This window comes from Balaenoptera physalus, assembly GCF_965194825.1.
Source record: "Balaenoptera physalus genome assembly, chromosome: 10".
Taxonomy (NCBI): Eukaryota; Metazoa; Chordata; class Mammalia; order Artiodactyla; family Balaenopteridae; genus Balaenoptera; species Balaenoptera physalus.
The window spans coordinates 37,868,194-38,156,551 of NC_138889.1; positions in this window are offsets into that span (position 1 = coordinate 37,868,194).

A 288,358-nucleotide genomic window follows, 5' to 3' on the forward strand; every position below is an offset into this window, starting at 1 on the left:
CCATGTTAATTTGGGTGTTAACATGTATAATATGGCTTACAAGCACTCAAAAGAATGAGCTCAAGAATAAGGAACTCATGGTTTAGACGAATTTGTAAATATATTGCTGTACACCTGAAACTAACACATTGTTAATCAACTATACTCCAGTATAAAATAAAAAGTTAAAAAAATAAATATACACGAGCAAATATAGAGTTAAAGCTAAATAGAATAATGATCTTTTGCTCCCATCTTTTTAATAACTCTCCTCTGCAAGCATGCTTCTTGTTTTGATTGACTAGAATGTCAAGTCAATGATCTTGGGAATTATTTAGAATTCTTAATCTGTTACTGTTCTTACTGGAAAACTCTCAGTGTTTAATATTGTGTGATGTGAAATAGAAAATATTTCTCTCTTAAATAAATGATCTTTTTTAATATCTTTATTGAGTATAATTGCTTTACAATGTGTTGTGTTTCTGCTGTAGAACAAAGTGAATCAGCTATATGTATACATATATCCCCATATCCTCTCCCTCTTGAGCATCCCTCGCACCCTCCCTGTCCCTCCCCTCTAGGTCATCACAAAGTATCGAGCTATTCTCCCTGTGCTAGGCAGCACCTTCCCACTAGCCATCCATTTTACATTTGGTAGTGTATATATGTCAATGCTACTCTCTCACTTTCTCCAAGCTTCCCCTTCCCCCCTCTGTGTCCTCAAGTCCATTCTCTATGTCTGCATCTTTATTCCTGCCCTGACACTAGGTTCATCAGTACCTTTTTTTTAGATTTCACATATGTGCGTTAGCCTATGGTATTCGTTTTTCTCCTTCTGACTTACTTTACCCTGTAAGACAGCCTCTAGGTCCATCCACCCCATTACAAATAACTCAATTTCGTTTCTTTTTATGGCTGAGTAATATTCCATTGTATATATGTGCCACATCTTCTTTATCCATTCATCTATCGATCGACACTTAGGTTGCTTCCATGTCCTGGCTATTGTAAATAGTGCTGCAATGAACATTGTGGTACATGACTCTTTTTGAATTATGGTTTTCTCAGTGTATATGCCCAGTAGTGGGATTGCTGGGTCGTATGGTAGTACTATATTTAGTTTTTTAAGGAACCTCCATACTGTTCTCCATAGTGACTGTATCAATTTACATTCCCACCAACAGTGCAAGAGGGTTCCCTTTTCTCCATACCCTCTCCAGCATTTATTGTTTGCAGATTTTTTGATGATGGCCATTCTGACTGGTGTGAAGTGATACCTCATTGTGGTTTTGATTTACATTTCTCTAATGAGTAGTGATGTTGATCATCTTTTCATGTGTTTGTTGATAATCTGTATGTCTTTGGAGAAATGTCTATTTAGGTCTTCCACCTATTTTTGGATTGGGTTGTTTGTTTTTTGATATTGAGCTGCATGAGCTGCTTGTATATTCTGGAGATTAATCTTTTGTCAGTTGCTTCGTTTACAAATTTTTTCTTCCATTAAGAGGGTTGTCTTTTCGTCTTGTTTATGGTTTCCTTTGCTGTGCAAAAGCTTTTAAATTTCATTAGGTCCCATTTGTTTATTTTTGTTTTTATTTCCATTTCTCTAGGAGGTGGGTCAAAAGGATCTTGCTGTGATTTATGTCATAGAGTGTTCTGCCTATGTTTTCCTCTAAGAGTTTGATAGTGTCTGGCCTTACATTTAGGTCTTTAATTCATTTTGAGTTCATTTTTGTGTATGGTGTTAGGAAGTGTTCTGATTTCATTCTTTTACGTGTAGCTGTCCAGTTTTCCCAGCACCACTTATTGAAGAGGCTGTCTTTTCTCCATCGTATATCCTTGCCTCCTTTGTCATACATTAGTTGACCATAGGTGCATGGGTTTATCTCTGGGCTTTCTATCCTGTTCCATTGATCTATGTTTCTGTTTTTATGCCAGTACCATACTGTCTTGATTACTGTCGTTTTGTAGTATAGTCTGAAGTCAGGGAGCCTGATACCTCCAACTCCATTTTTCTTTCCCAAGATTACTTTGGCTATTTGCAGTCTTTTGTGTTTTCATACAAATTGTAAAATTTTTTATTCTAGTTCTATGAAAAATGTCATTGGTAATTTGATAGAGATTGCATTGAATCTGTATTGCTTTGGGTAATATAGTCATTTTCACAAAGTTGATTCTTCTAATCCAAGAACATGGTATATCTTTCCACCTGTTTGTATCATCTTTGATTTCTTTCATCAGTGTCTTATAGTTTTCTGCTCACAGATCTTTTGCTTCCTTAGGTAGGTTTATTCCTAAGCATTTTATTCTTTTTGCTGCAATGATAAATGGGAGTGTTTCCTTAATTTCTTTTTCTGATCTTTCATTGTTAGTGTATACGAATGCAAGAGATTTCTGTGCATTAATTTTGTATCCTGCTACTTTACAAAATTCATTGATTAGCTCTAGTAGAGTGAAATAACTGTTTCTTTTTTAGTAATGGTATTTTACATTTGTTAAATGCCAATTCTTTTTTATTAACTAGATATGAGAGAGTCATAACTGCTTTTGCTTTAAAGTTTTTGTATGTTTTTGTGATAGAATATTGAAAAAAAATGGCTGCAGTAATGTGTCTTATCACTGTATACAGGCCAGTTTGCAATGTGACTTTTGAACTCCTCCCATCAAGAGGAAGAATTTAATTCTCCATCACTTGAATCTAGGCTTAACCATGTGACTTGCTTTGGCCAATGGAACATTAATGAATAGGGGGTAAACAAAGACTAGGAAAGTTCTTGTGCTTTCAGCTTGCCTTCTCTTGTGGTAGATACACTATGACACCATATAAACAAGCTTAGGCTAGCTTCCTAAAGGGTGAGACCATATGGATAGAGGTCCCAGCTATCCTTACTAACATGATTTCCTACTCACTCCAGCTAAGGCCACAGATCTGTGAATGATATGATCCTAGATCTTCTACCACTAGCCAAGACAGACCAGAGAACCATACAAGCACACTATAGAATTATGAGGGAAGAAAAAGCTTCTTTTTTTTTTTTTTTTTTTTTACTTTAAGCCACTCAGCTTTGAAGTGGTTTATTACACAGCAAAAGTTAATTGATAGAGATGTTTATACTTCATAATTTTTAAAATTAAATCTTCATTTTTATTAGAATTTTGTTTTGTTTCCCTGTGCTAGAAATTTTTGTGTAATTACTTTATTATACTCTAGTAACTCATTTTCAATTTTATTATCTCCTCTCTCCAAATACCACTTTGATTCTTCATGGATATTCCCTTTTAAAGTATAAGCTACCTTTAGTGGATGGATCTATGGAAAAGTTTTTCTTTCACCAAACCTGCCCAGCTTTGAATAGTAAATATATAATATTTTTTTAAGGGACAATCTGTCATGTTTGGATCTTTTCATTGGCATTAGTTTTGTTTATTACAGCATTCAGTGCTTTCTGTATTTTAACAATTTATTGTTAACTACATCTCTAACTATCCTAATCCTTTTTGGGTGATGTTGACTCTTTTTGTGACAGGAAATGATGAGAGCAGTCAATAAAATATACTGCCACTTCTATTACCAAATTGAGTCAAATTATTAAAAAAGACCTCTTAGGGAGGATGAACTTGATTCCCTTCCAGTCTGAGGGCTGCTTCCCATGCAATAGCGGCCAACTGGCAGAGTACATGAAGCAAAACGCATTTCCCCAAACTCTTATTTTTCCTGATATGGCAAGATTCTTGCTAACACTGGGTTTGACAGGTAAAGAATTGTGGCCTAAGTAAGGCTGAGATGTAGTTGAGAAGAGGACTCAGAGGATCCTGACTAAAGTTTGGTCAAGCAAAGAATCCTTGTTATTATGTCAGTAAAATTAAGAGAGACACTGTAACTGGGAAATTGGCAGTGGTACCTATAAATGTCTGTCTTCGGTGGACACTAAGCTCTATTTTGTTGAACTATAATTGGGTCTTTTGCTCACCTCAAGTTTAAGACGGCAAGAATGTGAACCCTCTGCTGCCGCTTAACTTTCCTTTTAATTTTGTCTATTTTCTCTTAATGTTTATCCTAAATTTACTGACATAACACATTTTATTTCTACAAGTTAAATTTGATACATTTTCCTCCTCCATTGTAGATGCTTTCTCTTCTGATCAGTATTACCTAATATGTGTCTGGGAATTTTTGTATATTTATCCAATAAAGACCTTTATGTTTGTATTAACTACATATTGATGTATAACAAATTACCTCAAAGCTTGTCAATTTAAAACAGCGAGCATTTATTATCTCACAGTTTCTGGGTGTTAGGATTTCGGAGGTGGCTTAGCTGGATGTCTCCTGGTCAGTCTTTCATAAGGGTCTAATCAAGATGTCAATGGAGCTACAGTTCTCTCTCTTATGAGGGAAAATCAATTTCCAAGATCACTAAAATGCTTGTCAACAGGCATCAGACCTCAGCTGACCGTTAGCAAGAGACCTCTCTCTGTTCCTTGCCATATGGTTCTCACCATGGGCTATTCACAAACTGGCAGGTTTTTTTCCCTAGTGAAAGGAATCTAAGAGAGAGAAAATGAGATAGGGCATGCAAGACAAATCCATACTTTCTTTTTATCCTATCCTCCAAAGTGACATCTTATTACTTTACCATATTCACTTCATTAGAAACACATCACTAGTTTCAGACCACAACAAAGGAAAGGTATTAAAATATCTATACTATTAATCTATTGTTATGTAACCAATTACCCTGAAATTCACAGCAGACATGTACGGTGTCACAGTTGCTGTGCATAGGAATCCAGGCACAGCTTATTTGGGTTTCTCTGCCTGAAACCTCTCCCAAGGTTGCAATCAAGATGTTGGCAGAGTCTATATTTTCATCTGAAGGACTGACTGGGAGAGAATCAGGATCCAAGATGACTCACATAGTTGTCAGTAGGCTTCAGTCCTTTTTTGGTCCATTGGACTGAGGGTTTTAGTGTCTCGATTGCTGTTAGGCAGAGTCCTTCCCTCAGCTCCTTGCCATGTTGACCTTTCCATAGGCCAACTCACAATTGGAAGCTTACATCCTTAGAGCAGTCATAAGAAAGAGCAAGATGAATTTTACCATTTTTTTTTAATACTCTAATCCCATAAGAGATACCCCATCACTTTTATCATGTTTTATTCGTGAGAAGTGAGTCAATAGGCCCAGCTCACATTCAAAGGGAGGAGATTACACAAGGGCATGGATACAGGAATGAGGGATCCTAGGAGCTATTTTAGAGGCTGCCTGACCCAGTGTTATTACCTTAACTGATTTATATGAACCTTTTTATTTAAAGTATTACTTATTTCTAATATTTGCTGCAAACATCTCCCATAATTTTAGTTGTCATTTTAATTAGTTTGACATATACACATATTAATTTTATGTTATCTTATGAAGCTTAACTTTTTCTCTGCAACAACTTCCATTGCCTTTAAACTTGCCAAGTCACCTGAAAACTATGATGACATTTTACTTAGATTCTGTCCCTCTGTTTTTTCTTTTCTCATTTTTCTCTCTTTATACTTATTTTCATTTTCCTTTGTAATAGCTGAATTATATCAATTTGGAGGGACTTGCCTGAAATTTTTAGCCAGTCAACCCAATTTCTGTTATTTTTTAATGAAAGAAATTTTCCTTTACCTCATAATTTATACATCTTCCTTTGTCATAATTCAATATCTTACATATCAGATTCTATTTATTTTTTACTTCTCATGTTTTAAACTGTGATATCTGCTGTTGAGTAATACACTTCTTATGTTAGAATTGTTATTATTAAATTGGCTTACACCACTGCTTCTAGCATGTTGATTTATTTCCTTGCCTATGATGCTGCAATCCCCTTTTAACCTGTTTCCTGTCCTTCCTCCCTTTAACTCAACATCAGTCTCCTTTTTTTCTATACACATCCTTCTTTCCTTTTTGCTTCTTGAGATTTTGTAAGTCCTATGTTACCCTCCTCTCCTGTATTCCCAATTTTCTATTAATTTGGATTGTTTTAGACCTAGAGTTATACTGTTCTTATTATCTTTGTATTTCCCCCCTCTCCATTCATTTCCCTAGGTAATTATTAACTATTTTCTATAGCCCTTAGATGAATATGTATTCTCTATGTCAAGTATTTCTTTGTTCCACAAAGGACATGTTTACCATAATGTATATTATAGAACAGATTGTCAATTCCTAGCATCTATATCTAATTTAATTTTCCTGGTAGCTAATGAGGTAGCATTTATATCTATATCTCTATCTATCTATCTATCAATCTAGATATAGATATATATATTCAGACTCTTCTATGTTTAGGGGCATAAGACAAGGGTCTTAGAACTATATTTCATTTATTTTGTAAATAGTAAAATGAGTGGCCTCTTTTCACTGCATACTTTAATGGCAGAGGTATATGTTTCCCTGAGAGAAGTTTAATGGAGTGTCCTGTTACCCATTATAAATACTCTTATGTGTATATGGAAGAGAATATTTGTAACTTCTTAGGACAATTTTATAAGGATAGAGTAAGGAACAGATCTTGAAGAGAGAGGAGAGAAAACCAGCACATAATGGGAGGTAGTATGGTTGCACTGTGTTATCCCTCCTCCATGGTCTCCAAATAGTTAAGTTTAATAAACTTTTAATATTCTTGATGTGAGAGTTTTCATTAGGAGAGCCAGAAGAGTGGCCAATTTCACTTGGAGTAAATGTGGTAAGAAATAAAATAAAAGGCTAAAAAAAATGTAACTTCAGATGCAAAAAAGTAAAAACAGGTGAAAATAAGCCAGTGAGAATTAACATGTTATAGGGTTATCTAATGATCTAACGAATGGTAGAATCATACTTTGATCTCTGAGAAACAATGTGACTACAATATTATATCTGATAAAACATATAAAGTACATATCTTATATTTATGTTGTATATTATAAAATTCTAATAGTAATTACGTTTACCTAGACATGCCATTCTTGATCCAATTCAATCAATGAATAAAACCAGTAATTAAAACCTACTTATTCATTATCACAACTGTTTATTTCCAAATGAGGTAATTAATAAAGATATAATTACAAAGTTAAAAGTGTAAAAAATAAGTTCTTTCTAATGGCTCAAGCAAGCAGTTAGTAATTTAAGTTCATATATTCTCTAGGAATGTGCCCCAGTATTTCTGATAAGCAAATAAAATTAGGTGAGAATTGTCAGAAACATGTCTGTAGAATCATAAATTTGAATTAAAAACACCTTGCAGGTTCTTTTAATTAATTGCAGAAAATATCAGAAACCTTGTTAATTTTCTCACAAAAGCCAAATAAAAAATAAAGCGTTAAACTATTTCTATCTATTTTGAGTGTTAGAATTGTCAGAGGACACTTTTAGCTATTACTTTCCCTCATCAGTGCACTGGTTATTCTCACACAGTAGCAAGTATCCCAGGCATGACTGAGAGAATTAGAATTTATAAATCACAGCAGTTTTGAAATGGTTCTGTCACTTGTTCAAAACAATGATAAATTTGAAAGTATTTGCTATATATTTTCTTATTATATAAAATGTCTATATTATTTTTCAGTAAAAATAAATAGACATCAATATGTACTGAATTTGATCTTCCTAATAACCAAAATGATATTCTTCAATTGCATTTCTAAATATTATTAAGCAATATTATTCTTGATTAAGAATCCTAATTAATGAAGTAATGACTTGAATTTGAGGCTCATTCTAGTCTGATATTTTTTCTTTCCTTCTTAGTAATAGATAATATCATTTATTCAAGAGGAGTTGTCTCACAAATTTCTATGATCATTTATGCTGTGAATATCTACAACGTCCTTGCCTTCATCCAGGAACCAAATTAATTCAATTTTCTATAATTCCTAATGCCTCTGATTGTGTCAGGATGGATCCATAGAAGCACATGGTAGAACAGAGAAAGGCGAAACCAGGGATTATCAGATAATCAGCTCATCAGATAAATTGGACTTTAATGTTTTCTCCTACAAGTGTCATACTTCTGATATGCAGTGAATCCCAAGAGACCTAATTAGCTTATCAGGGCATAGCAATAGAAAATTTATTGAATATTGTTATTCAGTGGATATCAAGGTCCTGGGACTCATCCCAGGCATATTTGAAGCATCAGGATAGGAAATCTCATTTTCGAAACTCATGAGAGTATGCCAATTTGTATTCTGCCAGACTGGAATAATTTTTTCAGAAAATAAATTATCCAATATTTTGCAAGTGTTTAGCATCTGTAGCTGACTAAGAACAGGAAAGATATGCTAATAACTTTACTCCAATTTTGAAAGAAAAATATATCTTGAATCCATTCACTTATTTCCATTTTCACTACTATTACTCAACTGTTAATAGACTAGGTCTCTTGCTGTAAACCACCCTGAAACCAGAAAAAAAAAAATGCATGAAATAACTGTATTCAGATATATTGGACTAAATGAAATGGAGAGTTGAGCTCCTCGAGCAAAGGAAAACAAATAATTTAGCCTCGTTGATTATTCTGGATTTCTGCCTAAAGCCACTTTTTCTAAATGCATTGCAGAGAGGGGTAGCTCAAAGAGAGCATGATGGTCTTGCTGAGATAAAGAATCTAAGGGACTTACCTGGTGGTCCAGCGGTAAAGAGTCTGCCTTGCAATGCAGGGGATGTGGGTTTGATCCCTGGTCAGGGAACAAAGATCCCACATGCCACGGAGCAACTAAGCCCACACGCCTCAACTAGAGAGCCTGCATACCACAAACTACAGAGCCCATGCACTCTGGAGCCCATGAGCCACAACTACAGAGTCCATGAGCCCTGGAGCCTATGTGCCACAACTAGAGAAGAGAAAAGCCACACACCATAACTTGAGAGAAGCCCACGTGCCACAACAATAGATCCGGCATGCCACAACGAAAGATGCCACATGCCCCAGTGAAGATTCCCTCATGCCATAATGAAGACCTTACACGGCCAAATAAATAAATAAATAAAATAAAAATAATGTTCAAATATTATTTTTAAAAATAAAAAAAAGAATATAATATTGGAGTTTGAACTATTGGGATAGCTCGAATTTGGAGGCAAGATAATGAGGGTAGGAGAAAATGCAGAGAAGGTGCTGTAAATAGAAGTCACCTTGATTTTTGACCAAATACTAAGCTGCACGTAAACAGAGCTACAAATATAAAAGACTAGATGAAGAACAGCTACTGGGGAAAAGAATGCCTACCAGAAAAAAAAATCAAAAACTATCACAAAACTTCAAAGTGAAAAATTACACAAGACTAACTGGTTCCAAATTGTCAGAGTAAAGAGACCCCCTTGAACACTGTATGCATTCCATCGAGAACTCAGATAGCCTTAAGATTTTAAGTAGCATTTATCAAGATACTCTATACTTATCTTATTAAAAAATTAAAAGAAACCTCAAAAGTATCAAGCTGAAACAAAAGCAAATTACCCATATGCTCAGAAGCTCAGTGCTCTATTAAGACAGACGGCAAAATCCATACACTAACCAAATGTAGCCTCTGTAATATGCAGCATATAATCACAGATTGCCAGACATATGGTGGCAATGTTATTCATAGTCAGGATAAAAATAAGGTAAAAGAAATAAATTTTAAAAGTAAAGAAATTATGAAATTAGCAGACAATTATTTAAAGTAATTAATAAACATGACAAAGATTGGAAGGCAAGTATAAATATAGTTAGAGAACAAATAGGAAATATAGCGAAATGAATTTACTAAAAGAATAGATTGATATTCTAGAATTGAACAATATGATATTTTTATTATTTATTTATTTATTTATTTATTTTTACTGAATGGACTTGGAAACATGTTAGAAACTAGATAAACTAGATAAGATCATTGAACATGTAGATAGGGTTTAAAAAAACAAAAAACAAAAAACTCTCCAAACAGCAGCATCAAGATCAAAATTATGAGTAAAATGAATGAATCTCAGTGACCTGTTTAATAATAACAAGTTGTCTGATATATATGTTATTGGAACACCAGAAGAATAGGAGAAAGATTGGGGAAGAAAATATTTGTAAAAAAATGTGAAAATTGGTCAAATACTGATATAGAACCCATATACCCATGAATCTCAATGACCACTAATCCAGATAAGCACAACAAAAAAACACAACACGGACCCAAATTGATAACAAAAAGAAAATCTTAAAAGTAGCCAGAAAAAACACACACGCAGAGTATATAAGGCAGCAAATAAGAACACTGTAAGTCTTCTTTTGAAATAATGGTATTTGTACATTGGACAAAAGGAAATAAAGGACTAGGCTAATTACGCAACCAGAAGACAATGGGACATTTTTAAAGTGGTGAATAAATCATGTTAACCTAGACTTTTATATCTGGCAAAAAACATCCTTCAAAAATGTAGTTGAAATAAAGACATTTTTTGACAATCAAAAGATAGAAAGCCCAGAGATAAACCGACATACATATGGTCACCTTATCTTTGATAAACGAGGCAAGAATATACAGTGGAGAAAAGACAGCGTCTTCTATAAGTGGTGCTGGGAAAACTGGACAGCTACATGTAAAAGAATGAAACTAGAACACTCCGTAACACCATACACAAAAATAAACTCAAAATGGATTAAAGACCTAAATGTAAGGCCAGACACTATCAGACTCTTAGGGGAAAACATAGGCAGAACACTCTATGACATAAATCACAGCAGGATCCTTTTTGACCCAGCTCCTAGAGAAATGGAAATAAAAACAAAAATAAACAAATGAGACCTAAAGAAACTTAAAAGCTTTTGCACACCAAAAGAAACCATAAACAAGACAAAAAGGCAACCCTTAGAATGGGAGAAAATAGTTACAAATGAAGCAACTGACAAAAGATTAATTTTCAAAGTATACAAGCAGCTCATGCAGCTCAATATCAAAAAAACAAACAACCCAATCCAAAAACGGGCAGAAGACCTAAATAGACATTTCTCCAAAGAAGATATACAGATTGCCAACAAACACATGAAAGAATGCTCAACATCATTAATCATTAGAGAAATGCAAATCAAAACTACAATGAGATATCATCTCACACCGGTCAGAATGGTCATCATCAAAAAATCTACAAACAATAAATGCTGGAGAGGGTGTGGAGAAAAGGGAACCCTCTTGCATTGTTGGTGGGAATGTAAATTGATACAGCCACGATGGAGAACAGTATGAAGGTTCCTTAAAAAGCTAAAAATAGAACTACCATACGACCCAGCAATCCCACTATTGGGCATATACCCTGAGAAAACCATAATTCAAAAAGAGCCATGTACCAAAACGTTCAATGCAGCTCTATTTACAATAGCTAGGACATGGATGCAACCTAAGTGTCCATCGATAGACGAATGGATAAAGAAGAAGTGGCACATATATACAATGGAATATTACTCATTCATAAAAAGAAATGAAACTGAGTTACTTGTAGTGAGGTGGATGGACCTAGAGTCTGTCATACAGAGTTAAGTAAGTCAGAAAGAGAAAAACAAATACTGTATGCTAACACATATATATGGAATCAAAAGAAAAAAAAAATAGTCATGAAGAACCTAGGGACAAGACGGGAATAAAGACACAGACCTACTAGAGAATGGACTTGAGGACACAGGGAGGGGGAAGGGTAAACTGGGACAAAGTGAGAGAGTGGTATGGACATATATACACTACCAAACATAAAATAGATAGCTAGTGGGAAGCAGCCACACAGCACAGGGAGATCAGCTCAGTGCTTTGTGACCACCAAGGGGGTGGGATTGGGAGGGTTGGAGGGAGGGAGACGCAAGACGGAAGAGATATGGGGACATATGTATATGTATAACTGATTCACTTTGTTATAAAGGAGAAACTAACACACCATTGTAAAGCAATTATACTTCAATAAAGATGTTAAAAAAAAAGTTGACATTGTTCATATCCTTCAGGACAATAATACAAGAAAAAATAAATAAGTCTTTCAGGCAAAAGGGAAATATTAACAGTAAGGAATTTGGATCTATACAAAGAAAGGAAAACTGTTGAAATAGAAATAAGTGAGTAAATACAACACAATTTTTCTCATGTTAATTTCTTTAAAATATGATTGGCAGTGTAAATCAAACAATAAATAGGTAGTATAGGACATTTACATATGTAGGATTAAAATGTATGAAAACAATAGCACACAGGATGTGAAGGGGAAATAAACATCAGCTGCTACAACATATTTATATGACAACGATAAAATAATTAGTTAAAGGCAGAATATAAAAAGTTAAAAGTATGCTCTAAAACTTAGAGCAACCAATAAATAAAAACAAAGAGATAAAACCAACAAAGAGATAAAGCTACTAGGTCAATAAAAGATAAAAATGGAATACTAAAGAGTATTCAATTAATCTACAAAGAAAACAAAGAAAGAAAAATAAAATAAGAACAGATAAAACAAATAGGAGAAAAATGGAAAGATAGTAGACAAACACAAATATATAACTAAATTAGATCAAATATCAATAGATAAAGCATTCCAACTATCTTTCAGAGGTTGTCCCCCAGTACTGAAAGTACTGGTCCCCACATGGGACTCCACAGCCCAAGGATCCTGCATCAGGAAGACGAGCCTCCAGATCATTTGGCTTTGAAGGCTAGCAGGACTTAATTTTGGGAGCCCCATAAAATTGGGGAAAATAGAGATTTCACTCTTAAAGGGTGCACACAAATTCTCACATGCACTGGATCTCAGGGCAAAAGGAGAAATTTGCTAGAAGCATGGACCAGACCTATCTGCTGGTCTTGGAGAGTTTCCTGAAGAGGTTAAGAAGGGTCGGGAGGTGGACTCTGGCTCATCCTGGGGACATAGACACAGGTGGCAGCTGTTTTGGGAAACATCTACCACATGAACACTGCTACTGGAGGCTGCCATCTTGGCTCATTAGTGCCTTCAAGACTTGGCCCTACCCTAAATCCTGCAGGTGCCAGTGCTGGGATGCTTCAGACCCAACAATTAACTGGGCCGGGACACAACTCCACCCATTAGCAGACAGGCTGCCTAAAGACTTCCTGAGCCCACAGCCACCTCTAGACATGCCTCTAGACATGGCACTCCTCACCAAAGGGCCAAATTCCATTCCACCCACCAGTGGGAAGGCACTAGCCCTTCCTTCCAGGAAGCCTGCACTACCCTCTAAACCAGCCTCACCCACCAGGGGGAAGACACATGAGGAAAAAAACACAAAAACAAAAAACAAACAAAATTACATCCTGCAGCCTACAGACCCTAGCCAACCACAGCAGTCCAGACCCTACCCTGGGACCAGCTGAGCCTTGGCCCTGTCCACTAGCAGGCCAATGAAAGCTTCAGGACACCCTGGATCCCATATGTAACTGTGCCAGGAACTGCCCCCCTCCACCAAGGATCAGAAACAAGCTCTGCAATGGCTGGGCCCTGCAGTCTTACTCAGGGAATGAGTCCTGCCAGCCAGTAGTCCAGCACTAACTCCAGGACCTGGCTTTACCTTCCTGGAGTTGTAGGGACCCTGACTCCACCCACCAATGAGCCAGCACTAGCCCTGGGTTCAGTTATGATTCTGCAGCCAACTGCCTCTTCACCAATCTCTGTTAAACAGCAGCCAGCAGCATCTGAACATGGCAAGGCCTGGCAAACTACCAGGCTAGGAGACAACCAAGCCTACCAGACCACCTACATAGTCAGCCTGCCACAACAGAAGGATCCAAGCAGCTCTCTTAGGGGGAACCATTAGAGCATATAACTTGGATGACTAGAGGGGAGTGCACAGTAGGGACATATAAGATGAGTCCTACAGAAAGCCACTTCTCCAAGGTCAAAAAACATAATTAACCTACCCCATACACAAAAATACAAATAGCAACTTAGATAAAATGAGGTGACAGAGGAATATGTTCCACATGAAGGAACAAGATAAAATCCCAGAGGAAAAACTAAGTGAAGTGGAGATAAGAAATCAACCCAAGAATGAGTTCAGAGTAATGACCATAAATATGATCAAAGAAATCAGGAAAACATGCCTGATTAATATGCTACTAAACAACAAATGAATCACTGAAGAAATCAAAGAGGAAATCAAAAAATACCTAGAGACAAATGAAAATGAAAATATGACAATCCAAACGCATGGGATGAGCAAAAGATCAGAGCAAACAAAACCCGAAGATGGTAGAGGAAAGAACTCATAAAGATCAGAGCAAAAATAAATGAAATAGAGACTAAAAAACAATAGAAAATATCAGTGAAACCAAAAGTTGGTTCTTTGAAAAGGTAAATAAAATTGATAAACCTTTAGCCAGACTCATGAAGAAAAAAAGAAAGAGGACCCATATCACTAAAATCAGAAATGAAAAAAGAGAAGTTACAACTGACACCACAGAAATACACAGGATCATAAGAAACTACTATGAACAACTTTACGCCAATAAAATGTACAACCTAGAAGAAATGGGCAAATTCTTAGAATGGTACAATCTCCCAAGACTGAACTAGGAAGAAATAGAAAATATGAACAGACAAATTACCAGTACTGAATTTGAATTAGAAATTTTAAAACTCTCAATAAGCAAAAGTCCAGGACCAGGTCTCTTCGCTGGTGAATTCTACCAAACATTTAGAGAAGGGTTAAAACGTATCCTTCTCAAAATATTCCAAAAAAATTCAGAGGAAGGAACACTTCCAAACTGATTCTATGCAGCCAGAATCACCCTGATATCAAAATCAGACAAAGATATCACAAAAACAGGAAAATTACAGTCCAATAACACTGATGAACATAGATGCAAAAATCCTCACCAAAATACTTCAGATTGTACTAAACTGAATCCAACAATACATTAAAAGGGTAACACACCATGATCAAGTGGGATTTATAGCAGGGATAAAGTCCTAGCCACAGCAAAAATGTGTTTGTTTTATTTTGGGTATATAACCAGGAGTGGAATTGCCAGGTCATAAGGTAGTTCTATTTTGAGCTATCAAGAAAACTCCATACTGTATTCCACAGTGGCTGCACCAATTTACATTCCCACCAACAATGTACACGGGTTCCATTTTCTACAAAACCTGGCCAACAGTTTTTATTTGTTTTCTTTCTGATGCACATTCTAAAAGGTGTGAGGTGATATCTTATCTGGTTTTTACTTTTCAGTTTGTTAATGTGGTGTATCACATTGATTGAGTTGCAGATATTGAAAAATCCTTGCATCCCTGGGATAAATCCCACTTGATCATGGTGTATGATCCTTTTAATGTGTTGTTGGATTTGGTTTGCTACTCTTTTGTCTTTCCATTTGTCTGTGTTTTCTTTAATATCTTTCATAATTACTGTATAGCTTTCACTGTACAAGTCTTTTACTGCCTTGGTTATGTTCTTCCTATTTTTTTTATTCTTTTGACACTATTGCAAATTGTCTCATTTCCTTTCAGATATTTCCTTATTAGTGTATAAAAATTGAAAGATTTTTGTATATTGATTTTGTATACTGCAACTTTATTGAATTCATTAAGTAGTTCTAACAGTTTTTTATGGACTATTAAGTGTGTTTCCCTATATAAGACCTTGTACAGAAGATTATCACCAATCAGGTTAGAGTTTCTATAGGCCTCTTAGACCTTTCTGCTAATCCGAACTGCTGTTTTTGTTCTTAGCAAAATCCAGGCATCTGGGGTAGGCCAGGACCTGTCTTTAATCCTAGACAGATGGGACAAAAGCCAACCCCTCAGGTATCTCCCAGATAAATCAACACATTAGATGTATAGTTCAACTTTTTCTCTTCTCAGAGAGCATCTGTGAGCTGGGAATTACAGCCCGCTCACTCTGCAAGGAGTGGGGGTAAGGAGCTGTGGTGAGTGCTTGCATGCCTGTTGGTTCAGACTTCTTTGTTCATTGTAGCCCCCAGGGTACTAGTATATACAGATCTCTGTTAGTTCTCTGAGACCTGTCCCTTGGGTAACACCTGGAAAAGTTGAGGTCTTAGCTGTGAGGCCCAAACCTTTAGCCACTCAGGGAAAAGCTGGGAGCTAGGGGTTCTATTCTGATTATATGACTCTGTGCTAGGGCTGGGATTTTGGCAAAAAAAGTGTCTTCACTTCTCCTACTGGTTTCCATGTGGCTGATTTTACACTTGTACAAGGTGCAGTAGCCTCCCAATTACTTTCTGCGTTTCTCATAAAGGGAATTTATCTGTGAGTTGTTATCAAATCGATGTCTCCATGGGGAGAGGAGGGTCCAAGTCTTCCTATTCAGTCATCTTTCTGTCCTGGATGTATTATTTAATCTCTGTAAAACTTGGTATCACTGTGTGCAAAGTGGCAATAGTGGTAATATAAATGTGCTTATCACAGAAGGTTGCTGTGGAGATTAAAAGAGCATGAAAACTATTTAAGGTATTTGGCACAATGTCTGACAGATAGTAGGTATTCAATGCCTATGAAGTCTTATTAGAGGTGAGTATTGATACTAATATTGCTTAAAATGTCACTAGACTGTGATATATTCTGAATCCTTATGGTAGACGCTTTCTTTGTAGAGGTAAATGATTTCTATTTATGTTGAGTCAGTTCCCCTACATTTCTTCTGGGAATTAGTCTGCTATGTAAATGATTAATCTCGCACTTAGTCCATTTTGTAGCTTTTCTATGAGGAAATTCTGGGAGAAGAAATGTTTGTTTAGGATTCCTGTTGAACACCAAAGTTTCCTGCATGAGAAGGAATACCTCTTCCAAGAGTGTACTATGTGAGGAGACAAAAGGCAGTTTAACTAACGCTGCACCTTAATTTGGAGCATACTAAGGAGAGGTTTAGATATTAGAGGTCACCTTAAGGTAAATGAGATATTAAACACCCATAAACTGCAGGAAGCTAGTTAGAACAAATTGTTTGACATGGAATCTAGAAAAACGCTCAAATTTTATGTACCAAAATAGGAAACATATTTCAATGCAAGGAGTTGTTCACTGTTGCTATGATGTACAAGAATTAATTCACAGCTAATTAGAGGCAGAGGCAGCCAGGAAAGATCAGACATGGAGCACACAGAAAAGAAAAAAGAAAAAAAAAAATAGATTTTTTTTTTAAACTCATGGATTCAATGGAAATTGAAACCAATACAATTACATTTCTTTAAAATGCATTTGAATGCAGCAGACAATCATTACTTTACAAAATATGGACCTTTAGATGTATTAAAGAATGTAATAAAATGTATAGAAAATGAGAAAAGTAATGAATGGAACAGCATACCGTGGCAACAATAGACGTTTATATTCAGATCCACTAGGGATTAAATTTAGTTTCTTGTCTTATTTGACACTGATGTGAAAGTCTTTTTTATGTTGAGACATACTAATATCTCACACCCTATCAAATATTCTCAATAGTGAAAAAATCCAGCTCCATTAATATCATCATCTATTCATATCTACATTTTAATGGCAAAAATAAAATTGCCGTTATTGATATAACCTTCAATTTCTGTGGTGAATAATTTTACTCAAAAAGCTTTATAGTTTCTAAGCTGATTATTGAATTTTCCACATATTAAAGTGAAGTTTTTATTAGAGAGAGAGGAAGAGGGTGAAGAAATTAAGAAGAGAGGTGCTTAGAGTTAAAGTGCTGGTGGGGGACTTCCCTGGTGATGCAGTGGTTAAGAATCCACCTGCTAATGCAGGGGACACGGGTTAGATCTCTGGTCCAGGAAGATCCCGCATGCGTGGAGCAACTAAGCCCGTGGGCTACATACTGAGCCTGCACTCTAGAGTCCACAAGCCACAACTACAGAGCCCCTGTGCCACACCTACTGAAGCCTGTGCACCTAGAGCCTGTGTTCCACAACAAGAGAAGCCACCGCAATGAGAAGCCCACGCACTGCAACGGAGAGTAGCCCCCACTCTCCGCAACTAGAGAAAGCCTGTGTGCAGCAACAAAGACCCAGGGCAGCCAAAAATAAATTAATTAATTAATTTTAAAAAATAAAAAAGTGCTGGTGGGACTTTGTATATAATCGACTCTGTCACCTTCATTTTCTTATTAATTCAAAACATATGCATGGAGTACTTACTACGTAGCAGGTGAATCATGCTAGGTGATTCAGACCAAGTAAAGAATGTACTTTACCTGTTTTCTGTTATTAATATTCTACAGCACAGGGAGCTCAGCTCAGTGCTCTGTGATGACTTAGATAGGTGGGGTGGGGGGCAGTGAGAGGGAGGTCCAAGAGGGAGGGGATATATGTATACATATAGCTGATTCACTTCGTTGTACAGCAGAAACTAACACAACATTGTAAAGCAATTATACTCCAGCAAAAAAAAAGAACATATGTGTAAATAAAAATATTGGTATGATGTGAGAGAATGTGTTGCCACAGAATTCTATGTGGATTCAAAAGAAATGAAGATAATATTAGTTTCAGCGTTCTGGAAAAGCCTTAAGGAGATTTGAAAAGGAGCTTCAGGAATTAGGTAGAATGTGGAAAACTAGTGGGTGCATTAGGGTTCTCCAGAAAAGCATAATCAATATGATGCATATATACACAGAGAGAGAGAGAGAGAAATTTTAAGGAATTGGCTCACATGATTGCAGAGGTTGGTAAGTCCAAAATCTTCAGGGTAAGCCAGTAGGCATTCTCCTGGCAAAATTTCTTTTTTCTTGCCAGGTCAACCTTTTTCCTCTTTAGGCCTTCAACTGGGTGGAAGGAAGATAATCTGCTTTACCCAAAGTCTACTGATTTAAAAGCTAATCTCATCTGAAAAATATCTTCACAGCAACATCTAGACAAAGAAGTTTGACCAAAGAAGTGGGTACCGTGGCCTAGCCAAGGTGACACACGAAATCAACTATCACATGTTTAAATAGAAAGAGGGTATTTCAGGTGGATAGGTCATTACAAAAAATACAGAAATGACAGTGTAGGAAGATTGTTCTGGGAAAAGAAAGAAGGAAAGAATGTTTCATTGCATCATAGTGGATTGTGCTATTAATCAGATAAACTGTTTAAAATTGTGACTCTTCTACTTACTAGGTATCTGGGTTTAGACAAGTTAGTATTTGTAAACCTTAGTTTTCCAGGTATTTAAATTGGTAGATCAATGCCTACTTCATTAATGTGATTTGAGGAAGAAATTCAGTTTGGAAAGTTTCTAGCGTCCTGCTTAGTACATCAGGCACATAGGAAGTGCTCAAGAACTGAGAGACAGCATTGTAGCTAAAAGTTCAGGGTCTTGAGCAAGACTCAGCTCTAATCCTGGATGTACCATTTTTTAGCTGAGTAATCTTGCACAAATTGCTTAATCTCTCTGCACATATTTCTTCCTTGAAAATGGGTGCGATAATAAAACATCCAGAACACAGCTGGTATACAGCAAGGGCTGTATAAGTGTTAACTATTAGTATTTATAGGGTGGCAGGATAATACAATATTTTGGATTAATTCATGATGGTTTTCATCATCACTATTAGTACTAAATTTGCCATGCTCTTAGAATTAATAGGAGACAAAAGTATGAAAAGATGGCAATTCTTTGTAGTCTGAGTTCTGAGCTCACTGAATCTAAAGAATTATCAGTGGACTGTATATCTCAGGGCCTGAAACAAAAGTTGGCAGAAAGTATCCCCCCATTCAGGCCTCTGTGTGAGAGTTTCTGCCCACTTAAACAAAGGTGCACTTGCCACAGAGATAGAAGATAAAAGGAGGCTTGAAGGACACAGATTCAACCACACTTAGATGGGTAGGGTGTTTGGGGGATTTCTATGAGTGAAGTAGGTGGCATCTCAGAGATTACTGTTGTATGCATTAGAGAAATAACTCCTCATATCTTTCTTGACAACATCAGCAGAGGATTTTGTGTTGAAATTGTTCAGTGGCAAGGCAGGAAGAGTGAACATCTCTGATGCTACTGACTGTAGCTGTGCTACATTGAGTGTAGATGACCAACATATGGAAGCAGTACCAGCTAACAGAAGGAATAATGGTACGAATGAGATCTTCAGGAACTACATAGTAGAGCCATGTCCCATTTTCTTAGTATCAATTAAACCCCAGGACCCTTTCTAATCATTTTGAGGTGATGCTTATAGTGGTGGTTCACAGACCACACTTCGAATAGGAAGTTACTAGATTCTCATTTGGCGTTTAGAATAATCTTTTAACATCTAGATATTTTCTTCTAAATTTCTTTAATTTTTACACTTGTTCCTGGAAAAGAATATAGACCAAATGGTCTCTTTAGCTGTACTTCTAAGCATTCATTTCTAAGAAGCACTCTGTACTACTATGTAACTATTTATTCATCGTTCACTCAACTACCACATATTAACTAATAATTAAATATTAATTATTAATCTCCTATTATGTGCCAGACACTATTTTAAGTCCTGGAGATACAGTGATGACAGGGAAGAGGAGTGACATCATCTGATCTAAGCATTAAAAATATAACTTGTCAACAAGCACATAAAAAGATGCTTGACATCATTAGTCATCAGGAGAATGCAAATCAAGACCACAATGAGATGCTACTTCACACTCACTAGAATGACTAGAATCAAAAATTAAAATAACAAGTTTTGGTAAGGATGTGGAAAAATTAAAACATTCATACACTGCTGGTAGGAAGGTAAATTGGTGCAAATGCTTTGGAAACCAGTATGGCAGTTGCTCAAATGATTAAACATAGAGTTACCATATGATATCGTAAGTAATTCCAGTTCTTGGTATATACTCAAGAGAAATGAAAACATATATATGAATGCTCATATATATGAAACTTATATATGAATGCTCATATCAACATTATTTATAATAATCAAAAGGTAAAAACAACCCAAATGTCTATCAGTGGACAAATGGATAAACAATACATGGTTTATGTATACAATGGAATATGATTCAGCTATAAAAAGGAATGAAGTACTGATACTTGCTAAAACATGGATCTATATTCATTATGCTAATTAAAAGAAACCAGTCTTTAAAGACCACATACTACATGATATGACTCATATGAATATCCAGATCAGGGAAATCTATATAGAGAGAAAGTAGGTTAGAGGTTGCTTAAGGGTGTGGTAGGAAAAGGGAGAATATAGAAGTGATAGCTGAAAGGCATGCCGTTTCTTTTTGAGATGATGAAGAAGTTCCAAATTTGTGGCGATGGTTGCACATATGTGTGAATATGCTAAAAAAAATAAGTTGAAATATACACTTTAAATGGATGAATAGTATGAGAATCATACCGCAATAAAGTAGTTTTTTTTTAAAGTATTGCTTTGGCTCTTGCGCGGCACATGACTAGGAGAGGGAAATCATGGAAGCTGGGAAGCCTCATATGCGGTAATTTCAGTAGTCCAGAGAGATTCAAGGAAATCATCGACCAGAGTGATTGCAATGGAAATAGAAAAAGATAAATTCATTCCAGATTTATTTTGGAGATAAAACAGCAAAACTTGTTAAAAGATTTGTTATTGATGGTGAAAAGAGTGAGATCAAGGATGATTCACACATGTGTGGCCTTAGCAATTGGATAATTTAGAATGTGGTTTGCTAACAAGAGACTTTCTGAAAATGAAGGTGAGGTGAGACAGGGTGCGGTCAGATATTCTGAGGAGAAATCTAGATTTCTGTTTAATAATAACTAATCAGTTGAGTATATGAATCTGAAGCTCAAATGAGAGGTTAAGGCTGGGGATACAAATGTCATTTATTTATTGGTTATTCATATTAATAATTAATTCATATTAATAATTAATAATAACTGTTTTATTCTGCACATTCATGGAGCGAAGGCAACTTGCTAGCTAGGTATTGATGGAGAAAACCAAGGAAAACCAGACACATTCTTGCCTTTATGGAATTTACAATGAAGGACTCATGATCCTCTTTATTCACCAAAATATTAGATTGGATAAATGTGTGAATGCATTAATTTTCACCTCTAATAAGTGTAATGTTGTAAAAGTTTTGCTATGTAGTCATACTCTGTTTCAAGTGAGCTTGGTTAGAGACCCCTATATAAAATCTGTCATGGATTTTCATCACATAAAGAACCTAGCTTTATGTGCCATAAAGAATAGGCTCTATGCCTATTCTCTGGAGCTATAAACAGGAGTGATTGTGCAGAAGATCTCTCCTGGCTCCTCAAATCACCTAGAGTTAAAAATAAATAACAATGTACAGATATACTTCTGTATCCACAGATTCAAGTTACCAATTAAATCATCTATTTCTTATAAATCCCTTCCCCAAGTGATTCTAATGATATTTAGGGCTGGAAACCACTGGCTTAAGGAAAATGAAATGTTGTTCTCAAAAGCAGTTTAGATAACTGGAATGGGAAATTGAAAATTGAAAATAGTGCCTGCAGCAGAGTTACTCTAATTTTACTTGGGATCTAATGCATTCTCCAAACTGCAAAACAGGGAGTATGAGATTTCACTCTCTCAGAAATTTAAGGTGCTTGTTTCAGATGCCCCTCCCAGAGAGGGGGGGGGGAACAAGGAGGTAAAACAACATAAGAAATGAGCTTACGCTATTTTGAGCCTGCTTATTTTTTATGGAGCAGAATGCTAGAAATGATTTGTGTATGCCCTAAGGAAAGATTGTTTGTCTGAAGTCGTTTTGTTGTTTTCCTTTTAGTTCTAGTTCAAGTCTCCATCCAATAGGAGATAATGGCAGTCCTTTTAAGGTCAATGACATGACCTAAAGGCAAAGAAGGTAGGGAAGCAATGCCAGATGGCAATAGTGTCCGTGGCATGGATGGATGTCAATATGGAGATGGTGAGGGTGACGGTGATGGCAATGATGAAGGTAGACAAAAGTGTCCTCTGTTTGTCACTGACCCCAGTGATGAGGCCTTGACTGCCGTAGCCTCTCTAACAGAGGAAAGAATCTCCTGAGCACTTTCTGGGTTTGGTGAGGGGACAACTCAGAACAATGCCCTTTGTTGGTAATACAAAAAGGCAGGAGCGTCAACATTTGATCTCCTAATTCTGAAGGAGTATAGGATCATATTTGAATTTTTAAATCCATACCAGCCAGTAAAGGACAAATTAGGTCTGGGGATCAGATATAATTTGGGGTTGATTGAAGCATGGGAACAAGTTTAATATCTCTAAGGGTTTTATTTTTTCAATTAATATAATTTGTGAATATGCATGTTAGGGAATAATTATAAAAATAAAGTTAGAAACAATAAAGACAAAAGGCAACTACTATATTTGTCCATATTTGAAGGTCTCACCCATATCAAATAATAAACTCTCACTTTAAAAGAGATAATTCTATCCTGTGCTTATAAATGTGTTTGAAAGGTACACAAAGCAGGTCATTGCAAATATTAAAAATTTTTTTTAATGTGACTAGGTATTAAAATACCTGAAAATTTATTAATTCAGATCCTATTAATTGTATTTTGCTCCTGTTTATTTAACACATTTTTTAAAACTTTAATTCATTGCTTAGTTCATTTACTATTACTATTTTAAAAAGTGACATGAGTGATTTTTCTTCTGCATGCTGCTTTGCAAAGGCATTTATCCCATAGGTTGTGGTATATAATGTTTTCAAGATTGTTCTTTCTTAGGAAATCTGAAATTTTACTTAGGAGTTAACAGTGTTTAATTTCCAAATGTATCTTATTTTGTTCATTTGTTTGTTTATTTGTTTGCTATCTGATTTTGTTATTAATTAGATATTTTATTACACTATTATCAGAGAACTCTGTATTATTTCTACTTTTTGAAATTTATTGAGATTTTCTTTGTGGCCTAAGGCATGGAATTTTTTTTAATACATCATCAGCTCTCAGAAAGAAGCTGACTTCTGTATTTTTAGGACATAGATTTCCAAAGGTATCCAGTAAAACTGTCCTATGAATTGTGGTATTTATGTTTTTTTCACTTGGGACTTTTGCCTGATTCTGTTGGTATAAGTATTATTAACAACATTTATACAATTTGGAGTCTGTGTTTTCTTTCTTTATTTCACTAAACACATGTGTTTGTTTTCGTTCAGGTTCTCCTTATTTCCATGAGAAGTGGGAAGACTCAAACCTAATACCAATATGCTTATTAAAACCTAGTCAGATCTTTCTAATTGGAAATTGCTAGAAATGTGAACAGTGGACAAACAAGCTTAGCTTTGACTAATCTACTAAACAACGACAAAAATAATTTCAAATTTCTCAAAACCACTAAGGTAGAATTTTTTCCTATTTAATGGGATTGATATATTGAAGTCCATCTATATTCCTAAATTAAAAATATGTGAGTTTATTTTTAAATTATATCCTGTAACATAAGTGTTTCAGTAGATTAAATTGCCTTTCTACAAATTATAATGAACTAATGAGCATCTTATCTTCATTTATCATGTGATGTCTAAGAAAGCATCAGGGCAACATAGTTCTCAACACAATAAATCGAATCCAAATCTTGATGATCAAATAATTTTTGAGTTGACATAAAATTTTTCAGGGAAATCTTTTAAATCACACGGAACAAATTTCCCCCTCTGCCTTGATTATATAAATAAATATTAGCATCAAAATTCTGAGGATATTCAAAGAATTCTGTTGAATTATAATATGATGCAGAAAACCAATAAAACACTTGATCATTTTTCTCCACCCATATAATTATAATTACTGCCATCATTACGAATACCAGTTTATGAGAAAAAATACTTTAGGACTTTTGACTCAACAATTCTTTTTGTTCAGCTAAACAATTAAGGACATCTCTAAGTCGGCTGATTCAAGCAGGGCCCATTCTTTCAGTGACTTTCCTGCAGTTGCTATTTCTTTGCCCCTTGGCTGAGCCACCCATTGCCAGTGGCATAAGCACTTTGCTGCAGTCAATGAAGTTGATAAATGAAGTACCCTTATGTAAGCAGGAACTATTAATAAAAGTGCTCTTAATGGGTGGTCTGACTGCTTGTACCATGCAAGTTCATACACTGACATACAGGAAGAGATAAAGGACTTATTCATCATTGTACCTTATAGATCAGCATGACAGTCTCCCTTTGGGGACAAATACTATAGCTAAATTTTGTAGTTTATTGTCATGGTCAAAATGTTTGCTCTTTTTCTAATACATGCAATAGATCATTAAAAAAAAAACTAAAGGAAATGTACTTAGCTGTGTCTATAGGAGGCAATAATAACATGAGATTTGTTGCAAACAATTCTTTCTTACTTTGATTTTGTCAACAGAGAAAAAGAAAAGGATTTACATAGTGCAGGCCTAACTTGATGATTAAGTAGCCAAAACTGACCATCATTAAAATAAAGACATTTACATGGTGGAGATTATTACACAAGGTACTCTGACTTATAGATCAACACTGAGGTATAAGTTTTTAATTTTAATAATAAATAGATTTTTTTCTTCTTGATAATTTTTGTGGGTTTGTCCTATTTAAAAACACTTTGTTTGGAAGACCATGAAAATAGCCACTTCTGTTACCTTCTAAATTTTTTTAATTTTCAAATTTTGATTTATAATCCAATCTGTTTTAAATTGCTGTGTGATTAGAAAAAATGCTAATTCCTTAAATATTCCATGTGTACTTGAAAAGACAATATACTCTGTAGCTGTTAAGTGTAGTGTTTTATTTAGGTAAATCCAGCGAAGTTTGTTAACTGTTTATATCTTCTACTTATTTTTGTCTATTTATCCTATTAGCTAATGAGAGGTATATTATATCCTCTAAATGTGGTTTTGAGTTTACCTAGTCCTTCTTTTAATTCTGTTGACCAACTCCTTATATTATTTGAAGTTATTTTGTATGAATATACATTTAAGATTTTGATATTTTTCTTACAGTTTGACCCTGTTATTGTTATTTAATATTACTCTTTTTCTGCAATATAATACTTCTTGCCTTAAAGACTACTTTGTCTGATGATAATTTAACTACAGCTAGTCTCCTGTTTTTAATGCTTGTATAGATTCTATCATTTCAAATACTCTTTCTGTATATATAAAACTTCTTACATAAAAATCAGTATATAGTAAAAAAATAATCAGTGCATAATCAGCTTTTGTTTTATCATCAAGTCAGACAACCTTTGTCATTTATTTGGATTATTTTGTCCTCTTATTTTAATGGGATTACTGATTTACTGTTGCCTTACTATTTGTTTTTTTTGTGTTTTCTCCTTTCTTCCTTTTTTTCTACTAATGATTATTTTATTATTTAATTTCATTCTTAGTTTGTTAGATGTGAGTATACAACTTGCATTCCTGACATATTAAAATATACTAAAAAGTAATTTAACTCTCCTGCACAATGCTAAGGACCTCAGACACTTTAGATCCAATTATCCTGCTACCTTTGATGTCATTGTTATCATCATGCATTTATACATACACAGTCAAAATTTTTATAGGTTTATTCAAATATTAATTTTAGATGATACCCTCAAATTCCAAAGTGCCTGTTTCATTTTACAATTCCACGAATAATATAGTAAAATTCAAGTTGTCGTCTATATTTTTTCAACACTTGAGTTCATCAGGTTTTTTTTTGAAATATATAAACACAAGCCTCTAAGTGGGAATAGATTTTCATTATAACATCTTGTAATGTGCTTGGTGGTAATTCATGTATCTCATTATGTGATATGTTGGTTCATACATATTGCTCATTTTTAAAATTGAGTTACTGACAATTTATTATTGATTTGTAAGAGTTCTTAAATATTAAGGAAATTTGTCTTCTATCATGTGTATATATCTATATCTATCTATAAATATCTATCTATACAGAAAAAGTGAATATTAATTATATTTGGTATTACTGTATAACTGTATATTTTGTTTTTACAATTTTTTTCAATTGCTTTTTTGATAGTATAAAGTTACAAAATTGAATATTGTATGTTGACCCTGTACCCATTATATTTTTAAATTCAATTATTAATTCTATTCATTATTTCCAGATTCTTTAGGTTTATTGAAAGCAATTACATCATTTACAAACACAGAGAGCTGTACTTCTTCCTTTCTAAAATATACATTCCTTTTCTTGAATGCACTAGCTAAGAATTTCATATACGTCCAAATAGGCATGATGTAGTAAATGTTTTTGTTTTATTGCACACCTGAAAGGACTGTCTTATTGAACACCACAAGGGAGAGTGTTCAATTCTCAATCATTGAACTGTAACTAAAACCCAAAAATCTGTAATAGTTACACACAAAAAAATAAAGAAATCTAAACATAACACTAAAGATAGTCTTCAAATCACAAAGGAAGAGAGCAAAAGAAGAAAACAGGAAGAAAAAAGAACTACAAAAATCCCTCAAACAATGAATAAAGTGGCAACAATTATATATCTATTATAATTACTTTAAATATAAATGGAATAGAAGCTCCAATCTAAAGACACAGAGCGGCAGAATGAATACAGAAACAAGACCCATTCATATCCTGCATATAAGAGACTCACTTCAGATCTAAAGACACACACCTTTTCATGTGACTCTTGGCCATCTGTATGTCTTCTTTGGTGAAATGTTTATTTAGGTCTTCCACCTATTTTTTGATTGGGTTGTTTGTTTTATTGATATTGAGCTGCCTGAGCTGTTTGTATATTTTGGAGATTAATCCCTTGTCAGTTGCTTCATTTGCAAATGTTTTCTCCCATTCTGAGGGCTGTCTTTTCATCTTGTTTATGGTTTCCTTTGCTGTGCTAAAGCTTTTAAAAGGTCCCATTTGTTTATTTTTGTTGTTATTTTCATTACTCTAGGAAGTGGGTGAAAAAGATCTTGCTGTGATTTATGTCAAAGAGTGTTTTACCTATGTTTTCCTCCAAGAGTTTTATAGTGGTCGGTCTTACATTTAGGTCTTTAATTCATTTTGAGTTTATTTTTGTGTAGGTGTTATGGAGTGTTCTAATTTCATTCTTTAACATGTAGCTGTCCAGTTCCAATAATTGAAGAGATTGTCTTTTCTCCATTGCATATTCTTGCATCCTTTGTCATAGACTAGGTGACCATAGGTGTGTGGGTTTATCTCTGGGCTTTCTATCCTGTAACATTGATCTTCATTTCTGTTTTTGTGCCAGTACAATACTGTCTTGATTACTGTGGCTTTGTTGTATAGTCTGAAGTCAGGGAGTCTGATTCCTTCAACTCCATATTTCTTTCTCAAGAATGCTTTGGCTATTCAGGGTCTTTTGTGTTTCCATACAAACTGTAAAATTTTTTGTTCTAATTCTATGAAAAATGTTATTGGTAATTTGATAGGGATTTCATTAAATCTGTAGGTTACTTTGGGTAGTATAGTCATTTTGACACTACTGATTCCTCCAATCCAAGAACATGGTATATCTCTCCAACCGTTTGTGTAATCTTTGATTCTTTTCATCAGTGTTTTATAGTTTTCCGAGTACAGGTATTTTGCCTACTTAGGTAGGTTTATTCCTAGGTATTTTATTCATTTTTTTGCAATTCTAAATGGGATTGTTTCCTTAATTTTTCTTTCTGATATTTGTTGTTAGTGTATAAGAATGCAAGAGATTTCTGTGCATTAATTTTATATCCTGAAATTTCAGCAAATTCATTGTTAGCTCTAGTAGTTTTCTGGTGTCATCTTTAGGATTTTCTATGTATAGTATCATGTCATCCACAAAAAGTGAGAGTTTTACTTCTTTTTTTTCCGATTTGTATTCCTTTTGTTTCTTTTTCTTCTCTGATTTCTGTGGCTAGGACTCCCAAAAAAAGTTGAAAAATACTTGTGAGAGTGGATATTTTTGTATTGTTCCTGATCTTGAGGAAATGCTTTCAGTTTTTCACCACTGAGAATGAAGTTCACTGTGCGTTTGTCATACATGGCCTTTATTATGTTGAGGTATGTTCCCTCTATGCCCACTTTCTAGGGTGTGTTTTAATCATAAATTGGTGCTGAATTTTGTCAAAAGCTTTTTCTGCATCTATTGAGATGATCATATTGTTTTTATTCTTTAATTTGTTAATGTGGTGTATCACATTGATTGATTTGCATATATTGAAGAATCCTGGGGTAAATCCCACTTGATCATGGTGTATGATTCTTTTAATGTGTTGTTGGATTCTGTTTGCTAGTATTTTGTTGAGGATTTTTGTGTCTATGTTCATCAGTGATATTGGTGTGTAGTTTTCTTTTTGTGATATCTTTGTCTGGTTTTGGTATCAGGATGATGGTGTCCTTGTAGAACAAGCCTGGGAGTGTTTCTCTCTCTGCAATATTTTGGAAGGGCTTGAGAAGGATAGGTGTTATCTCTTCTCTAAATGTTTGATAGAATTCACCTGTGAAGCTATCTGGTCCTGGACTTTTGTTTGTTGGAAGATTTTTAATCACAGTTTCAATCTCATTACTTGTGATTGGTCTGTTTATATTTTCTATTTCTTCCTGGGTCAGTCTTGGAAGTTTGTACCTTTCTAAGAATTTGCCCATTTCTTCCAGGTTTTCCATTTTATTGGCAAATAGTTCCTTGTAGTAGTCTCTTATGATTCTTTGTATTTAGAGAAATGCAAATCAAAACTACAATGAGGTATCACCTCACACCAGTCAGAATGGCCATCATAAAAAATTCTACAAAAAATAAATGCTGGAGAGGGTGTGGATAAAAGGGAACCCTGTTGCATTGTTGGTGGGAATGTAAATTGATACAACCACTATAGAGAACAGTATGGAGGTTCCTTAAAAAACTAAAAATAGAACTACCATGCGACCCAGCAATCCCACTACTGGACATATACCCTGAGAAAACCATAATTCAAAAAGACACATGTACCCTAATGTTCATTGCAGCACTCTTTGCAATAGCCAGGACATGAAACAACCTAAATATCCATCAACAGAATAATGGATAAAGACGATGTGGTACGTATATACAATGGAATAATACTCAACGATTAAAAGGAACAAAATAGTCCCATTTGCAGAGACATGGATGGACCTAGAGATTGTCATACGGAGTGAAGTAAGTCAGAAAGAGAAAAACAAATATCATATATTAACGCATATATGTGGAATGTACAAAAATTGTGCAGATGAACCCATTTACAGGGCAGGAATAGAGAAGCAGATGTAGAGAATGGACAGGGGGAAACAGAGGATGAAGGGGAGTGTGGGATTAATTGGGATATTAGGATTGACGTATATATGCTACCATGTGTAAAATAGATAGGTAGTGGGAACCTGCTGTATATCACAAGGAGCTCAGCTCGGTGCTCTGTGACGACTTAGATGGGTGTGATGGGAGGTGGGAGGGAGGTCCAAGAGGGAGGGGGTATATTTATACATATAGCTGACTCACTTTGTTGTACAGCAGAAACTAACACAACATTGTAAAGTAATTATATTCCAATTAAAATAAAAATAAAGACATACACATAGAATGAAAGTGAAGGGATGGAAGAAGGTATTTCTTGCAAATGGAAATGAAAAGAAAGATTGGGTAGTAATATTTATATCAGACAAAACAGACTTTAAAACAAAGACTGTTAACAAGAAGCAAAGAAGGATACTACATAATGATCAAGGGATTAATCCAAGAAGAAGATACAACATGCATCCAACATAGGAGCACCTAAAAATATAAAGCAAATATTAATAGACAAAAATGGAGAAATTGATAGTAACACAATAGTAGTAAGGCATTTACACCCCACAAACACTAGTGTACAGATCATCAAGACAGAAAATCAATAATAAACACTGGCCTTAAACAACACATTGGACAAGCTGAACTTAAAAGGTATATGTAGAACATAGCATCCAAAATCAGCAGAATACACATTCTTTTCAAGTGCACGTGGAACATTCTCCAGGACAGATCATATGCTAGACCACAAAACAAGAAGCAGTAATTTTTTAAAAAAATGAAATCACAGCAAGCATCTTTTCTGACCACAACACTGAGACTAGATATCAAATACAAGAAAAAAATAAAAAAACAAAACAGTAAAAAACACAAACACGTATTTGTGTTTGTGAGGTTAAACAATATGCTACTACACAACCAATGGATCACTGAAGAAATCAAAGAAGAAGAAAAAAAAAAAAACCTGGAGACAAAGGAAAAATAAAACACAATGATCCAAAATCTAGGGGATGCAGCGAAAGCAGTTCTTAGAGGAAACTTTATATGACAATACAAGCTTATCTCAGGAAACAAGAAAAATCTCCAAAAACAACCTACACTTACACCCAAAGAAACTAGAAAAAGAAGAACAAACAAAAGTCAAAGTTAGTGGGAGAAATCATAAAATCAGAGCAGAAATAAATGAAATAGAAAATAAAAATAAAAATAGAAAAGACCAATGAAACCAAGCACTGGTTCTTTGAAAATATATAAAAAAAAATTGACAAACCTCTAGCAAGACTCATTGAGAACAAAAGGGAGAGGTCCAAATCAATAAATTCAGAAATGAAAAAGAAGTTACAACTGATACCACAGAAATGCAAATAATCATAAGAGGTTACTATAAACAAGTATACATCAATACAATGGATAATGTTGAAGAAATTGACAATTCCTAGAAATGTACAAGCTCCTAAGACTGATCCAGGAAGAAATAGAAGATGTAAACAAGCAAATTACCAGGAATGAAATTGAATCAATAATAAATCATAAACAAACAAAAGTCCAGGAGCAGATGGTTTCACATGAATTCTACCAAACCTTTACAGAGAGTTAACACCTACCTTTCTCAAGCTATCCAAAAATTTCAGAGGAAGGAATGCTTCTGAACTCTTTCTATCAGGCCAGCATCAACCTGGTACCAAAACCAGACAAATATATCATGAAAAATAAAACCATAGCCCAATATCACTGATAAACATAGACATAAAAACCCTCAACAAAATATTAGCAAACAAAAGTCAACAATACATTAAAAGGATCATGCAACATGACCAAGCGGGATTTATCCCAGTGATGCAAGGATGATTCAATATCTGCAACTCAATCAGTGTGATATACCACATTAATAAATTGAAGAGTAAAAATGCTATGATCATTTCAGTAGATGCAAAGACATCTTCTGACAAAACTCAACATCCATTTATGATAAAGCACTCTTAGTAAAGTAGGTATAGAGGAAACATGTCTTAACATAAAAAAGGCTATAAATGACTAGCACATAGCTAACATAATTCTCAACTGTGAAAAACTGAAAGAATTTATTCTAAGATCAGAAACAAGAAAAGGATGCCACCCTTGCCACTTTCATTCAACATAGTATTGGAAGTCCTAGCCATAGAAATCAGAAAAGAAAAAGAAATAAAAATAATCCAAATTAGAAAGAGAGAAATAAAACTGTCCCTGTTTGCAGATAACATGATGCTATATATAGAAAATCCTGAAAGTGCCACAAAAAATCTACTAGAACACGTTAATGAATGCAGTAAATTTGCAGGACACAAAATTATAAATATTTATAAATATTTAAAAATATATAAATCTTTTGCATTTCTATACAGTAAAGACAAACTATCAGAAAGAGAAATTAAGAAAACAATTCAATTTACAATCACATCAAAAGGAATACAATACCTGAGAATAAATCTAAGAAAGTAAAATACCTGTACTTGGAAAACTATAAGACACAGATGAAAGAAATTGAAGATTACATGACACAAACACATGGGTTTGTGTTCATAGGTTGGAATAATTATTATTGTTAAAATGACCATAATACTCAAAGTATTCTACAAATTTCCTCAAATCCAAAGAAAATGAAAACACTAATTAGAAAAGAAACACACATCTGTGCCCATTGCAGCATTATTTACAATATCTAAGGTATGGAAGAAACCTCAGTGCCCATCAATTAATGGGTAAAAAAGATGTGGGGTGTGTGTGTGTGTGTGTGTATATATATATGTGTATATATATATTATATATATAATATATATATATAATATATATATACACATATATATAATATTACTCAGCTCATAAAAAATAATTGAAATCTTGCCATTCACAACAACATGGATGGTCCTAGAGGGCATTACGCTAAGTAAAATGAGTCAGAAAAAGAAAGACAAATAGTGTATGATTTCATTCATATGTGAAATCCAAAAAAAAATGCAAATGAAATGAACAAACAGGTGGTTGCCAGAGTAGGATGTGTAGTAGTAAGAAAGAGGTGAAGATGATTAAGAGGTACAAATTTCCATTTTCAAATATAGTGGAAGTATAGTCAATAACTATGTAATTTATTTGTATGGTTACTGATTATAATGAGACTGATCCTAGTGATCATTTTGAAATGTACAGAAATATCAAGTTTCTATGTTGTGTAATAGGAATTAACTTAGTGTTGCATTAAACATTTAGAGAAGACTTAACACATATCCTTCTCAAACTATTCCAAAAAATTGCGAGGAAGGAACACAGCCAACCTCATTCTACAAGACCACCATCATCCTGATACCAAAACCAGACAAAGATATCACAAAAAAAGAAAACTAAAGGCCAATATCACTGAAGAACATAGATGCAAAAATCCTCAACAAAATGCTAGCTAACTGAATGCAAGAACATATACACCATGAGCAAGTGGGATTTATCTCAGGCATGCAATGATCCTTCAACATACGTAAATCAATCAATGTGATACACCACATTAACAAACTGAAGAATAAAAACTATATGATCATCTCAATAGAGGCAGAAAAAGCTTTTGACAAAATTCAACACCATTTATGATAAAAATTCTCCAGAGTGGGCATAGAGGGAACATACCTCAACATAATAAAGGTCATATATGATAAACCCAGAGCAAACATCATTATCAATGGTGAAAAACTGGAAGCATTTCCTCTAAGATCAGGAACAAGACAAGGATGTCCACTCCCATCACTTTTATTCCACATAGTTTTGGAAGTCCTAGCCATGGCAATCAGTGAAGAAAAAGAAATAAAAGGAATCCAAATTGGAAAAGAAAAAGTAAAACTGGCACTATTTGCAGATAAAGAAAATCCTGAAGACACTACCAGAAAACTACTAGAGCTAATCAATGAATTTGGTAAATTTGCAGGGTACATCACTGATTCACAGAAATCTCACACATTCCTATACACTAACAACAAAAGATCATAAAGAGAAATTAAGGAAACAATCTCATTTATCATCACGTCAAAATGAATAAGATATCTAGGGATAAATGTACCTATGGAGGCAAAAGACCTGTACTCAGAAAACTATAAGATACTGATGAAAGAAATCAAAGATGAAACAAACAGATGGAGATATATACCATGTTCTTGGATTGGAAGAATTAATAGTGTCAAAATGACTATACTACCGAAAGTAACCTACAGATTCAATGAAATCCTTATCAAATTACCAATAGAATTTTTCACAGAATTAGAACAAAAAAATTTACAATTTGGATGGAAACACAAAAGACCCCAAATAGCCAAAGCAATCTTGAGAAAGAAAAAAAGAATCTGGATGAATCAGGCTTCCAGACTTCAGACTATACTACAAAGCTACAGTAATCAAGACAGTATGGTACTGGCACAAAAACAGAAATATAGATCAATGGAGCAGGGTAGAAAGTCCAGAGATAAACCCATACACCTATGGCCACCTAATCTATGACAAAGGAGGCAAGAATACACAATGAAGAAAAGACAGTCTCTTCCATAAGTGGTGCTGGGAAAACTGGACAGCTACAGTAAAAGAATGGAATTAGAACACTCCCTAACACCGTACACAAAAATAAACTCAAAATGGATTAAAGACCTAAATGTAAGGCTGGATACTATAAAACTCTTAGAGGAATATGTAGGAAAAACATCCTTTGACATAAATCACAGCAAGATCTTTTTGACCCACCACATAGAGTAATGAAAATAAAAACAGAAATAAACCAATCGGACCTAACTTAAACACATTTGCATAGCAAAGGAAACCATAAAAAAAATGAAAACACAACCCTCAGAATGGGAGAAAATATTTGCAAACAAAGCAAATGACAAGGGACTAATTTCCAAACTATATGAATAACTCATGTAGCTCAATATCAGAAAAACCAAACAACCCCATAAAAAAATTGGCAGAAGATCAAAATAGGCATTTCTCCAAAGAAGAAGTACACATGGCCAACAAACATATGAAAAGATGCTCAACATCACTAATTATTAGAGAAATGCAAATCAAAATTACAATGAGGTATGACCTCACACAGGTCAGAATTGTCATCATTACAAAATGTACAAACAATAAATGCTGGAGAGGGTGTGGAGAAAAGGGAACCCTCTTGCACTATTGGTGAGAATGTAAATTGATACAGCCACTATGGAGTACAGTATGGAGGTTCCTTAAAAAACTAAAAATAGAATTACCATGTGACCTAGTAATCCCACTACTGGGCCTATACCCAGAGAATACCATAATTCAAAAAGAAACATGCATCCCAATGTTCATTGCAGCACTATTTGCAGTAGGCCGGACATGAAATCAACCTAAATGTCTATCGACAGAGGAATGGATAAAGAAGATGTAGTACATATATACAGTGGAATATCACTCAGCCAAACTAAAAAACAAAATAATGCCATTTGCAGCAACATGGATGGACATAAAGATTGTCATATTGGGAGAAGTAAGTCAGATAAAGACAAATATCATGTGTTATTGCTTATATGTGGAATCTAAAAACTGGGTACAAATCAACTTATTTACAAAACAGAAATAGAGTCACAGATGTAGAAAACAAACTTATGGCTACCAAGGGGTGAGGGGAGGGATAAATTGTGTGATTGTGATTGATATATGCACACTACTATATGTAAAGTAGATAACTGATGAGAACCTACTATATAGCACAGGGAACTCCACTCAATGCTCTGTGGTGACCTAAATGAGAAGGAAATCTAAAAAAGAGTTGATATATATATATGTATAACTGATTCACTTTGCTGTACAGCAGAAACTAACACAACATTGTAAATCAACTATACTCCAATAAAAATTAAAGAAAAAATAAAAAAATAAAGCCACAGTAAAAAAAGTGGTATTGTAGGTCAGTTATACTTCAAAAACAAAAATACAAACAAATTCATTGAAAAAGAGAACATGTTTGTGGTTACCAGGGTTGGGGAGGTGTAGAGAGGGGGAACTGGTTGAAGACAGTCAAAAAGTACAAACTCTCAGTCATAAGAGAAATAAGTACAAGGGATGTAATGTACAACATGATAAATATAATTAACACTTCTGTTTGTTATATATGAAAGTTTTGAAGAGAGTAATTCCTAAGAGTTCTCATCACAAGGAAAAATATATATTTTTCTCTTTCTTTAATTTTGTAACTGTATGAGATCAGTGATGTTCGTTAAACTTACTGTGACTATCATTTCGTGATGTAAGTCAAATAATTTTGCTGTACACCTTAAACTTACACAGAGTTCTATGTCAATTATATCTCAGTAAAATTAGAAGATAAATACATCATTGAATATAATGTTAGCTGTAGGATTTTTATAGATATCATTTGTCAGATTGATTTACTTCTATGCCTACTTTTTTGAAACATTTTGTAATATAGGAGTCTTAAATGTATCAGATATTTTTTTCTGCACCTAATATTATGATATAAGTTTCACCTTAACTATGTTAATGTGTTGAATTACATTGATTGATTTTTTTAAAAGGTTAAACCATTCTTGTAATTCTGCATCACACATTACTGTTTCTGTTTATGTGTTTAAAAGATTGACATTATTTCTCCCTTATGGATTTGAAATTATTTGCCACTGAAGCCATTCAGGCAACATTGAAATTTTATTTTTGGAAGTTTTAAAATTATGTATTCAAAATTTTAATAGATATAAGACCAGTACATTTTCTATTTGTTTTCCAGTCTCTGGTCACTTGTGCTTTTCAAGCAATTTGTTCATTCTGTTTAAGTTTGTAGAAAATATTGACACATTTATTTTTCATAGTCTCATTGTCTTTATAATGTGCATAATATGTAATATCAATTTTGTTACCTGATATTGGCAGCTTGTCTTTTCTCTCTTTTTCATTCTAATCAGTCTTGTTATAAATTTCTCAAATGTATTTTTCTCTCCAAATAATTAAATGTTAGGCTCATTAATTTTATCCCTTTTAAATCTATTTTAGTTCATTGATTTCAGCTTCTATTTTTTAAATTTATTTTATTATTAACTTTACTTCCTTTTTGGATTTTATTAGCTTTCTTTTCTCATTGTTGTTTCTCCTGATGGTAGCTATCTTTTCTCCAGCTATTTAATTGTGTCTTCTGTATTGCAGTTAGATAATTTATATTGTTTGTCCTTCAAGTACATGCATTTTTTTTGGCTGTTCTGATTCCTTTGAGGAAATTGTTAAAGCTATTCCTTATCTGTTCTATTGTGCTGTACATTTTAATGTCTCCCATTTGATTCTTGTGGTTTCTATTTCTTGTGCTAACATCTTATTATATCTGTTGTTTGTAATTTTCATTAGAGCCTTTGACATTTATCATAGTTATTTTAATTTCCCTGTCTGATAGCTAACAACATTCTTATCATACCTGAATCTAGTTTTGATGATTGGTCTATTTGTTGGTGATGTGCTTATTCTTGTCTTTAAAAAGACTTGTAATTTCTGTTGAAAGCCAATTATCTCATGTAGGAGAGATGATAAGTGGGCTTCCAGCAAACATACCTGATTGCATTTTCTATCAACAACCTCATGATGTTAATCCCAAACTAGTAACATATACACACTACTATATATAAAATAGATAATCAACAAGGACCTACTGTATAGCACAGGAAACTCTTCTCAATATTCTTCTCATATATATTATAAATTTATAATATATAAATATATATATAACTGAATCACTTTGCTGTACACCTGAAACTAACATAAAATTGTAAATCAACTACACCTCAATATAAAATAAAAATTAAATTTAAAAAAAAACCTCATGAAATTAAGTTCTTAAACTTGAATTAGATCCTGCTGAACTTAAGAATAATTGCCAAATTATATCCATATAAAGAAAAATGAGATTGGAAGAATTGAAAAATATTGCTAATTCACCAGCCTTGATATCTTCATCAATAGGGTTAGGTTAGGTGGCTTACACAACACAAATTTATTGTCTCACAGTTCTGGAGACTAAAAATTCAAAATCAATGTGTTGCAGAGTTGGTTCCTTCCAAAGACTGTGAGGGATGGATTTTTTCCAGTTTTCTCTCTTTGCCTTGTAGATGGCTGTCTTCTCTCTCTGTTTCTTTACATTGTCTTCCTTCTATATGTGTCTCCATGTTCAAATTTTCCCTTTTTATAAGGATACCTGTCATATTGGAATAGGGCTCACGTTAATGACTTCATTGTAACTAGACTTCCTCTGTATAGACCCTGTCTCCAAGTGTGGTCACATTCTGGTGTATCTGTGTTTATAAATTCAACATATGAATTTGAGGCTGTGGGATACAATTCAACCCATAACACACAGTGGCTGGTAAACGACTGCCTAGGACCAAATTCAGGCCCTGCTTGTTTTTATAAGTCAAGTTTACTTTTAGCATAGCCTTATTCACTTGTTAAAATATTGTCTATGTCTGCTTTCACACTACAACAGTAGAGTTAAATGGTTGCAACAGAAACCATATGGCACACAGAGTCTAAAATATTTACTATTGGCTTTTTACAGAAAATGTTTATTGACCTCTGCTAAAATATTGGAAAAGTGATAACCACCTTAGAATGTTTTTTAACTTTAGAAAAGTTTCCTGTCCTGGTATGCTATTGGATTTTAATAAGCCATCATGTAAAGGCTAATGTTGGGGGCCTTGGGTATTAGATAAAGCTGATCAAAGAGTATACATATTAACTGACACCCAAGTATAAAGTTACATTGGTAGAGATGAGACCTGACAAGAATCCAGGTTTTTATATGTAAGTTATGTGAGCACCTTGCTCAAATTGTTAGCAGGCTTGCTCCTTGATGCCCTTCCCTCTACTGACACCTATGACAAGATGATTAAAGGAAAAAGTACATGAGCCTAGATTTAAAATGGCTCTTTATGATATGTTACTTTAACCAGAATGGGTTTCTTTGGCTTTTCAATCATTGCCATCATCAAGTTGACCATAAAAGAGAGTGGAGAAGAGTATTCCTTGCATGAGTAGAACCTGAGGAAGATCAAGTTCCACTTTACCTGTAAGAAGATCTGTCTTCATTGAAGTCAACCCAGATTAATGGGAAATGGTAGTGACTAGTTGACATGGATATGGAATATCCTCTCTTCTGTTCAAATTTCCATGTGTAACATATTTTAGTTTTATATTCTTCATTTTCTATGAATTTATTGCACACTGTTTCAACCTGTACTGACTCTCCCTACCATAAACTTAGAGACGCAGGAGTAATATCAGTGAATCTGTTACAAGAAGTTGGGGAAGATATGTGGGTGGATCAAAGTATTGCTTTTCATCCAATCTCTCTCATTCACCTCTTACTCCAATCCAATAGAGGGGCTCCCCTACCACTATGCTTAGTGACTTCAAAGTTGCAGTAAATATTTAGTCTTCATATTCCTCTACCTTCCTAAACTTTTTAGAACATTACAGAGTCATGTAATCAGTAAATGATAAAAAAATCCAGGACTAGAAGCTAAAACTTAATACCACATTTCTAACCCTCTTATTTATTTTTTTATAGACTTTATTTTTAGAGCAGTTTTAGGTTCACAAAAAATATTGAGCAGGAGGTAGAGATTTTTCCTTATATCCCCTGTCCCTACACATACATAGCTTCCCTCATCAACACCATATACCAGAGTGGTACCTTTGTTAAAAATGATAAACCTATATTGACACATCATTATCATCCAAAGTCCTTAGTCTATGTTAAGATTTACTGTTGGCATTGTACATTCTATGGGTTTGGGCAAGTTTATAGTGATGTGTATTCACTATTAAAGTATCATATCAAGTATTTTTACTGCCCTGAAAATTCCTTCTGTTCTGACTATTCATCCCCCCCTCTCCCTTAAATCTTGACAACCAGTGCTTCTTTTCTTGTCTCCATAATTTTCTCTTTTCCAAAATATTATATAGTTGGAATGATACAGTGTGTAACCTTTTCAGATTGGCTACTTCACTTAATAATATGCATTTAAGGTTCCTCTATGCTTTTTCATGGCTTGAGAGCTCATTTCTTTTTAGCACCTAATAGTATCCCATTGTCTGAATGTACCACAGTTTTTTTGTTTTTTTTAAAAATCCACTTATTTACTAAAGGATATCTTGGATGCTTCCACATTTGGCAATTATGAATAAAGAAAGCTGCTATAAACATCTATGTGTAGGTTTTTGTGTGGACATAAGTTTGGGAAAATACCAAGGAGTGATTGCTCTTTGTATGGTAAGTATGCTTACATATGTCAGAAACTGCCAAAATGTCTTCCAAAGTCACTGCACCATTTTTTTAATTCTACTAGCAATGAATGAGAATTACTGTTAAGCCAAATCCTTCTGAGCATTTGGTGTTGTCAGTGTTCTGGACTTTGCCATTCTAATAAGTGTGTAGTGGTATCTCACTGTTTTAATTTGCATTTCCCTAATGATATATGATGTAGAATAACTTTCCATATGCTTATTTCCCATCCATACATCTTCTTTGGTGAGGTATCTGTTAGTGTCTTTGGTCCACTTTTTTTTTTTAAAGATTTATTTATTGATTGATTGATTGATTGCTATGTTGGGTCTTCGTTTCTGTGCTAGGGCTTTCTCTAGTTGCGGCAAACGGGGGCCACTCTTCATCGCGGTGCGCGAGCCTCTCACTATCGTGACCTCTCCTGTTGCAGACCACAGGCTCCAGACGCGCAGGCTCAGTAGTTGTGGCTCACGGGCCTAATTGCTCCGCGGCATGTGGGATCTTCCCAGACCAGGGTGCAAACCCGTGTCCCCTGCATTAGCAGGCAGAGTCTCAACCACTGCGCCACCAGGGAAGCCCCTAGTCCATTTTTTAATTGGGTTGTTTATTTTCTCATTATTGAAAAAATAACCCAATTAGACCCATTTTTAAATTGGGTTCATTATTTTCTCATTATTCAGTTTTGCGAATTCACTGTATATTTTGCAAAACAGTCCTTTATCACATTTGCATTTGCAAATATTCTTCCCAGTATGTGGTTTGACTTTTCATTACCTTGACAATGTCTTTCATGGAGCAGAAATTTTTAATTTGAATAAAAGTGTAGTTTAACTCTAAAACCTATAATCACAGATAGTTATGAAAGTATCTTCAATAGAGTAATAAAATTAGTCCTACTTTAATTTATGTTTTTAAAAAGGACATCATTACAAACTTTGATCCTTTACTTGTATCATATATTCATTCATTTAGGCACTCATTTATTTGTTCAATCCATTATGTCTACAGCAAATATCTATCAAGTCAAGCTCTGTCTACACATAGGACTACAAATAAGTTATATGTGACACACTACAAAGTCATCATTGCATGTTAGTATACTGTGATTTCTTAATTAAAAATCTTAGATACTATCATAATGATTAAGCATTTAGGGTAGGGAGAGATTTGTACAGGCTGGAATAGTGTTTGTGGATTCAGAAGGTGGTTGAATTTAAAAGTAATCACAGAGGGTTGATTATGTTTGTTTTTCAGGGAGAAGGGGCTTTCCAGGTTATTTAATCATGCAATAATTACTCATTCAACAATATGAATTTGTTAGTGTAGTTAAAACTTTGAAGATTGATCCATAGCTACAAATTATTTTTAACGTAAAAATGCAGAATCTTATTTAACTATCCTTAATTATTTCACACTATGGAAATTCAAGGCTTCAATAAGCATCTCAATATGAAAGTTTTAAACTGAAGCTCTGGAAATGAGCAAAATATAATCCCAGAGATCTGGGTACACAGCGAGGCTAGAGTCAGTTTAATAAACTATCAATGTGTCTAGCTTGGAATTTGAATTACTAAAACAAGAAAAGGAATCTCATATGGCTGACAGTTTCACCCATAAGATCCTCATTAATAGGGTAAAGCATGACATACGCAGGCCAATTCAAAGTCATTGCTCTGGTCTATGAAGGTAAATATTCTTTGCTGCTTCAAATGTTGACCTAAAATCTGCTCATATATTTCTGATTCTCCTTGGTAGAGATTTTCAGCTGCTAAACTGATGAGTTTTGATATTATATTTTTGTGAACGACATAGTAAATTGCATTAAAGGAAAATCAAAGCATCAAAACAAAATAAGGGCCTTACTGGATGTTGTGATGAATGTAAAAAATGAATACAGAGGAAATCATCTATCTTATATTCATGTTGATAATGATAACTAATTTGGCTCAGATTTCTTTTAATGTTTTTATTAATTTGATTTTGATAGATAACAAACCTTGTATATATAAAGAATTCGGTAACGTCAGCTCTGTTAGCTACATTTTTAATACACTCTTCTATGTAGATTCAGATATGAGGCATACTGAAATATTTCATTTAAATCAAAGCTCTGATGCATAAGAATTTAATCAATGAGGATGGTATATAATCACTATTTTACTCAAATCTCAAAAAATAGCATGCCTTTGGGAAACATTGGTCAACATTTTAATTAAAACAGAAAGTGTTAGCAAATATTTCTTAAACATACTCTATGAAATTGTTTTGAAATTAGTCAATAAAGACATTATATGAACACTACGTGGTAACTTCAATTATAACATTAAATCCTGATTTTTAAAAAAGTTTAATTCATTTCCTATCATGTATAGAAATTACTGACAGAACAGAAGGAAATTTTCTGTTTAATCAAAAATTGATTCAAGGACACTGAACCAAAGGATATATTTTGGGAAACATCATATATTGACAACTATCTAGCATCAGCTTTATAATATCAAGTTATACATACATAGATGTAGATTTGTATATCTATAATATACACATATATATGTATAAAAGCTTTAACTCTGAAATAAGTATTTTATTTGTGCTGACCTATGTTGAAGAATGAAAAAAATCACACATATATGTCAATGAATCAAAATTTTCCCAGTTTTGATGTTAGAAAATATTAAAATATATGGCATTTTATTATTATTTAAGTTATTAGGTAAATATTTAGCTTATCAAACTCAATACAATTTTAGTGGTAAATTGATTATTGCATTTGGGAAACCAGAGTTTCTTGCAGACTATACATCCCTAAGCTGGGTAAGTCAAAGGCAGTTGTGAGAAAATGTATAAATTCAGCTTTCTGGACTCTATCTCAGAAGAGACTGTTTTGGAAATCTAGGGTTGGGTCTGATTATTTGTAAAATTTTTTTAAAGCCCAGGTGTTTCAGATTTGCAGATAAGTCTTACATAATTATATATAATTATTGATTTCACAGGTTATTCTTAAGGATTTGTCCATTAACTTATTACTCACAGGATGAAGTTGATGTAGTGGAAAGGACAGATTTACGTCCAAATAATGGCTGTGTGTGAATAGTCAGCTACTTAAATTCTTAAAGCATCCATTTTATCATTTATAAAATGGTAATTATGACACCTGCATCATGTTATTGTTGTACTGAATTAAGTGAGGAAATAAATCTAAATGTAAGATAATATACTGTATTTAGGAACTTCTAAGTTCAATACATTACATTTAATTGAATTTGGAGTACATTTCATTTAATTAAGAGAACTACCCAGATAAATTGATTGTTCCCTCATAGATTATTTCTGATTAGAATAATTGAGAAAAAAAATCTTCATTTCTGTAGACCAAAGGCAGATTAATTCTAGTTTTTATCATCATGTTTATCTCAAAATAAATAAACATTACTGAAAGTTGAAGGATTATTTGACTTAACATTATGGTGCAATATGGTTATGTTTGCTTTATGTAGATCTAGATATAAATAATAGCATGGAATTAACATGTCTTTGAACCTTATTGTAGATCATATATGCTAACATTGATTAGTTGCTAGGAGAAAGATTTATTATACTTGAGTAAAAGTAAGTGAACATTCTGAAGGCTGGGCTATGGAACAAATGTTCCCTAATAACCAAAAGAACATATTGGAGAAAGTCACTAAAATATAACTGTCAATTATATAGTTGAGAGGAGTATAATAAATGCTAGAGAAAAAAATCTATTAATGATACATCCGTTTATACACATATACATATATATATATTCTGAATAGACTGAGTAAATAAATGAATTTATTCAATAAATATTCATAAGAATCAGGTATAATATTAGACAATGTTATGGATACAGAAATTAATACAACAGAATAAAACAGATTCATTAGGGATTCATATGCATAACAATTATGCATTGACTGACACAAATAATGTATCTGATTAACACAGTAGTTATAATATTTAGGTGCCCAAACCTGGCATTTTGTTAGAGCAATCTAAGGATTTCAGTTTTATTTTATAAATATCAAATTAAAGTTCCTGTTCCTTAGTCACAGTTCTACATGTTCTGAAGTGAAGCTTAGATATGTATACATTTTAAGGTTTTGCTTTGAAACTGATGTAGACAAATATTTGGAAATCATTGTTGGTAGATTTCAGCGAATGGAGATTTCTTCCTGTTGGGAGGTCAAGGAGTTCTTTGTGGATGTGTTGTTGTAGGGTGTGGAATAACATGATGCTTGCTGATTTTATTGCCATCTGTGTTTGGGTATTCAGTATAAATGTAATGTTGCTTTTCCTCCATTTCCAGTGAAATTTTTACTATATTCACAATTATTCACCTGCATCATATTTTTCCCCTTCCTTTTTAAGAAATTTTTGTTTCTGTTTACTATCAATCCAAAGAATGAAGATACAATATCTTCTTGTTTTGACCATTTTGCATTTCATTTTTGTCATATTCTGTTTAAATATCGAGGGAAAAAAGGCTGCATTTTTTGGTATGCTTAAAGTGAGACAGAATCTTATACTATGTTAATCTATTTTAAGAGTTTTTAAATTAATTCCCAGTGGTGTGCAATTTATATTTTCTACCTACCACTATTAAAACTTTATCTTCCACAATAGTCCAATGAGAAAGTTTCATTACAGTGATACTGAGCTACTTTGTATTCTCTAGAATGCTTTGTTATCTCAAGCCTCTGGGTCTTTGCACATGCTTCTCTGTGATAATTATCTTGTAAACACTAATTCACACCTTAATACTGAGCTCTTGGAAAATGTGCACTCCCAGATTCAGAGTTTTTCTATACATACATCTATTGTTTTGCTCATCACACTGTATCGTAATTATCTGCAATTTCTTGGCAGAAAGAATGTGTCTTTTTCATCTTTATTCCATAACCCAACATGATTTCAGGAATATAAAGCATAACTTTTTAAATGAGAGCATACATACATATTTAAAAATATGTTTCTATTTCTGAAATAAAATAGAAGAACTGCTTGAAATACTCTCCAATGCATTATAAAATGGAGGCAGTCTCAGAGTTATTGTGGCTTCGGTTCCAGACTCAAAGTGAATGTTGCAAAAGTGAGTCATACAATTTTTTTTTGGTTTTTCAGTGCATATGTTTTATGTTTACACTATACTCTAGTTTATTGAGTGTGCAGTAGCTTTATGCAGAAAAATACAATGTACATATCTTAATTTAAAAGACATTATTGCTAAAAAATGCTCACCATCATCTGACCCTTCATAATATTTTTGCTGGTGAAGGGTCTTGCCTCAATATTGATGGCTGCTGACTGATGATGGTGGTGATTGCTGTAGTTTGAGGTGGTTGTGGCAATTTCTTAAAATAAGACAATGAAGTTTGTCATATCAATTAACTCTTCCTTTAACAAAAAATTTCTCTGTAGCATGCAATGCTGTTTGATAGCATTTTGTCCACAGTAGATTTTTTTTTCAAAATTGGAGTCAATCCCCTCAAACTCTGCCACTCCTTTATCAACTAGGTTTATGTAATGTTTTCAGTCCTTTGTTGTCATTTCAATCAACTTCACAGCATCTTTACCAGGAGTAGAATCTGTCTCAAGAAACCACTTTCTTTGCTCATCCATAATAAGCAACTTCTCAGCCATTAAAATTGTATCATGAGATTGCAGCAGTTCAGTCACATCCTCAAGTTCCACTTCTAATTCTACTTTCCTTACTATTTCCAGCATATCTGCAGTTACTTCCTTCACTAAAGTCTTGAACACCCAAAGTCATTCCTGAGGGTTGGAATCAACTTATTCCAAACTCCTGTTAATGTTATTTTGACGTCTATTCTGAATCACAAATGTTCTTAATGACATCTAGAATGATGAATCCTTTCCAGCATGTATTCAATTTACTTTGCCCAGATCCATCAGAAGAATCACTATTGATGACAGCTATAGCCTTACAAGATATATTTCTTAAGTAATAGGACTTGAAAATCAAAATGACTCCTTGATCCATGGGATGCAGAATACATGTTGGATTAGCAGGCAAGAAGATGACATTAATCTTGTACAATTCCATCAGAGCTCTTGGGTAATAATCAATAAGCAGTAATATTTTTTTAAAGAATTTTTTTTTTTTTTTTTTCTGAGCAGTAGGCTCCAAGAGTGGTGTTAAAATATCCATTAAACCATGTTGTAAATAGATGTGCTGCCATCCAGGCTTTGTCATTCCATTTAGAGCACAGGCAGAGTAAATTTAACATAATTTTTAATGGCCATAGGATTTTCAGAATGGTGGTTAAGTGTTGGCTTTAACTTAAAGTCACCAGGTTCATTAGCCCCTAACAAGAGAGTCTGCCTGTCCTTTGAAGCTTCAAAGCCAGGCATTGACTTCTCCTCTCTAGCTATAAAAGTCCTAGATGGCATCTTTTCCCAATATAAGGCTGTTTTGTCTACAATGTAAATCTGTTGTTTAGTAGAGCCACACTTCACTAATTATCTTAGCTAGATTTTCTGGAATACTTGGTGCAACTTCTACATCAGCACTTGCTATTCACCTTGCACTTTTATATTATAGAGATGTTTTCTTTCCTTCAACCTTATGAACCAACCTCTGCTAGCTTCAAGATTTCTTCTACAGCTTCCTCACCTCTCTCAGCCTTCATAGAATTAAAGAGAGTTAGAACCTTGCTCTGGATCAGGCTTTGGCTTAAGGGAAGGTTGTGATTGGTCTATCTTCTATCCACATCATTAAAACTTTCTCCTTTATCACCAGTAAGTCAGTTTTGCTTTATTATCAGTTGTTTGTTCACTGAGTAGCACTTTTAATTTCCTTCAAGAACTTTTTCTTTGCAGTCACAACTTAGATGTTTGGCACAAGAAGCCTAGCTTTTGGCCTATGTTGGCTCCTGAAATGCCTTCCTCACTAAGCTTAATTATGTCTAGCTTTTGATTTAAAGAGAGAAACATGTGACTGTCCCTTTCATTTGAACACTAAGGGGCCATTGTAAGGTTATTGATAGGCCTAATTTCAATATTGTTGTGTGTCAGGGAATAGGGAAGCTTGAGCAACAGGAGAGAGATGGGAGAACAAGAGTTGTTGAGCAGTCAGAACACACAGCATTTATCCATTACGTTCAATGTCTTATATGGGCACAGTTCATGGCACCTTAAAACAATTATAGTTGTCAGATTAAACCACTCATCAAAGATCACCATGACAAATATAATAATAATGAAAAAGTTTGAAATATTGTGAGAATTACCCAAATGTAATACAGAAACAACAGGTGAGCAAATGCTGTTGGAAAAATTGTGCTGAAAGGCTTGCTTGATGCAGAGTTGCCACAGCAGACCTTCATTTTGTAAAAAAAAAAAAAATATATATATATATATATTACATATGTATATACATATCTACAAAGATTAATAAAGCAAAACAAAATAAAACAAGGTATGCCTGTATGTGCTATCTTTAATTTTTTTTGGTGAAGAAATTATATTACGTTAATAAAAGTTAAGAATTCCAAAATAAAGGGTTTAAAACAATTAATACATGTCTCATGTTCATTCATACTAAGTTTAAGTTTCGGTAGTGCTGTGTATTTTGAATAGTGAGATAAAAGCAGGCAGCTTAAAGTTAAGAATGTGAGTTCCTATTACTAAATTTTCTAATATACAGTATTATAGAAACACTGATGCCAATGTTATGCTTATACATAGACACTTTCAACAGAATACAATTAAATAGCTTCAATAGAAAAAATGTTAAGGACAAAACACTACTTTTTCATGAACTGTATAATTGGAAATACATTGCCTTTAAAGAATTTATTACTGTACCTCCTTTCCTCAAAAGGAATCATAGAGACAATTGGTATAGTACTTAGGTTGTCCACCTAAATCCATTCTTGTTGTGATCTGAAGGACTGCAATTTATATAAGGATGCTAAAATTATGGGTTCTTATTAATTTATGTACTTTTGTTGTCTCCATTTTCCTTCCACAGTATAAAGTTGGAATGCAATAAATTAGCAGGGGTTTTTTCCCCAAGTCAAGCCAACAAGCATTTATTAATCTGACTTTATTCGTTAAAAGTTATCAATTGACTCTATGGCTTTGTCTGAATGTTAGTCAAGAAACATTTGACAGCTCTTCCCTGAGGCCAAGGAAAATTCGGTCTAGAAATAGAATTTGGCAGCATTTGACTTGTATGATGCTCCAGGGGCTTTTTCGCAGGCAAGACGTTCACAATGTGCAGGTGCAGGATTTCATTATTTTTTTTAGAAATTTGTATCATTATTATTTTACATTTCTTTTGATTGAAAAAAAAGCATTTCATGCTGTTAAAATCCCTAAAAGCAAAATCCACAGTTCTTGGGTACATATCTTAAAGCATTCTATACTTAACTGTTCTGATAACACTGCTGACAACTAATACTGCTTCTATGCTTCTTGTGCTTCTGTCTTTCTGTTTCTGCTATTCCCTAATAGGGTCAGGATTCCAAACACTATCTTAGTATTGAAGAAGACCTATCAAAAATGATTGCTTTGGGTGACTGGTAATCCAGTGACAGCTTAGGAGATGTCCAAGATGCATCTGTCAGGTTTTGACAGAAGCATTGTTTTCAGTAAACTCTGAACTTCAGTTTGCTTATTTGAATGCATTTCTACGACCATGCTAGGAAAAATGAACATTTTTTGCTTAACATTATTATTTTGTAAATCATTTTCCTCTTGCCTGGCTCTTAAAATTTACTTCTAGTGTAGTTAATAAAACTTTTCAGATAAGGAAACAAAAGAGTGAGGAAATGAAATAAATTAACTATGTCACAAAACTAACAAATGCCAGAGTGACTGCTAGAACTCCTGTTTCCTGGATTTCACCCCAGTTCATTCCACTTACTTACCCACGAGTTATTTCGCTAACCACTCACACTAGAAAAGAACCCTAAATTCTATACCACAATATTTTGTACATTTCCTTTATGACACTTAAAATGTTATTTAAATACTTGTTTATATTTGTTCTCCTTACTAGAAAGCAGGTTTGAGAAGAATATTTCTGTGCTGTTCACGATTAGAAACATGGTATTACTCAATGATATTTGTTGACTAATACACAGCAGTGGAAACTAAGTAGCTCAAAACATTACTTTGATATTGATATTTAAGAACTGCTTTCTGCCTTGTTTCTCCAACTGGCACACCCACCATCTGGCTGAAGTCTGTCTGTTGAACTTTGCTCTCGTTTTTTTATATTCTGCCTGTTCTCCCTCCCTTTTATGAGTCTTATCCCCAACCCTACCTTGACCAGTCCTCCAGACCCACCTGATACCCCACCACCCAAAAAAAAAAAAAGAAAACCTGTCAGGAATGACTCTTAGTTCTGGCATCTCCTTTAGGCATGCTGTATGAATTAGAACTAAAACAATAGCATGTCAGTTGCTACCTTTATGTTATCAAATTCTTTCTGCCCATAGATTAAATAGTTGCTTAATTATAAACTTGTTCCTATCTCCAAGGGAATTAATGTGGCCAATTGGATTAATAAAAGTTTTGTGACAGGCAGATCTGAATGCACATTCTAGGTGAACCTCTAGCCTCAGTTTCCATAAATATCAAATAACAGTATTAATATCTAACACAAAGTTTTGATAAGAACAGAATATATCAAGCACTGGACGTAGAGCAGGTTCTTGTGTTCTCCATCTTTTATCTTTAACATTGAAAAATCACAACTTCTTTTTCTAACGAATGCTCCCTCCAAACTCCACACTCACATCTTTTCATACTTTTCATTTCCATAGGATATATTCCTACCATTAATGCCATCTCACATATTAGCACTTCCCTGTGTGAATTCTGGCCTTCTCTAATTGTTTACTCCATCACTCTGATCTTACATGTTGATCTCCTTATCTTGATTGAAGGCTGGTTGTTCCTTCTATAGTCCTTTTCCCACTGACTGACCCCCAATTCATAGGCCATGGAGAAGGATTGGACACTCTCTTTGTCCCTATTTTTCATTCTTCTGAATAACCTCTCGTCTTTTCAAGGTTACTACTTCATACTTGGTCCTTTCTTTGGTATCCTCTCATTTGTATCAGTCTTGTAATACTTACTGTAGCAAACACGTGATGTCTGTATCATCCCCTCAATCCTCTTCTAATTGCAACCACAGTTGCAGCGCATGGATCAATGTGAACTCAAACCTGCCTCTTACTGCCAGCCACTAACTTCTGTTTTCTACCTCAAGGTCTTCTACACACAGCGAGAGCATACTGGACCTAGTTATAGCACAGCCAAGACGTGAAGAGGAGTTAATCCCCTAGGACCCCCACAAGCACTGAGGGATTAGAGCAAATAGAGAAATACTCTGATCTCACATATCTCATATGCATAATACTGGAAAGCATCCCTGACACTTCTCAGAGATTCCCTGGATCAAGCCCCCATTGCTCACATAAGTGACCTCAAAAACATTCTAATATTGAATCTTCCTCCTTCCTGGTCTCATTTTCCTTTTTTCCTCACTTTGATTCTTGGGCTCATTTCTCAAATAAGCTACCTGCACCCATATCCATAACATACATTCTCTTATAGGACAATAGAAATTAAAACGCATACACCCTCAAGTACGTAAGCATATAATCCATTATCTTCATCCCTCTATTCTCTCTGCTGTTACCTTTCCTCTAGCCTACTAACATAACCAAGTACACTATTCCTCCCTGTTTTTTTCTTTGTTTGTTTTTATTTTGTTTTGTTTTACTCACAATAGCTCCAAATTTCACTTTATGTTCAAGCATATTTAGGAAGTAGTTGTATACTAATATTTGCTACTTTCTTACCACTTGGAATCCAGTCCTTTCCCTTGATGCTCTCTGAAACCGCTTCTTGAAAGTTATCAAATGCATTCTAGTTGCCAAATTCTATAGCTATAGTTATAGTTGCCAAATTCTAGTTGCCAAATTCTAATAGCTATAAGCTATTTTTCTGTTCTCATTCTCCTTGATATTTTGGTGCTTTGATCACAACATAAAGTTTCCTTTCCCTTGATTTTAGGACAAAGTTATCTCTTGCTTCTAGACTTTCTTCTCTGATTACTTCACATATTCTACTGAATTATGTTTAAATGCTTTTCCTTGAGATTCAAATTGTTTTAGAGTGTAACTACAGTCTATTTTTTTTCTCTAAGAATGTTTAAATTTCACATTTTATACTCCAAATCTGTGGTTCTCAAAATTTGCTGCACACTGAGATCACCAGAGGATCTTAAAAAAAAAAAAAAAAATACTGCAGCCTAGCACCTGCTCTCAGACATATTAATTGGTATGGATTGAGAACTGGGCTTTGGGATTTTTAAAGGCTTCTCATGTGATTTAATGTTCAGCAAAATTTGAGAACCACTGTTCTAAATTAAATATAAATGTAATTTCTAAATTTTTCAGTATTTGTCCAACATCTTGTCATCTCCAATTTTTAGTTTACATTGTTTTAAGAATGCTTTTCTAGCCTTATCTCCACTGTGCCAACTCTTACCTTTCTTTAAGGTCCAGTGGAAACAGCATTTCTTCCATTAAATATATTCTAGTTGCCCCTGCCCTAAGCAGTTTTGAGTAACGTTGAACCATTCAAAGATGGTTATTAGTGAATCTTTTATGAAATTTTGCTTCCGTGAGAATAAATTCAACTTCTGTGTTGTTCACTAATGTATCCCAGAGTCAAGGCAGAGTTCCTGAAAGTCACAGAGGAGAGTCTCATGAAATACTAGCTAAATAAGTGATCTACTGACTGACTAACTGAAGAAACCAACTGAAGAATGACAATCTCAAATGTCTTTGTTCAGGTCCTATGAGCACCTATAGATGACAAGCTCCTGAGAGAATTATCTATGTCTAATTTATTTAACATGCCTCTCTATTCTGAAGGACTATCTTATATATATGTTGCTGATAATTATTTTTGGATAGATAAATCAAGGAATGTATAGATAGCTTTACGTTTAATTACTTTAAATTTTTAAATAACAGATTTAATCGCTTAAGAAAACATTTGAAATTGACAAAGTCATAATATGTCTACACTTCAGTTTTCTGTTTCTGAATGAAAAGACTTTGCTAGGATATTTCTGTTTTACACCTTTTAAACAACCTATTGTTCTATTCATTTAAAATTCTATAGCTATTATTTATTGAACACTAGCTGTGTGCCAAGCATTGGGATAAGTTTGTTGAAGGAATCATTTATTTAATTCTCACAAACGGTGGCTGTAGGGCATAAAGTTAAGGGCATGAAGTTAGGATACAGACTATATTAGATTCAAATCCAAGCCCCAGTACTAAATTAATCATGACGAAGGTAAACTACTTAACCTCTCTAATTCACTTTCACTCACTATAAAATTAAGATAATACAACTCATCTCAATGTGTTGTGAGAATTAAATTAGTTAATGAGTGAAAGGTGTTTAGAAGGTGCCTGGTACTGAATAAATGATTGGGTTTTTTAAGCTATTAATTTAATAGTTGTTATTCAATACTAACTACATGATGAAAATGGAGATTAGGATATAGGTGTTTCTCAGGGTCATAGATGCTTTAAATGGAAGAATCTAAATTCAAATAAGATTCATTACAAGCTCCTTAGAAATTGTGTTCCTTTTAATATTGGAATGTTTCCTTAGCCCTACGTATGCAGCCTACTTTTTACAAACCCATGTTGCTTGATACTCTTTAGAGAGAAATTTGGATTCACTCTGTGATTAGATCTATTATAATGTTATAGAGCTCTAAAACAGATTCATAAAGGAAATCCTGACATAACTTTAACTATAGGTGACACTAAATAAATAAGTGTCTCTGCTTTGGCTCTGAATCTACTCAGTAAAGCGGAAAATGGCTGTGTTAGCTGGGTATGCAATCATACAAAACAGCTCAGTGAATTGTAAGAATGTGTTGGCACCAAATGCTTGTGCAAGAACAGCAATTTTGCAGGACTATGCATATTTAGATTTGAGATCAACTTGCTGATTCTGTAATAACATTTGTAAGAAAAACTTTTGAAATGCAGTTAATGTTTAATTTCTATTTCTACTGTAACAGAGTCAAAACTTATTATAACTAAATTAAAGAACATGTAGTAGTACATAATCTCCCTTACAAATGTGAATTATATCTACCCAAGTACAGAACTCATCTATTTAAGCAAGATCCTATAAACAGGATTTATCCATTTTCATGTAACATTATGAGCTCAGTAACAGTGTCACAATCAAACCCCAAGAAGTTGGTAGGAAAACAAAGAGTACATGTCTTCTCAGGAGTATACTTTAGAAAACACATCAGTTCTTATCTTTAAGATCCATATAATTGACAAAAAATAACTGCTCATTTCCAAAGAATTACATGAGCAGAAAAGAATAATTTGATTTTGATAACTACCCAATATCGACAGTGCTTCCTCACATGACTAAAATATAGCTTAAAAAAGTGGAATTCTTAGTAAAGGGATGTCTAAATTCAGCATACCTTAAACAAAACTTTACTTAATTTTTTTTTCTGTTTTCCTTTTTAGGATATCTCTGAAGTATGTTCGGCTGGTACTTTCATTATTGGTAGATTACCTTTATTTATTAAGTCTCTAAGAAAATGCTCAATGCTCATTTACTGTTTGATTAATTTTTGGACATTCTGATATATGTGTAACATATAAACTACAAAATGACACACAAATACAAGGACCTATTAAAATAATTTATTAAAATAATAATTTAATGTAATTTATTTTAATCTAGTTATTAAAATAATTTAAAGTTATTCTCCTTTTTATAATAAAGGAAAGTTAGAGATCAACCTTGAGTAGTATGTATTTCTTTGGACTTATGGTTAACAGCCATTACATTATGAGAAGATTTCTTTCTATATGTATAGAAGTCACTTATCCTACCACTTTTTCAATATCCATCAAACTCCTCATGTCTTTATTTTTATTTTTAATTTTTTATTGGAGTATAGTTACTTTACAATGTTGTGTTAGTTTCTGCTGTACAAGGAAGTGAATCAGCTATATGTATACATATATCCCCTCTCTGTAGCACCTCCCTCCCCCCACCTTCTAAACAGTTTAGAATACATGGTATACTATTAAAATCAACTATCTGCAAATCCTTAACTCTCCAACCCCTCTCTATTTATTGTATTCATCCTCCTCCCAAATTCCAACTGTTGTTAAAATGAACCACTGATTACACTCTGTCTATAATTTGATTGTCACACCAAGTCACAGACCCCCTTGATCTCATTCTACTTTTGTACTAAACATCTAAAATTTCTCTATTACTTTGTCAATATTCTGTCCCTAGGTAAACTCATCTAATTTCTTAGAATGACTCTCTCTAGAACAATGACTATAAAATTTTTTCATCAATTTTTGCTTCTTGAATCCTTATATCCATTTTTATTTGCATATTCACTTGGAAATATAATAGTTATCCAATATTTATATCCCTAACAGCCACATGTATTCTCCCTCTTCCAAACTGGATCCACCCAAAATGTTCCTATATCACAAATCGCTCAAGCTATAAACCTAAGAGTCGTTCTTGATTTTTAACTTTCCCTCACCACCTGACCCAGTATATAACCAGTATATAAGCAATTCCCATTGATCATACTTTCCTTCTTTCCAATGTTATATTCTTTATTCAAGCCTTTATTATTTCTTATTCACTCTGCTTTTAGACCATCTAAGTCTTCTCTATGCTTCCATTCTTGCTTTGTTACAATATATCTTCACAAAATCACTACAATAATCTTTTGATCACTGCCCTAAATAAAAATCTTCAAAGACATCTAATCACACATAGAATAAATCTGAAATCTTTATCATTACCTGCAAGACATTAAATAAAATAGGAATCAAACATCTGGACTCCCATCACATTTACAATAAACCAAAATCTTTACAATGGTTTCAAGTAGGAGCCAGTAAACTTGTTCTGTAAAGGGCCACATAGTATTAGTTCATACTTTGTGAGCTATACAGTCTCTGTTGCAATTATTCAACTCTGTTTTATAGTATGAAATTAGCCATAGACAATACATACCAAAGGGCATGGTTGTGTTCTAGTACAACTTTATTTACAAAAGAAGGTGTAGCTCACTGACCCTGGCCTAAAGGACTACACAGATCATGTCCCCTTTCCCAACACATAAACACACACACACACACACACACACACACACACACACACACACACACTCCTGATGTGTTTCCTACTCTTCTCCCCTTTCCTTACTAAGCTCTAGTGATAATTGTCTCCATGTTGTTCCTGAAATATGCTAAGCACATTTCTGCCTCAGGGCCTTTGTAATTGTTGCCCTTTTCTGGAATATAAGCAGGATTTTCTCTTTCAATTCCTTTTGCTCTTTTTTACCTATTCATTAAAGGTTGTTTTCATCAATGCTATTTTAAATATCATCCTCGTTGCCTTGGCTTGATACTCATCTTTTTTCCTTCTTTATATCTATCTGTCGGTCTATGTATGTTTGTATGTATGTATGTATGTATGTATGTATGTATCTATATCAACATTGGACACAGTTTAGATTTTATTTCTTGCACTATGAAAGCAGGGGCTTTGTCTGCTTTTGTTTTTTTATTGTTGCATTCCCATATCCTAGAAGAGTGACTGGCACATAATAGATGTTCAGTAAATATTTGCTTCCTCTTTTTTTTAATTGCAAGTTTAAGTTTAAATTTTGGAAAATAAGACAAGAATTCTTTAAAAAATTAATGAGGTAGAAATTGCTTGAGATGAGGAAAAGATGATATATTTGGTTTCAAATACCAATATTATATTACAAAGTAAATAGAAAAAATAACAGTAGAAATATAAACCTGATATCATCTAAACTTAAAGTAGCCCATATTTGATTTCAGCTAATTCCCATTAGGCAAACTGGTGTAAAAAGTTGACTATTACTATTTGTTCCACATTCTCTTTTTGTAAGATTTCTGTTTCACACCCCAGAGGTGGCAATAGTGAACCATTTCTCCAGCATTTTATTGATTCCTTCCCATAGAAACCCTATGACTACTGATGAACTCATTGAAAATTACACTGCTGCATTTAACAAGAATTCAACGAAAGCCTTTTGTGGTTGTTAACTAATTTCATCTCAATTTTTTTTTTTTTAGTTTAATTCTTTAAAATTTTCAACATATACTTTTTAGTTAGTATTTCAAAAAATACAAATCAAAAAGTGAAAATGTCACTTTTATCTCCCTTTTTTCCACACTGTGGTGATAACCAGTATTATTAGTTTGATTTGTACTTTTCCACATTTACAAATACTTTTTTTTTTTGTAAATAGCATCAAACTATTCCTATTTTCTATGATTTACCTTTCCACTTAACCACATAGACTAAGCATCATTTCATTTCAGTACTTATAAATTATTTCAATATTTTTACTTTTTTAATTGAATCCCATATTAGCAATAAACCATGAATATGTAAAAAGTTCTTCATGGAGAGATTTTTTTGTCGTATTTAAATAATTCAAACATTATCACAAATATATACTTTTGAACACACATTGTTTTTGTAGTTATCTGTTAGTACACATTTGGCTTAGATTCCTAGAAGTGGAATTGCTGAAGCAAAGAATTTATATATTTATAGCTTATAATAAATTGTTAACTTCCTCAAAAATCTATCTCAATTTATAATCTCACTATCAGTCTATGAGAGAATCCATTTTTTAACAACTCGGGATTTATCAGTACTTCTATTTGCTTATCTGAGAAATATAATTTGAATTTTTGCTTTTTGAAAGGATAAACAAAATTGATAAATATTTAACTAGACCCACCAAGAAAAAAAAGGTCCCCAGATGGCAGCATTTTATGTTCTGAACTGTTTGTGTTATATAGTGTTTTTTTCCTCTTTGGAACTTTTGTGTTGTTAATAAGAATAAATAAATAAAATCAGAAATAAAGGAGAATTATTACAACTGATACCACAGTAATACAAAGAATCATAAGAGACTACTGTGAACAACTAAATGACCAAAAAAGTGAACAACTTAGAAGAAATGGATAACTTCCTAGAAACTTACAACATTCCAAAACTGGACCATGAAGAAATAGAATATATGAACAGACCAATTACTAGTAAGAAAACTGAATCAGCAATCAAAAACCTCCCAAAAAACAAAAGTCCAGAATCATGTGCCTTCACTTGTGAATTCTACAAAACATTCAAATAATAATTAATAACAAATCTTCTCAAACTCTTCCAGAAAAGAGGCCAGAATACTTCCAAACTCATGTTATGAGGCCAGCTTTATTCTGACATCAAAACAAGACATGGACACTACAAAAAAAGAAAATTGCTGGACAATATCCCTGATGAATACAGATGCAAAAATCCTTAACAAAATATTAGCAAACCAAATTAAATATATATATATACATATATATTAAAAGGATTATACACCATGATAAAATTGGATTGCGTGAGAGATGCAAGGATTATTCATCATTGGCAAATCAATCAATATGTATGCCATACTAAGAAAATGAAGGTCAGAGATAATATGATCATCTCAATAGATGCAGAAAAAGCTTTTTACAAAATTCAACATCTATGTATAATAGAAACTCTCAATAAAGTAGGTAAAGAGGGAACTTAATTACCTCAACATAATAAAGGTCATATACAACAAGCCCATAGCTAACATCATTCTCAATTTTGAAAAGCTGAAAGCTTTTCCTCTAACAGGAACAAGAGTAGGATTCCCACTCTCACCACTTTTATATGACATAGTGTTGGAAGTCCTAGCCACAGCAATTTGGCAAGGAAAAAATGGCATCCAAATTGGAAAGTACGAAGTAAAACAGTCACTATTTGACAATGAGATAATATTACATGTTAAAAAAAACCCTAAAGACTCCACCAAAAAACAGTTACAACTAATAAATGAATTCAGTGAATTTGCATGATAAAAAATAAATATACAGAAATCTCTTTCCTTTCCACACACTAATAAACTATCAGAAAGAGAAACTGAGAAAAAAATCCATTTACTATTGCATCAAAAAAATACAATACCTGCAAGTAAATTTAACCAAGGAGGTAAAAATCTGTACATTGAGATTATAAGACTTTGATTAAGAAAAAATGGAATAAGACACAAATGAATGGAAAAATATTCTATACTCATGGATTGGAATAATTAACATTGTTAAAATGTTCATACTACACAAAGCAATCTACAGATTTGATGCAATATCTATCAAAATTCCTATGTAATTTTTCACAGAAATAGAACAATCATAATTTTTGTATGGAACCACAGACAAATCAGAATACCCAAACAATCTTGAGAAAGAAAAAGAAAACTCAAGGCATCATACTCCTGATTACAAAGTATTACAAAACTATTGGAATCAAACAGTATAGTTTTGGCATAAGACAGACACATAGATCAATAGAACAGAATAGAGATCTCAGAAATAAACCCACACATATACAGTGAATTAATTTACAACAAAAGAGCCAATAACATACAATGAGGAAAGGACACTCTCCTTAAGAACTGGAGTTGTGGAAAATGGACAGCCATATGCAAAAGAATGAAAAACTGGGCTACTCTCTTACACCAACAAACAAAAATCACCTCAAATGGATGCAAGACTTGAATACCCAAAATTATAAAACTCTTAGAAGAAAACATAGGTTTTCTTGACATCAGTCAAAGTGATGATCTTTTGCATCTGACACCAAAAGCAAGGGCAACAAAAGCAAAAATAAATAAGTGGGCCTACATCAAACTAAAAAGCATCTGTCCAACAAGGGAAAGCATAAACTAAATGAAAAGGCAATTTACTGAATGGGAGAAAATATTTGCAAGTCATTTATTTGATAAGAGGTTAAGATCCAAAATATATAAAGACTCATACAACTCAATAACAAAAATCTAACTGTCCAACTGAAAACTGAGCAGAGATCTGAATAGACATTCATCCAGAGAAGACATACTCTTGGCCAACAGGTATAGGAAAAGATGCTCAGCATCACTAATCATTAGGGAAATCCAAATTAAAATCACAATGAGATATCACCTCATAGCTGTCAGAATGGCTATTATCAAAAAGTCAAAAAAATTACAAGCATTGGCAAGGATGTGGAGAGAATGACACATTTGTGCATTGCTGGTGGGAATGTAAATTTGTACAGCCACTATGGAAAACAGTAAAGAGTTTCCTCAAAAAATTAAATATAGAGCTACCACATGGTCCAGCAATTCTACTTCTGGATACTTATTTGAAGAAAACAAAAACACTAATAAAAGCTATATGCACCCCTATGTTTATTGCAGCATTTTTTATAATAGCTAAGGCATGGAAACATCCTAAGTGTCCATCAGTAGTTGAATGGATAAATAAGATGAAGATGTGCTTTATATATATGTATATAAGGTGGGATATATCTCATCCAACTTTGAGGACATTATGCTAAGTGAAATAAGTTAAACAGAGAAATACAAATACCTACAAATACCATATAATATCACTTAAATGTGGAATCTAAAAAAAAAATAACAAAAACAAAACTAAGCTCATAGATACAGAGAACAGATTTTAGTTGTTAGAGGTGGTGGGTGTAAGGGGTGGGTGAAATGGATGAAGGGAGTCAAAATGTACAAATTACTGTGGGGAGTGTAAGGTACAACATGGCGAATATAGTCAATAATACTGTATTACATATATGAAATTGTCTGAGCCAATCTAGAAGTTCTCATCACAAGAAAAAAATCTGTAATTATATATGGTGATGGATGTTAACTTGACTTATCGTAATGATCACTTCATAATATATACAAATAAAGAATCGTTATGTTGTACAACTGAAACTAATATAATGTTCTATGTCAATCATAACTTGGTAACAAAATTTGAATTTTACTTTAAATTTCCTAACATACATGATTCCTCTGATTACTAAGGATATTGATCTTTTCTATTCATTTCTGTTTTTAATATTTTCTATGACTATCATATTCATATTCTTAGCCTATATCAGGTTGCTTAGTCTTTTTAGTTATTTTTTCTTCCAGTTTTATTGATATATAATTGACATATAATACTAAGTTTAAGGTGTCCAACATAATGATTTGACTTACATATATCATGCAACAATTTTTACAATAAGTTTAGTGAACATTTATCATCTCATATAGAGACAAAATTAAGGAAATAGAAAAATATTTTCCTGTGAGGAGAACTTTTGGACTTACACTCTTAACAGTTATCATTTATAATATATAGCACTGTTAGTTATCTTTATCACCTTGTACATTATATCCCTAGTACTTAATTGTCTTGTAACTGGAAGTTTTAACTTTCGACCACATTTCTGAACCCCACCACCACCTTTGCCTCTGGTAAAAACAAATCTGATTTCTTTTTATATGAGTTTTGTTGTTTGTTTGTTTTTGAAGTATAATTAACCTACTACACAATTTTAGCTCCTGTTAAACAATGTAGTAATTCAATACTTCTATAACTTTGAAAATAATCACCACAATAAGTCTAGTCTTGTTCCTGATCTTAGAGGGAGAGCTTTCATTTTTTCACCATTGAGTATGGTGTTTGTTGTATATGACCTTTATTATGGTGAGGTACGTTTTTTCTATACCCATTTTATTGAGAGTTTTTTATTATAAAGGGGGGCTAAATCTTTTAAAATGTATTAAATGCATCTATTGATGTGATCATATGATTTTTATTCTTCATTTTGTTACTGTGGTGTATCATATTGATTAATTTGTGGATAATGAATCATCCTTGCTACCTTGATCATTATATTAATCTTTTAATGTATTGCTGAAATCAGTTTGCTACAATTTTGTTAAGGATTTTTGCATTCATGCTCATCAATGTTATTGGCTTATAATTTTCATTTTTGTGATATCTCTGTCTGTATTTGTTATCAGGGTGATGCTGGTCTCATAGAATGAGTTCAGAAGCATTCCTTCCTCTGCAAATTTTTGAAATAGTTTGAGAGGACAGATGTTAACTCTTCTCTAAATGTTTTATAGAGTTCACCTGTAAAGCAATCTGGTCCTAGACTTTTGTTTGTTAGGAGTTGTTTCATTTCTGATTTAATTTCATTACTGGTAATTGGTATTCATGTTTTCTATTTGCTCATTGTTCAGTCTTGGGAAGCTGTACATTTCTAGGAATGTGTCCTTTTGTTCTAGGTTGTCCATTTTATTGGCATATAATTGTAGTAGTCTCCTATGATCTTTTTGTTTCTATGGTGTCAGTTGTAAATTCTCCTTTTTCATTCTGATTTTATTGATTTGGACCTTTATTTATTTATTGTTTTCTTGATGAGTCTAGCTAGAGGTTTATCAATTTTGTTTATCTTTGGAAAGACCAAGCTCTCAGTTTAATTGATCTTTTCTATTGATTTTCTTTTTGATTGTTTGTTTCTATTACATTAGTTCTGTTCTGGTTCTTAAAATTTCTTCCTTCTACTTACATTGTGTTTTGTCTTTTCCTTTTCTAGTTCTTTTAGGTATAAGTTTAGGTTTTTATTTGGTATTTTTCTTATTTCCTAATGTAGGCTTATATCACTATAAAGTTTTCCCTTAGAATTTCTTTTGCTGAGTCCCATAGATTTTGATCTTAGTGTTTACATTTTCATTTGTCTTCAGGTATTCATTTTTTTAAATTTCTTCTTTGATTTCTTCAGTAATCCACTGGTTGTTTAGTAATATTGTTTAGCTTCCCTTTGGTTGTGTTTTGTGTTTTTAATTTTTTTTCTTGTAGTTGATATCTAGTCTCACAGCATTGTGGTTGGAAATGATATGATTTCAATTTTCTTAAATTTACTGAGGTTTGTTTTGTGACCTAGAAGTGATCTATCCTGGAGAATGTTCCATGTGCACTTGAAAAGAATGTGTATTCTGCTGCTTTGAGAAGAAATGTTCTACACATGTCTATTAAGTTCCTTTGGTCTAATGTGTCGTATAAGGCCAGTGTTTCCTTATTGATTGTCTGCCTAGATGATCTGTCCATTGATATAAATGGGGTGATAAAGTCTCCTATTATTAATGTATTGCTGTCAATTTCTCCTTTATGTCTGTTAATATTTGCTTTATATATTTAGGTGATCCTATATTGTGTGCCTATGTATTTTCAACCATTATATCCTCTTCCTGGATTGATCCTTTGATCATTATGTAATGTCTTTCTTCGTCTCTTGTTACAGTCTTTGTTTTAAAGTCCATTTTGTCAGATAAGTATCGCTACCCCACCTTTCTTTTCATTTCCATTTTCAATGAATACCTTTTTCTAAGCCCTCAGCTGCAGTCTGTGTGTGTCTTTAGATTGGAAGTGAGTCTCTTGTAAGCAGCATATATATGGGTCTTGTTTTAGTATCTATTCAGCCACCCTATGTCTTTTGATTGGAGCATTTAATCCATTTACATTTAAAGTAATTATCTATAGGTATGTACTTATTGCCATTTTGCTAATTGTTTTTATATTTATTTTAAATTCCTTTCTTTTTCTTTTGCTCTTTTCCCTTGTGATTTGGTGACTATATTTAGTGTTATGTATTGTGTGATTGAGAGGCGAGAGACATCTTGGATCTGTTGTCAACCTTATGGTTGGTGTAGCCAGTGTCCAGGGTTGTACTGGAACTGGTGTTGGCCTGCTGGTAGGCAGGGATGGGGCCCAGGAGTTCTCAGGGCTAGTGCCAGCCTACTGTTTGGTGGAGTTAGGTCCTGGGGTCTCTGGTTACAAAGTCCTCAGGGTCTCAATGCCGGAGTCTGTCTGTTGGTGAGTGGGGTCATTTCCTGACCTAGCTGGCTGCATGACCAATGGTGTCCTGAAGCTGGTGTCAGCCCACTGGTGGGTAAGGCTTGATCCTGTAGTGGCTCACTGAGGGGCCCAAAGTGTTCCAGAGCTGCTGTTGGCTTGCTGGAGCAGGAGGCCCGGGCCCAACCATTCTGTGGCCTTGTCTTCCCAGTACAGTACCGCAAGTTCTCTGGGGAGAACCTATGTAATTGTAATTATTCTCCCATTTGTTGGTCACCTACCTAGGGGTATAGATCTTCACCATACTGCTCCTCTGCCCCTCCTACCTGTCTCATTGTGGTTCTTTCTTTACATCTTTAGTTGTAGAAACACTTTTCTGCTAAACTTCCAGTCTTTCTCATCAGTGGTTGCTCTATAAATAGTTGTAATTTTGCTATGTCCATGCGAAGAGTTGAACTCATGGTCTTCCTACTCTGCCATGTTGGCCACTCCCTGTTTGGTCTTTTGAAGTATTTATTTATTTATATGTTAAGATTAAATCTTTGTTTATTATGTACAGATAGCTTTCTTTGACTTTTAACTTTTTATTTTATTTATTTTATGATTCAATTTTTCTTTCAAAATTTTTAATTTATGCCATATCAAATTTATATGAATGTAATTTTTACTGTTTCAGAAAAAATACTATATATACATATAATATGTGTATATTATATGCACATATAAATTTTACTGTTGCAGTTTGTTTCATTTTATATATATAGGGAATCCCAAATGTGATAGAACTTGATATTTCAGGAACATAAATCCTCCTCACATCTTTTTTATAATGCACATGGTTGAGTATAGAAAAGTCTGACCTATAGATACATGGAATATAATTTTTTAAAACATTAGAGTTCCTTTGAAACTTTTTTTAGGTTTTTGTTTTAAATGCATAAATCATTATGAACTATATAATATATTATTAAGTGACATATTTCTCTTAATTTCTTTATTTTCAATATATAGTGCAATTTAAACAATTAAATTAGTGTACAGAAAAATCATTCATGTGAGATTTGCTATCATGCAGATTCTTAGGCTCATTCCCAAAATTTTGTTTCAACAGTTTGGTTATTAAGTGTCATAACCTATATTTTTAACAAGCACACCAGGTCATTTTCTTGTGGATATATCATTTTTGAGAAATCTCTAACTTACAATTTACATTTAGTTTTGATTATTAATGAGATTTCCACTAGCTATTATAAAATCAATTAAAAGATAATTATAAAATTTGTATTCAATATTCTGTTGAAAACATGGAATAATAAATAAATAACTGATAATACATAAGACAGTTGCAAAACAATGTCATTTTTTTCCTGTTTTTGTAATAATATACAGCAAACGACTTTGCACTTTTCTCTGGCTTCCCGAAATATTAACCAAATTTTTCCTCTTAAAAATGTAGCTCAAACAAAGAAAAAAGCTTCCCATTGACAGGGATATTGTTGTTCTTTCTATTGTCTGGCTTGCTTCCTAAAACACAAATAGGTATAAAAGGAGATAGATTTCTTACCAGTATCTTTATAAGTTTCTGTTTAGAGAGTACATGTGTGGGTGTACATGGTTTTTCCTCTTTGTTGCCAAAGTACTACTGGGATTATTGTGATAGTTTTAAATGATTATAGCAATGGCCATAAATGAATATGAGATGTAGAAGTAACTCCAGAAGAGAGATACTAAAGTATTTGAAAATAATACTATTTGATTTTAAAATGTGTTTCCATTTTATGGGTCTAGAAAGCCATAGGAAAAAGGGAAAGTGAAACTCAAGAGATATTAGTGTGATATATCATAAAGCATATTAGGAAATGAAACCAGGCCTTCCTGATGGACCAATGGACTATGCAGTCCAGCTTCTTGTCTCAGATAATGTCCAATCTAAAAAATAATAAGGCAATATGAAAGTAAAGCAAAATTTAAAATAATACTATAGAATATATTTGTTGTCATTTTTCCCATTTCTCACCCTGACTGTGCTTAATCTATTCTTATATATATAAGAGACGGTAATAAATGAAATAATATCTGTCATTTACTGATACCTTATAGTGCACTTTTATTCTTAGTAATGATTCTATACAGTTGGTGGTTTTAACCAAGATTTGCAAATTGGAAACAGAAACTAAGAACAATTAAGCAATTAGCCTAGTCTTGTAATAGCCAGAGCCACTATTTACATTAAATTATGCCTAGTTTTTGGACTTCCCTGGTGATGCAGTTGTTAAGAATCCACCTGCCAATGAAGGGGACACGGATGCAAGCCCTGGTCTGGGAAGATCCCACATGCCACGGAGCAAGTAAGCCCGTGCGCCACAACTACTGAGCCTGCGCTCTAGAGTCCATGAGCCACAACTACTGAAGCCCACGTGCCTAGATCCTATGCTCACAACAAGAGAAGCCACCACAATAAGAAGCCTGCGCACTGCAATGAAGAGTAGCCCCTGCTCACCTCAACTAGAGAAAGCCCGTGCACAACAACGAAGACCAAATGCAGCCAAAAATTAATTAATTAATTAATTAATTTTTAAAAATGTTTTTTCTTTCAAGGGAGCCCAGGTCTAGGCATATTTAATTATTGCCTCTTTGAGCATTTCCAGGAAGGCTGTAGTGTTTTCATTGGGTTCCTGGCTGATGGCTGAAACCTTTGAGTAATTAATGACTTTCCTTATGCTTGCTTTGAGTTCAGCTTTTATACAGATTATAACATGTTCCTTTTCACATTGCTCATTCGGGTTATTGCAGTCCCAGTGAGGGTCCATATGGGAAATGGCGGTTTCCCCCACAGGTTATTTTGAGCTGGAAAAATGAAGGCTGTCCGCAAAGTTGTGGGCCTCCTTCAGGACCTCTTCCTTCTCAGTATCTAATAGAGTTTGCCCCAAGATTATTATGACATCCTTCCAGGCTAAGTCAAAACCTAAGGTTAAGTGTTGGGATTTGTCAGTGTAGTGGTCAGGATCTTCAGAAAATTTACCTAGTTCCAGTTTGATCTGTTTCAACTCTAGAAGAGTAAAAGGCTTCTGAATAAGTTGGGGTCTGAATTTTCCCATTGCCTCCACCAAAGGGCAAATTCTAGGGGGAGGCCTCGTGGGAGTCAGATCTCCCGGGTAAAGCAGTAAGGGGGCTGTTGGTAGCAAAGGGAGATAGATGGAGGATGGGGTGGTTTTAGTGCTATCCCCAGATTTAAAGATTTTTGCTCTTATCGGGCTCAGGTCCTCTCAAGGAGAGGATGGGTTTGTCCCATCAGGGCCAGCACAGCAGAGTCAATTTTACAAGTCTTGTAGAGGTCTTCCCTATCTCTAAGAGCAAAAAACGCTTGAACATAGGGAATCTCACTCCATTTTCCTTGTCATTTGTAGAATAGATCTAGTTGAAGGATTGTATTAAAGTTAATGCTACCATGTAAGGGCCACTCTTCTTGGTCTCCCAGCTTATACTGGGGCCAAGCGGTGCTGCAGAAAAAGATCAGTCTCTCTTTCTTTAGGGTGTCAGGGTCAAAAGCTGACCACTTCTTGAGGATGCAGCCTAAGGGAGTGGCAGGTGGCAGGAGGCCAGAGGTTTGGTTACCTATCTGGAAAGAGAGAATACACAACACTGAGGTCAGGGGAGTCTCAGAGTCCTGATATCCCTGACCGCCTGCAGGAGAGGGTGTCCCCTCCTCCTGGTATCAGTGGAGGGCCCTGGCCATAGGCCCTCCAGGACTATTGTCTATTCCCTCTGGCTCCAAAGGCATTGTCATCAATAGAGATCCCCCTGCCTTACTGGCAGTGAGGACACACAACATTCAGGGAGAGTAACAGACCATGTGCCAATGGTTGTGTCACCTATAGAGATTCTCTCACTTAGATGAGCAATTTGTCTGGTAGAGGGAATACCCATCATCGAGGCTATGTAACCAATAGAGATTCCCTCATCTTAACGAGCAGTTTGTTTGCACTCTCTGGCTCCTTAGTCTCATAACAGTGTGGTTATTCCTCCTTTCCCATTGTCAGTGGGCCTATGTGGGTGATCAGGGCCATAAAGGCAAGTCCCTGGAGATTCCTGACAGGCTGGCAGTCAGCAAGGTCTGGGTAGTGATGGAAATTGTTCTGGGTGGCCGAGTGGAGGAAGAATTGGTTCACCTTAGGGACCACGCAAAACAGATGTTTGCGACGGCAAGGAAAAGAATGAGGGGATCTAAAATAAGAGCGGTCCGGCCAAAAAGGGGCCTCTCCTCGAGGCTGGGGAGCATGGAACTGTTGAGAGTTCCCACAAATAAAACAGATTGGGTGTATTGGGTGGTCGTCAGCCTGATCTGTCAACAGAAGAAAGCTCCTTTGAGTCTCAAAACAGGGAAGAAGGGCCCTGAAAAGATAGTGGAAAAATCTCCCAGAGTCCCACAGTTGATCTCAGTTCCAGCCAGTTCGTCTAATGTAGCTGCCGGCAGTGACGAAGGATGCAAGCCAGAGGCCTGAAAGGAGAGTTGTGGGTGGGAAAATAATGGGTATAGGTCTCGGGGGAACACCATTGGAACCGTCTCAGGTTAGCACTGGCACACACGCAGCAGCCCTTTCTCAGGCATATTAGGCAAGGAGCAGAGGCATGTAAGAGAAAGGAGATAAAGCCAGGTGGGGCAATTGTCATGCAACGGTCGAAAGCCAGAGGAAGTTGCAAGGTGGGTGGCTCAGACATAACTTTAGCGATCCGAGTCACCACACCAAAGATATTACTGGGTTGGCGTGTGTTGTGTCAAATGGCTTCCACCGAGGAGGTCAACGGAAGGCCCAGACCAGCAATCCCGGTCCTTGTGATAGCAAACAAAGAAATGCAGACTACCACTTCAGGCTTAAGAGCAAAGCAAGGTTTATTAAAGCATAGCTACACTCTCAAAGGGACAGCGGGCTGTTTCTGCGAAGTGATACCAGCGCTCCTGTACAGGCTTAAGGGTGTTTATAAGGAGCGTTCTGTGAGGAGGGAGGGCGCGATCATGGGTGAGTGACAGGGGAATCATTATTTGATTGACAGCCCCGAACTATGTAACAAGTTCATTATTGCACATGCCCTTACCCTTGATTCACTAAGAATAGCCTACCTTGGGGGGGGGGGGCACCACATGCAGAATTTTTTATAATGATGGTATAATGAGTTTGGGTTTCCTATACGTTATAAACCTGTCTGGTCTGGGCATGCACAGCCTGGGGAAGTTCCCTCCTGACACTGTGCTCCCTCTTTATCAGGAAAAGTTGCCCACCACCTGACCATAGTTTCACCCGTTCTGGGTGGGGTCAGGGGAGGGTCCCCAGATGGTTGGGCTGTAACCTGGCTACACTCCACTTGTCTTTTCACCACTGTCACCTCCTTGCTGCTAAGGTCTGACTAACTACCTAACATTTCCACCAATTATATCCACTTTAAGGGGTTTAAATGTGGAATTACTATAGGGAGTGAGATGTTTCTTTTTGGATACCGTTTATAGGTAGATTTTAATTTTTCTTTAGAGTCATATGTACATCTTAAAGAGTGAAAAATAATTATTTGTACTTTTGTTGATAAAGATAACTGTAAAGGCTGACTTTACTAGTTAAACTTAAACTAATAATAATGATAATAAGTATTCATTGAACACTTACTACATAGTAAGCAACTTAAAAACATTATCATCTCTTAAAATTCACAGCAATTCTACAAGTTAAGCAATTATGAAAGGAAATATACATGTATAGATCCTTAGATTGCCTTTTTAATTTAATTTTATTTTTTTTAACACTTTTATTGGAGTATAATTGCTTTACATTGTTCTGTTAGTTTCTGCTGTATAAGAAAGTGAATCAGCTATACGTATACTTATATCCACATATCCACTCCCTCTTGCGTCTCCCTCCCAACCTCCCTAGCCCACCCCTCTAGGTGGTCAAAAAGCACTGAACTGATCTCCCTGTGCTATGCAGCTTCTTCCCACTAGCTATCTATTGTACATTTGGTAGTGTATATATGTCCATGCCACTCTCTCACTTCACCCCAGCTTACCCTTCCCCCTCTCTGTGTCCTGAAGTCCATTCTCTACGTCTGTGTCCTGCCCCTAGGTTCTTCAGAACCATTTTTTTTTCTTTTTAGATTCCATATATATGTGTTAGCATACAGTATTTGTTTTTCTCTTTCTGACTTAATTCACTCATATGACAGACTCTAAGTTCATCCATCTCACTACAAATAACTCAATTTCATATCTTTTTATAGCTGAGTAATATTCCATTGTATTTATGTGCCACATCTTCTTTATCCATTCATCTGTAGATGGACACTGAGGTTGCTTCCATGTCCTAGCTACTGTAAATACTGCTGCAGTGAACATTGTGGTACATGACTCCTTTTGAGTTATGGTTTTCTCAGTCTATATGCCCAGTAGTGGGATTGCTGGGTCATATGGTAGTTCTATTTTTAGTTTATTAAGGAACCTCCATATTGTTCTCCATAGTGGCTGTATCAATTTACATTCTAACCAAGAGTGCAAGAGGGTTCCCTTTCCTCCACACCCTCTCCAGGATTTACTGTTTGTATATTTGATGATGGCCATTCTAACCAGTGTGAGGTGATACCTCATTGTAGTTTTGATTTGCATTTCTCTAATGATTAGTGATTTGAGCATCCTTTCATATGTTTGTTGGCAATCTGTATATCTTCTTTGGAGAAATGTCTATTTAGGTCTTCTGCCCATTTTTGGATTGGGTTGTATGTTTTTTTGATATTGAGCTGCCTGAGCTGTTTGTATACTTTGGAGATTAATCCCTTGTCAGTTGCTTAATTTGAAAACATTTTCTCCCATTCTGAGGGTTGTCTTTTCGTCTTGTTTATGGTTTCCTTTGCTGTGCAAAAGCTTTTGTTTCATGAGGATTCATTTGTTTATTTCTGTTTTTATTTCCATTTCTCTAGGATGCAGGTGAAAAAGAATCTTGCTGTGATTTATGTCATAGAGTGTTCTGCTTATGTTTTCCTCTAAGAGTTTTAAAGTGTCTGACTTACATTTAGGTCTTTAATACATTTTGAGTTCATTTTTGTGTATAGTGTTAGGGAGTTTTGTAATTTCATTCTTTTACGTGTTGCTGTCCAGTTTTCCCAGCACCACCTATTGAAGAGGCTGCCTTTTCTCCATTGTATATTCTTGCCTCCTTTATCAAAAATAAGGTGACCATATGTGTGTCGGTTTATCTCTGGGCTTTCTATCCTCTTCCATTGATGTATATTTCTGTTTTTGTGCCAGTACCATACTGTCTTAATTACTGTAGCTTTGTCGTATAATCTAAAGTCAGGGAGGCTGATTCTTCCAGCTGTTTTTCTTTCTCAAGATTGCTTTGGCTATTCAGGGTCTATTGTGTTTCCATACAAATTGTGAAAATTTTTGTGCTAGTTCTGTGAAAAATGTCAGTGGTAGTTTGATAGGGATTGCATTGAATCTGTAGATTGCTTTGGGTAGTAGTGTCATTTTCTCAGTGTTGATTCTTCCAATCCAAGAACATGGTATATCTCTCCATCTGTTGGTATCATCTTTAATTTCTTTCATCAGTATCTTATAGTTTTCTGCATCCAGTTCTTTTGTCTCTGTAGGTAGGCATATTCCTAGGTATTTTATTCTTTTTGTTACAATGGTAAATGGGATTTAATTTCTCTTTCAGATTTTTCATCATGAGTGTATAGGAATACAAGAGATTTCTGTGCATTAATTTTATATCCTGTTACTTTAGCAAATTCATTGATTAGCTCTAGGAGTTTTCTGGTAGCATCTTTAGGATTCTCTGTGTATAGTATCATGTCATCTGCAAACAGTGATAGTTTTACTTCTTCTTTTCTGATTTGGATTCCTTTTATTTCTTTTTCTTCTCTGATTGCTGTGGCAAAACCTTCCAAAACTATGTTGAATAATTGTGGTGAGAGTGGGCAACCTTGTCTTGTTCCTGATCTTAGAGGAAATGGTTTCAGTTTTTCACCATTGAGAATGATGCTGGTTGTGGGTTTGTCATATATGGCCTTTATGATGTTGAGGTAAGTTCCCTCTATGCCTACTTTCTGGATGGTTTTTATAATAAATGGGTGTTGAATTTTGTTGAAAGCTTTTTCTGCATCTATTGAGATGATCATATGTTTTTTCTCCTTCAGTTTGTTAATATGGTGTATCACATTGATTGATTTGCATATATTGAAGAATCCTTGCATTCCTGGGATAAACCCCATTTGATCATAGTGTATGATCCTTCTAATGTGCTGTTGGATTCTGTTTGCTAGTATTTTGTTGAGGATATTTGAATCTATGTTCATCAGATATATTGGCCTGTAGTTTTCTTTTTTGTGACATCTTTGGTTTTGGTATCAGGATGATGGTGGTCTTGTAGAATGAATTTGGGGGTATTCCTCCCTCTGTTATATTGTGGAAGAGTTTTAGAAGGATAGGTGTTAGCTCTTCTCTAAATGTTTGTTAGAATTCGCCTGTGAAGCCTTCTGGTCCTGGGCTTTTGTTTCTTGGAATATTTTTAATCACAGTTTCAATTTCAGTGCTTGTGGTTGGTCTGTTTATATTTTCTTTTCTTTCCTGGTTCAGTCTCAGAAGGTTGTGCTTTTCTAAGAATTTGTCCATTTCTTTCTGGTTGTCCATTGTATTGGCATATGTTGCTTTTAGTTATCTCTCATGATCCTTTGTATTTCTGCAGTGTCAGTCGTTACTTCTCCTTTTTCATTTCTAATTATGTTGATTTAATTCTTCTTCCTTTTTTTCTTGATGAATCTGGCTAATGGTTTATCAATTCTTTTATCTTCTCAAAGAACCAGCTTTTAGTTTTATTGATCTTTGTTATTGTTTCCTTCATTTCTTTTTCATTTATTTCTGATCTGATCTTTATGATTTCTTTCTTTCTGTTAACTTTGGGGATTTTTTGTTCTTCTTTCTCTAATCACTTTAGGTGTAAGGTTAAGTTGTTTATTTGAGATGTTTCTTGTTTCTTGAGGTAGAATTGTATTGCTATAAAATTCTCTCTTAGAACTGCTTTTGGTGCATCCCATAGCTTTTGGGTCATCGTGTTTTCATTGTCATTTTTTTCTAGGTATTTTTTTATTTCCTCTTTAATTTCTTCAGTGATCTCTTGGTTATTTAGTAGTTTAATGTTTAGCCTCCATGTCTTTGTATTTTTTACAGTTTTTTTCCTCTAACTGATCTAGTCTCATAGCATTGTTGTCAGAAAGGATACTTGATATGATTTCAATTTTCTTACATTGACCAAGGCTTGATTTGTGACCCAACATATGATTTATCCTGGAGAATATTCCATGAGTGCTTGAGAAGAAAGTGTATTCTGTTTTTTTTGTATGGAATATCCTATAAATATCAATTAAGTCCATCTTGGTTAATGTGTCATTTAAAGCTTGTGTTTCCTTATTTACTTTCATTTTGGTTGATCTGTTCATTGGTGAAAGTTGGATGTTAAAGTCTCCTACTACTATTGTGTTACTGTCTATTTCCCCTTTTAAGGCTGTTACTATTTGCCTTATGTATTAAGGTGCTTCTATGTTGGGTGCATTAATATTTACAATTGTTATATCTTCTTCTTGGATTGATCTCTTGATCATTATACAGTGTTGTTCTTTGTCTCTTGTAATAATCTTTATTTTAAAGTCTATTTTGTCTGATATGTGAATTGCTACTCCAGCCTTCTTTTGATTTCTATTTGCGTGGAATATATTTTTCCATCCCCTCACTCTCAGTCTGTATGTGTCCCTAGGTCTGAAGTGCGTCACTTGTAGATAGCATATATACAGGTCTTGTCATTGTATCCATTCAGCCAGTCTATGTCTTTTGGTTGTGGGATTTAATCCATTTACATTTAAGGTAATTATCGATATGTATGTTCCTATTACCATTTTCTTAATTGTTTTGGGTTTGTTATTCTAGGTCTTTTCCTTCTCTTGTGTTTCCTGCCTAGAGAAGTTCCTTTAGCATTTGTCGTAGAGCTGGCTTGGTGGTGCTGAATTCTCTTAGCTTTTGCTTGTCTGTAAAGGTTTTAATTTCTCAGTCAAATCTGAATGAGATCCTTGCTGGGTAGAGTAATCTTGGTTGTAAGTTTTTCCCTTTCATCACTTTAAATATGTCCTGCCACTCCCTTCTGTCTTGCAGGGTGTCTGCTGAAAGCTCAGCTGTTAACTTTATGGGGATTCCCTTGTATGTTATTTGTGGCTTTTCCCTAGCTGCTTTTAATATTTTTTCTTGGTGTTTAATTTTTGATAGTTTGCTTAATATGTGTCTTGGCATGTTTCTCACTGGATTTATCCTTTATGGGACTCTGGGTTTCCTGGACTTGATTATTTCTTTTCCCATATTAGGGAAGTTTTCAACTATAATCTCCTCAAATATTTTTTCAGTCCCTTTCTTTTTCTCTTCCTCTTCTGGGACCCTTATAATTCGGATGTTGGTGCATTTAATGTTGTCCCAGTGGTCTCTGAGACTGTCCTCTATTCTTTTCATTCTTTTTTTGTTATTCTGATCTGCAGTAGTTATGTCCACTATTTTATCTTCCAGATCACTTATCCATTCTTCTGCCTCAGTTATTCTACAATTGATTCCTTCTAATAATTTTAAATTTCATTTATTGTGTTGTTCATCATTGTTTGTTTGCTCTTTATTTCTTCTAGGTCCTTATTAAATGTTCTTGCATTTTCTCCATTCTGTTTCCAAGATTATGGATCAACTTTACTATCCTTACTCTGAATTCCTTTTCAGGTAGATTGCCTATTCCCTCTTCATTTGTTTGGTCTGTTTGGTTTTTACTTTGCTCCGTCATCTGCTGTGTATTCCTCTGTTTTCTCATGTTGCTTAACTTACTGTTTTGGGGGTCTCCTTTTCGCAGGCTGCAGGTTTGTAGTTCCTGTTGTGTTTGGTGTCTGCCCTCAGTGTTTAAGATTAGTTCAATGGATTGTGCAGGCTTCCTGGTGGAAGGGACTTGTGCAAAAAGTCTTTTATTGATCAATTGATCTTTCTTCTCTGGAACTTTAAGGACTAAGAGTTCCCTGGAATTTACAAGGTCTTCTCTCTTCTTAGTCAAACATCCTTATATACAGTAGTGTGAATCAGCAGGAGGACAATGCAGGATGCATTCATCAGGAAGCTATCTATCATGAGAGTCATCTGGCATTTGTAAGTTCTGCCTTCCACCTGGTAATTCAGAGAGTCAGCTTCTTTCTCTCTTGTTATTTTGAAATCTCCTGGAACATTGGAGTCCTTTGCTCTCAACTTCGTTATGAATCTGGAACACCAGCTCTTCTTCATTCTTAAGCAGGCTGAGCTCCCAAGATTGCCCTTTTTAAAAAAGTTACAGGGTGTTTTTCTAGTTTCAGACCAATAATGATCTGCTAATTTAAAGAAAAAGAAAGAAAATTATGTCCACCAGGACATTAAAACACATACACTTTACACTAATTGAGGTTATGAAGTGTTTTCTTTCAACATAGAAATAAATTCCTTCCTTCTCCCCCACTGTTCTCTCTCTTGTGTCTTTATGTCTATCTATTTATCCATCTACCTGCCTATCTGCCTATCTATCTCCACTAGAAAGTGTATTTATATAAACACAATCTCCTCAGAATGTACAGAGTGTCATTTTTATTCCATCATAAATGTTCTAGTTAGTAAATGATGGGGAGGGACTTCTATCCATGTTTTCTGATGCTAAGCAAAGTTTGCTAAGTTATATTATATAACCTGTTTACAAAGCACAGCCATTTGACTGGTCAAACAACTTAGGGTAAAGAGGCTTTTTTCTTACTTTTATGGTTTCTACAGATTTTCTGTTCAGATTAAGCCTGGTAAAATAAAACTAGCTCTGGCCTTGAAGATAGGAAAACAAACATAAAAAAGAGGACTGCAGTAAGCTGAGTAGAGAAAACAGCAGTGCAAAAGCCCTGAAGTAGGAACATGCTGTGGTGTTGGAAACATTATCAAGGAGGGAAAGAAGTAGGATGTGAGGCTTAGAGGTAGCTGGAGCCTGCTGAGTTAAAGTCTTGAATACAATGAGTATTTTAGAGTTCCTCTGATTGTGACTGGAAGCCACTGGAAGGTTCTCTGCAGGGTGGGAGTGATGGGTCTTAATTTAAATTTTAAAAGATCAACAACTGTGTTAACTGCTGCTGATTACTTCAGTAACATGTTTAGAGAGAATGCCATTTAGCAAAAGAGGTAACTGCTGACCTAGATAAGAAGTAAATGTGTAGCTGGAGGGCAGTGTGGAAATTGAGAGAGGGCTTTGGTTTTGTTTGTTTTAAGAAAAAAATTTTATAGTTGCTTATGCAGCTAAAGATGAGAGGCAAACATGATTTCTAATAAAGCAATCTAATTTTTATTTAACAATCTGTAAGAGATAATTTCCATGGATTTCTCCCCTATTTGTACATTTTTTGAGCAGAAACACTGACTGCCCTTTGTTTCAGACAATTTTTTCAAGAATGTTTGTATAGCAGTTTTGGAAGCTAGAGGTAATTCCCACCTTTAGAGGATAGGGAAGCTTTGTTTACAGCCTTGGAAGTTAGAGATATGTCCGTCTCTAGAGCAAAGGACGGGCTTAATTACTGTCCAGGATAATGAAGGTAACATCTCCATCAGAGCACAGACCAGACATATTTACAGACCACTAAAATATAAGTAGGCTCCCTAACTTTGTTTCCTCTCAAATAACACAACTCTCTCTATATGCAGATATCCATAAGGGCCCAATAACTTCACATCCATGGGACTTGTATGCAAGGGAAAATGACAAGAATACGTTAATGATTACGATGCTTGCTATGCTGTGAGTAATAAAGTTGTCTTGTGTCTTTTCTGAGCATTCATGAAACTGTGGCAGGCTAACTTGTTAGCTTGCAAGTTGGCTAAAATCTCAGGCTCTTCGTAGTTCTTGACAAAACCTTCCCATGAAGAAAAATCCAGTCCCAGATAGCTTCACCTGTGAATTCTAGCAAACATGCATGAAAGAAATTACACCAATTATTCCAGAAATTTGAAAAGGAGAAAATATTTCCCCTTTCATTGTAAAGCCAGTATTACCTTGATATAAAAATCATAAAAAGGTATTACAAGAAAAACTCCCATAGATCAATATCTCTAATGCATATAGATAACAATATTCTAAACAAAATTTTAGCAGGTTTAATTCAACTGTATATCAAACATATCATATCTAAGGGTATTTTGTATCAGGAAAGGAAGGTCTAATTTTTGAAAGTCAATAAAATTTATCAGATTGAAGAACTAAAAAGAGAAAACATATGATTATCTCTGTAGACACAGAAAAAGCATTTAAAAAATCCAGTATTTCTTCCTGATAAAAATGCTCAGCACACTAAGAACACAAGGGGCTTCCTCAATATGACAAAGAGCATCTTTGAAAAACCTATAGTTAATATCATACTTAATGGATAAAGTCTCAAAGTTAAGATTTATAAAATATGACACCAAAAACATCTTCCATAAAAGACCAACTAAACTGGTAAACTTAAAAAGTTCTACTCTTTGAAAGGTATATAAAGATAATAAAAAGATGAGGCAAAGACAGGAAGGAAATATTTGCAGTTCTCATATCTTAAAAAATGACTTCTATCCAGAATATATAAGGCACTGTCAAAAATCCAAAATAAGAAAAAAAAAATGAGTAAAAATTTGAGAAGTCACTACCCCAAATTAGAAATGTAGATGACAAATAAGCCAGCACAAGAAATAGGTACTCAACATCATTAGCTATTATGGAAAGACAAATTAAAACCACAGTGGGATACTACTGTGCCAATTAGAATAGCTAAGACTAAAATGAATGACTATATGAAATGTTCACAAAGATCTATCACATTACTGGTAGGGGTGTAAAATAGTATAACTGTTTTGGAAAGCAACATGACAATATTATGGAGTTATGAACAAAATGAAAGTTATATAAAAAATGAAGTTAGTTCAACAATACTAGGTTTTAAAATATCTAACCTTAATCTCTTTATCTCTATAGTGTTTGTATGTGTGTAGGATGGTGGCTAATAACATTTATCATTGAAAAATATCAGAATCAAGTGAGAAATTTTACATGACTGTAAGTTAAAAATGTAAATTATTAACCTAAAGATGGAGTGTTATTATACTTATTATTACTATATCTTGTTGAAAACTATAATATCCTTTCATAAATGTGGTTACTATTCAATAACATTTCAGTTATACAGTTGTATTTCCTTCTACTTTCTCCAGCATTTTTACTCCTAATAGTAGTTGTAGAGCCTAAAATTAGCCAAATTCTACTACTGATACTATCCCTAAACCAAAAGATTAAATCAGTCCATTAATTCCGCTGCAGAAAAAAAAATGTCCATGCAAAAAAGTTAGTCATTATGAAGCACGGGATTGGGAAATTTAGGGATAATATATTAGATGTACAGAAGGCCAGGATGACTGTAGAGAAGAAAAAAAGGCACAGATCTCTGAGGATACTTTTATCTCTTATGTTGATGGGCCATTGGTAAATAAAGCAGCTTCTCTTTTTCTAAAGTGACATGAGAGGGTGAGAAATCTGTTGTTATCTTTCCTGAGTGAGAGACTGCATGAAGAAGTGAGCTAGGAGGTAGATGGGCCCCTGGGCTGACCAGCTGAAATTTGTCAAGCAGATAAATTGGAGCCTTGTTTTCCCTAGATATTCCAAGGACAAAGTTAGTGGCAGGAGCTGAGTCTACTGGAGTAAAGAGATAAGGTGACCACATCTATTACTCCTGAGGTCAGGGAAATCTCTCCCACTGCACATGCACAGGAAGGCTCCTTGGGGGTCAAAAAGGGAGGAGGCACCACCCCATAATAATTGTTGTCAAACCTCCCATTAGCCTCTGCTCTGGAATCCATCTTGGCGAAAAATGTACATGCATATTGGGTAGGGTCCTAGTGCAGGTCAGATGTGGGAAAAGAAGTGAGGTAATTGGCCAGAGGAGAACAAAGACCCAGAAGAACTGTCCCTATATAAATGATTTAACTGCCTCTTTACTGCACTCCTCCTCATTAGGGAGGATACCCACACCCTTTCTCTCAGGATGTGTATTTCTGCCTTGCTTCAGTCTTAAATAAATAAACTACTTCTCTGTGTGCTCTCCCACATGTTGTCCTGTGCTAATAATAATAAATTTTGTAACTCTTTTTACAGTTTTTGCCTCTTTGAAACTTTCTTGCTTTCAAATGGGGCAAGAGCCAGGGCAACTTTGCTTCTGGCCTCCAGCCCCTGGTGGACTAACAACTAGGATTACTGGTTTTCATCCAGGCTACTCAGGTTCAATTCCTGGACAGGGAACTAAGATCCCGCTTCAGGACCAGTTACTGCTGTCTCTCCGAGAACAGAAGCAAGAACTCAAGTCACTAGAGCTAGTTATTGTGTGCCTAAAGCAGAACTGCCCATTTTTTAGTAATCACTTCATTGAACATTTACTTAGCACTACTTTATGCCAAGGACAGTGCTAGGTGTTCAAAGATTATTTGTTGCAACTCTATGTGACTGGATTTTGTGAATCCAAAATGACTGTCTTGTATTTCATGTATGTATTTGTATGTATTCTTATAGCCCTGATAATTTGTGGCAAATTTTATTTTTTAAAGAATTGTAATGTAGCACGGCTATACTTCCCCATGCAGCACGTAGTTAGAGACACTGAATGCATATGTACCACATGGAATTTAGGAGTCTTGAAGTGGAAAGTCACAGCTTTTGCAAGGCCTCAAATTAGTGCAAAATTCCTCACATTGAGGTGAGACCTGCAGGTAAGCACAGAGCCGCAGGGTACTTTAGAGGTATTCATTGGAGAAAAATCTCACAGTGAAGAAAAGTAATATTGGCCAAATGCCTGCTGTTTTATAGTGAACTTTTAAGGAAAAGTTCTGTGACAATCTCTTTTTTTTATCACTGCTATCTTTTGAAATTAAAAAGAAAATAATTAACTATCCTAGCTTTAGTGAAAGGCGATAAAAGGGTCAAAGGATGAAAAGCCGGGATAAGAGCATTTTTCTTTAAAGAGCTCTCAGTCCTTTACATAGCTGATCTAATGAATCCCTGCAATGGTTATATGAAGTGGATATGGGAGAAGTATTGTTATTCTTTTAGTGCTTTGCAGGGGAAATATAAAAATCATCAAATAGAATTTTCAAGCCCTTCAGTCAAAGAGCTCAGTGTTGTATTTGTCTTCTTAGCTTTGGATTGCTCCCCCAGATGTCAGAAAATATGAACCATAATCTCTCATGGGTATGTTTGATGTGATTCACATAGGGCAAAACAGGTGGCAGAAATGTATAACCTCTTTGGAGGAGAAAATAGAAGCTATATTCAACAAGAGATGGAGGAAAGTGAATGCTATTGAGCCATAATCACCAGCAAGCTGAGAGAACTGCAAAGGCTTTGCTTCAAATTTCTGAACAGAATAATTTTTGATCACAGACAAGGCAAAAATAATTATTAAGAGCTGTAGACAGACTTGAGAGAAACATATAAGATCCTGAAATACATAATATATAGAAAGTACCCCCCCCAAACCCCAGCAAATTGTGTGTTTAAACTATATTAGTGGAGCAGATGTTTTCTGGATTTTTGAATTCTAACATAAAAGTACCTATCCCATATGAAGAAAAAGATATCATTTTTCATATTAAGATAAGACAGAAAGAGAAATAGAAGGAGTATAATGATGACCATTTCTAATGGACTGTGTAATTGAAATGGAGTTTCTGGACTGGCTTCAGAATGAATTCTACCTAAGAAGGAATATTACAATGTCTTCCACTCAATATTTACCTATATGTCTTAAAAACACACACACCCACACACACAGACACACAAACACAAATTCATTTTGTACAAAAATTTATTCAATGTTTTGAGCAAATTCTATGTGCTAGTAATTGTGTTTGGCATTATTATGCATATGTCCATATTCTATGCCCATATTAACACAGAAACTCATTTTTTAAACCATTTTGAAATTCCATTAAATCATTTAACTAGGCTGAATTAACTGTAGTTTGACTGGAGATTACTGATGTAAGCAATAAATAATGACTATTTGAGTACTGTATATTTAGGTAATTTACATTTCTAAACCTCCCTGCATGGTGTTCACACTTTTAATCTATTTTTTTTTTTTTGGCTTATTGAATTTTTTCTTTCCTCTTATTTGCCATAGTCATTTCTCCTCTTTCCTTAAATAAATTTTGTAGAATCCATGCTATCGCTATTCTGGTTATTATTTATATCTGAATTGGTGTCATTTTTTTCCTGAGTCTACCAGTACTAGAACTAACTGTAGGGGAACAGAGAAAAGTAGCAGTGACTACTGTTTACTGCTCAGCAAGGGATTCATACTTTACTCTTTCCTAGGAAGCATTACTATAGGAGAAAGTTTAACTTCAGGGCCAATGGGAAATTTTGCTGTTCATGGTGGAGGTGTTTAGACCCATATTTAGGCCAAGTATGTTTGTATTTCAATTGTTTCTTCTTTATACTGATCAACAACAGCTGCCGGAAAATTCATTATCAATTATTTCTCTCCTCCAACTATGGATCACTTGGCTTCAGAGAGTTTAGCATACACATTAACTCACAGGTATATATATATTTATCTTTGCATTTTCAATAACTGATATGTTCCCTAACCCATAAGAAGTCTTACATTACTTTTTTTTTTGAAATTTGAATTTCATTTTATTTATTTTTTTATACAGCAGGTTCTTATAGTTATCCATTTTATACATATTAGTGTATATATGTCAATCCCAATCTCCCAATACTTCACAAAACTACCCCCCCCCTCCCGCCACTTTCCCCCCTTGGTGTCCATATGTCTGTTCTCTACATCTATGTCTCTATTTCTGCCCTGCAAACCAGTACATCTCTACCATTTTTCTAGGTTCCACATATATGTGTTAATATACGATATTTGGTTTTATCTTTCTGACTTACTTCACTCTGTATGACAGTCTCTAGATCCATCCACATCTCTACGAATGACACAATTTCGTTCCTTTTTATGTCAGAGTAATACTCCACTGGTTATATGTACGACATCTTCTTTATCCATTCATCTGTCGATGGGCATTCAGGTTGCTTCCATGACCTGGTTATTGTAAATAGTGCTGCAATGAGCATTGGGGTGCATGTGCCTTTTTGAATTATGGTTTTCTCTGGGTATATGCACAGAAGTGGGATTGCTGGGTCATATGGTAATTTTATTTTTAGTTTTTTAAGGAACCTCCATACTGTTCTCCATAGTGGCTGTATCAATTTACATTCCCACCAACAGTGTAAGAGGGTTCCCTTTTCTCCTCACCCTCTCCAGCATTTGTTGTTTGTAGATTTGTTGATGATGCCCATTCTAACTGGTGTGAGGTGATACCTCATTGTAGTTTTGATTTGCATTTCTCTAATAATTAGTGATGTTGAGCAGATTTTCATGTGCTTCTTGGCCATCTGTATGTCTTCTTTGGAGAAATGTCTATTTAGGTCTTCTGCCCATTTTCTGATTGGGTTGTTTGCTTTTTTAATATTGAGCTGCATGAGCTGTTTATATATTTTGGAGATTAATCATGTGTCCACTGCTTCATTTGCAAATATTTTCTCCCATTCTGAGGGTTGTTTTTCATCTTGTTTATAGTTTCCTTTGCTGTGCCAAAGCTTTTAAGTTTCATTAGGTCCCATTTGCTTATTTTTCTTTTTATTTCCTTTACTCTAGGAAGTGGGTCAAAAAAGATCTTGCTGTGATTTATGTCAAAGTGTGGTCTTCCTATGTTTTCCTCTAAGAGTTTTATAGTGTCTGGCCTTACATTTAGGTCTCGAATCCATTTTGAGCTTATTTTTGTGTATGGTGTTAGGAAGTGTTCTAATTTCATTCTTTTCCATGTAGCTGTCCAGTTTTCCCTGCACCACTTATTGAAGAGACTGTCTTTTCTCCATTGTATATCCTTGACTCCTTTGTCATAGATTAGTTGACCATAGGTGCATGGGTTTATCTCTGGGCTTTCTATCCTGTTCCACTGATCTATATTTCTGTTTTTGTGCCAGTACCATATTGTCTTGATTACTGTAGCTTTGTAGAATAGTATGAAGTCAGGGAGCCTGATTCCTCCAGCTCCGTTTTTTTTCCCTCAGGACTGCTTTGGCTATTCGGGGACTTTTGTGTCTCCATACACATTTTAAGATTTCTTGCTCTAGTTCTGTAAAAAATGCCATTGGTAATTTGATAGGGATTGCATTGAATCTGTAGGTTGCTTTGGGTAGTATAGTAATTTTCACAATATTGATTCTTCCAATCCAAGAACATGGTATATCTCTCCATCTGTTTGTATCATCTTTAATTTGTTTCATCAGTGTCTTATAGTTTTCTGCATACAGGTCTTTTGTCTTCCTAGGTAGGTTGTTCCTAAGTATTTTATTCTTTTTGTTGCAATGGTAAATAGGAGAGTTTCCTTAATTTCTCTCTCAGATTTTTCATCATTAGTGTATAGGAATGCAAGAGATTTCTGTGCATTAATTTTGTATCCTGCAAATTTACCAAATTCATTGATTAGCTCTAGTAGCTTTCTGGTGGCATCTTTAGAATTCTCTATGTATAGTATCATGTCATCTGCAAACAGTGACAGTTTTTCTTCTTCTTTTCCAAGTTGTATTACTTTTACTTCTTTTTCTTCTCTGATTGTTTTGCCTAGGACTTCCAAACTATGTTGAATAATAGTGGTGAGAATGGACATCCTTGTCTTGTTCCTGTTCTTAGATGAAATGCTTTCAGTTTTTCACCATTGAGAATGATGTTTTCTGTGGGTTTGTCATATATGGGCTTTATTATGTTGAGGTAGGTTGCCTCTATGCCCACGTTCTGGAGAGTTTTTATCATAAAGTAGTGTTGAATTTTGTCAAAAGCTTTTTCTGCATGTATTGGGATGATCATATGGTTTTAATCCTTCAATTTGTTAATATGGTGTATCACATTGATTGATTTGCATATATTGAAGAATCCTTGCATTCCTGGAATAAATCCCACTTGATCATGGTGTATAATTCTTTTAATCTGTTGTTGGATTCTATTTGCTAGTATTTTGTTGAGGATTTTTGCATCTATATTCATCAGTGATATTGGTCTGTAATTTTCTTTTTTTGTAGTATGTTTGTCTGGTTTTGGTATCAGGGTGACGGTGGCCTCATAGAATGAGTTTGGGAGTGTTTCTTCCTCTGCAATTTTTGGAAGAGTTTGAGAAGGATGGATGTTAGCTTTCTCTAATTGTTTGATAGAATTCACCTGTGAAGCCATTTGGTCCTGGACTTTTGTTTGTTGGAGGATTTTTAATCACAGTTTCAATTTCATTACTTGTGATTGGTCTGTTCATATTTTCTATTTCTTCTTGGTTCAGTCTTGGAAAGTTATGTCTTTCTAAGAATTTGTCCATTTCTTCCAGGTTGTCCATTTTATTGGCATAGAGTTGCTTATAGTAGTCTCTTAGGATGCTTTGTATTTCTGCAGTGTCTGTTGTAACTTTTCCTTTTTCATTTCTAATTTTATTGATTTGAATCATCTCCCTCTTTTTGTTGATGAGTCTGGATAATGGTTTATCAATTTTGTTTATCTTCTCAAAGAACCAGCCTTTAATTTTATTGATATTTGCTATTGTTTTCTTTGTTTCTATTTCATTTATTTCTGCTCTGATCTTTATGATTTCTTTCCTTCTACTAACTTTGGGTTTTGTTTGTTCTTCTTTTTCCTGTTCCTTTACGTGTAAGGTAAATTGTTTATTTGAGATTTTTCTTGTTTCTTGAGGTATGCTTGTATTGCTGTAAACTTCGTTCTTAAAACTGCTTTTGCTGCATCCCATAGATTTTGGATCATCATGTTTTCATTGTCATTTGTCTCTTGGTATTTTCTGATTTCCTTTTTGATTTCTTCAGTGATCTGTTTGTTATTTAGTAATGTACTGTTTACCCTCCATGTGTTTGTGTTTTTTACGTTTTTTTCCCTGTAATTGATTTCTAATCTCAGAGCATTGTGGTCAGAAAAGATGCTTGATACAATTTCAATTTTCTTAAATTTACTGAGGCTTGATTTTTGACAAAAGATGTGATCTATCCTGGAGAATGTCCCATGCTCACTTGAGAAGAAATTGTAATCTGCTGTTTTTGGATGGAATGTCCTATAAATATCATTTAAATATATCTGGTCTCTTGTGTCGTGTAAAGCTTGTCTTTCCTTATTAATTTTCTGTTTGCATGATCTGTCCATTGGTGTAAGTGAGGAGCTAAAGTCCCCCACTATTATTGTGTTACTGTTGATTTCCTCTTTTATAGCTGTTAGCAGTTGCCTTATGTATTGTGTTGCTACTATGTTGGGTGCATATATATTTTTAATTGTTATATCTTCTTCTTGGATTGATCCCTTGATCATTATGTAGTGTGCTTCCTTGTCTCTTGTAACATTCTTTATTTTAAAGTCTATTTTATCTGATATGAGCATTGCTACTCCAGCTTTCTTTAGATTTCCATTTGCATGGAATATCTTTTTCCATTCCCTCACTTTCAGTCTGTATGTGTCCCTAGGTCTGAAGTGGGTTTCTTGTAGACAGCATATATATGGGTCTTGTTTTTCTATCCATTCAGCAAGCCTGTGTCTTTTGGTTGGAGTGTTTAATCCATTCACTTTTAAGGTAATTATCGATATGTATGCTCCTGTTACCATTTTCTTAATTGTTATGTGTTTGTTTTTGTAGGTCCTTTTCTTCTCTTATGTTTCCCAATTAGAGAAGTTCCTTTAGCATTTGTTGTAGAGCTGGTTTGGTGGTGCTGAATTCTCTTAGCTTTTGCTTGTCTCCAAAACTTTTGATTTCTCCATCAAATCTGAATGAGATCCTTGCCGGGTAGAGTAATGTTGGTTGTAGGTTCTTCCCTTTCATCACTTTAAATATATCATGCCACTACCTTCTGGCTTGTAGAGTTTCTGCTGAGAAATCAGCCATTAACCTTATGGGAGTTCCCTTGTATGTTATTTGTTGTTTTTCCCTTGTTCCTTTCAATAATTTTTCTTTGTCTTTAATTTTTGTCAATTTGACTAGTATGTGTCTCGGTACATTTTTCCTTGAGTTTATCGTGCCTGGGACTCTCTGCATTTCCTGGAATTGGGTGGCTATTTCCTTTCCCACCTTAGGGAAGTTTTCGACTATAATCTCTTCAAATATTTTCTCGGGTCCTTTCTCTCTCTCTTCTCCTTCTGGGATCCTTATAATGCTAATGTTGTTGCATTTAATGTTGTCCCAGAGGTCTCTTAGGCTGTCTTCATTTTTTTTTTCATTTTTTTTTCTTCATTCTGTTCCACGGCAGTGAATTTCACCATTCTGTATTCCAGGTCACTTACCCGTTCTTCTGCCTCCATTATTGTTCTATTGATTCCTTCTAGTGTATTTTTAATTTTTAGTTATTGTATTGTCCATCTCTGTTTGTTCTTTAATTCTTGTAGGTGTTTGTTCTTTAATTCTTCTACGTCTTTGTTAAACATTTCTTGCATCTTCTCAATCTTGCCTCCATTCTTTTCTGACGTCCTGGATCATCTTCACTATCATTATTCTGAATTCTTTTTCTGGAAGGTTGCCTATCTCCACTTCATTTAGTTGTTTTTGTGGGGTTTTATCTTGTTCCTTCATCTGGTACATAGCCCTCTTCCTTTTCTGTCTTCCTGTGAATATGGTTTCTGTTCCACAGGCTGCAGTATTGTAGCTCTTCCTGCTTCTGTTCAAGTCTTACATTACTTCTTATGAAGTATTTGTTTAAAAATGAACAGTTGAACAATTATTGTGAACTTACAATAATGAAAATATCAATCTTGCTTGTTATGTAAATTCAACACCTTATTTTTATACACTTATGTCAACATAAATTATATCAATATGTATTTTAGTTTGAATCATATAATCTTTAGATAATTTCAATTAAATATTTGAAAGATTCAGTTTTTAGTAGTTATTAAATAAGTTAAATATATTTTAAGTAGGAATAATTCATATTCTGATGCCCATGCTAGCCAAGTGCTAGATTTTCAACTAACGTGAAATTAAAATGCCTGTGTTCAAAAGGAAGAAATAAAGTGGAATCTTAATACATGGAAAATCAAGTAGAAGAAAGAAGAAAGGAAGAAAAGAATGAAATGAAAGAGAAGAGAGGAAAAAAAGTGAGAAAGGAAGGAAGGAAGAAAGCAATAGAAATACTACCTTAACTACTTTATACATACTACTTCACTCTATCTCAATAAACTCCCACAAAGTAGACACTATTGTTACCACCATTTAAAAGATGAGAAAACAAATGCAGAGTGAGTTCATGTAACTTCCCCAGAGCATATAGTCCGAGAATCATAGAACAATAATTTGAACCCAGGCAACCTCATGCCGAAGTTAAAACTTTTAACCACTCTATACTACTGTCTTTATCACAGGTGAGAAAATATAAGATGCAGTAGCATTATCAGTGCCCTTCAATTAGCAAGCATATTTTAAGTAATGTTTCAGCAACCTCCTCCTTAATAAAGTGATCTCAGTGGAAAATACTTGGCTTTTGAATCAAGTAAGCCTGATTTCTCTTCTCAAGTTGGCACACCAAAACTCTTAAAACTCATTTTACTTATTTAAACTTATTTAACCTGTGGCTCTTAATTAAGTACTAAGATAAGGTGTTTCAGAAAATAATTTGACAAGGTAAATATAGTTAGAGTCAAGTAGAATTAGTTTGAATATTGGCTTTGCCACTCTCACTTTGGATAAATTGTTAGTCACTCACTCTGAGTAGATAATATGAGAATAGTCTTAATTATTTTATTAAACTATTATCAGTATTAAATAAGATAAAATAGTAAATGTAATATAACAATGTGTGCAAAGTTCAAAACAGTGTACCTAAATCAGAGATAGCATTTGATAAATTAAAAAATGTACAGTTACTGATTAAAATTTCCTTGCGATTCTTCATTCTTTTAAGATATGAGAATAATTCTATATACCTCACAGCTGAATTGGGGTAAGATTTAAAAGTGGAGTGCGCTTAGGTATCTAGAGATAGAACGGTGCCTGCCACATGTTTGGTATTCAGAATACATAATCGCTTTCCTTCATGTATCTCTTATTTATACTTTAATTAACTTTAAGTGATTTCCAACTGGTAGGTAACATTCCCATATTACTCAACGTATCAATTTGCTGCCTATCTTTCTAGGAATCTCCCCAACCAAGCTCTGTTCTGTGCTTTATTATAAAAAGAATCCATTATGTTGTCTCAGTAGCATCCACTTGGAAAAGTAAGTTGACAGCAATCTGGGCATACTGTTTCTCTTACATAAAAACATTATCTTAGATTACAAAGTCATAATATAGCAATTTCCTAAAATAAACATATAACTGAAACTGTGTCATCAAAACCAGGGGTCAGGAAACTTTTTCTCTAAAGAGCTGAATAGTAAATATATTAAGTCATATGGTCGCTATTACAACTAATAAACTTGGCCATTGCAGTATGTATGCCTCTATAAGGAATATATTTTTTATAATGGTGGAACGTTCCTCCAATTATATTTTATTTACAGAATTAGAATGTGGGCTCTATTAGGCACACAGATCACAGTTTCTCATCCTTGACCAATATCAGTGGTTTAATTGAATTGTGGAATAAGAACTTGCCAATTTATTCAAGAAAAACTTACTTAAGACAAAAAATAAACAAAAACAGAAGTTACCATCATCAATATTATTGATTATAAACTCTTCATGGACAGGGAAGTGGGTTTTGTGGTATTTTATGTTTTTGTAGAGTAGATGTTCAATAATTATATATTAATTCATTTAGTCATAAGGGAATATTTATTGAGTGCTTAAGATATGAATAAATGAACTAGTACTTTGATTCCATCTCAAATAAATTTTGGCATAAGCATTAAAAGGGCAGTAATTCTTCTAGTTTTTCTGTAGACATTGAAGAGAGGATATGTTTGCTACAAATAATTCTGATCTTCCTAAATAGGCACTGAATATGGGGTACAGAAACATATAAAAAGGGACAAATAATAAATGTTTACCTGGTTAGTAAGGATCAGAACTGGGTGTATAATGTTAAATAATTTCTAAGAAAGGAAAGCAGTAACAGTTCTAGAGGTCTGTTATGATAGCTAGGAAAGGGTTTGAGAAAAATTGTCATGTGAAACAAAGAGAAAAATCACAAATATATGTGGAAGTCAAAGTTGCATGACTAGAAGTTAAGTGCAATTTGAATAAACATTATTAATCATAGGCTTACAGGAAAAAAGTTTGAATAATAGAGAAGAAACATTTAAACTGAGTGTCTACAATGTATTAAGACATTTGAGTAATGAAAAACTTCACCTTTTTGCTTGGTCCTTTGGCTTATTTTTAATCAGAAAATGAAATATTATCCCACTACAATAAAAAATACTTAAAAATTCAGATATGGTTTTATCATACATTTTACCCAACCAATCAAAATACTTTGACTATCCTAGAGAAACAGGGCTTTGACCAGAAGTTTGGATAATATAATGAAGTCAAGGTTAGAATGGAAACAGACCTTCATTTAAATTATAACAAAGGAATAAAAGAAGATACAAAGACAAAAGTAGGCTGAATGATCAATGGATCCCTGACTTAATTTGCTGTGGCTATATATACTGACTCTGTTTCTGGTAAAAAAGTCAATTTTAGTAGAAAAAATGACTAGCTTTTAATGAACAAATTTCCCTGACTGAATTATGAATGCTTAAATTTATTCCTAGTTATTTATGGACCCAGGAAAGAAAAAAAGTAGAAATGATTTCAGAACACAACTGGATATAAAATACAATTTGTAAATATTAAAAGATACCATTTTAACAACTCTGGGGTATAAAAATCTTAAATAGAAGAAATTCATTTGGACAGAACTAGAGCTAATAATAAAATGAACTACAGAAGGAGCTTTTGAAGGATTCATACAAGAAGGTAGAAGATTTGAATTATAAACTGAAGGTATTTGTAATACAGAAAAATGTCACTGGATCTAGATTGAGCAAATGTTGATGAGTTGATTTAGAAAATACTCTGTCTAGAAATATGTAGGTGGATTTTATTTCAGACCCTAAATAATTTAGGTCAATTTCCCACAAGATATACTGACCAAAAATGAGCAAGCCTAGATTGTTTCTCTAGAAAAAGTATGAACTTTATCATACAACTCAATAACAACAATGACAACAACAATAAAAACCAATTGAAAAATGGACAGAATACCTAAATAGACATTTCTCCAAACCATATATACAGATGGTCAATAGACACATGAAAATATGCTCAACATCACTAATTATTGATATTAGAGAACTGCAAATCAAAACAACGAGATACCACCTCACACCAGTCAGAATGGCCACCATTAAAAAGTCCACAAATAGGGTGGGAGGGAGACGCAAGAGGGAGGGGATATGGGGATATATGTATACATATAGCTGATTCACTTTGTTATACAGCAGAAACTCACACAACATTGTAAAGCAATTGTACTCCAATAAGGATGTTTAAAAAAAGTCCACAAATAACAGATATTGGAGAGGGTGTGGAGAAAAGGGAACCCTCTTATGCTGTTGGGGGGAATGTATAAATAAATTGGTGCAATCACTATGGAGAACAGTATGGAGGTTCCTCAAAAAACTAAAAATAGAGTTGCCATATGATCCTGCAATCTCACTCCTGGGCATATATGTGGAGAAAACTATAATTCGAAAAGATACATGTACCCCAATGTTCACTGCAGCAATATTCAGTATAGCCAAGATATGGAAACAACCTAATGTGCATCAAGAGATGAATGGAGAAAGAAGATGTGGTACATATATACAATGGAATACTATTCAGCCATAAAAAAGAATTGAATAATGCCATTTGCAGCAACATGGATGGACCTAGAGATGATCATACTAAGTGAAATAAGTCAGAATGAAATAAACAAATACCATATGATATCACTTATATGTGGAATCTAAAATATGACACAAATGAATTTATCTACAAAACAGAAACAGACTTACAGACATAGAGAACAGATGTGTGGCTACCAAGTGGGAGAGTGGGTGAGGGAGGAATGGATTGGGAGTTTGGGATTAGTAGATGCAAACTATTATATATATAGAATGGATAAACAACAAGGTCCTACTGTATAGCACAGGGAACTATATTCAATATCCTGGGATAAACCATAATGGAAAAGAATATAAAAAGAATATATATATATGTATAACTGAATCACTTTGTTGTACAGTAGAAATTAACACAGCATTGTAAATCAAATATAATTCAATAAAATAAATTTAAAAAAATAAAAGAAGTATGAGCTTTAAACGCCACAGTATTATGAAAGAGTAAAGTGTCCCCATAGAAATAGGAGCAAAAAGAATAATTAATATACATAAGTCAATCATATTCAAATTTCTGGTCAATGTCATAAAACATGAGACAATAATAAAATATAAATATTTGATAAGAGAAGTAAAAATCATTTCTATTTGAGAATAATGTGATTCAATAACAGGAAAACAAAACAGTTGATTAAAGATAACAGAAGTTTATGAAAAAACTAAACATTTTTTAAGTGATCAAAATAATCACTAGGGAAATACAAACTGTTAAAAATGTGGGAAAAGAAAAATTGCACAAATTGAGAGAATCTAATTTATGAAAGGAAGAATCTAAACGTAGTACAAATGTTTTTTCTTCTTAAATCAAAATATCGTTTCAGCTTAACTCTAGTTAGTAGTAATTGGGCAATAGGGGGGGAACATTTTTAATTCTATAGAATAATTTGTTCTCTATAAGAACATAAAATTTATCTGGAAGACACGGTTGACCCTTTATATCCACAATTCCCCATTCATGGATTCTAGTAATGTTACATATTTACTGAAAAATAGCCATGTATACACTGAGTTCAAACCCATATTGGTCAAGGGTCAACCTGTATTCTTTAATTTCTTTCCATAACTCTTTGTAGTATTCAGTGTAAAATTATTTCATATATTTTGTCAGATTTATCCTTAAATATTTCATATTTGTAGATACTATTGTAACTTAGCATTTTTATTTTTACTTTTTCTTTCCAGTTGTTGGAACCATTGTTAGGATACAGAAACACAATTGCTTCTCATAGGTTGATCTTGTGGCCTGCAGTCCTGATAAGGTCACTTAGTAGGTGTAGTAGCTAGTTTATAGATTTCATAACATTTCCTATGTAGATGATTGTGTCATATTTGAATAAAGACATTTCTATTCTTTCCTTTCCAATTTTAATTTTTTTTAATTTATTTTTTTTCTTATTACACTGGCTAGAGCATCCTGTACTATGTTGAGTAGAAGTGTTGAGAACAGTCATCCTTGCCTTGTTTCTGATCTTGGGAGAACAACATTCAGACTTTCACTCTGAATTCCTGAAATAAGCCCAAATTTATCATGGTTGATGAACATTTTCATATATTGTGGCTTTAATTTGCTAAAAATTTGCAAGAATTTTTTTCTTCTATGTTATGAAGGATATTGTACTGTAGTATTCTTTTCTTGTACGGTCTTTGCCTGGTGTTAATATCAGTATTTCTGGACTCATAAAATTAGTTGTATATTCCCTCATCCTCAATGTTTTGGAGGAGATTTTGTAAAATTGGCATTTTTTTCTTAAACATTTGGTACAATTCACCAGTAAAGCCACTGAGCATGAGAGTTTTTTTGTGAAAATGTTTTAATTAAAAATTCAATTTATTTACTAGAGATAGAGCTGTTCTTGTTTGTTACATGCATTTGTTGCTTTCTTCCTTACTAAGAGACCCCTGATTTTAATTGTGTATAAAAGCATACCCAGTTAAACATATTTGCCTTCCCAGACTCCTTTTCAGATAGGAGTGATCCATGTGACATTTTTCTGGCCAATGAGATACCGGTAGAAGTCTGCTAGGCATTTTAGAAGAAGGTTTTTCTTTCAAAACACAAATCCTACTTCTCCACCACTTCCTTTTACATATACCCAAGACAAAAGCTAAATTGTATGCATGATGGAACAAAAAGTTAGAAGGAATAAGAATCTTTGATTATATATTTGATTAGCTGTAATAGCTTTAGCTACTCCTGAAAACCCAATACTTTTTAAACAATTCGGATTTTTACATAATGATATATTAATTACATATGAATAATTACTCATATCAAGTACTTAGACTAAATCTGTAAGCTATTATTCTTTATTTTAAGTGTTTTTCTATTTTTTTTCATTGCCAGTTGCATATTTAGTAGAGTTTCATATCAATTTATTATTTTGATATTTTCTAAAATATCACATTATAAGTTCAATACTCTGTAAATCTTTTTGCATGTGTCCTGGCCATTTTGTCTTTCTATTCTCAAAATTTTAAAACAAATAATTAAATAAGTATTCAAAATACATACCATTCTCTGAGATAGTAAACAAACGTTCAGGTTCACATAGAAATCTCAGAATCACAATATGCTGGTTTTGGCTATCATCATATAAAATAAAATTATTGATTTTTTGGACTTGAGTATTTCCTGGTTACATTCATTGCAGCAAATCATAAGCATCTGAATTTGAGGAAACTTCTCTCTGTTAGATAGATAGATACATACATATAGATATAGATACAGATACAGATATTCACTGATATAAATATTTAGGGATTTTTATCCAATTTTGTTTGAATTATTAAACAATGGGATCAATTTACATGAACACATAATATATGATCATACATGAAAAGAATGAGAAATTATGTAGCCTTTAAAATGATGTAAATCTGTATTTATTGACATAGAAATATGTATAAATAAGTCCCCTACATACAAACCTTCAAGTTGTGAACTTTCAAAGATGTGAACATGCGTTTGCTTGTCTAATCCATAAGTTAGTTCACGTGTCTGGCGTACATTGTCATATATGTCCATCCTCTACAAGTGGTTGTGCTTTGTATACTTTACTGTACAGTATTTTATATAGTACAGTAGTATAGTATCTTTATTTCAAGACCAGAATGTCCAGAAGCAAGCGTAAGAGATTCATGACACAGGAAATGGCATAGGGATTTCCTTTATTTGAGAAGGCACTGTTAGTTTTTGAGGCACAGGACCCGAATGTAGAATAGTACATGAAGGTTGCAGCAGCCTTTCAGAAGGCTATCCAGTGCTACCGTGTCATTTATGATGAGAAGAAAAAAAAAGCCACTACCCAGACATCACTGGATCGTTTTTTCAAGAGGGTAGATAGAATTGAATCCAGCAAGGAACCAGAACCTGTGCTATCAACGTCAGGCGTGAGTGAAATTGCAGCTTGCCCTCAGTCTCCTATTCCTTCAGCTCTACCATCTCCCACCTCCTCTCCCTCCTCCAGTCAGTAACTCTTCTTGCCTGTTCACTCGATGCCAGCCCCTGTATGCCAGCTGTTGTACTGTACTACTGTACTTGCCAGCCCCTGTAAGCCAGCTGTTGTACTGTACTACTCTACTTTCCAAGGTACTGTAATGTAAGATTAAAAATGTTTTCTTTATTTTTTGTATTTGTTTGTTTTTTATGTATTATTTGTGTGAAAAGTATTATAAACCTATTACAGTACTGTACAATATAGCTGATTGTGTTAGTTGTGTACCAAGGCTAACTTTGTTGGACTTACAAACAAATTGGACTTATGAACATGCTCTCGGAATGGAATTCATTTGTATATAGGGGATTTAATGTACAAAAAGTCATTAAATGAAGAATCAGGTCGCAACTAGTATGTATCATATAAATCAATTCTTATTAAAGGTATGCTATAAACCGTGTGAAAATTAGAGTTACACAAATAAAATTATGTTTTATGTGATATCATGTATTTTGTTATGTTATTTATATTAGGCTATATTACAAGAGAATACCAGAAATATCTGGAAGGAATTTTACCAAAACATTAAGTGATATACTTCCAGGTGATTTTTCAATTTATTTAGATTTTCAGTACTATCTGCATATATTTTTAAAATATATTACTAATTAATCATTCATAACAATGGAATTAAAACCTTCAATTACAGTTTAAGTTTTGTTTATTGCCAGGAAGATCAAGCCTAGGATGTGCCCATGCATTATGTTGCTGATTTAAAATGAAATTAAAGAGTACTAGAGTTGAACGTATAAGTATTTAATAGGCATGGGTTTTAGAGGACTCAATGACTATTTGGAGATACAAGGTAATTTGTTTAGGTATACTTGGCATCCAGAATGCATGGAGGAAAGTTGGCATAGAAGGAAGTCAAGGGAGGATGAGGTTGGAGAGGAAATAAGACCAAGCTTGGCTAATACAAGAGCACTAGGGATAACTGATAGCCAGAGAGTGTTCATTTCCCAACCATGGAAAGGGATGAAAGACATGGCTATCGATCAAACTCAAAATTCTTACTAGAATTTTATTATAAAGATATTTTCATCTTGATTCACTCAGAGACTATCTAAGAAGTTGTCATTGTTGGCAGTCTAGTCAGTAATTTAGCCTTTTCTCTCTTGTGTTTTATTACTGCTCAACAAATCCTACCACATTGACTCCCCATAATTTTATTGACTTCCTACCTTATTACTTTCAATCATACTGTCTTTCTGAAATGGCTTTATGTCCTTTTTCAACTTCTAAAGTTTTACTTCCAATGCAATGACTTCCCTCATTACCTTGAGGGTGAATTACTTGCTTCCTTCTCTGTGATCCAGTAGAATTATTTTAGAGTCCACTGTGATAGAAATTGCACATTACATCACATTGTAGTTTACAGAAAACATGGAACTTGAGAGCTTACAATTGTGTCTGGCAGGTACTAGCCATTTTAAATAAATAATTTCATTTAAATTTGTGATAATTCTGCATATATGGACTAATGTATTATGTCAATTTTGTAGATGATAAAATTTAAGCTGGAGAGTAAAATAGACTCACTCAGAGCCACAGAGCTGATATATGGTAAAACAAGCACTTAATGTCATGTGCATATGCCTCCAAAGCCTAAGATTTTGTATACTTGACTATCCTTAGTTACACATCTACCTCTGATTGATTGTAGGTCTTTCCAGGGTAGAGATTTTGTCTTATTCATTTAATATCCTAAGCACTTGACCTAGGACTTTGAACATTGCGGTTGATATATACGTATTTTTTTAAATAAATGAGTGATTTAATTCCTGCAATAAAACTGTACAGTTTTTATTTTGCTTCTCTAGATATGTCAAGATCAGATGATAAATCATTTAGTTCTATACTTAAACATGAATAATGAATAAATATATGTTGCTACAGTTAAATTTTGAAACAAAAAAGCAGTTTTATTGACACAGTGTTGATGAATGTAGGTCAATATGGAGCAGGAATAAACTGTCAATAGAGAAATAAATCAAGTTTTGGAATAAAGATATACTATTATATTTGGAGATTAGACATATCTTATTTTAAATAGTGAAGTTTATTAAGACTAAAATAGCTTATCATCTGTTATGTTACACTATATTTACTAAGAAATAACTAGTAAGCTAAAATTTATTTTTAAACAGGTCCCAAGGAAATAGATCCCATATAAGTTCATACTGCAATATCAATTTGCTCTAGGACATGCCTTGAAGACTGTTAGGATTTTGTTCTTTCTTTTTTTTCTTTCTTAACTGCTTTAGTCTATATGTTGCCTTAAAAAAGCCATATAAAAGTTCTTGCCTAGAAGATAGCTTCAGAATCATAATGATGTGCTTTCAGTAAATTGAAACATCTTGAGTTTACAACAAAATCATCTTAAAATAATGTCAAAATTGGTATAAAATTTATAGATACAATATTTGAAGTTTTTAACCATGAATAATCACCTGACGGAAAGCAAGATGCAGTATTCTTCATTTGATTAATTGGATTATCCAAATGATACAATAGTCATACACAGAAATATAATGCTAAATCAAGAATTGATATGAAACCATTAAACTTCATTTTTATTCTCTGTCTCCCCAAGGGACATATATTGTGAATAGGCAGGGTACAGAAAAGAAGTGAAGAACAATGCTACAGTATTCTAAAATGACTTATCTTCATTTTTTTTTCAGTCTATACTGACAGATCTAAGGACTCAGGCTTATATGAAGATTGAAGGATAGGAAAAAAAAAAGACATATAAAAATGTTACATATATGGCACTGTGATCTCAGTCTAGAGCCCAGCAATACTGAGAGGGAAATTTATTACCTGCATTTTATAGATGAGTAAACTGAAACATTGAAAATTACATGAAATTTAAAATTTTTGACTAAGAGATAGTAAAGATTTTAAAACTATTACTGAATAATTCTAATCTCCATTATAGTATATCTTCAAAATTACAAATTCATAAATTTATATGTTGGTAGAACTACATGGAAAGTGACCTCTCCCCCCAGAATGGTGGCAGCAAAGGGAAATACATATTTAAGCTCACTTTATAAATTAAAAAAATAAATTTTCCAATTTTTTCCAAACACTAAGTTATTGTCTCAAAAATGTTTTCCTGTTGAAAAACACAGATGATTTATATTAATTTATGTCAATCAATTACCAGAAAACATAATTATCTCGAGGTTATATTGTTTGGTCTTATTTTCTAAAACCTCAAGCTGTTATTATATATTGAACAAAATGGTAAATTAATTCTAAGGAGAATAAAAACAAGCACCAGTTGTAATTTTTGTCAGGCTGACAGCATATAATTGGTTAAAAGCAGACATAGATTAAATAAATATTGGATTTTGAACAGAAGTGTCAAACCAGGCTTACATTATGAGATCATTTTTTTTTTTGGTTTTGATAATTTATTCATATGAATATTATAGTTATGCATTTTGTTAAACTTCTGAGGCTTCTCCACTTCCCAGTCATATGAACTTTGACAGTTTACTTAAAGCAAACAGAAATGTATTGCCCAGATCTTTCTTCAAGAGGGCCTTTTTGAACAACTTTGGAGGAATTTGGCTAGTTGATAGCCTCTCTTACCTCCTTTTGATTTACCTTTGTTTTTGAGTTTAGATTATAATCTTCTAGGGATGGCCCTAGCCAATGACCAAACGGGACTGAGGTACATGCACCTGGCATTAAACCTATTGTGGCGTGCATTTTACAGGCAATCTTTTCTGGAAAGCTCTCCTTTGACCTAGCAGAGACTTTGCCACATTTACTTCATGATCCAACAACTCCTCTTGCCCAAATTTGCTTTCTTTATTTTCTTTTTCAGGTATAATCCACCCCCTCAATTTTTTGTACTTTTAACTCTATGTCAGCCTCTCCTTTCCAGAGGACAAAACTGACACAGAAGTTCCAGGAGTCATTTGAGAAAGCAGAGAGTGAGATAGAATTGGGGAACTTGATGACTCATCCGCTGGCAACAAGGACACTATGCTAGGGATTTTGTGGGTTAGGGTAGTACTGGGAAAAAATTGACAGCTCAATTGCTAAAACTTTCACAGACGGTGACTGGAGAGAATATTCAATACAAAGAAAGACTCTGGTCTGTGCAGTGATATAGGAATTGTAAAAATATGAGGATGCAGGAGTGAGGGGAGGAGGAGATAGAAAATTTCCATACAAGGAAAATAGAATAGGCTGGTTGTTATTAAGTTATACTGATACTCTACAGAAGGAAAATGGAAAGCTTAACAAATAACTAAAAACTAAGTGTGAAGGCCAGAGACTTTCTTTGGTATTTTACAAGGAGAAAAGAAGGTGAACACCAAACATAGGATTGAGTAATCAGAGTGGCTAAATTTCAAAAATGATGTAATGATCAGCTAAGGCAGGTCTATAATGACAGGGTCTGAGCCTGGGAAATGGCGAAATGCCTGGCTGTCAGGTCAGGGATCTGGAAAAGAAAGGGTTATAAGATTAGAGACAAGGAGATCTGTGTAGAGTCATGTGGATGAACATATGGGAGTGGGTACAACGTGTAAATATTATAGTGTTACAGCTCAATGCCCTCAAGATAGTATCCACCACAGAAGAAACACTAAACAACCCAATAGATAAAGTAAAATTAGCCAGCCTTTGCTATCAGCCACTCTAGAACTGGTGCAATGCACCCATGTAAGGAGTGACCACAAAAGGATCAGCAATTCATTCTAATAGGAACAGATATCTATTTATATGTTTACCTTTCCTATTGGCAGAGCTTCAACCAGAATCATTATTAGAGTACTTAACAGAATTTCACATATCACAGCATTCAACCAGGGGACCCTCTTCACAGCAAAAAATGTATGGGGGTGGAATCAATTGTTCCTGTTGCATGCTGCAGCGTCCCGTGGCAGCTGGTCTTAGAGAATGCCAGACTGACTTTCTAAACATGCAAGTGAACTTCCAGCTCAGAGAAAGTACTCAAAGTTTATGTAGTGCTATCATTCAGGTCACAATGTATTTACGAAACTAGGTTCTCATATGGTGCTGTATCTTCAGGAGGAAGGATATATGGCCTTAGGAACCAATGAGTGGAAGTAGGCTTTGCCATCATTTTCAATGCCTCATTGGTGGATTTTGTTTTCTATCACAAAATCTGGACTCTGTAGGGATGGAGGTTCTGAACCTAAAAGGGGGCATATAATTGCCAGGCAACACAGAAAAGTTCTCACTGAAACTACCTGTTACCTGTTACAGTTGATGCCAGTTCAGCAACATAAAACCTTATATGGTTCAACTGTTTAAGTGTGCCTAAATTAGGGTTGGGTAGTAAATGGATTCCTGGCACCAAATCCAGCATACAGTGGGTTCACTGAGCTTTAGGATCTACCCAGTGATCATTTCTTCAGTCCCTGAATTCATAATTGAGATTGATATACTTGGCAGCTGGAGCAACCCCCATATCGAATTAAGAGTTATCTAAATGGGAAAAAGCTATCTTAGTGAGAAAGCTGAGAGGAAATGTCTGAAACTGTCTTCCTCTGGCCAACATAATAAATTAAAAATAATACTGTGGGCTTCCCTCGTGGCGCAGTGGTTGAGAATCTGCCTGCTAATGCAGGGGACACGAGTTCGAGCCCTGGTCTGGGAAGACCCCACATGCCGCAGAGCAGCTGGGCCCGTGAGCCACAATTACTGAGCCTGCGCGTCTGGAGCCTGTGCTCCGCAACAAGAGAGGCCGCGATAGTGAGAGGCCCCCACTTGCCACAACTAGAGAAAGCCCTTGCACAGAAACGAAGACCCAACACAGCCATGAATAAATAATAAATAAATAAATAGATACTTCAGCATTTACCTTTAAAAAAATAATAATAATAATAATACTGCATTGGAGTGGAGACAGTGTAGACTACTGCTTCACTTAAAGTTCTAAAGGATACAGGAGTGGTAGATGCTATCATAGCAGAAATAGGCCATCCACCCTGACAAGGCAATGCAACTAGAATGAAAGCACTCATGCTTGTTAAAGAAGAGGTCTGAGAGGTTCTGCCCACGATGAAGTCTACAGTCTATGGGGCAAGGAAGTTATACACACACACACAAATATTTTCTCCATGTGGTGGAATGAAAGAGTTGGTTTTACTGAGAGTAACATCTTCCATTTTCATTCATTCTTTCATTCATATCAGTAGCTGGATTGCAAAAATTTCTTTGATGAGGAGGTGGTGAAAATCATGAACTTGCTCTTGTTACATTATAGCACAACTTGTGTATGATTTTAAATGTAGATAATAATCCAAGTGTCCTCCAGGACATACAATTATTTTGGGGGGGGGGAGTGGTGAGGAGAAAGAGAACATAGAATTTAGCTTAATCTATTTATCAGTTGGCTCTTTCATTAAAATATTAGGAAAATAATAAAACAGCTATTCCTATTTTTTTAAAATAATGTTGGTCTGTATCTCATTTCTCTTTTACACTCATTGTACTCTTTCACATATAAACAAAACTAAGATCTGTCCATTTTACTAATAATTACATTTTTAAAAATTTTACTGTGCACAATTTTGTATCCACATTAATCTAGCTCAGTTTTTAACAATGTGAAACTACATTCTTTACTCCTTGGAATCTCTGTGATTTAACTTGATGTTCTTGCACGTCCTAAGTTTGTGTTAAAAGCTATGCCAACTAATTTTTCTAGAAATAAATATAGCATTCCTGAATTGATCAGTTAAATTCATAAATATATTTTATCATGTGCTAAAATAATGATTGACAATATTGATTCTGGATGTTTTCCATTTTTATTTTGGAATTATATGTGAGACAATTGTGTGATCACTTCTTTTTGGCTGAATATTTTGGCCAATTTTTATCTGTATTTGCCTTTGCTTTCCATATTTCCTTTTGTCTTAGAAAAGCTAATAATTCTAGACATCTCTGGCAATTCTTTCTTAACCTTGTTTTTACAGTCTAAAGCAATTCTTGACATACTGCTTCTTAGACTGGGGATATGCTAAAAGTACAAAATATGACTAAAATTCACAGTCCTAATGTTTGAATCTTGATATTATCAGCACTCTCAGATTACATATAAAATGTTAGTGCCTTTTTATTATATGGTTATAAATATTCATAAGGAATAGTTCAAAGTATCATTCTTACCTCAGAAGATTTGCTATTTGGTTTCAAATAAAAAGCAGTATGAGTATACAAATACTTAAAGATAAAGAAATATTTTGATGGGAAAACACCTACTCTGAAAAGAATGAGAAAATGAAAAGGTGTCTGCTTATTATTTTAGATTATATATTTTTTTCAGATTTGAAGAGCAAGAATAATAGTTCATGTTTTCTATTCAGATCTATTGAGCCAAGTTTATTGTTTAACCAGGTACAAAAGAAATAAAACACAATAGATTCATGAGGGAAAATCATGATAGATTCTCTCGTGATTTAAACATCTTATTTGGGACTTGTATTAAATATGAATATGTCAACAAAGTTCAATGGATTAGAATCATATCACAAAGTGAAGGAATGAAAACCTGCTGGTAATATAAATCTGATTAGATCTGGTGAGTAGGAAGTAGCAACTACTGTAGACAAAATAATAAAGCATATGTGAGACAAGAGATGGGAAATAAATCCTACAAAAAAAAAACCCCAAGTGCCTACTATCTTGCTGGTATGGAGCACATTTAGGAATCTTTGGAAGATAAAAGATAAATTGCTGCATATTGTCCCTCCTATCACTAAGAAATAATCACAATGTCTATTGGACCTCTTTGGACTTTGGAGAAAATGTCTTGTCTCATTTGGGCATACTACTCTGACCTATTCACTGAATGACACGGAGCTGGAGAGTCGATGCAGCCTGGAATTAGGACTTGGAAGGTTAATCCCTGGCCAAGCATGCAAGTAGGACATTGAAGGTTAATCTTGGCCCTGCCAGCTAAAAGCAAACTTCTGATGATCTTACTATTTTTTAAAATTAATTAATTAATTTATTTATTTTTGGCTGTGTTGGGTCTTCGTTGCTGCGCAGGGGCTTTCTCTAGTTGCGGTGAGCAGGGGCTACTCTTCCTTGCGGTGCGCGGGCTTCTCATTGTGGTGGCTTCTCTTGTTGGGAGCACGGGCTCTAGGCACGCGGGCTTCAGTAGTTGCAGCACGCGGGTTCAGTAGTTGTGGCTCACGGACTTAGCTGCTCCGCAGCATGTGGGATCTTTCCGGACCAGGACTCGAACCCGTGTCCCATGCATTGGCAGGTGGATTCTCAACCACTGCACCACCAGGGAAGCCCTTCACTAACTATACATAGAGAAAAAAATGATTTGCTACATCAACAGTTGATACATGGTGCCAGAGGTACCATGGGATGTGTTGATTTGCTCTAGCAATAAAATCGCAAATGGAAGAGCAGCTGCCACTGAAGTCACCACCTGATTAAATTTATGATAGTCCACTATCATTCTGCACTGGTCAAATATGAAACTTGAATGCAGATTTTTTCTTTAAATACAAATATAGAGTTTATTGAAAGCTATTTCTATACCTACAACAAGCTAAATACATCTGTTCATACACATATATACATAATTGCTCTGCCTGTAGTCTTAAATCAGAACTGAGTGAAACAGTAGATAAATATTAATATTCTTCATCTTTTTACAGACATTACTATACATTGACCTGTTTAAAAAATAAAAAAGCATTTCTCTATTTTTATTAAACTGTAAATAAAATATAACATATATACAGTAATGTACATAAATAATAAAAGTACAGTTTGATAAAACTGGTGACACACCATTGTAATTGTCTTTCACATTATGAAATAGAAAATAATTGACATTCTTTAATCTACCTTGTCACTTTATAGTCACTGCCCTAACTAATTGTAACCATTAGCCTCATCCAATGTCATAAATCAATTTTCTTGTTTTTAAACTTGGATTGAATGAACTCATACAGCAGATAATCTTTGATTCCTGGATTCTCCTCTTATTATTTGGGTGAGTCTTCCATGCTGCTCTATATAGTTATGTAGTTTGATATAGTTTGTTTATTTCCATTTATTCCAGTATGTGAATAGGTCATAATTTATTTATTTAATCTATTGTTAATGTTTTGACTATTGTAAATTGTTTTTCCATGATAATTTTTCATGTCTTTTGATCAACATATGTATGCATTTCAGTCCCATATATGCCAGGAGTAAAGTTGATGAGTTATAGATTATTTGTATTTTCAGCTTTAGTAAATACTAGAAAATATTTTCCAAAGTGATTGTTCTAAATTATACTACTACAAGCAGGATATGAGAATTCTATTTACTTTACTCATCAGCATTTGGTATTGTCTGTCTTTCTCACTTTAGCCATTCTGGTGGCTGTGTAAGATAACTCTTTGTTGTTGTAATTTACCTTTATCTGAGAACTAGTAATGTTAATAAAGTTAGTAAAGTTAAGGGTCCCTTCATATGATTATTTCCTATTTAGATAGCCCTTTTTATGAAATGTTCAAGGTTTGTTTGCCTTTTTAAAATTGGATTATTTGCTGTTTATATTTAGGAGTTCTTTGTATATTCTGGATATAGATCATTTGATAGTATCAGAGATTATCAGTGCAGGTTCTACCAGAGAAACAGAGAAAAACAAAGAAACAAATTATGTATATATATATATACATATATATATACACTATATATACACACATTTCTCTTATGATTAGTGCATTTTGTGTCCTCTTAAAGATATATTTGCCTATGCTAAATTCATAAAGCTATTTTTCTATGTCCTTCTAAACAGATTTAAAACTTTCACATTTAGATTTAAAATCCAACTGGAATTGATTTGTCTTTCTTCCTGATTCAGTCTTGGGAGATTATACTTCTATTTTAAAAATTATATTTGATGACTTTCATAAAAGTCATAATTAAATATTCTTATAATTAAATATTCCTATATTTAGCCTTATTTTCTTTCCTTAACATTTATATATTCAATCCTTTATTCCACCAATACGTATTGACCATCTATAATTTATAAGTATTGTGCTGGAAATGGGATAGAATGATATAAAATAAAAACAAATTTCCTTTTACCTTATTTTTTTCTGTTTTCTTTTTTATTACCTTTCATTTTTGATAACAAATAAATGGATTTTTATTCTTAAAAACGGAAAAGTGTCAGTCAGTTAATATCTATACTAAGGTTATAGCAGCATATACAAGAAACCAGTGAGGTAGGTGATGATTTATGTAAAAATAATGATGGTTAAATTGTCATTTAAAAATTGGGACCCTGCTCCCATCATCCATAATCATCATGCTATGCACTTGCCAAACATAACTAATCCACAGGTCTCAATGTTTAGGTCATTTAATCAGGGACACCTTCTCAAATCCATATTATATGTTTCCATAGCACCTAAAATTCTATATAGCGTTTATAGTAATTATGAACAGTTATTTGTGTAATTATTAAATTAGAGTCTATTTTCTCTCTACTAAACTATATGTTTCATGAAAACAGAAGAAATGTAGGCTATCAATTAATTAAAAATGGAAGAGCAGAGAAAAGATAGAGAAAAGAAGAAAGAGAGAGAGAGAGAAAGAGGATGAGAGGAAGAAAGGAATTTATGACGGTGTTGTGCTCATAATCCTTTATAATAAGTTTTCCAAAAAGTTTATGTAATTTTCAATGTTTTGAAAACATTTCCATGCAGCTATTAAACTTTGTGGAAGAATTTTATGTCCCTTGTAACAAAAGGTCTGACCCTATTTTTTTTTATGTTTAACAGATGACAGATTTTAAACCTCATTTCTCTCTCTTCCCCTTGTATCTTGCATCTGGGAAAGCTGGTAAGAAATCCTGGCTGCTTCCTCCTTTGACACTAGAGGGAAATTCAACCCACATAACCTCCTGCCTATGCCACCTTAGTTCCAACCCCATCCACTATGAAAATCACAAACCCATCTCCTTTCTCAAGCCTTTTCAGACCTGTTTTCAGGGACTGCCTGGCTCTCTCCAGGAAATCCTCAATTACACAAGCAGTAAATCTTTTCATATCCTCTTGGTGTGACCTCATCAGTTTTGACATCTGAACCAAATTTTGGATGGGATTTTCTCCTATTTATGTAGAGTACAAAATATACAGTCTCCCTGTATAGTCTATGTATATTTAGATATAAAGTTGTCAATTTATACATCAAAATATGTAACAGAAATGATGCAAGTTAGATAACTTGAGGTATTTTGTAGTGAAATAAAGTTAAATCCAAAGCCATTTCAATTTATGTCTCAAAGCCTGGCTTTTTGTACACTTTATGAATGACTTTTTTTCTTACCAAAAGTTTATTTTTCTTATTTGTAAGCAAATTTACATCAAAAGTCTTACAGGGGTATAAAATTTAATTCACATTTGATTATACATATAATGTATAACTTTAATCTTAAAAGTATACAATTACATGAAGAGAAATTTAAAAATTCAGTCAAGACATATATTAGTTAATACCATATTTGCATTGTCATTATCATCATCTGCGATTGAAATAATGGCACATTATTCCCCACGTACTAGTTTAAAGAAGTTGGCTTATTTAATAATCATTTATTCTTTCCAGTTTTTTTCCAGCATTTCTTGGCAAGTCTCTGAGCATTTCATGTGGATTATCAGGAAAGATTTTACAATAACCAATGGCTGGCAACGGTTATTCCAATTTCCAAAAGTTGTTAACACAAAACACAAAACAACAACAAAGAGTAAGCAAGTAAATAATAACAACAACTCTTCTCCATCCAGAGTTTGGACAGAGACTGAGTTTACACATTTTCTTTCTGTTTGGAAGAATAATATTTCCTTGTTGAAAACCTTTAAACGCATTCAACCATCTTTGATCTATAGATACTTCTTTTGTTGTATTTCACTAGCAAGTTCTCATTAAGATGTGACTTAAGGACACAGTGTTCATTAAAAAGATAATATGACTGAGTTCATTGCCTATTTTCCAAGATTTACCATTAAGTTAAAGATTTACCATTCTGGCCTCTCCAACTGAACCTAGCAAACTTACAGTTTCTATGAAGATTTCCTTTCTAAAGGACTAGTTAATTATTAATCTACAAATATGCAGCTGCCTACTTCCCAAGGTCCAAATCACAACAAACAGCATTTTAGTAGTTTTCATGTTAAGGTCTTTTACTTTAGCAGTAAAATTAAATTTTTTTCTTACAATTCTTTTATGATCACCAATATTTATATGAGATTTATGGTGCTGAAAAAAATAATAGCTAACATATATAGAGGTTTCCTGTGTGCCAGGCAGTGTGTTGAGCGCAAGCATGAATTCTCTCACTTAATCTTTACAACCATCCTGAGTCTGCTACTTATTCAGCATGTGACTTTGGACATGTTATTTAACTTTTCTGTGTTTATATTTTGTTATCTATAAAAGGAAGATAAAATTACCAACCTGATGGGATGGTTGAACCATTTTTTTTTCATATATATCCTAGCCAAAAAAACCCCTCTGATTTTGTTACTAATGAAATGATTACACTATTTCTTGATTACTATAAGCCTCATCCAGCTATTCAATATCTTTCACCAAAGGTAAAATATAAATCATGTTTTTATCAAGGTAAAAACAGAATCTACTACAGTTTGGTTCTATAATGGAATAAACTTCAACCACATATAAAATTATGCATTTTTTATACAAATGGTTTTAATCTCAAATCTTCTGAACTCATTATAGAAATCTATATAGAACTACTCCACCATGATTATAAAATGTTTAATTTCATTTTGTGATTAAGAAGAATTCATTTTCTTGGTCATCAATTGAATCAATAATATAATGATATCATAAATGGGTGTTGAATTGTCAAAAGCTTTTTCTGCATCTGTTGAGATGATCATATGGTTTTTATTCTTCGATTTGTTAATATGGTGTATCACATTGATTGATTTGCATATATCTAAGAATCCTTGCAGCCCTGGGATAAGTCCCACTTGATCATGATGTATGATCCTCTTAATGTGTTGTTGGATTCGGTTTTGAGTCTATGTTTATCAGTAATATTGGTCTGTAATTCTCTTTTTTGTGATATCTTTGTCTGGTTTTGGTATCAGGTTGTTGGGGGCTTCCTAGAATGAGCCTGGGAGTATTCCTCGCTCTGCAATTTTTCGGAAGAGTTTCAGAAGGATATATTTCTTCCTAGTTCAGTCTTGATGGTTGTACCTTTCTAAGAATTTGTCAGTTTCTTCCAGGTTGTTCTTTTTATTGGCAGATGGTTGCTTGTATTTGTCTCTTATGATCCTTTGTATTTCTGTGGTTTCCTTTGTAACTTCTTTTTCATTTCTAATTTTATTGATTTGAGTCCTCTCCCTTTTTTTCTTGATGAGTCTGGCTAAAGTTTTATCAATTTTGTTTATCTTCTCAAAGAACCAGCTTTTAGTTTCATTAATCTTTCCTACTGCTTTTTTCATCTTTATTTCATTTATTTCTGCTCTGATCTTTATGATTTCTTTCCTTGTACTGATTGTGGGTTTTGTTTGTTCATCTTTCTCTAGTTGCTTTAGGTGTAAGGTTAGGTTAATTATTTTAGATTTTTCTTGTTTCTTGTGGTAACATTGTATTGCTATAAACTTCCCTCTTAGAACTGCTTTTGCTGCATCACATAGGTTTTGGGTCATCGTGTTTTCATTGTCATTTGTTTCTAGGGATTTTTTGATTTACTCTTTGATTTCTTCAGTGATCCATTGGTTATTTAGTAACATATTGTTTAACCTCCATGTGTTTGTTTTTTTACAGTTTTTTTTCCTTATAATTGTTTTCTAATCTCATAGCATTGTGGTTGGAAATGATCCTTGATATGATTTCAATTTCCTTAAATTTACTGAGGCTTGATTTGTGACCTAAGATGTGATCTATCTTGGAGAACATTCCATGTGCACTTGAGAAAAAAGTGTATTCTGATGCTTCGGATGGAATGTCCTATAAATATCAATTAAGTCTATCTGGTCTAATGTGTTATTTAAGGCTTGTGTTTCCTTATTAATTTTCTGTCTGGGTGATCCGTCCATTGGTGTAAGTGGGGTGTTAAAGTTCCCCACTATTATTGGGTTACTGTTGATTTCCCCTTTTATGGCTGTTAGCATTTGCCTTTTGTACTGAGGTGCTCCTATGTTGGGTGCATAAATATTTACAACTGTTATATCTTCTTCTTGGATTGACCCCTTGATCAGTATGTATTGTCCTTCCTTGTCTCTTGTAACAGTCTTTATTTTAAAGTCTATTTTGCCTGATATGAGTATTGCTACTCCAGCTTTCTTTAGATTTCCATTTACATGGAATATCTTTTTCTGTCCTTTCACTTTCAGTCTGTATGTGCCCCTGGATTTGAAGTGGGTCTCTTGTAGATAGCATATATATGGGTCTTGTTTTTGTATCCATTCAGCCAGTCTATGTCTTTTGGTTGGGTCATTTAATCCATTTACATTTAAGGTAATTATCAATATGTATGTTCCTATTGCCATTTTCTTAATTGTTTTGAGTTTTTGTTTTTGTAGGTCTTTTTTCTCCCCTTCCTCTTTTGTTCTTTTCTCTTGTGTTTCTTGCCTAGAGAAGTTCCTTTAGCATTTGTTGCAAAGCTAATGTGCTGGTGCTGAACTCTCTTAGCTTTTGCTTGTCTGTAAAGCTGTTGATTTCTCCTTTGAATCTGAATGAGCGCCTTGCTAGGTAGAGTGTTCTTGTTTGTAGGTTTTTCCCTTTCATAATTTTATATATATCCTGCCACTCCCTTCTGGCTTGCTGAAAAAGTTTTCTGCTGAAAAATCAGCTGATAACCTTATGGGGATTCCCTTGTATGTTATTTGTTGCTTTTCCCTTGTTGACATAGAAAAGTAACAAGATAGACTGTATTCCCTGAGTCTGTATTTTGAAAAGTATTTTACATTTTCTTCAGTCTATTTTAAAAAGTTTATTGTATCTACATAAGAGAGAACCATTGTGTCTGCTCACTAAAGGAATATGTTTTTATTAATCTTTTAGAGGCAAGCTAAATACCACAGATACATTTCTTCTACCTATGTTATTTGCTCCTCTAGTTTGTAGCTTTAGCTTTTCTTTCCCATTCTGCATTTGAGAAAATCATTCTAAAAAAAAAAAACATTAGCTATTTTTGTCATTTTTTTGTTTTTCTCATAATTTTTGTATCATTTTATAGTACACATTTTTCCAGATCCAGAATATTGCCTTTGTTTTATAGAAGAAAATTCCCTTTAAACCATGAATTTGTTTGAACTTATTAATTTGGCTTCATTTTTCAATGTAAATACTTACAAAGTATTTATTTTTAATTTTGACTCCTAGATCCCAAAACTGGCAATTTTGAGGTTTTACTACATTTTTGGACCCATAATACTTTTTAGCCTGAAGGAACCTTATCACTGCCTTGTTAATTTTTTTAAATTAAAAGTTATTTCATCTTGAAGTGTGGCTTGGGAATCATCCATGTACAATATATGCTGATAAATAATAACAAAAAGAGAATTATCTTTCAAAGTCCAAGTTGAGCATTTTTATTACATAATAGAAAAAAATCTTGGCAATAAAAGTAAATTTATTTATAAAGAACCAATTACAGTATCTGCTTTCCATCTTTAGGAAACCAAAAGTGTCCTCCCACACACAATACACAATGAGTTCTTCCTCCTCTATACCTCCAGGCTCCTCTCTGGAGATCCCTTGGTTAGAACCCACTGAATAGCTGATCTGTGAGAGAACCATCATCTCCTGTTACACTTAACATTAGCAAATCTTTTAGGTGCAAGCAACAATGCTCCTGGAAAAAGTAACTTAAAGAATCACTCTTTAAATCATGCAAATTTTTGTTAGCTCATTCTCTGTTTCTTTCTTTTTTTTTTTTTTAACAAATACTAATTAAGTACCTAAGATGTATCTGGAATTTTGTAAGCACCTGTCAGACCACAGAATAAGGACCATCAAAGTCTTCCTGGGAAAAGGTAAGCAAGGAAAAAAGGGTTTGACTTGATTTAAAACATAAAGATCATCAGCAGTTTTCCTCCCTACACCAATATTACACCCCTATCACTGGAGGAGTTGATTTCTGCATAGAGAAGCACTCCAGACACATCATAGATCAAGTAGTTGATAGTATTAAATGCTGTAGAGCCATGAAGTGGAAGAAACACTAATGCAACCTAGGGTTTCACTGGCATGGCTTAGGAAATTTCAAAAGGGTTTGTTTAGTCAAGATATAAAGATAATATATTCAAAACAAACAAGAACAGCTTATATTAAAGCATATGCTATGTTTCATAGATACTTTTTGCAAATGCATTTCAGAAAAGGGTGATATAAACATGCAAAGCAGTGAGAAGAGAACATTCAAAGAAAGACATCTGACATAAGACTCGCTTGTATCTTTTCTTTCTATTCCCTCTCATTTTCATTTGCTAGCTGTTGAGTGCTAGGAATGGAAACTCAAATAACAGTGAAAGAATGTTTATAAGAAACTCATTTCAGTTATTGGAAATATATGTATAATGCTACAGAAATATAATAATCATTCTAGCCAACACATAAATTATTTATTATATGACAGATCATATTCTAATTGATTTTGTATAAGTATTAGTTTAATTTTTATTAAATATTACAAGGTATGGGGTATTGGTAAGAACTACTGTTATCTCCATATTAGAAATGATAAAAATAAGACAAAGAAAAGTTAAGTAAATTGCCAAATTTATACAGACTATATTCTGTAGGGACAGGATTTGGAACTCATCTAACTTATCTACAGAATCAAAACTCTTGATCTCTAAACTTTACTTTCTTGGCATATAAGAAGCTATGGTAACATGAAGAAGGAAATCATTTTTAATGATACACCTAGAATATTGTTTCACAAAAGTGGTGACATTCAAAATCAAATGCAGAATATTTAAACTTTGTACATTTATTTTTTCATTCAGACGTTTACTTATCATGTCTCATTTGCATGTCACACACTGTGTAGGCAAGATATTAGTGAGTTGGATTGTCACCTTGTGCTTACATTAAAGTAAGAGAAAGTAGTTAACATTAACAAACACATAAAATAAAATATTTACCTAAGTGTTTTTCTGATATAAAGAGAGTAGGTGTTAACCACTTGTCCTTGCCATAGCTACTATTTTTAATCCTTAAGACAAGTTTGCCCAAATGGCTTTTCAGGGAAATAAATACTATAAAGAGTAAATAATTATTAAGTTTCTAGTCCTAAACTCTTATGTAATCTTTCCTATTAATCCACTGGGCTGGTCAGACCCTTAAACACAAGATTAATCTAGTTGAACGCAAAAATCATAGTGAGATTAAGCAGCCTGTTATGTGCCTCTTTTCTCCTAGATCTTTACCCATATTCTTTCTCTTAATCCAAGTGAAACAAAAGTGATTTCTCCTAATTTGGTTCCAGCGTTTAGTATTAGGGTACTGACTTGTCCACATGTGCATAGCACATATTTCAACATTAATATTCTGGCTTCAACCTGTTCGATACATCTGCCTATCTTTCAATTCATTTTCAGTTCAAGCAAGAAAAGTGGGTGCTGCTTTTTTAGTCCCTCAAATCCCCATAAATTACACGAGAGATGAAATAAATTATAAAAATGCATGTTGCTGAGTCTATACCATACTTATGTTTTTATATACATATACATATACAAAGAGAGAGATAAATAGACACATTTTATGTGTACTATAAAGCAGGTGGATGCATGGAGATAAGATGACCTTTATCTTAATAAATACAGTGTTCACCAAGGTGAATTTCTGTCAAGATGCTCACAGAATTTAACAAAAGTCCTCATTTTAGAGCTGAAACAAAATTGCTTGTTCCCATTAAGAAAGACCTTTATGACCTTTCTACATTTCCTTCCACAAAACTAAAAGCAGACTAAGCATGGGTGACAGCACTTGGTAAAAGTGATTGTAGTGACATTTTAGATCTGTCAAGTCTTTCTGTAACTACTGCGCTGTAGGTAGCCTAATGAGACACAGTGCATAGTAACACAGTGTGAAAAACCCTTTAGAACTCTTGTTACAGTCATTTGAAGGGGGTTACAACTCTGAAGGCCATCATTTCCTGCTGAGAAGTGGAATCTTTTGGTAGCTGCTGAATTGCGGCAAAATGTCTTGAAAGCAATTCCCTTTCACTCATAACAACGCAAAGATTTAGATATACTGGGCTTCTGTTGATGATGGACACAAGCTTGGCCTCCTTATAAATGGAATTCACATCCAGGGTAGTGCTTTCTGAAAATTCAAAGATCTACTTAAATAACTCCTCACTCCTCTGCATATAAAGTGTAAATTTGTGATGAATAGACTTAGACTATTTATTAAATTATATAACCTCTTAATACTATATAGAGCTTGTATTTTTCTGTCACAATAAAATTACAACTGTTGAGAATGGTGCTGATGTTCAGACATTTCCTCTGAAAGATAACCACAAAAAGATTTCTATCCAGAATAATTGAATATAAAAGGTTTCAGATTTTGAGAAATTCTAGGTAAATAAAAGTTATGTATGTCCCTTCAATAAGTATTTATTGAGAATCAACTTTATATAATGCAGGCACCATGGTAAGAACAATGATTAAGGCATGATAGCTGTGCCAAAATAGCTCAAACTACATAGAAGAAGTAAGGCGTAATATTGTTATAAAATAATGCAGAATAAAATAAGTGTGAAAGTTTACATTGCATATTTGTATGTTCATGCATTATTTGTTATTCAGTCTTCCATCTATTTATAACCCCTTACTTTTCAAAAACTATTTGAGGAAACTTACTATATATGAGTGTGTATTATATGTATGATTGAATGTTAACATTTGTTTGTAGGAGTCCTATAAGCCTAAAATAAATAGGAAATGTGAAGATATAAATAATTCATTTTATCTTATAGAAATACACTTTCTTGTTATCTATATCTAAAGGAAAATATCCATGTAATCATGTAAGAAGCTATAACAGATATTGGTTATTGGGGTGAACAGTATTTTTGAAGCTAAGCTAGAAGAAATTTTATTATGGTTTTTTGTTTATTGTCTTCAGAAGAATCAATTCATGTCATTAAACTGTAACAAGTCTGTATGAACTAATTTCATGTAGACTATAAGTGTATTTTTCTAATGAAACTTGTGCATGCTGGGAAATTGGAGTGGAGGTAGAAGAATGCTGTATACACATCTTCCATAGCAGGAAGTAAATAGATCATGTCTACAACTGAAAAATTAAGACACTGAGGTAGATTTGATTTCAATATTAGGAAACATTTTAAAACAGGATAAATTTTTCCTCCCTGGGAATGGTAATTAGTAAAAAGTACAGTTATAAAATGGACTGCATTTTTTATTATAAGCTTTATGCTACTACAGGGGTCCCCAACCCCTTGGCCGCAGACCAGTACTTGTTCACAGATCGGTACTGGTCCGCGGCCTGTTAGGAACGAGGCCACACAGCAGGAGGTGAGTGGTGGGCGAATGAGCGAAGCTTCATCTGCGGCTCCTCATAGCTTGCATTACCACCTGAACCATTGCTCCCATTACCGCCTGAACCACTCTCTTCCCCCTCCCACCCCACCCCTACTGTCCATGGAAAAATTGTCTTCCATGAAACCGGTCCCTGGTGTCAAAAAGGTTGGGGACCACTGTGCTACTATTTAGCTTTTTAAAACCTGGTACTTCTATCCAATATATTTATTTATAACTGCCCCAGGTATCTGATTCTTCAAATCAAATCCTATCTGGATTTCTTTTAATCCTGAGACTGTGTTTTCCATAAACTCCCTTTTTTATTTAAGAACAAACTCATCAGAGATAGGGAAGAAGAGTGTTCCTTTTATTTCCAACATACACGAACCAAAATTTGTTGTATTGTTTTTTTTAGAATTTAAAAAGACTGACTAATCCTAATTTCCTTTCAAGTAGATTCACTTAAACAGAAATATAGCCCTTATACTATTCCAGGCATTAAGTACTATACAAACATTGATTAATTTAATGAGCACAAGCTTACGATGAATGCACTAAATATAAGGAAACTGAGGCACAGAGATGTTAAGAAATTTGCCCAACATTACACAGATAGTAAAAAAGGCTGACTCAAACCTAGGATGTGTACCTCCAGCAGCCTTGCTCTACACTGTGCTTCCTGTCCATTGATAATTTATTTATGTTGCTGACTACAGTCATTAGTTATAGTCAAATTTCTTAAAAGGATGATTACTGCTTATATAGAATTATCCTGGATATGTGTTCTCTTCAATGTAAAATTTATAATAAACTTTATATTTATGGTACAATACCAATTAGATTTATTAAGACTAGAGCTAAAGCAATATTCCATTTCAAAGTAGAAAGTGCGAACAGAGAATAGCACTCACTTTCTCCTTAAGTTTATTACAGCTGCTATTATCCTATATTATAATTGATACCTACCCTTGAGAATAGGGATCTTGCCTCTAAGCCTGGTTAATGCCAAAATACGATGGATGCTCAAATAAAGAAGGAATTGAATGAACTATATATAGCCTCATAATAAAACTTGCCTAATCATGCTTTTGCCATTTATTAACTGCATACCATTTATCTATTATTGTGCTAAGTAGATTATATACATTATCTACTGCCCTCTCAACAACAATGCAAATCATACATCATTACTAACATGTTGCACAGAAAAAAACAAAAACTCTGAGATGTCATATAACTTGGCCACAATCACACAGTGATTAAGTGGCAGAGATGTCATCCAAATCTAGCTTCATCCATCACTGCACTTTACAGTTGTTTTGCAGGGAATACTTTTCTCTGAGTGTCCTTTACAAAGAAACCCATGGGTTGAATGTAAACTTCATCTGGGTTATCTCAGGACAAGTTTAATTTCATTATTATTTCAATTTCAATTCAATTGATAGAGGAGCAATTAACATACCATATTACCTCTTTTTGTATATTAATTGTCAACCAACAGAATAGACACTGGTTCAAAGTGAAAATACTACATCTTCTTCTTCAGTTAAGCATAATCATAATGATGGTTTCATTTCAGAATAAGTTAAGATAAGCAAAGTCTTCATGCACAGTGAGCTTCCCAAAGTAACCTCTAGAATTTGGTTATATCTTAACTGAATCCTAGTATTTCCACGTGCATGCTATGAACAGTTGAGAGATACAACCCTGGAATATATAACCACTCTGAAAACCTGGATATTTTATTCAGATTTTCTTTTAGATCATCTAGAGATAACCTACTAGTCATGTTTGAGATATAAGCTTTATTCTATTCCCATCAGGATAGATGGCTTCATCCACTAAATTGTGAAAGGGATTAAGAGATACCCTTTGTTGTTCCTTTTGACATGTTTCAGTAAGTAGATGGAAAGCAACTTGTAAGAGAAAACTCTCACCCACTGTGACATATTAAGGAGCCAGACACTGCTTAAATTTTATCTATTTTTCTTTAACCAACACTGTTTCCTAAGAAGAATTGTCTTCTTTACTCTTTCCTGTGAAGGAAACCACTGTGCTGAGTTGAATCTTCATTTGAGGACTCTCAGAACTAGTTTATTTTTATTGTTCAGTAAAATGTTGTGGGAAGAATCAAAACTCCATATTTGAAATATAAAATGAGCTAGAAGCTGGTGTTCTTCTACTTGAACATTCCCTAATCTCACTGTATTTGCAGCCATTCTTATCTGGAATGGATTGCTTTTGTTTTGAGAATTTAAAACTTTCAAAAGTGTCCTTTAATTCTACATGTTGAATTGAAAATGCATTTTTCTTTGAGAATGGAAAGATGCTCACCCAAAGAATTTAGATTCAATTGTGCCATCATATTACATCCATTTTCTGTTTGAGTTCATTAAATTTCCATATTTTACCAGAATAATCAGAATATACTACTCTGCTATATTGATATTTAATTTAGTTGTCTTCCAATAATGATCATTGTAGTATTTAAATTTTTTTCACTTTCTAAAGATGTTTTCTTGGCATTTGCTAAGATATGCTTCAGTAATTTCAAAGTTTTTCAATATGATAATCTTTATGGTTTTATCTGCTTTAGAAATGAATGTGATTTGAAATTCCTTCATGAGACACACTCTTTTGTATACGGTTTTATAATAAAATTTCAAAATTATTTTTACCCTTTAATATCTGCATTTATGATAAGGCAATACCATCTTATTATTTATTTAATTTATTTCACCTCTGGGACAAATGTGTTCTTTTGCATTTTTTTAAATTTTTTTTTTTAATTTTTAATTTTATTTATTTATTTATGGCTATGTTGGGTCTTCGTTTCTGTGTGAGGGCTTTCTCTAATTGCGGCAAGCGGGGGCCACTCTTCATCACGGTGCGCGGGCCTCTCACTATCGCGGCCTGTTCTTTTGCATTTTGACATACTTTAACTGAACAATGTTTGTTTAAGTCATATTCACATTTAATACTCCAAAGTGATTCAGAGTTAAACATGACTTGGTATTAATTATCATGCAAGTTGTAATAAGAATAGCAATGACTTTGGAGTCAGAATCCTTGCGTTCAGGTATCAGCAAAGCCAAGACAGGCTGTATCTGGTGGAGAATCCCAAAGCTAGGCAGACTTAGATTCAAATCCCAAACCCATAATCTACTCACAGTATGAGCTTGGATGAAAATGTAATTGTGTTAATGGAGATGATAGTACATAATATTCAGGGTAAAAGTTAAAATGATAATTTAAGTTTTTTGTGTTCTCTACAGTTCTTCTCTCCTCCCTCCCTCCCTCCCTCCCATCCTTCCTTCCTTCTGAGGCAGGAGATAGATGGGCCCCAGGCTGAACAGCTGGAGTTGTCCCCTGTGGACAGATACTCTAAAATAGCAGGAGTGAGAAAGAGCTGAGACCTGTCCAGTTAAAAGATAGAGACCACATATTTCTCATTCTCAAGGTCAAGGAGACCTTCCTGACTATACATGTTCAGAAAGGCTCCTTGGAGGTCAAAGGGTGGGGAGGTGTCACCTTCTAGTAAATGATGTGAACCTATCCATTGGCCTCTTTACTAGAATCCATCTTGGTTAAGAGATGTGTGTGCACACGTGGGAGGACCCTGAGATATACCAAATAGGGACTCAGAGCCAGGCAAAGCAAGATGATTGGCCGAAGGAAACCCAGAAGAAATGCCTCATAAACGTTATTCAAACTACCATGGTGATGCATCTCTCTCTCTGAGACCACCCATGTGTCTATACATATGTACTCTTTTTCCTGATAATAAACACTTTACTTGTTTCACTACTTTCCATCTTTGTGGGAATTCATTTCTGCAAAGCTGACAGGCCAGGGTTTTGTCACTGGTCACTGGTCTAGTGACTAGGATTCAGCGCTCTCACAGCCATGGTCTGACTTCAATCTCTGGCTGGAACCAAAATCCTGCTTCAAGCCACTGCAGGCTGACGCCACCTGAGATCACTTCCTTTTCTTCTTCTTTCACCTATCTATTTACTATTTTTTTTCCTTCAACCCAATAGCATTTTACACCCACTATAAGCCAATCATTTTGCTCATTCTGGGAACACAAAGACCAGTAGGACAGAGACTCTGGACTCAAAATGATCAATCTAGTAATACATGACCTGAGCAGGAGTGCTGGGGTGAAGTTAGGGGCTGGTGGAGAGAAAGAAAGCTCACACTTAGAAAAGACTTTCAGGAAGCCTGGATTTTTACATATGTTTTCAGATTTATCACATCCAAGAACCATTTCACGTTTCATATATTAGGAAATAGGACTTAAAATTGATAAAGAAGTTTGTTGTGATCCCTTAGTAGCTGACAAAGCTTGGGTGTAAAAACAAGTTTAGCCTGTTCCAAAACATATCATTTTACTACAAGTCAATATTAAATCCTAAAATGTCAATCATCAGTACTTGTCTCTGCATTTACATAAAGTTGCACATTAAAATCAGAACCCACAGAAAGTGCTTTTCTGGATATTGTAATATTGTTCTTAAAGCCCTATAGCTACATATTATATATATTTATATTAATTATAATATATCTGATTTATGTTATATACCTTTAGATACTCTCTACATGTATAATATTTCATTTCATCAAACACATGGACAACTACACTTCATCTTTCTTCTTCTTCTAAGTTATCAGACATCTGTATTTAGCCCTCATATTAAGCCTTGTTATCACTGATATTTTTTACCTTTTGATATAGTACTTTAAACCCCTTTGAAACTTTTAACAGCTGACTTCAACTGTTCAGGAAAACAAAATGTTCAGAGGCAAGTTGATTTCTTTTAGTTTTGTTACATGGCCATTAACTCTAAAACTTAGGTAAATGTCTGAAACCTAATCTGAATATTTTAAATGTTTGAGTTAGCCAATGTGCTACTTATTCAAAGAAGCAGGTTGGTATTGTGCCATGGTGCTAATGGCTAGAAATAATAACTTTTGTAGAAATTAATAATAAATTAACTTGAATGAAAAACATCATATTATTCAAGCTAGCCCTAAAATCAAATCCCCTATATAGTGTTAATATGTATGAAGAATTATTTCAGATCTATTTAGAATCTAAGCATTAAACATAAGACAAGATGGGGGAAGTTAATAAAAAATAAAAAGAAATTAAAGATGCTAAAAATACTGAAATGTATTCCCTACATTTTCTGAACTTGATCAATTGTATTGAGAAATATATATATATAACAATCTTGAAAGATAAATATTAGTAATAAGTATAGAGGAAATATTATGAAAATGCATTGAAGAAAGTACAACTTTAATTGCTCTGCAGGACAGTTTTGGTGAAAGAATTATTACAGATTTTTTAAGATAATGTTTTAAACTAGTTACTAGACTGATATTTATGCAAGAAGATAACTTGGGTCTTCACTGTAATTGCTATAAACTTTTTTTTTCAACTTCTTTATTGGAGTATAATTGCTTTACAGTGTTGTGTTAGTTTCTGCTGTACAACAAAATGAATCAGCTATATGCATACATATATCCCCATATTCCCTCCCTCTTGCGTCTCCCTCCCATCCTCCTTATCCTACCCCTTTAGGTGGTCGCAAAGCACTGAGCTGATCTCCCTGTGCTATGCAGCTGCTTCCCACTAGCTATCTACTTTATATTTGGTAGTGTATATATGTCAATGCTACTCTCTTGCTTCATCCCAGTTTACCCTTCCCCCTCCTCGTGTCCTCAAGTCCATTCTCTACGTCTGTGTCTTTATTCCTGTCCTGCCCCTAGGGTCATCAGAACCATGTTTTTGTTTTTTTTTTAGATTCCATATATATGTGTTAGCATACGGTATTTGTTTTTCTCTTTCTGACTTACTTCACTCTGTATGACAGACTCTAGGTCCATCCACCTCACTACAAATAACTCAGTTTCCTTTCTTTTTATGGCTGAGTAATATTCCACTGTATATATGTGCCACATCTTCTTTATCCATTCATCTGTCGATGGACACTTAGGTTGCTTCCATGTCCTGACTATTGTAAATAGTGCTGCAATGAGTATTGTGGTACATGGCTCTTTTGGATTATGGTTTTCTCAGGGTATATGCCCAGTAGTGGGATTGCTGGGTCATATGGTAGTTCTATTTTTCGTTTTTTAAGGAACCTCCATACTGTTCTCCATAGTGGCTGTATCAATTTTCATTCCCACCAAGAGTGCAGGAGGGTTCCCTTTTCTCCACACTCTCTCCAGCATAGGAGAAAATATTTGCAAATGAAGCAACTGACAAAGGATTAATCTCCAAAATATACAAGCAGCTCATGAAGCTCAATATCAAAAAAAAAAAAAAAAAAACCAATGAAAAAATGGGCAGAAGATCTTTCTCCAAAGAAGATATACAGATTGCCAACAAACACATGAAAAGTTGCTCAACATCACTAAGCATTAGAGAAATGCAAATCAAAACTACAATGAGATATTATGCCACACTGGTCAGAATGGCCATAATTTAAAAATCTACAAATAATTGCTATAAACTTTTAAAAGAAGGGATTAATATAAACCTGAATATAAAACTGGCTTTACAATATTAAACAAGCAGATAAGACTGAGCTTAGACTAAATGAGCTGATCAAAATAAGAAAACTATTGAGAGATAACTGATTCCAAAACAAGCAGATTAACAGATGAGAAGCCAATTCAAATCTGACATCAATATTCAAGAGGGAACCAAATCTAAGTAAGCAGGATAATAGTGAAACATCTGAAATGCTGTGTAAAAATGATAAAAGATCAGATGTGGAACCACATTATATTACACAGCAAATATCCAAAAGATGCCCCAGTTATAGTAAATGGTACTAGAATAAGTTATTTTGAAAATACAGGAACTTGACAAGCTACCTACGATATCAGATAGACTTCTATAGATGTCAATGATCAATAACAAAAGGAAACATCCAAGTATTGAAAAACTGGGTAAGAGAGAGCTATTGAAAATTTTAGGACACCTATGGTACAAGTAGCTTGGGAAGTTGATATTCTCATGTTACATGATATACTATTCTTTTTTAATATTCTATCCTTCAGGACAAAATTAGAATGTTATTTGCCATAGTTACAACTTCCACTCCCATCTCTTACACCCCCAATGCCTCTCTCCCACTAGTTATTAAAGATAAATATTTCTAATGTTCAGCTAGGCAGAGATCTAATTCTGTGACACATCAAGGTTATTACATGTAACTAGCATGGTGCCAAGACTAACAATATCATGGTCATCAAAGTCTTCTCACTGACACACAGGCAGAAGAGAGGCTCTTGAAGGATACCATGACTACTCCTGGCCTCCTTCTCCTGTGAATAGTACACATTCGACTGTCTGAAGATTTATTATTTTTGTTATTTACAGAATAACAAAGTAATAGAGGTTTCGTTTGTTAACACCTGTTCCTTTGGGGGGCTATATAACTCATCTATTGGAAGTTCATCCTTGTATTTTGACCTCTTCTTGGTTATTGAAATTGCTCTTATCTATCATGAACCAACTGAACAACACTTACCCTCATACTGTTTTCCTGCCTATGGACTCTGCACAACTGGAAGGGTGAAATTTACAGAGAATAAATACTATGATTTAAGGTTTTATGTCAACTAGATAAAAGACAAACAAAGGAATATGAACAAGTACTTTGTTATAGCTTGCAAGTCTCTATACAATCCTCCTTGGATTGTAAGCTTCTCACTTCTTGATTTGAACATTATGTTCAGGCATCAAGTCTTAGCTCTTGGTGTTCTTCATTTCTGCTTACAAAATCAACTTATCTCTATCTTCTCTCCCCATCTACGTCCCACTCATAAGGGACAGCACAGGAACACGATCACTGTCTCAATGAAATCTTCCTGAAAACACACACCCACACACACACACAATTTTGCAAAAATAGGTATTTGTTGAAAGACTGAATCTTTTCTTGCTATATTTGAAAGTTCACTGTCAGCTTTTGGAACAAGAGGATCAGGAATTTTTATTATCCAAATCTTCACATATTACTTAGTCTATAATGAACTTTGACTAATATTTGCTGATTTAGAAAAAACAAATACCCATTTTTAGAGTTATGAAAATGTTTATCTCTAGCAAAAGAACTTAAACTTCTTTAGATTGGAGGCAATCTTTTTACCCATTTTTATATCTTTAACATCTATAATAGCTTAGGCTCTCAGTGAAAGCTGATTTGATTAAATGGAATTTGCTGCCAGTCATTCCCTTAAATATCATTTACTGTACACCCACAGGATACTTAACCTTTCACTAGAAGCATATCTTATTTAAACCCTTTTCACCATGTAAACACTTTTTGTAGAAAGTGTTGACAATGTGACCTCTTTTGAGAAAAATAAATGCTGCATAGTAGAGTCTTAATTGGGTACATGACTTTAAAAAGACATTTCGAAAACCTACTAAATTAAAAAATAGTTTTTAAAAATTTCTCAGCACAAGGAAAAAGATAAATAGATGATAAAAATTTATTAACACTGAGAGTTTTTTTGAACATTCACATATAAAATGAAACTATTTAGTGCTTAAAAAAATAAATTGTTTGACATGACAGAGTTTTAACAAAACAAACAACAACAAAATACCTAGTTGACTCCGAGTGTTTAAAAACATGATTCATGAGAAAACATAGGCCAGTAAAATATTATACAACTTCTCTGCAACTGATGTTCTATTGCATTTCTTCCTGTTTCTGTTTTTGCTATCATGTATAAGTAGAGTTAAATGTCAATAACAATACAAATAATTCAAGTGGCATCTTTTCAAGTCCTATCATGTCCTCAAATATCTGATATCCTAACTCAATTTTCTCGGATATGAGACAATTTATTAACTTTCTATTCATTATTTTTTAAGGAATAATGTCTTAGAAAGAATATGGATTGGCATTTTTACTTGAATTTGTATTTATTTATTAATTTTTATTTTTATTTTATAACAGAATATAGTTGATTTACAATGTTGTGTTTGTTTCAGGTGTACAGTAAAGTGACTTAATTGTACATATACATATATCTATTTTTTCTCAGATTATTTTCCATATATGTTATTACAGAGTATTGAGTAGAATTTCCTGTGCTATAAAGGAGGTCCTTCTTGATTATTGAATTTGTATTTAATCAAAGACACCATCAACATAAATATTCTGTTGATAGGTAATATTTAGTTCATTGACAAATTAAATTCACACTGATGAAATAAAATTTGAATTTTAAGGCATATAAAATTCACATGGAAAAGTTCATGCTTTATGTTCAAATCCTGGATTTTGAGTTTCCTCAGTATGAATACAGTCATAATGGCCATCATTAAAAATCTACAAACAATAAATGCTGGAGAGGGTGTGGAGAAGAGGGTATCCTCTTGCACTCTTGGAAGGAATGTAAATTGATACAGCCACTATGGAGAACAGTATGGAGGTTCCTTAAAAAACTAAAAATAGAACTACCATACGACCCAGCAATCCCATACTGGGCATATATCCTGAGAAAACCATAATTCAAAAAAAGTCATGTACCACAATGTTCATTGCAGCTCTACTTACAATAGCCAGGACACGGAAGCAACCTAAGTGTCCCTCGACAGATGAATAGATAAAGAAGATGTAGCACATATATATACAATGGAATATTACTTAGCCATAAAAAGAAACGAAATTGAGTTATTTGTAGTGAGGTGGATGGACCTAGAGTCTGTCATACAGAGTGAAGTAAGTCAGAAAGAGAAAAATAATACCGTATGCTAACACATATATATGGAATCTAAAAAAAAAAAAAAAAAAGCGGTTCAGAAGAACCTTTATTCCTAGGACAAGAATAAAGATGCAGACATAGAGAATGGACTTGAGGACACAGGGAGGGGGAAGAGTAAACTGGGGAGAAGTGAGAGAATGGCATGGACATATATACGTTACCAAATGTAAAATAGATAGCTAGTGGGAAGCAGCCACATAGCACAGGGAGATCAGCTCGGTGCTGTGTGACCACCTAGAGGGGTGGGATAGGGAGGATGGGATGGAGACGCAAAGGGAGGAGATATGGGTATATATGTATATGTATAGCTGAGTCACTTTGTTATAAAGCAGAAACTAACACACCATTGTAAAGCAATTATACTCCAATAAATATGTCAAAAAAATACATCATAATTATATATTTTTAGTTCTAATACATTGTGATAAATAATTTTAGAACAGTCTGTTAACAATGTCCCAAATCAAAAAGAGAGAGGACTAAATAATATTATATTGAATTATGATTCAATCAGAAGTAGAATTATAATTACAACAGATCTGTTATATAGGATACATTAAATGTGGTTTATGCTTTATATACATATTATACATTGTAGACAGAGAGGTTATCCAAGTCACAGGACAGAAAAAAAAGGAATGAAGAAAAATGAACAAATCCTCGGAGACCAGTGGGACACCATCAAGCATACGTACTATGGGGAGGCTTAAAGGGAGAAGGAAGAGGAAAAGAGAAGAAAGAATATTTGAAAAATATTTGAAAAAACAATGTCCAAAAGAAATAATGTCAAAAATATTCCCAAATTTGATTAAAAACTGATCTATTCATTCAAGAGACTCAATAAACTCCATGTACAATAAACCTCATTTTACAACTTGACACATAATAATCAACCTGTTCTAAGCTAAAGAGAAGATTTTGAAATATAAAATAACATACCAATGTATTTTTGTTTGTACATTTTTTCTATGTGATTTAAAAGACAATTTATAAAAATAAGCATAAATATATGTTAATGGACACACAGTGTATATAGAAGGAATTTAACAATAGCAGCACAAAGGCAGGAGTTAGACACACACAGGAGCAAAGTTTTTGTATACTATTGAAACTAAGTCAGTATTAATTATATATAAATATATTAAATCTTCGAATCAAAAAGCAGGCAGTGTTAGAAAAGATAAAAATATAATGATTCAACTAGAAGATGTCTTCAAGAGACTCATTTTAACGAGTTAAAAATAAAATGATTGAAAAACGCATTAGGTGCAAACACTACTTAAACAAGAGCTGGAATGGCTATATTGATTTCAGACAAAATATATTTTACGACACAAATTATTACTACAGACGAAGACATAAATTATAAATTATAAAATTATAGAAGTTCAATCTGTCAAGAAAATACAAGTTCAATCCATTAAGGAGATATAACAATTGAAAGCATATATGCAACAAAAAGCAGAGTCCCAAAATACATGAAACAAAAGCTAACAGAAGTGAAGTGAGAAATAGACAATTAAATTATAATAGTTGATGACTTCAATATCCCACTTTCAATTATAAAGCAGAAAATCAGCAAGAATATCGAATACTTGAACAACACTATGTAACAACTAGACATAACATACAACCAACAGGAGCAGAATGCATATTCTTCTCAAGTGCACTCAGAATATTCTTAAGACTAGATAATAGGCCATAAAACAAGTCTCAATAAATTTTACATGTTAAGGAACTAGGAAAAAAAAAACAAAAAACTAAAACCAAAACTAGAAGGAAAGAGGTAATAATGATTAGAGAAGAGATAAATTAAATAGAGAATTAAAAAAAAATAATAGAATGAGTAAAACCAAAATTTGGTTCTTTAATATATCAACAAATCTGGCAATGTTCTACAATGACTAACCATGAAAAAAGAGAGAAGACTCAATAACTAAAACTGGGAATGGAAAAAAGGACATTACTACCAGCTTACAGAGGTAAAATGATTAAAAAAAGTGTAAGGGAATATTATGAAAAATTAGATAACCTAAATGGCATTGAAAAATGAGTAAAAGCACACAAGCTACCAAAATTTACTCAACAACAAAATAAAATCTAAACAGTCCTATAACAAGTAAAGGCATGGAGTTCATAATTTTCAGAAGTCACTGAATAAGAAAACTTTACAAATAAAAAAAAATAACTTTCAGCAATAAAAGATCAGGACTGCTTTATTTCACTGAAGTCTACAAATTATTTAAAGAAAACTTAACACAAATTTTTCTCAAAATATTTCAAAAACAGAAGAGGAAGTATCCCTTCATTATGTTACTCAGCATAACTCGTTGTTTGAAGCCAGTATTACCTTGATACCAGAGCCAGAAAAAGACATAACAAAAAACAAACAAACAAAAAACTACAGACTAATATCCTTTGTGAATATAGATGCAAAACATCCTCAACAAATACTGGCAAAAGAATTCGGCAGCATACAAAAAGGATTATACACCATGGCCAAATGGAATTTATCCCAGGAGTATAAGGTGGCTCATCTTGCAACACCCAAACAGTGTATTTACCATGTTAATAGAATTGAAGTATTAATATGGTGAGATACATATGGGGAGGACATGGCCTTCTAGGTACAGAAGAAAATGTTTGGGAAAATCCAACACATTGTAAGATTTTAAAAATACTCAACAAAATAGGAGTAGAAGGAAACATTATCACTGTGATAAAGAACATCTATGAAAAAACCCACTAAGCGCTTATATTTAATTATGAAAGCCTGAAATCTTTCCAAGATCGGGGGAAAAAACAAAAGCAGAATTTCCTTTCACCACTGTTATTTTATCCTGCACTGAAGGTTCTAGATAGAGCAGTTAAGTAAAAGAGATAAAGAGCATGAAGATTAGATTAGAAGAAGTAAAACTATCTCTATTTGGAGGTGATATAATTTTATATATTAAAAAATAAGAACTACAAAACATATTAGAGCAACACAAAATTAATATATAAAAATTCATTGCATTTCCATACACAATGAAAAATCTAAAAAAAATTAAGAAATCATTTCCATATACAATAACATCAAAAGTAACAAAATACCTAGAAATAGATTTTAAAGAAGAATTGCAAGACTTGTACTCTGAAACTACAAACAGATTGAAAATTACTTAGAGAATATAAAAATAAATGCAATCAACAGTATGGTACTGGCATAAAAGCGGACACATAGATCAATGGAACAGAATAGAGAGCCCAGACACAATCCCACACATATACAGTCAACTAATTTTTCATAAGGGCACCAAGAACACACAATGGGGAAAAGATAGTCTTTTCAAAAAATGGGGTAGAGAAAACTAGATATTCATAAACAAAGAATAAATCTGGACCCTTATACCTTCACAAAACATAACTCAAAATAGATCAAAGGCTTAAATGTAAGACCTGAAATCTTAAAATTCATGGAAGAAAACAGAGGCAGTAAGCTTCTTGACACTGGTCTTGGAAATGATATTTTTGGATTTGAAACCTAAAGCAAAGGCAACAAAAGCAAAAATAAACAAGTGGGGCTACATCAAACTAAAAAGTTTCTGTTCAGCAAAGGAAACCATCAACAGAATGAAAAGGCAGCATATAGAATGAGAGAAAATATTTGCAAATCATATATCTGATAAGGTGTTAATATCCAAAATAGATTTAAAAACTCATAAACTCAATAGCAATAATAATAATAATAACAACCCAATTAGAAAATGGACAAAGGACCTGAATAGATATTTTTCAAAAGGGAGATATACAAATGGCCAATATGTACATTAAAAAGTGTTCAATGTCACTAATCATCAGGGAAATTCAAATAAAATACATAATAAGGTATCATATCATACCTGTTAGGATGATATTATCAAAAAGATAAAATCTAACAAGTGTTTGTGATGATGTGGTGTTAAAAGGAAACTTTGGCAGCTTTGTTAGTGATATAAATGGGCACTGCCACTATGGAAAACAGTATGAAGTTTTGCCAAGAAATTAAAAATAGAGCTACCATATGATCAAGCAATTCTACTTCTGGGAATATATCTGAAGGTAATGAATTACTCTTTTGAACAGGTATCTACACATCCTTATTCACAGCAGCATTACTTACAATAGCCAAGATTTGGAAATAATCTAAATGTCCTATGGAAGAATGGCTAAAGGAAATGTTGTATGTATATACAATGGGATATTATTAAGTCAAAAAAAAGAAAAGAAAAGGAAAAGAAAACCCTGCCATTTAAGGTACCATGGATGAATCTGGAGAGTATTACTCTATGCAAAATAAATCAGACAGAGAAAGACAAATACTGTACAGTAACATTTATATGTGGAATCTGATTTTTTTTTTTTCTTATAAAGAGCCAATTTAATAGAAACAGAGAAAAGAATCTTGGTTGCCAGAGCCTGCGGGGAAAAGGAAATAAGGAGATGTAAGTCAAAAGGTACAGACTTTCAGCTGTAAGAAAAATAAATTCTGAAGACCTAATGTACAGCATGGTAATTATATTTAATAATACAGTATTATATAGTTGAAAGTTGCTGAGAGTGAATCTTACATCTTATTAATACACACAGAGTTAGCTATGTGAGGTGATGGATATGTTAATCATCTTGATCTTAGTAATAATTTCACAATGTACATTTATATTAAATCATGTTGTACCCTTTAAATATACATAATTATACCGGTCAAGTATTCCTCAATAAAGTTGGGAAGAAAAAAAGGAAAAACATCCTGTGGTCATGGATTGGAAGATTAATTATTGTTAAATGATGTCTCCCCTAATTTATCTAAGATTCAATCAAGCTCTATCAAAATTCCTATAGCCTTTCTTTTTAAAGAAATTAAAAAGCTGATCTTAAAATTGATATGGAATTGAAGGTACAGAGCCATAGTCAAAAAAATCTTGAAAAAGAACATAGTTGGAGCACTCTCATTTCCTGACTTGAAAATATACTGTAAAAGTACAGTAATCAAAACACTATTGCTGACACAAGGATCAACATGTATTCCAAAGGAATATAATTGAGACCCCAGAAATAAACACATATATTTATGATCATTTGATTTTTGACAAGGATGTCAAAACTATCCAACGTGGAAAGAGTAGTATTTTCAACAAATGGTGCTTAGGCAACTGTATATCCATATGCAAAATAGTAAATTTGGATACCTACCTCACACAGCATAAAAATACTACCTGAAAACAGAATTTAAAAATTCCTATGTAAGAGCTAACAATATCAAACTTTGAGCTGAAAACAAAGAGGGATCTGCAAGACTTTAATTAGGCAACTAATATATGAAACCAAAAGTACTATAAGCAATCAAATAGTAGATAAATTTGACTTAAAGTTAAAAACTTTTGTGCATCAAGTAATATTATCAATAAAGTGAAAAGAAAACCCATATAATGGGTGAAAATAATTGCAAATCATATACCTGATAAAGGTCTAGAATTCATAATTTATAACTCTTGCCACTCAACAATAAGACAAATAATACAATGCTAAAATGGGAAAATGATTTGAGCAGACATTTCTCCAAAGAAGATATACAAACAACCAGTAAGCACATGAAAAGATGTTAATATCACTAGTCATTAGGTGAATGCAAATCAAAACCAATATGAGATACCACTTTGCAACTTCTAAGATGGCTATAATCAAAAAAATTGAAAGTAATAAGTGCTGCCAAGGGTGTGGAAAAATTGGAATCCTCACACATTGGTAGTGATAACGTAAGAAGAATCTGGCAGTTCCTCACAAAGTTGGATGCAGAATTGTCATATGACCCAACAATCCCAATCCTAGGTATATACCCCAAAATTGAAAACATATGTTCACACAAAAACTTGTACACAAACATTTATAGCAGCATTATTTATAATAACCAAAAAGTGGAAACATTAGCTGATGAATAAATAAAGGAATGTGGTAAATCCACATAATGGAATATTATTCATGCACAAAAAGGAATATAGCACTGCTAGATGTTACAACATTAATGAACATTGAAAAAATTAGCTGAAATAAATCAGGCACAAAAGGCCACATATTGTGTGATTTTATTATATGAAATATTCAGAATAGGAAAGTTAATGAAGAAAGAAAGTTGATTAATGGTTTTCAGGGGATAAGGAAAAGGAGTATTGAAACTAACTGCTAATAGGTACAATTTTTTTTTTTTTTTTTTTTTGGTGGGGTAAGGATTTGTTACAGAGATGTCCTGAAATTAGGTAGGTATGATAGTGGCAAAGCATAGTAAAAATGTTAAAAACCACTGAAGTGTGCAATTTAAAGTGGTATATAAAAAGTCTAAATAAAGCAGGTGTGTATAGTTTTACATTCATTCAAGGAATAATTAGTTCTGGATATATAAAAATTTGCTAGTATAAATTGTTAAGCAGAGTTGTGCTCTCCACTAATTTTATAAGACTAGTATGGCTTTGAAATTTGATACAGAGAAGTACTGCACAAACATCTTTATAGGTCAATATCATTTATGAAAATAGGCAAAATAATATTAAGAATTATTACAAATGTAATCCAAATACCCTCGTCTCTCTTTTCCATGTATTTAATTATGTAGATACATGTTTGTAAAACACTAGGATTGAGTTGGATTCACCCCAGGAATGCAAGAGTTGTTTAATTTAAGAAAACCCATAATTGTAACACAATGAATATATTAAGATTAAAAATATCTAAAGAAATATATAAAATATCACATGCTTTTTATAAAATAAAAACATTGAAAGCATAACTACATATTGCTAAATAAAAATATAAATACATTATATAGTCTTAAAAATTATGTATAAATCAATCCCATTCTCTATCTATCTATCTACCTATCTATCTAGAGAGAACGGTGATTTCCTTTAGGGAGATGTCAGATTTTGCATGCATCCTGGAAGGTATGTTGGTGTGGGAGGCTTGTGTACTTTATTCTTTATATCTTTTGCATATTTTCAGTATTTCATAATAATTTTAAATAACCAAATGCACAAATCTGACATTTTTATGAGCTCTGTTGTCCTAATTTTCCAAACTAATACCCTTATATGTGAATATAAGATTCCAATCATAATACATAATTTTCCAAGCTACCTAACATTTTTACATACACAAAGAATATTCAATCATATAATTTACCCCAAAATTATTGTGATTAAAAAGCATAAATATAAGCAACAGTTTCATATTCATGAAAAGGAGACTTACCCACATGCCACTATACATTTTCTTGTTGTTGTACATGAAATGATTACTTGTGTATTGGATTGAAGGAAGTATTATTTTAGTAGCTAGAACCAGAGTTTCTCTTAAGAAGCATTTGCATTTAATTAAGAAGAATTACCTTCATATGCTCCTTGAGGAAGACAAAGAGTCCAAAAAGTATGATGATGTGAGTGGAAATAAAAGAGTGACAAAATTGGAGCACAAAAGAAAGGAAGTTGACCAAGGGGGTAGGGTAGAGACAGAGAGACAGACAGAGAGAGAGAGAGAGAGAGAGAGAGAGAGAGAGAAAATAGTCTAGAAAAAAACTCTGGGTAAGGCATCAAGAGGCAGTGAGGAAAGTTAGAAAAGAGGACAGGTAAGGGAAGAAAAAGAGATAAATAAGAAGGGAGGTGGGGAGAGGGAAAGCAGCCCAACAACATGGCAGGAAGGCAACTACCACAGGGGATGATGCCCAGCGAGATCTTTGAAGTGTTAGATGAGCAGGGACTTCTAAATCAGAGGAATTTAACATTCACTTGCAAGTTATTTGCATTGCTTTGAAGTTCCTCTGACAGTAATGTTTGATAATCTTGGGAAATCTTGTGTGGAGAAGGTGAAAAATAATTAAAATATACAACACAGAGGAGTGTAGTCTGTCTGATATTCATTCCTTTGCTGATAGCTGTGCAGCGAGCTCAGCATCCTATTTAGGATACTCTTGTCCAGGAGTTCTAAGCAATGACTTGCACGTTATGAGAAAGTACAACTGACAGGTGGATTCCTCAGTCATGGACACACACACACACACACACACACACACACACCTTTTCTAAATATATGAGAAAAAGTTGATTCAAGTAAGTTAGATAAATTAGGTTGTCCTTGTATATGAAAACTGAAACAGAATGGTTTTAATTTCATTCTTATGTACTGTCTTTTTCTGTAAAAATTTTACTAATTTAAAACAACATATGTTTTGGTACACACCTCCATTTTGTGGGTTCTCTCAGTCTGCAAAAGTGAATGAAGACATAGAAGTTTTTATACCAGTTTTTCAACTACCTTCATCTATGGCATGTGTCTAGATTATGTAGAAATGTAGAAATTAAGTATTCTAAGTTTGGAAGCTTCTGCTGAGTGGAGGTTTCTTTGATATTATTTTTAATTTACAGTTTCTCCATTTCCAAGGTGAAATCTTAACATAGCATCAGTGAACTCTGTTTGCAGGTGCTCCAAGAGGTCCAAAGTCAAACCATGTATCTTAAAAAGTAAACACTAAATTTCTCATTTCTGGAGATGAAGCTGTTTTTTTGTTATTTAGGCATTATTAGCAGTTTATTTAGTTTCTATTCTTTACAGAAGCAAGAATATTACATATCACTATTCATATTCAAAAAGAAAGATTTCCCCAGAAATCCATTGCAATGCTTCCATATTTATGACCAGTCTAGTACAATGATATTTATAGTTCATTTGATTCTTTCCATTACTCTACTTTGTCATATGTATACTTTACAGAAATTTTCCATGTATGAAGGAAAGGAAACATTTAACATAATATATTCATCTTCCAGAATAAGAATGTTACGAAGGAGTAAGAAAAAAGAATAAAAATAAATGATTGGGTGGTGGTAATGTGGGTGATTTTAACAAAACTTTCCACTGATTAATACTCTTGTTTAGATACCAAGTGATACTTATCATTTTCCTATCTTTTGAAAAGTTGTACCTTACTCTAGAGAAAAGCAGATAACTGTTTCTAATGAAATATAATTATAAGAGATATAGGCACTTTAGTATGAGTTAAGAATCACCTTTCCTTTAGAAAATGATAAAAATTAACCTTGTGTTTGAGTGAAACTTCATGAATGGGCACTTGGAAACATTGCATGCCAATTATATCTCAATAAAATGAAGGGGAATTTTACCAAAACAAAATGAAACATATACAGTTGGAGCAAAATAGTTTCTCTGTAAACATAGTGTATGCTACACAAGATTACCCAGAATAATGAACACCCCAAACTATACAGGTAGCCATTTTTAACGTGTATTATTTTAAAGCTGAGAATATCATTATTGAGATTAATTGACTGTGGTAAATTGTTTACTGTGGATAAAAACAAGTAAGGAAGGGAAGTATGTGGAGGCACTGTTGTTGCTGAACAGCACACAGGTCCTAATAGTGGAAGAAGGCAGTGCAAGCAGGTGAAACCTAATTGTAATCAAGAATGATAGTGAGCAACAAAGAAGGATTTTCAAGGTGATGTGTAGGAGTGACCTATAGGTAGCTGGAATACAAGTACCAGTATCAGGCAGAAGATACTAGTTGTGTAGTTGTGTAGCAGAGGCTAATGTACTGTGTCATGGAAATTACCACGGACAGTCTTTAGACATTTTGAAGAGAAGGATCCTGGCACCAGAACTATATGGGGCATTAAACTCGTTATCAAAGGAAATATTTAAGGATGACAGTCTTTAATTGAGTCAGTCTTGAGGGCACCTCAAGAGCCTAGAGCTTGGAAATGTTGAAGTAGGGCAATTAACTTTTAATCATAGCATAGAGTCATGGCCAGGAAAGTAGCAAGGGCAGAAGAAAGTATAAATTGTTTAATAATCTCTTATCAGGATAGCTCATATTTTGAGTACCATGCTCCATTTAATTCTCAAAGAAAACCTATAGTTGAGTGGATGTCTCAAATTTAACTGACTGGAAAATCATCTACAGCTGTACCTAAACCATAAAATCTGAGAGAATATTGTATCTTTTACTCTTTCTTATTTCTTCTGTGATATGTACATAGCACTTGAATTTTAGTGGGCACTCAGGCAATATTTGTAGATGAAATTGTTTATGAAATAACAAAGCTGAGATTAAACTCTGAACTGAAGAATATTGAATAGAATTTTTCTTTATTCAGGATTATTTCCTGTGGGAAATGGCTTAGAGTTTGGAAAGAATAAGGTGATAGAGGGTGAGAATAAGCTTGGCATCATAGCCTACATATTCTATTCTTATCTACTTGGTCATGCTGACTGGATGAGAGCAATTAGGTTTTTTTGGTCACACCATGCAGCTTGAGAGAACTTAGCTCCGCTCCCAGGGACTGAACTTGGGCCCTCAAGCAGTGAAAGCACAGACTCCTAACCACTGGACTACCATGGAATTCCCCGGATGGGAGCAATTACTGGTTAGTAATGCTTTTTACAAAACCAGAACTGTCTATGGCTGCATTTTGGGGGGAGGTGGAGTGAGGGAGGCACAAAAATAACCCATTCTTTCATTAAACATAACACAGACACACACACACAAATACACTAGAACACTGATGAAGAGATACAGCTATTAGAGGTTTTCTACTCAACACCCACAGTGGATGACAGAGAACTGAGATACAGAGAAGAAAATTGGTCTTCATAATAAAATAAACATAATTTTTTCTTCTGCTCAAAAAGCCTTACTCTATGAAGCACAAGTTAAATTAACAAAGTATAGCATTGTGTGAAGATAAAATAATTAGAAATTCATCTTAAGATGTGAACATGCCCTAAGGTTTAAAATCTCCATTTGAACCCTGACTGTGTAAATGTGAATTTGAATTATGTTTAGAATTTAACAAACATGGTAAGATTAGCAGGAGTTCAAGAAATGTTGAAGATTCTGACTTTAAGAATATAATGCACCACAAGAGGCTATGCTTGCCAGTTAGAACACAGCACTGTAGTACAATTTGGGGATATTTATTATGACAGTCTGAAAAGTTTCTAAGGTATAGCAAGTGTTTTACATTTTTAACTATAGATAGACCAGTTGAGATTTTTCTACAAAATACTTGTACCAGACAAATACCATAGCAGAAATTTTTCTAGGTGAGAGAGGATATTAGGACAGAATTCTCTATATGAGTGGATCATGCATGCTTACAAACGTAATGTGATGTATTCTCTGAAAATAGTGAGAAATAAGTGTATATCATATTTAAGTTTGTATGGATAAAATTAACTCTAATCAAGAATCAGTATGCAACTTGGCAATTATACTTTTTTATAATGAATCAAAATGAGAAGGTATGGACTCAAATCTTTTTAAAAAATTTTTTTATTGGAGTATGGTTGATTTACAATGCTCAAATCTTTTGCAACAGTGTGGTGTTCTATGAGCAAATAATATAGGTTTGAGATCAAGGGATGATTTTCAGGGAAGTGCAGTTTAGGAGAAATTTCTCTCCATCACTGGTATATTTAGTAAAACGTTATATTGCACTAGCCTTTGTTATTTTTAGCTTTAAAGCTCCTTCTCAATGTATTTTTATTCCAAGAGAAAGAAAGGGTGGGCAAATAGAAGAAGCTGTTGTGATCCTTAGACATCTTGACAGTAAAAAGGATCATAGCTAGCAGCCATAGTCATAGTAACAGCCACAGCAACAGTGGCAGGAATGGGACTGATTTTTTTAATCTGTTTTTTTTGCTTTTCGATATTGTAATAGATGGTAGGCTATCAGCACCAGATGTCTTCCTCTTCAGGTGAATGCCTTTACTTCATTTCATTAGAAGTTGCCAGGGAGGTAGAATAATGGAGTGTCTCTGGAATCTGACTGATAGAATTTCAAAATCCCACCTCTATCATCTAATTTTTTATTTTTTTAAGTTTGGTTCCTTTCAATCACATTTTCTAATTCTTCCCAGCCATATAATGAAGAGGTAAATAATACATTCTGATTTATAGGATTGCCATGAGGACTAAATTTTAAAATATGTTTAAAGTACTTACATCATGCCTAACACCTATTAAGTACAGAGAGCTAACTTTTATTACTCTCATTTCTTGTTGAGGAAAGGAAAACTTAAAAAGTTTAACTAACATTTTATATCATAAAACAAACAACTTTCAAAGCAAGACAGACCCCAAGTTCTCTATGATTCTAGAATGCAAGTTGTTGCTTATTTAATCTTCTATTTGTAGGCATCAGAATTATACATTATTTTAAAACCAACGACTTCAGTTATTATTTTTATAATCTGATTTAAGTAAATTTGCTTAATCTTCCTAAAGGAAATAAAGCAATAAAAAAAAAAAATTTACTGAACTCAGTATGGAATGAGAACAATGTGTTATACACTGAACAGTTAGAGCATACCCAAGTGCACATACACACACACAGTAAATTACAAGAATTATATAGTATGATTCTGGTGTGAGCTTAAATAATGTGGGGCTAGGACAATAACTGATTTCAAATCAATCAAAATAGACTACTTTGGCTATCTGGATCTGATGTTAATTTTCTGTCTTATCATTTATACTTCCTCCATGTAGACTACTTTTTTTCTTTTAATTAAGTGCCTTAAAGTTTTTTGAGTCTATGAAAATATGTATAGAAAATGAATAATATGCTTGAGGTCAGAGAGTGAGAAATTGAAAAATACTGTACTTGAACCGGGCACTTTTGACACATAGCCCAGTAATTTTTAACTAAACTATCTTCCTCAGAAGCCAAATTACTCACTTTGGGAAATCAGGAATGTAACAAAATTGATATTTCATACAATGCAGTATTTTGGCACACTTAAAGTCCTCAATAAATATGTAAATATCTCTCTTTCAATTAGAAAACTCTGAAAATGATTCCCAGATAACTTCCCAGTTGTTGCTTTACCATATCTTCTTTCTTATGCACCCCAAGTCATACTTGTACATTTGAGAATTAGCTACAATCACTATGTGCTCAGGCAAGGGTGTGAGTGCTTGTGTGTTTGTATACTGACAGGTAATATAAGAGTAATCATTTGAATAAACTTAAAATTGTTCTCAATTCAAAAATATTAAATTAACTTCTTGGTCTAATCTAAAATGTTAGAAGACATACAAATTTGCCAATAGCTATTATTGTCTCCACTAAGAGGCATTTATAGGCCAACGTCATTAAAGCTTAGATTCTTTTTGCTTTTCCACTTCATTATTCTTTTTTTTTTAACATCTTTATTGGAGTATAATTGCCTTACAATATTGTGTTAGTTTCCACTGTATAACAAAGTGAATCAGCTATATGTATACTTATATTCTTTATAATATCGTTGATTGCCCTTGTAAAACAAACATCCTCTACACAGACGCTTCAAGAGACAAGCATTTGTGGGAGATTTTGAACTCAATGGTGAAGATGTAGAGAGATGCAAAGAGAAGAAATGGTTGATACATTACCTCATAATTATCAGCTGTGAGTCCTGCTAACACTTTTGTTTTCACTTTTTTCTTAAAATATTAAGTTCTATCAGCATTTCTATTATTTTTCTCAAAATTACTATTTCAAAAATAACTTATTACACAGAAATTAAGTATTGGAAACAAAGAAGAGGAGGAAGGTACAGGATTGCAAAAATTACTATGGATAACTTTACCAGTAGGAAGATCATTGACAATCTTTTAAGTTATTCTTAAATAATGATATTTTTAAAAACCTACCACACACTTCACCCCCCCATTAAAAAAAAAAAGTCTGAGCTTTTAAAATATGCTTCCATTTCTCTTCATTTATTTATTCAATAGACATTTAAAAATATTTACTGTTTTGGTATTTTGAATAAAATATAAGTAAACACCAAGGAATGAAATAAACCTGCCTTCAAGGAACTCAAAGTTTGTGGGGTATAGCAATAGTCAGACAGGTACAATAGAGTATGTGGTAAGTGCTGAGATTAGTGCTGAGAGCTTGGGGACCACATTACCGGAAACTTAAATTCTGGCAAATTTGGTGGAGCCAGTGTCAAGAGAACATTACATCACTAGTAGGACACTGTTTTCCACTCTATTTAAGAGGTAGTTTTGATACCAAATATTCATTTTCATGCACATAAGACAGTATTATAAAAATTTTCTTCTCTGTTTAAGAGGCCAGTTCCAAACTCAGATGGTCTCATGTGAATAGAAAATCTGGCTAATCTATTGCTTAAACTCACTGAATGTTTAGACACTTCATATGTTTTTGGACCCGGGATCTTCTGCTTCTACATCATCTCTACTCTGTAATACACATATCTGCAGAACTATGTAACCAATTTCAGTATTAACTTATATTCCAGTCACTGTGCTAAAAACTTTACCTGTATTATCTAATTTTTATCTTCACAACACTCAGTGTTAGATATCTCTTATCCTCATTTCAGATGAAGGAATTGAGGCATTAACGAGTTAAATAACTTGGTGAATTTCATTTTTAGTAACTAGTCAAGCCAGAATTTAAGCCCATTTAAGCTGTCTTCAGAGCCTGTGATCTTAAATTACTGCATAAAATGTCCTTAACCATGGGAGTACCCAGTTTCTCTTCATAATAACAAGATACTGACAAACTTTTATCCTTTGTTCAGAAAATGCATTTGGCATGTAGTAATAGATAATAAAAGATTAGCACTGATCATTTTAAGTTTTTTAGCTTGGCTTAATGAGGTTTAGAAAACAAAGAACCTAGTAAGACTTCAATGAAAGAGAAATCAATAAATGTAGTTTTAATATTCATAATAATGGAATGTCTTTTTAATTTAAATCTAATATTTATGTCTCACTAATAGTTGAAAGCATTGTTTATATTTATTACTTAGATAAACTTATAAAACTAATAATATTTATATAGTAATACAATGCTGTCTACCCAAAATAATTTCTTGCATAAGTTTATTCAGTTTAAAAAATACTATTTGCTTTATATATTTGTATTGAAAGGTTTAAGGTTGACCATAAAAATCTTAACAGTGAATTATTTTGTGAATGAAAATAATGTAACTGACTGACCAACGGCCAACGTAAAATTTACTATCATAGTTCTGTTTCTATTTATGATTATTTGGTCCAAATGGTGGTTGGGCTGCACTGAATCATTTCTGCTTTATCAGAGATTCATGTCTAATGCTCAATGACATATTAGTAAGGCATGGTCTTTTTTGCTGTATTGTGAGTACAGAAATCAGACTCAAGGAGGCTGTGGTACTCGGAATCTATGGCATAGAGGGATGAAGGGGGTGGGGGGGAATAGATAAAGAGATCCAGAAATCTAAAAAGAAGACCTTTGAGTTTGTTGATAAATACTGAGGAATTCATAAGGTGAAATTCCATGTGGCTGGGAAAGAATGATCAGGAGGAAATTGTATGTTGAGCCATTTCCACCCAGAACTTGGAGGCATTCAAGTTCTTACCAGTAAATGTGGAAAATCCTCACAAACACCAAAGATGTTCAGTAGAACCACTGCAAGGATTGTGCCTTTATCCTGAGATAAAGGTTACTCTGCTCCTCCAAAAAGTTAAAAACAAGTCAGAAAAGGATTAAGGTGATCTGCAAATAAATTAACTCACTGCCAGAACAAAGTCTAACACTCATTAAAGCAAAAAAAAATACAGCATTCAAAAATGTATAATACATGATGTGAAGCTTCTGATTAAAAAATCACTAGGCCTGTAAAAAATTAAGAAAATGTGATCCACAACCAGGAGGAAAATCAGTAACCAGAGGAAATCCAGAAACGATAAAATTTCGATAAAAACAAATATGATCACAGACTTAAAGAAAAGCATGACTAGAATAAGGAAATAAATGAAAGACATAAAACAAAACTAAGTGAAACTTCCAGAAATGAGCATATATTGTTTATACTAAGAAATCCATTGTCTGACATTAATCACAGATTAGATATTGCAAAACAAAATATCAGTGACCTTGAAGACATATTAGAAACTATAAACTAAAATAGAGAGAGAAAAAGACTGCCAAAAAATGAACTGAGTTTCATTGCCTGTGAGACAATATCAAGTGGTCTAACTTTCATGAATTTGAGTCTCAAAATGAGAAGAGACAGAAAAAAAAAGTAGAGACAGAAAAAAAAATTAAAGATGTAATGACTAAAGTTTTCTAAATTTGATAAACTACAAAGAGAAATACCCAAAGATATAATTATACTGAGACATTTTAACACATCTCCCTCAACAACTGGTAGATCAAGACAAAACTCAAGGTTATGAAGCCTCTGCTTGATTTTCATGGGGCACTTGCTCTGGGGGAAGCCAGTCAGCATGTAAGAAGTTCAACTATTCTGAGACTGCTGTCTGGAGATGCCACGTGCAGGCACTTGAAAACCTCAGATGAACTCCCAGCAGATAGCCAGCATCAACTTATAGCTATGTAAGTGAACCATATTAGATGTTAGCCCAGTTACACCTTCAGCCAATATTTGGATATTATTCCATAAATAAACCCAGTCAAGAACTGTTCAGCTGTTCTTTCCCCAAATTCTTGACCCACAAAATAAAATTATCATTTAGAGCCACTAAATTTTGAGGTATTTTTAATCCAGAAATTGAATATTGGAACAGTAATTAAATCATAATTAAAAATTGTCACACACACTACACACACAAAACACACACACACACAAATATATTTCCATAACCTCTAAACTAAGATGACTTCCATAGTAAATTCTACTAATATTTTAGAAAGAAAAAATGCAAACATTTCCAATAACCACAATAAAGTGATCAATTTCCATATTATTCCATGATGTTAGCTTAACTTTGTTGTAAAAACCTTATAAAGACATGACATGAAATTAAAAAAAAAAATAGAAGTCAACTTCACTTTTGATCCAAGTTGCAAAAATCCTAATCAATATATTAACTAATTAGATACTAACAATAGACAGATGTTAGTTAGATAGATAGATAATATGACATGAGCCAACATTTTTTTTCTCCAGGAATACAGCATTATTTTGATATTTGAAAATGTATTGGAGTAATTCAACATATTATCAGAATAAAGGAGAAAAAATTAATACAATAGATTCCGGAAAAAAATGCAATAAAATTCAGCATCCAGTTGTGATAAACTGTCTTAGCAAACCACTTGTCCTACACATCATTTGAGAGTGTAATCAGGTATAGCCACTGGGGAAAACTATCTTGACATTGTCTGGCAAATTTGTACATATCCCTACCCATTGTCCCCAAATTTTTACTCCTGGTTTATACTTGGTATACATGCACAAAAGCAATAAAATACATGTACGAAATGTTCTCAGCTGTACCATTTGAAAGGACCCCAAACTGGAAGCAATCTAAATGCTCATCAACATTTGAATGAATAAATAAGTTGTGCTTTGTTCATACAATGAGATGCTACATAGCAGTAAAGTAAACATATGTCAATAGGAACGTGGATTAATATCACATGCAAAATGTTGAATGAATAAAAGCCAGACACAAAAGAATATTCATCATATGGTACTATTTTTAAGCCTCCCAAAGTGACAAACTAATCTATACTTTTAAAATTCAAGGTACTGTTTTCGTATGAGAAGGAGGTAGAAATGATTTACAACTGACATATAGGAAACTTTGCATATGCTGGTAATGAACCATTTCTTGACCTGTCTTTATGGTTTCTCACATGTAGTCACTCTAACAAGCTGTAGTAGGCAGAATAAAGCCCTCCACACAAAGATGTTCCTGTCCAGATTCCTGAATCCTGTCAATATGTTAGTTACATGACAAAGAGGAATTAAAGTTTACAGATGCAATTAAGGTTGCTAATCAGCTGACCATGAGATAGAAAGATTATTCTGGATTATGGTAGGGTGGTTTAGGAGATGTAACCACAGAGTGGAAGAGGGAAGCAGAAGATTGAGAACCAGAGAGATGGTAGAATAAGAACAGTTGGCCCCAAATTGCTGGCTTTGAAGATGGAGGAATGGGGCCATGAACCAAGGAAGGTAGGTGGTTTCTAGAAGCATCATCTTCTAGAGAATCCAGGAGGAACAGAACCCTACTGACACTGATTTTAGCATAGTAAGATCCATTTCTGACTTCTGACCTCCAGAATTTGAAATTTAAAAATGGTATCCCCTACCCTTCAACTTTAAGTGCAATTTTAGAAAATTATCTTATGATTCATTTCATATTTTAAATGAGTTTCATTTGGCTCTATGCTTTCACATTTTCTGGTAGAAAGCTTATTAAAGAAGGAAAGGTGCTTCAAATACCCACTTTCCACAACACCTCAAACACTTTAGTGGTACAACAAATGCTTCTTGAGCAGAAAAAAATGAATTCACTAACACTTATATGGCATTTAAAAATATTGCTTTGGTATTTTAATTCTCTATGAGAAACTCTTGGTGGGTAGGATATAATTTGTTTTATTTGGCATTTTGTTTGCTTGTTTGTTAATATGTATTTTATACTGAAAATGCTATTTTAAAATATGCATATTTTGAAATAAAATCACCTTTTTCAAATAAGTATTAATCTAAGTTACTTTTTGCATGCAACTTATTTTTAATTTCAGGAAGACAAGTACATTTATTCATAAAGGTAGTGGTCGAGATACTAAGATTAATGAAGATAGTGAGAGAACTAGTGGAAATTACTTCAAAATAGAAAACACACACATTTAAAAATAGAAGAAAATAACATTTAGAGAGTTTAACTTAAGTTGGTTATAATTAGAAGTAATTTTCAAAATATTTAATGCTTGGGAGACATAGGTACAGACCAACTAGAATATAATCAGTCTGTAGCACTGAATCAAGATCTTGGAGGATTTTACTGGTCTTGGTGTTACTATTTTAATTTCTTTATTTGAGCAAATCCAGATTTGACCCAAATCTGACCCAAGAGAGGGAGCAGAGATAAGACTAGTTGTTATTTATCAACTGGTGTAAACAAATTTCATTCTTTGAATAATGTGTATAGCTGTAGCAATGCATATGGGCTCAATAGCAAAACTAGTTATGCTTTTTAGTAGTAAAATCCTGACATGATGGAGTGCAAAATATTAACTTGTATATATTTTAGAATTGCATCATTGCAGGGTTAATGAAATGTTGGGGGTGAAGGTATACTGTTAGCCAGCTAGGTGTTCTGGGTTTCATCTGCACACTTTCAAATCTGTTCAGTCCAAGCTGCAGTTTGGTACCATCTTATGGCTATTGACAGCTTTGGTGTATATATTTATGGGGAAGATTCTGTATTCAATATCTGACTGGGACTTCTGGGAAAGTGTCAACTCTTCTGAGAATCTTCCTGTTACAGGCCATCCATTTCTTCAGCTCAAAGAATAAAGGGAAGAATCAGCTCAAAGTAGACTCGGATCATAAATACTCGTCTTCTATCTTTCAAATACTTGCTTCTCTATCCCTGAACATATTTCCCACATCACTTCTCTCCTCTGAGCATATATAAACTTCAGCCACCACTTTGAATAATGGATTCTGAGCAAGAAATGCCAGCCAATCAATAATCATCTTACACCTCTGCTGGATGAAATGCAGACATGCATTGGAGCTACCTTACATCACAGGAATAAGAGTGACACCCGAGGACAGTTGAGCAAAAAGAAAAAGAAGACTAGACCTATAATGAATTTACAAAATGTTTATATCATTCTCTGGCTTAATATATGAGAGAGAACATAACTTGGAAGTTTAATGTCAATTGTGTTTTAAGTAGGTTTTATTTGCCAGGCACTGTGCTGAATTCAGGGGAATGGTATATATGGAAGAAGTTACACATTGTGTGTGACAAGTGTTATTATGGAAATAAACTGGCAGATAAGATTCACAGCAATGGTGGTGAAGGTGGTGTTTAGGGTTATGGGTGGCAGCAGCCTCAGCAGCGATTGTTCTATCTACAGTGCTTAGGCAATGTCAACTTTCCTTGGAGCAAATCTGAGAAGTAAGGACTCTGATACTTCTTTTAAAAAAATTTATCTTAGTTTTTAAAACATCCCCTTTTAAAATTATTACTTATTTCTAAGGAAACATTTCAACCATTCCACTTGAAAATTTAGCACATTATTTGTAGTTGAAATAGAATTCGTAATATATGATTGTTATGTACCACAGTTACAGAAAAATAATCTAAAGAGCAGTGACTTTTCTAATGCATTTTGGTATTTAAGAGCTAGGTAAAATTACAGAACCAAATATGAATTGAATCAATAAAACACTGATTTATCACCCTAATCCTTTTTAAAACCTTTTTCTTTCTTCCTTTATATTTACTTTAGGCTTTTGTTTCTTAAGTCAAAAGGATCCAGGCAGGATTTCATGCTTTTCCTAAAGTGGAGGCTGCACTCCCTCTCCAGTTTTGCACTTCTCCTGTCTCCCTCTCTGCCCTCATTCATTCTCATGAACACATCAGGAGAGCCAACAGAAGAATCCCCCTTGTGTCAGTGGCTCCCCGAGGTTCTACACTCTCCTTTTGTTAGGGAAACATTGACTGAAACCATTCACCCTAGCCAGGCACAATAATAACTGCTTGCTTTAGTTACCTCACAACAGGAGGTCCTGACCAATAAGAACACTGACCTGACAAGCTGCTGCCAACAGGCTGCCGCAAACCAGAAGAATCCGGGAGGGCCAAAAAGAGGGAGGAGACGCCAGCCCATATGACCAGCCAACATCCCAGAAACCCTCATTCTGGAATCCATCTTGGCTGAGAGGCACGCACACCACCTGGAAGGACCCTGAGTCAGACCAAATATGACGGCAAGCAAGATGGTCAGCCAGAGACAACACAGAAACTAACCCCACTACCATAAAACCTGAGACTGCGAGCAGACCATGTGGCAGAGTGGTTCTCCTGGGTTCCCTTACCCTGCTGCTCTCCACTGTAATGCCCCTTTCAATAAAGTCTTTTGCTTTGTCAGTATGTGTGTCTCCCCGGACAATTCATTTCCGAGTGTTAGACAAGAGCCCACTCTCGGGCCCTGGAAGAGGTTCCCTTCCCATAGCACATTCAGCCCATTAATTAACAATCTTACTCCTCCTTCCCCGAGTGGCCGCCTGGGCCAGAGAAAGAGAGACAGAGAGAGAGAGACAGAGGTGGCTGCAAGGAGGTGTAACCGTAAACTGGGAAGCAGACTCTTCAGTTCACAGCTGGCCTGTGGTTTTTGCATCTCATCAAGGAGCTCCTCTTCATACAGGTACTTGTTAAAAGGAAATATAATGATCCAAAGGTAACCTTTCATTATAACATGCCCTTAAAAGTATTGCCCAATGTTTTATTACTGATGGGGTGTTCCTGGACTACCTCGGTCCCCCCTGCCCCCCACAGAAAAAAAGTGTCATACATGTGGATGAGAGGCTCTTGGTGCTCCAGCCAGGCGTCAGGGCTGTGCCTCTGAGGTGGGAGAGCCAGATTCAGGACAATGGTCCACAAGAGACATCCCAGCTCCACGTAATATCAAATGGCAAAAATCTCCCAGAGATCTCTGTCTCAACGTCAAGACCCAGATTCACTCAACAACCAGCAAGCTACAGTGCTGGACACCCTATGCCAAACAACTAGCAAGACAGGAAGACAACCCCATCCATTAGCACAGAGGCTGCCTAAAATCATAATAAGGCAAGAGACACCCCAAAACACACCACCAGACGTGGACCTGCCCACCAGAAAGAAAAGATCCAGCCTCATCCACCAGAAAACAGGCACTAGTCCCCTCCACCAGGAAGCCTACACAACCCACTGAACCAACCTTAGCCACTGGGGACAGACACCAAAAACCATGGGAACTACGAACCTGCAGCCTGCAAAAAGGAGAACCCAAACACAGGGAGTTAAGCAAAATGAGAAGACAGAAAAAAACACAGCAGATGAAGGAACAAGGCAAAAGCCCACCAGACCTAACAAATGAAGAGGAAATAGGCAGTCTACCAGAAAAAATAATTCAGAATAATAATAGTAAAGATGATCCAAAATCTTGGAAATAGAATAGAGAAAATACAAGAAACGTTTAAAAAGGACCTAGAGGAACTAAAGAGCAAACAAACAGTGATGAACAACACAATAAATGAAATTAAAAATACTCTAGAAGGGATCAATAGCAGAATAACTGAGGCAGAAGAACGGATAAGTGACCTGGAAGATAAAATAGTGGAAATAACTACTGCAGAGCAGAAAAAAGAAAAAAAAAGAATGAAAAGAATTGAGGACAGTTTCAGAGACCTCTGGGACAACATTAAATGCACCAAAATTCGAATTATAGGGGTCTCAGAAGAACCCTTCTGGGACCCCTATAAAAAGGGACTGAGAAAATATTTGAAGAGAATATAGTTGAAAACTTCCCTAATATGGGAAAGGAAATAGTTAATCAGGACCAGGAAGCACAGAGAGTCCCATACAGGATAAATCCAAGGAGAAACACACCAAGACACATATTAATCAAACTATCAAAAATTAAATACAAAGAAAAAATATTAAAGGCAGCAAGGGAAAAACAACAAATAACACACAAGGGAATCCCCATAAGGGTAACAGCTGATCTTTCAGCAGAAACTCTGCAAGCCAGAAGGGAGTGGCAGGACATATTTAAAGTGATGAAAGAGAAAAACCTACAACCAGCATTACTCTACCCAGCAAGGATCTCATTCAGATGGGATGGAGAAATTAGAAAATTTACAGACAAGCAAATCTAAGAGAATTCAGCACCACCAAACCAGCTCTACAACAAATGCTAAAGGAACTTCTCTAGGCAGGAAACACAAGAGAAGGAAAAGGCCTACAATAACAAACCCAAAACAATTAAGAAAATGGTAATAGGAACATACCTATTGATAATTACCTTAAATGTAAATTGATTAAATGCTCCATCCAAAAGACATAGACTGGCTGAATGGATACAAAAACAAGACTCGTATATATGCTGTCTACAAGAGACCCACTTCAGACCTAGGGACACATACAGACTGAAAGTGAGGGAATGGAAAAGATATTCCATACAGATGGAAATCAAAAGAAAGCTGGAGTAGCAATTCGCATATCAGACAAAATAGACTTTAAAATAAAGACTATTACAAGAGACAAAGAAGGACACTACATAATGATCAAGGGATCGATCCAAGAAGACAATAACACAATTGTAAACATTTATGCACCCAATATAAGAGCACCTCAATACATAAGGCAAATATTAACAGCCATAAAAGGGGAAGTCGACAATAACACAATCATAGTAGGATATTTTAAAACCCCACTTTCACCAATGGACAAATCATCCAAAATGAAAATAAATAAGGAAACACAAGCTTTAAATGATACATTAAACAACATGGAATTACTTGATATTTATAGGACATTCCTTCCAAAAACAACAGACAATACATTCTTCTCAAGAGCTCATGGAACATTCTCCAGGATAGATCATATCTTGGGTCAAAAACCAAGCCTTGGTAAATTTAAGAAAATTGTAATCATATCAAGTATCTTTTCCTACCACAACACTATGAGACTAGATATCAATTACAGGAAAAAATCTGTAAAAAATACAAACACATGGAGTCTAAACAATACACTACTTAATAACCAAGAGATCACTGAAGAAATCAAAGGGGAAATCAAAAAATACCTAGAAACAAATGACAATGGAGACAGACGACCCAAAACCTATTGGATGCAGCAAAAGCAGTTCTAAGAGGGAAGTTTATAGCAATACAAGCCTACATCAAGAAACAGGAAACATCTCGAATAAACAACCTAACTTTGCACCTAAAGCAATTAGAGAAAGAAGAACAAAAAAACCCCAAAGCTAGCAGAAGGAAAGAAATCATAACAATGAGATCAGAAATAAATGAAAAAGAAATGAAGGAAACAATACCAAAAATCAATGAAACTAAAAGCTGGTTCTTCGAGAAGATAAACAAAATTGATAAACCATTAGCCAGACTCATCAAGAGAAAAAGGGAGAAGACTCAAATCAATAGAATTAGAAATGAAAAAGGAGAAGTAACCACTGACACTGCAGAAATACAAACGATCATGAGAGATTACTACAAGCAACTATATGCCAATAAAATGGACAACCTGGAAGAAATGGACAGATTCTTAGAAATGCACAACCTGCCGAGACTGAACCAGGAAGAAATAGAAAATATGAACAGACCAATCACAAGCACTGAAATTGAAACTGTGATTAAAAATCTTCCAACAAACAAAAGCCCAGGACCAGAAGGCTTCACAGGCAAATTCTATCAAACATTTAGAGAAGAGCTAACACCTATCCTTCTCAAACTCTTCCAAAATATTGCAGAGGGAGGAACACTCCCCAACTCATTCTACAAGGCCACCATCACCCTGATACCAAAGACAGACAAAGATGTCACTAAGAAAGAAAACTACAGGCCCATATCACCGATGAACATAGTTGCAAAAATACTCAACAAAATACTAGCAAACAGCACATTAAAAGAATCATACACCATGATCAAGTGGGGTTTATCCCAGGAATGCAAGGATTCTTCAATATAAGCAAATCAATCAATGTGATACACCATATTAACAAATTGAAGGAGAAAAACCATATGATCATCTCAATAGATGCAGAGAAAGCTTTCGACAAAATTCAACACCGATTTATGATAAAAACCCTCCAGAAAGTAGGCATAAAGGGAACTTTCCTCAACAAAATAAACACCATATATGACAAACTCACAGCCAAATTCGTCCTCAGTGGTGAAAAATTGTAACCATTTCCACTAAGATCAGGAACAAGACAAGGTTGCACACTCTCAACACTATTATTCAACATAGTTTTGGAAGTTTTAGCCACAGCAATCAGAGAAGAAAAAGAAATAAAAGGAATTCAAATCGGAAAAGAAGAAGTAAAACTGTCACTGCTTGCAGATGACATGATACTATACATAGAGGATCCTAAAGATGCTACCAGAAAACTACTAGAGCTAATCAATGAATTTGGTAAAGTAGCAGGATACAAAATTAATGCACAGAAAACTCTTGCATTCCTATACACTAATGATGAAAAATCTGAAAGTGAAATTAAGAAAATACTCCCATTTACCATTGCAACAAAAAGAATAAAATTTATAGGAATAAACCTACCTAAGGAGAAAAAAGACTTGTATACAGAAAATTATGACACTGATGAAAGAAATTAAAGATGATACAAACAGATGGAGACATATACCATGTTCTTGGATTGGAAGAATCAACATTGTGAAAATGACTATAGTACCCAAAGCAATCTACAGATTCAATGCAATCCCTATCAAACTACCAACAGCATTTTTCACAGAACTAGAACAAAAAATTTCACAATTCGTATGGAAACACAAAAGACCCAGAATAGCCAAAGCAATCTTGAGAAAAAAATGGAGCTGGAGGAAACAGGCTCCCAGACTTCAGACTATACTACAAAGCTACAGTAATCAAGACAGTATGGTACTGGCACAAAAAAAGAAACATAGATCAATGGAACAGGATAGAAAGCCCAGAGATAAACCCATGCACTTATGGTCACCTTATTTTTGATAAAGGAGGCAAGAATATACAGTGGAGAAAAGACAGCCTTTTCAATGAGTGGTGCTGGGAAAACTGGACAGCTACATGTAAAAGTATGAAATTAGAACACTCCCTAACACCATATACAAAAATAAAATCAAAATGGATTAAAGACCTAAATGTAAGGCCAGACACTATAGAACTCTTAGAGTAAAACATAGGCAGAACACTGTATGACATAAATCTCAGCAAGATCCTTTTTGACCCACCTCCTAGAGAAATGGAAATAAAAACAAAAATAAACAAATGGGACCTAATGAAACTTCAAAGCTTTTGCATAGCAAAGAAACCATAAACAAGACCAAAAGACAACCCTCAGAATGGGAGAAAATATTTGCAAATGAAGCAACTGACACAGGATTAATCTCCAAAATTTACAAGCAGCACAGGCAGCTCAATATTAAAAAAACAAACAACCCAATCCAAAAATGGGGAGAAGACCTAAATAGACATTTCTCCAAAGAAGATATACAGATTGCCCACAAACATATGAAAGAATGCTCAACATCATTAATCATTAGAAAAATGCAAATCAAAACTACAATGAGATATCATCTCACACCAGTCAGAATGGCCATCATCAAAAAATCTACAAACAATAAATGCTGGAGAGGGTGTAGAGAAAAGGGAACCCTCTTGCACTGTAGGTGGGAAGGTAAATTGAAACAGCCACTATGGAGAACAGTATGGAGGTTCCTTAAAAAACTAAAAGTAGAACTACCATATGACCCAGCAATCCCACTACTGGGCATATACCCTGAGAAAACCATAATTCAAAAAGAGTCTTGTAACAAAATGTTCATTGCAGCACTATTTACAATACCCAGGACATGGAGGCAACCTAAGTGTCCATCAACAGATGAATGGATAAAGAAGATGTGGCACATATATACAATGGAATATTACTCATTCATAAAAAGAAACGAAATTGAGTTATTTGTAGTGAGGTGGATGGACCTAGAGTCTGTCATGCAGAGTGAAGTAAGTCAGAAAGAGAAAAACAAATACCGTATGCTAACACATATATATGGAATCTAAAAATAAATAAATAAATAAAAAAGGTCCTGAAGAACCTAGGGGCAAGACCGGAATAAAGACACAGACCTACTAGAGAATGGACTTGAGGATATGGGGAGGGGGAAGGGTAAGCTGGGGCAAAGTTAGAGAGTCGCATGGACATATACACACTACCAAACGTAAAATAGATAGCTAGTGGGAAGCAGCCACATAGCACAGGGAGATCAGCTCGGTGCTTTGTGACCAGCTAGAAGCGTGGGATAGGGAGGGAGTCGCAAGAGGGAAGAGATATGGGAACTTATGTATATGTATAACTGATTCACTGTATTATAAAGCAGAAACTAACACACCATTGTAAAGCAATTATACTCCAATAAAGATGTTTAAAACAAACAAACAAACAAAAAGAAAACAATCTTAGAGGAGTCCCCACCCACTGGCACAGCATCCTTGGGTTCCTCCCATGGTTGCCATGTGGAAGCCAGCACTCACAACTTGGCTCTTATGGAGAAGACTGATGTCCCTTCATTTCTAGCTACTGGCTTGTCCTACAATTTCAGCTCTTTCATGGGTCCAAGATAGATGTTTATTTTATAGATAATCTGACTTGATATATCATTAGGCTGGGAACGTTGGGTTTTGAGTCTACTGCACCCTAGGCAGCAGTTGGATGTTTATTTAAATCATTGTTAAAGTGTTTTTGATTGCATTCTTCCAACTTGTTCTTAACTAGACTGAAGTATCTTAGATATATTCACAAGTTTTGTTTCTATTTTTAGCTCCAAAATTTTTACAAGCTTGATTTCTTTCTTATATTTTTAGAAAAGAGACAATTTGTCTTAATCATTAATTTTACACTACCATGAAAAGCTGATCTGTCACCGTCCTAATTTACCAATTTTTTACCATTTATTTAACATGTGTAGCAATAAATTTAGTATTTGTGCATTCATGTAACAAGCCTAGAATGTTAATATGCTTACTCAATTACAGACTTCACCTTCATGTACATCCATTCTATATGAATAAAGTTGTTTTTCTTTTCCAGTTTCTGAATAATAGTTGAATACTTCACTACCATGAAGTCTTATTTTAAAAATCAAGACCACTTGGCTGGAGCCCTGTCTTCATGCCTACCCAATATTAGCTACTTTTCCTAGATATAGTCCCCCATAATCAATTAGTATTCTATTTGGGTGAATCATCTCCCTTAATTTAAGCATTGTTTCATAATATACACAAATTTTGTCATGTCTAACCCAACACACATGATTCCTCTGATATTGGTCTTGGCTCAGAGAATGTTCTCATTTCCACATATCTTTTAATACTGAAATTTGTTTTGCCATCTAACACAGAAGCCCACCTAAAATCTCCATTTAGTTTTACTTCCTAGGGTTGTTTCAAAATCGTATTGGAGCATACCTATGACAGTTATATTTTAGGTGCAGATTTTATGAAGATGCTAATAAGAGCTCCCTGTAGTCAGGACTGGGCTTTATACTTCCATGTGTCTTCAGGCCCTGATGTAGAAACTGACAAATTAAAAATCAAATATATTATTTGCTGAGTAAAATATTCTATGTCCTAATAAGTAAGTTACTTATGATAATGTTAAACTAAAAATGATAATTTTCTTGATCTAAAGATCTTTTTATCCCTACATTTATGACCTCAAATTTTATCCTAGTCTTGGGTAATAAGGGAGAATGACCTTGTTTCTTTCTAAAATTTAGGACTCTGGTTGAGCCTTATGTTCTATTATTTCCTACATCCAAGGAACATTTATTTCAATAATACTTCCTTCAAAATTTACTAGTTTTTCTTTTTTTTATGAAAACGTTTAAACTTTGAAATTTAAAAAAATGCACTCACTTTTTACAACAAACTACTAATATCGCAAAATATCTCCACTTATTCTCGCACATCTTGAATTACACTTCTTAAATTAATGATTTCATACCCAAACCATCTACTTTTTCCTTAACTACCTAAATTTTATTTTTCTTTCTACTATTTACTTCCTCAAAAACAGACCACTCATATTCTTGTTAACCTTACTTTCTTTTCTTTTCTTTTTTTTTAATTAATTTATTTATTTATTATTTATTTTTGGCTGCATTGGGTCTTCGCTGATGCGCGCGGCTCTCTCCAGTTGTGGCGAGCAGGGGCCCCTCCTCATTGTGGTGCACTGGCCTCTCATTGCAGTGGTTTCTCCCATTGCGGAGCACGGGCTCTAGGCGCACGGGCTTCAGTAGTTGTGCCTCGCCGGCTCCAGAGCGCAAGTCCAGCAGCTGTGGCGCACGGGCCCAATTGCTCTGTGGCATGTGGGATCTTCCCAGACCAGGGCTCGAACCCATGTCCCCTGCATTGGCAGGTGGATTCTTAACCACTGTACCACAAGGGAAGCCCAAACCTTATTTTCTTGATTCATTTCTTCATTCATCAAGACCCTTTTAAGTAGCTAATACATACCAGGTACTGGGAAAGATTCAGATACACATTGGTGAGGAAAACAAACATTCCCCTTTTCCTCACTGTTACTTACAGACCAGTAGTAAAAAGAACAAGGAGACATTATTGAGAAGGGGCACTTGTGTCCTACTCTTCCTTTTCCATAGTGATGAAATCTATTTTCCATGCCTAATGTGATTTAGGGCTAGAGCTCAACATGTTTGACTCAGTCTTTTTCTCTTTTCTTTTTAGGCTTTTATTATCTATGTCAAGCTTAGAATTTCTGCTCTATATGTAGTCAGTTCTGCGAAGCTCAGTCCTCATGGAAGAGACCCGTAATAGTCTAATGTGGCCTAAGACTATATGGGTAATTCTAATTTAGGAGCAAAATGTTAGCACACCCTCTCTTCTATGACCTAAGTCAACTTCTTCTTCTAGCTTCTATCAGCAATAATGCTAACATTTATATATCCATCTCTGTCTTCTGCAATTATCTCTCAGTTGGATCTAGACTGGGAAGAGGAAGACTTGCATAAATTATTTGAATACTTCAAGAGTGCAAACTTCTGTAGCATCAAACATGAACTTTAGAAAATGTTCAAGAAGTAGAATTTGTGGGAAAAACTACATAGAAAGGCCAGTTTAGGTAATATTAGTCATTAGATTTTCAAAAGCAGGTGAACCATATGTGGCTTTAATAATAGGATCCTGCAGAGGACTTTCATAAGAAGACAGTTGCAGTTTGACTTTAAAATGCACACAGAGGTGACAAGGATTAGATATATCTCTAATAAAGATTCACCTTGAACCAAGCAGTACTTCAGTAACAATACATATTTTTCCTTTTACTCTATTTTTCAGGCACTACTGCAAACCAGACCAGGACTTTTTAAATTTTTTAAGGCAGCTGTCTTCTCTGTGTGATCCAGAGGCATAATAAGTGCCTAGTTTTAAATTGTTAAAGCCAAGTATGAGATATGCAGTGCAAGAGTAGTTTCTTCAGATTCTGAATTCCTTTTTAATATTTTGAATTGTAATGCACACTCTGCTCAACCAGCAGTAGTGATTTTCTTTTCAAATTGACAATCAAATTTACAAAGCACAATAAACTTCACTACTGTCAAGTTTTCTTATCATCAGTATAAGAAACAGGACAGACAACATACAATATGCATGGTGATAGATAGAGTAATGAAGGTCCTGAGTGTAGCAGCTTCTGGATATCCTTAAGTCACTCCACAATTGGAGTGCATGTGTTACAGAGCGCAGTATGATTGTGCATGAACCAACATCAGTTCTAGGGTCCCTTTGGGCTTTATACTTTGCTATTCATGTAGCCACCTCAAAGGTGTCTCCCAATCTCCAGTGCAGCTACACCTCATGAATTATACAGTACTCATAAAAAAAAAGGTTATCAGTAAACAATATTAACAAGAAATACACATCTTTGTTTGAATACAAGGTATTATCGAGGATGCAGTATATGTTTATAAATTCCTTGAATTAGTATTACAAGGAGGATTTGAAGTAGATTTTATTAAAACATGATATTTGAACATGACGTAAGATTTCAGAGCTTGAAATTGTGGTTCACTGAAAAATAAACTGTATATACTTAGTAGTAGTTAAATGAGAAAGTTTGGACTTCTGTTAAAAAAAGATCATGCCATTAAAGAGAAACATATTTTTAAAAAAGAAGAAAAACTCAATGAAAGCAAATATTTATGAAGGTGAAATGATCGTAAAAGTCAGGATAAAGTAGATATAAAAGATAAAGAAATGTACTAAGACTAATTGTTCTTAAAATAGCCCTTAGAAAATGGGGGAGACACTTCAGTTATTATTAGATCACAGTGATGAGGAACAGAAATCTGACAGGGCAGAAGAAGGTCATAGCAAAAGGATTGGAAGAATCCTCCAAGGAGGCCAATATGTTGGGAACTTTTGAGATGTGACCTTTTAAAGCTATGGACCGAGTACATTCTAACAACAGTTGAGGAGCCACTCTATAAAGATAAAAACAGCTGTTCTAGGATGTACATGATGCTGAATGGGTTTGAGATACAAATATTAGGAAGGCTAGTATAAAATACTCCAAAAAGTTTCTGAAGAGTTTGAAGATGACATAGATATTATAGATGGGGGACTATGTTTCTTGAGAGAATATATCTCAGAATTTATGTACTTGAGACTCTAATTAAAAATAAAACAAGGCTTCCCTGGTGGCACAGTGGTTGAGAATCTGCCTGCCAATGCAGGGGACACAGGTTCGTGCCCCGGTCCGGGAGGACCCCACATGCCACGGAGCAACTAGGCCTGTGAGCCACAGCTACTGAGCCTGCGCATCTGGAGCCTGTGCTCCGCAACAGGAGAAGCCGTGACAGTGAGAGGCCCGCGCACCGCGATGAAGAGTGGCCCCCGCTCGCCACAACTGGAGAAAGCCCTCGCACAGAAACAAAGACCCAACACAGCCAAAAATAAATAAATAAATAAATAAATTTATTTTAAAAAAGTTAATAAAAAAATAAAACAAGAGATAAAGGGAAATCATGAAAATGCAATTAAATAGGGAAATGATTGGATTAGATGCTTATTCGATGGGAAATATAATCCACATGGAATCATACAACTCAGAATAGATATATGCAATATTTTTTATAAAATTTTAGAGACACTGAATGTATCCATTTGTTAGCTCTTATTATAAGAAAACCAATAAGATAAAGTCAAGAGATAATGTTAAGGAGGCAAATGTTTGGGTCAGAAAGCAAACAAAAATTAAAAGAAAAAAAAGGTACTTAATTCTAGCAAACACATTAACTGATATGTTATAGATGGAAAGTGAATTTAGCTTAAAGAAGTTGATTAAGTTGTTTCAGATTTAACAGCTTTAAACTCTAAGTGAAAAAGAGTGATACAAATAAAAGAACACTAGAGTCTTACCTTACTACGGATGTAAAATAATGATAGAAATCTTATTCCAGGCCTAGAAATTCAAAATCTGGGAAAGATAATGCCTTCAGGAGCATTTGGTAGAGCTATTGGTCCTAACTGAGGATAAATAGACTTCAAAAACAGTAACTGTAACTGCAGTTTCCTTGAAACTAAGGTGGGACCTCAGATGCAAGGAAAATTTTTCCTAGAGGCAATTTCCACAGGTTTAACTAATTCCATAGCCAAAAGCAAAATTGCAAAGCAGAAGCTAGTGTGGTATAAAATTTTTAAATATTCAATCAAAAAATGTATGACACCGGATAAGAGTCCATACTCAAAATATGACTAGAGTGTCAAAAACATAGGGTTCAAAGGGAAATTAAAATTAAGAAATTTTGTTACAATGAACAGGAAAGAAGGGCACTTCAAATGAGATATGGTGACAGACTAGGATTGTTTATTTTCTAGTTAGAAGAGAAAACCTGTATTTAAGTGATAGTCACTCATTGAGACAAGAGGCAATAATTCTAAATACTCCCTTTCCCAATTTGGGGAAACCATGACAATACTGATCTCTTTGGGGGGGGCGGTTATTTCAACCAATTTTGCTTAAGTTCTAATGTAATAAAACCTGGACAATTAGCATTGACTTAATTGGTGAGACTAAACAAGAATGATTTCTCCATCCAACCTCATTCTTTTAGAAATCTTTGAGTTCCTGCTATATTCTTTGGTAACAGTAAGTACTGACTTCTGATAACTATACTTTTCACTAGGGGAAGGCTTTAGGGACTGGGGATTACCTTTTAATTAATTTGTTAAATATAGGCCTAGTGGTATGGGCATCTGGTGAGTTTCATGAAGTTTTTGAATCTTTAAAAGTAAAGCATATCAGACTTTCTAGACATAGAGTCAATGCTCTCATGAAAGATAACACCACTGTTAAACACACTCTTAGTCTTCCCAGGCATTAATATACTCTGTCACTGAGAATAAGCAGTAAGAAATGGGAAGGACATGAAGAAGCTTTTATTAAATGAAAGCAGGATAATTTTATTTGGTACTTCAATTTATTTGTATTCTTTTTGAATTTTAATGTCTCCCCAGGAAATTAATAATGGGTAAAATTTATAATCATTTAGGGAGTATCTGTATTAATTTTACTGGAATACCTTAATGTTGCTATTTAATTTCATTACAAAATCTCTACTAAGTCGTTTTGCACAACATATCAGGATATAATTTGGGATTGTATATAGAATAAGAAATAGGTTTTCATACGAAGGTAAGTGTGAAAATTAATTTAACTAATGGTTATTATTCTGTTCTAATTCAGAGTCAGTATTGATGGAAAGATATGGGCACATGTCAGAGATATTTGGGAGATAAAATCAACAGAACTTGGAGTTAGATTGGATGTGGGCCATGAGGAAGAAGGTATCAAGGATGTCTCTTAGGTTTCTGATTTAAGAAAATGGATGGATGTGAGTGCCCTGGAAGAGAATGTGATTTTGGACAAAAGTCTTAAAATGAGTTCTGTTTATGTAAGTTTAACTGAGATATCCACAGTGTTCAATAGAAAGGTGAATATGACATTGGGTGCTCAGGGGCAGTTCTGGGATGGAGATATTAAACTAAAAGTTTTGCAATCCAATAAAAGAATAAGCTTAAGAAGTAAAAAACAAAAACAAAGCACAACTTAGAAGCAAGAAGGATAAAATTTAAAACTGAGAAAAGTTAACTTCTCACCATTTAGAATGATGTTAGCTGTGGGTTTATTGTATATGGCCTTTACTATGTGGAGGTAAGTTACTCCTATTCCCACTTTCTGGGGAGCTTTTATAAATGGGTATTGAATTTTCTCAAAAGCTTTTTCCACATCAATTGAGATGATCATATGGATTTTATTCTTCAGTTTGTTAATGTGGTGTATCACACTAAGGGAGAGGAGGGGTCAGGGAGGGAAGGATTGGGAGTTTGGGATTAGTAGATGCAAACTATTATATATAGGATGGATAAACAACATTGTCTTACTATATAGCACAGGGAACTATATTCAATATCCTGTGATAAACTATAATGGAAAAGAATATGGAAAAGAATATATATGTATAAGTGAGTCACTTTCCTATACGGCAGAAATTAACACAATGTTGTAAATCGACTATACTTCAATAAAATTCAAAAGACAAAACACATTGATTTGCAATATTGAAGAATCCTTGCATCCCTGGGATAAATCCCACTTGAGCATGGTGGATGATCCTTTTAATATATTGTTGGATTCTGTTTGCTAGTATTTTGTTGAGTTTTTTGCATCTATGTTCATCAATGATAGTGGCCTGTAATTTTCTTTTTTTATGATGCCTTTGTCTGGTTTTGGTATCAGGGTGATGGTGGCCTCGTAGAATGAGCTTGAGAGTGCTCCTTCTGCTATTTTTTGGAACAGTTTCAGAAGGATAGATGTAAACGCTTCTCTTAATGTTTGATAGAATTCCCCTGTGAAGCCATCTGACTTTTGTTTGCTGGAAGTTTTTAAATCACTGTTTCAATTTCAGCACTTGTGAATTACCTGTTCATATTTTCTACTTCTTCCTGGTTCAGTCTTAGATGGTTGTACCTGTCTAATAATTTGTCCATTTCTTCTATGTTGTCCATTTTATTGGCATATAGTTGTTTGTAGTAGTCTCTATTGATCTTTTTTATTTCTGTGGTGTCAGTTGTAACTCCTCTTTTATTTCTAATTTTATTGATTTGAGCCCTCTCCCTTTTTTCTTGATGAGTCTGGCTAAAGGTTGATGTATTTTGTTTATCTACTTAAAGAACAAGATTTTAGTTTTACTGATCTTTGCTGTTGTTTTCTTGATTTCTGTTTCATTTATTTCTGCTCTGATCTTTATGGTTTCTTTCCTTCTACTAAGTTCGGGTTTTCTTTATTCCTCTCTCTCTAGTTTCTTTAGGTGTAAGATTAGGTCATTTATTTGAGATTTTTTCTTGTTTCCTGAGGCAAGATTGTATTGCTATAAACTTCCCTCTTAGAACTGCTTCTGCTGTGTCCCAAAGGTTTTGGACCATCGTGTTTTCATTGTCATTTGTCTCTAGGTATTTTTTGATTTCCTCTTTCATTCCTTCAGTGATCCATTTATTTTTTGTAACATATTGTTTAGTCTCCATGTGTTTGTGTTTTTTACAGTATTTTCTGTAATTCATTTCTAATCCCATAGCATTGTGGTCAGAAAAGATGTCTGATATGACTTCAGTTTTCTTAAGTTTACCAAAGCTTGATTTGTGGCCCAAAATGTTATCTATCCTGGAGTATGTTACATGTGCAATTGAGAAGAAAGTGTATTCTGCTGCTTTTGGATGGAGTGTTCTATAAATATCAACTAAGTCAATCTGGTCTAGTGTGTCATTTAAGACCTGGATTTCCTTATTGCTTTTCTGTCAGGATGATGTGTCCATTTATGGGAGTTGGGTATTAAAGTCACCCAATATTATTGTGTTACTGTTGATTTCACCTTTTATGGCTGTTAGCATTTGCCTTATATATTGAGATGTTCTTATATTGGGTGCATATATATTTACAAATATTATATCCTCTTCTTGGATTAATCCTTTGAGCATTATGTAGTGTCCTGTTTTGTCTCTTGTAACATTCTTTATTTTGAAGTCTATTTTGTCTGATATGAGTATTGATACTCCAGCTTTCTTTTAATTTCTATTTGCACAAAATACCTTTTTCCATGCCCTCACTTTCAGTCTGTAAGAGTCCCTAGATCTGAAGTGGGTCTCTTGTAGACAGCAAATACATGGGTCTTGTTTTGTATCTATTCAGCCAGTCTATGTCTTTTGTTTGGAGCATTTAATCCATTTACATTTAAGGTAATTATTGATATGAATATTCTTATTGCCATTTTTCAAATTATTTGGATTTGTTTTTGAACACCTTTATTTTTCCTTCCTCTTTTGTTCTATTCTCTTGTGATTTGATGTCTATCTAGGATATACCATGTTTTCAGATTGGAAGAATCTATATTGTCAAAATGAATGTATTACCCAAGGCAATCTACAGATTCAATGCAATCCCTATCAAATTACCAATGGCATTTTTCACAGAAATAAACCAAAAAATTCTAAAATTTATATGGAAACACAAAAGACCCCAAATAGCCAAAGCAATAGAAGAAAGAAAAACAAAGCTGGAGGAATCAAACTCCAATGACTTCAGACTATACTAGAAAGCTACAGTCATCAAAACAATATGCTACTGGCAGAAAACAAAATATAAATCAATGAAACAGGATAGAAAGCCCATAAATCAGCCCACACACCTATGGTCAACTAATCTATGAAAAGGAGGCAAGAATATACAATGTAGAAAAGGCAGTCTCTTTAATAAGTGGTGCTGGGAAAACTGGGCAGCTACATGTAAAAAAATGCAATTAGAACACTCTCTAACATCACACAGAAAAATAAACTCAAAATGTATCATAGACCTAAATGTAAGACTGTATACTATAAAACTCTTAGAGGAAAACAAAGGCAGAACACTCTTTGACATAAATTGCAGCATATCACTTTTTGCCCACCTCCTAGAGTAATGAAAATAAAAATGAAAATAAAGAAATAGGACCTAATTAAACTTTAAAGCTTCTGCACAGCAAAGCAAACCATAAACAAAATGAAAAGGCAACCCCTAGAATGGGAGAAAATATTTGCAAATGAAGCAACCGACAAGAGATTAATCTCCAAAATATACAAACAGTTCATGCAGCTCTATGTCAAAAAAACAAACAACCCAGTACAAAAATGGGCAGAAGATCTAAATAAACGGTTCTCTGAAGAAGATATACAGATGGCCAAAAAGCACATGAAAAGATGTTCAACATCACTAATTATCACTGAAATGCAAATCAAAACTACAGTAAGATATCACCTCACACCAGTCAGAATGGCCATCATCAAAATGTCTACAAATAATAAATGCTAGAGAGGTTGTGGAGAAAAGGGAACTCTCCTCACTGTTGGTGGAAATGTAAATTGATACAACCATTATGGAGAACAGTATGGAGGTTTCTTAAAAAACTAAAAAAAGAAATACCATATGATCCAGCAACCCCACTCCTCAACATATATCCAGAGAAAATTCTAATTCAAAAAGATACATGCACCCCAATGTTCATAGCAGCACTATTTACAATAGCCAGGACATGGAAGCAACCTAAATGTCCATCAACAGATGAATGGATAAGGAAGATGTGGTACTTATATACAATGGAATATTACTAAGCCATAAAAATGAATGAAATAATGCCATTTGAAGAAACATGCATGGACCTAGAGATTATCATACTAAGTGAAGTATGTCAGACAGAGAAAGACAAATATCATATGATATTGCTTATATGTGGAATCTAAAAAATTATACAAATGAACTTATTTACAAAACAGAAATAGAGTCACAGATGTAGTAAACAAATTTATGGTTACCGGGGTGAAAGGAGGGAGAGGGATAAATTGCGAGGATGGGATTGACATATACACACTACTATATGTAAAATAGATAATAAGGATCTACTGCATAGCACAGCAAACTCTACTAAATACTCTGTAATGACTTATATGGTAAAACAATCTAAAAAAGAGTGGATATATGTATATGTATAACTGATTCACTTTGCTGTACAGCAGAAACAAACACATCATGGTAAATCAACTATACTCCAATAAAAATTAAAAAATAAAATAAAATAAAACAGAGGAGTTAGGAAAGCTTACAGAGATGTAAGAAAAAAAATAGAGAAATTAACAGAAGAGAAGGATTAAAAAAGAGAGAATGGGTTCAGATGTTAAGTACTCTAAGAGATCAAATGCGATGAGGACATTTAAACTCCTTTTTGATGTAGAGATATGGAAGTTATTGGTCACAATAGCAAGGGTCATTTAAATATAGTGACATCACACTTAGAGCGAATTAATAAGTTTGGGTGTTGATGTAATTGAATTAAAGATTTTCAAACTTTTTTATTTTAAGTTTGGCTGTTAAGGTGGGTGAGAATTTAGAAAGAACTTTTTAATAATTTATTAAATGTAAATAGGTGAAGTAAAAAGAGAAAAGGTGAGACAAAGAAGTTCCCTTAAACTAGTATGGAAAACACACACAAATGGGGATGGCAAGGCTACAAAAGAGAAGAAAATGTTCACACTACAGGATAAAAATGGGGTAAGGATTAAAGGAAAATTGCCAAGAATATAAAAAATTAAATACAATTTTAACAAGTGTTCATAGATTAACAAGTTGATTTATTAATAACATCCTCATTTTAACTATTGTTTTCTTTGGAAAAAATACTAAAATAGTTACTATAATATAAATACTAAAATAAAATAATTACTAAAATAGCTATTATATTTTAGGTTTTGATTGCTAATTAGTGGAGGTGAGAAACATTTGCAATCACTCAGATCACACTTTGTAAGATGTCTTCCATTCCAGGAACCAAAGATGGCTTTTTTCACCCTCTCATGGTTTGTGTTGCATTTTCTCCCTAAGACCTCTAGTTTACATTTTCCATAGTTGATTGTCATTATCATCATAAGACTTAACTTGTTACATCATAAAGTACTCACATGAAGTAGACTGACTTCAAATGTAGTCATATTTTAAATTATCTTAGAAAGAAAAGATGGAACTGAAAGTGGTAACTCAAGCCATTGTATTATTTCTATTTTAGTTATATTCACAGAGTAAAACATATCTTGACAATATGCTAACATAGTAAATACTGGTAATACTTAATAATCGTTATTAATTTTGTGGCAGTTGTCAAAATGTCTCTAAATTTTGTTAAAGTGATAGAAAATGTAATTCATTTAATTTATTTACTCATCTATTCATGCTAAATGTTCAGCATAATTTCTGAATGTACTCATTTTCAGAATAGATAATTTGAAAGGACAAAATTAAAAGGATAATATTTAATTTGTTTTATGACCACACTTACATTTTAAGTATGTCATTTATATAAACCCTTGTGCTATAGAAAGCAGTTTCAAAAACGAAGCCATTAATCTCAGTATCCTTGTACAATGGTTGGATATTTTTACTTTTTTTGAAAAGATGAGCACAATACCCAGTAAATTTAAGGAACTTGCAAACCCTCCTTGTTAATGAATGATGAAGCCAATACTGAGAATCTAGTCTTGTGGCTCCACAAAGTAGATATATGGCTAATTAAAAGTAAAGTGTCTACCTTATCTCTTTAAAATTTAAAATTATTATTGCTATTAGATCCTGTAGGCATGTTGAGTTTTAAAAATTATGATCAGAAAACAATAATGATATAATTTAGGGGAAGATGTAAGTTTAGACATTCTCCATTTTAGTAACTATTCACACTCTCACTCAGGACACTGAACTTTCAAACATGTACAAGATGTTAAAGATGAACAACTCAAACACTCACATTAAAATCCTTCAGTAACATTCCATTTTACTTAGAATAAACTATAAACTTCTTAAAATGACCTATAAAACTCTTTATTTCAGACCTCTGTCTACCTGTGTTAATTAGGATTTGTTTTGGCACTTAAAACAGAAAATCCTAAAGTAACAATGACTTTAATAAACAAGAAGGTATTTATTTCTCACTTAAAAACCCCAAGGTAGGAAGCACAGGGTTGACACAAGAGATTTATGAATTTATTAACAGTTCATGGTTCTTCCAGCTCACCTTTCTGCCATCTCTTTTATGTGGCTCTCAGCCTAATGGCCCAAGATGGCCATTAGAGCATCTTTTTTTAAGACAGAGTTAAGAGTAGAATAATGTGTCAAGGAAAATCTTGTAATTCTGTCACTAGAGGAGAATTAGAATGTTTGAGGGCAACTAGCAGTCTATGTTCCACAATTTCTACTAACCGCCTGTATATTCTACTTCTTAATTACTGTTTTCCACCCATTTTGCCCCTCTGTCAGTTCCTTCAACACATCCAAACATTTTCTGCCCTGTCTTTTCCAGCACTGCTTAAAAACACATTCCACAGTTATACACATGACTTGCTTTTGTTCATCTTTTGAATAACAGTGAAAGTATCATTTTCAATATTTTTGATATCACTTTTGATATATTTTAAATGATTTTTTATATTTAATCACTTAACAGAACATTTTACCTTATTCACTTTTTTTTTAACATCTTTATTGGAGTAAAATTGCTTTACATTATTGTGTTAGTTGCTGCTGTATAACAAAGTGAATCAGCTATACGTATACATATATCCTCATATCCCCTCCCGCTTGTGTCTCCCTCCCACCCTCCCTATCCCACCCCTTTAGGTGGTCAAAAAGCACCAAGCTGATCTCCCTGTGCTATGCAGCTTCTTCCCACTAGCTATCTATCTTACATGTGGTAATGTGTATATGTCAATGCCACTCTCTCACTTCGTCTCAGCTTCCCCCTCTCTGTGTCCTCAAGTCCATTCTCTACATCTGCGTCTTTATTTCTGTCCTACCCCTAGGTTCTTTGGAACCATTTTCCTTTTTTTAGATTCCATATATATGTGTTAGCATATGGTATTTGTTTTTTCTCTTTCTCGCAAATCAAAACCACCATGAGGTATGACCTCACACTGGTCAGAATGGCCATCATCAAAAAATCTACAAACAATAAATGCTGAAGAGGGTGTGGAGAAAATAGAACCCTCTTGCACTGTTAGTGGGAATGTAAATTGATACAGCCACTATGGAGAACATTATGGAGGTTCCTTAAAAAACTAAAAATAGAACTACCATATGACCCAGCAATCCCACTCCTGGACATATACCCTGAGAAAACCATTATTCAAAACTTGTCATGTACCACAATGTTCATTGCAACACTATTTACAATAGCCAGGACCTCATTCACTTTTTTGGGCACCCTATTCATATTTTTTAGAGTACTTATCAAGTTTTAATTATAGATTCAATAAAGAGATAAATATAGATATATTTCTATATAGCTGTGCACAGAAATAGAAATAGTTCTAGATATATGTATAGGTGTGATCATATAAACATAGACTATTAAAGGTGAAGTCAGTTCTGAAGATGAACTAACCCATTATTCTCTCTATCTCTAATCTGTCCTTCTTCTTCTTTCTTTTATTTTTTTCCTAAAGGAGTTGTGTAAAGAGAGATAACATCTAACTGTGGTCATAAACATACACTCACACACACACACACAGACTATTTAAGCCATAGAGAGAATCATCTTTTGCTACCAGTTCACCAAACCCCAATTCTCTCAGGGCAAGGTAAAGAGGACAAGGTGATCCTTATGCATGCAGTGAACTGTATAACAAAAAGGAAACTTGAGATTAAGGAATCTATATATTTTATAATAGACAGTAAGCATGCCAACCCTTTACTCTGGAGGGAGACATTTCCTTATTATACCTTGAAGTTATTTTTTAAAAATTTTTATTGGAGTACAGTTAGTTGATTTACAGTGTGTGCTAGTTTCTGCTGTACAGCAAAGTGAATCATTTATGCATATATCCACTATTTTTTAGATTCTTTTTCCATATAGGTCCATACAGTTATAATACCTTCACTTTTTCTTCCCAGGCAGTTTGCTATACCAATATCCTTGAAAAAATAGTTTGCCAAAGGACTATTAATGCATCCTTCGCAAGATGGCCTACAGATAATTATCTCACATCAATATGCAAAGATGCTCAGGAGTTTTAAATCAGAAGGACATCAAGATGTTGGATTAGGAGGACACTGAGCTCACCCCCCTGATGAACGCATCAAAAATACTTCTACATGTGGAACAACTCTTGCTGAAAACAACCTGGAGACTGGTAGAAAGGCTCTTCTACAACCAAGGCTGTGAAGAAAGATCCACATAGAATCAGGTAAAGGCAGGAGAAACAATCAGGTCAGGACCCATGTCCCTAGCAGACGACCCATGGTCCTAGCAGAAGAAGAGTGGCATATCACAGGCTCAGGGATCCTCCCCAGGGTGGGAGGGGTTTGAGTCACATACCGGGAACCTCAGTCTTGGGGGTCTGACACTAGAAAGATGAGTTCCTTTAGCTGGTTTGAAAATCAGAGGGATTTATCAGAGAGCTGTAAGAAACTGAGACTCTAATCATGAAGAGTAAACACACACTTGCTTACTCCCAAGAACAAGATGGAGGAAGCAGATTGAAATTGCTTGGGGCTCTGATGAACTTGCTGGGACTGTCCCAGCATGCACCTTGGCCCATACCAGGCACTGCACCGGTCCCTCTTGCTCCAGTGCTGCTCACCACTGGAGTAAAGGTGACATTTCTGGGGGCGAGGGGAAGATTGCACATTTAGAGGGAATAAAATCAACTTGTACCCAAACCTCAGGGCTTCTGCTCCAGCACCTTGGGCCCCAATCCCACCCCTGATAGAACAGTGATTGCCATTGTGCATTGGAGAAGCCACAGCTCACTTCTGGCTCTGGCTCTAGCTTCCCATTTCCATCCCTACATCCCACCAAAGTGGTAGCTGTTAGCACACACTGGAGGAAGACATAGTCAATGTTCACTTAAAATCAAGGTCTCCCACCAAAGCCATTGGGCACATGAAAACTGCATAGGATGCTCCCACAGAAGGACATCCCTCCAAGACCAGGATACATAGTTGTTTCACATAATTTCATAGAGGAAGAGAATGTTAAACAAAACAAGAAGACAGAGGAATATGTTTCACATGAAAGAACAAGAAATAGAACCCTAATGAAACAGAGATAAATAATTTATCAGATAAAGAGTTCAAAGTATTAACAATAAGAATGCTAATGAAACTTGGGAAAAGAATAGATGAATACAGTGAGATTTTTAACAAAGAACTAGAAAGTATAAAAAAGAACCCATCAGAGCTGAAGAATACAATAACTGAAATGAAAAATACACTAGAAGGAATTAACAGCAGACTGGGTGATACAGAGATTGCATAAGTGATCTGCAAGATTGTGTAATGGAAATCACCCAATCCAAACAATAAAAAGAAAAACAAATTGTAAAAATGAAGATAGTTGAAGGGACCTCTGGAACAATATCAACCCTACCAACATTTGCAATATAAGGAACCCAGAAGTAGAAGAAAAAAGGAGTAGAAAATGCATTTGATGAAATTATGAGTGAAAAATTCCTGAATCTGAAGAAGGAAACAGATTTCCAGGTACAGGAAAGAAAGAGAGTCTCAGACAACATGGAGCCAAAGAGACCAACACCAAGACATATCAGAATTAAAATGGCAAAAGTTAAATATAATGAGAGCATTTTAAATGCAGCAAGAGAAAAACAAAAAGTCATGTACACGGGAACTCCCATAAGATATCAGCTGAATTTTCTGCCAAAACATTGCAGAAAAGCAAAGAGTGGAATGATATATTTAAAGTGCTGAAATGGGAAAAAAACTTACAACATAGGAGACTCTACCCAGCAAGGTTTTCATTCAGAATTGAAGGAGAAATAAAGACATTCTCAAACAAGCAAAAACTGAGTCCCTCAATACTAAACCCACTTGACTTGAAGTGTTAAAGGGTGTTCTTTAAGTGGAAAAGAAAAGTTACAGTAAGAAGTTAAGAATTCATAGAAAATGAAATATCCCAGTAGTAAAGGCAAACATATAGTAAAGACTGTGGATCAACCATGTAAATTAGCTAGTACAAAGATTAAAACACTGTAAAATCAACTATAACTATAATAAACAGTTAAAGAATAGACATGAAGTTGTAAAATATGACATCAAAATCACAAAACGCTGGGAAGAGGAGTAAAAATGCACATTAGATCTTTTAGAATGTGTTTGAACTTAAATGACTACATATATTAACCCCATGGTAACCACATATCAAAAACCTACAACAGACACAAAAGCTAGAGAAATAGAACACAAAAATAACACTAAAAAAATCATCAAATCAAAAGGGAAGTGACTCAGGAAGAAAAAAAGAAAAAAAAAAAAAAAAACTACAAAAACAACCAGAAAATGAGTTCCAAAATGGCAATAAGTACATACCTATTAATAATCACTATAACTGTCAATGGACTAAATGCTGTAAATAACAGATATAAGGTGAGTGATAGGATAAAAAAAAAAAAAACAAGACCCATCTATATTCTATCCAAAAGAGACTTACTATTGAGTTAAAGACACACATAGACTAAAAGTGAGGGGGATGGAAAATAATATTTCTTGCACATGGAAAAGAAATCAGGGGTAGCAATGCTCACATCAGACAAAGTATACTTTAAAACAAAGTCTATAATGAAAGACAAAGAAGAGCATGGTATAATGATAAAGAGATCAATACTAATAGAAGATATAACCTTTGTTAAAAAAAAATATATATGCACTTAATATAGAAGCATCTACATATATAAAGCAAATATTAACATACATAATAGGAAAATTGACAGTAATACAATAATAGTAGAAGAATTCAACACCCCACTTACATCAATAGAGAGATCATTAAGACAGAAAATCAATAAGGAAACAATAACCTTAAATGACACATTAGACCAGTTGGACTTAATAGATATCTACAGGGCATTCCACCCCAAAAAAGAAGAAAACACATTCTTCAAGTGCACATGGCACTTTCTCCAGGATAGATCACATGCTAGTCCACAAAGCACATTCAAAAATATAAGAGGATAGAAATTATATCTTTTCCAACCACAAGACTATGAAACTAGAGATTGATTACAGGAAGAAAACGGGAAGAAACATAAACACATGGAGAATGAACAACATTCTACTAAAATGAATTGGGTCAAGAAGAAATCAAAGAGGAATAGAGAAATACCTTGAGAAATAAAAATAAAAACACAATTTTCCAAATCTATGGGACGTGACAGAAGGAGTTTTAAGAGGGAAGTTTATTAGGATACAGATCTACCTCAATAAACAAGAAACATATGACATAAATAACCCAACCTACCATCTAGAGGGATTAGGAAAAGAAGAAAAAATAAAGACCAAAGTAAGCAGAAGGTAGGAAATAATAAATATCAGAGTGAATATAAATAAAATCAATACAAAAAAGTAGAAAAGGTAAATGAAACCAAGAACTCACTTGAAAAGTTAAACAAAAATGATAAGCACTTAGCCAAGATCATTAAGAAAAAAAAGATGCAGGACCCATATAAACAAAGTAGGAAAATAAAGAGAGAAATTACAACCTATATTGCAGAGAAACAAAAAAAATCATAAGAGAACACTATGAACAGTTATATGCCAACCAATTGGACAATCTAGAGGAAATGGATAAATTTCTAGAAACATATACTCTTACAAAACTGAATCAGGAAGAGATCATCTGAACAGAATGATCACTAGTAGTGAAATTGAATCATTTATTCAAAAAAACTCAGCAAATAAAAGGTTAGGACAGGACTGCTTCATGGAAGAATTCTACCAAACACACAAATAAGAGTTAATATCTATTCTTTTTAAAGTATTCCAAAAAATTGAAAAGGAGGGGTCACTTCCAAATTTATTCTACAAGGCCACAGTTACCCTGATGCCAAAAACAGGCAAAAACACTACAACAAAATAAAATAACAGGCCAATGAATATAGATGCAAAAATTCTTAAGAAAATATTATCAAACCTAGTTCCACAATTTATAAAAAGGATCATACACCATGATCAAGTGAGATTTATTTGAGTGTTGCAAGGATGGTTCAATATCTGTAAATCAATCAGTGTGATACACCACATTAACAAAATGAAGGATAAAAAAATGCATGATCAGCTCAGTCTTAGAAAGAGCATTTGAAATAATTCAACACCCATTCATGATAAAAAAAAACTTTTCAAAGCTGGTATAGAGGGAACAAATCTCAACATAATAAAGGCCATTTAGGACAAACACACCACTAACATCATACTTGATGTGGAATAGCTGAAAGCTTTTCCTATAAAAATCAGGAATAAGTCAAGGATGTACACTCTTGCCACTTCTATTAACATGGAAATGGAACTTCTAACCAGAGCAATCAGAAAGGGAAAGAAATAAAAGGCATCCAAATTGGAAGGAAAGAAACAAATCTGTCACACTTGCAGAAGCTATGATGTTATATATAGAAAACCACAAAATGTTTACTCAAAAAAAATGATTAGAATAAATGAATTCAGTAAAGTTGCAGGATACAAGTTTAGTATATGGAAATCTGTTGCTTTTCTATACACTAATAATGAACTTTAAGAAATAGAATGCAGGAAAACAATCCCATCTAAAATTACATCAAAGAGAATAAAATACCTAGGTAGAAACTTAACCAAGGAGGTGAAAGACCTATACTCTGAAAACTATAAAACATTAAGGAAGGAAATTGAAGATGACACAAATAAAGGGAAATATATCCTCTGTTCATGGTTTGGAAGAATTAATATTGTTAAAATGCCCATATTACTGAAAGCAATCTACATATTATTGCTATCCCTATGAAAATAACAAGGACCTTTTTCACAGACTAGAACAAATAATCCTAAAATTTATATGAAACTACAAGAAACTGCAAATAGACAAAACAATCTTGAGAAAAAGAACAAAGCTGGAAGTATCATGGTCTCCAACTTCAGACTATATTACAAATCTACAGTAATCACACTGTGGTACTGGCACAACAACAGACACATAGATCAATGGAACAGAATAGAGGGCCCAGAAATATGGTCACACACATATAGTGATTAGTCTATGACAAATTAAGTGAAAATATTCTATGGGGAAAATATAATCTCTGTAATAAGTGACGCTTGGAAACCTGGACAGCTACATGTAAAAGAATGAAATTAGAACATTTTCTCACACCATATGAAAAAAATAAACTCAAAATAGATTAAATACCTAAATGTAATATGGGAAACCATAAAACTTCTAAATGAAAATGGAGGCAGAATACTCTTTAACATAAGTTGCAGCAATAATTTTTAGGGTCTGTCTTGTCAGAAAAAGAATAAAAATCAAAATAAACAAATTAAACCTAATCAAACTTAAAAGTTTTAGTTCAGCAGAGGAAACCATTAGTAAAACAAAAAGACAAACTACTAGATGGGAGAAAATATTTGCAAATGATGTCTGATAAAGCATTAACATCCAACATATATAAACAGCTCGTACAACTCAATATCAAAAAATCAAACAACCCAATTTTAAAAGGTAGGCAGAAGACCTGAATAGACATTTTTCCAGAGAAGATATACAGATGAAAAGATGCTCCACATTACTAATTATTAGAAAAATGGAAATCAAAACCTCAATGATATATCACCTCACACCTGTCTGAATGGTTATCATCAAAAAGTCCACAAATAGCAAATATTGATGAGGTTGTGGGAAAAAATGAATTCTAGTACACTGTGGGTAGGAATGCAAACTAGTGCAGGCACTATGGAAAACAGTATGGAATTTTCTCAAAAAAATAAAATAAAATTACCATAAGATCCAGCATTCCACTCCTAGGTATATATTCAAAGGAAATGAAAACACAAATTAGAAAAGACATATGCTCCTCAATCTTTCATTGCAGCAGAATTATTTACCATAGCCAAGATTTGGAAGTAACCAAAGTGTCCATCAATAGATGAATGGATAAAGAATTTGTGATATATATGTATATATTATGGAATATTATTCAGCCATAAAAAACAATAAAAATTTGCCATTTGTAACAACATGGATGGATCTGGAGTGTATTATACTTAATGAAATAAGTCAGACAGAGAAAGACAAATACTGTATATTATCACATATATGTGACATGTAAAAAATAAAATGAATGAATATAGTAAAATAGAAACAGACACATATATAGTGAACAAACTAGTGGTTAGCAGTAGGGAGAGTGATGTGGGAGGGGAAGGATTTGGGAAGGGTATTAAGAGATGCAAACTTCTGTGTATAAAATAAATAACATACAATGATGTAATGCACAGCATAAGTAATATAGCCAGTATTTTATAATAACTTTAAATGGAGTATAATCTATAAAAATATTGAATATCTGTTATAAACCTTAAACTAATATAATGTTGTAAATCAACTATACTTTAATAAAAATTATGCAAAGATGCTTGCTAGAACTTTGAGATAAATATAAATATTATGATTTAAATAAGTCAAATAACAACTTGGAAAACACATAAATTTAGGAGTTTTATATATAAAAATACTTGAAAGTGTGAAAGTATAGCCAGTGAGGTGGGATTAGTGGCCAAATATTTGTCTTTATTTTTTATTTATTTATTTAGAGACATCAGTGATTTAATGGATGGGGAAGCTTACACATCTGAAGCAAGGTCCTGGAGCGACACCCCACTGTGTGCGGCACATGGCAGGCAGGACATGGTGGCAGTCTTCACTCCTGGGGGGAAGGGGAGATGACCAGTTATAGGGGAATTGAAGTCAGGTGGGCTTATTACTTACGAGGGAAACCAGTACAGGGCCATGCCCCTCACCACCCCTTTGATAAGCTATCCTTAGCTGGGGCCTGGGGTAAGTACACAGGAAGATCAGTCATGTGAGTAGGGTGTAGGTGAAGCAGGCACTGGTCAGACAGGGGATGTACAGAGAGAAAGAGAACAGCCACCTTGAGTGGCCTGACTGTACACCACCCCTACGTACCAGGCACGACCCTTACAATCTTGGTCTGCCCCTCTTCTGTGATATCCCTGGGTCAGATATGTAGGGGGCACTGAAACCAGATACCACATATACAGTACAGACAGCAGCAGTCAGAGAGTATCAAGAGTAAGATACCTAGTATGCTCAGAACAGTCATTTGCCAGGATGTAGGCAAATTTTGGAGTCAAGAGCTTACCAGGTCAATGGAAAGGGAGTCAGTAGCAGCAGTGCCCTGTCTAGTTTTAAGGAAGGTAAGGCCACCCCTGGTTTCACAAGCCCAGAGCCACCCCCATGGGGTGAGGTGGGGGAAGCTCGGCTGTAAAAGAAACATTCTGGTGGCCTAGCCAGGAGTCAGCAGTCACAGTATAAACCTGCCACCCCATGTTATGGTGGGTGCCATTAGGGGTGGACTCATTAGGCCTTTCCAAACAAAAAACAGTTAATCCCATTATTTGGACTTCTGTGTCCAGAAACCAGCTTATTCCATTCTACACAGCATAGCTCAGGGGTCCTCATGGACAGTCAGTTGTACCCTAACGTTTACTGACAGGGGTCCTTCTGATGTATGTGGGCATGTGGGACAGAAAGATAGTGAGTCTTTTCCCCCAGTGTCAGTAGTCCCCACATAGTCACAGTAGCTGGGTCAATTTATCATGGAAATCCAGAGGAGGACGACCATGGCATCTCGCTGTCAACCCAGCAATTAGATTCATTTCACAAGTGAGGTCAGTGTTGCTGCTTAGTCCTCACATAGGTTTCCTCTGCTCAGGCTAAGGATGAAATGTAAGACATCTAACAGGCACAGCACAGGGGAGATCATAACAACTAAGCAAAATACAATCAGTAACCACATTCAGAGATAATACCATAATCTCTTGTGGTTTTTATCCTGGTCTGCAATACAGTTTAGAATATTCAAGCTTTCAGTAATACAAGAACATGTCTAAAGTCACATATACAATGACCACCTAGTTTCACCTTGGATGTCTGAACCACAGCTACTCCATTTTGACTTTCAAATGGGTTCCATTCCTCAATGGCCAAAGCAGATATACAATGCATGTCTGAAAGACCACAAATCAGGCGGCTCTGGTCAGTATAATTTAAATTAAGCCAGAATGACTTCCCCATACCTCAATATGTGAAGATTTTTCCCATCATTTCCCCTTTTGATTGCAAATCTTTCAATAGAAAGCATTTATGATCAAAATATCCATCCCTCAATGCTGGGTGCTGGCTCTTACCCCAGGTTCAGATCATGTCCCTCAGTGCTAGGCCTCCTTTATATTCACCTAGTCATTCACGTTGGGGGAAAACTAATCAGATCTCGTGAACAGGCTCAGAGGTATTTTAATGGGGAAAAAAGTTTATAAATTTATAGACCATACGTTTTATCACTTACACCCAATTGTCACACAACCATTGTACATGTGCTTTTAGTAGGAGAATTAAAGCAAGCAGTGTCACAGTTCATGGGTAGTTATATGCTGTGACAATTTCACTAGATAATTTTCTTTCCATACAGAGCATCAGGACAAATGTATAGCTAACATGATAACTTTCATAAATACAGACCTCAATTAACAGAACTAGAATTTAACATCCTCTGAAATATTGTTCTCTCTAAAATTACCCTCATCTCCACCAAACACAGCCAATCAAAACTAATTTGTTTGCACAATAATTCTGGTCAATTGACCACATGGGCTCCTCCAAACTGGCTGAGGGGGCACTCCTCAGGAGTGTCAGACTGAATTCCCAAAAGGCCTCTCAAGGCCAGCAAAGCCATGCCAAAAGCCTGCTATCAGGCTCTCCTTGGTGGATTTCTTGGTCCCCAAATACTGAGATTCCTGCACGTGCCAGGAGACAGTCTTTCCCATTTACCTTATAAGGCTGCTCAGAACCCAAGTCCCCATTTTCTAGAAGGACCAGGGAGAGAGTAAAGAAAAATGCTTTAATTCTACCAAGAGGTATAGTTTACCAAATTGCTGTAAGTCATAACTAACCTGAGGGGAAGAGTTTCCTTCTACCTGGAAAACAGATCAAAACACATAACATTCCAGACAAAACCCATAAAACTTATAACCGTATTCTCCAGTTCACTCAGTAACCAATCTTTCTGTTAACTTTTTATGAAGCCATCAGGTCTGCCATTAGGATTCTTTACTTTCTTACCCAAATCAGCAGTATAATCTGAAATTTATCAGATACCTGCTATTGTCAAAAGGTCCTTCCCATGAATCTTCTTGAAGATGAAGCATTTTTGCAAAAGCATCAGAGTATAACAATAACTATCTATAGAGGACAAAAGACTTAAAAAGGCAAGGTTAAGCACCTGATTACAATTTAATCAATAAAGAAACTTGGTTACAATAACTAAAATTATGACTGACTAAAACCTTAAAAACCTTAATCTCTGGCAAAAACCAAGAAGCAAGTAATTGTGCATTTCATGATAGAAAACTTATGCTTTAGTCTTCCTCTCCTAAGAAGGCAAGGGTAGGTAAACTTAGGCCCGCCCAACAATTAATTTTCCAATATTTTATCTTATTTGAAATGACCAGATAGTCAATGAATTACTTCATTTAGCTTAGTTTACTTTCAAGTTATAAAAATCCAGATAGACTATTTTAGATAGACATTCCCAAAACATAACTATTTCTATAGAGTTTACCTAAAAGCTCTTTTTTTCTCCTTTACTCTTAGAGATCACAAAGATTAAAGTTCCAGAGAGCCCAGCTAGATCATTTACATCTCAAAGGCACAAGAGAAATACCAATTCCTTCTAGAAAGCTAGCTTAATCAATTACAAAAGGCTCACTTTGATACAATAGCAGAGCCATTAGAGGTCATTGTTCTCCAGATCTCTTGGCAGCCCCTGTTAATCAAGGACAGCCACCACAGGGCCCCACATACAGGTTGAAAGCCACCCTGGGATTTCCCTGTAACTTTCAGGATCACTCCTGGAAATTTTGGGCCCCACGTGTCAGAGGACAGCCCCTGCAACATTCCATTCACTGTCCTGTATTTCCTGACATCTCGGTGCTCACAGGAGTTTCCTCAGTATCCTGGATGGTTCTGCCAATTGTTGGGCTGCACCCACAGGCCTACAAAGCCTGTACTTGCCCAGCTTCAAGACAGAAGGAAGAGCCTGGAGTCAGCAACAGAGACATCAATGGTTTAATGGATGGGGGAGCTTATGCATCTGAAGCAAGGTCCTGGAGCTACACCCCACCCACCGTGTGCAATGCAAGGCAGGTAGGACATGGTAGCAGTCTTCACTGGATATTTCCCTTTATGGAAACCAATATAGGAGACAGTTTACATGATTATCAGACAATTGTTTCTTTGTCTACCTAACACTTCTGCCACCAATGGGAATTTTAATCCCTTTATTTTTAAATTAAAAAGAAAATTTAAACCCCTAATTTTTAATCTTTCATCGCAGCCACATGTCAATCAAGAAAGCTGTAATATTCCTATATGACTCCTAACTACTGGGTTTTAGGTTATTCTTGTAAGCATAGCAGTCTAAGCAGAGTTAGAATAATCATCCCAAAGACCCTCTCCATTGGTTACAAGAAGCTAACCAAAAATAGAGAGCTATTTACCACAGAGAAGCATGGCCTGAAGAAATAATGAAGACTGTAAGCATTTGGATTTGTCAATTAAAAATTTATCAGTTCTACAGAGAAAGCTGCTTTCAGTAAGTGATGAAGTGTCTGGTTCCATTTTTGATGTTTTACTGCTGACAGCTTTTGGGCCTCATTTCTCCCCCTTTTCCACTTGGCCCATATCTGGGTAGAGTGCATCTGGGCAATCTGATAGAAAAACCCCATTGCTCTGTCTTTTGATGCATGGAGCAATGCAAACCATATCAATACCAACCCCATGTAGGAACCCTAACTCCAGCAACCACTGGAACATAAGCCACAATAAAATCTGAAGCCTCTTGGCCCCCCTTTCACTCAAGCCAAAGGGTGCCCGTTCTGCTCTCCCCAGAATGTCTCAAGTGGTATCTTTTCTCTTGGGCTGTGTGTGATGTCATCAGTCTGGACATCTAAATGAATTTTGGGTGAGAAGATGATCTGTCCTCCTCCTAGAAACTGCAAGACACATTATAGTTAATATGCAAGCCATACTACTAAGGGTTAAGAGTATAAAATAGGTGGTGAAGAAGAGAGACAGTAAAGAGAATTCTAGGAATAAATCATAAGGTGAAAAATAAGAGATATAGTATAACATTTGTAAAGAAGTAGCCATGTTACAGGGATGTGTTTTAAAACAAGAGAAATTGTAAACAATAGCCTTCCTAAACAGCTGTGATTATAAAAGTTATTTCTGATATTTGACATCTAATATATCATTTCCACCTAAAAACCTATGCAAAATAATTTGTCTATTAAAAAATGTTGTTGCTGTTTTAATAGAAGTGACTGGGGTAGGACTTACTCTGTTGTGTCAGAAATCTTTAAAAAAGTTTTACATGATAAAATTTTACATGCTAAAACCTTACATGTAACTATCTTTTGTCATTGTTGTTTTGAGCATTTTTTGTTTGGTTGGTTAATTGCTTTTGTTTATTTTTTTAGGAAGTGTTCAAAAATGCTCCATTTCTATGATTTCCCTAGATATCTTCTTCCAATATTTGCTTTCTTAAATTGAAAAATTCACAGGCATTTTGCACTTATTCAGCCACTGCATGCCTGCAGAGCATTTCCATAAACTTATCTCTTATTGAAATCAGTGGGAATTAAACATCTACAGTGCAGTTGTAGGGGTGTGAAAGTGTATAAAGCTTAGTGCTCATAATTTTCACAATCCTCCTCTTGTATTCATATTTCTCACAGGGGAAATTTTTAAAACTTGACTTTAATTGTAAAATTGTCACCTGAGTTGATGCCTGGATAAAAGACTATACCAAAACAAAATGACAAATGGGCTCATTTGTGATTTTTGGTAATGAACTCTTGTAGGTGGTTATATTTGCAATAGATCTTATTAAGAAAAAAAGAAAAATGAAATCCTTGGTTTATTTTGAAATGAGGACAGTGAGATTGCATTCTGGACTTTTCAGATTAAAGAAAAAATCAAAATGATTTTAGATGAGTAGTCCTAAAACATAGTAAGGAGCTTATTTATGAATCCCGTGATTTAATAGCCATAGAATAATTATAAATCATGAATGCTATGCTTTGCCTTGATCAGGTCAGTTTCAGATTATGTTTCTGTCCATCCTATTCAATTGAATATCAGGGAAATGAAAAAAGGCTACTGATAAAATGTAGTAACTGTAGTTTTACTAACCTTACAAACAAGTGACAGAAGAATAATGATTATAATTAAGGAATATTTGAAATCTAATGGATGCAAATTATTCTCCAGAGACCACTAAGTTATGTCTAGGCTATAAGATTTTCAAATTAATTTTGTGGTGAAAATTCACAAAAGACATTTAATCAGCGTTACCACATGCCAAAGTTGGTTTTTAATCACTTTTATCAGTGGATAAGGGTCTTGGGAATAATAGATGCAAATTCAGGATGAAAATAACACATTCAGAATGAAAAATAATACAGACACGCTGAAGGTGAGAGCAGTGAGTTCCTGAAAATTTGTTACGGATTATATGTTAAAGGTTATTCAGATATCAATCAGTTAGGACTTGGAGAAGATGAATTTTCTCATAAATTATATGACTGTATAATATGGGTGTGTTCAGTTTGTACCTTTGTGTTGAGTGACAGGGGAGACAGGAAGGGGAAGCAGCGGGGGAGGGAGATAGAAAGAGAGAGAGGGGACTGGTAAGGAGACATATATAGAGAGAAAGAGAGCTGGACATTAATCATTTTCTGTGAACAATAAGAGATAATTTGGAATTAGGAGCAAGGAAAGAAAATGTAGTATATATAGTTACCTTGAGTAACGCATGACCTATAGGAAATAAAACAACATTTAATGTTTTTATTGCAGTTTGGGCTTTATTTATTTCCTTTCTGTGAAGATTTTCTCATTTCTGACAAGATGAAGAGAAACATACTCCATGTGGAATGGGTACAAGAGGCATTGCTTCCCCATGGAGTTTAGAGTATATTCCCTGAGGGTTCCAGGATCTCAAATGCACTCCTTAGAGAATTGTGCTGTGCTCCTAGTTCCTGGTAATAATGTTTATTAATAGCTCACATTTTTATTGAGCTCCTACTCTGGTATTAGAAGTTTCAATGTCCACTGCAGTGCCTACATAAAATTTTGGGGAAATGGCTAGCTGGCTTTCCCTGAAAAAACTGTTGGTTTCCTTCTATATTGCATTGATAGCAGGGAACTGGGAAAAATGGACTATAAATAAATCAGTAAATGTTCCCTGTTTTAAACTGGGACTAGGATACTAATGAAATGGTAGAACTCTTCAGAGAATCAAGGAATTTATTAATTTATTTTAATCTAAGCTCTCTGAGAAATAAACCAACATGAAGTTTAATTACAAATGGCCAAGAGCAAATAGATTATTTTTTAAACAAAGTGAGAATGAGCCTCAGCCTTCTCCTGTTCATTCTACCTGCAGAGATATGAGCACTGAGGAACAAAATAGCCAGGTTTGTACAGAGCCAATCACTCAAATCATTCTATTAATATAAATAAAACACCTGAGGAAAGCCACATCAGTGGAATGTCACAGTTGCAGACAGCTGTCTAAGTTTTCCAAATGTTACAGGTAAAATGTACTTTGCTCAATAATTCACCATTAAAATGGGTCAAATAAGCCAACACATCAGTAGGAAATCTGAGCAAAGCTATAACAGAAAATGTCAGCTTTCTCTTTATGTATTTCTAAACAAAAGAAGTTGCAAGGAAAGAAGTCACAGGGCATAGTTTTATTGTTGAATTCTAGCTGGGCATCTAAACATACCATCTTAAAAAACAGGCAGACGGATTGACTGAAATGTAAGTATTTTTCTTACAAGTCAGATAAAGCAAGAAGAGCAGAAGAGCCCAAGGGAGTCTGATTTAATCTGTTGTTCCTAAACAATACTGTTTCAGTTCCCAGGATTAAGCCAATTTACAAAATTACTGAAAGCCAAGTCCTTCCAACTTCTAATTAAGAGACCTGAAACAGGATGACTGGAAGAAGAATACTTCATTTTTTTCAAGAAGTTGTGATGGAATGTGAAAGTATTGCACAATTTCCTGGAACAGGTAAATTAAAGCAAACATATATGTGACTGTTGTATTTTGTTAATATACATCTAATAAAATTTAATTAAATATTTCGGGCTTATGAACTCAAGAAATATACTTTGCTGCTTGTAGACTGGGTAAAATAAAGGTATGCATGTTTAGTTTTTGCTAAATAAGTGGTGATTCTTGCAACAGGGTATTCTAAATCAGCAGTTCAAGGATGGGATGGAGCAATCAACATTTTAATAAGCCCTTGAGTACTTCTGAAGGGGGTTGTCCCTAGACTACTTTTAAAGAACCATTTTATTATAGACAAAATTTTTAGACTAAAGCTGTTTTTATTTTAACTCTATAAATGAGGAAGCATTTGCTTTTCTCTTGCCATATTTCCAACACACAATCATCACATAATGATCAACATTTCATTTTAGATTTATTTGTTATCCATTTTCCATTTATCCATCCAACAAATATATTTCGAGAATCTACTATATTCCAGGAACAGTGATAGGCACTGAAAATTTTGTGATGAGCAAGAGAAGGGTAGTTACTATTGCATTTTCTAAGAGCAAAAGATAATTTAAAACTAGCAAGATAAAAATGATTAAAATATAATAAAATAACTAATATCATTTACATCTCTATTAGCAATCATAAGTAACATTGCTGTAGTAACTAGCAAGTTAACTCTTGCCAGTAAGATTTAGAAATTAAAAAAAAAAATTAATGAAAGTAGCATCAAAATACCTAGTGCCTCTGAATTAATCTGAGAAACTATATGCAAAACATCTATGGAGAAAACCATACAATTCTATTGAAAGATTTTGCTGAAAACCCAAATAAGTGGGGATATATACCATGGCCATGACTAGGAAAACTCAAAATGTCAATTTATATCAAATAGAAATACAGAAACATTGAATACCCTGTGATAACCTCCATGTTTTTGCAAGGGTAAATGAAGAAACTTGACATGGAGATTTTAAAATTTATGAAGGAATACAAAGTTTTGAGTCTAGCCCAGATAATCTGAAGAAGAATAACAAAATGGTAAGAATGCTCTACCAAATTAAAATATTTATCGCACAGTACAGTTATTAAATAGGGCTTTAAAATATCAAGATAAGACAAGAGTGAGATTTGGCACCATTTGCCACACATAACAGCCACCACTTTTTAAAAATAAAGTTTTATTGGAACATAGCTATGCCCAATCATGAATGTATAGATTATGGCTGTTTCTTATTTTCTTTTTTTTTTTTTTAGAGCCCAATTATCAATTTCTTTTTTTTTTTGAATTTTATTTTTTTTCATACAGCAGGTTCTTATTAGTTATCTATTTTATACATATTAGTGTATATATGTCAATCTCAATCTCCCAATTCATCCCACCCCACTCCCCACTTTCCCCCCTTGGTGTCCATATGTTTGTTCTCTACATCTGTGTCTCTATTTCTGCCTTGCAAACTGATTCATCTGTACCACTTTTCTAGATTCCATATATATGTGTTAATATAGGATATTTGTTTTTATCTATCTGACTTACTTCACTCTGTATGACAGTCTCTAGGTACATCCACATCTCTACAAATGAGCCAAGTTCATTCCTTTTTATGGCTGAGTAATATTCCATTGTATATATGTACCAAATCTTCTTTATCCATTCATCTGTCGACAGGCATTTAGGTTGCTTCCATAACCTGGTTATTGTAAATAGTGCTGCAATGAACATTGGGGTGCATGTGTCTTTTTGAACTATGGTTTTCTCTGGGTATATGCCCAGTAGTGGGATTGATTACTGGGTCATAGAGTAAATCTATTTTTAGTTTTTTAAGGAACCTCCATACTCTTCTCCATAGTGGCTGTATCAATTTACACTCCCACCAGCAGTGCAAGAGGGTTCCCTTTTCTCCACACCCTCTCCAGCATTTGTTGTTTGTACATTTTCTGATGATGCCCATTCTAACAGGTGTGAGGTGATACCTCATTGTAGTTTTGATTTGCATTTCTCTAATAATTAGTGATGTTGAGCAGCTTTTCATGTGCCTCTTGGCCATCTGTATATCTTCTTTGGAGAAATGTCTATTTAGGTCTTCTGCCCATTTTTTGAATTGGGTTGTTTGTTTTTTTAATATTGAGCTGCATGAGCTGTTTATATATATTGGAGATTAGTCTTTTGACCGTTGATTCATTTGCAAATATTTTCTTCCATTCTGAGAGTTGTCTTTTCATCTTGTTTATAGTTTCCTTTGCTGTGCAAAGCTTCTAACTCTCATTAGGTTTTATTTGTTTACTTTTGTTTTAATTTCCATTACTCTAGGAAGTGGGTCAGAAAAGATCTTGCTGTGATTAATGTCAAACAGTGTTCTTCATATGTTTTCCTTTAGGAGTTTTATAGTATCCAGTCTTATATTTAGGTCTTTAATCCATTTTGAGTTTATTTTTGTGTATGGTGTTAGGGTGTCCTAATTTCATTCTTTTCCATGTAGCTGTCCAGTTTTCCCAGCACCACTTACTGAAGAGACTGTCTTTTCTCCATTGCATATCCTTGCCTCCTTTATCATAGATTAGTTGACCATAGGTGCATGGGTTTATCTCTGGGCTTTCTATCCTGTTCCATTGATCTATATTTCTGTTTTTGTGCCAGTACCATATTGTCTTGATTACTGTGTCTGTGTAGTATAGTCTGAAGTCAGGGAGCCTGATTCCTCCAACTCCATTTTCCTTTCTCAACATTGCTTTGGCTATTTGGGGTCTTTTGTGTCTCCATACACATTTTAAGATTTTTTGTTCTAGTTCTGTAAAAAATGCCATTGGTAATTTGATAGGGATTGCATTGAATCTGTAGGTTGCTTTGGGTAGTATAGTAATTTTCACAATATTGATTCTTCCAATCCAAGAACATGGTATATCTCTCCATCTGTTTGTATCATCTTTAATTTGTTTCATCAGTGTCATATAGTTTTCTGCATACAGGTCTTTTGTCTCTCTAGGGGGGTTATTCCTAGGTATTTTATTCTTTTTGTTGCAGTGGTAAATAGCAGTGTTTCCTTAATTTCTCTTTCAGATTTTTCATCATTAGTGCATAGGAATGCAAGAGGTTTCTGTGCATTAATTTTGTATCCTGCAACTTCACCAAATTCATTGTTAGCTCTAGTATTTTTCTGGTGGCAACTTTAGGATTCTCTATGTATATTATCATGTCATCTGCAAACAGTGACAGTTTTACTTCTTCTTTTCCAATTTGTATTCCTTTTATTTCTTTTTCTTCTCTGATTGCCGTGGCTAGGACTTCCAGAACTATGTTGAATAATAGTGGTGAGAGTGGACATCCTTGTCTTGTTCCTGATCTTAGAGGAAATACTTTCAGTTTTTCACCATTGAGAATGATGTTTGCTGTGGGTTTGTCATATATGGCCTTTATTATGTTGAGGTAGGTTTCCTCTATGTCCACTTTCTTGAGAGTTTTCATCATAAATGGGTGTTGAATTTTGTCAAAAGCTTTTCTGCATCTATTGAGATGATCATATGGTTTTTATTCTTTAATTTGTTCATGTGGTGTATCACATTGATTGATTTGCGTATATTGAAGAATCCTTGCATGCCTGGGATAAATCCCACTTGATCATGGTGTATGATCCTTTTAATATGTTGTTGGATTCTGTTTGCTAGTATTTTGTTGAGGATTTTTGCATCTATATTCATCAGTGATATTGGTTTGTAATCTTCCTTTTTTTGTAGTATCTTTGTCTGGTTTTGGTATCAGGGTGATGGTGGCCTCATAGACTGCGCTTGGTGTTCCTTCCTCTGCAATTTTTTGGAAGAGTTTAAGAAGGATAGGTGTTAGCTCTTCTCTAAATGTTTGATAGAATTCACCTGTGAAGCCACCTGGTCCTGGACTTTTGTTTGTTGGAAGATTTTTAATCACAGTTTCAATTTCATTTCTGTTCATATTTTCTATTTCTTCCTGGTTCAGTCGTGGAGGGTAATATCTTTTGAAAAATTTGTCCATTTCTTCCAGGTTGTCCATTTAATTGGCATAGAGTTGCTTGTAGTGGTCTCATATGATGCTTTGCATTTCTTCAGTGTCCATTGTTACTTCTCCTTTTTCATTTCTAATTTTTTTAATTTGAGTTCTCTCCCTCTTTTTCTTGATGAGTCTGTCTAAAGGCTCATCAATTTTGTTTATCTTCTCAAAGAACCAGCTTTTAGTTTTATTGATCTTTGCTATTGTTTTCTTTGTTTCTGTTTCCATCATTTCTGCTCTGTTATTTATGATTTTCCTTCCACTAAATTTGGGTTTTATTTGTTCTTCTTCCTCTAGTTCCTCTAGGTGTAAACTTAGATTTTTTTGAGATTTTTCTTGTTTCTTTAGGTAGGATTGTATTGCTATAAAGTTCCCTCTTAGAACTACTTTTGCTTCATCCCATATGTTTTGGATTGTCATGTCTTCATTGTCATTTGTCTCTAGGTATTTTTTGATTTCATCTTTGATTTTTTTCAGTGATCTGTGGTTATTTAGTAATGTATTGTTTAGCCTCCATGTGTTTGTGTTTTTTACATTTGTTTCCTCTAATTTATTTCTAATCTTATAGTGTTGTGGTCGGGAAAGATGCTTGCTATGATTTCAATTTTCCTAAATTTCCCAAGCCTTGATTTGTGACCCAAGATGTTATCTATCCTGGAGAACGTTCTGTGTGCATTTGAAAGGATAGTGTAATCTGCTGTTTTCGGATGGAATGTCCTATAAATACCAATTAAATCTATCTGGTCTATTGTGTCATTTAAAGCTTATGTTTACTTATTCATTTTCTGTCTGGATGATCTGTCCATTGGTGTAAATGACATGTTAAAGTCCTCCACTATTATTGTGTTACTGTTGACTTCCTCTTTTATAGCTGTTAGCATTTTCCTTATGTATTGAGGTGCTCCTATGTTGGGTGCATATATATTTGTAATTGTTATATCTTCTTCTTGGATAGATCTTTTGATCATTATGTAGTGTTCTTCCTTGTCTCTTGTAACATTCTTTATTCTAAAGTCTATTTTATCTGACATGAGTATTGCTACTCCAGCTTTCTTTTGATTTCCATTTGCATGGAATATCTTTTTCCATCCCCTCACTTTCAGTCTGTATGTGTCTCTAGGTCTGAAGTGGGTCTCTTGTAGACAGCATATATATGGGTCTTGTTTTTGTACTCATTCAGCGAGCCTGTGTCTTTTGGTTGGAGCATTTAATCCATTCACATGTAAGGTAATTATCGATATGTATGTTCCTATTACTATTTTCTTAATTCTTTTGCACTTGTTTTCGTAGGTCCTTTACTTCTCTTGTGTCTCCCACTTAAAGAAGTTCCTTTAGCATTTGTTGTAGAGCTTGTTTGGTGTTGCTGAATTCACTTAGCTTTTGTTTATCTGTAAAGCTTTTTATTTCTCCATTGAATTTGAATGAGATCTTTGCTGGGTCTAGTGATCTGGGTTGAGTTTCTTCCCTTTCATCACTTTAAATATATCATGCCACTCCCTTCTGGATTGCAGAGTTTCTGCTGAGAAATCAGTTGTTAACCTTAGAGGAGTTCCCTTGTATGTTATTTGTCATTTTTCCCTTGTTGCTTTGAATAATTTTTCTTTGTCTTTAATTTTTGTCAGTTGATTACTATGTGTCTCAGTGTGTTTCTCCTTGGGTTTATCCTGCCTGGGACTTTCTGTGCTTCCTGGACTTGGGTGGCTATTTCCTTTCCTATGTTAGGGAAGTTTTCAACTATAATCTCTTCAAATATTTTCTTGGGTCCTTTCTCTCTCTCTTCTTCTGGGACTCCTATAATGTGAATGTTGGTGCATTTAATGTTTGTCCCAGTGGTCTCTTAGGCTGTCTTCACTTCTTTTCTTTCCTTTTTCTTCATTCTGTTCTGTGGCAGTGATTTCCACCATATGTCTTCCAGGTCACTTATCTGTTCTTCTGCCTCAGTTATTCTGCTATTGATTCCTTCTAGTGTATTTTTCATTTCAGTTATTGTATTTTTCATCTCTGTTTGTTTATTCTTTAATCAATCTAGGCATTTGTTAAACATTTCTTGCATCTTCTCGATCTTTGCCTCCATTCTTTTTCCGAGGTCTTGGATCATCTTCACTCTCATTATTCTGAATTCTTTTTCTGGAAGGTTGCCTATCTCCATTTCATTTAGTTGTTTTTCTGAGTTTTATCTTGTTCCTTCATCTGTTACATAGTCCTCTGCCTTTTCATTTTGTCTGTCTTTCTGTGAATGTGGTTTACATTCCACATGCTGCAGGATTGTAGTTCTTCTTGCTTCTGCTCTGTTTATGGATGCTTCTATACTTCCTCAGCTAATGACAGAGAGTATATCACCTACAATCTAAAATATTTCCCATCTGACCTTTTAAGAAAATGTTTGCCAATCCCTGAACTAGAAGAGTGAAGCAAACTAAAGAATCCAGAATCATGCATATATGAATATTTGATATACGATGAAGATATAACTACAGAGCAGAAAAAGATGGACCATTATGTCAGGACATAAACACAACCTCCCCAACCCCCCACCCACAGAGGTGCATACACACACACACACACACACACACACACAGCAATTCTTCAGGGTTTATAGAACAAATATTAAAGGGAAAAGTGATGTCCTTAGAAGATACTTTGAAAGAATATCTTCATGACATCTGGGTAGCAATAGATTTCTTAAATGGCACTTTAGAAAATCTGTGTATAAATGAAAAGACATGTAAACTTGACTACATTAAGGATATTAACTTCAGAAACGTCATTAAGTAAGTGAAAAGCAAGCCATGTGATGGGAGAAGATATTTGCTGTGTATATAATTGGTGAAAGGGTTATATTCATAATATTTTTAGATTGAAATATATTAGTAAGAAAAAAATCAGATAAATCAATAGAAAAATTCACAGCAAAGAAGGAAGAAAGGCAGGCAAAAATGAAGGAAGGGAAGATGGAAGGGAGGAAGGGAGATTTCTTAAAAGGAATCCTTAAAAAGTCTTCAGAAAAAAGGATATATAGATGGCCAAATATTTCAAACTGGTGACAAATCTAATTAGTAACTGATGAAATCCAAAGTAAAACCACAAATATATACACATTGCAAATCCAAAAGACTAAAATTTAAAAATACATATTCTGAAAATACCAAGTTGAGAAGAATTTGGAGAAATCAGAAATTACACTGCGAGTAGAAATATAAATAGTCCAGAAGAATTGCATGTTGATTTTGAAAGCCAAAAGTAACAATAACAAAACCAAACAACCAAACAGATATTATTTTGTATAGTTGAGAATCCATATATTCTTCAATTCAACAAATCTACTTAAACATTTTTTTCTACGGAAACATGCTTATTTGAATTAAGATATATGTACAGGTAACTTCATGGTATCATGATAAATAAAACTGAAGCAACTCAAGGTAAGATCAAGAATAAAATGAACAAATAGTGATGCATTTACACAAGGGAATACCATGAGCAACAAAAATTATGAATTATTTTTATAATAATAACTTAGATGCATTTGTAAATATGATGCTGAATGGAAGAAGATAGAAACAAAATTAATACATACTGGACAATTTCATTTCTATAAAATTTAAAAAGAGATGAAACTAAAGTGCAGAGTAATTGTACTGTTGCTTTTGCAAATTTGTTATACTGTATATTTGTATTTTATACACATCCTGTGTAATATATTTTACAGTGTAGAAAGTTTAGAAATTAAAATTAATAGCAGAAAAAATAGCAAAAGATATCACAGGTAATTTATGGAAGAGGAAATCTGAATGACTGATAAAAATAGGAAAGAATACTCAACATCACTAATAATAAGAAAAACTCAAATTAGAACTAGATATAGCTTTTCACACCTGTCAAGCCTGCAAGATTTAAAGTCTGATAAAATTTATTTTTTTACCAGTGTTGAATATAGCATGTGAAAAATATAGCTTTAAATTGCTATTGGGAGTGTAAATTGTTAAAACCACTTTGGGGAGAAATTTGACTCTATCTAATTAAAGTTTTTAGAATGTTCATTCTTTGGAATCCAGTCATTCTGCTTTTAGAAATCTACACTATGAAAAACTTTTTCACAGGTAAACAAGGTTACAGATTCATGAATGTTCACTGCAGCACTCTTAGCAGTACGAGACAATGTACAAATAATGCAACCATTTTTCAGCAGAAGTATGAAAAATAAATACATATTTATTTATTCAGCAGAAAAGTGTATCAGCTAAAATCAATAAACCAACTCCATGTACATCAATATAAATAAATTTCAAAAACCTAACGTGGAATAAAAATGACTTGCAGACTATTTATGGTATGATAGGCAAACTGAACTCTTTCAACAATATGGGAGGGAGATTAAATGCATAGTTACAGATAAGTAGTTTCCTTTATTTTCCCAATTAATTAAGTGGAATATTGAGTTCATCAACTCAAAATGAGAAAGTGAAGACACTAGAGACATTTATTAGAAGAATAGGTATGAAATTATGAAGTTGTCTTCTTGGAAAGTGGAAGAGTGAATTCCTCAGGGAAATTATCACTTTTTGCCAGGCGGTGCTGAGTTCCCATTTGAGGTTTATGGTACAATTTAAATGGAGCCCAGTTAGAAGGGACCTGTGATTTTCACCAGTCACATCCAGCTGCTGATGTGAAGATGAAGAGAAGGTAAAATTTGTGCATAATTGGGGTTTAAGATTTTCCAAGCAAGGTGATAGTGTAGGTAGTGAGGTACAAGAGAGTAAAGAGTTTATGAACTGAATAAAATCTAATCTAGAAAAGAGAAAAAATGAAAACATGAGGAGCTGACAAATGAAACAACTGGAATTGTTGATGGAACAGAAAATTTTTGCTTTGATTGTGCTGATGTAAAGGAGCAGAAAACATAGCATATTTGGTAAAAGAGTTACATGTATGAAGTTGGGATTTCAGAAATGATGTGGTAATTGAGAATGAAAATGTCTAGGCCATGAGAGGTAATTAAAGTGGAATTAAGAAATAGATTACTGGAAGTGCAGATGCCAAACTACTAGGAGGCCAGGGAATTTACATTAATGTAAATTTAGACCCTGTCAAGAATAATGCCAAAAATAGTGATATGAGAGAAGACGGTAAGCTAGGTGAAAGAATGAGGAGAATTCAAGAATGAAGAGGAGTGAGAAATGCCAGTATACACCAGCATGAAAGAGAGCTAGGAGATAGTAAAGCCTAATGGCCTCACTTGAAAGAATCTTTGGTTTTTGAGACATAACAAATGGTCTGGAGGCTAAAATGAAATACAAGGAGATATACCATCTTCAGGCCTTATAATACATGGAGTATTGGAAGAAAAACAATGACAGCTCCCTCTTTGAGGGCTGCATTGGCTGTCACATCTTCAACAAAATAAGGTGATAACAGGAGAGTTGAGAGAAGGGTTTGAAGTGTGTAGATGGTAGGAGCTGCTAATAAAAGAGGTGGTACAAAGGGAACAAAGGTTTGGAGGTAGGGGGAGGATGAAAATTGGGTCACTGTAGGGAATGCATAGAGTTGTATGGGAATGACTTTCAGTGGTGAGTGATTTCTTGGAGGCTTAGACTTTGGCTGCTGACAGGAGATACACAGAGATGGTTTATGATAGGATTGTCTTGAATATTCGATAGAAAAGATGAATCATCAGTTCAAATTAAGGCTTCCCTCATGTGTTCTTTTTTTTCGATTAATATTAGTATTGTATAAAAGCTTAAGATAAGAAAACATTTAGTATACTTACAAAATAAAGTTGATGGAATTGGAATACTTTTTATGTCACTTAACATAATTTATGTAAGCAAATAGAACCAAATTATTAAATGCTAATCTTCAATCTACTGTGTTTTATGTTGGAACACTCAAATTTATATAATTAATCTTTTTATTAAACTATTGATTTTACTCACTTTCATTTTTGCTATGAAAATTGAAATTTAAAAAATGTTATTTTATTGTGGTAGAATGCTTAACATTAGATCTACCCCCTTAACAAACTTTTAAATATACAATACAGTATTGTTAACTGTGGACAGAATGTTGCACAGCAGATCTCTAGAACTTATTCATCTTGCATAAATAAAACTTTATACTCTTTGAACAACTCCCCATATATCACTGCCCTCATCTCCTGGCAGCCACCAACCTACACCCTGCTTCTATGAATCTGACTATTTTAGATATACAAATAGAATCATGCAATATTTGTTCTTTGGTAACTGGCTTATTTCATTCATTTAGCATAATGTTTTCCAGGTGCATCCAGGTGTTTGCATATGGCAGGATGTCCTTCTAAAAATTTAAAGTTTAAGATTGTTTGGTAATGCCTGAAGAGGTTTTCAATTTCCCCAAGACAACATATTGATTTGCAAAGGACATTTATCTTAAAGTCAGATAGACTGAGAATGTACTGCATGTTCTTCCATCTAACAGTGATATGCTCTTTTCAAAATTACTAAATCTAGCTTTTCGTTACTGAAATGAGAACAATATAATTGTTAGGATTAAATGAGTCATATAGAATCCCTGGTCCTATTTGGTGAACAGAATGTTAGTCCCTCTAAATTTCCTGAAAGTTAAACAGGTGGTATCTAATTAGGGTAGTATAAAGAGACTAGACCTTAAGCTTATTTAAAGTGAGGAGCAGGATTGTATTATTGAATGCAATCGCCACTTGATTTTGACCAGAAAGATAGACAGACAGATAGATAGATGATAGATACATGATAGACAGATAGATAGATAGATAGGTAGATAGATAGATAGATAGATAGATAATAGATAGATTGATAGATGTATTCACTTCGAAAATACATTATACGTTCAGTTTCTACTTAGTAAACTATGAAATATCTCAGCTAAGGAAAAGATTATAGGAAAACAAAACAATGACTAGGAGAAAATGTTATTCTCCTAGCAGTATGTAAGGAATTCCTCTTAGTGAAAGAAGATCCTATCGACTTTGGTGGGAAAATTCTCAAATAAGCATGCTTGAGTTAGAAGCTGACCTGTATGTGGATTTACCTGCTTTAGATATAGGAGGCTGGCAGAGAGAGGAGTGTTACTAATTCACACAGAGTCAGAAGGTAAAAGGAGATTGAGACTGCATTCATTATATGTCAAAGGCTTGGGCTTTGTAAAGTGTGACCTTTCTCTTGGTCCTTAAAACTCTCCAAGAAAGTTACAAACTCATAAAACATTGGTGTAAGAAGGCATTTTTTTGTTAGTTTTTTTGAGTAAAGTAGGGAAAGATGAGTATGTGGCCGAAGAGAGTCAGTACCTCTTTTTTTTCTGGAGTACAGAGAGAGTCTGGAAGAGAGAAATTGATGAAGGTCTGAAGTATTAGGAGGGAGGCTCTAAATTAAAATAAATTTGTCCAGACCTTAAAGGGCCAGAGGTTCCATCTAATAATGGGATGACAGGAGTACAGTAATTCCTTATTTCTGTCTCTAAGCAGAGAGCTCTTTGAGAGATTGCACTATATTTTCTTCTACTCAACTGTCTTTTGGAGGACTCTCATAGTTGTTCTTTACTTCAGTTAGTGATTATAAACACTAAATTTCCCCTAGGCATACTCTCTCCACTACAGCATTAATTGACCTGTGCAACCAGTCTTTGGGGACTCAGTGAGGCTTTAAATTCCCTTAAATGTGTTTCTTATAACAAGACAATGTCTTACAACCCCTCCTAATTCACTTGTACAGATCACTTGCCCCTGGGAGTAGCTATTTTTTCAATATTTTTTTTAATTCACAAAAGGTTCTTATAAGTTTTTTCTTATGAAGTGCATAAAACACAAACAAAGCTACATCCTGATTAAGTTCATAGGACACTAGGGAGGTGACATGACTAAAAATAACACATGTAGGTCATGGTTTGCCACCAAAGAATTGTGTTCATATGCTTTATCTTATTTTGCAACAATCTTGTTAATTAGTCACACATGTATTTTTAATCTTTATTTTACAAGTGAGAAGACAGAGTTTCAAAAGGTAATGGGCCTGCCTAATATCACTACTGAGGACTGAGTGGAAACATGACTTCAATAAACTATTTCCAAAGCCAAGGTTCTGGATACAATACAATGAGTTCTCTCTCTGTACATAAAATTATCATGTATAAACTGCAGTGGTCATTTATCTTAACTGGGCAGATTTAATCTACCTCTTTCCCTACTTTTCTTTTTTTGAGAAATAACTAAGTAGAGAAATAATACCTAAGCATGATTTTTTTTTTAAAGCAATTTTAGGTTAAAAACCGTATAATGATCTGGTCCTAGGTTGCCCATTTGAGGAAGATAAGAGGAGGTAAACAAAAGACAGGTTCTAAAATAAATTTTAAATGTGGGTACTTGACTTTTGGTTATTTTGAACAGCAATAAATTTTCAAAGGAAAGTTTGGCTATGAACCAAATAGTGTTTGATTTATAGACAGAAATCCTAGAGTAAAACAGAATATAAATATATGTACCAGGAGTTCAAAAGGAATAGCATTGTCCAGCCTCCATTTGGCCAAACATGTATTTTTTTTAAATTTATATTTCTATTAGGCTATAGAAAATCAATATTGCAAATTTTGTTAAAAACATATTGTTAATCTTTTAACTTCTATGAGGAGCAAGTTCTTTGAAGTCACTCTAGTAAAATGTAAACCATCTCTGAATACCTAGCTGTAAAACTGGATATGAAATATTAATATCCACAAGTATTCTTATTTTAAACTGCAGACAATAATATTATCTACCTTATAATATTATGGTGAGTCATGAGTTAATGGACATAAAGTGGTGAGAAGTGAATGTGACTTGGCTTATGTTCAATAAGTACTCCTTCTCTTCCTCCTCCACCTCTCTTTCCTTTCCCTTCTCTTTCACCAAAAGTAATTTATATTGAGCTTTTTTTCCCCTTGTGTTCAGGACCATAATTAAAAAGGACTTCTTAGCTCTGAGTTATCCTTTAGCCAAATAGCTTTTTGAAAATAATCTTCAGAGAAAGAAAGTATAACTTATTATCTCAGTGTCTACCACTGAATTTACATATTTTTAAATCAACGTTTTTTGCTATTGAGTTGCATGAGTTCTTTACATATTTTGGATATTATTTCATTATCAGATATATTATTTGCAAATATTTCTTCCCATTCAGTAGGTTACTTTTTCACTTTGTTGACTATTTCCTTTGCTGTGCAGAAGCTTTTTAGTTTGATTTAGTTCCATTTGTTTATTTTTGCTTTTTTTTTTTTTTGCCTTTGCTTTGGAAGTCAGGTCCAAAAGATCATCTCCAAGACTTACATCAAGAACTTGTCACTTCTTTTCTTCTAGGATTTTCATGGTTTCAGGATTTATGTTCAAATCTTTAACTTATTTTGAGTTAATTTTTGTGTGTGGTGCAAGACAGTGATCCAGTTTCATTCTTTTGCATGTGATTGTCCAGTTTCTCCAACATCATTTATTGAAGAGACTTTTCTTTCCTTATTGTGTATTCTTGGCTCCTTTGTCATAAATTAAATGATTACAAATATGTGGGTTTATTTATAGACTTTCTATTATGTTCCATTGATCTATGTACCTTTTTCTATATCAATACCATGCTCTTTTGATTGAGTTCAGATGCAGTAGTAAAATGACAGTTAAGCAAAAGTTTTAATCTGTGTGAATGGGCTATAATAATATAAGATGAAGTTAAGGGTTGTATAATTTTCAAAACTGCAGAGAAAGAGGCCCTGGATAAAAAGGTGCTCCCAGGAGAAGGGGCATATCAAAAGAATGTTATGAGAATCAAGATAAATTTCCCAAAGTGAGCCCTGCTGAAATGTCTTCTCCCACATGCATAGGACACATAAGATATTTTAAAGTTCCTCTAAGTATCAGATTGCAAAAGATTAAAGGTTACCATTCCATATGTATTTTATTATTCATTAACTCCGTAAAATATGATACCAATTTTCAGAGTTTACATAATCTCTTCTCCTTCCTTCCATGGACACCTTGCAACCTTGAATATACTGGCCAAGTATTTTAAAGTCCAAACTTTATAATTTCTGAACATATATTCCCTAATAATTCAGGCTTATATGTCACGTAATAAGTAAGATGAAAAACTTAGAAAATGTCCTTCCTTTGAATATTCAAATGGTGGTGAGCAAAAAGCTGTCATCTACCCAATTTCTCATGTCTAAAGAGAAGAAAGATGATTCTACTGGGTTTTTCTTATTTAGCAAATTGTTTGTAATCTTGAAATAAGGCATATATAGAAAAGTGCACAAAGTTGATTTATCAAAAATTCAATATTCAATGTCAGTGACCTTGTTCAAAATAGAGTATTCCCAACACTCCAAGAAGACCCCTTGATTCTCCCTCCTAATCACAAAGCCTCTTTATTCCCCATAGTTCACCACCTTGCTACTTTTATGGCAATATCCCTTTGAATTTTTTATAGTTTTAACAACTAGGCAAGTCTGCCTAAAAACTATCCAGACAGATATAGACATAGATACATATACACATATATATAAATGTAGACAGAGGAAGTATAATTTTTATATCTGGATTATTTTATTATCTTAATAGTTGTAACACTGACCAATGTAGTTGTATGTAGCTGTAGTTCATTTGTTTTTATTGCTAGATAATATTTCTTGTATAAACATCCCACAAGTTATTCATTTATTGTACTATTGATAGGTAATGTTGTCATTCTTTTAAAGTTTTTTGTTATTATTGTTGTTGTAAATGTGCACACATTTTGTAAGAATACACCTAGGAATTAATACCATTTTTTTAATGTCGGCCATTGTGCTCAGTGTTTAGTGGTATATTATTGGGGTTTAAATTTTTATTTTTCTAATTATTATTAAAGTTGAGCACTTCTTCATAGGACAGTTGGAAACAGATTTTTTGTAAAATGTCTATTCAAGTCATTTGGACCCTTTTTTGGGTTTGTCTCTTATTTTTAATAATAAATTATATAATTTAATTCAAGTCCTTTGCCTAACATTTGTTTTATAAACAAATATTCCCAAGTTCAGAAATGCTTTGTTTATTTTTAGCAAATATTTTAAAATATTAAATTAAAAAGTTACTCCTGTTGGGCTAAGATTTTAGATTAAATCCAACTCTAATCAGTTTGGAAAGAATTGCATCTTTATAATATTGAATCATCCAATAATAAATAAACCACAATAAGTTTATGTATTAATCTTTTCAACTATTAGTTTATGTCATGCTACTCTTTGTTGAGTTTTAGATATTGATAAAATCATGGAAATGGCCAGACTAAATCACCAGCATTAACTGATTAACAAAGGCATAGTTTGATTTACTAACCATATAGAAATCCAATAATTCAGTCTCTACTATGTCATTATTTTTAAATTAATACAACTTTTGTTCAAATAATCTCTATGAACCAAAAATCTGATACATATTGTATTTAAGTATGCCATCCATATGGCCTAAAAAATAACATGTGTCCCTTACAAATAATTTTGGCTCTTCAGTCAATAAGTTAGCCAATGACATAGCTTCATTATTTCTCAAAGGAAAAAGAAATTTTCTCATTAAAATTAAATTTTCCTTTGCAAAACTTTACATTTAAGAAGTGCTGTTACATAATACTTTATATATTCTTTGGTACAAAAAAGTTTAAAAATTGGCAATAGAAGTAGAAAAGTTATCTGAAATTAAATAGTATGCAACAGGATTTGCAAGAATTTTTAAAAATTTCTTCTATTTAACAAGAAAGATATTCATATTGGAGTTGTTTTGCAAATATAGTTCATACTTTTAAAAATGAAATTCTCAGAATTTTAATACGCTTTAGATAAAAGAAATCTGTAGTATTTCAAGTGAATAGTTACTTATTATACACTGAACAAAACACATCCAGGAACACTGTGAAGAAACTAGAGAGGTAAAACACAAAGGTCTGCTGTAATAGGCTTTTGCTGAAATGACAGAAATTAGATAATTTCAGAAAATCTAATAAGGAGTTGCCCTCGTGTGATATAAATTACTTGTAATATATCATCTGCTTTTTTCTTTCATCATTTACTATTCTGACCAAATGTTAACTAGTAAAGCTTATGGCCATATAGTTGGGTCATACTTTTCTCTAGAACTGTACTCTAAATCAGAAAATTATAAAGTTAAACATCTGTCACTACTAAATGTTTCAGTTCTAAAAAATGACATGTTAAATTAATAATTAATTAATCCTTAATTAACAATAATTTTATTGCTTTCATATAATTTAGAAGGCCATTTGGAAATATTATATAGATGAAGTTAGATCTCTAAAAAAACCGATGACTGTCTCTCTAATTATGTCTTAGAACTGATTCTAATGAAATAATAAAAGATGTGATCAAATATTTATGCTAAGTAATAATTATGACAATGAAATATATTATAGTAAATATTGGTAATACTCTATATGTCAATTATATGTCAACATACTCTTCATTAGTCTATTATCTAGAAAATCTAACCAAGTACTAGAATTTTGTGTAGTTTTTAAGTTTATGTTTTCAAAGATAATTTATATATGAAATGCTTATGATATAATTTTAAATATGAACTAATGAAAAAATGCATACACATGCATACATTACTATATTACAGTGTGTGTGTTAGTGGGATGTGTGCATGTGTGCTTGTATGTATGTTTGTGTGTGATATGAGAGACAGAGAGAGAGAAAGCTGTCAAAAATTAAGTATAGTATACTTACTCCTTTGGGGTAAGTATAGTATACTTACTTAATAGGGGTGCCACTTGGATTCAGTAGCCACAATATCAGCTCACCCTTTTTGTGGAAAAGAAAACCTGAAAAGGTATGATAAAAAAATCAATGATAAACATAGGTGATGACAGTGGTGACAGATGATTGGCTTTACTTTCTTTGGTTGAACATCCTGTGATATACAGGAGAACAAATAAGGACATTAGATCAGTTTAAATAAGTCTTTTCTCTAGTTTGTTGGCTTGACATAGATGCATGGGTTTCTTGTGGGTTAACTGAATACCTCAGAAAGTGTCTGTTTGAACAACCCTAGAAGCTTTGCCTTAGCTCAGAAACCCCAGCAGCAAAGGTTATGGAGTGTGGCCCTAGGCAAAGGTATTGAGAATAGTTAGAGGAGGTCAAGTAGATCACCCACGTCAGAGAAATGTGCCATTCAGAAGGCCCTTGCATGGCTCTCTGAAGGATTAGACGTTCTTTTAACATGTCTGTATTCATTTCTGAGACCTTCTTTAAGTTCTGACACAAGAAGAGGTTCCCAGCTCACCTTTGTAACTCTCCGGCAGCAGTCGTGGAATCCATAATTTTTCTCAAGAAGTACTACTTATTTTGAAATGAACAGTATTTAGAAACCAAGATTAAGATGCAAGGATGCTAGGTATCTTAGTCTTTTAAGGCTGCTATAACAAAAATATCAAAAATATCATAGACTGGGTGGCTTAAAAAAAACAGAAATTTATTTATCACAGTTCTGAAACCTGGGAAGTACAAGATCAAGGTGCCAAAAGAATCTGTGTCTGGTAAGGGTCTGCTTCATTGTTCATAGATGGCCATCTCCTCACTGTAACCTCACATGGTGGAAGGGTCAAAGTGGCTCTCAGGGGCCTGTTTTAAAGGGCATTAATCCTATTCATGAGGACTCTACACTTATGACCTAATCAGCTCTTAAAGGCCCCACTTCCACAAGCCATTGTACTGGGATTAGATTTCAATGTACAAAATTTGGGGTACACAAACAGTCTACAGTACTAGGAATGCTCGTTTGTTATCATTATGTCTTGGTCTTTTCAGCAGACAAATCTAGGACTTATATCTATATAGAGATATACATATATAACATATATTAACTATATATTATGTATATGATAAAATTTGATATTTTATATAATGTATATAATTTGGAATTTGAAGTTTCAGTACAAACTCATAATTTAATTATAAATTTATACTGAAATCTCAAATTCCATCCCAATACCAAAAGGCTCTTCCCTTGTAATTCTCCCATTGCACTTTTGTGTCTCTTTTTCCCACATTGAGAATTCTGGCTTCCAAGATACCAATGTATTTACTCATTTACTCAATACCAAAATATATACAAAACAGTTATACAATTGATATATGTATACATACTTTTAAATTATTAAAACTACTAAATAATGCTCAAGAATTTCTTTGTAGTTCTTTCAAATTTTTATAGGCAGTATATATATTCACTTGGATTAGTGAAAATTATTTGGATTAGCTCTACTTTCCCCTATCAGTGGATTTGCTGTTAATTTGGTACAGACATACCTCAGAGATATTGCAGATACAGTTCCAGACTACTGCAACAAATGAAAGTTTCAATAAAGCAAGTCACCCAAATTTTTTGGTTTCCTAGTGCATAAAAAAGTTATGTTTACACAATACTGTCGTCTACTGTGTGCAATAACATTATGTCTAAAAAAAAATGTACATACCTTAATTAAAATATCTTATTGCTAAAAAATGCTAACCATCATGTGAGTCTTCAGGGAGTCCTAATATTTTTGTTGGAGGAGGGTCTTGCTTTGATGCTGATGACTGCTGACTGATCAGGGTTGTGGTTGCTGAAGTTGGGGTGGTTGTGGAAATTTCTTAAAATTAGACTGAAGGTTGCCACATTGATTGATCCTTCCTTTCATGAAGGACTTTTCTGTAGCATGCAATGCTGTTTGATAGCATTTTACCCACAGTAGAACTTCTTTCAGAATTGGACTCATCTCTTCAAACCCTGTCACTCCTTTATCAACTAAATGTATGTAATATTCTCAATCCTGTTGTGATTTCAACAATCTTCATGGAATCTTCACCAGGAGTAATTTCCATCTCAAGAAATCACTTTATTTGCTCATGCATATGAAGCAATTTCTCATTCTTTCAATTTTTTCATGAGATTGTAGCTCTTCACTCACACACCTTCAGGCTTTATTTTTTATCCTAGTTCTCTTGCTATTTCCACCACATCGGCAGTTACTTTCTCCACTGAAGTCTTGAACCCCTCCAAGTCATCCATGAGGGTTGGTATCAACTTCTGCAAAACTCATTTTGATGTTTATATTTTGACCTCTTCCCATGAATCACAAATGTTCTTAATGGGATCTAGGATGGTGAATCCTTACCATTCAATTTGCTTTGCCCAGATCTATTAGATAAGTCACTATCTATGGCAGCTATAGCCTTACAAAATGTAATCCTTAAAAACAAAACTTTGAAACTTGACATTACTTCTTGATCCATGGGCTACAGAATGGATGTTGTGTTAGCAGGCATGAAAGCAACATGAATCTTATACATCTCCATCAGAACTCTTGGATGACCAGGTGCATTGGCAATGAGCAGTACTATTTTGAAAGGAATCTTTTTTTTTTCTGAAGAGTAGGTCTCCACAGTGGGCTTAAACTATTCAGTAAACAATGTTGTGAACAGATGTGCTGTCATCCAGGCTTTGGTGTTCTATTTACAGAGCACAGACAGAGTAACTTTTGCATAATTCTTAAGGGACCTAGGATTTTCTGGATGGTAAAAGAGCATTGGCTTCAACTTTAAGTCACCAGCTGCATTAGCCCCTAAAAAGAGAGTTACCCTGTTCTGTGAACGTTTGAAGCCAGGCATTGACTTCTCTTCTCTAGCTATGAAAGTCTTAGATGGCATCTTCTTCCAATATAAGTGTTCTTTGTCTGCATTGGAAATCTGTTGTATAGTGAAGCCACCTTCATTAATTATTTTAGCTAGATCTTCTGAACAACTTGCTGCAGCTTCTACATCAGCACTTGCTGGTTCACATTGCACCTTTATATTATGAAGATGTCTTCTTTCCTTAAACTTCATGAACCAACATCTGCTAGCTTCAAACTTTTCTTGTGCACCTTCCTCATCTCTCGCAGCCTTCACAGAAATAAAGAGAGTTAGAGCCTTACTCTGGATTCACCTTTGGCTTAAAGAAATGTTGTGATGGGTTTGATCTTACATCCAGACCACTAAAACTTCTCCATACCAGTAATAAGACTGTTTCCCTTTCTTATCATGCATGTATGTACATTGGAGTAGCACTTTTAATTTTACTCAAGAATTTTTCTTTTGCATTCACAACTTGGCTGTTTGTCACAAGAGGCCTAGCTTTTGTCCTATCTCAACTTTCTGTATGCCTTCCTCACTAAGCTTAACCAATTCTAACTTTGTAGTACTTTTTGACCTTTTTCATCCAGTTCCCCCTCCCCACACCTTCTGTTTCTGGTAACCACAAGTAGGTTGTCTTTTTCTATGAGTTTGCATTGTTTGTTATTTGTTTTGAAGTATAATTGACCTACAATACTATCTTACTTCCTGTTACACATCATAGTGATTTTTTTCTATACATTTTCTAAATGATCACCAAGATAAGTCTGGTTATGATATGTCACCATGAAGATTTTACTTAGTTCTTGACTATATTTTCCACACTGTATATTTTATACCTGTGACTCATTTATTTTGCAATTGGAAGTTTATACCTCTTAATCTCCCTAACTACTTCTTTCCTCTCTCCCACCCTCTGGTAACCACGTGTTTGTTCTCTGTATCTATAACTCTGTTTCTGTTTTGTTATGTTTCTTCATTTCTTTTGTTGTTTAGATTTCACAGACATACGTTTTCTACTACTTTAGGTAAATACCTAAAAGGGTGATTGCTGGATTCTATGGTAAGAGTATGTTTAGTTTTGTAAGAAAATGTTAAAACATTGTCCATGGTGGATGTACCATTTTGTATTCCTACCAGCAATGGATGAGCATTCTTATTCTTCTTCACATTGGTTTATTACTTAGCAATATATTCTGAGAATCACTCCATAACAGCTTTTAGAGATTTTTTTTTTCTTATTAATTTTAACAGGTTCATATATGTCATTATATGCATGTACCATAGTTTATGTTTATCTAATCTAGTGCTTGTGTACATTTGTGTGTTTGTGTGTGTCCTAAATGGCTACTTCACAAGGTAGGTAAACCTAAAGCCAGGAAGTAGACAAGTGAAGATATTTATCTTGATGTAGGATGAACCTGTTCACACACTCAAATGTTACCTGAATCATGAAGTGATCCTAAGGAAGAGTTTGCATATTTCCACTGTGCTCTGACTCTACATTGCATCTTCTCCTATTAGAATATCTATGAGATTTGATTGTTATTGCTTATTCCATTTCAGTCTCCACCAGCACTTTTTACTCTAAGTAACTTATAATTTTCTATGCGTGGTTGCACATTGATGTTTCTGTGGCTAATTAAGTTGCACTGAAATTATGTTATTTTTCATTTTTAGTTGTTGGTGGCAGAGCCTTTGATCCTTTTATCAATTTATAGTGCTTAACTGATGGCAAACAATCTACTGGACTGCCCTAGTTTGCACATACTACATTATCTCCGTGATTTGGGATCCTTAGCCCTTAGGTCGATTGTTTTCTTCCTTTAATTTTGTTTTCCTCTTTTTCCTAAGTGAATGGAAGATCATCTATAATTTTAACCAGAAAACCTTTTCAATTATATTTGTGTTGCCTGTTACCTTACATATAAATTTATCTTTATAAACTGTTAAACGTGATTGGAGAGGTAGCTTAAATGCTTACCTTTTCTATTTCTTTCAAACAGGTTTAGTTTGGTTTGGTTTATCCTAATTGTTGCTGTTGTTTCATGTGTTGGGCTAAAGGAACTTATGTGCACAGTAGACATAGCTTTGAAGATAAATAATATGGAAAACAATAAATAATGCTATTTGTATTTACATTATATTGGGCAGAGTTGGATACCAAAATATATGAAGTCTTCTTTCCTTCCTGCCTACTTTCTTTTTGTTTTTCTTTCATATATTTATTCTTTAAGTGCTTATTACTCAAACATATGCTATGTACAAGGTACTGTGTAAGATGTCTCAACTAAGTAATTCCTATATATATTTTGAACACCCACGTTAGATCATATTTTCACCATTGAATGAAAGAAAGTTGCAGTGTTCTGTTTTTTAGCTGGATTTTAACTGACAGTATAGCAAATCATATTTTAATAACTATCTCAATGCATTTACAGACTTTGAAAGTACAATGAAATTTTTATTTGACATTATAATGTAGAAAAGTACATGAATTATTAGCCTACATTTTTTTATATACCTCTCACAAAATATGGAAATTTTACTTCAGGGGAAAGTTACTATATAATGAAAATATATTTCCTCTGATCAAGTTTAGTGAATCAAGCCCAAGGCTGCTTGTTCCAATTTTCATTTATTTTCCTTATGTTGTCATTCATAGCAAGAAAGAAAAAAAAATACTATAAGCAAAGGACCATTAAATAAAAACCATTTCACTGAAATTATGTGTTTGAAAAGGATTATGTGATCTACAACTTGGAATTCTGCATGTTATCACACGACTAAGCTCCAAAGTCTCTAAGTGACTTTTTCACTAAATGCATATAGATATATAAAGTCTTTAAAGAAAATAAAGAATACTGCACTGAGTCAGAAAAATAGTTCAGTGAGGCTTGAATATTCTCCTTCTTACCAGGACAGTAAGACATTTTTTGCTGAAATGTAATCAGTTTTCCTCCAGGGAAAATCACTTTAAATTGTCAAAGGTTTACCACCGAAAATAATTAGTTACTTCATGCATTTATTTACCAAAGACATGCATTCAACACCCAGGATGTGCAGAACTCGGAGTTAATTAATGTAGTTGGTGTATAGTAGGTCTCCCTTGGCAAAAACAAGTGTGGGAAAGTTTCTGTCAATTGCCTATACCTGCAGTATATCATCCCAGTACAGCGGTGATAATGATGGTAGTAGAGGATATTCGTTTGCAACAGTGAGAGAAAAAAATCATAAAAATCCTTTGAAATTTCATAAGACGAAAGGATAGTGTAATGTAGCATATTGAACTTTGGATAAGTAACCAGATTGAATTGGGTTTAACACCTTGCTTTTTAAATTACTGTGTACCCTTGGGCCATCTATATAACTTCTCCCAGCTTAACTTCCTTTGTATGTAATAAAGAAATAAGCACCTTTATATTCCAAAATGAATTAGACAATGAAGATTAGAGATTCTGACATTTCTTTTGATTCAACTCTGGTAATGCTAGTGTCACTGTTCATGGTTATCATCACTAATCTCAGCCACCTCACTTTTGTCTATTCTCATTGACATACATGAACCTTTCCTACTTTTATTCAAGTCCCTTTTTATTTTTATAATATTCATTCATAACCCATCATATATATATGTATATGTGTGTATATATATATATTATATATATATATTTTATATATATCTATATTATATATATATATATATATATAATGTTAAATCATCAACAATTAGGACAAACCAAACCATATACATACACATGAAAACATCTCACATTTTAATTTATTTTTCATTCTTACATTATTTGTATCTATAACCTCTCTTGGTTTAAAATTTAAAACCAGTAAAATGACCACGGGTCAAGATAATTAGATCAAACCTAATTACCTTTGTTGTGTACTTGTGCCTAACTATCCAACTGAAGGCATCAAAAATATAATTTAATCTTCAAAATGATTCCCACATCACCATCACTATCATGACCCACTGACACAACTTGAGCACCAATCTAAAACTCTAATTCTTTTTCTTTTCACACAATATTCTCAAAAGCACTCTTAATTTTGAGCACTCTTGATTTTAATTATTCTTTTATTTAGAACATACCTTCCTATTTAGTCAATTTGTGAATATTCTTATATAATTTTAATTTACAACAATCAAACACTCTACAGGTAGTCTAACACTGTAGATATATATCTGACAATATTTCTTGCTTACCTTCAATGTGCTATGTATGGTGCACATTTGGCTGCACAGAAGAGGAAAGGCTTTTGCTGTTTCTTAAATAGACTTTTAACCATCTCTTTGTTTATCCAACTCACTTGCAGCCACACACACTCCCAGAGGTTCCCATACCACCAAGTTTTATGGTTTAGGAGGACTAGGCAGTATATATTTGGTTGGTGCTCTACAGCATAATTGCCTGCTTTGGAGTCATTCTCCTTGGTTCTGTTTTGTTCTTTACCTTTTGTTCATCCTCTTTCCAGTCCTCAACATTGCTTTGTGGTATCTCCTCTCCAATTCTCCATTTCATTGTAGATATACGTGTTAAAAAGTAATTGCCTTACTGTTGTGCTGGAGGGGTTTCAAAGAGACTAGAAGTTGGTGCAGCTGTTTAATCTACCAGCTCTATCTGTATGCACTAATTGTGACACTATTTTTAATAACAAATTTCATTAACCATAAAATCAGAGGCCAAAAAATAAAATTTTATTTCGAATTTTGATCGTTTTTTAAATTGAGGTATAGTTAATTTACAATGTTTTGTTAGTTTCAAGTGTACAGCAAAGTGATTCAGTTATATATATATATAAATATATATTCTTATTTAGATTCTTTTCCATTACAGGCTTTTATAAGATGTTGAGTATAGTTCCCTGTGCTATACAGTATGGCCTTGTTGCTTACCTATTTTATATATAGTAGTATGTATATGTTAATCCCAAACTCTTAATTTATTTCCCTCCCACCTTTGGTAACCATAAGTTTGTTTTTTATGTCTGTGAGTCTATTTCTGTTTTTTAAAAAATCCATTTGTATTATTATTTTAGATTCTACAAATAAGTGATATCATATGATATTTGCCTTTTTCTGTCTTACTAACTTCATTTACTATGAAAATATCTAGGTCCATCCATGTTGCTGCAAATCACATTATTTCATTATTTTTTATGGCTGAGTAATATTCCATTGTATAAATATACCACAACTTCTTTATCCATTTTTCTATCAATGGATATTTAGGTTGCTTCCATGCTTTGGCTGTTGTAAATAGTGCTGTTATGAACATTGAGGTGCATGTATCTTTTCAAATTAGTGTTTTCTCTGGATATATGCCCAGGAGTGGGACTGCAGAATCATATGGTAACTCAGGACTTCCCTGGCAGTCTAGTGGTTAAGATTCTGCTTCCACTGCAGGGGGCACAGGTTCGATCCCTGGTTGGGAAACTAAGATCCTATATGCCATGTGGCACAGCAAAAAAAAAAAAAAAAAAAAGTGAAAAATTAAAAATAAAGATAAGTTCAAGATCAGAAAAAAGAAGAATCATATGGTAACTCTATTTTCAGTTTTTTAAGGAACCTCCATACTGTTCTCCATAGTGGCTGCAACAATTTACATTTCTACCGATAGTGTAGGAGGGTTCCTTTTTCTCCACACCCTCTCCAGCATTTATTATTTGTAGAGGTTTTGATGATGGCCATTCTTGACTGCTGTGTGGTGATATCTCATTGTAGTTTTGATTTGCATTTCTCTAATAACTAGCAACATTGAGCATATTTTCATGTGCCTGTTAGCCATCTGTATGTCTTTTTTGGAGAAATGTCTATTTAGGTCTTCTGTCCAATTTTTGATTGGGTTGTTTGTTTTGTTGATATTGAGTTGTATGAGCTGTTTTTATATTTTAGAAATTAATCCATTGTTGGTAGTAGCATTGTTTGCAAATATTTTCTCCCAATCTATAGTTTGTATTTTTGTTTTGTTTATGGTTTCCTTTGCTGTGCAAACGCTTTTAAGTTTAATTAGTCCCATTTGATTTTATTTTTTTTGTTTGTTTTTACTTTTTATTTTATATTGGAGTATAGTTGATTAACATTGTTGTGTTAGTTTCATGTGTACAGCAACATGATTCAGTTATACATATACATGTATCTTTTTTTTCAAATTATTTTCCCATTTATGTTGTTGCATAATATTGAACAGAGTTCCCTGTGCTATACAATAGGTCCTTGTTGTTTATCCATTTTAAATATAGCGGAGTGTACATGTCAATCCCAAACTCCCTAACTATCCCTTCCCCCCAACCTTTGTCCCTGGTAACCATAAGTTCATTCTCTAAATCTGTGGGTCTGTTTCTGTTTTGTAAATAAGTTCATTTCTATCATTTTCTTTTTTAGATTCCTCATATAAGTGATATTTTTGTTTTTATTTCCATTACTCTAGGAGATGAATCCAAAAAAATACTGCTGCAATTTATGTCAAAGAGTATTCTGCCTGTGTTTTCCTCTAGGGATTTTATAGTATCTGGTCTTACACTTAGGTCTTTAATCCATTTTGAGTTTAATTTTGTATATGGTATTAGACTAATCTCATTCTTTTACAAGTAGCTGTCCAGTTTTCCCAGCACCAGTTATTGAAGAGACTGTCTTTTCACCATTGCATATTCTTGCTTCCTTTGTTGTAGATTAATTGAACATAAGCATGTGAGTTTATTTCTGGACTTTCTATCCTGTTCCACTGATCTATGTTTGTTTTTGTGCCACTACCATACTGTTTTGATTACTGTTGCTTTGTAGTATTGTCTGAAGTCTTGGAATACCCATTCTTCTGAAGGTCGAAAACTAATCCTCATTATTCATAGAAAAGTCTTATTAATTTAGTGTTTCCTAAGTCAACTGGAAAGGTAATTACAATTCCTGTTTTCTTTCTGGTCTTTGGTACATGAAGATATCTGCTAATAATCACAATTTCAAGAATTCTCTAAACATGGAAACTACTAATGCCAGACTTGGCACTATTAACTGCACAGAAAAGTGGTATATTATCCTATATGAGACTATATGCCTAAAAGTCTATATAGGACTTACAGTCTACTGCTTTCATGTCATGCTTAGATGGAATGGGGATATCAGTAGAAATCCTGCACCATTTACCAATTTCCTACTTGTTATTCTGCAAACTAATCACAGAATCTATTTGATCTCAGATTCCATTGTCTATTGGGGTTTCTAACTATTTTACTCTTTCTTATTCCCCTAGCCCAGATATTTTTATTTACCTAAGAAGAGAAAGGAGAAGGAATTAATAATACTGAGCCTTCCCTTAACATGCAATTTTTGTAGTCTATTATTTAGATTAAAAGCCAAGATTAAACACAATTTATTCCAACTGTTCTGCCTCCCTTTTACAAGTCTCCAAGATGAAGATTAATTTAAACAGAGGAGAGCCTATAAAAATGTATATAATCTAAATATATAATATATATGATATAAACATTATACATAATATATTGTATATACTACAAATATACAATTTTTATATACAGTATAAATATATATGTAATATATATTTAATCAACAAAATTTATAGCTAACTACATTTAAGCTTCACTTGCCATACCTAAAAAATTTACATACTACATTAACATACAATTGATATAAATTTATGTGAAATAATTTTTTAATTTAAAATAACATCACTGGCAATGTTATATCATTATTTATTTTTATTTTCTATTACTATAATTTAATAAATAATCTTAGTATACAAATTGTATACATGATTCTTGTCAAACTCTCCAAGCGTTTTATTAGCATAAATTTCTAGATGTAAAATTACTGTACTAAAAGTGAAGAATATATAATTTTCTTCTTGATGTGACAAAATGATTTCAAGGCAGGTCTAACTAATTTACAGTATAAGCAGTTTAAGAGGGTTACTTTTTTTTTACAACTTCCTCACAAAAACTTGTGAGAGTAAGGAAGATAACCTCATAAATTTGAGTACTTTCCTTACTTCAGAAATACACTGTTCACTGTGATAGAAACAAATTAGACATAGTAGTTGGAGGCTGAAAAATACAAAGCCCACAGAAATAATTGTCCACATGAGTGAGGCATAATGCAAACCAAGATCAGAACAGGCCACTCTGATCACAATATAACAAACAAGCAAACAAATAAATGTAGGTATATTATTCTTTGGATATTTGCTCATGAGATTTAGTAATAAGGACAGATTTTGGCATGGGCTGCCTATAGACTGAATTTGGTAAATGAGGTTGAGTGTGTCTGATCTAACTGATATTCAAGAAGCTTAATCTTTTCCACCTTAACAATATAATAATGGCAGATGAAATTGATTTTTAATTATCAGCAATCCATCTAAAAAAGGTAAGGGCAGAAACTCTATGAAGTATCTGAGGCAATTTTTAAATGTCATGAGGAGTGTTTGGAGCAAAATGCCATAAAAAGAACTTTAATAGCTCTGAGTCTATCTTATTACTCTTGGTTTTCTATTTTTCATCAGTCCAATAATTAAAGATGATAGATCCCAGGACAACAATGCCAAAAATTAAATACAGGGAGAATCGATTCCTAAGTATGAGTGTAAAGTGGCATGGTCTTATTATGGTATAACCACAAACTCTGGACTCAAGACTAGTAATAAAAATACCTTAGAAAAATCTATAATATTATGTGCCAAGCATTGTTTTAAGTGCTTTACATGTGATTAATACTTTTAATTTTCAAGATAGCCCTATGAGGTATGTGTAATTATTATATTTATTTTATAGATGATGAAAATAGGCAGAGTTAAATAACTTGCCTAAATTCAAAGGTCTGTTGAAAATCCAAAAAGCCTAGATTATCTGCTCAAAGCAGTCTTTTATAGTGACTCGTTGTAATGATGTTGATAAAATATATCATTGAACACCAAATATTTTACAGTTTTATCTATAATTTCCCAGTCAGATTAGCACGTGCATTTCTCAGTAGAATAATGACTACATTTTCTAGTAATATTTATTGACATAGTCATATTGGCATACAGGTCTGCAAAAATATCTGGACAGCCTGTACCTTCACAAGCATATGTGGCTTTAACAAGCGACATTCATCTTTCTAGGGAACTGAGTTAGGACTAAAGGAAATATCTATCATATGAGCTGTGGAGTTCATCTGAGGTCAGCACTATGCAAGTTTAATTTTAAATCCTCAACTATTCATAGAAAGAAAACAATGACTGTGAAGAAACATTCAGGAAAATTTACTAGATTTAAAAAAAAAATGTGTAAACACTAGTACTGCTATTCAGCTTAACTCTCTTTATAAAAATAAGCTATGGAGATTAACCAACATGGCGGAGTAGAAGGACGTGCTCTCACTCCTTCTTGCGAGAGCACCAGAATTACAACTGGCTGCTGGACAATCATCGACAGGAAGACACTGGAACTCACCAAGGAGGACACCCCACGTCCAAGGACAGAGGAGAAGCCACAGTGAGATGGTAGGAGGGGCGCAATCAGAGTAAAATCAAATCCCATAACTGCTGGGTGGGTGACTCACAGACTGGCGAACACTTATACCACAGAAGTCCACCCACTGGAGTGAAGCTTCTGAGCCCCACGTCAGGCTTCCCAACCTGGGGGTCCGGCAACGGGAGGAGGAATTCCTAGAGAATCAGATTTTTGAAGCCTAGTGGGAATTGATTGCAGGACTTTGAAAGGACTTGGGGAAACAGAGACCCCACTCTTGGAGGGCACACACAAAGTAGTGTGTGCATCAGGACCCAGGGGAAGGAGCAGTGACCCTGGGGGAGACTGAACCAGACCTACCTGCTGGTGTTGGGGGGTCTTCTGCAGAGGCAGGGGGTAGCTCTGTTTCACCGTGGGGACAACAAAACCGGCAGCGGAGGCTCTGGGAAGTGTTCCTTGGCGTGAGCCCTCCCAGAGTCTGCCATTAACCCCATCAAAGAGCCCAGGTAGGCTCCAGTGTTGGGCTGCCTCAGGGAAAACAACCAACAAAGAGGGAACCCAGCCCCACCCATCAATAGTCAAGTGGATTAAAGTGTTATGGAGCTCTGTCCACCACAGCAACAGTCAGCTCTACCCACCCCCAGAGCCTCCCATCAAGCCTCTTAGATAGCCTCAACCACCAGAGGACAGACAGTAGAAGCAAGAAAAACTACAATCCTGCCGCCTGTGGAAAAAAAAACACAGTTACAGAAAGATAATCAAGATGAAAAGGCAGAGGGCTATATATCAGATGAAGGAACAAGAAAAAAACCCCAGAAAAACAACTAAATGAAGTGGAGATAGGCAACCTTCCAGAAAAAGAATTCAGAATAATGATAGTGAAGATGATCCAGGACCTCAGAATAAGAATGGAGGCAAAGATTGAGAAGATGTAAGAAATGATTAACAAAGACCTAGAAGAATTAAAGAACAAACAAACAGAGATGACCAATACAATAACTGAAATGAAAACTACACTAGAAGGAATCAATAGCAGAATAACTGAGGCAGAAGAACGGATAAGTGACCTGGAAGACAGAATGGTGGAATTCACTGCTGCGGAACAGACTAAAGAAAAAAGAATGAAAAGAAATGAAGACAGCCTAAGAGACCTCTGGGACAACATTAAACGCAACAACATTCGCATTATAGGGGTCCCAGAAGGAGAAGAGAGAGAGAAAGGGCCAGAGAAAATATTTGAAGAGATTATAGTCGAAAACTTCCCTAACATGGGAAAGGAAATAGCCACCCAAGTCCAGGAAGCGCAGAGAGTCCCATACAGGATAAACCCAAGGAGAAACACACCGAGACACATAGTAATCAAAATGGCAAAAATTAAAGACAAAGAAAAATTATTGAAAGCAGCAAGGGAAAAACGACAAATAACATACAAGGGAACGCCCATAAGGTTAACAGCTGATTTCTCAGCAGAAACTCTACAAGCCAGAAGGGAGTGGCATGATATACTTAAAGTGATGAAAGGGAAGAACCTACAACCAAGATTACTCTACCCGGCAAGGATCTCATTTAGATTTGATGGAGAAATCAAAAGCTTTACAGACAAGCAAAAGCTAAGAGAATTCAGCACCACCAAACCAGCTCTACAACAAATGCTAAAGGAACTTCTCTAAGTGGGAAACACAAGAGAAGAAAAGGACCTACAAAAACAAACCCAAAACAATTAAGAAAATGGTCATAGGAACATACATATCGATAATTACCTTAAACGTGAATGGATTAAATGCTCCAACCAAAAGACACAAGCTTGCTGAATGGATACAAAAACAAGACCCATATATATGCTGTCTACAAGAGACCCACTTTAGACCTAGGGACACATACAGACTGAAAGTGAGGGGATGGAAAAAGATATCCCATGCAAATGGAAATCAAAAGAAAGCTGGAGTAGCTATACTCATATCAGATAAAATAGACTTTAAAATAAAGAATGTTACAAGAGACAAGGAAGGACACTACATAATGATCCAGGGATCAATCCAAGAAGAAGATATAACAATTATAAATATATATGCACCCAACATAGGAGCACCTCAATACATAAGGCAACTGCTAACAGCCATAAAAGAGGAAATCGACAGTAACACAGTAATAGTGGGGGACTTTAACACCTCACTTACACCAATGGACAGATCATCCAAAATGAAAATAAATAAGGAAACAGAAGCTTTAAATGACACAAAAGACCAGATAGATTTAATTGATATTTATAGGACATTCCACCCAAAAACAGCAGATTACACGTTCTTCTCAAGTGCACACGGAAAATTCTCCAGGATAGATCACATCTTGGGTCACAAATCAAGCCTCAGTAAATTTAAGAAAATTGAAATCATATCAAGCATCTTTTCTGACCACAATGCTATGAGATTAGAAATGAATTACAGGGAAAAAAACGTAAAAAAGACAAACACATGGAGGCTAAACAATACGTTACTAAATAACCAAGAGATCACTGAAGAAATCAAAGAGGAAATCAAAAAATACCTAGAGACAAATGACAATGAAACCACGATGACCCAAAACCTATGGGATGCAGCAAAAGCAGTTCTAAGAGGGAAGTTTATAGCTCTACAAGCCTACCTAAAGAAACAAGAAAAATCTCAAGTAAATAATCTAACCTTACACCTAAAGAAACTAGAGAAAGAAGAACAAACAAAACCCAAAGTTAGCAGAAGGAAAGAAATCATAAAGATCAGAGCAGAAATAAATGAAATAGAAACAAAGAAAACAATAGCAAAGATCAATAAAACTAAAAGTTGGTTCTTTGAGAAGATAAACAAAATTGATAAGCCATTAGCCAGACTCATCAAGAAAAAGAGGGAGAGGACTCAAATCAATAAAATCAGAAATGAAAAAGGAGAAGTTACAACAGACACTGCAGAAATACAAAGCATCCTAAGAGACTACTACAAGCAACTTTATGCCAATAAAATGGACAACCTGGAAGAAATGGACAAATTCTTAGAAAGGTATAACCTTCCAAGACTGAAGGAACACTCCCAAACTCATTCTATGAGGCCACCATCACCCTGATACCAAAACCAGACAAAGACACTACAAAGAAAGAAAATTACAGACCAATATCACTGATGAATATAGATGCAAAAATCCTCAACAAAATACTAGCAAACAGAATCCAACAACACATTAAAAGGATCATACACCACAATCAAGTGGGATTTATCCCAGGGATGCAAGGATTCTTCAATATACGCAAATCAATCAATGTGATACACCATATTAACAAATTGAAGAAGAAAAACCATATGATCATCTCAATAGATGCAGAAAAAGCTTTTGACAAAATTCAACACCCATTTATGATAAAAACTCTCCAGAAAGTGGGCATAGAGGGAACCTACCTCAACATAATGAAAGCCATATATGACAAACCCACAGCAAACATCATTCTCAATGGTGAAAAACTGAAAGCATTTCCTCTAAGATCAGGAACGAGACAAGGATGTCCACTCTCACCACTATTATTCAACATAGTTCTGGAAGTCCTAGCCACGGCAATCAGAGAAGAAAAAGAAATAAAAAGAATACAAATTGGAAAAGAAGAAGTAAAACTGTCACTGTTTGCGGATGACATGATACTATACATAGAGTATCCTAAAACTGCCACCAGAAAACTGCTAGAGCTAATTAATGAATATGGTCAAGTTGCAGGATACAAAATTAATGCACAGAAATCTCTTGCATTCCTATACACTAATGATGAAAAATCTGAAAGAGAAATTATGGAAACACTCCCATTTACCATTGCAACAAAAAGAATAAAATACCTAGGAATAAACCTACCTAGGGAGACAAAAGACCTGTATGCAGAAAACTATAAGACACTGATGAAAGAAATTAAAGATGATACCAACAGATGGAGAGATATACCATGTTCTTGGATTGGAAGAATCAACATTGTGAAAATGACTATACTACCCAAAGCAATCTACAGATTCAATGCAATCCCTATCAAATTACCAATAGCATTTTTTACGGAGCTAGAACAAATCATCTTAAAATTTGTATGGAGACACAAAAGACCCCGAATAGCCAAAGCAGTCTTGAGGGAAAAAAACGGAGCTGGAGGAATCAGACTCCCTGACTTCAGACTATACTACAAAGCTACAGTAATCAAGACAATATGGTACTGGCACAAAAACAGAAACATAGATCAATGGAACAAGATAGAAAGCCCAGAGATAAACCCATGCACCTATGGTCAACTAATCTATGACAAAGGAGGCAAACATATACGATGGAGAAAAGACAGTCTCTTCAATAAGTGGTGCTGGGAAAACTGGACAGCTACATGTAAAAGAATGAAATTAGAATATTCCCTAACACCAAACACAAAAATAAACTCAAAATGGATTTGAGACCTAAATGTAAGACTGGACACTATAAAACTCTTAGAGGAAAACATAGGAAGAACACTCTTTGACATAAATCACAGCAAGATCTTTTTGGATCCACCTCCTAGAGTAATGGAAATAAAAACAAAAATAAACAAATGGGACCTAATGAAACTTCAAAGCTTTTGCACAGCAAAGGAAACCATAAACAAGACAAAAAGGCAACCCTCAGAATGGGAGAAAATATTTGCAAACGAATCAACGGACAAAGGATTAATCTCCAAAATATATAAACAGCTCATTCAGCTCAATATTAAAGAAACAAACATCCGAATCCAAAAATGGGCAGAAGACCTAAATAGACATTTCTCCAAAGAAGACATACAGACGGCCACGAAGCACATGAAAAGCTGCTCATCATCACTAATTATTAGAGAAATGCAAATCAAAATTACAATGAGGTATCACCTCACACCAGTTAGAATGGGCATCATCAGAAAATCTACAAACAACAAATGCTGGAGAGGGTGTGGAGAAAAGGGAACCCTCTTGTACTGTTGGTGGGAATGTAAATTGATACAGCCACTATGGAGAACAATATGGAGGTTCCTTAAAAAACTAAAAATAGAATTACCATATGACCCAGCAATCCCACTACTGGGCATATACCCAGAGAAAACCGTAATTCAAAAAGACACATGCACCCGAATGTTCATTGCAGCACTATTTACTATAGCCAGGTCATGGAAGCAACCTAAATGCCCATCGACAGACGAATGGATAAAGAAGATTTGGTACATATATACAATGGAATATTACTCAGCCATAAAAAGGAACGAAATTGAGTCATTTGTTGAGACGTGGATGGATCTAGAGACTGTCATACAGAGTGAAGTAAGTCAGAAAGAGAAAAACAAATATCGTATATTAACGCATGTATGTGGAATCTAGAGAAATGGTACAGATGAGCCGGTTTGCAGGGCAGAAGTTGAGACACAGATGTAGAGAATGGACATATGGACACCAAGGGGGGAAAACTGCGGTGGGGTGGGGATGGTGGTGTGCTGAATTGGGCGATTGGGATTGACATGTATACACTGATGTGTATAAAACTGATGCCTAATAAGAACCTGCAGTATAAAAAAACAAACAAACAAAACAACTAATACTAAACTTTCATTGGGTTATTTGTATGGAAATATGTTAATATAAATGTTTCAGACATTACATGAAATTTCTAAAAATCTTATATGTTCTGGTATAATGTTATAAGTCATAATCCTAGTTATTACCTTAAAATGTATATCTCAGAAATAACTAATTTTCTTGTCAACTGCATTATTATGAACTTTCATCAAATTTTTAACTGTCGTCATTTTTAAGTCTTTTGCCATTTACAGACAGTTGTGTGTACTATGATGCTTTTGCAAATATGTTCCTATAAAAGGGTTTCATCTTTAAGAAATTCATGGAAAAGACTCTGACAAGTACAGGTTTCTGGTAACTGACTGTACTGCTGAACTGAATGAATAAGCATTTTCAGAACTCTAATGAAAAACTGATGAACTCATAAAAGTGCTAACAAAAGATCAAGATGAAAACAAAAAAATTAATTACATGGGACTGAGTGAACTGATGAGGATGAGTATAATTTTTGTGACTTTCTGTCTGAATTAAAAAAAAAAATCCAACAAGGACTCAGAGGCAAAGAATATACAAATCAATTTTCACTGCAAAGTAAAGGAGCTGTTACAGTGGAGGATTACTGGACTGAATGTCAATATTATGACATAGTATGAGTGTGTTTCATGTTTGGTAATTGCAATCATTGTTGCTTTTGTTGTGGTCATCCATGTACAATGCTTGGTGTCAGTCTATTTATCTCTTGTAAAAATAAAATACAGTGTGTGTGTGTGAAAAAAAAAAAAAAAGCTATAATTTATTCATTCTGTATGTTGTAAGTTGCCCTTAGCCAATCCAAATTAAAGCATACTTAACTAGTCCCTAAAAATAGGAGAATCTGTAGGGACTGAAGGTAAGGATGGAAGAAGATTGCCTCCATGTAAATCTGTATAAACTTGAGATGGTGCATTTGGTCAACACTTGTCCATAGAGTTACCAGTTTCTAAAATAAAAAAATTTAGGCCAGACATAATTTGTGAGAGTGGCTGAGAAATACAAAATATCAGACTAAACAAAAATAGGACTAATTCTTTTATGAAAACATGGTGAAATGCTTCCCCATTGGTCAACTTCTACTAATAAGTAGAGGATCCTCCAGGAAAGCTAATGATAGAGAACCAGTTAAAAATAGTATTACACTTTTTTATTATATTTTATATTATAAATAAAAATATAAATATAAATAAATAAATATTTTAATATATTTATATAAATATTATTTATTTATATAAAATATATATTATATTTATAATATTCAGATATTACAGTATCTCTGAATACTGAGTAAGTCATTCTTCAGGGTACCCAGAAGATCTTTTTATAGTTTTCTTTTTCGCTAAAGGAAAGGCTGAAGATGGATAAAGAAGTTGCAAATCATCTGGTTCTGGGTACCCTTGGGCTTTACCAATGATTAGGAAATAGGTGAAGAAGAAAGGTAAAGTACTTAGGTCTGTTCTCCTGAGAGACCCTAGACATCTAACTAGACCCTAGACTTTCCAAAGAAATCCAACAAAAATAAGACAGTTGTCCTTAAAATGTAGAGCTGACTTCATACAATATCTGAAACTGTTGAGAATAACCACTATTTGGAATAACTACTATTCCAAATTCTCCTTGGCATGAATAATGTAGAAAGTGATCAAACGAGTAACTAACAAGATTGTTTGTTTGTTTTTCCTGGCCATGCCAAGGTTAAAGGTGGTCTGACTTGAAGAGACAATGATCAAGGCAGGCCAGGTACATGTAGCTTCAGAAGTATAGCTGTAGGACACCCCTGTGCCTTGTGAAGAACCTTCTCTGCTTAGTCTAGGCTACCACATGATTGTCCTTCCTATGTATACTCTTCCATATGTCTTTCTTCTCAGCTTTAATTTCACATAAAATGTTTACAAATTTGATTAATTTAATTTCAAATAAAATGTTTAATTTAATTTGCAGATTTAATTTCAAATAAAATGTTTACAAATATATAATTGAGTGTGAAAGACAAAATTTCTCAAGTTTTGATATTGTGAAATGTCACAAGACAATACTAAAACAACCATGCACTTTGCAGAGAGAATCATTTTTTGGCTTTTAGAAGACTAATCCTAGAACTTGATGAGAATTTTTGGCAACCATATCACACCACTGTCATAATTCAAAAGTATACTCTATTAAAACTACTTAAAAAAAAGAATGGGCCCTAACACTAGTAATGTTATTTGCTATATTTCACATTCATAAATCATTTACTAATGTAAGAAAAAATTCCTAAGCATTTATCCCTATAAAAGTTTGAACATTTAAGGTTTTTAAAAAAAAATTTGCATTTCCTGTTAAGCAAAAACTAACATGTGTCCTGTATTACCAGACCCTGTGCAATGAAATTTAGAAACCTTTCCTAACTACATCCATACAACACTCTCACATGGTAGATATTATTACCCTCATGTTACAGTTGAAGAAAATGAAACACAGAGAGCAATGTTCCAAGGTTCAAAGGGTAATAGTGGGCAAAATCATCATGCCACGTTACATTAATCTAAGCTGAAAGGATTTGTTTAAAATCACTATGATTTAATTATTCTGTTTAGTAGTATATGTAGTAAAATACATAGTATAAAGTCCTTACACATAAAAGATTACCTCATAATAATTTATTTTTACTCTATTTGATGCAACAATTGTCTTGACAAATGTTATGCTATATACCTTATATTTATTTCAAATAAAATGTCAGATGTTGGGGAGAAAATGACTTTTAGATTAGTGATGAAGTATACATTTTAAATAAAGGCAGGTTAAGGCATTTTTTGCTTTATAAAACCTTGTAATGTGGTATAATTAACATAATTTCTTATTATGGTTTCATTTCAATGTTTTCATGACATGTAAATAGTTTAGCTATCACTCTATGCGGATGCTCATGAATTATTGATCTAATCTCTGGTTAACCAAAATCGCTGTGCTCCACTTTTTCCTTAAATGGCACTTATTATGTAAAAATACAAAGAATTCCATTATTCATGAATTACAGTGATGCTTTCAAAATATACCAACATTTTAAAAATAAATTTGAGCAATGTTCAGTTGCATGAGTATTATTTAAATTCTAAAATTATATATTAGTTATATATATTTAACATATTTTGTAGGTTAAAACAACACAATGACTACAGAACAATAGAACATTTGACTACTGAATTAAATAAATAATACTCAGGTTATCAGGTATAAATTTCTCAGACCTCACTTCCAGTTCATCTGTATATAAACATCTAAGGTAGAATGCAATGGATTACTGTCATGGAGATTACTATTCTTTAAAGCAAAATATGCAAATGTTAAAATTGGACTCCTGAAAAATGTTAACTTTGACCCTGTGCCATAAATCTATTTTGAGAAGGCAAAAATTGTTTTTCTTGTAAACTTTTGTTCCATTTGAAGTCCTCAAGAATATTCAAGGACAAAAATGTTTTTCTTTAATTTAAAAGGCTACATATTTTTATATGCATGTGAAATGCTTCACTGCAGCTTTTCTGTCTAATTCAATCTCTCAGTATGCTGCAAAGTCAGCTTGAAAATCTTTCTTTCTTCATATGACACTGAAGGTTGTTTTCAAACAAAATCTCCTGAAAAGAAAACTAAATATCCACAAGAGAAAAGCACTGATTAGTTGGCTGGATAAGAAACAAGTGTGACATACTGTTCTGTCTTCTTATTTAGATGCAAAAAAGATGAATATGTGATGTTTCTTTTCCTTTTAGAGCAATGCCATGTACTATCAACAAATACCGTCATGTGTATTGCTGCTCAAAAACACATTTTGGTGAGGGATCAGAAGTTTCCTGCTATTTATTGATGTGACAAAAATAACTTCTAGATAATAACTCAGTTGAGAGAGTCAGGAAGGATTCTGTTTGAGCCTTTGATTTGAAAAACATAAAATGATGAAAACAGAGAAGAGGAGGATGAGGATCCACATAGTTGTAGACAAAAGAAGGAGGGAAGCATGTAAGGAGAGAGGAACAGAATACACTCTATAGCTGGCTCTCACTTTTAAAGGAAGAAGAATGCTATTGCCTTTATGAACACACTCTTTAAGGAACTATTTTGTATTAAGTGCCTATTATCCAACATGTGACTTATACAAATTATCATATTTAATCCTTGTAACAAAAAAGTGTTTATCACATAGAAGCATTGCCAATCAAAAATTAAGCAATTTGCTCCAGTTTATGGACTCTGAATGCAAACATGCTTCCTAAACTCAATATTTTTCCATTCTATCAGTCACTCTACTTTTAGGTCCTGTGTTTTCTGAGATATAAGCTACATTCACTTATTCTTCAGTCTTGTGTTCACATATTAAAATTTGTGGCTCCCACATAGCCTATCAAGGCTCAGCTCAAATGCCATAATCTCAATGAAACATTCTCTGATCCTTCTGGACTGAAAGAATTCTTTTACTTCTGAACTCAGTTCTCAGTTAACGTCCTTATTGCACTGTACCTTGTACTACAGTTGATTTTGCAAATAACTCTACTAAATTATAACTTAGTTGAGGGCTGTACTCTTGTCTCTCATTTCTAAATTCTCTACATCTCTACAAGTGTCAGATACACAATAATTAATAACTGACTCATTCTAGAATGAAAGGACAAAAGAGTTGACAGTGGGATGAATAAATCAGCTAACTAATTGTCCTTCAAATAGTTGATCTGATCACAAAGTTTTTAACTTTAAAATTCAAAGATTCTATTTTGTACCAAATTCCAGATTTTCAAGATTTACTAATATCTTTAGTTTTGCATAGAATGTGCATATTTGAATAAAATATTTCCCTAGTACTGTCAAATATTTTTCACCATACTTCATCATCAAATAATAAAATTGCTTATATTTGTTAGTATTAAATGAGAATCATAATCTCAATGGAAAATTTGTGAATGGTAAGCAAAAGGGACAGTTTGCCTTTAGGTTGACATTTTCATACAGAGTCGTTATTTATATTGGTTTAAATTGTTATATATAGAGACAGTAATAATAATAAATAATAAAATTACTGGAGTTGTGGATGTAACATTCATACAAACGTGTAAGTGTTTCAACTCAATTTAATTTGGAAGCTTTTGTATTCTTATCAATAACATGGAAATAGTTTCTGCCTCAGTTCCATAGATTTTAGGTGCTTATGTACAAAATGTATTCATGATGATGTATGTTAAAAATTATATAACTATAATGAATACATTTTTAGTTTATAAGGAAATGATATTTCACTATATGAAAACAAAGAGAAAGTTTATTATTTATAAAATCAACTTTTCCTCTCTGTTTGCCTCCACAGAATATAAGAATCTTGTATCTGGGCATGTGAGAGACACTGATCGGGGAGGAAACTTTTTTGAAGTAAAGGTAGCAGTTTTGCATGAAGTAAGGAAAGAATAGGTTAACGATAATAACAATCCATGATGAAAAAATAAACACCTCATCATCTACTAATTTCTGACACTGCTGTAGGTAATAGAGAAATACAATTCTACGCAACACTATTTTAACCCTGGAGAGCATACTGAATGTAAGGCTGAGTTACTAGTAACAATTATTTATATTAAGTTATATAAAATGAAGATATACGGTACAACAAAAGCATTGAGAAAACTTAGGGAAAGTTTCATGAATATGGATGGCATGCCTGTGAAGAATCAATGCGAAGAATCAACTTAAAGAATCACCCTGAAGAATTGGTAAGAATTTTTCAGTCAGCCAATTAGGGAAAGGACATTTCAAACTCAGGAGGAAATAAGAGAAAAATCAAGAAGGCATGAAAGTACCTTGTGTGTTGGAAATGACACCAACTATTTTACACCTAGAAGATGTTCTTCTGCAAAATTCCATTATATTTGGCTTTACAAATACTGATTTATCAACTAGGAAATATGGGGTCCTGAGACTGGAGAATGGCAAGTGATTTTGCATTTTAAGTATCTTTCAAATATTTTAAGAAGAGAAATTCTGAAATGTTATACTAATGAAGAAATAGTAAAATAATTGAACAAAGTCAAAATATGTCAAATGTCATTATTATTATATTAAGTGAGCTGTCAGTTACTTTACATAAATTAAAATACTAGGTGTTAATTAGGATAGTCGTAAAATGACTCTAAATTATTGTCTACTTAACCCTCTTACCTACTAGTAGCCAGAGAAAAAGAACAGTTTACAAAAGAAGAACAAATATTAGAACTGTAACAGCTTATTTGTTAAAAGACAATGTAAGTCAGAAGGTAATGTATTGACATCTTTAAAATAGTGAGAGAAAGGAAAAAATTCAACTTAAAATTCTGTACACAGCTAAATTATCTTATGAAATTTAGCTTACAAGAATTGAACACATTTTAAGAACAACAAAAACTGAGAAAATCCATTGCCTGCAGACAGATATAGACTAAAACAAAATGAAACAAAAACACTTCAAACTTTAAGGAAGATTATCAAGCAGATGAAAAATAAAATAGATGAAAGATGGATATTCAGGTCTACATAAAGGAATGAAGAGTGATGAACAGGGCAATAATGTGAGTAAATATAGAATATTTTCTCATTTTTAATGTAAATGTAGTAATGTCTGTTAAGTTTTTAAATATATATATAGGTGTGTGTATGTATGAAAATTGTATAATAATGGTACAAAGGATGGAAATGAGAAACTTTATCTATACACTTGCAGGATTTTCACATTATAAATGAAATGATATAGTATTTAAATGTTGACTTTTAAAGTAAACATGTGTGGTATAAATTGTAAAGAAATACCTAATAAAAATGTAGAGCTAATAAGACAATATACTTATAAAATATAATCATAATACTCAATTAAATAAAAGAATACTGAAAAAGGAGGAAAACAGAAACAAATCGACTGCCTGTCATGCTCTGAAATGTTGAGAGAATGTGCACATATTGAGACCTTTCCCCTAGGAAGGAGGGAGAGGAGTAGAATGTGCATCTAATTTCTCAGTTCATCTAATGTCCCCCTCTACCGAAAAGAGGAGGGTGGTTTATGGTGGCCAGCAGGGCTCTGTGATGTTGAGGATGGCTCACAACCTGAAACTTCTCCTCCAGGAGGGAGGGAGAGCAATGGAGTGTGCACATCCACAGAAAACATTTGAGGGCTCCCAGAATCTTTAGTCATGATGACTGGCGAAGGTCTTTCCCTGGCAAAATCCATCCTTAAAGATTGGAGGTGGTGTCTTTTATGTAAGTATTTACATGATTATATAAGCAAAGAAAGGTATAAATTAATTATCTAAATTTTTACCTTATGAAATTAAAGAGAACATTAAACCCATGTTAAGAAGAAGCAAGAAAATATTAAAGATAAATGAAATCAATAAATAGAAAGCTAATGAGCAATACAAAAAATGAAATCAAAAGTTGTTGGGTTTTTTTTGAAAAACATTAAGAAAATTCATAAACCTTAAGCCAGACTCATCAAGGAAAAAAGAGAGACAAATTACTGATCAGAAATAAAATGAAGAGGAGACATCATTACATACCTTGCAGAAATTAAAAACACAGTAAGGACATATTTTAAACAACTTAATTTTTATCACCATGGATTAGGTTAGCCTGTTTTCAAACATTGTATATTGAATTAAGTAACATGCACATTTTGTATTCAGCTTATTTTGCTCTGATATTATGTCTAAGATGTTCATAAATGTTGTTGGGTATATAAGCAGCTTCCTATGGTCCAATAGCATTCCATTGTATCTATATACCACAATTTGTTTATTCATTCTCTTGTTGGTGAACATATGAATTGTTTTCAGCTATTACTCACAGACAGAAAGAGAGAAAGGGCTGCTATAAGCATGCTGTTTTCTCATTATCTTCAGGTGTAAACTTCTAGCCTGAGTTTTAGTTAGGCATGTAGCCTCTCAAGTTAGAGACTACATTTCCAGTGTCCTTCTAGTTAAATACTACAATTGTGATTAAGTGCCAAACAACAGACACAAGTAGAAAAAATGTAGGCATCTTTTGGATAATAGTTTTATGAAGAATCTGCTTACTCTTTACTTATTATTTTTTCCTTCAGTTTGAAACACTGACAAAATTCTGGTGATCTAGCTCTAACCATCAGGGTTCTAGAGGAACAAGATAGGAAGAGCCTAAGTTTCTGACTGCCCTCAAGGAGGGCATCCTCCCATGACCAGGCCTTGGAAACATTGCATCTGGATTTTTACATAAGAAAAAAAAAAACCTTCTGTCTTTCTTGAGGCTCTGTATTTTGTAGTCTCTTTGTTATATCAGCTTGGTCTATATTGTAACCAACACAATATATTTTTCCTTATTTATACCTGTGATGAAAATATACATAGTAGAATGTTTCCCTGACTTTACTGGAAGAATAATCTGGAATTATCATTTAAAAGAAGATTCTTACGGTCCTCCCAGGATATTCTAAGTTAGGACTAGAGTGGAACTGAAATATTTCAGATGAATTTTAAGCACAAAGTTTAGAGATCAAGTTTTTAGACAAATTTTTCCAGTATTTTATTTTAATACCTGAAACAATTATTGATTTTTTTCATATAAAACATATAATGTCTAAAAATGTTTACGTGTTTTGGCATCTAAAAATGTCAATGTGTTTTGGCATCACTTTTTAATAAAAGGAGACGAACTTATTATAAGACATTAAGCATGTGGTATAAATATGTGATCACCCTATGTTAGGAGGTTTTTAAAAAGGTATACCCTATAATAGGATGACTTATATGTTAAGGTACATATAGAGAAGAGAATGCTATATATTTCCAGAGATAAGCAGATATGTACCATCTTTCAGCAGAAAAATGCCATTGAGAGTAAATAATCTTGTACAGTTGCAAAGTCAACAGCACAAATTCAATTTTTTACACAGAAGTTTCACTTAATTCTTGTCGTTCTGGTATTTTAATTACCACACTAACCACAGCATCCATTCCAAACAATATTAATATTTTCCTCAGCATTCAAGTCAAAAAAATTTCATTGATTTTGTTTTGCATAATTGTGGTATGCTAAGATTTTCAAAAATATTTCTTATAAATTAAGGAGAACACAAAACTTTACAGAACATGCAAATATCATGGAAATAATCTCTTTTCTAAGATACTGTTTTTTGAGCTCTTATGGGCTGAATTGTATCCCCTGAAAATCATACCTTGAAACCTTTACCTCTGATGACCCAGAATGTGACTTTATTTAAAGATAAGGCATTTAAAGAGAAATTAAATGAAAATAAAGTTATTAGAGTGGTGCAAATGGAATATGACTGGTGTCTTATAAGAGGAGATTAGGAAACAGACAACATACAAAGTCATATGTGAAGATACCAGAAGAAGATAACCATCTACAAAACCAGGAGAAAGGTCTTAGAAGAAATCAACCATGCCAACACACTGATCTCAGAGTACTAGCCTCCAAAATTATGAAAAAATAAATTTCTTTTAAGCTGCTTGGTCTGTTGTGCTTTGTTATAGCAACATTAACTAATACGTGAGCCTAAGGTAAATATTCTCAACATCAAATATCTGATTACATTGCTTGGCATCTTCTTGGTTTCCTTCTGCTTTTTGCTTTCAGCCTATATACATATATGAGGTATATCTTATTTCCACAAACAAAAGGTGAATAATTTTCCATATTTTAATTTCCTTAAACTTGCAGGAAAGATCATGTTTCAACTACTCAAAGTTTTGGTTCTAAAGATTCAAAAGAACATAAATAGTTGAGAGCTAGCATTATAGTGCCACCCTATTTGATTCAAATCTATCTTTGGCACTCATACTTCTTGACTTTAGACTTTGGCTGTTTTAATCTTTAACATAGCAGTAATAATAGCACCTACCTTAAAATGTTACAATAAGGATTAAATGAGATAGTAAATATATGGCATGTAGAACTATGTATGAAAATAGTCCAAGTAACCATATAATTTATTGTCAAACCAGGATCCTTTTGAGAATGATAAAGGGTGCTTCTCCTAATCATGCCAGTACATAGTCATAAATTGTTATTATCTGGACAAAGGTAAACATAGGAAACACAGATGAATATTTATTGTTTTTATTATTAATAACTAATAAGCAAGAATGTTTAAATGGATACAGTTAATGTAGCTGTAGTTCCTGGCATAAATACAGGTCTCATTCACTTCTAATTAATAACTAATAAGCAAGAATGTTCAAATGAATGTTCAAATGGAATATTTATTGTTTTTATTATTAATAACTAATAAGCAAGAATGTTCAAATGGATACAGTTAATGTAGCTGTAGTTCCTGGCATAAATACAGGTCTCATTCACTTCTAATTAATTTCATGACTCCTCTCACCCCTTTTGTAGCATGACCATGTTCATTTCAAGCTTTCAATAGAGTAGGTATTATGGGGTGTCTTCCCTGAGTATATCCTCCCTAAAAGCTCAAATCATGTTTGTACTGAATGATATACTCACATGAAGCACAAATGAGACATAGCCATATGTTTAAGGACAGAAGTCTGATCCCCACTACATGATCAGAGACTTACGAGATTTCTCTCTCTCTTAAGGAAGTGAAATGAGATATAAAATTATCCTGCAGTGGTTATTGGTAATTATCCTGCAGTGGTTATTGGGCCTATAAGGATGTGTTGACTCAGGGTTGGTTTGCAAGATCAGCCTTGTATACACAGAGGGGGTGATACATTAGTGCTTGTGTCTTAGGTTGTTTTCTCATGCCTGACAATTAGTCCCATTTTATTTGAGTGGTTTATATTGTGTGATTTGCTTGTCTTTCAACCAAGGAATTCCTAAACCATTCAGATTAAAACTATTTTAACAATAAGCAACTGTAACTATCATATACTATGAATAAGCATGCTATAAAAGGAATTTCAATATCTCAACACAGGTAGGCTTTTAACTACTACAACATATAAGGCCAGTTGTACATAAAACACTCTGGCAATAAACTCTCAGTAGACCAAGGGATTTTTTGTTTGTTTCTTTTTGATATGTTACTTTAAAATTTTACTTATTCCCACACAAAGCTTCCCAACTAAAAAACAACAACAAAAGAGACTTTGGCAGGTTTTCCAACTAAATGTAAGAAATAATGCATCTTAAAATACTTTTCAGATGTTCACAAAGGCATGATAAATGCACAAAGAATTAACAATTCACCTTACTCTCTATTCATTACATTAATAGCTTGAGGATTAGAAAAGATTCAAGCTTATGAATGCTGTGCCTCAATGTTTAGATAATCTATACTTGCCAGAACTGACATAAATGTAGATAAATATGATTTTTTGACAGATGTGGACTTGTTTCAGAAATTATCTGTCAGGAGGTTGGAATAGGTGAGGTTAAAAAAATATTTACTCTTAAAACAACCATCCGTACCAAAATTAGACTGCATCAGTCTCAATTTCAGTGTCCGAAAAAATGAACCTATAAGACCTTTTCTATATCTGCAAGTAATAACCACACAATTTAATCTTCCTTAAGTAGCCTTACTCTTATTTTTTTCATAGGCATAGAATGTGTCTGCTTAGAAATTGCAATCTTAGGCCCCAGAAAAACAGTATTTCATGCTGTGAGGTTTTTATTTTATGTGACTGCATTTGACATGTTCCCTACAATTCAGATCTAGGAAAATAGTTTCAGAAGAAGAAACAGTTCATTTGGGAAACAGCTTAGCTGTTACAGGATATCCTTAAAAGAATTATCTTTAGCTTCAAATATCTGTATGTTAATAATCAACTATTACCCTTATATTGTATTGTCTTTTTTATTAATTTTTAAAACCCAAGGACATGTAATCATGTAGTTTATATTGTTTGCACCTGTATGTTATGGAAAACTGGGCACAGGTGACTTCTAATAAAAAGTGCGGATGATAACGTGAATGATAATGTAGGATAACTGATCCAAAGATTTATGCTGCCCCAAAACTTAACTTGTTTCTTCTGAGTTCATCTTGATACTTCTCTAAAACGCCACCAATTTTGGTGAAGAAACATGACGATAGATTGATGACGCTATTGGGCATCTTGCTCATCTTTCATTCCTTTTTCAAACTGCTAGTTACTTATTTAGTAATGCTGTACTTAGGCAGTTTCGGGACAGGGAGGGGGTGTTCACACTAGCTTCCTACTTTTCCACTCTTCCCATTTCCCATAATTGGTGTTAGATTGAATGACTCCATTTACAGTTAGATGAAAATATAAACTTCAGATATATTTTAAATTTTTAAAAGGCTTCAATAAGAACAGCAACTTCTCAGGAGTCCTAAAGTTCTCTGAAATCTATCATTTCTTTTACTATTTAAAAAGTCAATGTGAGTACATAAAACCCAGCTCAGGTGGCAACACCTGTATATTTTCCCAAAAACATTGTCTCACTTTTACAACCCTTTGATGCATGATTTACCTTCTGACATCTGTGTTTAAAGAATTTAAGAGCTATAATTTTCCCACTGGAACTGTTTAATCGCAATTATCTTCTATGGCTTTAAACCATTCAAAAATAAACAAAACCCTTTAAAAGGGATAAAGTATCAGCATTTTTAAGAAATCATCAATGTTAGGCTGCAGAGCAAACTTGAATCTACAGCCATAGTCATGCTACATATTATGAATTTAGGTGACCATATTTGCAGCTTTCTAACTGGCAGGAAAAGAGTCTACTCTGGTAATCTTACCATACTCAGGAAAGAGGAGCTTGATTGACAACAGAACAAAGAAATGAAAGATAAAGAGATGATAACAGCAACATTTAGTAGCTTTGTTCCACTCAATAGAGAAAAGTGGACCTGTAGATGACAGATTCTCAACATCTGATAAATCACTCCTCTCATGGAGGGATAAAGTGTAATAGATGAAATGGAGAGCAGAAATGTTACTCCAAAGTTGGTTCCTTCTGGGCATAGAAATGCCTTCATGAAAACATAAGGAATGGGGACTAAGTTTACTTTAAAACTCTGCCTTGTACCCTTCTGAGAGATATTCCATTGGTTTCCTTTAATTGGTTCACTCACCTTGGATTCTGTTTACCTCTTACATTTGCATGCTGGCTTTATTTCACTGTTCACCATCATGTTGTTAGTGCCACCTCATTCCCTAGCCTTGATTCCTTCAAATCCACCTAGGTCTGGGCAGCTAAATGCCCCCAGCAAATAGAGGGGGCATACGCATATGTGTTTTATAATTTTTAGTGTGGACTTCAAAGTCAGTTACATTATTTGCAGGGCCCGGTGCAAAATGAAAACGCAGAGCCCTTTGTTCAAAAAACAGTAAAATAGTGCCATTAAAGTTACTAAAACATAAAGCTTTTTGTTCCTTTCATGGTTTTTCTCTTTCTACTTGGCATGGTGTTTTTAATTTGTTTTTAATACTGTTCTATGTAAGGAGAAATAAAATTGTTAAATTATTAATATAATTTTACCATTTATCTCTATATTAAACAATTCCAGTTTTAATTGCAAATAGAAGAGTGTTCAACTAATGCATGGAATCACCTAATGACAATTCATATTTTGTAGCTTATACATGCATATGTGTTTTGTTCTTACTGGAATAATGGAAAGGTTGCAGAAAACTAATTCAAGTATTTTACTTGATACATGTATATTCTACCAACACTCTCAACCTTTGGCTTATTAATGAGTAAAGAAGAAATAAAAGGAAAACGCACCATGTTTTGCCTTATCCTGTCCCTTTCCTTCTGTGAAATCATTTTCAGTGTAAGTGGTTGGCTAATACAGGGAAGTAACATGAGTAAGAAAAAATAGGAGAGGGTTCCTAGGTCATTTATATTTCTTAGAATATAGCTGTCTTTTTTCTGCATTCAAAAATAAGTTCTGGTTCAAATAGAACTGTGGTCTCTTGGGGTTGTCAGCACTCCTGCTTAATCAGTCTTTGTTGTAACACACTTACTTCGTACTGATGGGGTTCAGGGCAGACTGCCCGAAAATATGCCACTTTGGCATATTGATTATTCTGAATTAAAGTTACTTGAGGAACAACTGGGACAAGAAGGACATTCTGATCCTCCTCTCTGTCCCCCTGAAAGCAGGAAATAAATCTCCCATGTGAACGGTATGCTCACAACGGTATGCTCAGTAGGTAGAGAGACATCCTTACTACCAGAGGTAGGGAATTCAGGGCTGAGAAGTCTATGTATAAAAACTCTGCTTCATTTCCTAATTAGTACCCAAGCCTAAGTTTCTTTGTCTTGTCAGTTCTTCACAAATTTGTTTCTTTGTCTAAAATCTATAAAAGCTGTCTGCTTTTGTCATTTCTTTGGGCCTCATATTCTTAGGGAGCCCTACACAATTAATTTTTTCTCCTATTAGTTTGTCTCATGTCAATTTAATTTTTAGACCAGCCAGAAGAACCAGAAGGGTAGGAAAAGAGCTGTCCTTCCCCAACAGTACTCAGTCTGAGATTCACTGAACTCCCCAGCATTATGGGCCCACTAGAATTCCATGCTCATGTGACACAGTGAATGTTCCATGCAAATGGGACAGCAAGAAATGGCAAAGGTACAGAGGCACATAGTTCCTCTGATTACATATATGTTCTATTGTCCCACTGGAAAATCACAAGTTCAATGATAAAATTATTAAGAATTTCAAGAGAGTGAAAGCACATCATTAAACCAAGGAAGTAGTCCTGATCAAGGGAACCTGAGGGAATGCGTAAGTGGCACATTCATGAAATTAGCACTGGTAGTCTCTCTGGGCTTTCTTTCCATCCATTAAGTAATTCCCCTTATACTATAGTTATATTACTGGCCCCTCAAAACTGATATTGCCACCTCCTACCATGGATGCCTATTACTCTTTCCTCTATGAATCCCCTTTTTGCCGTCAATAAGACTCCAAACTGCAGAATCATCTTCTATTTATTCCTCTATTTTTCTGCGCTTTCATGTCTAATGAATCAAGAACTGTATTTGTTGATGCACCTTTATTTATAATATTAGGAAATTACCTAAGAGTGGCTTAAGGAAAATGGCATTATTGGCTCACATAGTTGAGAAGAATTTTGGGGAACTCATGGAATCAAAAGAAAGAGCTGCGGGAAACAGGACCATATAAACTAAAATTGTGGTGTTAGTACCAGCAGGCATCTGCTTCTCCAAATGTGTCTCATTTCTTTTCATTTCCACTAACAGCTTAGGCCCAAATGAGTTCATGTTTATAAATCACATCTAGTGTCTCATACATGGTATGTATTCAATTAAAAGTATTATCATTTATTGTTTTTATTTGTATCATTATTATTACATCCATACAAGAATAAGGGGAGGCTTCCCCCCATCAACACCAGTTTGGCCTTTTTGGAGGAAAAGATTATCACTGAGGTAAGATAAAGTTTGAACACCAACAGGAAAAGGGAAGTGTTGGTATAAAGGAAGAATTTGGATTGTTTGCTTCCCAGAATCACATGGATCGAGATGGGAACTCACATCAAAGGAAATAAGTCGCTCTTTACTTAAAATGGGCAAATCGAAAAAAATGGCTGTGTCAGTTTATTATATCCCCACTGTATGTTGCCACAAATACTTTTGTTTTTCCATTTTCTCTGCCACTTCCTTAGTTTAGGAATTTAATCCTTGTATAAACAATGTTCTGCAATTATATTTCAATTTGTTATCCTACCTCGATTGTATACCAGTTACAATCTACCAAATAGAAGTTACTGTATGAATATTCTTGTATGCACAGTTCTGATTCATCACTATGATACTCAAGCAAGACTAATAACTCTTACTAATTTATTTAGTAAATTTAGACTAATTTACATATTATAGTAAATTTACAAATTATAGTAAATTTAGACTAGTTTACATATTAGTCTAAATCCTAATATGTAAACTCTGTACATTTACTAGTTCTGACTCTATTCTTTTTTATTTCAGCCAAAATACTTAGCCCTGTAGTTACACCGAGTCAGGGAATTCACTTAGGCCCAAACATGCCATGTAAATTCTTGATCTCTTACTTTTGCTCAGACTGATCTATTGACTTCAAATACACTGCTTGCCAATATCTCTCTAAATCCAAATTAGATAATTTGTGTAAAGGTAATTTTTAACTCTAAAATGCAATATAATTATTACCATTATTATCATCCACTCTTTAAGGTTTAGGTTACATGTTAAAGTTCCCTGATAAAGCCTTCACCAATTTATCAACTCAAAAATAATCTCTTAAATTTCTGTTTTCACAGTGATAATTATTTTTCTATAATATTGCTTTTTATTTATATTTTTGGATTAATATAATTTTTGTACATAGTATCACCTAAAAGAATATGACCTTCCCTTTCCCATAATCTTCAAAAACAAAAATTGAATTGATTCTGTCTAAAACTAAAACACATAGCAAAAAAATCACATGACTTCCACTCTAATAATTTTAATTTATTTTTCCTATCTTTTTCTTACCTGTGTAAAGAAACACTTATTTGAAATTTATAATTCTTTTGTTTTCTTTTCTTTTTTAAAGTTCAAGAAAAAAATGTTACACTACTAACTTAAAAATAGTATGCATATCTTATCCCTATAATTTTTTTTTCTGAATATGCATATCTATCAGTCCATTTATCCAAATGAACATAAACATAGAGCTATATCTCAATTCAGATGCAGCAAATATCATGAATTTATCCCTGGGTCTTGGGATTTTAGGTGATTTGTAGCTGTTTCTCTTTATATGTCATGTGTATGAATCTATTTTGTAAAAAAATATTATTTTAAAATGGAAAATCAAATATATGAAAATAAATATAATGAGATTAAATTTTACATAATTTTTTTGAGGAAAGTCACCCTCTCTAGTCCATTTCTGTATCTCATAGAGCAGACCTTGTGGGTCGAATTGAATTAGCCACCTGTTAGTATTATTAGAAAACCATTTGTTTATATATTTTTGCTTCACTGTATAGCAGCACTACAATGGCAGAGGTGAATAGTTGAGATATAGGCTTTAATGGATCACAAAGCCTAATATATTTACTACCTAGCCTTTTACGGGAAACAAAGTTTGCCAACTCCTGTCCAGTGTCTGGTACAATATTTAGCAGGTTTTCAATAAAAATGAAATTGATTTGAATAAATCCATATGTAGTTATTGCAAATCTATTTTAAACTAGGCTAGGAACATACTATATTCTAAAAGTTTTATGGAAGGACATTTTAATTTTCTATAAGCTTTGAAATAGGCTTCCTTTGGAATCCCACAAGATCTGGTTTATTAGTACTCTGACAAAAAGTTGAATACGTTTCTTGAACTGAATGCTACATACTATATTTTGTAAATTTTTTCTATTGGATTTATTTTCAAGCAAGATTATAGAACAGGTTAGAAATCGAGACAGTAATATAATTAGCCACTTAATATTACATGAGAAATGCATAGTACCCAGTTCTCTCACTGACATTGGGATCAAAAATGGTGAATGTGATTTATTTTGTAAGTAAAATGCCAACATAAATTAATGTTTACTTTATTCATGAGCAATCATGATATTCCATAGTTAGAGATACATACATCAAAATCACTTCATCTTTCTAAATTATATCGTAGTTGATTATGTGCTTTTTAAATCCAAGAACATCCAAAATTCTTTAAAGAAGAAGTAGCCAGTATTCCCAAAAAAGTTATAAAGTTGGTTAAGTAGACTCAGAAAAGTAACCTTCCAAAATCCTGATCTCGTCTATATATAGATTATAATTCAACTATTATTTCTCACTATAATAAAAACATCCATAATTGATTTTCATCATATTTAAATTGGCAAAATATAGATTATTGCCAAATATTTTGTTTTGGAATTTTCTTTCTTAGGCCTATTACCTATATCACTTAATTTTTCTCAGAATACGTCAGCATTCCATAGACTGGAGAATAGGAACAACTTATAGAATATTCCTAAATTCCCAGAAAATATAGGTAAACGTTATGCATATTTTGGAAAGTTTCATCAGCTTCTTAGAAGAATCTGTGATGTACAAAATGTTTAGAAACTCTCTGAGGTGATCTTAGGCACTGTGATCATCCATGTGTTAAAACATCCCAAATTAGTCATTAGCTTAAATAGCTCCTTTGAGCTTCAGACTTACATACTTCCAGTTGGCTATACATTTCTCTGCTGGATTGTTCCATAAGCACTGAAACTCAACAATCAGTAACAGAACTCATCTTTACTTCTTTAACTTGTTCTTTCCTTCTCTCTTGTCTTTTAGCTGCAGGAATAATGTTAGGCTTCATACAGTTATCTGTCTGAACTCAAGAGACTCAAGACACTCTTCCCAAATCAAATCAATCACAATGCCCTCTCAGTTGTACCGTACTAAGTATGTCTCAGGTTTAATTTCAAATTTCTTTGCAGGGCTTACAAAGCTCTGCAAATTCAGGCCTTTATTTACCACTCCCAGCCTGAGCTGCCAACATCCTCCACCCTCTACTTCTTACTTTTCAAGTTATCTTAAGTTATATGTTAGTACCCCTGAAAAGCTTTAATGTTTCTCTAAGATCTGTCTGAGTCTCTCACCTATCTGTTCAGTTTAAAACCGTATTTTTACCATTGTAATGCCCACACTCATTTTCAACTAAATCTACTCAGTAATTTTGCTGGTAAACGTTTAAAACCTGGCTCTCTGGAAAGCAAAAGGCTAAGAAATGTAGCATTACTGAGATTTCACTGATGAATCTGATTTCATCAAGGCTACTGATGTGACTTTAACTGGCTTGCAAAATTCTTAAAAATTTAACAATTGGCTATGATAAAGGCCAGATTCAACACACTACTGATTCTACACTCTATTTATCTATTGTATCTCTAGCACTTTGCATAATGACAGAGCATAGCGAAGACACATAGTGAATAAGCATTAATTGTGTATTTTTATTCCAGATAAAAATAGGAAAGTGAAGCATAATCACAAATGCTCCTTCCATGAATGTCTAATGAAATTACAAAAAGAAAAGGAAGATAATAAAGAAAAAAAAAAAAAAGCTAGTTAGGAAGAATGCAAGACAGAAAGTTAGAATGCCAAAAAGGGAAGGAGGGCATATATAAAGAGAGGGAGGTAGGAAGGAGGGAGGGTAGAAGGAAGGAAGGCAGGTATTGATGTGATTGAGTTTAAATCATGATCTTATTATTTTATATTTTCTTATCTTTCTTTGGTCATTTTACTGCCTTTTATAAAACTTAGTATTTTTCCTTTAAAAGTTTTTTTTTTTTTTTTTTTTAGTTTTCGATTTTATCATTATTATTGACATATTACATAGGCCTCTTTTAAAAATCTTTTTCTCCAAGGATTTACATATACACTTTTAACTTAATACAGTTTGCTTTGAAATACAATCATACTATGTCATATATAGTAAGTGACAATACACATCAATTTCCACTTTATCCATTGTGCTATTTTGTCATATATTTTATTGCTACATATTTTATAAACCAAATACTCTTTTAAAAAATTTTTGCTTTAGTAATTAGTGTCTTTTAATTAAGTTTAAAAATGTAACAAAATAGATTTCTATATTTACCCTCTTATTTACCAGTTTCAGTGTTCTTCATTCTTGCAGATTCCAATGTCTATTTATAATTATTTCCCCTCAACCTAATGCACTTTCTTTAGCATTTCTAGTAGTGCAAGTTTGCCAGTGACCAATTCTATCAGCTTTGGTGTACCTCTAAATGTCAAATTATTTTTCAGTTTTTAAGAATTTTTCTTTTGTTTGATAAAAAATATTCTGGCCTCCATTCTTTCTGGTAAAAATTAGCCATTTTTAAAATCTTTATTCTTCTCAGTGTATAATGTCCCCACCTGCACTATTTTTAAGAATTTCTTTTTATTTTTGGTTTTTAACAGTTTGGTTAAGATTTACATAGCTGTTGTTTACTTTGTCTTTGTCATGCCTGGTGTTGACTGAATTTATAGGGCTTTAATTGATATTTATCATATTATGAAAAATATTGGCTCATATTTTTAAATTAATAAGCATTATATTTTTAGAGTGGTTTTAGGTTCACAGCAAAATCAGGCAGAAATTACAGAGTTCCAGTATAAGTACTCTCCTCAAACATCTTCCCCACTATCAAATCCTGAACTGCCATGGTACATTTGTTACAATCTGTGAATGTATATTGACATATTGTTATCACCCAAAATCTATAATTTACATTTAGGGTTCAATCTTGGTGTTGTACATTTTATGGGTGTTGACAAATACATAATGACATGTATCCATGATTATCATATCATATAGAATAATTTCACTGCTCTAAAAATTTTCCATACTCTGCCTATCCATCCCTCCTTCCCCCCAACCACAGGAACCATTGATCTTTTTATTGTCTCCATAGTTTGCCTTTTCTAGAATGTCATATAGTTAGAATAATACAATATGGCTTCTTTTACTTAGTAAAATTCACTTAAGTTTCTTCCATGTCTGTTTATGGCTAGATAGCTCATTTTTTTCTAGCTCTGAATAATATTCCACTGTCTAGATGTACCATATCTACTAAAAACATCTTAGCTACATCCAGGCTTTGGCAATTATGAATAAAGCAGCTATAAACATTCATATGCAAGTTTTTGTGTGGACATTAGTTTTCAATTCATTAGGGTAAATACCAAGGAATAAAATGCTGGATCATATGATAAGTGTATGTTTAGTTTTAAAAGAAATTGCTAAACTGTTTTTCCACCAGCAATGAATGAGAGTCCTTACTACTCCATATCACTACCAGCATATGGTATTCTCAAGTGTTTTAAATTTCAACCATTCTAATAGGTGTATAGGGGTCTTGTTGTTATAATTTGCAATTCTCTAATGACATATGATGTTAAATATTTTTTTCATATGCTCACGTGCCATCTGGATATCTTCTTTGTTGACGTTTCTGTTCAGGTCTCTTGCTCAATTTTTTTTTTTGGTTGCTTCTTTCTTATTGTGTGTTTTGTGCTCTTTATATATTTTGGATAGCAGTTCTCTATCAGCTATCTCTTCTGCAAATATTTTCTCCCAGTCTGTGGCTCTCTTCTCATTCTCTTGACATCTTTCAGAGTGTAAGTTTTTAATGTTAATGAAGTCCAGGTTATCAGTTCTTTCTTTCACAGATTGTGCCTTTAGTACCTTATCTGAAAAGACATCAGCATACTCAAGGTAACCTAGATTTTCTTCTATGTTATCTTCTAGGGGTTTTATAGTTTTGCTTTTTACATTCAGGTTTATGAACTATTTTGAGTTAATTCTGTGAATACTATAAGGTTTGTGTCTAGATTCTTTTTTCTGTATGTAAATCCACACTTGTTCCAGCACTATTTATTAAAAAGATTATCTTTGCTCCCTTGTATTGCCTTTGCTAACTTTACAAAAATTATTTGACTATATTTAAGTGGGTCTATTTCTGCACTCTCTATCCTGTTCCATTGATCTGTTTGTCTATTCTTTTACCAACATGGCACTGTCTTTATTAACTGTAGCTTTATAGTAAGTGTTGAAATAAGTTGGGTATATCTTCTTCTAACTTTGTTATTCTTCGATATTGTATTGGCTATTCTGTGTCTTTTACTTTTCCATAAAAATTTTAGAGTTAGTTTGTTGATATCCACAAAATAACTTGCTGGGATTTTAATTGGGATTGTATTGAATTTATAGACTGATTTGAGAAGAACTGACACCTTAGTAATGTTAATTCTTCCTATCTAGAGCATGGAATATCTCTCCATTTATTTGGTTCTCCTTTGATATCCTTCATCAAGTTTTATATTTTTCTTCAAGTAGATCTTACATGTTTTGTTAGATTATACCTAATATCTCATTTCTGGGGGTTCTAAAGTAAATGGGAATGTGTTTTAAATTTCAAGTTCCTCTTGTTCATTGTTGATATATAGGAAAGGATTGACTTTTGTATATTAACCTTGTATACTACAAACTTGATATAATCACCTATTAGTTCCAGGAGTTTTTTTGTCATTTTTTTTTTTTTGGATTTTCTACATAGACAATCATGGCATCTGCAAACAAAGACAGTTTTCTTACTTTATTTTCTTCCTATTTTCTGTATTGTTTCCTCTTTCTTTTTTTCAAAAAATATTGGAGTATAGTTGATTTACAATGTTGTATTAGTTTCTGCTGCACAGCAAAGTGAATCAGTTATACATATAGGTATAGCCACTTTTTTTTAGATTCTTTCCCCATATGGGTCATTACTGAGTACTGAGAAGAGTTCCCTGTGCTCTACAGTAGGTCCTTAATACTAATCTATTTTATTTATAGTTGTATGTATATGTCAATCCCAATCTCCCAATTTATCCCTCCTCCCCCGCCCCTCCTGTAACCTACTTCTTTCTTTTCAATCTGTACAGTTTTTATTTCCTTTTCTTTTCTTACTGCATTAGCTAGGAGATGAGTGCAATGTTGCAAAACAGTGGTAAGAGGGAAATTTTTTCCTGTGTTCCTGATCTTAGAAGGACAACTTTGAATGTCTAACCATTAAGAACGTTTGCTGTAGGTTTTATGTAGATGTCCTTTATCAAGTGTGGGAGGTCTCCTCTATTCCTAGTTTGCTCAGTTTTTATCATAAATAGATGTTGGAATTTGTCAAATGCTTTTTCTTCATCTGTTGGTATAATCACATGCTTTTTTTCTTTAGTGTGTCAAGGTGAGGGATTACATTAATTAATTTTTGAATGTTGAATGAACCTTGCATATCTGGGATAAATTCCAATTGGTTGTGGTGTATAATTTTTATCACCATTGGATTTGACTTGCTAATATTTTGTTGAAGATTTTTGCATCTATGTTCATGTGGGTATTGGTCTGTAGTTTTCCTTTCTTGTAATGTTTTCATCTGGTATTTGTATTAGGGTAATGTTGGCCTCACAGAATGGGTCAGGAAGTATTCTCTCTGATTTTATTTTCTGAAAGATTTTGTAGAGAATTTGTATAATTACTTCCTTAAATGCTTGGTAGAATTCACCAATGAACCCATCTAGGCCTGACGCTTTCTGTTTTGGAAGATTATTAATTATTGATTCAATTTTTTGAGCTATAGGCCCATGTCTCTTTCTTCTTGAGTTTTAGCATATTGTATCTTTCAGGGAATTGGCACATTTTATCTAGTTTATTAAATTTATAGGAATAAAGTTGTTCTTATTATTTCTTTACTATCCTTTTAAGTATGTAGGATCTGCAATGATGTCCCCTTTTTTCATTTCTAGTATTAGTAATTTGTGTCTTTTCTCTTTCATCATTTGTTAGCTACAGTTTAGGTTTCCCTACTCTGGCACTAGTTCCCATAGAAGTTTCCTCTGCTCCTTGCTCCTCAACTATCATAAGTTATGATTATCTGTATCCTCCCGTATTTCTCTGCCAATGTGGGGGACAGTAGCTTTCCCTGGAAACTCATGTGTTTGCCAGATCTAAGAAGTATTGCTGATTTTCAGTTGATTTACCTTTTTACTTTTAAGGATGGAGCAGTGACTTCTAAGCTCCTTATATGCTAGACAGAATAAAAGCTATTATTTTTCTATTGTAATAGTCTCTCTGCCACTTTCTCTCACCTCTCCTTCTCAGACTTCAATTACATGTAGGTTAGAGCTGACAATATTGTCCCACAGGCCATTTGTAGGTATGAGGGTTTTTTTAATTATTATTATTAACGATCATCCCTTCTTGTTGTCATTATCATTTATATTTGCCATATCTAATTTTTTATTAAATGATTTATTTTAATCTCCTTTAGGAATGTTTCTGGTTAACAGCAAAATAATGGATTTCAGTCCCTAATCCACTAAACTTTCTTTTACCTTTTTCATATATTAACTAAATTTCTTTTCTTGATGATAATAATTTTTGCATTTGTTCTGATTTTGTTATTATGGGGAAACAGATTTTTATTGTAATCCACAGACCATTCTGATAAATGTGTTAAGTCAGTTCAGGGATGAATTGTGGGATAAGGACCTTAAGTTGGATACCTGTGGACAGTAATGCTTGGAGATTGCTGGACATTAACTCTGCATCCTCCCTCTAAATGAAGATGTGATCTTCTTGAGTTTTGAGTTTGGCTCAAGAATAGTGGATGGACTCTGATATCTGTACATGTTCTTTTCTGGACATATATTGTAGTATAACTTGTTTCTGAATCTGTACATGAGAATAATATATATAGGAGGTATACTAAAATAAGAAAATGCATTTACTAAGTTTGGATGGACTCTCACCTCGAGACATAGCTACTTCTTTTTATAGAAAGTCAGACATAAGGAGCTTTTGCTGCTCTATCCAGCTTCTCCCATTTTCCAATATTAACATTGTTCATCTGAAATAGCAAAAAACCAATTTAATATGACCTTTTTTCTTTAGAGGTCAACCAGAGTTTAGGCACTTTGAAGGTAACCAATTCTCCATCCTCTACTCCTTGTCCCTTTAGTGATTCTTGTTAAGAAAATATGTCTTTACTTACTGCAGTGGGAATTTGTCATTTATTTGTGCAAAATATTCATGTGATCTTTTGGAAAATGGTATATACTTCCAGTTATAAGATAAATAAGTATGAGGCATGTAATTTACAACATGGTAAATATAATTAATGCTGTTGTATGTTATGTATGAAAGGTGTTAAGAGAGTAAATCCTAAGAGTTATCATCACAAGGAAATATTTTTTCTCTCTTTAATTTTATATCTGTCTATTTTATCTAAATGAGATGATAAATGTTCAGTAAATTTACTGTGATAATCATTGCATGATGTCTTAAGTCAAATAATTATGCTGTACACCTTAATCTTACACAGTGTTGTATATCAAATTTACATCAATAAAACTGGAAGAAGAAAAATTAAAAATGATGTCATATAAGTTTATTAATTAATTACATTATACATTCAAGTTAGTTTTTAGAGTTGAAATAGTGTAGGAAGAAAGAACTTGTAATCTAGGGTAAAACCTCTTAAAAGAAAATCAAAATACAGACTGTGAACACATATGCTTGCAAACAAGCATACGTCGAAATCTCTAGTAACAAGACACTGAATTTTTCTGTCAATGCACTTCTCAGCTGCCAGAAATAGACTGAAATGAAGAAGTGTTCACAGGCTGGAAGGGGATATCTCAATCTGGTCAGCCAGATACTGCTAGATCTCAATGTTTAAGGTACATGTTGACCTGTGGTACTCAACTATGCTGTGATTCAGTCAGCAATTTGAGAACTCTGAAGAAGGAAAAAAGAGAAAGAAAAAACAAAACAAACAAACAAACAAAATGTACCTGTTTCTCTGTGAATACTGAAATGTAAAAGAAAGAAAGTAAAAACTGAAAGCTTGTTCTATCATAGGTATGAGCTGCTATGATACATGGAGAACATTCCATGAAGTATGTTCTAAAGCCTAGTTATTATTGGAGAGGGTTTAAAAGTTGATTTAATGTTTCAGGACAATCATGGTGTAGATGTACTTTATGTGACTTCTATCTGACCCCAGTTTTAATTGGTAGTGTTGTGCATTTAATGTGAAAGGACAGTCTGCAATAATAAAGTAAGTAGGCAGTGTGGTTGCCCAGGAGAGTTGAGACCTGGCTAGTCTATTGTGAGCTTTGGAAATGCAATTTATGCAACAGATTTCTAGATATGATTTAACTTATAGAAAAAGATTATATGTGTTTTACAAATGGCTTTACTAGCCTATATTAAAAAGACCTTTTGACAGGTGTGCATTCTTTTGCTGTGGTCAGCATGTCACATAGATTTTATATGTATATCAGTTATGTGAATCCACTGGTAGTGTGTGTAAATGCCAGACGTGGTGAGGTTTTACCTTATAAATGTGATCAGATAAAATAACCCCAATAGAAACTAAGGAAACTAGCAGAATGTTTGACTTGATGACTGATGTTACATGATTTATGTTAAATATATACTCTTTTAATCAATGAATCATGCATCAAAAGGTAAAAAAAGAAAACAAAATTGAAGTTAACAAAATTAATATTTTGACAACAATGCTGTTTTACTGAAAATATATCATGAATATCAGATGTATTAAAAATAACAATTTGTATGTTTTTATAGTTTCTTATTTTTATGTGGTTATTTTTATCTTGACATGATGGATTATATTTGGACCTTACTACCTTGCACAATCTTTTGAATTCAATTTAAATATATTACAATGTACCATGTTATGGTTCAATTCTACCACTTTTTTCCTATATTCAAATTATTGTGAATCATCTACTGAAATATTGTGCTAGACAGCATTTTGTTTTATCTGGTGATGTTACAATTATAAACACAAAGGCAAATGTTGGCACTAAAATCTGATATCTATACTTTGTCATACTACTGGTCATGAAGAGAGAATACACTCATTATTTTTTTTAATTTTCACTAAAAGATACAAAATTATACACACACACATACACATATTCACACTAACAATTCATTAGTCCTGAAGAATTTATCTATGGATCTCTCTCTGAGATATAAAGAACAAAGAATATCAGAAACCGATGTTGTACAACCAAATAATCATGGCGTAAACTGAAGACTCAATCCATTAGGCAAAAATACTGGTTTAGACTAATATTAGGTCATAAGCATCAGTGCTAAAACTGAGGGTCACATTTATAATAAAAAAAGCAGATGTCATAACAGAAAAGAGAACATAGAAAAAAATACTGGTTGAAATCACCTAACTTAATACTTGTAGATATAAGAGCTTGGCTTTAAGTATCTTTTAATGAAAGCAAAATGCACCTCTCACTCTTTAGTGTCTTAAAGTGACATTGACAGAAGACACATAAATATTTATATTCATTTCCTCCCCCAAATCAAACTAAGACAAATATTTGGGAAAATTAAATAGTAAAGGTTAATAAAATTGACTGAACTTGTCAAAAAAAATCTATAGATGAATTAATTATTTTTTTCTGACAGGAGAATGGACATAATGTTGGGACTCAAGAGGGCAGCACCAGTATTACATTCATTTCAGACATAGGCAGCAGATGGCATGGTGGCTACTCCAGTTACACTAAAATGATCCCATTATCATTTTATTTTTTTCTGGCACTAGGAAAATATATAAGGTAACTTTGATAAACACTGGAAAACATTTTCATAAAGTACACACTTGATCATGGTATAAAAGATACAGTTTGCTACAGGAAATACCTATTGCTCTTGACCATGTTTCTACATTTTTCAAATGAAGAAAAAAATGTTCTCTGTAAAGAAGTTTTTTGAAAAAAATCTACTTTTGAATAAATAATCTTCACCACAAACCATTGTTTAACTCAACATCAGGAAATGATTAATGTTTAAGGGAATAGAAGACAATTTTATGGTATCAATGAGGAAAAAATATTAAATTAAATTAAAATTTATCATAAAATTAAATATGATATGTGTGGTTATTTCTATACTGAACTTTTCTACTCCATTGCAATTCAAGTGTATAGACATAGAAAATACGTGTTACTTCCTTTATAATAAATTTCATTATCAAAATCAACATGTTAACCCAGAAAAATTATATTTTTGCAAATTATGAAAGACAGTTGTGAGTTGAATATATAGGAAACATCAGTTTCGTTGAAAATAATGATTTTCATGGATAAAAATCAATTACTTAAAATATTTTCTCTCTAATAAAATAACATGATGCCCAAGATAATTTCTATTCCACCCCAAGAGAGAGAGGCACAGTTAAGCCTTCTATAGACCTTATTTCACGTAAATGAAGACTACTGAGAAATGTCTCATTTAAGTGTTTAAAAATTATCTTAATAAAGAAAATATTGACTTGGCTGAAGAATAGAAAATACAATACTCGGATGGTTGAATGAATGGGACAAAAATTCCCACAGACTGGGTCTTTCAGTAAGAAGAAATTCAGAATTTTGACCCCAAGTTGAGAAAATATGTGCTACTTTTTAATTCTATTTTAATTTTCCCTGCTTTCTTTGAGTAAAGATTTATAAAGAACTAGGTAATTGGTGGAGGGAGTGATATTGGATGAAGTTTGGGGCTTAGGAAAAGAATGAAGAAACTAGGATTATACTTAAGACATTTTGCTCAAATGATTAATGATGAGTCAACAAAAATAAATCCAACAAAAGGATACATAGATTTGAGGAGTAATAAAAGATATACATACTTTGAACATATTTGGTTGAGGTTCCGATGGAATAGTCATGTAAAGGCGTCTGTTAAGTTAACCTTTGGAACTCTCAGTCTGAAATTTTAGATACAATAGAAAACATGGTGACTGAGAGCAAATAAAGTGAGTCAATACAATTAAGGTAAATAAGAATATCGGTGGAATGCTAGGTGACCCTAACAATGAACACAATGCATCAGAATCATCTGCTCTATGTTTTTGAAGATTCAGGCTCCTGAAATATTCCTCAGATCTACTTTGATGATAGGGTTCAAGAATCTACTTTAAAAACTTTTTTTAAAATAAGCATTACAAGTGATATAATGGATAATAAAACTTGAGATCCATTGATTTAATTGAGCAATAGAAGAAAAGAACAAATAAGCAGGTATAATATAAAGGCCAAAAAAATGCCAAGAAAATAACGTCACAAAGAGTATGGAAGGAGATCAAGGAGAAAATGGCTAGTAGGCTTAATGGTGCACAGAGGTCAAATAACACAAGATCTGAAATGTTTCTACTAGATTTACAATCCAGCAGTCGTTGGTAATCTTATCACAAACAGTATCAGCAAAATAGTAAGGAAAAAATAGAAAGCTGAACACTGAAGACTGAGGAGCAAGTTTATGGAGAAGTTGAAACAACAAATCTGGATTCTTTTTCCACAAATTTTATTGTGAAGGAAAGTTTTAAATAACATAATATGCAGAGCAGAAAGCAAAGTGAAGTGATAGCTTTTTATTTTATTTTTAAAGGGTGAAGAAGCTTATTCAAATAAACTAAAAATATATACATTTTTTCTAGTCAATGTAACATCAAACAAACAATCCTTTAACCAATTCATCACTTATATAACTCATAATTCCACACTGTGGCTCCTGTTTCATAACAGTATACCCAAATGAACCTGTAGTTTCCTCTCATTACAGGGGTGGAGGAATTAAGATATGCTAGAATTCACATATTATTGAAAAACAAAATATTAGAAGGGGCTCAATTATTTAAAATGCTGACAAATGTTTAAGCAATCAATGTCAGCGGTTTACTACAAATCTAGTAGACCCCATGTTGCATTCCTTGATGTGTGATTAAATCCTTATAAGTAATTCAACACACATATCCTGAGAGCAAGGGAAGTCTCAGAAAGATAGCTACAATATAAAAGTATGTCTGGTTGTCACTTATTAATGAGGCCAACAATCCCCTATACATGTGAGTCTTTTATGAAAGATTCCACTGAATGCTTTATGTTATTGAGTTTTTTGCTCAATACAGACGATTTGGGAATAAGCAAATAAAAGTCGATGTTGTCTTCAAGTAATCATTTTTCTGGTGCTTGATTCCCCCTGCCACTACATTTTTATTGTGTTTGGGCATTGAGAGTAGAAATAATTAAAAGGATTTTCATTTTGTATCCTCACTGTGTTTAGAAAGCATCAAATTAATGTTTAAAAAAATGTCTTCCTGAGTTGATGCTTGCTGAAGAAGGAGGGGAGGGAGGCTTTTGTAGGAAGGCTCTTCGTATCTGTTATCAAAATAATGACAAAGACTCCATTGTTTTGAACATTTGCCACCCATACTTAAATTAGCAGACATATGCAATGTCATTCAAACTTGAGAAAAATGCTTTATCTGGGATCTTAATAGAAGTTAATGGAAAGCTTGGCTGGATTAATTACCATACAACATTTCATATAGATGAGGTCAGGGAAACTAAACTGCTTAAACATGAGATTTTTTCCCCCCTTCAGTCCATTGTGTATCTCAACACTCAATGAAGATTTTGGAAAAGTATGTGCTTGCCATGTGGGATTCTGGTGGCAAAGCAAGTGCATTTGGTCATCACATATGCTTTAGTTGTTAACAAGAAAATGCTTATAATTGTCATTTTATTATTATTACTTTTAGTAGTGGTGCTGATAACTCACCCTTATTGGACAATGCTAATCCTGGCCACTGTGTTAAGTATTTTATTGTAATATTTAAGTTAACTCTTGTTGTACAAAATTTAATACCTTTGTTTTACTGATGAAGGAATTGAAGAAAAAATATGTTAAATAGCTTGCCCAAGATACACAACTAATACTGGGCAGAAAAAATATTAGGACTAAATTTGTCACAAGAATGAACTTGAGCTTTTACCCCTTGTTGCTTACTGTTTCTGATTGAATGTGGTATAAATCCCAGTCCAGCATGACCTTGTAAGATGCCTTCACAGGTAGAAATGCAATACCATGGTCTTTTGCACACAGAGCAAGGATCACCATTAGCTTAGTCTGTTTATAATAACTAAAATATTTTTGTGTAGATTTGTGTAAAACGTGTGTGTGCATACATGCAAAGCAGGAGAATTTTAGTAATTTTTAAGCCATAATTAACATATATAGGCTAGTCCATAGCCTGGGTTAAATAGCTAAGTCCGATGACCAAAAAAAGAGGATTTTTGATAAAGAAAATAAATAATAATCACATATGGCTACAGTTCCCTTAAGAAGGTTACATATGGGGAAAAGCTTCAAGATGGCGGAAGAGTAAGACGCGGAGATCACCTTCCTCTCCACAAATACATCAGAAATGCATCTACATGTGGAACAGCTCCTATAGAACACCTACTGAACACTGGCAGAAGACCTCAGACCTCCCAAAAGGCAAGAAACTCCCCACGTACATGGGTAGGGCAAAAGAAAAAAGAAAAAAACAGAGACAAAAGAATAGGGATGGGACCTGCACCACAGGGAGGGAGCTGTAGAAGGAGGAAAGGTTTCCACACACTAGGAAGCCCCTTCGCAGGCGGAGACAGCAGGTGGCGGAGTGGGGGAGCTTCGGAGCTGCAGAGGAGAGTGCAGCCACAGGGGTGCGGAGGGCAAAGCGGAGAGATTCCCGCATGGAGGATCAGTGCCAACCAGCACTCACCAGCCTGAGAGGCTTGTCTACTCACCCACTGGGGTGGGCAGGGGCTGGGAGCTGAGGCTCGGGCTTCGGTCAGATCCCAGGGAGTGGACTGGGGTTGGCGGCGTGAACACGGCCTAAAGGGGTTAGTGCACCACAGCTAGCCGGGAGGGAGTACAGGAAAAAGTATGGAGCTGCCGAAGAGGCAAGAGACTTTTTCTTCCCTCTTTGTCTCCTGGTGCGCGAGGAGAGGACGTTAAGAGCGCCACTTAAAGGAGCTCCAGAGACGGGCGTGAGCATGGCTATCAGCACGGACCCCAGAGAAGGGCATGGGACACTAAGGCTGCTGCTGCTGCCACCAAGAAGTCTGTGTGCAAGCACAGGTCACTCTCCACACCTCCCCTCCTGGGAGCCTCTGCAGCCCGCCACTGCCAGGGTCCCGTGATCCAGGGACAACTTCACTGGGAGAACACACGGTGCACCTCAGGCTGTTGCAACATCATTCCAGCCTCTGCCGCTGCAGGCTCACCCCGCATCCGTACCGCTCCCTCCCCCTGGCCTGAGTGAGCCAGAACCCTCAAATCAGCTGCTCCTTTAACCCCGTCCTGTGTGAGCGAAGAACAGACGCCCTCAGGCGACCTACACGCAGAGACGGGTCCAAATCCAAAGCTGAACCCCGGGAGCTGTGCGAACAAAGAAGAGAATGGGAAATTTCTCCCAGCAGCTTCAGGAGCAGCAGATTAAATCTCCACAATCAAAATGATGTACCTTGCATCTGTGGAATACCTGAATAGACAACGAATCATCCCAAATTGAGGAGGTGGACTTTAGGAGAAAAGATATATTTTATTTCCCCTTTTTCTCTTTTTGTGAGTGTGTATGTGTATGCTTCTGTGTGTGATTTTGTCTGCATAGCTTTGCTTTTACCATTTGTCCTAGGGTTCTGTCTCTCCGTTTTGGTTTTTTTTTTTTTTTTTTAATTTTTAAAAATTTTTTCTTAATAATTATTTTTTTATTTTTTATTTTAATAACTTTATTTTCTTTTATTTCACTTCATTTTATTTTATGTTTTTTTTTTCTTTGTGTCTAATTTTTCTCCCTTTTATTCTGAGCCATGTGGATGAAAGGCTCTTGGTGCTCCAGCCAGGCATCAGGGCTGTGCCTCTGAGGTGGGAGAGCCAACTTCAGGACACTGGTCCACAACAGACCTTCCAGCTCCATGTAATATCAAATGGCAAAAATCTCTCGGAGATCTCTATCTCAATGCCAAGACCCAGCTTCACTCAACGACCAGGAAGCTACAGCGCTGGACACCCTATGCCAAACAACTAGCAAGACAGGAACACAACCCCATCCATTAGCACAGAGGCTGCCTAAAGTCATAATAAGGCCACAGACACCCCAAAACACACCACCAGACGTGGACCTGCCCACCAGAAAGACAAGATCCAGCCTCATCCACCAGAGCACAGGCACTAGTCCCCTCCACCAGGAAGCCTACACAACCCACTGAACCAACCTTAGCCACTGGGGACAGACACCAAAAACAACAGGACCTATGAACCTGCAGCCTGCAAAAAGGAGACCCCAAACACAGTAAGTTAAGCAAAATGAGAAGACAGAAAAACACACAGCAGTTGAAGGAGCAAGGTAAAAACCCGCCAGACCTAACAAATGAAGAGGAAATAGGCAGTCTACCTGAAAAAGAATTCAGAATAATGATAGTAAAGATGATCCAAAATCTTGGAAACAGAATAGAGAAAATACAAGAAACTTTTAACAAGGACCTAGAAGAACTAAACAGCAAACAAACAATGATGAACAACATAGTAAATGAAATTAAAAATTCCCTAGAAGGGATCAATAGCAGAATAACTGAGGCAGAAGAACGGATAACTGACCTGGAAGAAAAAAAAAGTGGAAATGACTACTGCAGAGCAGAATAAACAAAAAAGAATGAAAAGAACTGAGGACAGCTCAGAGACCTCTGGGACAACATTAAATGGACCAACATTCTAATTATAGGGGTCCCAGAAGAAGAAGAGAAAAAGAAAGGGACTGAGAAGATATTTGAAGAGATTATAGTTGAAAACTTCCCTAATATGGGAAAAGAAATAGTTTATCAAGACTAGGAAGCACACAGAGTCCCATACAGGATAAATCCAAGGAGAAACACACCAAGACACATATTAATCAAACTATCAAAAATGAAATACAAAGAAAAAATATTAAAAGCAGCAAGGGAAAAACAAATAACACACAAGGGAATCCCCATAAGGTTAACATCTGATCTTTCAGCAGAAACTCTGCAAGCCAGAAGGGAGTGGCAGGACATATTTAAAATGATGAAGGAGAAAAACCTACAACCAAGATTACTCTACCTGACAAGGATCTCATTCAGATTTGATGGAGAAATTAAAAACTTTACAGACAAGCAAAAGCTAAGAGAATTCAGCACCACCAAACCAGCTTTACAACAAATGCTAAAGGAACTTCTCTAGGCAGGAAACACAAGAGAAGGAAAAGACCTACAATAACAAACCCAAAACAATTAAGAAAATGGGAATACGAACATACATATCAATAATTACCTTAAATGTAAATGAATTAAGTGCTCCAACCAAAACACATCGACTGGGGAAATGGATATAAAAACAAGACCCATATATATGCTGTCTACAAGACACCCACTTCAGACTTAGGGACACATACAGACTGAAAGTGAGGGGATGGAAAAAGATATTCCATGCAAATGGAAATCAAAAGAAAGCTGGAGTAGCAATTCTCATGCCAGACAAAATAGACTTTAAAATAAAGACTTACAAGAGACAAAGAAGGACACTACATAATGATAAAGGGATCGATCCAAGAAGAAGATATAACAATTGTAAATATTTATGCACCCAACATAGGAGCACCTCAGTACATAAGGCAAATATTAACAGCCATAAAAGGGGAAATCAACAGTAACACAATCATAGTAGGGTACTTTAACACCCCAATTTCACCAATGGAGAGATGATCCAAAATGAAAATAAATAAGGAAACACAAGCTTTAAATGATACACTAAACAAGGTGGACTTCATTGATATTTATAGGACATTCCATCCAAAAAAACAGACTACATATTCTTCTCAAGTGCTCATGGAACATTCTCGAGCATAGATCAAATCTTGGGTCACAAATCAAGCCTTGGTAAATTTAAGAAAATTGAAATTGTATCAAGTATCTTTTCCGACCACAACGCTATGAGACTAGATATCAATTACAGGAAAAAAATCTGTAAAAAATACAAACATATGGAGGCTAAACAATACAATACTTAATAACCAAGAGATCACTGAAGAAATCAAAGAGGGAATCAAAACATACCTAGAAACAAATGACGATGAAAACATGATGACCCATAACCTATGGGATGCAGCAAAAGCAGTTTTAAGCGGGAAGTTTATAGCAATAAAATCCTACCTCAAGAAAGAAAAAAACATCTCAAATAAACAACCTAACCTTACACCAACAGCAATTAGAGAAAGAAGAACAAAAAAACACCAAAGTTAGCAGAAGGAAAGAAATCATAAAGATCAGATCAGAAATAAACGAAAAAGAAATGAAGGAAACAATAGCAAAGGTCAATAAAACTAAAAGCTGGTTCTTTGAGAAGATAAACAAAATTGATTAACCATTAGCCAGACTCATCAAGAAAAAATGGGAGAAGACTCAAAACAATAGATTTAGAAAAGAACAAGGAGAAGTAACAACTGACACTGCAGAAATACAAAGGATCATGAGACATTACTACAAGCAACTCTATGCCCATAAAATTGACAACCTGGAAGAAATGGACAAATTCTTAGAAATGCACAACCTTCCGAGACTGAACCGGGAAGAAATAGAAAAGATGAACAGACCAATCACAAGCACTGAAATTGAAACTGTGATTAAAAATCTTCCAACAAACAAAAGCCCAAGACCAGATGGCTTCACAGGCGAATTATATCAAACATTTAGAGAAGAGCTAACACCTATCCTTCTCAAACTTTTCCAAAATAGAGCAGAGGGAGGAACACTCCCAAACTCATTCTACGAGGCCACCATCACCCTGATACCAAAACCAGACAAAGATGTCACAAAGAAAGAAAACTACAGGCCAATAACACTGATGAACATAGATGCAAAACTCCTCAACAAAATACTAGCAAACCGAATCCAACAGCAAATTAAAAGGATCATACACCAAGATCAAGTGGGGTTTACCCCAGGAATGCAAGGATTCTTCAATATATGCAAATCAATCCATGTGATACACCATATTAACAAATTGAAGGAGAAAAACCAAATGATCATCTCAATTGATGCAGAGAAAGCTTTTGACAAAATTCAACACCAATTTATGATATAAACCCTCCAGAAAGTAGGCATAGAAGGAACTTTCCTCAACATAATAAAGGCCATATATGACAAACCCACAGCCAACATCATCCTCAATGGTGAAAAACTGAAACCATTTCCACTAAGATCAGGAACAAGACAAGGTTGTCCACTCTCAACACTATTATTCAACATAGTTTTGGAAGTTTTAGCCACAGCAATCAGAGAAGAAAAAGAAATAAAAGGAATCCAAATTGGAAAAGAAGAAGTAAAGCTGTCACTGTTTGCAGATGACATGATACTATACATAAAGAATCCTAAAGATGCTACCAGAAAACTACTAGAGCTAATCAATGAATTTGGTAAAGTAGCAGGATACAAAATTAATGCACAGAAATCTCTAGCATTCCTATACACTAATGATGAAAAATCTGAAAGTGAAATTAAGAAAACACTCCCATTTACCATTGCAACAAAAAGAATAAAATATCTAGGAATAAACCTACCTAAGGAGACAAAAGACCTGTATGCAGAAAATTATAGGACACTGATGAAAGAAATTAAAGATGATACAAATAGATGGAGAGATATACCATGTTCTTGGATTGGAAGAATCAACATTGTGAAAATGACTCTACTACCCAAAGCAATCTACAGATTCAATGCAATCCCTATCAAACTACCAATGGCATTTTTCACAGAACTAGAACAAAAAATTTCACAATTTGTATGGGAAGTCAAAATACCCCGAATAACCAAAGCAATCTTGAGAAAGAATAACGGAGCTGCACGAATCAGGTTCCCTGACTCCAGACTATACTACAAAGCTACAGTAATCAAGACAGTACGGTACTAGCACAAAAACAGAAATATAGATCAATGGAACAGGATAGAAAGCCCAGAGATAAACTAGCACACATATTGTCACCTTATCTTTTATAAACGAGGCAAGAACATACAGTGGAGAAAAGACAGCCACTTCAATAAGTGGTGCTGGGAAAACTGGACAGGTACATGTAAAAGTATGAAATTAGAACACTTCCTAACACCATACACAAAAATAAACTCAAAATGGATTAAAGACCTAAATGTAAGGCCAGACACTGTCAAACTCTTAAAGGAAGACATAGGCAGAACACTCTATGACATAAATCACCACAAGATCCTTTTTGACCCACCTCCTAGAGAAATAGAAATAAAAACAAAAATAAACAAATGGGACCTAATGAAACTTAAAAGCTTTTGCACAGCAAAGGAAACCATAAACAAGACCAAAAGACAACCCTCAGAATGGGAGAAAATATTTGCAAATGAAGCAACTGACAAAGGACTAATCTCCAAAACATACAAGCAACACTTGCAGCTCAATATCAGAAAAACAAACAACACAATCCAAAAATGGACAGAAGACCTAAATAGACATTTCTCCAAAGAAGATATACAGATTGCCCACAAACACATGAAGAATGCTCAACATCATTAATCATTAGAGAAATGCACATCAAAACTACAATGAAATATCATCTCACACCAGTCAGAATGGCCATCATCAAAAAATCTAGAAACAATAAATGCTGGAGAGGGTGTGGAGAAAAGGGAGCCCTCTTGCACTATTGGTGGGAATGTAAATTGATACAGCCACTATGGAGAACAGTATGGAGGTTCCTTAAAAAATTAAAAATAGAACTACCATACGACCCAGCAATCCCACTACTGGGCATATACCCTGAGCAAACCATAACTCAAAAAGAGTCATGTACCAAAATGTTCATTGCAGCTCTATTTACAATAGCCAGGACATGGAAGCAACTTAAGTGTCCATCTACAGATGAATGGATAAAGAAGATGTGGCACATATATACAATGGAATATTACTGAGCAGAAAAAAGAAATGAAATTGAGTTATTTGTAGTAAGGTGGATGGACCTAGAATCTGTCATACAGAGTGAAGTAATTCAGAAAGAGAAAAACAAATACTGTATGCTAACACATATATATGGAATTTAAGAAAAGAAAAAAAAGGTCATGAAGAACCTAGGGGCAAGATGGGAATAAAGACACAGACCTACTAGAGAATGGACTTGAGGATATGGGGAGGGGGAAGGGTAACCTGTGACAAAGTGAGACAGTGGCATGGACATATATACACTACCAAACGTAAAATAGATAGCTAGTGGGAAGCAGCCGCATAGCACAGGGAGATCAGCTCGGTGCTTTGTGATCACCTAGAGGGGTGGGATAGGGAGGGTGGGAGGAAGGGAGATGCAAGAGGGAAGAGATATGGGAACATATGTATAGGTATAACTGATTCACTTTGTTATAAAGCAGAAACTAACACACCATTGTAAAGCAATTATACTCCAATAAAGATGTCAAAATAAAATAAAAATAAAAAAAAATAGTAAAAAAAGAAATTTGCATGTAACACTAAGAGTCTATCTCAAGATTTGGAACCTAGAACACAAAAACTAACAGATATAGAGATTTCATAATGAGAGGGAAGAACGATCAGTCTTCTAGGTAAATTCTCTGACATCTTGGACTGAAAGTCTAGCTTCTTAGCTATCAGTCCATAAGTCATTAAAACAAACAACAACAACAGCAACAACTCAGTGAGGAATTAAAATACTCCAAGTCATACAAAATAAAGCACCTTAGTAGAATATTTTTTCCTGACTCATAACTTGCCTGTATTTGACAGCTGTGATGATTTCTTTGGGCTAAGAAAGAAAACATTGCTTTTGGTCTTCACCTATCTTCTCTCTGTCCTCCTGTTTTTGGGGAAGGGGATAGAGTAATTATCCTTAAATGTGCCCTTATTTAGTGTTGGTGCAAAAACTATAAGTTATTAGATAAAAAGCAGTGTTTTTGTTTGGGTATCTTCAGAATTAAAGATTCAAGGGAAGGGTTTTATTTAGGAGATGAAGGAAAACTTTGATAAGGGAGTGGAAAATGAGACAAGGAAAGGCAGCCAATAAAAAGGTGTGTTACAATGTCACCTACCACTGTGGGCACCAGGAGCTTAATCCTGCACGGAAACCTCCAAGAGCAAAGCATGGAACACTTGGCTGGGATTTATCTCACCTGAAGCATGAGAGAACTGAGAAGTTTATAAACCAACTTTCATCCATCATTGGCTGGAGATTGTCTGCTTTCTTTCCATAGAGACGATTTGTTCTGCAGAAGGCAGAGGTTCTTGCAGACAACTGACTATGAATTCTGCTTACCAAAGCTTAAAACCGTTGGAGAGATTATGATTGGTATGCTGAGCATGTGGCAAACAGAGTTCAGCATCAAGAGAAAGTCTTCAGCATACCAATGGCCAACAGGCACATGAAAACATGCTCAACATTGCTAATTACTAGAGAAATGCAAATCAAAACCACAGTGAGGTATTACTTCACACCAGTCAGAATGGCCATCATCAAAAAGTCTACAGATAATAAATGTTGGAGAGGGTGTGGAGAAAAGGGAACCCTCCTACACTGTTGGTGGGAATGTAAATTGATGTAGCCACTATAGAGAACAGTATAGAAGTTCCTTAAGAAAACTAAAAATAGAATTACCTTATGATCCAGCAATCCCACTCCTGGTCATATATCTGGAAGAGATGAAAAATCTAATTCAAAAAGATACAAGCACCCCCAATGTTCATAACAGCACTATTTACAGTAGCCAAGACATGGAAGCAAACTAAGTGTCCATCAACAGATAATGGATATATATATATATATATATACACATACATATATATGTATATATAATGGAATATTACTCAGCCACTCAGCCATAAAAAGGAATGAGATATTGTGATTTGCAGCAACATGGATGAACCTAGAGATTATCATACTAAGTAAAGTAAGCCAGAGAAAGACAAATATTGTATGATACATACATGTTGAATCTGAAAAAATAATACAAATGAACTTATTTACAAAACAGAAACAGACTCATAGACATAGCAAACAAGCTTATGGTTACTAAAGGGGAAAGGAGGGGAGGGATAAGTTAAGAGGTTGGGATTAACAGATACACACTACTATATATAAAATAGATAATCAACAAGGATCTACTGTATAGCACATGGAACTATATTCAATATCTTGTAATAACTTATAATGGAAAAGAATCTGAAAAGTAATATATATGTATATTTATATATATATGCGTAACTGAATCACTTTGCTGTACACTTGAAACTAACACAGTATTGTAAATGAACTATACTTCAATTTAAAAAGTAAAATGAAAAATTCTTCAGACAAAGAAATGCTAGAGCTAGAAGTTCAAAGTTCAGTTGCACTGAAGTGGTAAGGACTAGAGGATATGGGATAGGGGACCAACAGTGTCTGCTACAATTTATGTTAAAATTTCATATGCAAAACATTCGTTTATAGGGTAGTTTTTTATTGAGATGTAACATATATTTATAATTTGGAAGGTTATCAATCAGTTAAGTTTCCTTCATCACTCTTTTTCCCTCCTTTTCTAACTCTGCCCTCTTGAAATTGAATGGAATTAGCTTAATTTTTGTTATTTGATCCAGCATTTCTTAAATCTTTAGTTCCTTCTCAGTTCCTAACATAATTAAGCCAATTTCTGAGATCCTGAGGAACTGATAATCCAGTTAAAGCTCTATTGTAATTAGAAAGTTATTTTTTTTTTGTGAAGCTCACATTCTCCTGTATTTCTGATTAGAATTAAGATATCAAGATGATGCATAGGAGATTCAATTATGACAATTATGACTGAATTAAGAAAATCCAAATATTCTGTTTTTGATATTAAGAAAATTTGCTGTTCAAAATATTCTTGCTTTCACCTCTTTCCTTTAAAATGTTATTATGAAATGTGCTGCATACCAGAAAATGCTTTGTGCAGTGTCTGGGGTGAGTGGGGGGGGAGGTGGGGGCTTTGGTCAGTAAGCACAAGGACACTGCGAGATACATTGTACAGGTACATTTATAACTTACTATAAAAAAGAAAGACTGTCATTGGAAATGCAGTTGCTCAAGCACTGACATTGGACCTCTTTGTCTCTGATTCCAGATAGTTAAATCATTTATGAGGAGCAGGGTATTTATGTGACAGAATATAAGTCAAAGTTTTGTCTTTAATGACGATTATAAAACAGTGCAGCTACTGCTGTTTTTGCTTAGATAGTGAGCATACAACATATTCTGTATTTAAAAGGAAATTTGGTGGGACAAGTGGCCATTGACCCTTCTAACTGGACTATTTGCTAGTCAAAATTATTTTCATGATTAAAACAAAAGTAATATGAAAATACTTTCATAAAAATATACTTTTAATTTCTTTAATCATTTTTCTTCTGGTGAAAAAAAATCCCCAAATATTCTCTCATAGAGTTGCATTCAGATAAGAAACCAGAAAGTTTTAGCAATATTTATAAAAGATGCTTTGTTCTTCTGTGCTAGGTGCTTTACTGCAAAAATGTGAATGTGTAAAAAATACAGTATGTCCTTTTTCATAAAGATCACTGAAGAGGAAACCTAAGGATAAATTCCAACATGATATAAAAAAGAAAGAAAAGTTGACCAGTGACTGAGGGTCTACCACTGTTCTTATGTTACACTCCATCTTGCTCTATACTACTGTAAACTTAAACAATGTAGGCAAAATTGAAGTGCCAGAATTTTAGTTTATTTTTAAGGGGGAAGATCAAGCTAAACACTGGCATAGATTCTAGCCAAATACTCAGCACAGTTTGCAAGGGGGATAAATCAGTCTTTTATTTATATTACTTATATATTTACTAATTTTGTATTTAGAAAAAATTTCAAATTGTAATAAAATCACCTCAGAGTGCAAGTATGGATTAATGGCATTTAATTAAATGTTTTACTTTTATTATTTATTTATTTAATTTATTTTTTAACACCTTTATTGGCATATAATTGCTTTACAATTGTGTGTTAGTGTCTGTATAGTTTTTGTATAACCAAGGGAATCACCTATACGCATACATGTATCCTCACAGCTCCTCCCACTTGCGTCCCCCTCCCACCCTCCCTATCCCACCCCTCTAGTTGCACACAAAGCACCGAGCTGATCTCCCTATACTATGCAGCTGCTTTCCACTAGCTATCTATTTTACATTTGGTAGTGTATATATGTCCATGCCACTCTCTCACTTCGTCCCAGCTTACCCTTCCCCCTCCCCGTGTCCTCAAGGCCATTCTCTGTGTCTGTGTCTTTATTCCTGTCCTACCCCTAGGTTCTTCTGAACCTTTTTTTTTTTTACATTATGTATATATGTGTTAGCATATGGTATTTTGTTTTTCCTTTCTGACTTATTTCACTCTTTATGACAGTGTCCAGGTCCATCCACCTCACTACAAATAACTCAATTTCGTTTCTTTTTATGGCTGAGTCATATTCCATTGTGTATTTGTGCCACATTTTCTTTATCCATTCATCTGTCGATGGACACTCAGGTTGCTTCCATGTCCTGGCTATTGTACACAGTGCTGCAATGAACATTGTGGTACATGACTATTTTTGAATTATGTTTTCTCAGGGTATATGCCCAGTAGTGGGATTGCTGGGTCATATGTTAGTTCTATTTTTAGTTTTTTAAGGAACCTCCATACTGTTCTCCATAGTGGCTGTATCAATTTACATTCCCACAAACAGTGCAAGAGGATCCCCTTTTCTCCACACCCTCTCCAGCATTTAACATTTGTAGATTTTTTGATGATGGCCATTCTGACCAGTGTGAGGTGATACCTCATTGTAGTTTTGATTTGCATTTCTCTAATGATTAGTGATGTTGAGCAGCCTTTCATGTATTTGTTGGCAATCTGTATATCTTCTTTGGAGAAATGTCTATTTAGGTCTTCTGCCCATTTTTGGATTGGGTTTTTTGTTTTTTTGATATTGAGCTGCATGAGCTGCTTGTATATTTTTGAGATTAATTCTCTGTCAGTTGCTTCATTTGCAAATATTTTCTCCCATTCTGAGGGTTGTCTTTTCATCTTGATTATGGTTTCCTTTGCTGTGCAAAAGCTTTTAAGTTTCATTAGGTCCCATTTGTTTATTTTTGTTTTTATTTCCATTTCTCTAGGAGGTGCGTCAAAAAGGATCTTGCTGTGATTCCACTAAGATCAGGAACAAGACAAGGTTGCCCACTCTCACTAGTATTATTTAACTAGTTTTAGAAGTTTTAGCCACAGCAATCAGAGAAGAAAAAGAAATAAAAGGAATCCAAATTGGAAAAAAAGAAGTAAAACTGTCATTGTTTGCAGATGACATGATACTACACATAGAGAATCCTAAAGATGCTACCAGAAAACTACTAGAGCTAATCAGTGAATTTGGTAAAGTAGCAGGATACAAAATTAATGCACAGAAATCTCTGGCATTCCTATACACTAATGATGAAAAATATGAAAGAGAAATTAAGGAAACACTCCTATTTACCGTTGCAACAAAAAGAATAAAATACCTAGGAATAAACCTACCTAAGGAGACAAAAGACCTGTATGCAGAAAACTATAAGACACTGATGAAAGAAATTAAAGATGATACAAACAGATGGAGACATATACCATGTTCTTGGATTGGAAGAATCAACATTGTGAAAATGACTATAGTACCCAAAGCAATCTACAGATTCAGTGCAATCCCTATCAAACTACCAACAGCATTTTTCACAGAACTAGAACAAAAAATTTCACAATTTGTATGGAAACACAAAAGACTCAGAATAGCCAAATCAATCTTGAGAAAGAAAAATGGAGCTGGAGGAATCAGGCTCCCGGACTTCAGACTATACTACAAAGCTACAGTCATCAAGACAGTATGGTACTGGCACAAAAACAGAAATATAGATCAATGCAACAGGATAGAAAGCCCAGAGATAAACCCGCACACATATGGTGACCTTATATTTGATAAAGGAGGCAAGAATATACAATGGAGAAAAGGCAGCCTCTTCAGTAAGTGGTGCTGGGAAAACTGGACAGCTACATGTAAAAGAATGAAATTAGAACACTGCCTAACAGCATACAGAAAAATAAACTCAAAATGGATTAAAGACCTAAATGTAAGGCCAGACACTATCAAACTCTTAGAGGAAAACATAGGTAGAACACTCTATGAAATGTTTTATTTTAATTTAATTAAGTGACCTGTGTTTAATAAAGTCCACTTTAAATGCTTGAGAGTAAGTTAGCCAAGCAGAGCTCCACAAACTTAATGCAGAAATTTACACCACTAGGGGTTCTGGCAAGAAGTGGAGCAGCCAGTAACTGGGCTTTTTAATAGTAATTTAAGTCAGAAATGACTGTGCTTCTAGCACAGTGCACTCCCTGTACAGTATAGGCACTTAAAGATCAAATGAATAAATGATGAAACATTTTTGTTTTATATTTAATTTCCTGAAAATGGTTTTTCTTAGTTTATGTCTGATCATTTATTAGAAAATACCATTTAATTTTATTGTTTTTACAGTATATATTTCAATAAAAATACCCATTTGAACCATTCAAACTGCACTGTTCCTAATTCTGGGTTTTTCTCACATGTTGATAAAGGAGCTATTGTGAATATAATTTGGAGTTATAGAGACTCAATAGAAGTGAAGGCGAAGTATTTGTAAAAAACAGAAAACTATTAGGCCGAATAGCTTCAAGGGCAGATTTTGAAGTTGACCTGTCTTACGGTCCTGGAGGTATATCTATATATTTACGTCTGTGTCTGTGTCTATATCTATATCTATTTTTATTAGAATACACTGAGATGTGAAAGAGTTGTTTTACTTCATTTTGATTTCCTCCAAATATTTTTCAGTTTCTTTCTTCCATATTTAGAGAAGTGTCATTTTTGTGCCTTAGGGAAAAGTTTTGTCTTGGCAGAAGGCAGAGGTGCCTGTAAGCACTTGTCTTTCTGGCTTTTGTTTACAAACGTTTAAAGTCATTGAGGAGATTATGATTCGATTTGTGTCCAAACGCCTAGGAAAATAGATTTTGAGTAACAGAGAATGAAATGACTATAAAAGAAAAAGTTTAAAAGAGTAGTTTATACCAGATTAAAAAATATTCCCATGGAGTGGAGATAAGATATTTTAGGAGTGGGTGGTAGGGGTAATATTCTAGGACTTTAAGGCTCCCAGCAATACCAAAAATTTGATGCCTCAATTACCACATGAAAGCAACAGAGGAGGTGGAATTGAAGGCACCAGGTGGACCAAAACATAAGATTTTTAGCAGTTTAATCTGATTTTCAATGATCACAGGAATGGGAAGGAGGAAAGAGCCTGCTCAAATGTTGACTGATGTTAAATGTCCTTTATGCCTGCAGATATAATATATAGAAGCTTAAAGAGTCCAGTTTAATTTGGCAAGATTTTTATTTCTGTTCTGTCCTAATCATTTGTTTCTTCCTCTCTAGTATATCATAATCAGCCGCATACAAACATTTATTGACTATTTAAAAATCCCTTTCTTCCAAGCTTTCCAAGTACTTCCCTAATCCCTTCCACGTTATTTCCTACGAAAATCACTACTTGCTTTCTCCACATCCATAGCTTCCTTTCGCTTTCAATCTACTTTAGTCTGACTCCTGTTCATACCACTCACTCACTTTCCACATGTCAAATCACCACGACTTTCAATTCTCTTTTTTTATCTGAACAAATCTCTGAGCACTGTTCCACACATTAGACTCTTGTTCATTCTTGAAATACATTTCTTCATTGGCTTTTGTAATGCGATATACTCCTGGTTTTCTTCCTTTCTACTATATTCTTTCTTAAACTCCTTAGTTATTTCCTCCTTTTTGGTCAAATCTCTGAATTATTTTAATTTCTCTATATTTTCTTCAATTTTTCCTTTTTTAGTGTATAATACTATGTAGATGTTCTAGTTAATAAGTATTAGTTCCTAGTAGAAAAATGGTCCCACAGACTGTGAGCTAATGCTACCACCTGACTTCTTTGGGTTTATCTTACCATTTAACCATTATGCAAGGAAGAGTGTTACTTTATTCACTGGAGGGATTGAACCTGATTATGAAAGGAAAATAGAATTGATGGTTAACCTATGGAACAAAGAGGATTCAGCCTAGGCTTAGAGAATTGTCAGAGCACTTGTCTTAAAACTCTGCTATTCCAGGGTAAGCTATAAATATATCCTATAGCAATTTAATAATGCAGGGTTAGTAATGAATCAGACCCTCAGACCTTTTCAGAATGAAAAGATCATTCCACTAGGAAAAGTATCCCAACCAGCAAAAAAGCTGGGTGACTGCCAAGGGAATATTGGGTTGAGTAGTCACAGAAAAGTACTAACTACTGCCCTATATCTACATGCAAATGTGACTGCTTTAATAGCTGTGTAATTTCCTTCCTTGATTTCTTGTCTATATTTAAATATGTCAACTAATTCCTCCCTCACCTTCTTTCCTTACTAGCTAGCAGAAGAAGTGCTATTGTTGATTAACCCCCACAATTTGGTTTTTAAGTTAAAGGATCTCAAGTGTAATTGTGACTAATCTATTCAAGGAATGAATATCACTGAGATATATGCATGGACTTATGGACCATTGGAGTTCCCCTTTATGGGAGGAAATGCAGTTATATCCATTTTTTCAACGGATAGTAGCATTATGTTAGGCACGGATATAATGTTGCTTTTTCTAGAAATGAACTTTGAGGACTAATGTATATAAAGCCACCTATATCCATTTAAAGTGTACAATTTGATCCATTTTGGCAGTTGTATCACCCATGAAACTATAATCATATACCCACTAACCAATATTTTTTAAAAGTTTAATCACAACAAAAGTATTTTTCATACCCATTTGCAGTTCATCTCTCCCTCTGTCCACAAGTGGAGACAACCACTGGTTTGCTGTTGGTTGGTATACTTTAGTTTGCCTTTTCTAGAATCTTATATATGTAACCGGCGGACCCGCCCGCTCGCAAAGGAGCCTCTCCACCCGTGCGGCGCGGGACGGGAAAAGAAGGGGGAGGGAAGCGACCGGGAGTTGGCACCTGGCGCTCGCGCGCGGACGGGCGCGTGCGTGCGTGCGCGCGCGAGTGCGCCGCCGCCCTGGGCGGCCGGTCGGGTCGGTGGTCCTCCGCAGCGGGGGAGGAGAGCGAGAAGGGGTTGGCCCGAAAGGGGTCGCGTTGGGAGGGCGGCTCCTCGCCTCCCTCACCGTACCCGCCCGTCTGCCCCTCCCGCGCCTCCCCCCGGGGCAACACCGTCCCCCCGGTATGGCCGCCCGAGGCGACCCCCGCCCGTCACCACGCCGCGTACCCGTGACCGTCATGGTGATCTCCCGGCGCGTCTCTCCCGCCCGACCTCCCCACCACGTCCCTCAAGGTTTGGGTCCGAGGGTTCCGGGGGGGCCGAGCCACCCCCTCCACGCGCCTCCGTCTCCGGCGCCGGTCACGCCCCCCCATTCGCGACCGCCCCCCGCGCAGAGCCTCCGGTGCGTCTCGGGATGGGTGGCGTGGTGGTGGTGGCGGCTCCCCGTGGGGCCGCTCGCCCGTCCGTCGCCTTCCCGCCGCCGGCCCTGGACCAGTTCCCTCCCGGTCGTCGGTCCTCCACTCCGGGCCCTCCGCCCCCTTGCTGGGCACCCCTGCCTGTCCTCCGAGCCCGGGGCCGCTCCGTCGTCCGTCCGGCTCGCTCTCGCTCTCTCTTTCGCGCCCTCCCACGTGTGCCCCCTGCCCGCTCGCCCCCCCTCCCCCTGCTTCCCGTCGAAGCTTCCCTTACTACCTCGGTGGCGAGAAGGGGGCCCGGGACTCGGGTGCGGGGCAAGGGCCCCGGTGGGGGGGTTGGGGTTAAGGAGAAAAGAGGGGCCGCGTCCGGGCGCGAACGGGGGAGGTCTCCGCCCGGTTTCGGGGACATGGTGGGAGCGTCGTCGGGCGGTGGCAGTGGTGTCTCGTGTGGCGGTCGGCCCGGCGCCCGGCCGGGGCCCCGCGTCACGGGCCGGTAGCGCCGAGGCCCGCGTGTTGCGGGCGGCCGCGGGCGGAGAGCGTGTTGGTGGGTGTCGGGGCGGTGGCGAGCGTGGGGCGCTCCGTCCCCTCGCCTCGCCCGCCTCCCCCTCTCCAGGTACCTAGCGCCTCCCGGCGCGGTGGTTTAAAGACCCATGGCAGGTCGCCCGTCCGCCTTGGGGTTGGGGCGGTCGGGCCCGCGGGGAGTCGGGAGGACCCTCCCTTCTCCCCCAGACTCCGCTTTCCCCGCCCCCCCCCCCACGGGGCCGGGGTGCCGCGCACCACTGGTCCTCCCCGCCGCGGCCGTCGGGAGGGGGTTACCCGGCGGCCGTGGTGCGGGCAGGGGCCGTGGGCCGCGCGCCGCGCGCGTGCGCGCCCCGCGTCCCTGGGGGGGGGCGGGGGTGAGTTGGGAACCCCCTGGGCGCCTGTGAGAAAAAAGAAGAAAAAAGAGAAAAAAAATATATATATATATGTAACCATTTAATATGTAATTTGTGTCTAGTTTCTTTCACTCAGCATAATTTTTAGATTTATACGTGTTGCTGCATCAGTGGTTTGTAGTTTTTATTTCTGAGTAGCATTCCATTGTCTGGGTACAACTCAATATGTTTATCTATTGACCTGTTGATGGACATTTGGGTTGGTTCCCATTATTCAGCTATTGTGAATAAATCTATCAATATATTCATGTGATTCTTTATACAGACATGTATTTTCATTTCTCTTGTTCACTACCCAGGAGTAAAATGTCTCTTTTATATGGTAGATTTGTGTTAAACTTCTGAATAAACTGTCAGCCAGTTTTCCAGAGTGATTGTCTTATTTTACAAGTGTGAGCACTCATTCGCACAAGCACTGAATGAGTGTTCCAGTTATTCAACGTAATCATCAACACCTGGTGTAGTCAGGTTTTTCTCTTTTCTTTTTGTATGTTTTTTCTTTTTCTTTTCCTCGTTTCTTTTCCTTTTTTCTTTTTCTTTTTTTTTCTTGTTATTTTAATGCATGTGAAATTGTATCTCATCATTATTTTATGGTTTTAATCCCTATTTTTCTAATGATGAAAGGTGCTCATTTTTATCCTGTGCTATTAGCCATTTCTATACCTATTGCAATGAAGTATTTATTCAAATTCTGTGCCCATTCTGGTATCAGGATCTTTTTGTTTTTATTATGGACTTGTTAGTATTCTTTATATATTCAAGATACTAGTTCTCTGTCACATATGTGTATTGTGAATATTTTCTTACTTTCTGTGGCTTCCATGTTTCCTTAATGGTGTCTTTTGAACATCAAAGGTTTTTAACTTTTTCAAGTCTAATTTTATTCAGTTTTTTAATGCTTAATGCCTATTTCAAGACTGCTGAAATGTTTTCTGTTTTCTTTTAGATGTTTAATAGTTTTACCTTTTATCTTTAGGTCTCTTATCCATTTTGAATTATATTTTGTTTATGGTGTGAGGTATAGTTGTATCTTCATGTTTATTCAATATGCTTTCTAGCTTTTCTAGCAAATTTATAGAAGAAAATTTGAAATCTTTGTTAAAAGCTAATATGTGAGAATCTACTTCTGAGTTCTCTATTGTGTTTCAGTTATGTATATTTTTGGCATTATCACACTCTCTTGATTATTCTAATTTAAAAATATTTAATCAAATCAGGTAGGTTAAGTCCTCCAACTATGGTCTTCTTTTAAAGGTCACTTTGGATGTTCTTGGTCATTTACATTTCAATATACATTTTAGAACCAATTTGTCAGATAGTATTTAAGAAAAAAAAAAATACTGAAATTTTGGCTGAGATTGCATTGAATATCCATATCAGTTTGAAAATAAGTGACATTTTTTATAATATTGAGTCCTTCTATTCCATAGACAAAGTGTATATCTATTTATTTATGTATTTTTAAGTTTCTTTCAGCAATATCCTGCAGTTTTTAGTGACAAGATTTGGCATGCACTTTGTTAAATTTATTTATAAATATTTTATGGAATTTAAAATGTTGTTTTGTTTCACACTGTTATTTTTTTAAATTCTGTCTTCTATTGCTTACTGCTACTCTGCAAAATGCAATTAATATTTTTATATTAACATGTATCCTGTGACCTTGCTATATTCACATATTAATTGTAGAAATAGCTTTGTGTATTCCTGAAGATTTTCTTCTGAGATGATCATGCTGTCTGAAATAGAAATAATTACTTTATTCTCTGCACTCTGCATACCCTTTATTTGTATCTTGCCCCATGGAAATGCCAAAGACCTCTCGAACAATGTAGAATACATGTGGTAAAACCAATATGGGATAAATGTGGTAGAAGCAGGCATCCTTTTACTGTTATTTTTACTGGTTTGTTTTTTGGATATTATATATGAATGAAATAAAATACATGAATTTGAAGTATCCAAATCAGTAGATTGTATGAGGTATCATTAGTTGAACCTCGGTACCATCTCAGAACTTCTAAGCTTTTCTCCATACCTCAGATAAAAGGATTTTCCAGGCTTCCCCATCAGCAGGTAATCTGGTTAGATTTCACTAGTGATGGACGTTATACAAAATTGGAAAGGCAGTGTTATGGACTGTACATTTGTATCCTCTGAAACTTCATATAATTAGGTCCTAACACCAAATGTGGAGATGGGAACCCTGGGAGTTAATTAGGGTTGATAAAGTCATGAGGGTGTGGCCCTCATTATGGGATTGGTGGATATATTAGAAGATGAAGAGAGATTGATTTCTTTCTCTCTTTCTCTGGATGTGAGGACACAAAGAGAAGGCAAGCCAGAAGAGGGCTCTTAGGAGGAACTGAAATGACTAGCACCTTGATCTTGAACTTCCCAGCCCCAAGAACTATGAGAAATAAATGTCTGTTGTTTAAGGCAACCGATCTATAGCATTTTGTTATAACAGTCCAAACTGACTAAGACAGACAGCAACTAGAGAACTGGAGAAAACAATATTTGCTGGAAGCTACTTTAAGCAGGTAGCTGAAATCATTGTTGACTTTCAGCAGCTCCAAAACAATGAAAATCAGCTCTTTTGAACTTCAGGCAGGTGGAATCCTTGCGGTGGCACCCCTGACTCTCTGCATTATCAAGCTTCCTGAAAACTGCTTTGTCCTCCTTTGTTCTCTCAGCCTTCCCATTGGTTAAGTTTCTTTTTACCTATATTAAATCTCTTCCTACTCAAAATATCTATGGGATTTAAAATTTCCTTACTCACTGATACACTTCCACACATAAAAGGTACCTGGGAAGTTCATTCTCTTGCATCAAGCAGACAACTTCCTAAATAATGGACATGGTGTAATGATAAGGAGACATGAGTCACTTCAACAGACCCACACTTGGACATAAATGGAATGACTCACCTCATCATCCCTTGTTGAATAGGATTTCTCTTTTCATTGTTAGGGGTGGACATGAGAAGGAAGAGGCATTTCTAGTCTTCTATCATTCATTAATACAATGTTTACATGTAAGAAAAGCTAATTTACAAATTAATTTACAAATAGCTATCTTATGAATTACTTTTTAGAACATGTTCTTTTGGTAATATTGAAATAGTCTTTTTAATTACTATATAACACTTTGTAATAGAATATATTATGGACAGTTGAGTGAGCACTAATACAAGCCAGTCTTTCAGGCACTCTTAATTCTACATTTGCTGTCAGATTACTCTCCTTAAATTAGTTCTAATTATGGTATTGCTCAGCCTCCCAAACCTTAGTTGGATTCCATTCTATACACACACACACACACACACACACACACACACACACACACACACACCCCTTACACACAAAACATCCAGCTACTTACCCTGATTAATAAGGTGCTCTGTAATGATGATTGATCTAACAGGTTTGCATTTTTACATCTTGCACCCCTATTCATATACTCCCAGTTGAAAGAATGACTAGCAATTCTCCTAATACTCTTTACTCTTCTCTAACTTTGGGCTCGATCATGCTGTCCTTCATCATGAAATAATTATGTTTCAATTCTATGTGTGAAAATTTCACTTGTTATTTTTATTCTAGCTTAAAAGCCTTCACATTTCCCCTATTTTCTCTAAGACGAGTTATCTTTCTTTCCTCTGAATTCTCACAGCCATTTATCTCTGCCTCAGAGAGCAATTCCTGGTTTGTATCTTTAACTTTATTTCTCTATATAGGTAAGGGGATGTTAAATTTGAATGCTTCCTGTTATCCAGGCTCAGCTAAGACTCTATAGTTGAAATCAAATAGAGATACTACATCATCTATGCATAAATTTCTATGAGGTGAGACCCCAAAATTTGTCCATCTCCTTTTTGCCCATTACTAATCTTAAGGAGACTGATCAGAGAACTTGGGAGTGGTAAATTTTCTCAAGAGTTGTTAAGGATTTATTCATAATCTCTCTTCTACCCATAGTGGTGAGAAACATAAAGCACAGGGAGATCCTTGCCAGGTCTCACTCCTGGTTTTGCGTTTGAAGAATTTTGCTAGTTCTGGTGCTGACAAGTGACTAGAATTATACATAGAGAAGGAACTATTGAAAGAACCTGACATATATACCCTGTATTTTTTGGATCCTGAATTCTTGATACTAACTCCAGACTAAAGAAATCTGAAGGAGAATGGCTGGCTGGATCCACCCTGATGGGAGGGTGGATAGAGAGGGCTACAACAAAAAGAAGTTGTATTTTCCACTGTTGACAGGTGAAGATGAATGCTTTCTCCTGAATCAAGTGGGATTTCAGAAGATAGTCAGGTTTGAGTGGGCTTCAAAAGACCTCACTCAAGAAGTCTTCCTTCAGGAAGAGAGGCATCCTCAGTGTATCCCAGAGGAACAAAACAATTGGATATACATATATCTATATATAGAGAGATAGATATAGATATAGATACAGATATAGATATAGATAGATGGATAAATAATGTGATTTAAGATATTGGCTCATATGATTATGGAGGCTGGGCATTTCCAGCATTTGCTGGGTGAGGTGCATCAATAATCCAGAGACCCAGGAGAGCCAGTGGGTGTAGGTAGTTCCAGTCTGAGAATCTGAGTCCAAAGACCTGTGATGCAGAAGAGTTGATGGTGTAGGTCCAGTCTAAAAGCTGACAGGTTCAAGATCAGGAAGAGTCAATGATTCAGTTCCAGTATGAAGGTGGGACAAAGTCAAAGTGCTAGTTCAAAAACCATTATTCAGGAATAATTATCTCTTACTTGGGCAAAAGTCAGCCCTTTTGTGATATTGAAGCCTTCAACTGATTGGATGAGACCCACCCACATCAGGGAGGGTAATCTGCTTTACTCAGTTTACTGATTCAAAAGTTAATCTCAATCAAAACCACCCTCACAGAAACATCCAGAATAATGTTTGACCAAATAGCTAGTCACCCCACCATCTAGTCAAGCTGACACATAAAATTAACAAGCACACTCAGTAAGCAGAGATAAAGGTTTACTCCTGGATGCTGATATTGACTGGTCAAAGGGTGGAACGTGGAGCATGCCTCACATTCTTCAGGTCAGAGAGATCTCTCAGGAAACCCTAAAGCATGCAATCGGTAAAAGGGCAAGCATTTGAACATCTAATACATTCAGAGGGCACCAGCACTAAATCATAAGTTTAGAGTCAAGTAAGAATTGCTTTCCTTATTTCCTAAATGCCCGCTCCTGCAATTGTGCAAGAACCAGGGGCAGCATTGTTCTGCTGCTTTTCAATATGACTGAGACCCTAGTTGGAAAAAAGTAGGCTTTGAATCAGAGAAGAAAAGGAAATATTACTAACAGGCTGTATTTGTCATTTTAGTCACTGAATAATCAGATAGTTGAATTACAAAATGAATCTCAGGGCTATGAAAGGTCCATTATTTCCTGCTTTTTATTCAATTTAATTCCATTTATTTAATAATCATAGTATATATTAGTATTTTCTTCTACTATATGCTTCTTAGTAATGATATTCATTACACCTCCATGTACATCTTGTAATAGGTAAATTATCCTATATATTAGAAATACAGAAGCCTAAGTATAAGAAGAGACTTACGGAAGACAAAAAAGAATAACAGTTCCAAACTTTTGCTGTTGCAAGATCCTCTTATCATCCTTAAGATACATCCACCTTAGAAGATAAATTGTTATAGCTTGCTCTTATTTACCCTTGTTACTAAGACTACATAATGATAGCCGAGGCAGAACCGCCTCATATTGACTCTCTCTATAAGGATGCTCTTAAATGAGGTCTGTGATTATCTTTACTGAATACTAGGCATTTATCAGGACATTGGCGATACAAAATTAACTCCTGATTTCAAGGATGATGTATGGGAGTTGGCTATGTAAAGAAATAATTATAGTAAAGACTGATAGTAATCAAATAAAGCATAATTAGTAATCAAATAGCACAATATCATATGAATTCTATTACAGTTATTCGAGCTGCATAACAAACCACTCCAAAAGTTAGTGGCTAAAACATTTATTTTGCTGATGAATGTACAATCTGAGCAGGGTTTGTTAATGACAGCTCTCTGGCTCCACTCAGCATTATATAGTGGCTGGATTCATCTGAAGGTGTCTGGTCTGGGAACACTCAAGCAGCTGGGGACTGGAACAATGGGGGCCTCTCAGTCATCTTTCTTTATCTCTGTGTGGTCTCTGTATATAATCTCTCCAGCATGGACACTTAAGCAATGGCAAATTTCTTCTGTATAGATTCAGGACTCCTAAGATACATGTCACCAGTGAAAGCCCGGTAAAAGCTGGTCACCCTTTATGACCCTGCCTCAGAAGTCATGCAATGTCACTTCACTATAATCAGCTTCCTGGGTATGTAAGATTACAGACCTCATCTCACAATGGATGAGTGTTAATGTTACATTGTATAATACCATTTACATGTGGAATCTAGAAAAATGGTACAGATGAACTTATTTGCAAAGCAGAAATAGAGTCACAGATGTAGAAAACAGACTTATGGTTACCAACGGGGGAAGCGAGGGTGGGATGAATTGGGAGATTGGGATTGGCATATATACACTACTATATATAAAATGGATAACTAATGAGAACCTACTTATAGCACAGGGAACTCTACTCAAAGCTCTCTGGTTACCTAAATGGGAAGGAAATCTAAAAAAGAGTAGATAGATGTATATGTATAACTGATTCACTTTGCTGTACAGCAGAAACTAACACAACATTGTAAAGCAAATATATTCCAATAAAAATTAATAAAAAAAGAAAATAACTAACCAAGAGCAGAATATTTGGAATTTTGAAGATGCTTTTCAAAATGAACCATACATTCATAACTTTAAAAAAAAAAAAAAGAACACATCAACTGGGGCATTTCATTTGGAAAATTCAGTCAGCCATAGGTGCACAGAAAAGGAGGACCTATTTCAGACTGGAGAAGTCAAGGAAGTCTTCCAGCAGGGGGAGTCAGAAATCCAGTACAAGAACCACCTGACTCTCCCTGCCTCTAGAGTCTGTCCACCAATCAATCCATTCTTCACATTACATTCCAAACAAATAATCTAAAATGCAAATTGGATGTCATCCCCATGTCTAACACCAAGCATTTATTTCCAAATTTAAAGAACCTATACCAGCACTGTCATATAGAACTTACTGTGATAACAGAAATATTCTCTGTGCTGTACATTACAGTAGCCACTAGCCTAATTCTGCCTATTGAAACTTTAAAATGTGACTATTGCAACTGAAGAACTGAATATTTAATTTTATTTAAGTTAATTTTAATTAAATTTAAACACTACATGTAACCAGTGGTTAACATTTTGAATAGCACAGGCATTCTGTGATAAACTCCAAAGTCCTTAAATTTATATTTTAAAATCCTTGTAACATCATGATGCTGTTATTATTATTCTCTTTTAAGGGCAAGAAAAGAGGTTAAAGAGAAATATTTTCTACTTAAGATGGTAGAGCATGCCTTGTAATCTGAAGATGATATTTTTACCTAGGTCAATGCAAGTACTGAGAACTTCTATGTGCAACATTCAGTGTTAACTCGAGGAAAAACTTTTACTGGATCTGCTTTACTGGCATTCTTTTCTGTAATGTGACATTTTACAACCTCACATACTCTAAGAGGTTGACCAACCATGGGGAAAAAAATCAAGGTTGTGCTCTAATTCTCTTTGAACTATTGATGATATCCTAAAGTGTTTAAAGTCACCCCTACAAGACTTTCTAAGTGATCATATTGTTCATAATCCAGAGATTTTGCATAATTTGTTATACTTGTGTAGTTGGTCTTAGGGGCAATGCAATTTTAAGCATTGTTAGTTCTCTTTAGATTATCTCCCCTAAACAAGGTAGTGAAACAGTCCCTTTTAACAGACCTTTAACAGTATGGTGATTTATAGATCCATTGTATTGCACAAACAATTTTTCTCAAAATGAAAATATTTAGCCAAATATTTTTGACAGAATGCTAAAATTTCATATATATTGCATGAATTGTGATACATACGTAAGAAAGACAATAACATTTATCACACCACCTTAAATTAACAAAACTGAAGATACCAAATTGGTAAAAAGGTCATATGTTAAGAATGGACCTGGAAGAGATCTGAGTGGTCTCTTTTACATACTTATATAGTCTATTTTGGGTCCATGTAATCTGATCCATACATTAGTCATCTTATTTTCAACTCAAGATTTCCTTTTACATTTTCTAGATGAAAAATGAAACTTGGCAGTTAAGATGAAAAGGAGCAATTAAATTCTATTTATTCTGTGAGTTGTAATTCACAGTTCTTGCTGATTAGCAAAGAGCAATATTTGAAAAGTTGACTGTTTTGATATTTGTTTGCTACACTTAGGATAATAACTTTCCCACACATGTGGCTAACCGTGAATGCAAAGCACCAATTTTTATAGGAGAGAGATATCCCAGCAAGGGCCATACACCTAAATATTCTAATCTAAATTTCCCTGCTATTTCCTTTTCATTGAGAATTTCTTGTAGGGTGGAAAGTGAACCTACTGTGAGGTCAGGCCAGTGCTTCAGCAGACTGGGTCCTCCAAGTGCTGTGTTAGCTGGAGCACACAGTTGAGAGGCAGAGCATAAAGGGAGAATGTCCTGGCCGGTGTTGGTGTTGGTGTATGGGACTGGATATTTGGCTCTCCCTGCTGCATCCAGACTGAAATGAAAGGAGATAGAAAAATGAAGTTGGGGGACTACACACTATTTAGTTCTGTATTCTTCCCACCTTTTTTTTTTTCAGTGCACAGAACTGAGTAAATATTGTATTGAATGACACAAACAAATATTTGGTTGAACTCTGCCCTCAAGTCAGTGAATTATCTCACATAAATCATTTCACTTGGAGTCTTCTATTCTGGATTTGTAATTAATGCCTAAATTATTGGCTTGTCTCAAGGAATAAATGGGTAATGCAAGTGAAATCACTTGTTACTCCAACATAGTGCTTCTCAAACTTTAGTGAGCACCAGGATCACCTGGAGAACTTGTGAAAGCAGCGCTTTCAAGCGTTGTACCAACATAAAGACAGCCAACAACTTCAACTGATATCCTTCTATCTCACAGGAAAAGTAACCCTTACAAATCTGCATTCAGTAAACAATTTTCATTAAGAATAAAACAAAGATAGATTAGGTTTTTCTAAATTGGGTCACATCAAACAATACTTTATAGTATTAGTACAGGTAGTTATATAACCATTCTTATATCACTTGATAAAAATGATTTGAGTTTACGTTATATAACTCTTGATTATTAAATAGCCAAAGATTCTTTTTTTCTTTAAGAAATTTAAGAAAATAACTAAATGATCTGTTTCTAGACTTTAAAAGAAATCAGGGTAGTAGGTCGAATAGTGTTTCCCCAAAATTCATGCCTACCCTAAATCTGAGAATATAACCATATTTACACAGGATCTTTGCACATGTAACTAAGAATTGAAATGAAGTCATACTAGATTAGGGAGGGCCCCGAATCCAATGAAAATGCCCTTATAAGAGACAGAAAAGGACAGATGGAGAGAGGAGGCAATGAATGCAAAGATTAGAGTGTCTACAGGCCAAGAGATGCTAAAGATTGACAACAATCGCCAAAATCCAGGAGAAAGGCAAGAGGCAGTTTCTCTCTCAGAAAGAATCAACCCTGTCAGCACCTTGATTTTGGATTTCTGGTCTACTGAACTGTGAGAGAATAAATTTCTGTTGTGTTAAGCCACAACGTTTTTGGTAATTAGTTACAGCAGCCCTAGAAAATTAATACCTAATAGTAGGTATAAAAACAGACATATGAGTAGCTTAAAATGTTTAACCTCTATTTTATTTTATCAAGTAGTTTGTTACATGTAGAAATTCTCAACAATGTTTTTGAATCCCCCTGAAAATAGGCAATGCTTTTACTGGTCATTATCTGGTCCCTAAAAGGCCTCCTAGTTCTCTGCATTCAGTTTCCATTGTCACTTCTGACTTCTTGTAACTTTTCGGTTGACTTTCATTTTCCACTTTGACCTTCCGGTCCTCCTTACAGTATTTGCCCTATCACTACTCTTCCAACAACAAGGTTATGCAGGAACTGTCTCTCTTTTTTCCTCTTCCATGGTAAGCACAGATAGAGCTTTCTATCTCAAATAGCTGGCACTAGTGCTGAGTAACTCTTGTGGTTTCCGTCTCTGCCCAAGCATGAAAATAAGTCTGCACGAAGACGTTAGTAGGCTGAGTAGTTTGTTAAAAAACAGCCAAACAATAAAACTATACATACATATACATATACATGTGTGCATCTCCTACATTCAGAAAAACAGTTTTCACAGTGTGCCTGCTTTAACTTTATTGTTATGATATTTTGCTTTTCAAAGGTCCAATCAGTTCCTCAGCACAGCTGCTCCCAGGAAGAGAATAAAAAAGAGGAGGTTTTAATATATGCTAATTGTCATGGTGCTGGTTTAGTCTGAGCTACAAAATAGGCAATATTACAATTCTCAACTGCTCTACTAAATAGCAATTACTGAACACTTTAATTTCATATCAAAACTGTCCTTCCTGGTGGACTGTCAATACAGAGTCCCATCTGTATCCATCAAAATGTGTGATTTATTCTATTTTAATTAGTTTATAAATAATTTATAAAAGAATATGCCTGCTTACCAAGACCTGAAAACTGAATTCCTATAGCTTTAGATTTACCATTTGCCTTTTCCCTCATAATTTTTCCATCCCTTTAAGGAATGAATGACTATTTAAAGAGTTTACTGTATTTTCAATTTAATCTCCATTTAACTTTTGTGATTATGAGTCAGAGCAATTAATGTACTGATATTTTTCTGAATTGGTTATAACAATAAGTGAACTTTATCAGAGAATCATCAATATAGCAGAAGCTGCATTATGTTATTTGGGCATATTTAGGCCACTGTTCCAATGTTTAAAACACCTCAAAGATCCCAATTTATTCATTAAGTAGTACATGCATTTTTTTGCTCTTTAAATATATATATGTGTGTGTATATATATATATATATATATATATATATATATATATATATATATTAGGAGCTTCAGACATGTTTCACATATGGCACTCAAGTTGCCTACATTCTAGTGCAGAAATTCTAAAATGTCATTTGTGAGTTAAATACCACACACAAACTTGTCTGTTTTACCTGCACAGTATTTTCCTTTGTTTTTTAAGTTTGCGTTATGTTTTATTTCATAATTTAACAATTAACAGTTTTCACATAATAATTTAGAATTCTGACTTCTCTTGATAAATCAAAATATCCTAGACACTGAAACTTGCTGTAAGTTACTGTTGACTTATCAAATGTGCACTGATATTTTGTTCACACTATTATCTGTGAGCATAATTACTATTACCTACAAGAATAGTTGGAAAGCAATTACATTTGTGATGAATTTTTAATGTTCCAACTTGTCTAGGTTTAACTTTGCTCCCTGGAATTCTCTTCCCTGTATTTTCCAATTAGGGTAGACTACAAGAGAGATTTCTCTGTAGGAGATTTGGAGAGCAGAAGTGAAGCAGCAGCCATTCTGTAGCTCACCTGTTGACTCATTGGTGTGAATCAGCAGCTGGGGGCAATTGTTCTACCTTCTTCTGGATCCTCTTTAGCTTCTCCATATCCTGGGTCAGGTTTGTGTTTAGCTTTGTGACAGAGTCCCAGCTTCTTCAGAATACCTGTTTCACCAAGGTCAGAGGCAGCAATACCTTATCAAAGTTTCAGTCCATCTTTGTGAGCTCCAGCTTATACTTATGGGTTCCTGCTTGCTCCCCACTTTACGTTAGTTTTACCTTCCTTATTTCTTGCCCTGTGGACTTCAAGCTCCAGCACCACGTCGGAAGATAGCAGCCTTGCAAAGACTAGTTAATAAGCTCCCACAATTAAGTTCAAATCTATAGGTGGATAGATACTTAAAAGATATCTTATATAAGATACTAAGATAAAATACTTATAAGATATTTGTGAGATTCTAAGATACTTCAGTAATCTACACAAATTTCTACTCAAATTTGTTCTGCAAAAACTGGCAATAGTCCATGAACTGTTACTGGTCTATGTTGCAATTGTATGATGTGTATTTATTCTATAATAATGATACTTTGAAAATTTGAAAGCTTGTACTTTATCTTTTCTATTTTGGTTTTTTAGGGGCAATATTTTTCTACAAAATTCAAAATACTTGTGTTCTGCAAATGTATCAGGCTACAATGGATTGAGAAACAAACAAACTAATTACAGATAGCCTGGTTTTCATCACAGATAACCTGGCAAGCACTGATCTAAATGATGTTTACTTGCCCTTGTAGGCATATGAGGTCGTTAACTCTGCTCTATTAGTAAAGATACCATGTATAACAAATCATGATAGTAGAAGGCAGTATGTTAAGAAGTGACATCTGAGTCATAGCAGTCCTTCTGCCTTGACTGATAATAAAATCCTTCATAGAAGGGTCATGATTTGAGTTTGATAGTATTTAAAAAGGTAGCTTTGACAACCAGGCAGCTTCTCAACATTTCAATATATAAATATAAATATTATTTAAATAAATATTTAAATATAAATATTATATATATATATATATATTTTCTCCAGTTAGTGTGGTCATTTTTTTCATTATGTTTTCTTCTTCCTTTTCATCTTGAGTACATGAATTCTTTTGATAAATGATGGAGTATAGTTCAGCTTTATTCTAGAGCACCCTCCGCATAAGTCTATGAAACTATGATAATAAGGTCATTTTATTGCAATCAGCTAAATTCACTCCAATCTATAAACAGACAGGTAATGAGTATTTAACTATAGCCAGTTCTATTTCTTCAATAATGGAGTTAGAAATAGTAACAGTTATGTCTAGAGTCAAGAACATATCTGCCCTAGATATGGAAGAAAGGAATGGTAGTACATGCACTAGTGTTTGCTTTCTCTGATATCCATGGTACCTGTATTGTAAAAAAATCTATAACAACTTTTTTGACTGTCTAACCCCCAACAACCTTCTGAAATTTTCTAAACAGTAGTTTGTCATGTTTTCTCTAAATCATCTGTTTTCAGTAGCCATATTCAGCAAAAGCTGACTGGTCAAAAATATAGGCAATGATCTATGGTTATTTTATCATTTGAAAAGTAAAGGACTCATCTAGATGATCTCTTGAACTACTTTGCATCTGTAAGATCTGTGATTGATTGTTTTAATCATTCATTTTTCTAAAGCATTTATAGTCAGTCTAAAAACAGCTAGAAAATTAGAGATTTCTATTCATGATATTATAGGCAAGTAAGACAAGAATGAGACCTTACAGTATATTTGAATACAATTAAAAGCTGTTTAGATTCTGCTAAGCCAAGTCATTGTTTAAATTTAGAGAAGCTAAGATCATATTAAGAATTTGAATGGAATGTACCACTTGGTGAAATATAGTGATCATAAGTCAGTTTGTTCATTTCAACAGTTTTTCTCTTTCCTTTTGATCTCCCTCCTCCACTTATGGAACTGTCAGTCATATAGGCTTGACTCCAACTTCTACAGGAGTGAACATAGAACAAAAGCTGGGCTAACCAACACTCTCCAGGGAAAATTTTCTTGAGTGATTAGAAAAAAGTAAAAAAAAAAAAGCATTCTCTTTTCTATATGATTGATGGCTTTGAGGATAATGCATTCTTGCATTCACAGAGAGATAATATGCTTAAGAATAAAGCCAATAGAGAAGATATCAGAGCCAGCCAGAAAAGGGGAAAGACTATTTTCATTGACATTTTGGATTTACCCATACTTGAGGTCTTGGACTTTTTAATTAGGATGCAAGGCAATAAATTTCCCATTTCACTCAAGCTAAGTTTTGTATTCCTCTTGCTTGCAACCAAGGTATCTTAACATAGATAGCCCAGAATATCACTTTATATTCTTAAGAGTTGGAACAATGGTGTATATCTTTTAATATATAATAGGCCGTAAATGCGAAACTAATAAAAGATTAGGAATCTTTAAGTGTGTACATGCATCCATGCGCTTGTGGATTTTTTTTAATATAGTTGATTTCTTTTCTCATATTGTTGTGATAAGAAAAGATGCTTGAAATGATTTGTTTTCTTAAATTTATTGAGACTTGTTTTGTGGCCTAGTATATGATCTATCCTGGAGAATGTTCAATGTGAACTTGAAAAGAATATGTATTCTGCTGTTTTGGATGGAATGTTATGTATATATATACATTAATATTAACATATTAATATTAATTAATATAATACTATATATATCATATACATTATATATATGTATGCAATATGCTATTAAATAACCAGTGGATCACTGAAAAAAAAATCAAAGAAGAAATCAAAAACACCTGGAAACAAATGAGAATGAAAATGCAAATACAAAATCTAAGGGACACAGAAAAGCAGTTCTAAGAGAGAAATTTATAGCAATACAAGCTTACCACAGGGAATAAGAAAAATCTCAAATAAATAAACTAAACACCTAAAGGAACTAGAAAAATAAGAACAAACAAAACCCAAATTTAGTAGAAAGAAAGAATGCATAAAGATCAGAGCAGACATAAATGAAATAGAGACTTAAAAAAATAGAAAAATCAGTGAAACTAAGAGTTGGTTCTCTGAAAAGATAAACAAAATAAACCTTTTGACAGAACCATCAAGAGAAAAAGAGAGCGGGCCTAGAACAGTAAAATCAGAAAAGAAAAAGTTAAAACCAACACCACAGAATTGCAAAGGATCATAAAAGATTGCTATGAACATTATATGCATATAAAATGGACAACTCAGAAGAAATGGACAACTTCCTAGAAATGTACAATCTTCTGACTTAACCATGAAGAAATAGAAAATATGAACAGAACAATTACCAGTAATGAAATTGAATCAATGGTAAGATAACTCCCCCAAAACAAAAGTCTGGAGCAGGATGGCCTCAAGATAAATTCTCCCAAACATTTCAAGAAGAGTTAACACCTATTCTTCTCAAACTATTCCCAAAAATTGCACAGAAAAAATACTTCTAATCTCATTCTATGAGTCCAGCATCACCCTGATACTAAAATCAGATTAAAATATCAAATGCAAAAAAAAAAAAATTACAGGCCAATATCACTGATGAACATGGATGCAAAAATCCCCACCAAAATATTAGCAAAGCAAATTCAACAATACAAAGTGTCATACACCATGATCAAGTGGGATTTATCCCAAGGGTGCAAAGATGGTTCAGTATCTACATATCAAACAATGTGATAGACCATATTAACAAACTGAAGAATAAAAACTATATTATCATCTCAGTTGCTTCAGAAAAAAAGCTTTTAACAAAATTCAACATCCATTTGTGTAAAATCTCCAGAAAGTGGGAGTAGAAAGAATATACCTCAACATAATAAAGACCATATGTGATAAGCCCACAGCTAGTATCATACTAAACAGTGAAAATCTGAAAATATTTCCTGTAAGGTCAGGAACAAGACAAGGATGCCCACTGTCACCACTTTTATTCAATGTAGTACTGGAAATCCTAGCTTCAACAATCAGACAAAAATAAAATATAATATATCCAAATTGGAAAAGAAGTATAAATGTTACTTTTTGCAGATGGCATGATACTATACATAGAAAATCCTCAAGATGCCACAAAAAAACTACTAGAAATCATCAATAAATTCAGTAAAGATACAGGATACAAAATTAATATAAAGAAATCTGTTGCATTTTTATAGAGTTACAACAAACTATCAGAAATCGAGTTTAAGACAACAATCACAATGTTTCACAGTATCAAAATAGGCATACTAGAGAAATAGAAAATCCTTAATAGCAGAGCGAACATGAAGAGATTCAAAAGCGCACTCTCCCATTATTTCGCAAAAAAGGAGTCTGAACGTGGTATTTCTGGGCCAGCAATGTGGGTCTGCATTCCAATGGAGGAGTTTGTCCCTTGTTTTTCTTTCTTATTATAGATCCAACATGACAGTGCAGATTTGTCTGTAGTATAATACAGTGTTTGGTATCAGCTGGATTTTATAGGCCAGGTGCCCGTAGGAGTTACCTAGAAATTTCAGTTAGCAAGCATCTAGAGACCTGAGGGCCCTTGGGGTTTTGCAGTGCCTTCTGATGAGGTAGGTTTGTGCTTGGGAATGGGGACCCCCAAGTATCAGGGAAACTGAGCTTGGATATAGTATTTCCTGCTGCTAGGAACAAAAGGTTTCTTTTCCTCTTCAAGTGTGTTTGGGCAACTCAAAAGAGCTCCAAGAATCATTCTCAGACACTTCTGCTTGTTCTTCCACAACTTCCTGAGCAAAGCATATCATTATTTAATTATTGTGATGATAACGATTAAAGCCCACACTGAAGCCTCACCGCACCATTATGAATGTTTTTTTTCTGTAGTAATAGATATAGGTTAAAATCATGGCATAACAAGGATGCCTTTGATTCTATTGGTAACTACCTTGGATAACATTCATGATAAACTAACATTAAATGGGCTGTTCATTTTGAATTTTCATTATGTAAAGAGGATGCAAGTATACTAATTTTAACGCATCTGAGCTTATATCCAAGTTGACAATACTTTTTCACACTGAATTTTCTAAGCAGAATTGAAGTCTCAGGCTAACCTTCTTTTTATATACATGGATGTCTGGTATTAATTCCTTCACTCTGTATTTACCAGATGCTCCAGATATGTGCCTGACAATGTGAGTAGGAATGGGAAAACAAAGAATACATATGCCCTGTGTTACATATTATTAGAATTCTAAGCAGCCTGTATTTTGGAACACCCAAATATATGTTCAAGTTTCAGCATTTTGAAGATTATTCACATTTTGAAGGAGATCAATCACAGAATTGCACTTAATTCTTGTTTTTATTCACATGACTGTACTTCAATAAAAAGTTGATTTTAGAGCTGAATATAAGCAAAGTAATGTTAGTGACCAGTATTTTTATGATTCTGGATTTTACCCAAAGCAGACATATTTCAGTTTAATACAATGTTTGAAGAATTATATTAAGGTTTTGTTTAAAATGTCTTTCATGGATTGTTATTGTAATACCTGTGACTATGCAAATATAAAGCACTGACAATATTCAAATGTTCAACTAGGGTCTTAACATATATAAAATAATAAATTCTGAATGAAAATATGTAAGAAAAACCAGACACATCAGAAGCTATGAATAAAACATGAAATAATAATATACAACAATTCATTGACAGTAATGGAAATTTTTATGTCTACTGTGAATGAAACTTTTATGATGACATCAGAATATCTTTTCATGTTTCATCTGTAAACATGCTATGAAATTAAAGTTTTATCTGAAAGCTAAGCGTAACTACTTAGTTTTTCAGCAGTGGAATGACATTATTACATTGGTGTTAGAATAGTCAGTCTACAGTCAGGGTAATGATTTATGGAGGAGAGGAGCAGAAAGGACTGTACTGGTCCAAAAACTCTCTTTTCTCCCACTCAACAGCTAATTTGCTAAAACATATATTTTGTCATTATTCTACGAACATAAGACAATGTGTTGGGGTTACTCTTAACACTGGTATGGAAGTTTTGCCCAGAGAGTATGTAGTTTAGGCTTTGTAGGCCATGGTGTTTCTCTCCCAACTATTCAACTGTCATTATGGTGCAAAAGTGGCTGTGGACAATTATGTAAATGAATGGGCATGCTGTATTCCAATGAAATTATTAACTCAGACAGGCATCTTTCCTAAGGACCATAGTTTGTCAACCCTTGGTGTAGAAATCCCTTTTAGTCAAAAGCCACTGGGTAACTACCGTGATATACACGTCCTTTTGTCCTCATATACACAATGTGCTTAGAGAAGATATGTGATGTTCATCATGAGTTATCAACTATTTCAATTCTATAATGCTAGCAATATGCACAGTTCTCAAGTTATCAATTTGTTCTATTTTAGGACTTAATTTTTAAGTTGGCTATTTCTAAATGGAGGAATTAAAATTGTTAAAAACATTATGATACATCAAATAGATGAAATATTATTGAGCTAATAAACATATAATAACAAAGAAATAGGTCAATTTTTTTAAACATTTGAAATTTAAAATCAATTACAAAAATCAAAATGCAAATCTATAGTAGCACAAGGATTGCATCTGTGCAAAAAAAGTCATCAAAGCAAGTAGATAAAAACTGTATAGTAGTAATAAAATTAATCAAAGATTATTACTTTTTCTTAGGAAACTTCTCCAATATTATTGTTATATTACTTATTAAATAAAATATTCTAAAATTAAAAATAAATTGCTTGAAACCCAAGGAAACTTTTGATAGAAATGCAAAATAAACTTTGGCAAATAGAACATTTTTATTTTAGACAGAGATAGAAATTACAAAAGAAGACTTCTCAGTATCATGAAACAGGATTATAAATGACTTATTGATACTGAGATTTGATATAGATTAGAAACTAATACAGCTATTTTCTACTTATAAGAGTTGAAAATAATTTGACCAGCTCTCTGTCCTGTTTATCTATCTTCACTTATGGAAGGAACATAAGAGAATTATCTCTGCTCTGTGTTGGGTCTTACACTAATTCTATTTGCTGGTAACAGTTTGTTGCATCAATAGTTGTTATAATAAATAAATAATGGTCATCAATATTTAGATAGCATATGATGTGTTGTGCTTCCTCAGGCAGTAAAAATACACAGGCAAGGAGGTACATCTACTATGTGAATCTCTGCTTCCTTTCATACCACTTCCTCTACAAGGCTTTCAAACAGTCCCTAGTAAGTGTTTTTCAGTGTGAGTGGTTGAAATTTTAAGAAAATGAACCTGGAGGTTATGGGACGGGTGGATGAGTACAGGGAATACTTAGGGATAAGGAAATCCTGATTCTCTTTTAATAGTGAAGACAGGCAACAATGAAGATATGGCTGAGCATCCAAGCAATAGGAAAGAAAAGGGAGGAATGTGTGTGTAGGCGCTAGATAATAACATAAGAGGTGGAGAGAAGCAATGCATTAGAAAATTTACATTCGTTCCCTTGTCAAGTTTAAAATTTTTAAATAAAATTTCATACAAGTTTAACAGAAAGGAAAATCACTGTAAAATATCAGAAATAAGTTAAAATGTTACATTTTTCAATAGTTGAAATATGGATGTTTTTCTTCTTTTCTCTCCTTTTAATACTGAGCATATGTTTCTGTAAGGGGAAAATACACTTTAAAAAAATTTCACTGTGCCTCCTCATCTTTTTTGTTTGTCTTCTGAAACCAGTACACCTATCTATTTTTTCTACATAAACTGTTTAAATAATTTTTTAAAACCTAAAGATATTTTATGTGGAGTAAAAATATCTTGGCATTTATTTAAACATCCTTTTTATAGCCTTAAAAATTCTTCCCAGCTTTGATATTACACTTGTAATTTTGGTAGGGGAATACAAAGTATAGGGATATTTAGGTGTATTCCTAGTTCTTCAAAGCTTGCCTCATACACCTACTTTTCTACTCTATCTTCTAATACTCTTTCCATGACACATTTAATTTGTTTTTTTTTTTTTTGTGCCCCCTCAACTGAAACGACACCATTTACCCTTTTTTTTGGCCACAATCCCAAGGCTAAATCTCTTCTCTCCTTTCATTTTTCTTGGCCTCACTGTTGTCCTCAGTGTGTTACATGGTCCTATCCTTTAAACTAAAAACAAGTTGTGTAAAGAAAATGATACTATGAATTAGCTGAAAAGTTACGTTTTTCTAAACCACTGCACAGGTCAATTAAATGGCCACTATAGAAGCATTTGGAGAAGTTGAAAGAGAAAACAGATGTTTGAAAATAGAATTTTGAATGTAAGATTATTTAGACAACAAACGATATTTATTTGAAAATTGATCAATCTTTCTGTATATCTGTCTAATCTTTGTTGTGTTAAACAATAACTGCCTGTGATATAATAACAAACATCTTGATTTTGGTCTCACATCATTCCTTGAAAATATATTCATTTACTATATAGGCTGGCTTTTTACTCTGCGGGTATGAAAGACCCTTAAAACTGGACATTTTATCTTCTGGGTATGTCCACATTTCCATAGCGGAGTACCTTTTACTTGAGTTCCCTTGACAGAGGCAAATGAATGTCTTATCTGTGTAGTCAATGCAGCTCTTTCCTTAATTCCTTGAAATTCACTATTCAGCACCAGTTTCTGCTGCTTGGTCCTCTACCCCTCTAACAAGGCTTATTGTGAGGACAAAAGTTACCTTACTCTGGCTCTCCTTCTCTTTTATGTTCGCAGAATATACTCAAGAGTCCTTTAACTTGACAACCTTTGGGAGAGAAAACTTATTCTATCAAAAATTCAAGCAAAATAAAACAAAATTGTCTCGTGGCTCAGCCTGCAAAGCAACTAGTAAGCCTATTGGTCTCTCTGTAGATTTTCAGTTGAGAGTGTCATCTTTATCATTTTCTTTACACAAATTTTTAGTTTGTAAAAAAAAAAAAAGAAAAGAAAAGAAAGAGTATTCCCTATCTACAGGGATACACATGTCAATGTGTGATGATGCTTACTACTGATGTTCACTTTCTCCAGAATTAAGGTGAAGGAGGTATTTTATTTTACACATAGTAGCTTATAACTCTAATCCCCTACCCCTATCTTGTCCCTCCCCATTTTTCTCTCCACTGGTAACCTCTAGCTTGTCCACTATAGCTGTGAGTCTGTTTCTTTTTTCTTATGTTCACTAGTTTGTTTTATTTTTTAGATTCCAAGTATAAGTAATAATATACAATATTGTCTTTCTCTGTCTGACTTATTTCACTAAGCATAATATCCTTCAGATCTATCCATGTTGTTGCAAATGGCAAAATTTTATTATTTTTTAGGACTGAGTAGTATTCCATTGTTGTGTGTATGTGTGCGTGTGTGTGTGTATGTATATATATACTATATATGTGTATATATCACATCTTCTTTATCCATTCATCTGTTGATGGACACTTAGGTTGATTCCATATCTTAGCAATTGTAAATAATGCTGTTATGAATATTGAGGTGCATGTATCTTTTCAAATTAGCGTTTTCATTTTCTTTGGATATACACTGAGGATTGGAATTGCTGGATCATACAGTAGTTCTATTTTTAGTTTTCTGAAAACCTTCATACTGTTTTCCACAGGGGCTACACAAATTTACATTCCCACTAACAGCATACAAGGGTTCCCGTTCTCCACATCCCCACCAATATTTATTATTTGTGGTCTTTTTGATGGTAGCCATTCTGACAGTTCTGAGGTGATGCCTCATTGTGATTTTGATTTGCATTTCTCTTGATGATTAGCAATGTTGAGCATCTTTACATGAACCTCTTGGCCATCTGTATGTCGTCTTTGGAAAAAAAATGTCTATTCAGGTCTTCTGTCCAGTTTTTAATCAGGTTATTGTTTTTTGATATTGAGTTGTATGAGCTGTTTAGATATGTTTGGATATTAACCCCTTGTCAGTCATTCCATTTGCAAATATTTTCTCCCATTCAGTAGATTGTCTTTTCATTTTGTTTCTAGTTTCCTTCACTGTTCAAAAGGTTTTAAGTCTAATTAGGTCCCATTTGTTTATTTTTGCTTTTATTTTATGCCTGAGGAGACAAATACAAAAAAAAAATATTGCTAAAATTTATGTCAAAGAGTGTACTGCTTATGTCTTCTTCTGGAAGTTTTATGGTTTCCCATCTAACATTTAGATTTTTCTCACTGCTTTAGTTCCTAAATCAACAGGGATAATCTCTCAGGATAACTTTTAGGATTAAATGAGAACAACAGTGGCCAAACTATAGTACATGCTGTTATTTTGATGTTCTTATATTTTTATATTCTTATAACATACTGTTATAAAAATGTGTATTGTGCTACTTTTTGATGGAATATTTTATATATTTATTAAGTTCATTTGGTTGAATGTGTCATGTAAGGCCTGTGTTTCCTTGTTGACTTTCTGTCTGGATGACTAGTCCATCGATGTAAGTGAGGTGTTAAAGTCTCTTTCTATTATTGTGTTACTCTTAGTTTCTATCTTTGTCTGTTAATATTTGCTTTATATATTAGGTTGTCCTATGTTGAGTGTGTATATATATATATATATATATATATATATATATATATATATATATATATGTATATACTATTGTTATATCTTCTTCTTGAATTGATCCTTTGATCATTATGTAATGTCCTTCTTTGCCTCTTGTAACAGTCTGTTTTAAAGTCTGTGTTTTCTGATATAAGTATTTCTACCCCAGCTTTCTTTTGATTTCCATTTGTATTGAACAACTTTCTCCATCCCTTCACTTTCAGTTCATGTGTGTCTTTAGATCTGAAGTGAGTCTCTTGGAGGCAGCATATATATGGGTCTTATTTTTGTATCCATTCAGCCACTCTATGTATTTTGATTTGAGCGTCTATTTACATATAATTTTTGATATATACGTAATTGTTGCCACTTTGTTAATTGTGGTTGTTTTGTAGTTCTCTTTTGTTCCTTTCTTCTTCTTTTGTTTTATTCTTTATGATTTGATGACAATCTTTAGTTATATGTTTGGGTTCCTTTCTCTTTTTTTGTGTATTATCTATTATAGATTTTTGGTTTTGTTTAACATGAGTTTTATGTATAGCATTCTCTCTATATACTTTATTATTTTAAGTTATCTCTTAATTTCAAATGCATTTCAACAACCTCCAATTTTTACTCTCCTCCCCTCATGATTACTATTTTTGTCACCATATTTTACACCTGTTTTGCATATTCCTTAATTTTTATTGTGGATATAGATTATTTTACTCCTTTTGCTTTCTAAACTTCTTACTTACTTTGTACATGGTTGATTTACTATCTTTTCTGTATATTTGTTTTTGCCAAAGCTCTTTTCTTTCATAATTTTCTTATTTCTGGCTGTGGCCTTTTCTTTTTCACTTAGAAAAGTCCCTTTAACATTACTTGTGAAGCTGGTTTGGTGGTGTTAAACTCTTTTAACTTTTGCTTTTTTGTAAAACTTTTGATCTCTCTACCAAATCTGAATGAGAGCCTTGCCAGGTAGAGATTCTTGGTTGTAGGTTTTTTCCTTTCATCGTTTAAAATAAATATATCATGCCACTGCCTTCTGGCCCACAGTGCTTCTGCTGAAAAGTCAGCTGATAACCTTATGGTAATTCCCTTGTATGTAACTTGTTGCTTTCCCTTTGCTGCTTTTAATATTCTCTTTATCTTTAATTTTTGCCATTTTAATTACAATGTTTCTTGGTGTGGTCCTCTTTGAAGTAATCCTGTTTGGAAATCTCTGTGCTTCCTGAACTTGGATATCTGTTTCCTTTCCCAGGTTAGGAAAGTTTTCAGCTATTACATCTTCAAGTAAAATCTCTGCCACTTTGTCTTTCTCTTCTCCTTCTGGGAGAATGTTATTAACATTGTAAATGTTATTTCACTTGATGTTGCCCCAGAAATCTCTGGGACTTTCCAAATTGTTTTTTTAAATTTTTTTTAAAATTTTTTCTGTTCAGCTTCAGTGATTTCCACTTCACTGTCTTCCAGCTCACTGATTGTTCTTTCCTATCATTTAGTATACTGTTGTTTCCTGGTAGTATATTTTTCATTTCAGTTATTGAATTCCTCATCTCTGTTTGATTGTTCCTTATATTTTCTATCTCTTTATTAAAAATTTTTAACTGCTTGCTCTATTTATCCATTCATCTCCAAAGTTTTTTGATCATGTTTATGATTATTACCTTGAACTCTTTCTCAGGTTGAAAGGTATCTCCACTTCACTTAGTTTTTCTTTTGGAGTTTTATCTTGTTCCTTCATTGGGAACATGTTCCTTTGTTGCCTCATTTTGCCTTTTTTGCTTTTTTTATTTCTATGTATCTAGTAGGTTGGCTATGTTTCCCAATCATGAATAAGTGACCTTTTATAGGAGATCCTGTGCGTTTCAGAAGCACACTCCCCTCTGCTTATGAGAGCCATATGCTTTAGAGGTGCCCTCTATATGGGCTCTGTGGGTTCTTCTATTGTAGTGGGCTGACAACTGTGGGCAGGCTGGTGGGTGTGACTGGGCCTCAGTTTGGTTGGTTGTCAGGCCCTGCCTTATGTGGAGGCTGTCAGCTGCTGGTTGGCAGGGCCAGATCATGAAGAGTCTGGCTGTGGAAACCCAGTGGTCCTGGGGCTTTTGCTGGCCTACTGGTAGGCAAGGTCAGGGTCCAGGAGCTCCTAGAGCCAGTGCCCATTCACCGGATCCTGGTGCTTGTGCCAGCCCACTCACTGGCAGGCAGAGCCAGGTCATGGGGTCTGGCTGCAGCGCCCAGGGGTCCCAGAGCTGATGTCTGACTGTTGTTGTGTGGAGCTGGTTCCTGACACGGCTGGTTGAGGGACCCGTGGTGTCCTGAAGCTTGTGTTGGCCTGCTGGTGGATGGGGCTGGGCCTCAGCTGGTCCCAGGGTTGATGCTGGCCTGCTGGTGTGTAAGCTGGGTCCTGTCATGTCAGACTGCAGGACAGGTTTTCACCCACTGGTGGCTGGTTTTCACCCACTGGTGGGTGAGACTGGTCCCAAGTCTAGAGAGTTTCTTGCGGGTAGGGCCAGGGCCCAGAGGATACTGGGGCTGGTACCTGCCCACTGGTGGGTGTAGTTAGGTCCCAGGATCACTGGTTGCAAGGGCCCTGGGGGTCCTGGATCTAGTGCCTGAATACTGTTGTGTGGAGCCTAGTCCTGGGCCCTCTGGTGGGCAGGCTGTATCCAGGGGTGCCTGTGGGCTCAGAGAGTCTGAAGGCAGCCTGTCTGCTGGTTGGTGATGCTGTGTCCCTGACAAGTTAGATGCTTGGTATCTCAATATTGGTTCCTACAGGCTTGTGGGTGAGGGCAATCTAGAGGAAGGATTCCAGAATTGTGCTTACCAGCACCAGTATACACGAGATAGAATGAGCTCCCAAAAATGTCTGTTGGCAGTGTCTGCATCTCAGAGTGAGCTCCAGTTGCCTCCTGACTCTCCAGGAAATTCTCCAAGATCAGCAGGTAGGTGTGAAACAGGGTCCTTGCAAATTACTGCTTCTGCAAAGTATTTTAAAGCTGTGAGATTTTGTGTGCTCCCTTTAAGAGTGGCGTCTCTATTCCCACAACTCTCTGGCTCTCCTGAAAGTAAGCTCTGCTGGTCTTCAAAGCCAAGTGTTCTAGGAGCTTGTGTTCCTGGCACAGGATCTCCCAGATTAGGAGTCTGATGTGAGGCTCAGACACCTCGTTCCTTGAGGAGAACCTCTGTAATAATCATTATTCTCATGTTTGTGGATCACCCACCTGAGGGTATGGGTCTTGAATATAACACAACTCAGTCCTTCCTACCCATCTCATTGTTGTTCCTTCTTTATGTCTTTAGTTGTAGAAGTTCTTTTCTGGTTTGTTAGTTGTTTTGTAAATAGTTGTAATTTTGGTGTGCCCATGAGAGGAGGTGAGCTCAAGGTCTTTCTACTTTGTCATCTTGCTGGTTTTTTCATTCAATATTATGGCCTGCTTATAGTTACATCACACTTTTATATATATATTTTATCCATATCTGTCTTTTAATTGGTATACTTTATTTACATTTGATGTAATCACTGTTTTCTTAAGGTTTAAGTCTGGCATTTTATTTTTTTTTTATTTTCTGTTTGTTCCTTATTTTTTAGTACTTTGTTTTATTTCCTTTCCTCCTATATGTTACTAGAACATTTTTTAGAATACTATTTTAATTTATCCATACTATTTTAGGTATATCTCTTATATAATATTTTATTGGTTTCTCTAGTTATTGCATTACACATAGATAATTTATCAGAGTCTACTGGGTTAAACATTTTAACAGTTTGAGTTTAGTGTAGAAATATTTCATTGTTTTAACTCAACAATCCTCTATAGTTTATAATTTAACTGTCTTAAATATTTCCTCTACATATATTGAGAATCACATCAGAAAATATACTTCTTGTTACAACACTTAAACATATATTAGAAAACTCAAAAGGAGAAAGAAAACCTTTTGCTCTTTTTATTGTTCTTTCTTCTAAGATTTATTTTACCATTCCTTTTTATTTAAGTAATTTCCTTTGGACATTCTTTTAGAGTAGGTTTACTCATGATCTGATAATGTTTTTTTTCCTTTTCATTTATGTCATGGCTACTGTGAATAGTGCTGTAAAAAATATGAAGGTGCAGATTCTCTTCAAAATACTGATTTAATTTCCTTCAGACATATACCCAGAAGTGAGACTACTGGATCACATGATAGTTGTTTTTAATATGTTTTGAGGAACCTCCATACTGTTTTCCAGAGTGGCTGCACCAATTTACGTTCCAGCCAACAGTGCACAAAGTTCCCTTTTCTCCAAATCTTTGCAAACATTTGTTGTCATTTGTCCTTTTGAAAATAGTCATTCTATGAGGTGTGAGGTGGTATCTTATTATGGCTTTGATTTACATTTTCCCTGATGATTAGTGATATTGAACATTTTTTCATGTACATGTTTGTCTCCTTGGGAAAAAATATTTATTCAAGTTCTTTCCCATTTTTAAACAGGCTTTTTGCTATTG